Source organism: Barbus barbus (genome assembly GCF_936440315.1).
Source record: "Barbus barbus genome assembly, chromosome: 38".
In the NCBI taxonomy this organism is placed as follows: Eukaryota; Metazoa; Chordata; class Actinopteri; order Cypriniformes; family Cyprinidae; genus Barbus; species Barbus barbus.
In genome coordinates, this window is record NC_136716.1 from 9,100,436 (window position 1) to 9,372,000 (window position 271,565).

Consider the following 271,565-nt stretch of genomic DNA (forward strand, 5'->3'; position numbering starts at 1 on the left):
CAGCATCTTCTCAATCTGGAACCCCTTGTCGGCCATTACGCCATCTCCTGGCTCAAGTAATTGCAAGATCTGTGATTGCCGAGTTATTTCTATATCTGAGATGGAGCCTGTGTACAGTTTAGATACAAACGTGATAACCCCACATGGGGAAATGCCAATTAGACCTTTAAAGGTAGTGTGATTTTTGTAGTTGGAAAATGTCTCTGACTGTAATGAGAGAGACGACGGCGTTTCACAGCGGATCTCAGTGCAGTCTATTATCACCCTCACCTGCGGGCAGTAGAGCTTGAACTTGTCAGGCATTGTGGCCTGCACTTGCTCCCTTGTCATCCACAATGGTAGTGAGCCGAGAACCTGGTAAAGGTAGCTTGTCCATGTTAAGATGATGCGACTAACTGTGGACAAGCTGACCTCAAAGATGGACGATAAGGTTTTCTCTTAAAGCCCAGCAGCAACACGACAGAGAAACATGAATAGTTCATCAATGAGTGGAAGTTTTCGCTGAGGGCTAGGTGTGTCTTCTGCTGTTCGCTGTGCCTTGGACCAGTACAAAAGCCTTGAAGCAGAGGGGTAAACTGACTCCCAAAATACAGTGAAGACCTTCTTTGAGCTGAACCTTGTGTAGTAACGGATGTCCTCGTCTGTGACCCAGAACTTGAAAATCATTGGCTGCTGCTGCTTAACCGTCAATTGTTGAATTTCAAGTTCAAGAGACAAAACCTCAAGCTCCAACTCTTGAATTCTTCGTGCTGCAGAATCCAGTTTACCTTAAAAGGTAGAAAACACAGACACCTCAACATGTATAACTGTCCTACTTAGTAACAAAGTAATTTACTGCTACATAAGTTTTCTGCAATACAGAAAAAACATTTTACTTTCTTTTTTTTTAATTTGTCATACTAACAACGAGAAGGATGGTAGGTATAGTCATGATCTTTTGCCACTCCACCCACAGGCAGTGCCTCCTCTGTCATGTTACCTGGGACAGGCATCTCCTCAGATACATCCAGAACAGCAGCTCTAAACTTCTTCTGCGCTCTCTGGTAAACTGACTCTCGAGCTTGTAAGCCTCTTCCTAGAGATGTGAAATAAATGTATACACATGATTGTTATAGATATTTGATAACCATTTCTCAGCCCTGAAAATTTACACACCACCATAAATGCAACAACACCTAATGACAATTTATTTGAAAGGCAACAAGATGACTTAATATACTTTGTAAGGACTAATGCAAGCTGTGTAAAAATGCTAAACATGCTCAATCCTCAACCTCCATACATCCATTTTTTATCCACATATTTTTATACAACCAAAATTAATTGTAAGGCACTGTAATTTGATAATTTAATACATTGTTTATTACATTTTATGCACTGCCAGACTTAACACTGTCAACCTACCTTTACCCCAGTCATTCCAGACGAATCTAGACGGTACTGCTCCTTTTTTAATCCTAGTTCGTCCACTCTCTGTTGTATATGTATCATCTGGGGAAAAGAGCTGGCTGCACACATACAGGTCCTTCTCAAAAAATTAGCATATTGTGATAAAGTTCATTATTTTCTGTAATGTACTGATACACATTAGACTTTCATATATTTTAGATTCATTACACACAACTGAAGTAGTTCAAGCCTTTTATTGTTTTAATATTGATGATTTTGGCATACAGCTCATGAAAACCCAAAATTCCTATCTCAAAAAATTTGCATATTTCATCCGACCAATAAAAGAAAAGTGTTTTTAATACAAAAAAAGTCAACCTTCAAATAATTATGTTCAGTTATGCACTCAATACTTGGTCGGGAATCCTTTTGCAGAAATGACTGCTTCAATGTGGCGTGGCATGGAGGCAATCAGCCTGTGGCACTGCTGAGGTGTTATGGAGGCCCAGGATGCTTCGATAGCAGCCTTAAGCTCATCCAGAGTGTTGGGTCTTGCGTCTCTCAACTTTCTCTTCACAATATCCCACAGATTCTCTATGGGGTTCAGGTCAGGAGAGTTGGCAGGCCAATTGAGCACAGTAATACCATGGTCAGTAAACCATTTACCAGTGGTTTTGGCACTGTGAGCAGGTGCCAGGTCATGCTGAAAAATGAAATCTTCATCTCCATAAAGCTTTTCAGCAGATGGAAGCATGAAGTGCTCCAAAAGCTCCTGATAGCTAGCTGCATTGACCCTGCCCTTGATAAAACACAGTGGACCAACACCAGCATCTGACATGGCACCCCAGACCATCACTGACTGTGGGTACTTGACACTGGACTTCAGGCATTTTGGCATTTCCCTCTCCCCAGTCTTCCTCCAGACTCTGGCACCTTGATTTCCGAATGACATGCAAAATTTGCTTTCATCCAAAAAAAGTACTTTGGACCACTGAGCAACAGTCCAGTGCTGCTTCTCTGTAGCCCAGGTCAGGCGCTTCTGCCGCTGTTTCTGATTCAAAAGTGGCTTGACCTGGGGAATGCGGCACCTGTAGCCCATTTCCTGCACACGCCTGTACACGGTGGCTCTGGATGTTTCTACTCCAGACTCAGTCCACTGCTTACGCAGGTCCCCCAAGGTCTGGAATCGGTCCTTCTCCACAATCTTCCTCAGGGTCCGGTCACCTCTTCTCGTTGTGCTGCGTTTTCTGCCACACTTTTTCCTTCCCACAGACTTCCCACTGAGGTGCCTTGATACAGCACTCTGGGAACAGCCTATTCGTTCAGAAATTTCTTTCTGTGTCTTACCCTCTTGCTTGAGGGTGTCAATGATGGCCTTCTGGACAGCAGTCAGGTCGGCAGTCTTACCCATGATTGCGGTTTTGAGTAATGAACCAGGCTGGGAGTTTTTAAAAGCCTCAGGAATCTTTTGCAGGTGTTTAGAGTTAATTAGTTGATTCAGATGATTAGGTTAATAGCTCGTTTAGAGAACCTTTTCATGATATGCTAATTTTTTGAGATAGGAATTTTGGGTTTTCATGAGCTGTATGCCAAAATCATCAATATTAAAACAATAAAAGGCTTGAACTACTTCAGTTGTGTGTAATGAATCTAAAATATATGAAAGTCTAATGTTTATCAGTACATTACAGAAAATAATGAACTTTATCACAATATGCTAATTGTTTGAGAAGGACCTGTAGGTGCTCCCACGAAGGATTTTAAAACTCGGTCCCTCATCTCTTTTGATCGCCCTAACCCATTGGGCACGTATTTCTGCGTCCACTGGAAAATCGTGACAACTTAAATATGGGAGTTTCTGTTTGTTGTTTGAACAACAAGGAACACTACAGTAGCATCTACAAGATGACTGTGCCATGCTCGTTGGGTGTTAAACTGTTGAAAGCCGGAGAGAGAAATTAATGATTTATCACACCAGCATATGAAAATTAACTGATATTTAGCTTATATTGAGATACCTATTCTAAGCATATAACTCATGGAAGAAGTGAGTGATTATACATTCATATATATGAAGTTAACACTAGTTAATAAACTTGCCGCAACACAGTTGCATGTTTTGAATGCATGTTTTGAAGATACTGCGAACTTAATTTCCCATCCAGTCAATTACACGTTAAAAACAGTAAAGCTGAAATTAACAATAACATTATCAAAAGGATCCAAATATAAGAACCTTCAAGTAAGTAAGCGTCATTATTCAAAATTTTACCTTAGGTGTTGTTTATGAGCACATTCCTGCTAATATCCAGCACTCGCAATGTAAAACGGAAGTACGTATACACTGCTTTGCCGAAAGGGGGAAGTTCTCTGACGTCACTGTGAAAAGGGCCTATTATTTTAAGATTGCCATTTAAATTTGAATGCCCTAATAATATTCTGTTAAAGATGACCTCCTCTTTCCTATACACTTTATATTTTGATTTACTTTATCAGAATCAGAATGAGAATGAGCTTTATTGGCCAAGTAGCCTATGTTTACAAATACAAGGAATTTGTTGTAGTGACAGAAGCTCCACAGTGCAACAGAAAGACAGTAACAGGACAGGACACAGGTAATAAAAACTAAATAACAAGAAATAGCCAATAACCAATGTACAAAGCAGCAAAAAAAAAACAATATATAATATAAACAACTATGTATATACAGGTCAAGTAAGTGCAATAATGTAATTATGTATTAGTTGTGTGTTCCATGTTTATTATTGAGTGTTCATGAGATGTATTGACTGAGGGAAGAAACTGTTCCTGTGTCTGGTCGTTCTGGTGCACAGAGCTCTGTAGCGTCGGCCAGACGGTAACAGTTCAAAGAGGTAGTGTGCTGGATGTGAGGGGTCCAGAGTGATTTTGTCAGCCCTTTTGCTCACTCTGGATAAGTACAGTTCTTGGAGAGTGGGGAGGCTTGTACCAATGATTCGCTCAGCAGTCCGGACTACCCTCCGTAGTCTTCTGAGGTCAGATTTGGTAGCTGAGCTGAATCAGACAGGTGAGAGGTGCAGAGGATGGATTCGATGATGGCGGAGTAGAACTGTTTCAGTAAGTCCTGTGGCAGGTTGAACTTCCTCAGCTGGCGAAGAAAGTACAACCTCTGCTGGGCCTACCTGACAATGGAGTCAATGTCCCACTTCAGGTCCTGAGAGATGGTGGTGCCCAGGAATCTGAATGACTCCACTGCAGTCACAGTGCTGTTCATGATGGTGAGTGGGGGTAGTGCAGGGGGGTTTCTCCTGAAGTCCACAATCATCTCCACAGTTTTGAGCGTGTTAAGCTCCAGGTTGTTGAGACTGCACCAGACAGCCAGCTCCTTAACCTCCTGTCTGTAAGCAGACTCGTCACCGTCCTGGATGAGGCCAATCAGTGTGGTGTCGTCTGCAAACTTCAGGAGCTTGACAGAGGGGTCTTTAGATGTGCAGTCGTTGGTGTAGAGGGAGAAGAGCAGTGGGGAGAGAACGCAGCCCTGAGGAGCTCCAGTTCTGATGGTTCGAGTGCTGGATGTGAATTTACCAAGCTTTACTAAATGCTGTCTGTATGTCAGGAAGCTGTTGATCCACTGGCAGACATAGGTGGGGACGAAGAGCTGAGTTAGTTTATTTTGAAGGGTTTCCGTGATCCTGGTGTTAAAAGCGGAGCTGAAGTCCACAAACAGGATCCTCACATAAGTCCCTGGTCTGTCCAGATGCTGCAGGATGAGGTGCAGTCCCTCTGTAGGCAAACTGCAGGGGGTCCAGTAAGGGTCCAGTGATGTCCTTCAGATAAGCCAAAACCAGTCTTTCAAATGATTTCATGGCTACAGACGTTAGGGCTACAGGTCTGTAGTCATTAAGTCCAGTAATTTTGGGTTTCTTTGGGACGGGGATGATGGTGGAGCGTTTGAAGCATGAGGGGACTTCGCACAGCTCCAGTGATCTATTGAAGATCTGTGAGAAGATGGGGGCCAGCTGATCAGCACAGATTTTTAGGCAGGCTGGTGACACACCGTCTGGACAGGTGCTTTCCTTATTTTGTTCTTCCTGAAGACCTGGCACACATCATCTTCGCTGATTTGAATTGTAGGTGTGGGGGAGAGAGGGGTTGCTGGAGGTGTGAAAGGTTGTGTGAAGAGGTGATCTGGGCGGGTGTGGGGTGATCGTTCAAAACGACAAAAGAACTCGTTTAAGTCGTCTGCCAGGTGTTGATTCTCCAGAGTGCTGGGGGATGGTGTCTTGTAGCTGGTGACGTCCTTCATTCCTGTCCACACTGAAGCAGGATCACTGGAAGAGAATTTGTTCCTGAGCTTGTCAGAATAATTCCTCTTTGCCACTCTGATCTCCTTTTCCAGTGTGTATTTGGCCTGTTTGTACAAGACTTTATCCCCCTTTCTGTGAGCATCTTCTTTGGCCTGACGGAGCTGTCCGAGTTTGGCAGTGAACCATGTTTTGTCATTGTTGTAGATTAAATGAGTCCTGGAAGGAATGCACATATCCTCACAGAAACTTATATAAGATGTCTCTGTGAGCTCATCCAGATAATTTGCAGCAGCTTCAAAAACAGTCCAATCAGTGAGGTCGAAACAGGCTTGTAGATCCCGCTCTGTTTCGTTAGTCCATCTTTTAACATTTCTTAATACAGGGTTTGCAGACTTAAGTTTCTGCCTGTAGGACGGAATAAGATGAACCAAACAGTGATCAGAGAGTCCTATAGCTGCTCGTGGGACAGAGTGATATGAATCCTTTAATAATAATAATAAATTTTATTTGTAACGCACTTTATATTCACACAAAATCCCAAAGTGCTACAGATTAAAGCCAGAAGAAACATTAAAATAAAAATGTTATTCAACAAACAAAAAAAATCATTTAAAAGCTTTACTAAAAAGGTAAGTTTTGAGACCACTTTTAAAAACATCGACAGGTTGTGGAGTCCGCAAATGATCAGGAAGGGCATTCCACAAACTCGGAGCAGCTGAGCAGAAAGCCCGATCTCCCATAGTGCGAAGCTTAGTCCTGGGAGTTTTTAATAGATATGCTGAAGCAGAGCGGAGTGTACGTTTGGAAGATTGTGGAGTAAGGAGTTCCTTAAGATAAGATGGGGCATCGCCATGGATGCACTGATGAGTAAGGAGAGAGACCTTATAAACAATCCTGAATGAAACTGGAAGCCAGTGTAGTGATTTAAGAATTGGTGTGATATGATCGTATTTCCGTACCTCATCAGGATCCTGGCAGCACTATTTTGGATGTACTGCAATTTCTGTAGGCTTTTGCCAGGGATCCCGATGAGGAGCGTATTACAGTAGTCTAGCCTGGAGGAAACAAAAGCATGGACAAGCTTTTCCGCATCTGCTAGAGTGAGCATAGGACGAAGTCTAGCAATATTCCTAAAATAGAAAAAGGAAGTCTTGCACAGTTGTTTAACATGAGACTCAAAAGTAAGATGAGAGTCCATTTTAACACCCAAATTAATAACTGATGTTGAGAGTGAAATATTTTGGCCAGAAAAAGTAATACTTGAAATTTCAGATGTCTGGATCTGGTGAGGAGTACCTACTAGAATGGCTTCAGTTTTTGAGCCATTCAACTGCAGGAAATGTTGACTCATCCAGGCCTCAACCTCCTCCAAGCAAATAGCCATGATGGAAGATGACAGGGCAGCAGAAGAGGATGAGTTGATCTTAAGATAAAGTTGAGTGTCATCAGCATAACAATGAAATGATATTCCATGCCGGCTGATGACATGACCGAGAGGGAGCATATATAATATAAACAAAATCGGGCCAAGTACTGAGCCTTGAGGGACCCCACAGGAGACATTATATGTCTCGGATTTAGCCTCTCCCAAGGCAACATATTCCATTCTCCCAGTAAGGTAAGATGAAAACCAGCTATAGACAGAGTCAGAGAGACTGATGGTGTGACGTAAACGGTACAAAAGAATGTTGTGGTCCACAGTGTCGAAAGCTGCAGTCAAATCCAAAAGGATGAGAAGAGATGGAGAACCAACGTCTGCTGCCATCAGCAGATCGTTTGTGACCCTCACCAGAGCTGTTTCGGTACTGTGGCCAGAGCGGAAACCAGACTGGAATTTCTCAAACAAATTATTTTGTTTTAAATGGGTCTGAAGTTGTGCAGCAACTATTTTTTCCAACACTTTAGAAAGGAATGGAAGGTTAGAGATGGGCCTGTAGTTGGCAAAAACTTCTGGATCTAAAGTTGGTTTTTTGAGACGTGGACTGATAACAGCATTTTTTAATTCAGGTGGTACATAACCAGTCTGGAGGGAGTTATTTATGATCTTAGTAATCGGAGGACTTATGGCACAAAGGTTAGATTTCACCAAGGCTGTAGGAAAAGGCTCCAGGCCACAGGTTGATGGTTTCATTTTTCTGATTTTGTCCTCAACCTCTTGCTGTGAGATGTCAGAAAAACAGCAGAGAGGCTGGGGAGTCTCATGCTGCAAATCGGCAGTCAAAACAGGCAAATCCGAGGAACTAGACGGAGAAGAACGAATGGTATCTACTTTTTTTCTAAAAAAAGTTATAAAGCTATCACATCTCTCTTTGTAGCTTCTAAGTAAGGGTGAACTTGCGGTTTAAGTATGTGATTTATAGTAGAAAACAGCTGCTTTGAGTTTCTAGGGCTATTGTTAATGATTCCAGAATAGAATCGTGTTTTAGCATCTCTCAAGGATTTTGCATATGCCTTCTGATGCTCTCTGTAGGCCTGTCTGTGAACAGTGAGTCCTGTGACTTTAAGACGCCGCTCAAGCACACGTCCGGCTTCCTTCATCTTTCGCAGCTCACAGGTAAACCACGGGGCTGAACGGGAGAAGGTGACAGTTCTAGTTCTGACTGGAGCATGGAGATCTAAGAGACTACTCAAAGATCTATTGTAAAAGTCAACTAACTCAGTAACTGAAGAGGAATCAGCAAAGGAGAGATGCTGAAGATCTATAGCTAAGGAGTCTAGATTTATATTCTTAAAATTCCTGAAACCCATTTGACGCTTCTCTTTGATTAGGGAACAAGGGAGTGGCAATTCCATTGAAATGACCATATGGCCAGACACACCCAAGTCATACACCAGAAGATTACTAATGGGGGCAAAGTTTGAGATAACTAAATCCAATGTGTGTCCCCTAGAATGTGTGGGGACATCAACATGTTGTTGGAGATCAAGACAGTCCAATAATTGCAAAAACTCAACCGCAAAATTGCAGGAGGGAGTATCTATATGAATATTAAAATCTCCAAGTATTAAAATATTACCAGTGGTAGAGCAAAGTGTTGTAAGATGGTCATGAATTTCAGAAATAAACACTGAATTTATTTTAGGGGGGCGGTAAATGAGAAGTATTGTCATAGAAAAAGGAGGTTTACATTTAAAAGCAAAACATTCAAAAGAGGACAGTGTTGGCAAAGGGAGGGCATATAACTTTACTTGCTGTCGATATATTACAGCTAGGCCACCACCACGACCAGTAGTGCGAGCTTTCTCCAAATAGCTGTAACCGGGGGGGGCAGACTTCATTTAATGTAGAATAGACCTCAGGTTGATGCCATGTTTCTGTTAAGCACATAAAGTCCAAACCCTTTTCCATGATATGGTCTTGTATAAAGGATGACTTATTTGTGAGGGATTGTGCATTAAACAGTTCTATTTTGAGCATTGGTGAAGTAATGCATCTCTGTAGAGGCCGTAATACACTGAGAGCCACTCCACGTTTTATGTCCTGCTCAATGTAACACAGTCTCACATTATTTCCCGTGCGGTCCAGCTTAGCATTTTGAAGTCTCGCGGTAATTCCCATCTTACTAACACCGGAAGCGATGTTGCTCTGATGACGTGACAAACGTGCGACGTCGGTCCAGATGGATGGAATCTCTGAGGCAGAGCAGTCAGACTGATGGTAGACAAACCTTCGACGGGAACTTCAGTGGATGTAACGCGGTCGGCGCAGGAGTCCAAGTCCTTTAATGGCTGCAATGCACGCTGGAGCCACAGTGTGGTTGTTAAAATTTAGCAGCTGCGGGATGGAATACTTAAGCCTCATGCCGGTCACCAGATAAGTTCGGCTGGAGCTAGCCATTTGCCAGGCAGAGACTGTCAAAACTGTCAAGTGCAACAAAAGTTTTTTCCATGACATGGCAATGAAGTACAAGAGTCACCACAAATGGGACAGCTGAAAGGCTGCCCAGGGAGTAAACCTCGTAGTAGCAGCAGACGACAGACAGATCCAGGTATTTACCCACTGACAAACAGTGAATGACGAACACTCTGCCGATTTTGAACGATGTAACAGTAAAGTAGACAGCCTTCAATTTGATAACAGTCTGTACAAAACAAGACTTAAGTAGATGACTTTCGAACGTTTCAAACAGCTGCTTAAACCAAGAAAAAGAAGCAAAAAAGAAGAAGCGGTGGAGAAGCGGCGAACAGCAAACGCCAGCGTCCTCTCCTCTCCGCAAACCAACTCAACCTTTATTGTTGTGTAACAGTGATCCAATATATTACTGTCTCTGGTGGGACATGTGATGTGCTGTCTGTATTTTGGCAGTTCACGGGAGAGATTTGCTTTATTAAAGTCCCCGAGAATGATTAAAACAGAGTCCGGGTGTTGTTGCTCACTCTCTGTGATCAGATCAGCGAGTTTCTGTAAAGCTGTGCTCACGTGCGCTTGCGGTGGAATGTAAACACTCACGAGAATGAACGAGCAGAACTCCTGCGGCGAATAGAAAGGCTTGCAGTTAATGAAGAGCGTTTCTAGATCTGAGCAGCACATCTTCTTTAACACAGTTACATCTGTACACCACCTCTCATTGATGTAAAAGCACGTCCCGCCGCCGCGCGATTTCCCCGTTGATTCCGTGTCCCGATCTGCTCTGATCAGCTGGTAATTAGGCAGATGAATCGCACTGTCCGGTATGTCGCCATTCAGCCAGGTTTCAGTAAAACACAGAGCAGCAGAGTTAGAAAAGTCCTTGTTTGTTCCGGGAGAGCAGAAGGAGTTCGTCCGTTTTGTTGGGTAGAGAGCGGAGATTCGCCAGATGGATGCTAGGCAACGCCGTTCGAAATCCGCACTGACGAAGTTTCACGAGTGCGCCAGCTCTCTTCCCCCGTCTGCGCGTCCTCCTGAAGCGTTTGACCAGAGCTACAGCTCCGCCAACTACAATGTCCAGCAAAACGTCCGAAAAATCAAAAACCGGTAGAAGATTTTGTGGTGTGTTCTGCCGAATGTTCAGCAGATCATCCCTGGTAAAACTGATCTTATTTGAAAAACAAAAAAACAGGAAAAACAAACAAAAACAACACGAACACTGAAGAGCAACACACAATAGCTGCCATCATCGGCGCCATCTTGGATTTTATTTATTAAACTATAAAGGAATCTGCCCTTTTCCCCATTTTTCCACTTAACTTGCCATTCCTTATTCACTTCCTTCCAGATTAAAACCTTAATCTCTGACTTACTTAATGGAATTTGTATCTCTATTGTTTCTCTCCGTAATGCTTGCTTTGCTAATTTATCCACTTCTTCATTTCCATTTATTCCTATATGTGCTGGGACCCAAATAAACCTGACTAATGTATTATTTTGAACAATTCTTGAGTGAATTTGTAGAATACTAAAGAGAATATATTGGTGACTTGATTTAAAAGATATCAAACTCTTTAAGACTGCAACTGAGTCAGAACAAATTAAAACATTCCCAGGTTTGTGTTCCTCTATCCACTGCAATGCCAACAGCATTTCTACAGTATAAACTGACAAATGATTAGAAGTTCGCTTTACTCCATTGATACCCTGGTGGCCACTGTTTTGGACTAAAAAAGCAAACCCAGTTATTTTAATTTCTGGATCTTTTGATCCATCTGTATACACTTGTATATGCTGAGGGTATTGCTTTCTGGTATATATTAAAAACACAGATGCCAGGTCAGATTCTTTCTGTTTTTTTTAAACCTCTAACAGATGCAGATCTACTTGAGGCGTTACATATATCCATGGTTCGTTTTCCTGAATAACAACTGTTGGGCTCATCTTGATGTTATTTACTTGTATTTGTTCTGCATATATTTTACTACTCCACCCAAAGCTTGTTCTACATCCTTCATTCTGCTCCCAACAATTCTGTACCACCAATTTTGTAGGATGATCATCTTTATGCCCCTGGAGATTCGCCCAGTAATTGACCGTTAATTGTTTCCTTCTAATTTCTAATGGCATCTCTCCTACCAAGACTTGTAACGCTGGTATAGTCTTTACTGCTCCACAACACTGTCTCATCGCTTGAGCTTGAATTTTATTTAGTTTATCTAACTGTTTTTTTGACGCCGATCCATAAACCCCACAACCATAGTCAAACACTGGCCGGATCAGTGCTATATAAATTACTTTTAATGAAGAAAAACTTGGCCCCCATTCCACTCCACTTACACATCTCATGATGTTTATCACCTTCTGGCATTTCTCTACTATTTTATTTATATGTTCACCCCAAGTAAGTTTTGCATCAAAATACATACCTAGAAACTTAAATACATTCACCCTTTCCAAAGTTTCCCCATACATCTTCAAACTCACTTCTTGAACGACCCTCTTCCTAGAGAAAATTAGTGTTTTAGTTTTCTCCACTGAGAATTTAAACGCCCATTCTTCCACTTTCCTAATAGTCTCTTGTATCTTCCTATTAATTTATAAAATATCCCTTCCTCTCTTCCAGAGAGCTCCATCATCTGCAAACAGAGACTTACCTACCTTTTGGTTCTACTTGATTAAACACATCATTGATCATTATGGAAAACAATAGTGGACTTATTACACTCCCTTGAGGAGTACCATTATCTATCTGGAATACATTCAATACTTAATTTCCTACTCTTACCTGGATGCTTCTATTCTCCAAAAAATCTTTTATCCAATTGTATATTTTTCCACCAATATTCATCATTCTTAATTTTATCAATAGCCCTCTCTCCACATTATATCATAAGCCTTCGCAACATCCAAAAATACTGCTATTACTGATTCTTTATTTAACTGTGCTTTTCTAATTTAATTTTCTAAACATATAATAGAATCCATTGTTCCTCTTCCTTTTCTAAAACCCACTTTGGTAATTTGACAGTAATCCTCTTTTTTCCAGTAAATAAGTCAACCTTTCCGTAATAATCCTTTCCATAATTTTACAAATATTCGACGTCAGAGCTATCGGTCTGTAATTAGAGGGTTTTGACGGATCTTTTCCTGGCTTTCTTATTGGTATTATTATTGCTTCTTTCCAAACTTCAGGAAGTCTTCCGTCCTCCCATACTCTATTATATAACTCTAAAAGTTTCCCCAGAGCCCTATCCTTCAGATGTCTCATCATTATATATCCGACCTGGTCCTTACCTGGAGATGAACATTTTTTTTATTTTTTTTTTTATTACAAATAGCTCTCATCAATTCACCTCTGTTGAGTGAGAAGTTAATTGGCTGGTCTTCCATTCCCCTATTCCTTACCAATTCTTCCATATTTCTTCTCTTTGTTATTTCTCTCCTCCTCTTAGCTTCCTCACTTAAGTTCCCTGACCCATGTATTTTTGCAAATGTTTTTACTAGCATTGCTGCTTTGTCTTTATCTGTTACACCTATTTCTCCTTCTGACTCCAACACTGGATAATCCCACTCTTTCTTAATACCTTTCATTCTCTTAATCATATTCCACACTTCACCTACTGGAGTTGTTCTTCCAATTTCACTACAAAAAATCTCGCCAACTTCCTCTCTTAGCTTGCCTGATAGTTTTCCTCACAACTGCTTGAGCTTTTTTGAATAAAATTATATGGTTATAATTGTGTCCTCTTAAGAAGTTTAAACGCCTTGTTTCTATCTCTCACAGCTTTACTACACTGGTCTGTCCACCAAGGAACAGCTTTTCTTGTTATATTTCCTTTGCTTTTTGGAATTGATTCTGATGCTGCCTCTAATATTGCTGCACACACTTTTCCGTTAAAGATGTCAATATCTTGATTTGAATCAATTGCATCCATTTGTTTCCCTCACACATTTCCTCAAATTTATCCCAATTTGCTTTTTCAAATATCCATTGTCCTCCTCTTTGCGTTACTGCTCTCTCCGTCTCAATATTCAATGTTATAACTATTGGGTAGTGATCACTCCCAATGCTAGATTCCCCCCAAACTTCCCAATTACACTTACTGACCAGATTACAGATTAGTGTTAAATCCAATACTGACACCCTTCCCTTACAAACATCTATCCTTGTACCCCTCCCATCATTTAAACATACCATATCCCTTTCCTCTATTAATTCCTCAACTACTTGACCATTGGCATTAATGTAATTTCCTCCCCATAGGGTATTATGTGCATTAAAATCCCCACACCATATCACTCTTTGACTATCTTGACCATGTACTTCCTTTTAGCTTCTCTAGCTCCAATTTTTTACATGGATTATAATAATTTATGATAATTATCTCCTGACCTCTACCCCATATCCCCACAGCAATATATTCTTGATCCCTTCCTTTTCCCAGTATTCTATATGATATTTCTTGTCTAATAAATGTTGCACACCCACCACCATTCCCTTCTTCTCTATCCCGCTTTACTATACTATACCCTTTTAAAACAAAATCTAAACAACTTTTCATCCAAGTTTCCTGAACACATACTACATCCGGTTTAATACTTAACTCTTCAATAAAATGCTTGAACTCGTTACCATTTGCTATCAGAGATCTTGCATTCCACTGAAATATTGTTATCATCTATGTGTCCAATCTAGTTTCTTGACTTGATCTTATCTGAAGTTCATCTCTAACTTCTTCCCAAGTCAAGCCTTTCATTCCAAGATGACGTATTGCTGCTATAACAACTAACTGTGTCTTTTGTGTTTTTGATTCAATCCCAGCTGTACTATTTATAACTCCTGTAATAAATGTTACTAATTTCTTCTTTTCAATCATCATTATTTCTCCTGGAACTTCTTTTATTTCCTTTATCTGAAACTCCTAGCTGACCTCTTTGATCTATAGCTTGTCCTTTAACTTGTTTTGCTGCCTCCGCATAAGTTATCTTCTCCACCCTCCTTTTCTGAATGTCCATCTCTATTTTCATTACTTCACATCCTCTAAATGCTGCTCTATGATCCTCCCCACAGTTGCAACACTTTGGTTGTACTCCTTCCTCACACTTGCCGTATTCATGATTTCCTCCACAGTGAGCACATCTACACTGTTCCATACACCTTTTAGCAACATGCCCAAACCTTTGACACTTAAAACATCTCACTGGACCTGGTATATACTCTCTTACAATATAACTCATCACACCCAACATTACTGTTTTAGGAATTTAATTCCCTTGAAACTCTATTACTACTGTTTCAGTGTCTCTTCTGTTTCCATCTGCACCTGATTTTATTCTTCGCGCATTTGCTATCATCCCTCCCTTTAAGTTATATTTCAACTCTTCCAGTCCTATATTGAGAGGAACACCAAAAATGATCCCTTTTCTCCCCTTACTTTTACTTTTATCTCCAACTCTGTTTGTGCTGACAACTTTAATCCCTCCTACCTCTTTTAATTTGAGAGCCTTATTTGCTTGTTCTTCTTTATTACTAGCAAATTTCCATCAGAAAGAACTTTAGCGAACTCAATATTTCCTATATCTCTATTTATTATCTTGGTCAATTTTAATGGATAAATTTTGCTTCCCCCAATCTGATCTCCAAACCTAACAATGCATATTATGCTCTCTCTACTCTTATCATCAGACTCTTCTACATCGCTCCTCTTCTTTCGTTTTTCTCCCCAATTTCTCCTTACTACTTTCCATCCATTTCCTAAAGATTTATCACTTTCCTCTTCGCTTCCTACTTCCATACTCCCTTCACTATCTCCCCACTCAATCCTCTCTGTTCCATTCACGGAGCAGTCGTGCCTCACCGCCGATCCTTTCCGATTTCTCACTGAAGTTTCCGTCATTTCCTATCCACCTGCTTCCTCCTTCCTCGTCGCGGTCTGCTGCCAAACCCCGGAAGCTGGAATATCGAACCAGGCATTACTCTTGGGGTGCGTCTGAAATCGCATACTGCATAAGTAGGTACTACATTTGAATTTGAACGTACTTCACGACCGTTAAAAAGTACGTTCTATATAGTATCAATGAAATTCGGACGTACTACATCCGCCATGTTGATATTATCCCATGCTCGTCACTACAGCGCAAAAATTTAAAGAGCCCGCTCTACTGAACAAACATCGGCAATGTGTTTTCTGTTATTCTTACCGCTTTCGTCTGCATTTTTGCGTCGGTCAGCTGCTCGCAGATTACCCCTTCATCAACAGCTTGTAAACCATTTACTAAATATATCGCAAGTAAAATTTACCTCAAAATAAAAGTAGCCACAGCTCTGAACCTGCTGATTTTGAGTAATTTATTGTATTAAATGAATGCAAATAAAAATAAATTATAATTATATACACACCAATTCATTTGATATATATATATATATATATATATACATATACATATACATATACATATACATACATACACACACAAAACACAATAGAGATATCACGTATTTATCTAGTAAATTTTACCTCAGAATAAAAAAAACACAGCCAGCTGTAATAAGTAGTGTAACTAAACTGATTACAATTGATAACTTCTCTAAATTTCTAATGTTTTCAACAGTTAGTCATTTTCAATCATACAAACCAGACAGGGTTAATTTCACAGTACTCAACACTAATTAGTCGTTCATCACTTGAATTAAGATTAATTAAGATTAATTCATTTAATTTAAAAGCACAGCTACCACAAAATTAGATTTAATACAGATTTAATACCATAAGAAACAGATTAGTAACTATACAGTTTTTTAAAATCAAATATTTGCATAGTTATAACAGGAAACACTGGCATCTAACAATGCTTTTGAAAAAAACTGTTAATCTGAAAAAAAAGCATATTCATAAATCCAAATATTAAAAGTTATCGACTATTCTGTGTCCTAAACCCCTGAAACATTGGTGTCATATTTTACAGCAGTTGCTGCAATTTATCAAAGAAATCAATTAAATCTGTGAGTGTGTGTGTGAAAATATCTGATATAAACCCCTTTTGTAATTATTAACATTTTTATAAGTAATTAATTTTTTCTCAATAATTGTAACTGAATACAATTACATTTAATTTGTAATTAAATAATACTAATTTCTCCACAACGCTGTACATATATACATAAATACATACATCACAGACAATATGCACACACAGCAGCATCATAATACTGGGTGCGGTCACTGGCCTTCGACATCCCCAACTCCTCTGTGCATGACATTGTGCCCAGAATGAGCAGGGCAGTCTTGAGGATTTTGAGAAGGCTGATTGCTTTCCCCACTGCAGATGGCCTGGAGACAGTGGGAGCAGGTTTTGCCCTGCTGGCTGGGTCTCCAACTTTTCATGTGGTAGCTGGAACAATATATGGCTGTCACATCCGAAGTGAACCACCAGCAAATTAACTGAGCCCTGCCTTTGTGCCAGATGTTGTTGCGTGCTGTGCTCCACAACCTCTGTCTTCAGAACAGGGACATTGTTGATCCAGAAGTTGTGAGGATCATGATGATGACCAACCTGAATCCCGAAACACAAAACCAGTGCAGGAGAGAATGTGTAGGACAATCTGGCCACAGGTGTGTCCGCACCAGACAACTGTGTGCCTGGTCTTCAAGTGCATGATTACCTGTAAGAACATTTAACAGGTTAAGACTGCAAATCAGTTCATGTTCTACTCCTATTGCTATTGTTTAAGCTAGTGTAAGATAGTTAGTGTAAGAAATATATATAATACACACACACATTGTGTGTGTGTGTGTGTGTGTGTATATATGTATGTGTGTATATGTATGTGTATATGTGTGTGTATATGTATATGTGTGTGTATGTATGTGTGTATGTATGTATGTATGTATGTATGTATGTATATACACTCACCTAAAGGATTATTAGGAACACCTGTTCAATTTCTCATTAATGCAATTATCTAATCAACCAATCACATGGCAGTTGCTTCAATGCATTTAGGGGTGTGGTCCCGGTCAAGACAATCTCCTGAACTCCAAACTGAATGTCAGAATGGGAAAGAAAGGTGATTCAAGCAATTTTGAGCGTGGCATGGTTGTTGGTGCCAGACGGGCCGGTCTGAGTATTTCACAATCTGCTCAGTTACTGGGGTTTTCACGCACAACCATTTCTAGGGTTTACAAAGAATGGTGTGAAAAGGGAAAAACATCCAGTATGCGGCAGTCCTGTGGGCGAAAATGCCTTGTTGATGCTAGAGGTCAGAGGAGAATGGGCCGACTGATTCAAGCTGATAGAAGAGCAACTTTGACTGAAATAACCACTCGTTACAACCGAGGTATGCAGCAAAGCATTTGTGAAGTCACAACACGCACAACCTTGAGGCGGATGGGCTACAACAGCAGAAGACCCCACCGGGTACCACTCATCTCCACTACAAATAGGAAAAAGAGGCTACAATTTGCACGAGCTCACCAAAATTGGACGGTTGAAGACTGGAAAAATGTTGCCTGGTCTGATGAGTCTCGATTTCTGTTGAGACATTCAGATGGTAGAGTCAGAATTTGGCGTAAACAGAATGAGAACATGGATCCATCATGCCTTGTTACCACTGTGCAGGCTGGTGGTGGTGGTGTAATGGTGTGGGGGATGTTTTCTTGGCACACTTTAGGCCCCTTAGTGCCAATTGGGCATCGTTTAAATGGCACGGCCTACCTGAGCATTGTTTCTGACCATGTCCATCCCTTTATGACCACCATGTACCCATCCTCTGATGGCTACTTCCAGCAGGATAATGCACCATGTCACAAAGCTCGAATCATTTCAAATTGGTTTCTTGAACATGACAATGAGTTCACTGTACTAAAATGGCCCCCACAGTCACCAGATCTCAACCCAATAGAGCATCTTTGGGATGTGGTGGAACGGGAGCTTCGTGCCCTGGATGTGCATCCCACAAATCTCCATCAACTGCAAGATGCTATCCTATCAATATGGGCCAACATTTCTAAAGAATGCTTTCAGCACCTTGTTGAATCAATGCCACGTAGAATTAAGGCAGTTCTGAAGGCAAAGGGGGTCAAACACAGTATTAGTATGGTGTTCCTAATAATCCTTTAGGTGAGTGTATATATGTAGATATATACTTAAAAAAATGAACTTTCACTATTGTTAGTTTTACTACACCCACCCTTGTTCAAAGTACATAAAACATAAAAGTAACTAAATTAACACAAGTTAACTGTTATTTCTACAGACATTTAGTACTGTAGGCTTTACTTAGAGTTTGACTGGCCAACTTAACATTGTAGAGTAAAACGCAGACAGACGAACGCGCGAAGTACAAGGAGGAGGAGAAGAAGATGGTGATTTTGTCAGGTATGAATATTTCATAATTCTTTACCATCCTGTTAAATATCGCCAGGAAAAAGTGATGCGAGTGTTCACAGAGTTATGCTAATTTAAGTTATCGGTGTATTTCGGAGTCTTTTTGAGTTTTATCGTTTTTTTAGTCAGTTAGTCTTGTTCCTCAAAGCAAGCATGTGGCAGTGCAAGGACTGCAAAATAACAGTCTCGACCAGATCACAGTTGTTGAAACACTATCGATTAGCGCATGGACATTATGGTTGCGGTAATCGTTTGCGGTGTTCAAAAGTTGAACACCGCAATCGGCTCCAAGCACTTTTTCCAGAAAGAAAGCTTTTGCCAAAACATCACTTTCTGGAACATTATCCAGCAATGATCCATCTGTTTGGTCCACCTGTTTCATTCTGGACAATGAGATTCGAAGCCAAGCACAGTTTTTTTTAAACAAGTAGCTAGGCACACTAACTGTTTCAAAAATATCACCAAGACTTTGGCCAGGAAACATCAGCTCATGGTTGGTCAATTTATGCAGTCATACCAGTGCGATGAATTACCTGTAACTTAGAGGTTACACGCATTTCAACGGTCCCTGTCGATGTTCTCCATGAAGACATTGCTTACACCTTTAACCAAAGATACCCGAACACTTCTGCTATTAGTTTAGCTCAGACAGTATTTTCTGATGGCATAAAGTAACGTTACACAAAGGTTACGCATGATCATTGTGCATGGAACAATTAGTGGGCTGCCTGATTTTGCAGAAATTGTATAGCCAAAAAGTTAGGTCCCTGGTACAATGAACACTATCGATCCTTTGAATTGGAACCACATCCAAGGGATGTTTCATTTATAGAGCTGGGTGAATTGGCAGACCGTTATCCTCTTGATGGCGAAAAATGGCGCCGCTGATGGCAGCTATTGTGCATTGCTCCTCAGTGTTCGTATTGTTTTTGTTTGTTTTTCCTGTTTTTTGTTTTTCAAATAAGATCAGTTTTACCAGGGATGATCTGCTGAACATTCGGCAGAACACACCACAAAATCTTCTACCGGTTTTTGATTTATCGGACGTTTTGCTGGACATTGTAGTTGGTGGAGCCGTAGCTCTGGTCAAACGCTACAGGAGGAGGCGCAGACGGGGAAAGCGAGCCGGCGCGCTCGTGAAACTTTGTCAGCGCGGATTTAGAACGGCGTTACCTAGCATCCATTTGTCGAATCTCCGCTCTCTACCCAACAAAACGGACAAACTCCTTCTGCTCTCCCGGACAAACGAGGACTTTTCTAACTCTGCTGCTCTGTGTTTCACGGAAACCTGGTTGAATGGCGACATACCGGACAGTGCGATTCATCTGCCTAATTACCAGCTGATCAGAGCAGATCGGGACACAGAATCAACGGGGAAATCGCGCGGCGGCGGGACATGCTTTTACATCAATGAGAGGTGGTGTACAGATGTAACTGTGTTAAAGAAGATGTGCTGCTCAGATCTAGAAACGCTCTTCATTAACTGCAAGCCGTTCTATTCGCCGTGGGAGTTCTGCTCGTTCATTCTCGTGAGTGTCTACATTCCACCGCAAGCGCACGTGAGCACAGCTTTACAGAAACTCGCTGATCTGATCACAGAGAGTGAGCAACAACACCCGGACTCTGTTTTAATCATTCTCGGGGACTTTAATAAAGCAAATCTCTCCCACGAACTGCCAAAATACAGACAGCACATTACATGTCCCACCAGAGACAGTAATATATTTGATCACTGTTACACAACAATAAAGGACGCATATCACTCTGTTCCACGAGCAGCTTTAGGACTCTCTGATCACTGTTTGGTTCATCTTATTCCATCCTACAGGCAGAAACTTAAGTCTGCAAAGCCTGTATTAAGATCTGTTAAAAGATGGACTAACGAAACAGAGCGGGGTTTTAGCTGTGCCTTTTCCAGCTACAGTTATGTCAAGGGATAGATACCGGACAATTTCATGGAATGTGCATGAGTCACCCAGATGCAGACAAGGAGAATGACAGAAAGAGGGGCACAGCTGAACATGACCGTCTATTCAGGGTTAAACCTCTTATGGACACTATTCGTCATGCTTGCAAATCTATCTATCATCCTAGAATAAATTTATCTGTGGATGAGAGAATGGTGGCATGCAAAGCACACACAGGAATGACACAGTACATGAAAGCCAAACCAACCAGGTGGGGTTTCAAGTTGTTTGTTCTTGCAGACTCTTTGAATGGATACACTGTGGACTTTTCTGTGTACACAGGAAAAAACAACTTTCCCACAGGCCATGGACTGTCATATGATGCTGTGACATCTCTTTTGGACCGTACATTTTTGGGTTCTGGGTACAATGTGTACATGGACCATTTTTATACAAGCCCCAAGCTCCTGAAAGACTTGTTTGCAATGAAGTTTGGTGCATGTGGGACTTACAGAGACAATAGGAAGGACTGCCCTCGGATCTAAAAAATCTGCCAGGGGATCCATCAGATGGATTCGGGATGGGCCTCTTGTATTTGTGAAGTGGATGGACACACGAGAGGTATCTGTCTGTTCTACCATTCATTCTGCTTATACAGGAGACACTTTGCAGAGAAGGGTGAAATCACAAGACACATGGAGGACAAAAACAATTCCAAGTCCTGCACCTGTGACAGCCTACAATCAGCACATGGCAAACCATGGTTGACCTGTCTGATCAGCTGTTGCAGTATTACACAACACAGCACAAAATCATGAAGTGGTACAGAAAGATGTTTCTACACTTCTTGGACATTGCTGCCACCAATGCTTTCATTGTGCACAAAGAACTATATGGTAACATGTCCCATAAAGATTTTATGGAACAACTTGTCACGGAGCTCTGTGGTGTATCACCGAAAGCAGCAGCGAAACAGACCAGTAGTGACCATTTACCAGTTCCAGGAGCTGAGCTGACCTCAGATGCCAGGAATGTTGCCACTGTCGGTCGTCGGAGCTGTGTGCACTGCAAAGCATAGTAAAAAGCAATTAACACCATGGAAATGTCAGGCATGTCAGAATACTGAATTTGGGACTTTCAGTAGTTGTCAGTTATATTCATCAAAATTAAAGGAAATAAACATTTGAAATATATCAGTCTGTGTGTAATGAATGAATCTAATATACAAGTTTCACTTTTTGAATGGTATTACTGAAATAAATAAACTTTTTCATGATATTCTAATTTTATGACCAGCACCTGTATACCATATTTTCTACATTTTCAATTATTTATAGCCTATATATTTTCTTCTTCATTTAAAATACATTTACAACAACGACTGGTTGGCTATACAAAGAGTGAAATAAAAACTTATATCTTACCTAATGTAGAAGAATCCGCCTCTTTTTCCAATTTGCGTAGATGTCCACGATCTTCTCTCCTGATAAATTTGCAGTCAAATCGTTTTCTATATGCAGTATGGAAAGATCGGAAAATCTGTCCTGAGACCTCACAGATCGGAGCCAGTTTCTGATTCTTCTCATCACTGAGAAACTTCTTTCTGATGCAGCAGAGCTAATGTGCTGCCACAGACCCTGATGTAGCAGTCTGTTTGTAGCTCTCCCACATTCCCATGCTTGATAAATGTACCTGTGATGAAGCATGTTTTGTCAGCTTTTCCGACAACTTTTACCAATTTCGTACTCCCACTTTTGTAAACAGTTTGTCTGTGCATCTTGCAATATTTAAAGAAAAGTGGCGACAGCAAAAACAGTGAAACTGAGATTAATATCTCCAATTTGGTGCTTAGGGAAAAAAGAAAGCATGGGCTGTTTCGGCCCTGTGGCTTTCTCCCCGAGGTCGTTGACGCATCCAGATGCAGCGGTGGGTTGAGCGGGTGTCTCTGCCGACACGGTGGCGGTACTGGTACTGCAGGTTCCAGGGACGGAGGTGTTCAAGGCCTCGATTGCTGTATTAGTATCAGAATAAATATTAGAAGTTTCAAAGTTAGAGACCTCCACGCTTTTTATTGTGGGTTTATTAAAAAAACGACGAATATCCATTTAGTTCATTTAGCGTATCTTTGCAGAAAGCGGGAAGAGAACGAGAAGAGAGTCCACTCACGCCATACATTGAGATTCGCAAGTTGTGAGAGTAGGTTTTTTTTAATTTATTTTTTTTACATTAATTACAAATAATTTAGCCTTAACATACTCATTAAAATAAGATAATGCAAATAAAAGGAGACAATCTGAAAATATTTTTGTATTCATAGATCTGACAAAATCGATTGGCTCTGATCTGGGGTGGGCTAACCAGACCCCCCCCCCAAACAAATTCAGGCTGATCTATGCATCAGCCTGAATCCCCTCGTGGTGTTTCTCATCAGAGGGCTTGTCAACTTTGCCAAAATTACTGAAATTTAACACAACACAAACAAATGTTTACTGTATTTTATTTCTGTGAAGTCTGTTTTGCCATGCTGCAGATACAGTCCAGACTGTGATATGCCCTTTTTCAGCTATCACATGCTAGAGTTGAAGATTTGTCATTTGTATTTTTAAAAAGAACACTATAAAGACAAATGCTAATGAGTTATTGTGATCTTGGTTGTAAAATAATATGGTATATAGTGTTGTATTGCAATTAGATTGTTTTATACAGGTAAAAAATTAAAATAAACTGAACAGTACTAATATTGACAATACAGGAATAATAATTTGAATGAGAATACAGTAATAATATATCCAGCTACTTTACAGCAATCTCTACAGTGCAGTTTAGGTGCCAATCCATTGGCACCCGAACGAGCGGGGTAATAATAAAATAATAATAAAAGCTGTGAGCATCTTCCGGAGCGGACAGCAGCAAATACCAATAAAGGTAAATTTTCTCTCTTTTTCTGAAATCATTCACTGTTATACTGTACATTTGTTTTAATTTAAAAAATATATTAACAAATATATTTAATCGCCTTGTAAATGACACTCTCATAATTATCTATGTAATTAACGGGTTTATCTTTTATGAAGCCTCTTTGTGAGTTGAAGCAGGGATGGACAAACTTGGTACTGGAGGGCACTGTCCTGCAGTTTAGTTTTAACCCTAATCAAACACACCTCTACCAGTTAACTTAATTAGGACCAGTGTTGGGCTAGTTACTCAAAGAATGTAATATATTACTCATTACTAGTTACTCCTCTCAAAAGTAATATTGTTACTTTACTTGTTACTTTATGGCAACAGTAATTAGTTACACTACTGGTTACATTACTGTTTCTTCAAGCCTCACAGAAGTTGTAACTGTGTATCTTCCACATAAACTTCTTCTAGAATGTTACTAATAACATATTTCTGCCTCATCATTTGTCCAGAATCCACATGGGATCGCAGTCAGAAGTTATTACAAATACTCAATAGTGATTGATACAACACTTCTACTTGAATGTCACTATCAATCTCATTAATTGTCATGTGCAGCTTTAAGCTAATTGTAAGTTCTCCATTACATATACATTTCATTATGTATTTTATTAAATCAAATCAAAGTTTGTAAGAAACTGTTTGATTTTTCAAAAATATTTTTAATTATAGTAATAAAATGTAGCACATGTTGATCAGAGGGATGTGATTCAAGATTTTTTTATTCGTCACATACACACTTATACAGAGTATAACCAGCAGTGAAATGTAAGTCAGGTCTGCTCCAAGGACAGTGCAGTTGTATAGAATACAAATATTAAGAAAAAGAAAAGTAGAGAAAAAAAAAGAATAAAATAAAATAAAAGATAAGATAAGATAAAAAAATATAAATGTGCAGGTCAGTATGTTGTTGACATAAATGGTAATATAACAGGAATGTGCAAAAGAATGTGCAAAAAAGTTGTACAGGGTATTTAAATAGCAGCAATACAAGGTAGAACAAATTATGAATAGCATATTGATATTTACATGGAGTCAAGTGATGGTATGACACAGAGTTAGAGTTTAGGAGCCTGATGGCCTGGAGGAAGCTCCTCCTAAGTCTCTCAGTTTTTGCCATCAGGCTACGGAAGCACTTACCAGATGGTAGCACAGTGAATAGACGGTTACCAGGGTGATTTGAGTCCTTGATGATTTTGACAGCTCTATTTTTGCAGCGTTTGTGGTAGATGTCCTGCATAGAGGGGAGATCAGACCCTGAGATGCACTCAGCTAAGCGCACAACTCTGTAGTGCTTTGCGGTCCTGATTGGAGCTGTTTCTATACCAGTTAACTTAATTAGGACCAGTGTTGGGCTAGTTACTCAAAGAATGTAATATATTACTCATTACTAGTTACTCCTTTCAAAAGTAATGTGGGTGGGATGTAATGTAGTAATGGGATACTTTACATGTAATGGGAGTAAAGTACAGCCACAACTTACACAACAGTGTTCAGATCATCTTTTTTTCCTGAAAAAATCAATATAATGCAATATTTCCATCTGCTGAATGTAAGCTTTTCAATATTCCAAGCTTGCCTGCTGCACTGGGGACATCACATGCATGTGTGAGTCGTGCAAATTATGAAAATAAATCTAGGAATTATTTGATTGTTACTAGTAACTAGTTAGTTCCCAACACGGATTAGGACTACATGTAGGTGAGTTTTATCAGGGTTGGAGCTAAACTCATTTAATATTTAAACTATAAACAAATATACTGTACAGTATAACAGTGAGTGATTTCAGAAAAAGAAAGAAAAATACCTTTATTGTTTGCCGCTCTCCGCTCCGGAAAAAGTTTTTTTTCCCCTCTCTTCTGATTGGCCGAAATCCTCTGATCTCTGAAGAGTGCTCGCCGTTGCCTCTACAGATGCACAAATAACTTTTGCTCCATTTATCACACAGATATGTGGTGCAAAAGGAAGAGTGCGCAAAACTAGTCATTTGCAAGTGAAAAACAGCGTTAAGACTCGTAGCAGCAGATTCAAGCAGTTGTCCTTATGTACTTGTGTTTGTGCTCGAAAAGCATCTGAGGAAAAAAAATATATGTAAGAAAACATTCTACAAGTGTGCAAATCTCATTGCAAGAATTCAAATACTGATTTGTGGATGTACAAAATTCGTGACATTTTTGATGCAGGTGTGTGAATGTGTTTTGCACCATATTCACTGCAGCAATAATAGCAAAACATGTGAGAGTACGAGTTTCTTGATTTGTGATTCGTAGAAAAGGATTTGTGTATCTGCAATGAAGGATTCGAGAAGGTGTAACTATTGTGTTGTGTTTGTGGGAGAGAGAAAAAAAATCTTCAAGTTTGCGACTTTTGTCTGTGGCTTCAAATTTACTGATACACACGTGTGGCTATTCTCTACAACTACAAATTCTGCTGTCACGGACGCTCGGTTGTTTTGCACCAAATTTACCTTCATATGTTTAACATGAAGACCTGCTTTGCACTTGAAACCATTTAATAGAAAAACACTTGAAAGTTTATATACCTTTTATTTATTTATTTATTTATTTATTTTTTGTGTGTGTGACACGCACCACTGTTCTGGGTGACAAAAGTAAAGCGTGTCCAGAGTTTTTTTTTTTTTTTTTTTTTTAAGGTAAAGATAACCAACTTTAAATGCTGCCACTCATGGGTATGTTTTTTTTTCTCTTTTGTAAAACAGAATTTGATAAACAGTTGTGTTGTGTTGTTGATAAACTCTTGTTGGTGAATAAAGGAACTAACATATGTTGAGTTGAGTTTACTGAAGTAATTTGTGTGGAACCTGTTGACAAACTTCAGTTAATTCAACCTAACTAGTAAAAATTAAAGTTAGTGAAAACATTTTATTTTGATTAATTAGGCTTGAATTTAATGTTTTGTTGAAATCATTAGTTTACTTTGAATAGACAAATATGTAATATGCAACTTCTAAACAAATTGTGTTAGTCCATATAACAACTGACTTCAGTTAGTTAAACTCAAATGTCTCTTGTTGAGCAAAAATTAGTGATAATAGTTGGCTAGAGTCAAAAATATTATTTCTCCCTAAATCAACCCTATTAAGTTAGATAACCTTGAAATATTTTTCAACTTTCATAAATTTTGTAGAACCTGTTGACAAGAAAAAATAAATTAAAGTCAAGGTTTCATTTCTTAAAGTTATTGACTGGCACTTTGATGAAGAAGCGTGCATGAATGAGGAACACAGAGCAGGACACGCGTGGTGATGAAATGAGTGAAGAACAATGTCTGGAGTCAAGATAAACATTTAGGTTGAAACCCGGTGACTTGTCAGTATACTGGATCTGTGCATTTTTGTTCTTAAAGTGACAGCAGTATAATTTAGCCTAACGTTATCTGCTGTCAGTCATAATTTTAATTAAACAACAAAGTACTAAAATGAAAATCACACAATGTATTTAACTTATCTTTGTTCTATTGCATTACTACTATTCTTTAGTAGTGTTTTATTAAACACATTAATAAAAAATTGTGTGTGTGTGCTCCCCCCCCCCATGATCCAGAAGTTTTGGAAATGGAAATCTTCTACCACATGATCTTCAGAGTAAGTGAGTATTCATGTCTAACATTAAGACATACTAACATTGATTTATTTTTAAAGGAATGTTCACAGTATTTTTCTTCCATGTTTTAAATTTGTTTTAATACCAGACAAAACGGGTGTCTTCTGACATAATTTATTTTCTTTTTTTTTTACCCCCAACTAATTCATCTGATTTCTGGCAATTTGGAGGAGGACTGCTCTTTATCTGCTGTGTCTCACATCTGGTGCAGAGTCATGGACCTCTTGTTGTATGTTTTGGTTTTACTTATTATTACACTAATACAGTGGTGCCCAAAATGATTAGAACACTAGTATTTTCACCAGTTAAAAAATGGTTTTAATCAGTTATTTCTATCTTTTGCTGTAGTGTGTCAGTAGGAAATATTACTTTACATTTCCAAGCATTCATTTTGCCATTGTAATAATCCAGTGAGATGTTTGTTTGCACAAGGAGTCTGAAAACAGCCAGTGCTCCACACAGAGATCTGATCTCATCATCTAAATCCAGAAGAACTGTGGCAACGACTCCAAGATGCTTCAAGAAACCTGCCTGCAAAGCTAAAAGTCTTAGGCACTTGTGTAGAAATTTTGTAAAATGAGGATGCTGTCAAAAATAATGTGATAAATAGATTTTCTTTATCAATTAAATCAAATCAAATCAAATCAAATCAAATCACTTTTATTGTCACATCACCACAGCACGTGTGCCTTCGTGAGTGAAATTCTTGAGAGCGTGCTCCAGACACTGCAGAAACAATTTACATATAAACAATTTACATATAAACAATTTACATATAGACATTACCATACATACGTACAGACTTATACAGATGACAATGTGTAATATACACATACATATACTCAGTACACATAGTGTACTATTAGACAGACATACAGTTACCGATACACATTATACACAGTATGTAGTACACATTCTACGTTATATACACACAGTAATATGCGAAGATGCAGCAGATTATATATAAACCGGGTGTGCAAATGTCATGGATGTGCATTGGATGGTATCCAGTGCTGGCAAAAGATTGTTGTATTAGTGCAGTGGTGTACTGGTAGTCCAGTTTGAACTGTATTGGAATTAAAGTGCAGTGCGTGGTATATTGTAAAGTGGGAGTGTGCTGTAGGGTGTATTAGTTTTTACTGTTCATTAGCCTGATAGCCTGAGGAAAAAAGCTATCCCTCAGTCGGCTAGTGCGGGATCGGATGCTGCGGAGACGTCTTCCTGAGGGCAGCAGAGAGAGCAGTCTGTGGGACGGGTGGCTGGAGTCACTGATGATCCTCCGGGCTTTCTTTATACACCGCCTGGTGTAGATGTCCTGGAGGGAGGGAAGCTCACCTCCAACAATGTGACGGGCAGTTCGCACGACCCTTTGCAGAGCTTTGCGGTTGCCAGCAGTGCTGTTTCCAAACCAGGCGGTGATGCAGCCTGTCAGGATGCTCTCCACAGTGCAGGTGTAGAATGATCTGAGGATGCTGGGGCTCATTCCAAACTTCCTCAGCCGTCTCAGGAAGAAGAGGCGTTGGTGTGTCTTCTTCAGCACTGCATCTGTGTGAGCGGACCATGTGAGATCCTCAGTGATGTGAACACCGAGGAATTTGAAGCTGTTTACTCGCTCCACAGGTGTCATGTCGATGGTGATGGGTGTGTGTTCTCTGCTCTGTCTCCTGAAATCCACCACCAGCTCCTTGGTCTTGTCGATGTTGAGTGAGAGGTGGTTCTCTTGACACCATTTAGTCAGGGTTCTCACCTCCTCTCTGTAGGCCGTCTCATCGTTGTCAGTGATCAGGCCTATCACCGTTGTGTCGTCAGCAAATTTGACGATGACGTTGGAGCTGTGTGTTGCTGTACAGTCGTGTGTGTACAGGGAGTACAGGAGTGGGCTGAGGACGCAGCCCTGAGGAGCACCAGTGTTGAGGGTCAGCGGGGATGAAGTGTTGTTGCCCATTCTGACCACCTGACATCTGCCTGTCAGGAAGTCCAGGATCCAGCTGCACAGAGATCCGTTTAGTCCCAGAGTCTGGAGCTTCTCAACCAGTGTGGCAGGCACTATGGTATTGAATGCTGAGCTGTAGTCCACAAACAGCATTCTCACATAGGTGTTCTTATTTTCCAGGTGGGAGAGAGCAGTGTGCAGGGTGAAGGCAATAGCGTCGTCTGTGGAACGGTTTCTGCGATATGCGAATTGTAGGGGATCCAGTGAGTCAGGCAGCACAGAGCAGATGTAGTCTCTGATGAGTTTCTCAAAGCATTTGCTGAAGATGGGTGTCAGAGCAATGGGCCTCCAGTCATTCAAGCATGTGATTTTATTTTTCTTTGGTATGGGCACAATGGTGGATTTTTTGAAGCATGCGGGAACCACAGACAGAGAGAGGGAAAGGTTAAAAATGTCTGTGAAAACCCCGGCCAGTTGGAATGCGCATGCTCGGAGCACACGGCCTGGGATGCCATCGGGACCCACAGCCTTGCGGATGTTCACCCGTCGGAAGGATCGGGTTACATCTGCGACAGAAAAGGAAAGTGCGCTCGCCTCTTCTGCTACAGCCGCGGGAGCGCGCTCTGTGTGGGCGGTGTTGTGAGCCTCGAAACGAGCATAAAACTGATTAAGTTCGTCCGGTACAGAGGCGGCAATGTTCACAGTAGCTGGTTTATTCCCTCTGAAATCTGTGATGTTATTGATACCCTGCCACATGCTTCTTGCGTTGTTGGTTTTGAATTGTTCTTCAACTTTGTTTTTATATTGTCGTTTGGCAGCTTTGATTGATTTCCTGAGATCATAACTTATATTAACTAAATTAAATCAACCTTTGGTGTGACCATCCTTTGCATTTAAAGCAGCTTTTGCTCTAGGTGCACTTGTGCATAGTTTTTCAGGGAGCTTTGCAGGTAGGTTTCTTGAAGCATCTTGGAGACATTGCCACAGTTCTTCAGTATTTAATCTGTCTCAGTTTGTTCTGTTTCTTCATGTCATTCCAGACAAACTGGATGATGATCAGATCTCTGTGTGGTGCAAACAAAAATCTCACTAGATTATTACAATTAATGGCAAAATGAAAGTTTGAAAATGTAAACTGATATTTCCCATTGACACACTCAGCAAAATATATTCACGAGTTCACACTTACATATAATAATAACAGAGTAAGTTTATGCGTATTTGGCGTGCTGTCCAGGGGGAGGGCTCCGAGCTCGGTAATCATTCCCGAGCCCGGGGTACTCCCCTCGACCGGGGAGAGGGTATGAGCTCGGCATTTAGCCCGAGTGCTCCTCCCCGTGCTGGGGTAGGGACCGGCTGAAGGTGAGGAGTCGGGGTGGTGGAGGGATGTTGGAAGACGAGAGATAATGATGGTAAGACTGCTTGGTTATTTATAGGGATTCTCTCTCGTGCTGATTGGATACGTGGTGTAATTGCTGATGATGAATTGGCCGTGTTAATTATCTGCGCGTGCTCCTCCCGAAATTTGTTAATAAAACATCACTTCACGAGTTCACACTTACATATAATAATAACAGAGTAAGTTTATGCGTATTTGGCGTGCTGTCCAGGGGGAGGGCTCCGAGCTCAGTAATCATTCCCGAGCCATTCCCGATTAATGGATCGGTAGACCGCGCATGTAATGTTACGGCAGCCTAAAAATATTCTGTTATGGAGTTCGGTGTCCAGGGCTCCCCAGTAAGGGGCTTGATTCCACTGGGCCGCTCGAATGGCGCATTTAGCTGCAAATAGTTTATGGTACGTATAGAAGTGGGAGCCTCCGTATGATAATGCGAGTTCGGCAACTATCGCGAGATAGTCGCCGAGCTCGCGTCTTCTGTGGGGAAATTCGGTGCAAATAACTTCCGTGTAGCGGTTGAAAGTGATCGTGAATTCGGTTAATGATAAGATACTTATCTTAGGGTTGTTAGCTGTGTTCTTTAAAGTGACGGAAGATTCGTCAATTCGGCGATCAGCGGACGGAGGTGAAATTGGTGACAAAAAGGGAAAAAGTCTATATCCGCACCTGACAAGATCTGTGTCCTGATGGAGTTGACTACGGGGCTGGTTCCAGTGCGAGCACATTGGCGGGATGGGTAGGGGTGTGGCTGAAGAAAGTGAGAATGGACCTCGGGAGAAGGGAAGGGGAAAGTTAGCCGCCAAGGCAGCTAGCGGAGGCATGCTTGTGCTTGGGAAACTTCGAGGATCGGAGGAAAGGGAGGGGAAGAGAGGGGAAAAGGTGGGCGCTGGGGCTTGCGCTGTTAGCGGCTGCGTGCTCGCGCTTGGGTAAGCTCGGTGAGCAGAGGAAAGGGAGGGGAAGAGAGGGGGAATGGCGTGCGCGGGGCTTGCACCGTGGTTAGCGGAGGCATGCTCGCGCTTGGGTAAGCTTGGTGGGCAGAGGAAAGGGAGGGGGAAGAGAGGGGGAATGGTGGGCGCTGGGGCTTGCGCTGTTAGCGGCTGCGTGCTCTCGCTTGGGTAAGCTCGGTGAGCAGAGGAAAGGGAGGGGGAGAGAGGGGGAATGGCGGGCGCCGGGGCTTGCACCGTGGTTAGCGGAGGCATGCTCACGCTTGGGTAAGCTTGGTGAGCAGAGGAAAGGGATGGGAAGAGTGGGGGAATGGCGGGCGCCGGGGTTTGCGCCGATTGCGGAGGCATGCTCGCGCTATACGTGTGTGGTGGGGCTGCTCAGTGTTGCCAACTTCTTTCGATGGAAAGTAGCTGAAGCCAGTTTGAAAAGTCGCTAAATGTCGCCAGATGACGACATGTGCTAATTAGCATATTCATGACGACATCGCTTCATATTGCCTTTTACATTTGTCTCGCTGTGCTCGTACTGAATTTTAATGCAGCCAAATTCTTAATAAAATTGTTTTTCTTTATACATTTTACTGTTTATGTTGTCAGTCAATGGGATAAATATGAAATAGTGACTGAAACGCAGCCCTTTAAGAATACATAACCAGCACTCCCTTCCAAGAAGTTAGTCTGCACAAAAATCCTGATTTATAATTGGGCCGTCGTCTGATGAAATCAAATAATACACACAAGATAAGACTAGACAATTCCTGTGCTGTGATTTCGGCTATATTTGCGTGTAAAATTAGAGAAGCAACATAATATCTATTTAAAATGAACATACTGCTTACTGAACAGAGCAGATACAGAGAAAGAGGTGCGTGCGCGCTGACCTCGCGCCATTGCGGCAGTACCAGCGATCACAGAGACTCGCTAAGGTTTGTCAAAGAAGTCCTTGGAAAAAAGTTGCTAGGGGGGTCTGAAAAGTCGCTAAATCTAGCGACAACGTTGCTAAATTGGCAACACTGGGGCTGCTGGCCATGGGTAGGGGAGGGGATTGGGAGTGGGGTGGGGCCGGGGCTTTGGGTGGTTCCTCGCCGCTAGCGGAGGTGTGCTTGCTCGCCGCTAGCGGAGGTGTGCTTGCTCTGATGCGGCGGCTTGTGGAGGCGAAGGCCAGCTCTTCGCCAGGATGGGGTACTAGCTCGGTGGCTCGAGGTGGAGGGTGGGGGCTGGGGGCAGCGGCATCCGAGGTGCGGCCTAAACTTTCTAAAGGCCTTCTGGTGCGGCCTAGTGGCCGGAGGCCCGTCCCAGAGGGAGTGGTGAATTGTTCTGGTCGTGAATAAGGAACGCCACGGCCCTGGCTTGTTTTAGTCACTGCTTGGAGGTGAAGAGTTTGAAGGCTCCCCGGACTGGAGAGAAGCGTAGAGGGCGAGGAGATCCGGCTTTGTAGAACGACTTGGAATGATGATGCTGGCGCTGGTGAGTACCTGGCGAAGTCCTGCCACGGTCCAATTTTCCGCCGCTGGGGCGTAAGAAATGGCTGACATGAAGGAGGATGCTGAAGAAGGTGGCTGACGCCTTGAAGATGCAGGTGATGGCGTGCCTCGACGCCTGGATGGTTGAGCGGGTGCTGCGCGGGAAAGCTGGCGGCCCCGTGTTGCATTCGTGGGCTCGAATGTGATGTCCTGCGAAGCGCTGGTGCAGAGGACAGCTGCTGGTGATGCAGGAGGATCCGTGGTTTCAAAGGAATTTTTTGTTTGCGAAAAGTTCTGTCTCTGACATGGTTCTGCGATTGGGTGTGCCAATGTTGGAAGACGAGAGATAATGACGGTAAGACTGCTTGGTTATTTATAGGGATTCTCTCTCGTGCTGATTGTATAGGTGGTGTAATTGCTGATGATGAATGGGCCGTGTTAATTATCTGCGCGTGCTCCTCCCGAAATTTGTTAATAAAACATCACAAAATAACTGGCTTAAAACCATTTTTAAGCTGCTGAAAATACTAGTATTCTAATAATATTGGACACCGCTGTATATGGAGCCCACAGGAGTCAGTAGAATATTGTGGATTAATATAAAACTTATGTGGGAAATACAAGATACAAAGCTACCAGCAAACAGCACAAATTGTTTCTTTCTCCACCCATCTCAAAGGTAAAATTATGACGTCATCATGAGAGTAACCCTAACTGATAAGATAGAAATGCTATTTTTAGTTCCCTATCTGTCGGTCACTACGAGTTATGTCGTGACGACATTAGGGGATTTACTTGAGAGCCCCGACTGCCTCTGATAAGAGAAAACGCCAATGAAATTTGGCTAGTGGATTTTGCATACCTGAGCCACTCCCCATGCATACGGGTATAAAAGGGCGACAGGTGCATCCACTCATCAGATTTTTGCTTCGGAGCCGAGTGGATGAGAAATCTTCAACAGATCAGATATCCACAAAGCCGTCTGCCTCGAAGTTTGTTCCTGGGTGGCGTTACGGTGCAGACAGCGGTGTCCCTGCAGCAGCGATTCCCCTGGGCACTTCACCTGAAAGAGCAAATTTCTAAAACACTGGGCGGTTCGCGTCTTTTTAAAGATGCCGTTCCGTCCGTGTTCTCTTGGTTGCGGTCGCTTCCTGTCCTCGGATGACGGTCACGAGCGCTGTCTTCAGTGTCTGGGCATCCAGCACGCTGAAGATGCGTTTGTGGATGAGTCATGCGCCTGTTGTGGGCGTATGAACATGGCAACGCTGCGATCTCGCCTTTCCTTTCTAAAAGGATTGGCACCCTCTGCCGCCACCCGTCCCGGTCTCTCTGGCTCGAGCAGAGGACCACCGGCTGGCGCTCTGGGAGATCTGAGGGTGACAGTAAGAGCTTCTCCGCCGGCCACGTCCCCGCGAACCTCTTACTCCTCCCGCAGCGCTTGTTCCGTCCGGTTCCCGAGTGATTTCGCTGGTTCGCCTCACGGGGCCGCCAGCATTTCATTCGGTGCGCCGCCCGAGGATCAGATGTCGATCGCGGCATCGGGGGATGGGCTTTCGTCCTCTGAGGATAAATGATCGGCGGGGCTGCCCCCCTCGGGTGTTGTCGCCACTGCCGATCCGGACCCAGAGCTGACGGCCATGCTTGCCCGGGCAGCCGTGAGTATCGGGCTGGAGGTCAACAGACCGCCCAGTCCCGAGCCTTCGCGGCTGGATGATTGGTTCATCAGCGCAAAACGCGACCAGCGGCCGCACTTTGCCCCGGTGCCTTTCTTCCCGGAGGTGCATGAGGAGCTGACGAAGTCGTGGACGGCCCCTTTCTCGGCCAGAAGCCGCTCGTCTCCCTCCTCCGTCCTCACTACCCTCGATGGCGGGGCGGCCAGGGGGTACGTGGATATTCCCCAGGTGGAGAGAGCGGTTGCGGTGCACCTGTGCCTGCAAAACGCCGCCACCTGGAGGAATCGTCCGCGTCTCCCGTCCAAAGCCTGTAAGCTGACGGCCGCACTTGCCGCCAAGGCTTACAGCGCTGCGGGCCAGGCCGCCTCTGCCCTGCATGCCATGGCCATCCTGCAAGTTCACCAGGCCAAGGCACTGAAACAAATGCACGAGGGTAGTCCCGACCCGGGGTTGATGCAGGAGCTGCGCACGGCGACTGACTTCGCTCTCCGGGCGACGAAAGTCACGGCGCGGTCCCTCGGGAAGGCGATGTCCACGTTAGTGGTCCAAGAGCGCCATCTCTGGCTCAATCTGGCTGAGATGAAGGGCGTCGAGAAAGCGTACTCCATCTCCCAGACGGGGCTATTTGGTGACACTGTCGAGGGTTTTGCCCAGCAATTCTCGGCAGTACAAAAGCAGACTGAGGCAATTCAGCACATCCTCCCTAAACGGCGGGATGCTCCAGCTGCCACCGCTGGCCCAAGGGCCAGGCCCCAGTCTGCTGGTCGCCGTGGGCGCCCTCCTGCGTCCTCCAGAGCTGCTCCGCCCCGTGCTGAGTCGTCACCTAGGCCGGTGCGTCGAGCCTCTCGCAGGAGTGCGGCGCCCCCTGCGCCTCAGCCGGCCGCCAAGTCCTCCAGGAAGACGACAAGGAGGCCCTGACGCGCACAACCCGGAGATGGAGGAATTTGCTCTTTCCCAGGAGACGACGAGGCTAGCGTCGCTCCTTCCCCCGGAGGAGGGCCGGGTGGAGAATCTTGTGTTTTCTTTTGTTCTGTTCTTTTGTTCCCACATTGTCAAAGAAAGAGCAATTTCCTTTTCCTCCGGGTTCCCAGGTCTGCGGGCTGACAGTGTGCGACGCACTGCCTCCTCACTCTCACCCGAGACCCATATTGCCAGTGGCCAAGAGAGTGCGGTCTAGGGACGCGATGCCTCCCCGCGCACCTCTAGCCAGTCCCTCCAGGGACTTACGGAGTTTTGTGGGGATGAGTCAGAACGCACCGCCTTCTGTTCCATCCAACCTTACTCCCCCTCGCTGCACCACTGCGGGCACGTCGATTGTGCCTTTGGTGCCACTTGCACGGTATCTGGGGGCGTGGCTTGCGCTACTCAGCCCGTCTCGCTGGCTCATTCGCACAGTTCGACTCGGCTATGCGATTCAGTTCGCCAGGCGGCCTCCCAGGTTCAGTGGCATCCTCGAGACTTCGGTGGCAGTCCGAGATGCACCTGTCCTGCGCGAGGAGATTGCTGTCCTTCTGGCAAAGGGTGCAATCGAGCCGGTCCCTCCAGCCGAGATGAGGCAGGGGTTTTACAGCCCCTACTTCATCGTGCCCAAGAAAGGCGGTGGCCTCCGGCCAATCCTGGACCTGCGAGTCTTGAATCGGGCCCTACACAAGCTCCCATTCAAGATGCTGACACAGAAGCGCATCGTCAAATGCGTTCAGTCCGCGGATTGGTTTGCAGCGATCGACCTGAAGGACGCTTACTTTCATGTCTCGATTCTCCCTCGACACAGGCCGTTCCTACGGTTTGCGTTCGAGGGGCGGGCATGGCAGTACAGGGTCCTCCCCTTCGGGCTCTCCCTGTCTCCCCGTGCCTTCACGAAGGTGGCGGAGGGCGCCCTTGCCCCGTTACGGGAAGTGGGCGTCAGGATCCTCAACTATCTCGACGATTGGCTCATCCTGGCCCGGTCGCGGGAACAGTTGTGTGGTCACAGGGACCTGGTGCTCCGGCACCTCAGCCAGTTGGGGTTTTGGGTCAACTGGGAAAAGAGCAAGCTCTCCCCTGTGCAGAGAATCTCTTTTCTCGGTGTGGAGTTAGACTCTGTGAGTATGACGGCACGTCTCACGGACAAGCGTGCCCAATCAGTGCGGAACTGCCTGAGTTCCTTCAGAGGCAGGACAGTGGTTCCGCTGAAACAGTTTCAGCAGCTCCTGGGGCATATGGCATCCGTAGCCGCAGTCACGCCGCTCGGGTTGCTTCATATGAGACCACTTCAGCACTGGTTACACTCACGGGTCCCGAGATGGGCATGGTGCCGCGGGACACGTCGTGTGACCATCACGCAATTGTGTCGCCGCTCTTTCAGCACCTGGTCGGACCTTGCCTTCCTACGGGCCGGGGTGCCCTTAGGACAAGTGTCCCGGCATGTTGTTGTCACAACAGATGCTTCCAGCATGGGCTGGGGCGCTACATGCAACAGGCAGGCAGCCTCGGGGCTCTGGACGGGGCCTCGACTGCTTTGGCACATCAACTGCCTAGAGCTGTTGGCAGTGCATCTGGCCTTAAAGCAGTTCCGGCCACTGCTCCTAGGCCAGCACGTGTTGGTCCGCACGGACAACACTGCGGCTGTCTCGTACATCAACCGGCAGGGAGGTCTACGATCACACCGCATGTCACAGCTCGCCCGCCATCTCCTCCTCTGGAGTCAGTCACAGCTCAAATCGCTGCGCGCCGTCCACATTCCGGGGGAGCTCAATCGTGCAGCCGACGCGCTCTCACGACAGCTCACGTTCCCCGGAGAATGGCGACTCCATCCCGAGACGATCCGGCTGATTTGGAGTCGATTCGGGGAAGCTCAGGTAGACCTGTTTGCTTCCCGCGAGTCCTCCCACTGCCAGCTGTATTTCTCCCTGGCCGAGGCCCCCCTCGGCACAGACGCACTGGCACACAGCTGGCCTCGGGCTCTGCGCAAGTATGCGTTTCCCCCAGTGAGCCTGATCGCACAGACACTGTGCAAGGTCAGGGAGGACGAGGAGCAGGTCTTGTTGGTTGCGCCATATTGGCCCACCCGGACCTGGTTTCCGGAACTCACCCTCCTCGCGACAGCCCCTCCCTGGCGCATCCCTCTGAGGAAGGACCTTCTTTCTCAGGGGCTTGGCACCATATGGCACCCGCGTCCAGATCTGTGGAACCTCCATGTGTGGCTCCTGGATGGGACGCGGCAGACTTGAGTGGCCTGCCACAGGCTGAAGTGGAGTCTGTTCGCGGACTGGTGTTCTTCTCGTCGGGAGGACCCCCGAAGATGCACGATTGGAGTGGTGCTTTCTTTCCTGCAAGAGAGGTTGGAGCGCAGGCTGTCGCCCTCCACCTTGAAAGTGTAAGTGGCTGCTATTGCGGCCCATCACGATGCAGTGGACGGCCGGTCCCTGGGGAAGCACGATCTCATCGTGAGGTTCCTGAGGGGTGCCAGAAGGTTAAATCCTCCTAGGCCACCCCTGATGCCCTCCTGGGATCTCTCTATTGTCCTGGCTGGACTTCAGAGGGGTCCCTTTGAGCCGCTGGACTCAGTCGAGCTGAAACTCCTGTCGGCCAAGACAGCGCTCCTGACCGCGCTCACTTCCATCAAGAGGGTCGGGGACCTCCAAGCATTTTCGGTAAGCGAAGAGTGCCTTGTGTTTGGGCCGGCCTACTCTCACGTTGTCCTGAGACCCCGGCCTGGATACGTGCCTAAGGTTTCCACCACGCCCTTCCGCGATCAGGTGGTGAACCTGCAAGCACTGCCCTCGGAGGAGGCAGACCCAGCCTTGGCGTTGCTGTGTCCCGTAAGAGCGCTGCGCATATACGTGGACCGCACCCGGAGCTTCAGAAGCTCTGAGCAGCTCTTTGTCTGCCACGGAGGTCAGCAGAAAGGGAAGGCTGTCTCCAAGCAGAGGTTGGCCCACTGGATAGTGGATGCCATCGCCTTGGCGTACCAATCCCAAGGCGAGCCGTGCCCCCTCGGGGTGAGGGCTCACTCCACACGGAGTGTTGCCTCCTCCTATGCGCTGGCGCACGGCGCCTCTTTGGCAGACATCTGTAGAGCTGCGGGCTGGGCGACACCGAACACCTTTGCGAGATTTTACAGTCTCCGCGTCGAGCCAGTCTCTTCCCGTGTGTTGGGTAACAGGTAAGTGGCGGGAAGAGTTGGCCGGTGTCACGCTTGCTGCGCCATTCCCCCTTACCCGGGGATACGAGCGCCTATTCTCTCCTCCAGTTAGTTCCCCGGACGGCGAACCCTGGTGGAGTTCCTCCAGCACCCCCGGCAGTCAGGCTGGACGGAGCAGTCTGACGCCAGGCCCAGTACCGGTGTTAGCTTGCCCGGGTCTCTGGTCAGCCCCTGTACTCTGCTAGGTGCCCGTGTGGCCTGATTCCCTTCGGGTGATCCCACACGTGTATTCATCCACGGTACGGTTTCCCTCACGGTAAACCTGTGTCTTCCCTTTGACAGAGCTCTGTCAGACCCTGCTGGCAGCCTTCCTCCCTTCTCCTAGGTAGGATCTGCCCCAGGGTCCAGGCGTATGTAGCACTGCCCCAGGCTTGGGCCAGTCCATACCAGTGTCTCCACACGTTACCTCCCTTCGGGCAGGGTGTGGCCTCCGTAGCGCCCTTCTCCGGAAGGCTCGCTTCCCCGTCGTTACTGCCGGGCTGTAACAACAAACAGGAAAGACTTGAAGCAGTCTTTCATAGAAGGTCGAAATCCCTTCCGATTTCTGGGGAAAGGAACAGCGGCTTGGCTATCTCCAGCAGCAATGTACTCAGTGGTCCCTGCGGGCGCCAAGGTTAGCGAATTTGCGCTGGGAAGGTTGTGACCTTCGCATCGCATTTGTCTGTCACGCGCTAGCTTATCAACATCTGCATGCCACAAGGTCGTGACGGGGTTCAGGTTGTGGCGCTTTCCATAGACCCCTAATGTCGTCACGACATAACTCGTAGTGACCGACAGATAGGGAAAATGAACAAGAAATGTTGATGAAGAATTCATTGATAATGTAAATTTACATCTAAATAATAAAGTTGCTTTAGAATCAATCTTGACAATCTTATAGGGATATCGGTTTTGTATTTCTTCAGTTTTAAAGGACTAGTTCAATTCCAGAATTAAAATTTGCTGATAATTTATTCACCCCCATGTCATCCAAGATGTTCACGTCTTTCTTTTTTCTGTCGAAAAGAAATGAAGGTTTTTGAGGAAAAAGTTTTCCTCAAAACTTTAATTTCTTTTTGAATGAGTAAATGAAGACATGAATATTGGATTACATGGCGGTGAGTACATTATCAGGAAATATTTATTCTGGAAGTGAACTTGTCCTTTAAGTTGAATATATTTAATTCAACATTTTGATTAAACTGTTGTATGTTCTACATCAGTACAGTATTTTAAATGTAATTGTGTTGTATTTCTTATTAAACAAACTGAAATGTAAAATTTTAATTTCATATGGAATTTGTACAAACTTTGTATTTTGTCTTCCAAATAAAACTGTTAATTTTCCATCTTGAGCATGCTTTGACACTTTATTGAAGGTTTTTGATTGTAATGATTTGTAAAATAACAGTGTTTCTCTGTAGAACATGTAGTGCTGTCATTGTAATAATCTAGGAAAAATCTGTAAAATAAGGGTTTTACACTGTAAAAAAAAGTCCTGTAAAAAACGGTCAAATGACTGGCTGTTTTGGCTGCCAAACAAAAAAACTTAAAATTATTGTAAAATATTGTAACTGAAACAAGAAAAAAATCTGTAAAATATTTTTTTTTTCCTGTAAAACCTTTAATGAAAATTTCTGTAAAATTATTGTTTTTGCACTTTTTCAATTAAGATATTTTACTGTGATTTTTACAGTTTTTGTTTGACAGCCATAGCTGCCAGTCATTTTAATGATTTTTCGAAAAAAAAAAAGAATTTGTTTTTTTAAATAAAATAAAATCATTCAATGGATGTAGAGACCAGTGGCGGCTGCTGGTCTTTCAAAGAGGGGAAGCTCATTTTCGGCCTACATTATAAAATTTGTCCATTTATTTATACGTAAATTATTTTCAAGAAAATACTCTGTGACCCTGTCATACCAACTCTTTCCAGTGACTTGACCAGTGTCCTCTCAATGGCCAGCAGAGCTAGGCTGCTTAAACGGCCTTGGCCCATTGTGTTATGGGTGTAGGACTTGAGCCGCTTTAAACAGGAGAAGCTCCTTTCTACACCTGCAGATGTAGCTCCAATTGTTGCCACTAATGAGAACAGTTTGTAAAGCTGAGGCATTGCACTGTCCAACTCCATGTCTTTAACCCTCTGGGGTGTTTTGGGGGCCTGGAGAAGTTTTGACATGCCCTGACATTTGTGCTTTTTTCAGTTGCTTATAAATATATAAATGGCTAAAGTCTAATAACACTGTAAACAGCAAAAACAGGGCTACAATAATATGTTAGCAGCACTTATGTACTTGATTTTGTTTTTGAGAAAACAACGTTTATGCGTGGCCAAAACATTTTGAAGTCACTGAAATAAGGCCATAAAAAAACAGAACATTTGTTCACAAGACTTCTGAGAACTGGATCTTGTAGCCCAGAATTTTTGCTTCAAAATAATGTGAAAATCATCTTGTTTATTTGCTCACAAAAAACAATATATTGATTTTTTGAGTAAAAAGGGTCTATGCGAGAAGGCATCAACCTTCACATTCACACCTGAGAAGACAGGCCTGCATAATGAGCTTCATAATGAGCCATTTAGTCAAGTATGTGACTGAGAGGAAGAGTTACAAGAAAGAATATGAGGACAAAATAAATTTAAATATGATACATGTCTTTATCATCACTTGTGTACTAAATAAAAGTTTTAATTTCTATATATGCTGTCTCCAAGCTTTTTGCACCTGGCATTTTCATAGTGTATATTATTTATGTGCTCTGAAGGGGAAAAAACAACAACACATTTTGAAATTCTGGGTTATTTCTCTCAGCAGATCTTCTTCCAGAAACAGAAATTATCCAGGATGAACTTGTTTGTTTACACGGAGGCGATGTGGGCCTGACAGCATTCGATATAATGAGTTGAGATGGGAAAACTGGACATCGCATTGGTTTCATATGGATTACATAGAATATTTGTTTTCACGAGTTCGCCCTTGCGTATAATGAACAGAGTTTAAGGTTTATGCGTATTTGGCGTGCTGTCCGGGGAGAGGGCTCCGAGCTCTGTGAATTACTCCCGAACCCGGGGCACTCCTCCTGTCCGGGGAGAGGGGTCCGAGCTCTGCATTTAGCCCGGACCCAGAGCGCTCCCCCCCGAGCTCCTCCCCACGCTGGGGTAGGAGCGGGCTGATGGTGAGGAGTTGGGGTGGAGGTGGGATGCTGAAAACTGTAGAGAGAATGAAGGTAAGATGGCTTGGTCTATTTATAGAAGTTCTCTCTCGGCTGATGGGATAGACTGAGTGATTGCTGATGGTGAATTGGCCGTGTTAATTATCCGCGCGTGCTCCTCCCGAAATTTGTTAATAAAACATCACTTCACGAGTTCGCCCTTGCGTATAATGAACAGAGTTTAAGGTTTATGCGTATTTGGCGTGCTGTCCGGGGAGAGGGCTCCGAGCTCTGTGAATTACTTCCGAACCCGGGGCACTCCTCCTGTCCGGGGAGAGGGGTCCGAGCTCGGCATTTAGCCCGGACCCAGAGCGCTCCCCCCAAGATGCGATTAGCGCGGGACAGCAGCCGGAGTGGGGCGTTGATAACCCCCAAAATTTGCAAGGCTTCAGGATGGAGAGGCGCTGGACGTCGCTTGGAGTGGAAATGTTGCGGTGGCATCTGAAAGAGAATGTGGCTTCTGAGGAAGCGGCTCTGCTGCCGCATCTGGAAAGAGAATGCAACTGAAAGGGAATGTGGCTTCTGCGGAAACGGGCATTGCTGCGGCGTCTGAAAAGGAATGCGGCTTCTGCGGAAGCGGGCACTGCTGTGGCATCTGGAAGGGAATGTGGCTTTTGCGGAAGCGGGCGCTGCTGTGGCATCTGAAAGGAAAATGCAACTGGAAGAGAATGTGGCTTCTGCGGAAACGGGCACTTCTGCGGCGTCTGAAAAGGAATGCGGCTTCTGCGGAAGCGGGCGTTGCTGTGGCATCTGAAAGAGAATGTGGCTTCTGCGGAAACGGGCACTGCTGCGGCGTCTGAAAAGGGAATGTGGCTTCTGCGGAAGCGGGCACTGCTGTGGCATCTGAAAGGGAATGTGTCTTTTGCTGAAACGGGCACTGCTGTGGCGGTATCGAATGAATAGGGCGCTACTTGTAGTATTTGAAAGAGGATGTGGCTTCTGCGGAAGCGGGCACTGCTGCGGCATTTGGAAAGAGAATGTGGCTTCTGCGGAAGCGGGCACTGCTGTGACCTCTGAAAAGGAATGTGGCTTCTGCGGAAGCCGGCACTGCTGCGGCATCTGAAAAGGGAATGTGGCTTCTGCGGAAGCGGGCACTGCTGTGGCATCTGAAAGGGAATGTGTCTTCTGCTGAAACGGGCACTGCTGTGGCGGTATCGAATGAATAGGGCGCTCCTTGCTGCATTTGAAGAGAATGTGGCTTCTGCGGAAGCAGGCGCTGCTGCGGCATGTGAAAGGGAATGCGGCTTCTGCGGAAGCGGGCACTGCTGCGGCAGTATCGGACGAGCGGGGCACTGCTGCGGCCTTTGGAAGAATATGGCGTCTGCGGACGCGGGCACTGCTGCGGCATCGGAAAAAGAGTGTGGCTTCTGCGGAAGCAGGCACTGCTGTGGCGTCTGAAAAGGAATGTGGCTTCTGCGGAAGTGGGCACTGCTGCGGCGGTATCGAATGAGCAGGGCGCTGCTGCGGCGTCTGAAAAGAGAATGTGGCTTCTGCGGAAGCGGGCACTGCTGCGGTGGTATCGGATGAGCGGGGCACTGCTGCAGCATTTTGGGACAGAAAGTGGCTTCTGCGGAAGCGGCCACTGCTGCGGTATGTGGAAAGGGAAGGAGGCTTCTGCGGGAGCGGTTACTGCGGCGGAGCGGGAATACGCGAAGGCTCCTGTGGGAGCGGGGTGCTGCTGGGATGGTTTGGAGTGGAGGTGAGCAGCTATGGGTGGATAAGGGGATCAGCTGATGAGGGTTTGTTGCGCTTCTCTGATGAGGAAGCGTTCTGACCGAATGTAGGTCTTGAATGCCTCTGATGTCCAACGGCCGAGTGTCTGGATCTGAGGCTGGGAGAGGCCTTTTTGGGCGGCTGTGGTAGCTGCGCCTATGCGAAAGGAGTGGCTGGAGTAGTGATCTGCTGGGATGCCGGATAGTAGTAGGACGGACTTGAGGTGTTTTTGGAACCAGAAGCGTGTGGCAGGGCGATTTGAGTCGTCGACGAAAAGCGGGTCGGATGGGAGTTTGGCCTGCGGGCTCCTGTACTGTAGGTAAGCTAAGAGGGTTTGGTATGGTTGGATTGGTGACTGGAGATTGAAGATATAAATGACGTGGCCTCTTCTCGCTTGGTCTGTCTTGCTTTGCTTGATGAGATAGGAGATTGCTTCGGTGTCTGGTGCTGATAGGTCTGAAAGGGTTGGATGGATTTTTGGATTGAAGTTGGATGTGATGGTGAGTTCTGAGCATCTGAGAAAACCGAAGAAGGCCAAGATGAACATGGCGTCGAGCGTGCGGGCGGTGTGCGTGGAGTGGTAGCCTCTGCGGAGGGTGGAAATGCATTTAGTTAAGGTTTCTAGTGTTATTGGCTGTCTAGCGTCTGGGCGGGTGGGTTGGGCTCTTTGGATGCCCTTAATGAGCATGGATGTCTGCGGGCTGGTTATTCCTGGGGAGGGTGAGCCGAGCATGAGCTTGTGGAAGAAATGGATTCCGCTGAGGTAGCCTTTGATGGAGCTGGCCTGGAGGTTTTTGGTGATGTTGAGATGGGAGATGAACGAGGTGATGGTGAGTAGGGAAAAATCGGGGAAAGGCAGGTTGTAGGTGCGGTGGAAACTTTTGAAACTATTCAAAGCAGTTAAGTACGATTGGAGGGTCCTGGGGCAGACGGCATGGAGGATGGAACTGAGGGAGGCATCTAGGAGGGTTCTTAGAGGGTGATTTACGGGAATATCAGCTCTGAATATGGAGGTACTGGCGTTGGGAGTTTGTCGGCATCTGGCACCAGCAGCCTGAATTTCTGAAAAGCAAACCGAGAGAGAGAGTCAGCTATTTGATTTTTGGACCCGGGGACATGTTTTGCATTTAGAATGAACTAGCCGCATGTCGAGATCCAGATGAGACGTCTTAGAAAGGGCATTAATGCAGGGGAATGAGACCGGCCTTTATTTATGCAATGCACGACCGCTTCGTTATCGCAATGCACTACGATGCTTGCGGTGGACCATTCTTTCCCCCATAGAACCGCTGCGGCGACAAGAGGATATAACTCAAACAATGCTGAGGATGACAGGGACTGCGGTAAATCTGACAGCTGGGGGGGCCACGTGGATGCAAACCAGCGGCCTCTGTAGAATCCCCCGAAACCGCAGGAGGGGGCGGCATCCGTAAATAGTTGGATGTCGTCGGGGTGGGAAACCATGCTGTTATAGAAGAAGGATAAGCCGTTCCATTGTTTGAGGAAGTTTATCCATAGCCTGAGCTCGTTGCAACACGAGCTGGATAGGGATAGGTGATCCTCCAGCGCGTGCACGGAGGACGCGAGGGATAGTAGGTGAGAAATGAAGGGGCGGCCTTGCGGGATGATGCGCATTGCGAAGTTTAGGTGACCGAGGATAGACAACAGCTCGCGCTTGGAACAGTTTGGGTTGTCTAAGAGGGCGGAGGCGACCAGGATCGTTCTATCGATTTTTCTCTTTGGGCAGGGAAGCCTGGAATTTTTTCGAGTCTAGTTTGATGCCTAAAAATTCGATGGAAGTGGTTGGGCCCGTGGTTTTGTCCTGGGCGAGCGGAATCCCGAGTTTGGAAAAGACTTCCTGGACTGTTGAGAGGTGTGCGGCTGGGATGGAGCCGGGAGGAGAGATGAACAAAAATCGTCTAAAAGGTGGATGAGGTATGGGATTTCGTAATTGTTGGAGAGGATCCAGCAGATAGCCTCTGACAGCGTGTCAATTTTTTTTTTTTTTTTTTTTTTTGACGTCCTGAAAAGCCTGCGCGGCCTGTGGAGGCAGACTCAAGCTAGCGTGTGCTGTGGGAGCTGGAGACCACTGAAAAGGAAAAGGATTTGGAGTAACGGGAGAAAAGGACTGAGATGTGAGGGCATGTGTTGCCAGCATGAGCAACTTTGTGCTCGTTTCAGCTTCTGCAGCTGTAGGCCGTGGAGGCTTGTGATATTCGGAGAAAAATAGCTGGAGAGCCTGTGCAGCCTGCGCAGCTAGCGGAGGCGGACTCAAGCTAGAGTGTGCTGTGGGAGCTGGAGAAAAAGAAAGAGGGGTTAGATGTAGCAGGAGAAAATATGGCGGCTTTTAACAACTTTTAAAAAGTTTTAAAATGATGAAAGTACGTTTTTCCTCTTAACCACATGAAAAGAAGAAAGTATTGGAGCAGCTGGCCAGGCAGGCCGTACATCGGTTGGTAGAGACTTGAAGAGAGGTGCCTAGTCGTATGCACGACACATGCAAGGTGGGTTGCATTGTTCAATAATGGCATGAATGGTTCTTTATGATACACCTTAGCTGTTAGTTTGCACCTGTTATTGTTCATTTAGGCACAATGATTTCCTTAGAATTAAGTTCAGACAATCTTTTACACCTTATCCGTCTATCGGAGTAATGTGCAATTTAAAATGCATGTAAAGTGCTGGTGAAAATTAATACAGAAAATGAATTATTTCCTTACGTGATCTGCGCAGTTGCGTCATGGTTACTGAAATGACATCACGTCCATAATGTTATCACATTGTTTGACGATTTTTTTAGCAACAAAAGACTTGCCTTCACACAAAAGTTTGTTTGCAACGTGGCCTGCGCCGCTACCGGAGGCAGCCTCGCGCTGACTGCTACGAGAGCTGGAGGTCCGGCTACGTACGGCGCCGCGGCCGGAAGAACTGCGGAGAAAAGAAGAGCCGAGTGAGGTTTTGCTCGTTTGAGGCCTGCCACTGCGACCCAATGTTCTAGGAGAGCCGGGTCTTGTACGGGACGATGATGGTGGAGAGTGAGGCAAGATCGTGGCTTTGCTCGATCTTTTGGCCGCCTTTGCGCCTGGAGTGGATTTAGGAGTGAGGTTGGCTGATTTGCAGTGTAACGAACGGATCGCACGTATCCGCTTTGTTTGCCCTCTGCGAGAATGATTCGTCAGAATAAATCAGCGTTTGCTTCGGGCTTAAATACAGACTCCGATCGGAGGATATATTGGAATGGCCGAATGAGACGAGGATGTCGGTTGAGGCGAGGTTAAACCTCGGCATTGTGGAGAGCGTGTGGCTGGTCTAGCAGAGCACCTGCTGCGATGAAGCCTGGTGCTCGGCGATGGTGACTGACGGAAGGGGAGTGAGCCTAGAGCTTGCAGATTGCGATGTGATACGAAAATCTCCGGTCCAGGTTTTTCATTCTCCAGAAAAAGATGCGTCTGTGATATGATAGCAAAGGAGCAAAACCGAATGCTGAAAACTGTAGAGAGAATGAAGGTAAGATGGCTTGGTCTATTTATAGAAGTTCTCTCTCGGCTGATGGGATAGACTGAGTGATTGCTGATGGTGAATTGGCCGTGTTAATTATCCGCGCGTGTTCCTCCCGAAATTTGTTAATAAAACATCACTTTGTATTCATGTTGTTTTATTTACGTGTCTGTGAAGAGGTGACAGAGACAGAGCCTGCAGAGAACGCACCCTGTTTATTTTCTCTATTTTTTTAAAAGCACATTGTTTTGTTGTTATTATGACTATACACAAAAGTAGACCCTTTGCAGTTTCAAATGATGCCTTGCTCTTATCTATGCGATCAAATCTCGTGGAGTATTTTTAGTTTGTTTCGCTTCATAAAGAAAAACGAGACAGCCCGCACCGGTTGGTTATGGAACACCAAGTAATCACATAGCGTTCTCCTGTTATGATGAAAATTGGCCAGCAATTTCGCCAAGCAAATACCAAGAAATAGGTTGCAGCAGTTTGTCAATCCACTATGGGACTGAGCTCGAATAGCTTCAGCATCAGCGACTTCTTATAGTACACAATCGCTGTCAATCAAAAGGAGATGCAGTCTTTCGACAGACCCTCCAGTCATCACGCAGAAGCCCGGAGTCCAGCCCCGTGGGCGGGACATAATCGCAGCATTTATCCAATGACCGTCTAGTTTCGAAGCACTGAAAAAAAACTGTTCAAAGCAGCCCCATTGAAGTCAATGGACGCTAGGCTTCAACAGGGAAATACATTGTGACGCTACGGGAATATATGAGAAGGAAATCGAGTCACCTGCTATATGTAGCTGATTCTGAACGAACTCGTCTTCGAGATGAACTTGTTCTAACGCATTTTTAATCAATAAAATGTTAACACAATAGTACATATTTGACCATTAATTTTTTGACATTATAGGGGAAGCCGAGCTTCCCTTGCAATCTTAAACAAATCCCCACTGGTAGAGACATACCGTGGGAATCCCCCCATCTCTCCATCCTCTGAATATTAGGTATCATAACTTAACTGTGTAAACGTTATTTGGTGTTTTTTACTTTTAGTTTTTTTTCTAGCATTCGAATAACTATGGATAAACCTGAAACGATAAAAGAAGGATTGGAGATGAATTTAATTTACAGAAATGTGCATACTTTTAAATCAACAGCTGCCACTGTTTTTCGCTCTTTGAGTGTGTCCTAAAAGCTGACTCTTACAATTACTCAATGATGGATGACTCTTAAATTATGACTCTTACAACTGTTGATTCAGTGCTCATTATGACAGGTCAAAATCGCAGAATAGATATCTGTGATTTGGCTTCTACTTACATTACGACTAGTAGAGCCAGGTGTATTAAATGCTAAAACGGCTTGCCATAGCTACATTTCGCCAAGCGAAGTGAACTTTACAGATAACCCGTGCTGAGCGAGTAGAGGAGCAGCAAACACTGCGTACGTGCCCTGTCGGAATTAATACAACTAGTAAATATAATAAGAGTAGAAAGTAAAAAGTTTGAATCCGCGGCGGTTTCCAGCAACTCCTCTGATTACGGGCTATTGAAGCTGGCGTGATTGTCAAACATGGACTGGTGAGTCACATGCCTGCATTCTCATGAAACTTTGATATGAGGACCTACAATAACGTAATACGTTGCAGTGCAGTAGACCAATAACCACTCGTACAAAAGAGTAGTCAAGACGAAGACTAACCCAAGACGACGCTTGTATAATCGCGTAAACAGGCTCATGAAAAGTCCTTTGGAAGATCTAAACATGTTGGAACAGACTTATGGGACCTTGAAAAGCTAAATAAATAAATACAAAAATACAATCAATAGTTTTAATGAGTGGGCTATATGCCATTATTGGAATTTTAATATAGAAATTTAAACAAAGAAATACAAATACATGTTTAAAAAATACAGAAAATTATTTATTTAAAAAATATAAATAAACTGAATTAACAAAATAGAAAAAAATGTTCACAATTAACTCATTGACTACATTTATTTATATAATTAATAGGCCCCATATGAGGCATTATGGTAAACATTTTGAAGACATTTTTGTATATTTGTATCTTCGTTCTATCTAAAATCTTAAGTCCAGGATAAGTTAAAGATGTGTTGTCCATGTTTAACTAAGCTGTCTGCAAAGCTGAAAATAAATGGTCTGTAATACAAGATGAAAATCTGTTTTACCCATTATGAGTGGGGACAGCCAAATGTAGCCCCGCTGACTGTAAATTATCTTGCTTTATGTCGAGGCCAGCAATAGCTAAAACCGTTGACCTGCCATTTATAAACATTACATGTAAAATTATAAAATAATATTCATCCAAGTACTTACCGTTCCACTTGAAAGAATCTGTCACACCCCGGTGAACAATTTGATCTCACAATGATGTCACCATGAGCTCACATGATTCTCATGATGTGGTCACAATGTGTGGGTCACAGTGAGCTGAAAATGTAACCACACAGCACACTCAGTGTGCGCTCAAACTATGGTCAAAATATGAGGTCACTGCACACTCACTATGCGCTCATACTATGGTCATTTTGAGGTCACAGCACACTTACTGTGCACTCATAATGTGGTCTTTGTGAGGTCACTGCACACTTACTGTGCACTCATACTGTGGTCATTGTGAGGTCACAGCACACTCACTGTGCGCTCATACTGTGGTCATTGTGAGGTCACAGCACATTCACTGTGCGCTCATACTGTGGTCACAATGTGAGGTCACAGCACACTCACTGTGTGTTCATACTGTGGTCATTGAGGTCACTGCACACTCACTGTGCGCTCATAATGTGAGCTCACCATGTGAGATATGATGACTGTCATATCATTGTGTTAAACTCATTATGTTAGTTTACTGTGTTAACCGCAGTGTTGGGTAAGTTACTTTCAAAAAGTGATTAATTACTATTACTAATTACATCATCAATATTGTATTTAAATTACTTTACTAATTACTCTGTCTGAAAAGTAATTTAGTTACTCAATAAGTTACTTAATTATTCAAATCGCTAATTAGGCTACATCTTTAAATTCCTATAAACCAACATAAATTAAACTCTTTATTCTTTCAATTTGAGTCAAACATAGAATAGTTTAGCCTTTTAGCTTTAAAACAACTGTAATACTTAAACATTTTTATAAAATTTAACCACCTTTGGTTAACAAGTAGAAATACTCTGCAAAATATCTGAATAACAAAAAAGCTTAAAGGGTAACTAAACCCTAAAACAACTTTTTTGAGTTAATGATCTGTAAGACTGTGTCTTTATTAGTGCTGTGCATTGATTCGAGTAAATGTTTTGACATTTGGTTATAAAGTGTTTTAATTCTGCAATATATGGTGTAAAAATGTCTGAGTGCTGGCCTCTTCAGGTTAAACGGTGGCTACAGCAGTTGAATTTTCCTATTGGACGTTGCATACCCTTGTGAAGTATGATGGCACTTACTAACCACGCCCCTGCATGAGCTCACCACGCCCTTGGCATAGGCTCAGCCCCTGGTATAAAAACATCTTGTTCCGTCAAATCATGATGTAATCGGGAAAGACTGTACCTCTCTTTCATATGGATTATATAATCAGAGAATATTCGTTTTCTCATGTATCTGTGTCAAGTATTCACTGAGTATTTAAGGTTTATCTGTGAATCAGGAAAAACTGAAAGTGAACACGCCGACGCGCAGAGGGTTAAAGACGCTGCTTTCAATTTTATCTTTAAACTGTAAATTTAGATTTCAAATTCAATATTGATTTTAGAACTGTTGAAATTATTTACAGTATGTAACGCAATATTACTTTATAAGTAACTATAATTAAATTACCTAAAAATGAACAATAATCCCTTACTTTACTTTTTCAGTGGATAAGCAATTTAATTACAGTAACGCGTTACACCCAACACTGGTTAACTGTTATCTAAAAGTTCTCTAAAACTGGTCAGTAATATCACAAACATGTAGAATTTCATCTTTTATTTCCTTCAAAGTATTTCTACAATTCAGTTTCCTTGTTTATTTTGATATTTATTTTCAGTTTGGTGTTGGCATTTGACAGAAACATTTCAATTCGACAGATATTCTGCTTCTGGTGTTGTTTTGGTGACTCCTTTTTGATTCTTAACTTCGATTTCTTTGTCCCCTTGGAAAGTCTTGACATATCCTGAAACACAGAGAACAATATGTCATTGCAATCAGTTGCTAACAACCTAACAGGTGAAAATAACTATTAGTTAAACAAAATATGAAACAAATCATGCATCCATGCTTCCACAAAACATGCTTGTAAAGTCATTGAAATATGATCCCGAGTTAGTAATATAGTCTAGTAATGATCTGATTTGGGAAGTATAACAAATCATAAATAGTGCACTAAAGCCAGGGACACACTTAAAGACTAGCTGAAACATTGTAAGACTGAGCTGAACACACCTATGATTTTAAATGATGACTGTAAACTGTAAACGTAACTGGCTCTGACGCATATGGGTGTGATCAGTTGTAAGTATCAAATTACATTCATAATCAGTCTTATAGTCGTAGTGTGTTCCTGGCAAGATGGCTGGTTCACATGTATCTGGCTAACACATGAACCTGGCTAATTTACTAACATGGGGCCAGGCCACAGTGCATATTGGCATTATAATATCATATCAGCGTATGTGAATAGCAAATAAAGAAATCACTCACCATTGCTCCAGAACAAAACAGCAATTCCACGGTCGAAAGACTCTGACACAAATGTAGATCACTGTAGCGATGTTCGATTCCTGAACGAATTGTTCTATAAGCCTGTTCATTCATAGGAAGTAACCAGTGGTGTAATGTAACTAAGTAGTAATAATTCACTACATTTCCTAATAAAAATGTATACTTTTACTCCGATACATTGCCATGAAGCATATTCGTTACTTACTACAGAATAATCAGAAGTCAGAAGAACACGGCCTGCAGGAAAGCAGGTTTGACAAATCAGTGGTCTGGCGCTTGCAAGTTAGACTCCTAAAAACACCTTCGCTCATGTGCAAACAAGTGTGTGCACAACCGCGGAAGATTAATTTTCCATTCAAGTCGAGGCTGGGGTGTATGATATACAGCATTGTCTGCGATAGTATGGTAAGTGTTGTTGTAATGATGTGTGATCTGACATTATCAAGTAGGCTATATCACCAAATCACACACAGAGTGCACGCACATTGATTTATTATAGTCTATTAAAACTCAAAATTCCAGGCATTCTAAATTGTAGACGGCAAAAAATACTTCTGTAAGCTTTTTATATTTATGTAATTTAATATAGTTAACTTAATCTATATCACACAAGAGTACCGTTTTTCTGCAGATATCATCATAACACATTTAATAATCATTTTATACAAGTTCAGTACAGCAATAAGTGACTTACATTTTAGACATAATGGACTATTGCTTGTTTTTGCTCAATTTTGCCAACGAAAATAGTTCCAAACAAAGATCACAGCACTCTTTTGTGTCTCTGAGCAATGGACGGTGTTTACTTATTGAATGAATCAGCCGTTTGAATGAATCGTTGAATCTCAACGACTCTCTCATTAACAGTCACTTGCTGCCACCTACTGGCGGTTTTAATTTCACATTTCGACTGTTTATATACCCGCTGCGTATGGCGTACAGACGTGGTCTTTAATATGACGTTGTTACATGCACTCCTCTCACTGAACTACGTCTTCCACTGTCGTTTTCCACTGTCCACGTCTGCGTCTGCCACATTACAGTTCATCTGCCTGAACGTGACATCTGCGTCTGCTACAAGGGTTTCCAGCACTTTCCATACACCTATTCATGCTTTATTATTCCTATTCATTCTCTATTATTGTTTTCACTTATCCTCAATTATGTTTAATTAGGTATTAGCTTTTTACCTTTCTTATGTATAGCTTTTTATTCCAAATGGTAAATACTAATTTATACAAAGGATATTAAAATGTACGTATGCCATTGTACAAAAAGACATCAAATAATAATATATTCACCCAACAATAAAACAAAGTTGACAACATTCAAAAAAAGAGAATTTAAATCACACTTAAAGAAGAAGATACTGTAGCAAATTAGCTCAAAGTGAGATGAACATAATTAATCATAACAGGTTGTTATCAATTATATATTCATCTTCAGGAATTAACTGTAGCATTAATAGTACAATAAAATTATTTGAATTTGTCCGCAGTACGGACAGTTTTAATCGTCTATTGACTTTAAGGAAAATTATTTCTCTGGCCATGAAAAATTAATTTCCTCACTAATACATCGCTCATTAGCATGTAGCAAAACCGGAACGTTGATGTGACCTTCTGTGAGCCGCAGACAACCAATTGTGAATACATATGGATGTTTATTAAACTACACTACAGGGGAACATGTAACGTTGAACTAAACACAAACATACACACATTAAACATAGATGCCAACGGAAGGAAGGCATGGAGAGAGAGAGAGAGAGAGAGAGAGAGAGAGAGAGAGAGAGAGAGAGAGAGAGAGAGAGAGAGAGAGAGAGAGAGAGAGAGAGAGAGAGAGAGAGAGAGAGAGAGAGAGAGAACGAGAACGAGAACGAGAACGAGAGAGCGCACTCGCGCGCAAGAGAGAGCATAATGGCAGGATTTGCACATCAGCTAAACACAACCTGTTAGAACCATCAAAGAATTACATCACCTTAATCAAAAGGGGTCGAAGCCTAGAAGCGCATCTAAATAGTTAACAAGCGGTTACTTGCACTGGTTTGTTGATGCTGAGTAAAGTGTCCTGCTGCATGTATAATGCATAGATTCTTGATGAATTCCTTTAGGAGTGAAAGCTTCGTCATTCCAGCCATGGGTTGATTGGTCCGAAGTTAAATCGCCAAAGTTACTGAACTCAAAACTGCCAGAAGCTCGGACTTTCCCCAAAAGGGGAGTTCCGAGGTTTCCACGGTGATGTGTGTCTCCAGGGCATCGAAGCTAAAGAGAAGAACAAACCTTTTGGGTGTGGGATAAGTTTTATCTGGAATTTACCACTGGCAATTTAGCACCCATATAAAGGTAGAATGTGGGGCCAGGCTGTGAATTATATGCAAATGTCAAAAGGCTAAAGGGGTCTCTTAGGACATGAAGTCCCAATGACCATCAAGGATCATAAGCAGATGTTACAATATCTTGCAAAAAAAAATGGAGCAATAGTTTCCATTTTTACTGATAACCAACTATGAGTATTACAGCAGAATTTAGAAGTAACCTCTCAGTAAAAGAATAGGAGATCAAGTGTTTCAGGAAAAGAATAACAATGGGTCCACTTAAAAATGAAATCTTTTCCGTGTAACATCACTAACAGGGTAAATCCTAAACATAATTCTGTAATGTGTCTCCTTAACCTTTGGAGCAACTGTAAGATAAAAGGTAAAAGCTTTATCTCTCAGAAAATAGCACTGATAATCTCCTGTGATAATAGCTACGTTTAAATTCTTTATAAATGCGTTTGTTAATACATGTTTGTAAATGTTAATGGAAGAGATCTGTATTAGCCTACATATTTTTAACGAAGAAAGAGAAACAACAGGCCTAGATAACGGGTCGGAAAATCTGCAGTACTTTACAAAAGGTAATGGTAAACATTTTTCAATGTTCGGATTGAGGGGGGCCGGGGGGGGGGTCCCGGACCACCAGTGTTTTGTGTAACAATTTACTGTAATTATATTACTTTTCCACTGAAAAAGTAAATTAAGGGATTACTGTTCATTTTTAGGTAATTTAATTAGAGTTACAGTTAAAGTACTTGCGTTACATACTGTAAATAATGCTCTCAAGATCACTCCGCTCAGATTTTGCTTTAATTTACTCTTTTTGCTTACATTTACTTTCTCTTTTTACACATTTCACGTCGGCACTGATCACCTATAACATAGAAACACTTTTGGACATTGGAAACCGCTACACTAACCTGTTCCAGGACACTCTATCCACGAATCCATCGTGGCCTCTGGAGATTCTTGTGAACGCGGAGATAAACAATAACCCCCCGAGGCAACGGATCAAGAAACACCACGGGAAACGCGCTGGGATTCGAGACAGACTCAGGAAAAGGGCTCACAGTCCTCCTCTTCCGAGCATTCTGCTCGCAAATGTCCAATCCTTGGAGAATAAGATGGACAATCTTAGAGCCAGGATTAGTTTCCAACGGGACATAAGGGACTGTAATATCCTTTGTTTGTCCGAAACATGGCTTTCGTCCTCGGTCCCGGACACTGCTGTAATGCCAAGTGATAACTTCTCTGTTTTACGGATGGACAGAACAACAGAGGCCAGTAAATCAAGGGGCGGAGGAGTGTGTTTCATGATTAACAAGAAATGGTGTGATCCCAGGAATATCTCCATTCTGTCGCGCTCCTGCTCGCCTCATCTGGAACATCTTTCCATTACTTGCCGCCCATTTTATCTGCCCCAGGAGTTTTCATCGATCATTGTTACTGCTGTGTACATTCCACCACAGGCAGACACCGGCTTGGCTTTGTCTAAGCTTCACGATGTGCTCATCGGCTACATTAACAAACATCCTGACGCTGCCCTTATCATCACGGGAGACTTTAACAAAGCCAACCTCAGGCAGGTCATGCCGAACTTTCATCAACATGTATCCTGTCCAACTAGAGGACCAAATACACTGGATCATTGCTACACTCAGTTTAAGAATGCCTACAAAGCCCGCTCACTACCGGCTTTTGGCAAATCGGACCATGCCGCCATTTTCCTCACACCGGAATATAAACAAAGGCTCGTTCAGGATCCCCCGGTGCAGATAGTAGTGACCCGCTGGTTCTCCCACTCAGAGGCTATGCTACAGTCGGCTCTTGATGACGTCGACTGGGACATGTTCCGGCCGAGTTCTTCTGACGTCAGCGAGTTCACGGATGTAGCATTAAGCTTTATAAACACGCTTACCGAGCAAGCTACAAAAACAATAGCTATAAGGACATTCTCCAGTCAGAAACCGTGGGTGGACAGAACAATCCATGCTGCGGTTAACACACGCACTGCCACTTACAATGAGGCTCTTCTGACCGGGAATATGAGCGAGTACAAAGCATCGTGCTATGCTCTCCAACGCGCAGTAAGAGCCGTCAAACACCGATACAGAGAGAGAATTGAGTCTCATTTCCAGCTCAATGACTCTCGACGGATGTGGCAGGGACTGAGGACCATCTGTGCCTTCGGAAACAAATCCTCCGCTGAGGTGAGAGCAGATCCGTTGCTGGCCGACGAGTTAAACATCTTCTACGGCCGCTTCGATTGCAACGGCGGCGGCGTGACTCTGCCGACCAGCGCGTCAGGTAGCAGCAGACAGAGTAGCGATGATCCTGTAATCACCGTGTTGGAGGATGAGGTTCGGAGGGCGCTAAAGGAAGTGAACGTCAGGAAAGCAGCCGGACCTGATGGGATAACCGGCCATGTTCTGAGGTCCTGCGCTAATCAGCTCGCTGGTCTGTTCACTTCCATCTTTAATGAGTCCCTTGCTACCTCCGTGGTTCCCACCTCATTTAAAAAATCCGTCATTATCCCTGTGCCAAAGAGCAATAAACCCTCTTGCCTGAATGACTATCGCCCAGTTCCCCTCACATCTATAGTCATGAAGGTTTTTGAAAGACTTGTAAAGATCCACATTTGCTCCTCCATCCCTGATACTTTGGACCCTCTTCAGTTTGCCTATCGCCCAAATAGATCTACTGACGATGCCATCTCTCACGTCCTCCACTTTTCCCTCACACACATGGACAGCAACAATGGGAATTATGTAAGGCTGCTATTCATTGACTATAGCTCTGCTTTCAACACTATAGTCCCCATCAAGCTAGCATCTAAACTCACAGACCTCGGCCTAAACTCCTCACTCTGTGACTGGATTCAAGACTTCCTCACCGGCAGACCTCAAGTGGTGAAAGTTGGCCAGTTCACCTCAAACTCCATCACCCTGAACATAGGAGCCCCACAGGGCTGTGTCCTGAGTCCCCTGCTCTACTCTCTCTACACGCATGACTGCGTGTCCTCTCACAGCTCCACATCTATTATCAAATTCGCTGATGATACTGTGGTTCTGGGCCTCATCTCCAACAATGATGAGACCGCATACTTGGATGAGGTAGAGAGACACACATCATGGTGCCAGGACAACTGTCTCTTTCTGAATGTGAGCAAAGCTAAAGAGCTGATCATGGACTTTAGGAAGAGACAGCAGCGGCCCTACATGATATTTTATTAACAAAGTTTGGGAGGAGCACGTCAGATACTTAGCCTAATTAAACTCAAGTGGTACGTAATCAAGTCAATCAACTCACGGACATAAATACAGCTGACATACCTCCACTCATTTGACGGTCTATCAGCATCCCTCCACCACCCCTTCTCCACCAATATCACTAAGTTCTCACCATACCACGGGGGGATACTCTGGGTTCGGGCCATTCCCGAGCTCAGAGCCCTTCCCCAGGACAGCACGCCACCTACGTATTACCATACTCGCCAAATACGCATTACGTAACTTGTGCTAAATATATGTAAGTGTGAACTCGTGAAACTACTCTTATGATCAGTGGGACCCCTGTGGAGAGGGTGTGTAGCTTCAAGTATCTCGGTGTAAACATCTCCGAGAACCTGACTTGGACTACACGCATCCAAACACAGATTAAGAAAGCCAGGTAAAGACTGTACCACCTGCGACAGCTGAGGAAATTCAGGGTCTCACCAGCAATCCTGAAAACTTTCTATTCAGGGACCATAGAAAGTGTATTGACTCAGTGCATCTCAGTGTGGTATGGAAAAGCACTACAGAGAGTTGTGCGCTTTGCTGAGCGCATCTCAGGGTCTGCTCTCCCCTCTCTGCAGGACATCTACCTCAAACGCTGCAAAAATAGAGCTGTCAATATCATCAAGGACTCAAATCACCCTGGTAACCGACTATTCACTTTGCTTCCATCTGGCAAGCGCTTCCATAGCCTGATGGCAAAAACTGAGAGACTTAGGAGGAGCTTCTTTCCCCAGGCCATCAGGCTCCTAAACTCTAACTCTGTGTCAACATCAGTTGACTCCATGTAAATATCACTATATCAATAAGCTATTCATAATTTTTCTCTACCTCATATTGCTGCTATTTAAATACCCTGTACAACTTTTTTGCACATTCCTTTGCACATTCCTCTAATATTACTATTTAAGTCAATAACATACTGACCTGCACATTTATATTTATATTTTTTATAATTTATTTTATTCTTTTATTTTTTCTACTTTTCTTTTTCTTAATATTTGTATACTATATAATTGCACTGTCCTTGGAGCGGACCTGACTTACATTTCACTGCTGGTTATACTCTGTATAATTGTGTATGAGACGAATAAAAATCTTGAATTTGTATCTTGAATCTAATTTCAACAGTTCTAAACTCAATATTGAATTTGAAATCTAAATGTACAGTTTAAAGATAAAATTTAATGCAGCGTCTTTAACCCTCTGAAACAAACAGGATGCGCTTTCTGCTGTCTAGGTCTCCTGAGCAACTTTCTACGCTTCACAAACTCAGCGAATACTTGATACAGAGACATGAGAAATATGTCTATAGAAAGCTTGAAGTGTCTACTTTTAAATTAACGAATTTAAATCGAAAACAAATATTCTGTATTTATATAATCCGTATGAAATTAAAGCGAGATACAGTCTTTCCTGTACATCTGTAATAATAATAAACACATATTAATAGATAAACAAATAACAATATAATAATTTTTACAAAGATTTTAGAAAAGAAGACACAACATTAAAAGCTGAATGCCATGAATTTACAGTTTTCACGTTAGATCCATGTATACAAGAAGTAGAGAGTTCCATTGAAATAATGTAGTTGTACATTATTGTAGTTCCTGTGGCTCAGTGGTAGAGCATTGCGTTAACAGCACAAAAGGTCATTGATTCAATTCCCAGGGAACACACATATTGATAAAAAATGTATAGCCTGAATGCACTGTAAGTCGCTTTTGATAAAAGCGTCTGCTAAATGCATAAAGGTAAATGTAAATAATGTCCAACAAATACACAGTCCAGGTTCATCTGTCCATTGTGAGGAGGATTCCAATGGTTGACAAGCAATTTTTTGTTGCTGTGAGAGCAGCTAACAGTAAAGATCTTTGTTGGACGGACAAGGTGAAGTCCCAAAAGTAATTCATAAAAAAATGGCGCAGAGTCAAACATATCTCAGTACCCAACAAATATGATAGGTCCTTTGAGAGCTGAGTCCAAAAAAGGTGAGAGAGAGGGGCACTCTAAAAAAAAATTCAAAAACGTGCCTAAAACTCCTTGGGAACAGAAATTACACTTAGGAGAAGACGACAGATTAATATAAAAACGTTTCATTGGAGTCAAGTAAACCCTATGCAGCAATTTTCAATTAATCATTGGTGATGAGGGTTTTTAGTAGACAATTTAGACATAACCCATACCTGATCGGAAAATAAAACATACACATCCTCATTAAGAGCCTTAGCCCAAACAGTTGTAATAGATAAAGGTTTGTATGAATGCTCAAGAAGAAAGAGATAGATGACTGAAGCAGAGGAAGGAGATTGCTCAGAAGGAAGGATTAGTTTGCGCAAAGGGTGAACAGGCAGTTGAGAGTTCCAAGGCACCCCATATGCCCGTAGGGCCGATCTAATGCACAAATACATAAAAAAGGAGGTGCCTGGCAGATTATATTGAGTTTTAAGATTCTGGAAGGATTTTAAACCACTATCATCATAGATATCTCCCAGAGTGTTTACTCTATTATGAGTCTATTGCGGACAATGAAATGGAGTACTGCCTGACAAAAGGTTATTATTGTGGAAAATAGGCGAATGCCTATGCCATTTTGTAACTAGTTGTGAACGTCTTTCAACATCCCTCCATGTGGAGAGGAGATGGGTTACAATGGGACCAAACCGAGATTTACACTGCTTAAGTGGAACTCCCGAAAAAACAAGATGCTGCAATTTATACGGATAAACAATAACAAGTAAACATGACTTACTCCAATTAATTTTAAACCTAGAGAGAGATCCAAAATGGTCAAATAAATTCAACACATGAGGAATAGAATGTGACAGCTTCTCCAAAAACAATAAGATATCATCAGCAAACAAAGAAATATGATGATGAGTATTCCATATATTTATGGGAGAAATAGTTTCAAATTGTCGGACCGCTTGAGCTAAGGGTTCCAAGGATAGGGCAAATAATGGCGCTTTTCCACTGCGTGGTACGACTCGGCTCGTCACGGCTCAGTTCGGCTTCGTATTCTGTAGATCTTCCACATTTCGCAATAAAGTCGCCGCAACAGACCATCTGTTTGGACATTTAACTGTGCTTCAGAGTGGTGGGATGTAATTGTTCCCGGTTTTACAAACACTCAGTGGCTGGAGAACTTCAGAATGTCCGAAGAAACAGTCATCCACTTATGCAACAAACTGCGTCCAGCGATGGAGAGACGAGACACAAACTTCCGCGTGTGTGTACCTCTAAAGAAAAGAATAGCCATCACACTGTGGAAGTTTGCAACCGGTGCTGAGTACAGAAGTGTTGGACATCTTTTTGGTGTAAGCATAACAACTGTGTGTTGGTGTGTTCAGGAGTTTTGTGCAACAGCAGAAACCCTGTTGGTACCAGAGCTAATTCGTTATCCAGATCAGGAAAAGTTTCAAGAAATGGCTGCCTACTTTGAGAACAGGTGGGGGCTCCCACACTGTATTGGTGCTATTGATGGATCACACATCCCCATCATAGCACCAGAGGAATATCACTGTGACTATTTCAACCATAAAGGCTGGCACTCCATCATCCTTCAAGGTATTGTGGATGGAAAGGGACTTTTCTGGAATGTTTTTGCAGGACTGCCTGGAAGCCTGCATGATGCTCGGGTTTTGAGACTGTCAGCACTGTGGGAGTTGGCAAGCCGTGGAAACCACATACCAGCTAACACCAGAAACATAGGTGGGGTGACTGCTGGCTACTACATCCTAGGAGACTCTGCCTATCCCTTACAGAACTGGCTCTTAAAACCATTCATTGACATTGGACACCTGACAGCAAAACAGCAGGTCTACATTGAGAATGCTTGGGATTTACCCCCAGCAGCAGAGACTGTGGTGGCAGTGCCACAGGCTGTAGAGGAGGAGGGCAGGGATGTTCGTGCAGGCCTGATGCGTTACTTGAATAGCTAACTATTCATGTAGCATGTTCTGTAAAGTGAATTATCAATACATTTTTAAACAATATTTCAAAGTTTACAATGTATCCCTTGTTTTTTTTTATTTGTTTTGGTTTGTATCATGGCGGCATTAATCATTTGTCTTAGCAAGAGGTACATTACCTGCTCATACAATAATGAATCTTTAATATAGTCTAGGGGTACACATATTCGATCAGATTGTTTTTATTGAAGCAAAACACAAATACAAAGGTAAAAATATAAACAGAAAACACTCTAAAAATATACCAAGTGCAAAAAGTATATACATAAGGCATAAAGGAAGTTTAAACTACAAAACAAAGAGCAAACTTTAAACAGTGTGCAAGTGTACCTTGTGCAAGAGTGAAAATGTAAACAGAAAACTTTAAACAATGTACACATGTATGTAGTGCACAACAGATATACAAAAGACAAATACAACAAAAAATAATTTTAAAGTAAACAGAAGAAACTGTTACCAGTGTGCAGACATGTAGTGCAAACATTATGAAAAAAACAAACACAAAAACACAAATGCCTATGGCATTAGTCAGCAAGAGAGTTCTATTCCCGTCGGCCACTCATTGCCTGGACAAGCATACCCATAACATTGAGGAATGCTTGATTGAAAGCAGTCGTCTGAGAGTGTTCCTCTGCCCTCAAGGCCGCTTCCTGGTCCCTCGCTTGTCTGGCCTCTTCAAGTGCCATCTGCAAGTGGCGCTCCCTCTGGTCACGGTTCAGCTCCTGCTGCTTAATGTCTGCCACCTGCATCTCTCTTAATACCGCAAGATGTTCCTGATGGTGCAGGCTCCGTTTCCTCTTGCCTGGACCAAAATTAAGAAAATCGAGTTAAAAATGGGAGTAATTATTTTGAAATGTGATTTTATATAAATTAATTTTTGAAAGAACTGTACAGTAATATCCTTAAAATATCGATAACACAATAATTTCCAAGATGGCGCCAGTGCACACTGCATGCCGTCTCTCTCGTGTGTCTCAGTTTCTACCTGTACTGTTTGTACTTTGTGTGGTTTTGCACTGGTATCATGTAGACTCAGTGCTAACCTACGATCGTCAAGCCCTATTCAACATCAAATGTTGTATGGAAGCTGGCTACCTAGGAAGCTGTCCTGCTCTCTACTACCGCTCTCAATCCTCTTTTAATCAACCTGCGCCAGAGTGTGTTCACCGGCTACCTTGCTGCGTTCCTCCTTTACGGAAACGCCGCAGAAAGAGAGGTTGTCGTGGCGGTGTTCGGGTGAGAATTAGACGGGCAATTGCTTCCACCATACAATCTTCGACCAAGTTTTCCCTGGATACAATAAATTTGGAGGGGCATAATCTGGCGCGACGCTCTTGGGATTATAGATATGCTTTTCATCTTCCAGTCTACCTGGTTTTCGGTGATTCCTCTATTTCCGCGTTGCCGTGTTTACGACTTCGCCGGAGAGGAGTGGAATGTTTAAATCTTCGTCAACTGGATTCTGTTCAATTGGATCGGAAACTGGCATCACTGTCTCATTTTAACATGGTTCTAGTCAATGCCAGGTCCGTGTGTAATAAGACTTTTATTTTGAATGACTTTTATACCGGACGAAACTTGGATATCCTATTCCTGACTGAGACTTGGGCCTCTGTTGGTGAGTCGTCAGTTTTTGAGGAACTCTGTCCGCCGGACTGTTGTTTTATTAGTACACCAAGATGTACTGGCAAGGGTGGTGGGATTGCCATGGTTTTTAAACAATCCCTTAATATACGGCCCGTTTGTGTTGGGAGTTATTCATCGTTTGAGTTACAGTTTATTGTGTTGGAGTCTGATTCCACTGCAGTGTTCTGTGCGCTTATTTATAGGCCACCTAATTTTGACAGTGCTTTTATACGAGAGTTTTGTGAATTTGTAACTCTCATTATGCCATCATATGATCACCTGTTATTATTGGGAGATTTCAATGTACATGTGTGCTGCCCAGGTCGACCCTTGGTCAGTGAATTTTGTAACAAGTTGTAATCTTTTGATTTTACGCAACATATAAATGGAGCAACTCATATTCATGGTCACACTCTGGACCTTATTCTGTCAAATGGTGTTACTGTTGAAAATGTAAACGTAGAAGACGTCTCCTTCTCTGATCATTGTCCAATTGTTTTTAATGCCCATGTCGAGAACTCTGTAGTGGTGAAGAAGTATCTGGGCCATCACTCTCGTTGTATAAATTCTTCTACTCCTTCTCAGTTTAGTGAAATTTATCGTACTAACGCTGTTGATGAATCCATTTTGAATGCTGCTGAGTCTTCCACTGGGCCTGATGAACTGACATCTTTTTTCTATGCATCTTGCTGTAATATTTTAGATGTTATTGCACCTTTGAAATTGAAATTACCCAGGCAGAAATCGTATTATTGGCTGGACGATCATGCTCGCTCTCTTAGGCAGGCTTGTCGTCGGGCTGAGAGGAAATGGAAACATGATTCTTTAACTGTGTCTTTTGAGTGTTTTAAAGAGTGTTTGATTAACTTTCAGAATGCTGCGAAATCAGCTAGGTTAAAGTATTTTTCTGATTTGATTGCTACACACTCTCATAGACCTAGGATTTTGTTTTCCACAATAAATTCATTAATTAATCCAGGTTGTCAGTTTCATGTGGAACCCTCAACTGAGCTCTGTGAAAACTTTTTGAAGTTTTTTTCTGAAAAAGTGTTAGCTATTCACTCCTCTTTTACCTTGCAGTTACCAGCTCTGTCGCTGTTTTCGCTGGCTAGTCCGGCTTCCTTTTCTTGTTTTCAAAGTGTTTCTTTGGGGGAACTTGGTATTGGGGGTATTGCTTTGCAGTGGTTTAATTCGTATATTAGAGACAGGTCTTTTTCTGTTGAGTTAGGTAAGTTCTCTTCATCTGTTGCTCCTATTGTCTGTGGGGTCCCTCAAGGATCCATTTTGGGGCCACTTCTTTTTAATTTATATATGCGACCATTGGGAGATGTTATTAGGAGACATAATGTTTCATTTCATTTATATGCTGATGATACCCAGTTGTACATACCACTGAAAGCTGGCGATACTATTGAACCTTTATTGGCCTGTCTTGGGGACATTAAGAAATGGTTGTCTAATAATTTTCTTCGACTTAATGAAGACAAAACAGAAGTAATCATCTTTGGCCCCCCCTAAGTTAAGAAGTGGTTTAATACAGGAGCTTGGCAAGCATTTCTCCTCAGTCTCTTCCCAGGTCAGGAATCTTGGTGTCATTCTGGACTCTGAGCTTTGCTTAACTAAGCAAATTAATACAGTTGTCAAGAACAGTTTTTATCAGTTAAGGATTATTTCAAGATTGAAATCATTTCTGTCTTTTAATGACCTGGAGAAAGTCATTCATGCTTTTATTACCTCCCGTCTCGATTATTGTAATTCACTATATTTGGGTCTTCCTCAGTCATCTATCGCACGTTTACAGATGGTACAGAATGCTGCTGCAAGGCTGTTGACTAGGACTAAGAAAACTGATCACGTTACACCAATTTTAGCCTCTCTTCACTGGCTTCCTGTTCATTTTAGAATTCAGTTAAAAATTTTATTGTTTGTTTTTAAAGCACTTAATGGTCAAGCCCCATCTTATCTCACAGATCATCTTACTCTACATTCATCCTCCAGATCTCTAAGATCTTCTGTCAGGGCTCTTTTAGTTGTCCCGCGTTCACGTTTAAAAACAAAGGGTGATAGAGCTTTTTCGATTGCTGCCCCTCGTCTTTGGAATCAACTGCCACTGGACATTCGCCTTGCACCTTCTATTACAACTTTTAAAATGAAGTTGAAAACATATCTTTATTCCCAGGCATTTTAATTTGATTTATCTATGTTGTATTGTTTTCCTGTATCATCTGTTTTATTTTATGTTTATCTTTGACTTTGTTCAGCACTTTGGTCAGCTCTGCTGAGATAAATGTGCTATATAAATAAACTTTACTTACTTACTTACTTACTTATCTACCTTATCAAATTTACAGTAGCTACCAATAATGTATTTATGGTAAGCAACAGGAATTCATGAGACACGGTATATAATGATATATATCCTATATTGTGATATCCTTTTTGTACATATTATGATATATGAAATATCAAATTTGTATTATACCTGTTACCACACGCTGCAGTGTCGTCGTGCAGCTGGAGGTTGATGGTGATGGTGTTGGCATGCGTGGTGGAGACGCTGCTAGCACCGCTTGGGAAGAGGAGTCGTCGTTGCATGGAGAAAGTGCAAGTGAATCAATCGTGGACAATGAGTCTGAAACGCAAAGTTTGTCTAATTAGTTGGGAATGCACAAATTACTGCAATACACCAAAAAAAAAACAAAAAAACATGAACATCATGAACAATAGCACTACCGCTGATAACTGTTAGCTACTAGGACTTTGTGCTTCATTACGCCATGATTTTACTGTGAAATTGAGAAATAAAATAGGAATCGACGGTCAATAAAATCAGTAAAGTTAAGATTTCAAGCGTTATATTTAGATAACATAACACAACGTACCATCCTCGATCGTGTTCTCTAACAACGGCGTGGCAGAGTCCAGGGCACCCTCCCTCCCATTGCTCGTTGGTCTACCGCCGTAGATTGCGTCCATTTGGTCGAACCACTTCCACGATCGTCTGTTTGAACCACTCCAGCTGTTGTGGTCCTTTATGCTTCTGTAGTCGCTCTTCAGTTTTTTTTAACCTGTTAACCTTCACCCCCCATCTGGGGCCTCGCAGGTGAAAATAACATACCTAAATTAGAATGGTAACATTTCCTGACAAAGTGTGCTACACCAACAAATTAGGTATCTTTGGAAAGAAGACACTGTTGGCTTTACTATCCATCATCCAGAGTTGATAATGCTCAAAAAGATAAAAAGTTATAGACACTAACGTGCCTTGAAAAATATTTTTCCACACTGAATGTTTTTTTATTTCATATACAAATACATGAAATAAGTCCTGGAGCAATCCAGAAAAGTAATGGATTAAAAGCCACGTGTCTCATGAGTTTATATTTCAAATTTGAAGACGATACCATGAAAAATGAGATTCCTGCAATATTTTTTCTGAAAATATTTATAATAATTGGAGGAAAAATAACCACCAAATGTATTGCAGAATTATGTTAGTAATTATACATATTCCTGCATAGTTTTTCAATTATAGAATAATAGACAGAATTTTAGACATCATACAAAAATATGTACAAAAAAATATGTACAAAAAAAATACAAAAATAGTTATTTGAGTAATAAAAAGGAAGAAAAAAAATAGCTTTGTATATAGTATGTCTACTGAAGTATATATTCTGATTGCCAGACATAAAGTGATATTGGCAGAGATGGTCATCCAGTCAGTAATCACACGCTGATGTGCATCCATACAGATGATAATTAAACAGATGGGCCATATAATCAATAATAGCTGATCAATGAATCACAATGATAGCCGTCATAGAGTCGGTAATAAACACGCTGATGTGCGTCTATACAGATTATAATGATGCAGACACGGCCACATTCCCCACACAATACACACACACACACACAAAAAATGTAGAAGAAAAAAAAAAAGAGTTTTTTATGGAAAAGCAGATCGCTAAGTTATGCCCCGCTCAGATGACAGTTGCGTCACAGAAGCGTCATCGCTGCCTGGAGAGAGCGCCAAATTCAAATAAACTATATTCCGCTTTTCTGAGACTTTTTTTTCCGTGGATGATCTCAATCTGTTTGTAAAACTGTATTCTACAGCACCGTTTTGGTTTTTTACCACCAAGGCGCTGTTTTTGAGCGTAATTTATTCCATAACGGACGCGAACAATAACTCCGGAAGAAATGAAACGTAAACAAAGGAATATTCATCCTTATTACAACGTTATTGTTTCGTTGGACTAAAAGTGCTCGCTGAGATGTTGTTCTGTGGACCCTTACCTCTCTAACTAAACTGGGATTTCAGCAGTGGACGCGTTTGTGACTCGTTATTACAATGAATCTGGTACGTAGTGCTTTTTTTCTCTGCTTGTTTTGATGTGTAACTGCTTACACAAATGTAGCAAATACATTCCTTATAAGCTTTCCATCGGAAAACAGCGATCTGTCGTCGATGCTTGAGGCTTAGACCTTCAGAAGGATATATAGTTTGTCAAGATTAACTTTGTCCCGTTTCATTTATTCTGTTAGAAAACAATGGCACACGCAAACAAAAGAGCGTTCAGTGCGACGTCGCTCTGGTGAACGGTAACTTGTCCCTACACTGTTTGTAAGTTCGGTGGTAGCCGTGTGCGGCCAAGAGCTTAGCGACCTCCTTAAAAACTTTTTCATTCCGCGTCGCCCCATCAAGCTCTTGCTGGATCCGCTCCTCGGCTATCAACGAGAGGTACTTCCTCAATAGACCACGAAACAAGCCATTTTTGGTTGATACAAAAAGGTGCATCTCTTCAAACAAAAAAGTTGCGTTCAATCCTTTGCTGGGTGTCTCGTCTGTTGTGTCTTGTGTCGTAAGTTCAGTGACGCAGTAATGATGATTTTCTCCAGCCAATCAATGAGCAGCAGAGTTTACACGTCACGTTTTGGTAATGGTTCGGCTCGCTTGGAACCTCGGTCGAGGTGGTATTAAAAAAAGTACCAGGTACCAGGTACTGTACCCAGTGGAAAACCCGCCAAAAGTGAGCTGTACTGAACCGTGCCGTGCCATACTATGTAGTGGAAAAGCGGCATAACAGAGGAGAAAGCGGGCAACCCTGACGAGTACCTCGATGTATAAAGAATGGTTTAGAGCGAACAGCACCTGTGAGAACAGTGGCTGCTGGATTGGCATTCAGAACTTTTATCATATTTATTAAACTCGATCCCAGACCCAGATGCTGTAGAACCGCCCATAAATAGTTCCATTCTAGCTGATCGAAAGCTTTCATCGCATCTAGAAATATTACTGCACAAGGGGAGGACAAACTATTATTTGAATTAATAATATGATATAACCTGCGTAAGTTATCCGAAGCTGAGCGAGATTCAATGAATCCTGTTTGGTCATGATGAACTAGCCTATTCATAAATTTTTCTAGACGACGAGTACTTTAGCATATAATTTAAAATCAGTCCCTATCAAAGAAAGTGGCCGGTAACTAGAACAGGAAGTCGGATCTTTCTCTTTTTTAACAAGAGATAAATAACAGCTATATTAATAGATGGGTAAAATGAGCCTTGAGTAACTGAAAAATTTATCATATCTTACATGAGGGGGCCTAAGTCCGACCAAAAAGTAGTATACAATTCGATTGGACTGCCATCTATGCCTGGGGATTTCCCTTTGTTCATAGATCGAATTGCTGACTCCAGCTCCTGAAGAGTGACCGGTTCAGCCAGGTATTCCGAATCTGAATCTGACAGCCTAGGTAAATCAAGGTTGGACAGAAAAGATGCAAAAGAGTCAGGGTCACCATCAGAAGAAGAAGTATAGAGGTTAGAGTAAAAAGAGTGAAAGGCAATATTAATGGTCTTTTGGGTCTGTCATAATGAGCCCAGATTGGGATTTCACTGCTGAAATATTAGCAAACTTTTCACTGTTGCTCAATCTTAAGGCTAAAAGGTGGCTTGGTCTACTCCCTTGAAAATAATAATTCTGCCTGGATCTTTGGATCAGGAATTCTGCCCTGGATCTCAGTAATGAATTGAGTTCGGACCTAACCGCCATGATTTTACTGAGTGTATTGTCTGAGAAACAACGCTGATTATCTATAGTCAGATTCTGGAGCTGTAATTCCAGTTCAACTATCTTTTTGTGTCGGTTTTTCTGAAGGAAAGAGGCATATGAAATTGAGTTATTCCTTATAAACCCTTTAACTGCATTCCAAAGTGTTCGAGGATCATCCACTAAACCTTGGTTAATTTCAATAAACTCAGCAAATTTATTTCTGAATTGACTGCAAAAATTTTCATCCTGTAACAATTTAGGGTTAAATCACCATCTAGTGGCACGAGATGGCAGTGGGATCAAAGATAATCTGCACAAATTTCCATCATGATCCAACAAAGATAAGGAACAGATATCGGCATCACAAACAGCTGAAGATAAAGAAGTAGAAATTAAAATATAGTAAATTCGCGAATAGGATTTATGAGTAGCAGAAAAGAAAGTGAAAGACTTAGCAGAGGGGTTTAATAAACGCCAACTATCCACCAACGAGGATGAGGTTACACATTGCCGAAATTTGTCAGAACACAAAGCTTGAGAGTGTGATTCCTTTGGTCCAGATCTATCTAGGATATGCAACATTACAGAATTCATATCTACACCCAATACAATTTCAAAATCTGAAAACTTCAAGAGATAGGTTGACAAAACAGAAAAAAAGTAGGGTCAGGAGTACAAGGGGCATAAACTAAGAGAAATACAATATTCCTATTCTCCAGTATTGTTTTTATATGTGTTATTCTACCATCTGTATCACAACCTTTATCTAAAATAGTAATATTTAAAGTCCTCCAGACCAATATTAGGACACCCTTGGTTTTAGTATCCGGAGATGAGTGAGATACCACTTCATAAAACTTATTATTACACCTGTGTATATCCTCCTCTTTCAAATGGGATTCTTGAACTAACACTATATGAATCTTTCTTCTTCGCAAAAAATCCAGAAAACCTGTACGTTTGTGAGGGCCATTTAGGCCATTAATATTACAATTCAGAATATTAAGGTCAGTCATAGGTATCAAACAGAATTACTGCATAGTAAGACAAAATACAAGTTTGAAAATAAAACCAGTTGAGTCTACTATTAAACCACCCCCCACCCTCCCCATTACCATTCAAAAACACAAACACATTCCCATGAACTATGGCAGATCAAACCAAGAACAAACCTTGATCTGCCAGCAGCCCTTAATATGGTCAGTGGCATCAACAAACCCCTGCACATTACTGTAGCACCAACATTGGGCCCCATAGTCACATATTGACTAGGTAGTATATCTATTTAAAAAAAAAAAAAGATAGAAAGAGAGATAAAGAATACAACTAAAACAAATAAAATATCATTATCAGTAAGCGATACTTGTATGCACAATGAACTATGAATTAAGAAGTGAACATTAAAGTGAACAGTGAAAGACACAGTCACCTTACCATTTAGAGCATCTCTTCTCTGATTAGACAGCAAAGGTCCAGGTGAAGCTCACTGAGAGTTGGTGGATGAAATTGATCTGAGAAAAACTCTTGTCTCTTCTGGGGAATATAGCATTTCAGGTTCACCTTGATTGAGAATTACCTTCAGCGTTGCAGGATAAAGGAGAAAATTGCCAGCGTCTCTCATCTCCTTCCTAACTGGCGCAAATGCACTACTTCTTTTTGCGGTGACCAGAGAAAAATCTGGAAAGAAAGACAGCGTTGCTCAGTCTGAAGTTTTCACCGGGGCATGAAGTCTGGTGGTCCACAGAATGAGCTCCCTGTCCGTGTACTGCAGCAGTTTAAAGATGAAAACCCGTGATTTAGCGCGATCTGAGGAGAGCCTTGTGTACACGCTATGCGCTCGCTCCACTTGAATCTCTTTGCCCGCCAGAGACGGGAACTACGTTGGTAGCAATCTTTTCAAAAAGCCCATAGTGTTGTCCTTTTCGGAACCTTCAGGCAATCCAACCAGATGCAGATTGCTGCGCCTATTGCGATCCTGTAAAACCACAACCTGTTGCTCCTACGTGCCTATCGTGATCTGCGACAACTTTCTTTTGTTCTCTCATCTCCCCTGTAAGAAGATCCAGTTGAACAACTGACATGTGAGAAGCGAACTCTCTTCTTAATCGGAGAAGCCTACGGAGATACCTCCTGCTGTTTATGACAGCATGCCATCAGGTAAAGCACTACCAATTAATAAATCCTAAAACAAAACAAACAAAAAAAAATCAACAAAAAGAGGCCAAACGACTAAAGTACGACTAGGTTCATGTGCACGTCACGTGACTCCCAAATTTAATAAATTTAAATGCATTTACAAGGCAGGAATAAACACTTCTGCTGCAGCAAAAGTTTGGCAAGCGGAAAGAAAATATATGACTATGCAAAGTAATCAACTGAATGTAATTATTTACAGAGCTTAAAATGAAAACAGATAAGTTTAGTCATTTTAAAAGTTGGATATATTAAAAGCTTATCTATAATTTGTGTGTGTGTGTGTGTGTATATATATATATATATATATATATATATATATATATATATATATATATTAATTCTGTCAAACAATTAATCACGATTAATCTCTTCCAAAATAAAAGTTTTTGTTTACATAATATATGTGTGTGTACTGTGTATATTTATTATGTATATACAAATACACACACAGACAATATATATTTTTGAAAATATTTACATATATTTTCATGTATATATTAATATTCATATAATTTATTTTATATATAAATATATTTAATATATCAACTTTTTTTTCTTAAATATATACATGCATGTGTTTGTATTTATATATACATAAATAATATACACAGTATACACACATATATTATGTAAACAAAACCTTATTTTGAATGCGATTAATCGTTTGACAGCACTAATATAAATATATTCTCGTTTGGCTCTCAATGAAGGCAGTCGCATTTTTTTCTCTCCCTCTCCTCCCCTTACCTTCCCTTCCCTGCTTTGCTCTCTCGTCTCGTCTATTGTCTAATACTTGAGAGACTCTCTCTGCACTGCTCTCCAAACTGGAATTGATCAACTGGTCTCTCAACGCAATTGACACAATTTTCTCGATGAGAAGTTTAGGTTGTCCCAGCGGAACATTCGCAGCTGGATATACGATGGACGCATGGGAAAGGTGGCGGGTCGTGTGTCTGGCGGCTCTTTCCGTGGAGGACATTGAAGATATCTACCTATTCGGAACCATGATAACAGGTCTTCTGCTGATTGGATTTGCCCTGGGTTATCGAAAAATTCAGGAAACGGGTACAGTTGTCAAGAGCCTCACAAGGCTGCCCGTCATGATTGAAGCAGTGGGCAGAGCGGTCAGCACTGAGATTGAGACTATTAACTGCAATATGGATATTATCACGGAGAAGCTTTCGGATTTGAAAAGACAAATTGATGGATTTGGAGACCAGAATGGACAAAGAGAGTTACAGTGAAAATTGGAATACGGCTACTCGCCCCAAGACCAAACAATCTTATCTTCTTTCGGCTCTTTCATACCAGCACTGCCTCGGACAATGTCATTGTTGGAAAACAACCCCGCAATGAGCACTGCAGTGAGACGCTCTTGCATCCCTCCCCCCCTTCCACAGACACCTGCGGATTGTTGACTCTGTCTGGGTCCTGATCAAGGCGGTCTCCATAGCAACGTGCTGTGTCGCTATCACATTCTGCGGACAGAGAGAACTTGATTTGAATGCCAGCGTGGCGACTCTCCAGGCATACAAATACACAGACACATATATGCATTCACCTCCCCACCCCCGATCCATCGCCTTCGCCGCTTTGTACCGCCGGCGCCGAGAATGGCTGCAGGACCGGATGGCTGCTTACCAGAACTGGATTACCTTCCCTGTTGCAGTCGTGCAGTTGTGCTTTTTGTTGCTGTGGTGTTTTTCCTATTCTCACACTGTACTCCCATAGGAGCATAGTCTGTGAATATTTTTTTTTCTCCCCGCTTTCCTCATGTCATGCTGTATCTCTTCCTCACTCTAAAACAAATTCCTCGTATGTGTAAACATACTTGGCGAATAAAGCTCATTCTGATTCTGATTCTGAATTCTATATAGTATGTAATTGTCACTTCATATAATTATATGAATATATTCTATTAATAATTAACAGTTACAATAAATATAATATAAATATAATAAATAAGTAGCTGCAAAAACCGGGCAATTTTGTCTCTAAAATTCTTTGACTGTAAATTGCTTTAATTTGGAGCGAGAGATACGGGGGAGTGGCTTCATTGCATCAGATATCATCAGATGTCACTTTGCTCACAGCTGATTGGTCCAGTTTAGGTTTGCGATCTCTAACCCAGAATCAAACCTGCTCTGGAGCAGGGTAACCGTGTACCGTAAGTTACCATGGTGAGGAAACCAGCTCAAAACCAACCAATATTTTTGAGCCCGAAAACTTACCTTGGTAAAAACTGAAACCGGCTTTGTGCTATAGGCAGTGTTGGGTAAGTTACTTTCAAAAAGTAATTAATTAAAGTTACTAATTACTTCATCAATATTGTATTTAAATTACTTTACTAATTACTCTAACTTAATTATTCAAATCGCTAATTAGGCTACATCTTAAAATCCCTATAAACCTTAATAGAAATTAAACTCTATATTCTTTCAATTCGAGTCAAACATAGAATAGCTTAGCCTTTTAGCTTTAAAACAACTGTAATACTTAAACATTTTTATGAAAAAAATGTAACCACCTTTGGTTAACAAATAGAAATACTCTGCAAAATATCTGAATAGCAAAAAGGCTTAAAAGTTAAACAATACATTTCAGTTTGGCAAGATGTTCAGGAAAAGCCCAACTAGTAAAATCTGTACAGGTTTATGTCAAAATAACACGTTAACTAATGTAGGAAAGAATAAATTACAGAAATGATCTTCTCTGCTGCATAATGTCAGATCGCGCTGTTCTTATGAGGTAAATTTCTCATAGCAGGTCTTCTTTCAAAAATGATGAATATTAGATGATTTTTTTTTTTCTTAATATTTTACTTTTTTTTTGTATCTAGGTGAGGGCATATGCGCGCAGGTGACTGCATATAATGAGCTCAGACACGGGAAAGACTGTACCTTGCTTTAGTTTCATACGGATTGCATAATCAGAAACATTAGTTTTTAATTTGAATTCGTTCAAGTGTCAAGTAGACACTTCAAGATTTTTAGATTCTATTGATTTTAGTCTTATATGTATCTGAGTCAGAGCCGGCGCCAGGGCACCTCCATCAGAGGGGCATTTGAATTTCTGGGGGGGGGGCACAAATCACGTTTTGTGTGTGTGGCGGGTGGTGGTGGTGGGGGTTCGGGGTGGGATGAGAGGCGTGCAATCTGTGATTGCGTGCAGTTTCTGACGCTCGCTAAAGCGTGCAATCGCTTTCTTATGTGCGCTGTTTTACCGGTTTCACTTTCGCTTTCGAAACGATCACGTTCAGCAAGAAGGGGAGAGGATGGAAAGTGGGGGCACCGTAACTCTGCCCGCGAATGCCCCCTCTTGGTGCCGGCCCTGATTTGAGTATTTGAGGTTTCTCTGTGAATCAGGAAAATCTGAAAGTGAACGCACCCGCACGCGGAGGGTTAAAGCCGCTGCATTCAATATCTTTAGACGGTAAATTTAGATTTCAAATTCAATATTGCTTTTAGAACTGTTGAAATTATTTACTGTATGTAACGCAAGTACTTTATAAGTAACTGTAATTAAATTACCTAAAAATGAACAGTAATCCCTTACTTTACTTTTTCAGTGGATAACCTTAGTAACGCGTTACACCCAACACTGGCTATAGGTCACTGAAGAGCAAATGTACTGCTGAGTTTAGTTATATCTCTAACCAAACAAGCTAATCACAGTGTTAAAAATTATTTATGAATTACAGACAGGTGTGTTTAATTAGTGTTGAAATTAATGTCTGCTGTATCCTCCAGGACTGGAGCTGAGGACCAGTGACCTATTGACCTTGTTTAGCCCCGCCCCTTTTTAGTGTTGCGTTTGCTGTCTTGTGTTTTCCAGTTGTATTTCCACAGTGATCTGACAGATTTATGAATGAACTGCTCGTTTTAAAATCTTTCTGGCCTACTGACATTTGTCTAAGATATTTGCTTTAAACATTACAATGTTCATGATAACTTTCGTTAACTCATGATAACTTTCTTTTGGCGATGCCATAGAAATATACAGAGAATCAGAATCAGAATCAGAATCAGAATGAGCTTTATTGGCCAAGTATGTTTACACATACAAGGAATTTGTTGTAGTGACAGAAGCTCCACAGTGCAACAGAAAGACAGGACACAGGTAATAAAAAAGAAGTAACAGGACAGGACACAGGTAATAAAAACAAAATAACAAGAAATAGCCAATAACCAATGTACAAAGCAGCAAAAAAAAAAAAAAATACACAATATATAATATAGGCGACTATGTATGTACAGGTCAAGTATGTGCAAATTTGAAATTAGAAAAATAAAATAAGTGAGTGTGGTGAATGGATAATGAATTAGTTGTGTGTTCCACGTTTATTTATTGAGTGTTCATGAGATGTATTGACTGAGGGAAGAAACTGTTCCTGTGTCTGGTCGTTCTGGTGCTCAGAGCTCTGTAGCGTCGACCAGACGGTAACAGTTCAAAGAGGTTGTGTGCTGGATGTGAGGGGTCCAGAGTGATTTTGCCAGCCCTTTTGCTCACTCTGGATAAGTACAGTTCTTGGAGAGTGGGGAGGGTTGTACCAATGATTCGCTCAGCAGTCCGGACTACCCTCCGTAGTCTTCTGAGGTCAGATTTGGTAGCTGAGCTGAACCAGACAGTTATTGAGGTGCAGAGGATGGATTCAATGATGGCAGAGTAGAACTGTTTCAGTAAGTCCTGTGGCAGGTTGAACTTCCTCAGCTGGCGAAGAAAGTACAACCTCTGCTGGGCCTTCCTGACAATGGAGTCAATGTGAATATCCCACTTCAGGTCCTGAGAGATGGTGGTGCCCAGGAATCTGAATGACTCCACTGCAGTCACAGTGCTGTTCATGATGGTGAGTGGGGGGAGAGCAGGGGGGTTTCTCCTGAAGTCCACGATCATCTCCACAGTTTTGAGCGTGTTAAGTTCCAGGTTGTTGAGACTGCACCAGACAGCCAGCTCCTTAACCTCCTGTCTGTAAGCAGACTCGTCACCGTCCTGGATGAGGCCGATCAGTGTGGTGTCGTCTGCGAACTTCAGGAGCTTGACAGAGGGGTCTTTAGATGTGCAGTCGTTGGTGTAGAGGGAGAAGAGCAGTGGGGAGAGAACGCAGCCCTGAGGAGCTCCAGTGCTGATGGTTCGAGTGCTGGATGTGAATTTGCCAAGCTTTACTAACTGCTGTCTGTCTGTCAGGAAGCTGTTGATCCACTGGCAGACGGAGGTGGGGACGGAGAGCTGAGTTAGTTTATTTTGAAGGGTTTCCGGGATAATGGTGTTAAAAGCAGAGCTGAAGTCCACAAACAGGATCCTCACATAAGTCCCTGGTCTGTCCAGATGCTGCTGGATGAAGTGCAGTCCCATGTTGACTGCATCATCCACAGACCTGTTTGCTCTGTAGGCAAACTGCAGGGGGTCCAGTGATGTCCTTCAGATGAGCCAGAACCAGTCTTTCGAATAATTTCATGGCTACAGACGTTAGGGCCACAGGTCTGTAGTCATTAAGTCCAGTAATTTTGTGTTTCTTTGGGACGGGGATGATGGTGGAGCATTTGAAGCATGAGGGGACTTCACAGCTCCAGTGATCTATTGAAGATCTGTGTGAAGATGGGGGCCAGCTGATCAGCACAGATTTTTAGGCAGGCTGGTGACACACCATCTGGACCAGGTGCTTTCCTTCTTTTGTTCTTCCTGAAGACCTGGCACACATCATCTTCGCTTATTTGAATTGTAGGTGTGGGGGAGAGAGGGGTTGCTGGAGGTGTGAATGGTTGTGTGGAGGGGTGGTGTGGGGTGATCGTTCAAAACGACAAAAGAACTCATTTAAGTCGTCTGCTAGGTGTTGATTCTCCAGAGTGCTGGGGGGTGGTGTTTTGTAGCTGGTGATGTCCTTCAATCCTAACCACACTGAAGCAGGATCACTGGAAGAGAATTTGTTCCTGAGCTTGTCAGAATAATTCCTCTTTGCCACTCTGATCTCCTTTTCCAGTGTGTATTTGGCCTGTTTGTACAAGACTTTATCCCCCTTTCTGTGAGCATCTTCTTTGGCCTGACGGAGCTGTCTGAGTTTGGCAGTGAACCATGGTTTGTCATTGTTGTAGAATAGATGAGTCCTGGTAGGAATGCACATGTCCTCACAGAAACTGATATAAGATGTTACAGTCTCTGTGAGCTCGTCCAGGTCATTTGCTGCAGCTTCAAAAACAGTCCAATCAGTCAGGTCGAAACAGGCTTGTAAATCCCGCTCTGTTTCGTTAGTCCATCTTTTAACAGATCTTAATACAGGCTTTGCAGACTTAAGTTTCTGCCTGTAGGATGGAATAAGATGAACCAAACAGTGATCAGAGAGTCCTAAAGCTGCTCGTGGAACAGAGTGATATGCGTCCTTTATTGTTGTGTAACAGTGATCCAATATATTACTGTCTCTGGTGGGGCATGTGATGTGCTGTCTGTATTTTGGCAGTTCAAGGGAGAGATTTGCTTTATTAAAGTCCCCGAGAATGATTAAAACAGAGTCCGGGTGTTGTTGCTCACTCTCTGTGATCAGATCAGCGAGTTTCTGTAGAGCTGTGCTCACGTGCGCTTGCGGTGGAATGTAAACACTCACGAGAATGAACGAGCAGAACTCCCGCGTCGAATAGAACGGCTTGCAGTTAATGAAGAGCGTTTCTAGATCTGAGCAGCACATCTTCTTTAACACAGTTACATCTGTACACCACCTCTCATTGATGTAAAAGCATGTCCCGCCGCTGCGCGATTTCCCCGTTGATTCTGTGTCCCGATCTGCTCTGATCAGCTGGTAATTAGGCAGATGAATCGCGCTGTCCGGTATGTCGCCATTCAGCCAGGTTTCCGTGAAACATAGAGCAGCAGAGTTAGAAAAGTCCTTGTTTGTCCGGGTAGAGCAGAAGGAGTTCGTCCGTTTTGTTGGGTAGAGAGCGGAGATTCGACAAATGGATGCTAGGTAACGCCGTTCTAAATCCGCGCTGACAAAGTTTCACGAGCGCGCCGGCTCGCTTTCCCCGTCTGCGCCTCCTGTAGCGTTTGAGCAGAGCTACGGCTCCACCAACTACAATGTCCAGCAAAACGTCCGAAAAATCAAAAACCGGTAGAAGATTTTGTGGTGTGTTCTGCCGAATGTTCAGCAGATCATCCCTGGTAAAACTGATCTTATTTGAAAAACAAAAAACAGCAAAAACAAACAAAAGCAATACGAACACTGAGGAGCAACGCACAATAGCTGCCATCAGCGGCGCCATTTTGTCATGAGAATATATTGAAGTTCAAATACAATATATAAACACAAAAACATTATACAAATGGGAGTTCAAATACAATATTCTAAAGATGGTGATGCGCTTGTTTCTCTGGAGAATAAGGTCAATACTGTACCCACATAGATCCCAAACCCACTGCCCACTCTGTACCTAGTACCTATTTGTGTACTACCTAGGGCCCATGTAGTCAGCCTATATGGGACTGATTATGTTTGCTCATGTCTTACCCAGAATGCTTATGTCTTTCCCAAGAGGGCCCCATATTAGTGATGGGAGGTTCGGAACATTTTACTGACTCTCTTGTTCGATCTCATTCATCAAAATGAACAAAGCTTTATTCAAGTCATTTCAGACATTTAAGTGGCATTAAATATTATACTTTTACCAGCCAAATTCCCCGAACACATCCACCTACTCAATCTTGATCATATTCCAAATTAGGAAATCATTATAATGCAGCCAAAAATAATTTATAGGGAACATACAAAATTACTTTACCTTCAGAGTCTTTCATTCATTTGTCTCGTGACAGACGCAATGAACAGATCATTCATGAATCAGGAGTCAAGATATTTACAAATATGATTAAAAGATGAATATGAGACAAAACTGCAGAATGTCACATTTTATTATTGGGTGATTCAACACATAGATGTTTTTTTTTTTTTTTTTTTTTTCCTTCTATAACTTCCAGAAAGCTGGGGTGATGCTCTGACAATTTACTGTCCTCAAGAGACTTTGACACAGAATTACAGATGCTACACAGCAAGATGCAAACCTCTGACCAGCACCAAAAATAGAAAGGCAAGATTAGAGTTTGCAAAAAAGCTCAAAAGTGAGCCAGAATAGTTGGAACTGTGTTTATGGACCGATGAGACAAAGATGAACCTTTATCTAAGTGATGGGAAAGCAAAAATGTAGAGAAAAAAGGGAACTGCAAATGATCCCAAGCATACAGCCTCATCTGTAAAGCATGGTGGAGGTATTGTCATGGCATGGGTATGCATGGCTGCCTCTGGAACAGGCCCTCTCAACTTTACTGATGATTTAATGTATGATGACAGTATCAGAATGAATTGGGAAGGGTACAAAACAATAATGCCCACCAAAGAAAATGCCACCAGATTCATTGGGAAGTGCTTCATATTGCATCAGGACAATGACCCAAAACACCCTGCCAGTTCAGTCAAGGAATTTATAAGGGCAAATAAATGGAAAGTCTTAGATTGCCCAAGTCAATCTCCAGATTTAAATCCGACTGAACATGAATTTCACCAGCTGTGAGTGGGATGAACTCTAAAAGTGCTGTTCTTTTTATTTGTTAAAACATGTATGTGTTGAAATGGCTAATAATAAAATGTGACATTCTGTAGTTTTGTCTCATATTCATCTTTTAATCGTATTTGCAAATGTCTTGACTCCACAGCCAACAGAGCGATTTTGTCTTTACTGTTCCAATACTTATGGAGGGCACTGTATATGTAGATCATGTTTTGACCATTCACAACCCATACAGAGATTACCCATGTAGCCAACCTATATGGGACTGATTGTGTTTGCCCATGTTTGACCCATATAGTTTGGCCAAGAGGGCCCCATACATCTTTCCCTATTCAGAACCCATACAAAGATTACCTATGTGAGTACTACCTTTGGCCAGTGTAGGCAGCCTATATGGGACTGATTGTGTTTGCCCATGTTTTACCCATATGGTTTGACCAAAAGGGCCCAATATGTGTTTCTCCATTCTGAACCCATATAGAGGTTACCTATATGGGCACTACCTTGGGCCAGTGTAGGCCTGTATGTAGCCTATATGGGATTGGTTGTGTTTGACCATGTTTTACCCATTTGTTAAACCCATATTTGCCTATTTAAAGCCCATGCACTCATTTCCCATTTGTGACCCAGCTAGGACCAAAATAGGGAGCCCATCCATTTTTGCCCATGTGGGACCTACTTAGCTGACCCAAGTGGGCCTCAGATAAAATGCCCATTTTAGGACCATGCCCACTTGGTACCCATGTAGACCCAGCATAACCATGTGGGGCCCACATATACATGTTGGCTGGGATGTTGTGATTGTCATAAGACCCTCATTGTTTGATACAAATAGCCCTCATGTTGCCTTAGTTCTTTGTCTGTTGTTGTCCTGTAAAAGCTTTTTTGTGTACTCCTTGTCTTGTCTTGCCATTTTCAAGTCTGGATTACTTTATATTTTTGTTTAATAAATCCTTTTTAACTCCATTTGGATCATCTGCTTCATCTGCACTAACGTTACACACTGTCAGTTAAGATACATGTCTAGATTTCTTTGCTCACTTGCATAGAATTCTTATAAGCAGCCACTTCTATAAACGTAAGTTTTATAAACTAAAACTGTATCAAAAATACATAATTTAATTAAAAGACATGGATGTAATATGTGAACGAAACCACATCATAAACAACCTTCTGTAACACCCACACCTCTGTAAATGTTAGTGCCATCTGTGTCAGTATGTCATGTCACTGTTTTTTTTTCACAGTAGAGTCTTTTTACCTGTTAGACTGAATTAATCTATGTGATTGATTGCTTCTGTCTGTTCCTGTGTGGAACAGACACAGAGCTGCTGAGAGGTTTGAGATTGTAGCTCCGTGTAGCTTTGCTTTTCTGTTGAAACTTTATGTTACTTTCACTCTCTGTTTCTGGTATTATCTATCAAACTAATCTAACTAATTTGATCGTTCACTTTTTAAAACCGCGTTAGCCGATTAGCTTGTCACTCGCGGTTCTATTCGCGTTTCTATTCGCGCATTGTTTTCTTTTTTCTCGCTCCATTTCGTTTCTCTGTTCATCAAACAACAGTGGTAAGTGAATCCTTCATCAATCACATTGAGTAATGGTTTCTTCTCCTGCTATTGTTGTTTGCACTGTTTGCCACATGTATAGTTTATATAGGGATTCACATGTGATAAATGCAGGGAAATTTAGGCTAACAGAGAAGATTTTAGAACTAGAGACACGCATTCCAACTTTAGTTGAGGATAGTAAGAATGCGAGAGCTGTAGATACTGCTTTGGATGCGACTAGCTCAGGGAGTCCTTTATAGTGTTTGGTTCTGGTTTCAGTGCCTCGGCAACTGGGTGACTGTGACATAGTCGTGGGTCAAAACACCACTCTTCCGTTCCAATCAAAATATCAAACAGGTTCACCCCACCCACTGAGAAACCTGATGAAAGTGCTCTAGTTATTGCCGATTCTATTCTACGGAACGTGAAAATAGAGACACCAGCCACCATAGTCCAATGTTTACCGGGAGCTAGAGCACCTGACATCTTGGCAAATTTAAAAGTGCTGGCTAATGCTAAATGTAAATTCAGTAAGATTGTTATTCACAATGCTAATGCTAATGATGTTCGACTTCGCCAGTCGAAGATCACTAAAAATAATGTTAAAGAGGTGTGTGAACTTGCAGGTACGATGTCAGACACTGTAATATGCTCTGGTCCCCTCCCTGCTTACCGGGGTGATGAAATTCATAGCAGACTGTCGTCACTCAATGGCTGGATGTCTAAGTGGTGCCCGCAGAATAGCATAGGTTTTATAGACAATTGGACGAGTTTTTGGGGCAGACCGGACCTGTTAAAAAGAGATGGTCTTCATCCTTCCTGGGATGACTCCTTTCTAGAAATATGGCACATAGAGTTACTTGTCTACGTACTTGACTAACTGGGGCCCAGGTCAGGAAGCAGACAGACTGGCTAAACCAACCGTCTACTAGCGACCTCATGTCACAGAAGTCAGTTAATTCTCAGCACATAGAGACTCTTTCACCTAGATATCACACTATAGGCAAGGCAAGGCAAGTTTATTCATATAGTACATTTTATACATAGTGGTAATTCAATAGTCATTAAAAATATATAATATTATTAATTATTAATAATAATAATCATAACAATAAAAACAAATAATTTAAAAAATAATCACAACAATACAAAACAAGGAAATTATATAAAAATGTATTTAAAATTAATTTAAAACAGTTAATATTAGAAAATGTTTATACATAAAATACAGTGCAATTAGTTTGCACGTAGCACAGTGCTCATTCAACAAATGCACAGCTAAACAGATGAGTTTTGAGTCTGGATTTAAATGTGGCTAATGTTTTAGCACATCTGATCTCTTCTGAAACTGGTTCCAACTGCGGGCATAATAGCTAAAAGCGGACTCCCCTTGTTTTGTGTGAACCCTTGGTATTTCTAACTGACTCGATCATAATGATCTGAGTGGTTTGTTCGATTTATATTCAGTGAGCATATCTGCAATGTATTTAGGTCCTAGGCCCTTGAATGATTTATAAACAAGTAAAAGTACTTTAAAATCAATCCTAAATGTAACTGGAAGCCAGTGGACTGGTGTGATATGCTCAGATTTTCTGGTTCTAGTCAGAACCCTGGCAGCAGTGTTCTGGATGAGCTGTAGCTGTCTAATAGTCTTCTTTGTAAGGTCGGTGAGGAGACCATTACAATAATCCACCCTGCTGGTGATAAAGAACAATGAATTGGGTAAGCACCTCTGTTATTTGTTTGGCTCTCGGGTTATCTCTTGTCATTTTCTCTCGTCTTGCAAAGGTTTGCTGCAGGGTTGGTTGCTGAGTGCTAACGTTACTGTTAGCGGCAAATTTTCCGTGCTCACTTTCACGTTTCAGATGTTTTATCATATTACTCGTATTATAAGTACTGCTTTTTGTACCACCTCTTGATATTTTTGCGGAGCAAAGTTTGCAGTCTGCCATCTGCCATCATTAATGTTGAAATATTTCCACACCGCTGAGCCTGACATTCTGTCACTGCTGCCGGAGTCTCTGTGCCCTGAAAGTTCTGTCGATGACGTCACAGGGTATCGGTCTTTGGTATCGGAGTGTTTTACGAGTACATGAGCTCAGTATCGTATCGGTGCATCCGATGATTACGATGGACCCATTTGAAAACTGGTTCTTTCTGTCCCCATCTCAGCTTGATCCGGTATGGGACAGGAGAGAGTTTGTCCACAATTTCATGTGGTCCCGTCCAGTGTGGCAGAAACTTCTTTGTTAGCCGATGAGAGGTTGTCTGAGGTGGCTGTGTGTAGCGGTAGTACTAGACCCTGTCACCCACATCCAGTTCTTTGTGTGACGTAGTATGCTTTCTGGCCTTCTGCATTCTTTTGGAGTCGTTGTTGGGCAAAAGCAAATGTGGTTCTCAAATGCCGGTGTAGTTCCTCAGGGTATTGGTGAGTGGTGTAGGCGGTGACAAGGTTGGAGTCTCCTGGCTGGTACAGCAGGTGTAAGGGCAATGTCATTTGATGGCCTGTCAGTAATTCGAAGGGAGGCACACCTGTTGACTCATGTGGAGTTGCTCTGATGGCCATAAGCACCAGGGGAAGTTTCACATCCCAGTCCTTCTGGTTAGCAGACACGTATTTTCTTAGCATGCTGACAACAGTCTGATTCGTTCGTTCCACTTGACCCGAAGAGATTGGATGGTGGCTTATGTGCAGCTGAGCTTGTATTCCCAGAAGTTTCCAAATCTGCTGCATGATCTCAGCTGTGAAGTAGGTGCACATGTCTGAGTTGACTCTCAGCGGCAGCCCGAACCTGGAGAATATGTGATTCATCAGGAGGTATGCTGTAGTTTGTGCAGTGTCAATTGGATGCTGGGAGGCATTCTAACCACTTTGTGAACTGGCATACGACTGTGAGGAAATACTTGTTGCCTCTTGTTGACTTGGGCAGGGGTCCGACCCAGTCAATTTGGAGGTCTGACCAAGGAAATGTGACTCCTCTGCGCTGCAGTGGGGCTCTGTGGTTTGGGTTTCCTGGTTGGAATTGGCAGCAAATAAGGCATCCTTTCACATACTCTGCCATATATTGCTGCATGCCGGGCCAGTATGCCACTTGTTTTAGTTTCTCATAAGTGGCTCTTGTGCCGTGGTGTCCCGCACATGGTGCGTCGTGGGCATACATCAACAACACCCCCCTTTGGCACTGTGGCACCACAAGCCTTGGCACAGTGAGGTCATCAGGGACATACCATAGAATGTTGTCCATCACACGCAGCATGGGTTTTACGTTGAGTAGTCCTTTGAAGGTCGGAGCATCAGCAAGCTGAGCAGGTGTGATAGGGTGGTTGGAGGGGTCAGAGAGGTGGTGAAGAGTAGTCTGTATGGAGGAGTCAGAGGCTTGCATGTCAGCAATGTCATTAGTGGAGATTTGAGGAGCCAGCGTGAGCGGCTGTGAGGTGGGCATTGTGGTGGGTTGAGTATGTTTGCTGCGGGTTATTGCTGCCACGTTAAGGGTGGGTGGGTTGGTGGAGACCATAACTCGCCGTGTAGTGCACCTGCTTTGGCTAGGGCATCCGTTTGGTCATTGAGGTCCTTGTCTGGACCAGGTTGCTTTGTCTACTGGAAAAAAGTGAAAGGACACTCAATTATATCATGTTCACTTTGTGATGACATCGCATGCCTGGAACTGGTGTCGGTGTTTAACTGGTTTGTTGTTTGCTGGCTTGAAACTATTTTGCTTCCAGCCTGGAAGATGGCATGTGAAGCAAAGTCTGGCATAGTTGGAGTCTGTGCAGATTAGCAGTTCTCTGATGTTATGGGATGATGCTATTTGCAGGCTGCCTGGACGTTACCCAGCGCCGACTTGTGATTTTGAGCATATCGTGCTTCCACGTTGCGCCCTTAGAGGGCCATTAGCCATGTGGCTATGCGTGCGTTTGTGACCACACCATCACGGATGCGCTGGCTGTTAAGAAATGTGACAGGCTGGTGACAGGTCTCGATGATCACTTTCTGTGCTCCGATGTAGTTGGAGAATCTTTGGATGGCCCATACAGTACAGAGCAGGGCTTTTTCACAGTCTGAGTATTTGCACTCTGGGGAAAGAAGAGTCTTGCTGGCATATGCAACCACCCTTTTGTCCTGGTCATGACGTTGGTATAGACCAGCGCTGAGGCTGTGGCTGGAGAATCCAGCGTCCAAGTAGAACTCCTGTGGATCCGGGTATGCCAGACTTGGAGTAATGCACAGATGTTGTTTCAGCTCATTCATGGCATTTTGCTGATTGTCTGTCCAGATGAAGGGGCAGTCCTTTTTCAGTGAGAGGGCGTGTAATGTCTGAATAGTTTTCAATGAACTGCCGTGAATAGTTGCACACACCTAGAAAACTTTGGAGTTCTGAGACATTGGCGGGTGGCTTGATGTTCTGAATGGCCTGGATGCGGCTGGTTTGGGGCTCAATACCCCGCGGTCCGATGAGCAGGCCCACATAGTTGACCTTGGCCTTGCACCATTGTCCTGTGTGGAGGACAATCTTGGTGCTGGCGGCAGTCAGTTGGTGCAGAACATGGTCAATTTCTTTCAGGTGATCAGCCACCGTCATGCTTTTCATGAGAATATCATCAACGTAGATTAAATTCCCTCTTACTCTAGCATCTGGGCATGCTTTGTTGAGGAAGATGTTAAATTCGGCGGGTGAGTTGGCATAGCCGAATGGGCACCTCGTGAAGGTGTACTGTCGATTGCAGAAGGAGAATGCCAGCTTCTGTTGGTCATCTGGATGCACCGGTATAGTCCAAAATCCCGAGGCCACATCAAGCATGGAGAAGATTGTGGCACCTCTGATTCTTGGTATTTCTTGTTCCAACTGCGTTACAAGCCACCGTGATAATGGCACCTGTTGATTTAGTTTCCTATAGTCGATGGTTGGTCGCCACTTGCCGTTTGGTTTAAGGACATGCCAGATGGGGCAGAATAGGTGCTGTTACACGGCTGGATGACACCTTTCTCAAGCATAGAGTTGATGATCTCTTGTACAGGTTCATACGATTCTAGGGGGATCTTTTATTGCTTGACAAAAGTGGGTGTAGCTCTTGGGTGCGTTGGGATTAGCACAATATGAAGGTTAGTGAGGCCACACTCTAAAGAGTCCTTGGCAAATGACTCTTTGTATTTGTACAGGACTTTGCGGAGTTTGTAGCGGTCTGCATCCTCCTGTATGGCATCAGCATCTTTCAGAATTTGCTGGACTTGTGTCTCAAAACCTGGGTATGGCTCTTTTGTCATTAATTCCTCTGTCTCGTGTGCAGTCAGAGGTGCAGCAACACTGTTAGTCTCGCCGGTGTCGTGGTTAGAGACTGTATACACGGCAAGATGTTGGTATTCTGTTAGCTCTGTTCTACACACCTGCTCCTTGACCACTGGCATGACTGAAGTTATGGTGATGATCTTGAAGGGTGCTGCTGACACTGTGTGGCCTGAGCTTCCTTCTGGAATCACTGAATCTGGGATGGGTCCAATTACTGGTAAAATCAGTTCAAAGTCATGGAAGTCATAACTCACTAGCTAACCCAGACGGTAGGCCTTAGCCACTCTGACATCCGTTGCTGTGCAGTTGTTGAACAAGATGTACACATCTTGTTCAACCCAGTTCCCCACACTCGGGTGAAGGCTGGAAGAAGCCCAATGTGTGGCTGAAGGTTTGACATCGCAGGTTGAGTTGAACAGCGACCCCTTTGGTATAGGCTGGTACTACAGTCTCTTGTTCGCTGATAAGCGTGCAGGCCTCAGGGATTGTTTGGCCTGACAGGAGGTTCTCAAGGTTGATAGGAACAGTGGGGGACTGTGAGGTCATTGGAGCCCATATCACTTCATTGGTCTTGTCCACATGAGCCCTGAGACAAATCAAAATGTATGCTCCGATGTTCACATCACGCGGTTGGTATGGAAAGACCAGGAAGTAATGGGTTAAGCATCTGTCATTCCACTTCAAGTTCAGGGCACAGATGCCCTTGGCAGTCACCAAGGTTGACGGGCAGGGATTCAAAGGGAATCGTGTGCGTTTGTTAGCAAAACGAATGTCCGTTGTGTGCTGTCTGAGTGCATTGAACAGTGAGATGCTGATGGCTGAATTGTCTGCCCACAGTGCTAGTATGGGGTCTGTTGTTGTGGCATCACTCAGCTGTAAGCCCCCCGTGACCTGGGGGCCATATGAGTCAAGAGTCTTTGGCTAGCTGGAAAGCACATAGCAGTGACCTTGAACCTTGCTCTTGCTCCAGCACACACCTCTGATATTTAAGAGTTCGATTCTGTCTCTTGGCTTCAATCTGAAGTCTCTCAAAAAGTTGGCATGACATTAGAGTGAGGTCAGCTCCAGTGTCCACGCGGGCTTCCAGTCTCACCTCATTTTCCAATTTGATGGCCAAGTATAGTTTTTCGGCCACCCCCCTTTCGATCAGGTTCCCCAGGAGTCTTGGCACTAGGGCTTGTGTGGTGACTGGCAAGCAGTCAGAACTGGTTTCGTGTGGCTCGTCAGGGAGGCAGACCACCTAAACCGCGCTTTTGTCTACTTTAGGGTCCTGGCTGGAGGTGTGGTGCTGGATGTCGGCTGGCTCTGGAGGTTCAACCGTCAGCTGAGATGGTTGTGTGATGTCATCACTTGGTGATGGGATATCTGGTTCTGTGGTTGACAGTGGATTATCAGTGATCTGGTTGGGAGGTTCATTTTGGGAGGACTCGGAGTGGGCGTTGGGGTCAGATCTCATGCTTAGTCATAACTGATCTGACTCATCCTTTTTGTCTCCCTTGTGGTGCTTTTTCTGGAGGAGTTCCTTTAAAAGTCTCATGATCTCTGCTGACTCAGATGCAGCCTCCTTTTTTATTCTAGTTTATATTTGGGCTTGTCCAGGGCATGTTGAGAGGGGTTCTGCTGCTGGCAGTCCGAGCTTGATGCTTGTGTCGATGAGTGTCGGCTCCCCTTGGGCTGTCTCTTTGCTTCCCATGTGGCTTCACGACACCCAGTGGTGGTTCTCGGGGTGCCCAGTCTGGTGCTTTGGACGGGCACCACCATGGCCATGCTGCCCTCTGCTGGCTGTAAAGGATCTGGACATTTTGTAGACAGGTTTGTCACTGTGGCTTTGCTCTGCATCCTCTAGAGCAAGTTCTGAACTTTGATTTGTGACAGGATAGATTGGGGGGGGTTTTCCCGTCTTTTCAGAAGCAGTTCTTTGTTTGTCATAGGCCTTATGGGCTAAGTCTCGCAGCTGTTGGGTGGACATAGTTCGTGGGCAAGCCAGAACGCCCAAGTGGTGACTCACTGTTGGGTGCAGGTTCTGGAGAAACAGAGTTTTGAAGTTGAATTCCTCTTCCATTCCTGGCTCATTCCGTGCTCCGAAGTATGCCTGTCTGAGCCTATTGTAGAAGGCCTGCATGGTTTCCTGTCTGCCCTGTTTAAGGTCCATGGCCGTAATCAGTCCTTGCTCTAATTCTGGGTCAGAAAACTCCTTGATCAGAGCCTGCTGCAGTTGCTGGTAATCCACTTTGACCGTTTCTGGCTGTTGGTCTAGAAAACTTTGCACGTCACGGCTGGATGTGATTCTGAGCAGATAGAGTCTGTCTCGGGTGGTAACATTGGCAACAGTTTGCAAGTGGAATTCAATGTCTTTTAAATAGGCGAGCACATTGTGGCCTCCTGCAGGATCTGGAGTGAAAGTGGGAATGTTTCTTGCCAGCTTATCCAATTCTTTAGGTGACACACCGTGACTGGAAGACAGCCTTTCTGCTGCTGGGGGTTCTGGGATGCTGGCAGGTGAAGTCTTGAGTAGTGGGCTCTCACCCCCCTTTCGAACTGAGAATTCTTGACTAGCAGGTATCAGTCTACTGGTTAGGGGAAATTCGGTGGTGTGCATTTCCCTTTCAGAGTCACTTTGCAATCTATATGCATGTTTAAGCTCTCTGAGTTCTTCTTTTAAATAGTCTCTTTGTTAACCCGGGGCACTGACTTCAGCCAGTGCACTTTGCAGATGTCCCTCACAGGCCTTGGCCCTGGCTTCTCTTTCTTTAAGTTCAGTCTCTGCTCTCATCAGGAGAGCCTCAGCTTGCTGGAGACGCTAGTTGGTTCAGTTGACTTTGAGCGAGCACCCAGTTTTTCTGAGCTTCCTCAGCCTGGACATTCAGCACTGTTGATTCCTGTTCCCGGCGGGAGATGCCTGCTTCACTCAGCTTTGCCTGGCAGAGGAGGTTATGGGCCAGTAACCCGACGATCTTGGCCAGCTCTTTGTGGCTGTAGTCCTGTGTCGGATCGTGGGCCATCAAAGCGCTCAGGTTGTCGTCGAGCTGTTCAGGTTGTGGCGGCTCCAGGAAGAAAGATACTAGTCAGGGCACAACAGCCAGGTCTCTAGTCGATCCCAGTGGGCATCAGGGCTGGATGATCGAGACATGTTGGCTCACTGGTAAGAGAGAGAGGGAGAGAGAGAGAGAGGGAGGGACAGCACAAAAGGCCAATGCAAGTCCTTATAGCGTTAGCAGGCTGCAATTATAGTAATTGTATGCTCTATGCGCGATCTGTTTGGTGGATACAAACAGTTAACGGAGGGTAGACCCAGCACCTGTTATCTCAGCCGTGAATGGCAAGGTGTGTCTAATTGTTGTGGGGGCACCGGAAAGGATCTAACAAAAGATTGCTGACAGCATGATCGTCTAAAGATTTTGGCAGCTTGGGTCGTCAATCTCTTACTCAGCCTTCCCTGATGATTCTCAAAGGTTTGGTCTTAAAGTTTGAAGAGAAATCTGATTTTAGCACTAGAGGGAGTGCTACCTATAGGTGCACACATATGGCTAGAATACAGAGATTAATTTTAAATTTAAATTCAAACACTGTTTGAACTAAATTTAAACAAGTGAGTGGTTAAGGCAAGAGAGAAAGAAGCCTGGATAATACAGAATGAGAATAACCAAAAAATAAATAAATAAATAAAATAAATAAATATATATATATATATATATATATATATATATATATATATATATATATATATATATATAATAAAACAAAATAAATAAAAAATCTATAAAAAAAGAGAAGAATCAAAGTTATGATAATAAATCAAATAAAACAAACCAAGGGAGAATTGGCATAAGTTTTTCAAATGAAATGACAGGCTAACACACCACAACAAGTCACCTGGACTGCAGAAAAGGGAATTGTGTAAAAATGCTGTTTGTGGTCTACAGTTCAGCGTTTAACGCCATAATTCCCTCCACACTCACCTCCAATTTGGAGGTCCTTGGTCTCAGTACATACTTGTGCCAATGGATCTCCAGCTTCCTGAAGAACAGACCGCAAGCCGTACGGATGGGTAAACACACCTCATCCTCCATCACCCTAAGTACTGGAGCCCCTCAAGCAGTGTTGGGTGTAACGCGTTACTGTAATTAAATTACTTATCCACTGAAAAAGTAAAGTAAGGGATTACTGTTCATTTAATTACAGTTACTTATAAAGTACTTGCGTTACATACAGTAAATAATTTCAACAGTTCTAAAAGCAGTATTGAATTTGAAATCTAAATTTACCGTCTAAAGATATTGAATGTAGCGGCTTTAACCCTCCGCGTGCGGGTGCGTTCACTTTCAGATTTTCCTGATTCACAGAGAAACCTTAAATACTCAAATCAGGGCCGGCACCAAGAGGGGGCATTCGCGGGCAGAGTTACGGTGCCCCCACTTTCCATCCTCTCCCCTTCTTGCTGAACGTGATCGTTTCGAAAGCGAAAGTGAAACCGGTAAAACAGCGCACATAAGAAAGCGATTGCACGCTTTAGCGAGCGTCAGAAACTGCACGCAATCACAGATTGCACGCTTCCCATCCCACCCTGAACCACCACTACCCGCCACACACACACAAAACGGGATTTGTGCCCCCCCCCCCCAGAAATTCAAATGCCCCTCTGATGGAGGTGCCCTGGCGCCTGCTCTGACTCAGATACATATAAGACTAAAATCAATAGAATCTAAAAATCTTGAAGTGTCTACTTGACACTTGAACGAATTCAAATTAAAAACTAATGTTTCTGATTATGCAATCCGTATGAAACTAAAGCAAGGTACAGTCTTTCCCGTGTCTGAGCTCATTATATGCAGTCACCTGCGCGCATATGCCCTCACCTAGATACAAAAAAAAAGTAAAATATTAAGAAAAAAAAAAATCATCTAATATTCATCATTTTTGAAAGAAGACCTGCTATGAGAAATTTACCTCATAAGAACAGCGCGATCTGACATTATGCAGCAGAGAAGATCATTTCTGTAATTTATTCTTTCCTACATTAGTTAACGTGTTATTTTGACATAAACCTGTACAGATTTTACTAGTTGGGGTTTTCCTGAACATCTTTCCAAACTGAAATGTATTGTTTAACTTTTAAGCCTTTTTGTTATTCAGATATTTTGCAGAGTATTTCTATTTGTTAACCAAAGGTGGTTACATTTTTTTCATAAAAATGTTTAAGTATTACAGTTGTTTTAAAGCTAAAAGGCTAAACTATTCTATGTTTGACTCGAATTGAAAGAATATAGAGTTTAATTTCTATTAAGGTTTATAGGGATTTTAAGATGTAGCCTAATTAGCGATTTGAATAATTAAGTTACTTATTGAGTAACTAAGTTACTTTTCAGATAGAGTAATTAGTAAAGTAATTTAAATACAATATTGATGAAGTAATTAGTAACTGTAATTAATTACTTTTTGAAAGTAACTTACCCAACACTGCCCTCAAGGTTGTGTTCTGAGCCCCCTGCTGTACTCACTGTACACTTATGACTGTGTGGCCATTTCCAACTCCACTACCATCATCAAGTTTGCTGATGACACTCTTGTGTTGGGCCTGATCTCAGACAACGACGAGACGGCCTACATACAGGAGATTAAGAACCTGGAGAGTTGGTGCCAGATGAATAGTCTACACCTGAACATCAGCAAAACTAAGGAGCTGATAGTAGACTTCAGTACGAAGCAGGAGCGGTCATACCAGCCGACCACGATCAGCGGGACTCCAGTGGAGAGAGTGGACAGCTTCAGATACCTGGGTGACGAGCCCTCCGTCAGCGGAACGTACCATCCACACTGAGCTCCCTGACCTGCAGGAGATCTACAGCAAGCGGTGCCTGACCAGGGCCAGGAAGATAGTGAAGGACCTCAGCCATCCCAACAATGGACTCTTTTCTCTGCTGCGTTCAGGGAGGCGCTTCCGCTCCATGAAGGCGAACACAGAGAGAATGAGGAGGAGCTTCTTCCCGCAGGCCATTCGGAGTCTTAACCACTCTCCACTCTAATCAATCTGCACTAATGTCAGTCTCAGTTGTAGAAGGTTACGTGAGGATAAATGAGTGGGATTTACATACCATTTGTCTAGTATTCCTTTTACTCACTATACACTTTACTGCACTGCACACAGACACTTTATCACTGACATACACTTTATTTTTAGAGAATCTATATAGAATCATATTCTATTTTTATTCTTCATATTCTATTTTATTTTATTCCTAGTTTATTTCTATATATATATGTTTACTGTACTTATTTTCTATTTGTATTTTTGTAAACTTGAGGTTTTCTTAATTTTGTTGGACAATTTGTTGGACAGTCGTACAATACATTTCACTACATGTCGTACTATGTATGTATATGTATGTGAAAAATAAAATTTGAATTTGAATTTGATTTGAATTTTAACCAAGGAAAACCAAGTTACTGAGAATGGCCACAAAGTGGCGTGGGTGAGACACCCAAGGGTCAGAGAGAGGAGGGTAGAAGTGAAATTTGAGAAGTGCTAGACACTCAACTAACTTGCCCTCTAGTGTTAGTCAAAGGTACTGTGATTAAATCTGAGAGCATCTAGTGTGATTGCTCTTGCTCGCAGCTGATTTACTGGAACGATCACAAGTACAATGCAATTTGATCTTGAGTTTGTGCAAATTAACTGCTCAAAGGTGTGTGTGGCAGGGTTTCTTCGCTGCCTGTTACACAATAACCATTATAAACAAGAGGGTTTCTTCTCTGTTGTTACACAAATTATCACTTGATCAGGGATTTTAGGACTCTCCTTTACATACCAGTTATATATGATTAGATTTGAATTAGGCACCCATTCATACGCTACTTGTTAACCTAAGAGAGTAACGATCATCTAGTTGAATGAAATTTGCCACACAAATAACTTCAGTCTAGCGATACAATCACATAAGGCCTTTAAAAGATGATAAGAGGAGCATTGCTTATATCAATCTTTATCGCAATAATGAAGGAAGATTTCTTCGTTCAAACAGGCGATTTTGATAATATTAAAAATGTACTGCAAAGAGATTTCTTCGTCTTTACAGAACAATTTTAATATTATGAACTGCAGTTTACTTTAACAATTAACAGTGACTAAATGTTAGACAAGCAGGCTGTTAAAAAATATACAGTATTGGAGGTGGCTTTAAACCATCCAATCAAAAGAGTGAGTTCACGTTGCGACTTGTCTCACTCTAAGCGCGCATAATACAAAAACACAAATAAACTGATACTGAGTTTGCTCACAAACAATGTTTGAATTTGCCCGCGGTTCTCCACCATTTAAACATGTAGTAAAATTTGCTTAAAAGGGAATTTTTATTAGTTATAACTGGTTATAATTAATAATAAATATTTAGATTAGATCTTAGAATTGACTGTAGCAGAATCAATATTGCAATTACTTGATCTGTCCGTCCACCGAGCAGACAATATAATTATTTATCAATTCTAGGAAAGATTATTTTCCTGGCCAAGGAACAATAGCCTTCCTACTTGTATAGTGGTAGCAGTAGTTTAGCATGTAGCAAGGAGCAGCATTCAGTGACTTCGAATCATGAGCAGAACACAGAGACAATCAATTGTGAATATAAGGGATTTAATAAATGAAACTATAGCTAACACAACTAAACTAAGCAAAACATATATATACAGAATGAAGGAGAGTAAGAAAAATAGAGAGAAGAGCAAAAGAATAGCAATATTTCACATCAATTAACCGCAACCCAAATGAGAATCATCAGAGAATCACAATTCACCTTAAAAAGGGGTTCAAACTTAACACGCATCTAAATAGTTGTAAACGTTTACTTGCATTAGTTTTGTTGCTGAATGAGAGTCTTGATGCGGTAGACAAAAGGTTCTTGATGATTTCTTTAGGAGTGAGCGGAAGATTTTCCTCTGTTCTTCTGAAGATAGGAAGGTCCACAGCAAGTCCGCAAAGTTACTTGGATCTAAAACTGCCAGAAGGCTAACTCAAGAGGAGAGTTTGGGAGCGTGTCCGTCTCAAGAATAAGCGTTTTGAGCACCGATTAGTCTGAGTTCTGAACTTTTGATAGTTTGTAGCCGCACACACTTTTTGGGTGGAGTGGCCAATCAGAGGCATGCATTTTTAACAGGAGAAACTTTCTTTGTCTCCGTTTATGCTCCATTCTCATTTTTATTGCCGGTCTGGAGAGTTGGTGCAGTTTTACTTCAAAACATAGTAAAAATTGTATGATGCATTTCACGATCACATAGTGTACCTCATTGTTCGAGGAATAAAAAGAAGCTAATTTTGATACCAAGAAAATAACCTATAGAAGATATTAAAGCAGAGATACACTCATACACTTGAATATAGCCGTTTAGAGTCTAACTAATACAAGGGTTGTAACTAGGTTAATATAATAGGGGAATATACATACAACACATGCATATACCAGATACATTTATAACTGCTTAATTATGGCCTAAATAAAGCAAATGTATTTGTGAGTGTGTGTGTGTGTGTGTGTGTGTGTGTGTGATTGAAAATAATGTGATTGATTGTGTATTTGAAATTGTGGAGATCACTGGTCTAGTCAGGCCGTTGGTGCCTGGCACGGGGAGGTCATTCACTCCTTTTCGGAATGTGTTTGAAGTTTGATAGGGTAACCAGAGAGGTGACCTGCTTAGCGTCTTTTGATAGTGGGGAAAAACCATTGGCAATATAAATGTAAATGGTGAGGCCAGGTCAGTAATTTATATGCAGATGTCAAAAGGCTATAAGGGTCTCTTAAAACCAAGTGTAATTAACCATCAATGAGCTTACGCAGATGCTACACTAGCATTTGTAAAACTGCATTTTTTCATCTAAGAAATATATCTAAATTGAGACTTATGCTCTCAAAGTCAAATGCAGAAATGTTAATTCATGCATTTACGACCTCAAGGTTAGATTATTGTAATGCTTTATTGGGTGGTTGCTCTGCATGCTTAATAAACAAATTCCAGATGGTCTAAAATGCAGCAGCTAGAGTTCTTACTAGAACCAGAAGTATGACCACATTAGTCCGGTTCTGTCAACACTGCACTGGCCTATTAAACATCATATCGATTTTAAAATGTTGTTAATTACTTATAAACCCCTGCATGGTTTAGCTCCTCAGTACTTGAGCGAGCTCTTATCGCATTATAGTCCTCCACGTCCACTACGTTCTCAAAACTCTGGCCATTTGATAATACCTAGAATATCAAAATCAACTGCGGAAGTGTTACAGATCTGCCAGGCTCTGCCACCACATTACCACAGCAATCACTCTCACCTGTGTTGATTACACTCACCTGTTCCTCGTCACGCTCCTCGTTACTGCTCCCCATAAAACCACACACCGCCTGACACTCAATGTCCGGTCTCGTTTCACAAAGGAGGACTACTTCTGCTACTCCAAGCTTTTGTGTGTATAGCTACGAAGTTTACTTACCTGCTACTTATCATACTTGCACTCTGTACCCTCAGGATCTAGTTCCTCGTCTGCTCCAGAGTTCCTGAGTCTCGGCTCCCAGTCGACGGTGTGTGTGCTCTCTTCACTCCTCTCCGTGTGTGCGGCGTCACCTGCAAGAAAGCATTACGCAAGTTCATTCCGATTCACCCCTGCCAAGAATTCCATTGCTCATACTCACCCGCTATCCTGCTATCCATCATCTGGTTATCAATAAACATTACCTGCACTGTTCATCTGCCTCTGTCCTCATCTGTGATAGAAGACCGGACCTTTACCGAAGATGAGGTATGATTTAACCTCGATTAATGTGTGGCCCAGTGAAGAGGACAACCTTCCAGGGGGCTGCACAAAATTTATTTTTCAGAACGGACGGGATGTGGAGGATTATGTGGTGGAGTTTCTGGAAACCAGCCACCAGGCCTTATGTAGCGACCTCACCTTAATGAAGGGATTTAGAGTCGGACTGGATGAGGAAATTCAGCTGCTGATGCCGTCAGGTGACCCCGGCTGGAGTTTAACTCAATATCTGAATTTCGCCCTGTGGATCGCTGGATCCTCATATTTCGTAGGAAAACAGGAGGATCCACAAGCTTCAGATTCCAGCCCACCTGAGTTCCCGCTGGTCCCGTCCAGCCCACCTGAGTCTCCGCTGGTTCCATCCCGCTCCGTGCTGCAAGAGCGCCCCCGAGAATCCCATTTTCAGACCACGGCCAGGAGTGCCGATCCCGAACCCCAGGAATCCAGTTCTCGAACCATGGCCAGGAGTGCCGATCCCGAACCCCGAGAATCCAGTTCCCAGACCACGGCCAAGAGTGCCGATCCCGAATCCAGTTCCCAGACCTCGGCCAGGAGTGCCGACCCCGAATTCCGAGAATCCAGTTCCCAGACTACGGCCAGGAGTGCCGATCCTGAATTCCGAGAATCCACGGCCAGGAATGCCGATCCCGAATCCAGTTACCAGACTACGGCCAGGAGTGCCAATCCCCAATCCCGAGAATCCAGTTCTCGAATCACGGCCAGGACTGCCGATCCTGAACCCCGAGAATCCAGTTCTCAGACCCCGGCCAGGAGTGCCGTTCCTGATCCCCAAGTGTCCGCGCTGCCCGAGCGCCCCCAAGAGCCGGCCCCTCGCACGTGCCCTCCAGTGCTGGCCCCTCGCACGTGCCCTCCAGTGCTGGCCCCTCGCACGTGTCCTCCAGTGCCGGCTCCTCGCATGTGCCCTCCTGCGTCTCCGCTGGGTCCGTCCAGCTCCGTGCTGCCAGAGCGCCCCACGGAGCCCGCTCCGCCAGAGCGCCCCCAAGAGCCCTATCCTCCTGAGCTTTCCCATGAGCCTGCTCCTCCAGTGTGGGCCCCAGAGGGGAACAATCCCAAATAAATTTTGGGGGGGGGCCATATAGTCTCGGCCTGTGTGGCCATCCAAGATCCAAGGCCACAAAGCTCCCCGATCCACCATGGCCATCCAAGATCTCTGATCCGCCAGGGCCATCCAAGATCTCTGATCCGCCAGGGCCGTCCAAGCTCCCCGATCCGCCAGGGCCGTCCAAGGACCCCGATCCGCCAGGGCCATCCAAGGTCTCTGATCCGCCAGGGCCATCCAAGCTCCCTGACCCGCCATGGCCGTCCACGCCCCCTGACCCGCCATGGCCGTCCACGCCCCCTGACCCGCCATGGCCGTCCACGCCCCCTGACCCGCCATGGCCGTCCACGCCCCCTGACCCGCCATGGCCGTCCACGCCCCCTGACCCGCCATGGCCGTCCACGCCCCCTGACCCGCCATGGCCGTCCACGCCCCCTGACCCGCCATGGCCGTCGACACCCCCTGACCCGCCATGGCCTCCCGAGTCCCCAGTCCCGCCATGGCCTCCCAAACCGCCTGATCCGCCATGACTTCCCGAGTCCCTGGATCCAACCTGGAGGCTTCCCCCGTGTCTCGCCCTGCATCGGCCTTCAGGATGTTCCGTCCCCTATGTGGTTGTTGCGGTGCGGGACGCACCTTCCGGGAGGGGGAGCTAATGTTACAGCTCTGCCACCACATTACCACAGCAATCACTCTCACCTGTGTTGATTACACTCACCTGTTCCTCGTCACGCTCCTCGTTACTGCTCCCCATAAAACCACACACCGCCTGACACTCGACGTCCGGTCTCGTTTCACAAAGGAGGACTACTTCTGCTACTCCAAGCTTTTGTGTGTATAGCTACGAAGTTTACTTACCTGCTACTTATCATACTTGCACTCTGTACCCTCAGGATCCAGTTCCTCGTCTGCTCCAGAGTTCCTGAGTCTCGGCTCCCAGTCGGCGGTGTGTGTGCTCTCTTCACTCCTCTCCGTGTGTGCGGCGTCACCTGCAAGAAAGCATTACACAAGTTCATTCCGATTCACCCCTGCCAAGAATTCCATTGCTCATACTCACCCGCTATCCATCATCTGGTTATCAATAAACATTACCTGCACTGTTCATCTGCCTCTGTCCTCATCTGTAACAGGAAGGCAGATCCTTTTCCTATTTAGCGCCAAAACTCTGGAACAATCTACCTAACACTGTTCGGGAGGCAGACATATTCTGTCAGTTTAAATCTAGATTAAAGTCCCATCTCTTTAACCTGGCTTACACATAGCACACTAATATGCTTCTAATATTCAAATATGTTAAAGGATTGTTAGGCTGCATCAACCAGAACCGGAAACACTTCCCATAACACCCAATGTACTTGTTACATCGTAAGAAGAATGGCATCTATGCTAATATTAGTCTGTTTCGTTTTTATTCTGAGATCACCGTAGCCACCCGATCCAGTCCGTATCCAGATCAGATGATCACTGCAGTCACCTGGATCCAGTCCGTATCCAGATCAAATGGTGGATCAGCACCCAGAGATGACCTCTACAGCCCTGAACGTCAGCGGAGATCAGGACACCTAGATGAGCCCCAGAGACAGATCCCCATTGAAGACCTTGCCACCTAGGCGGCCATTGGGACAAGACCTTGGGAGCCAGATCAGTCCTCAGCACAAACTGCTGGTTCGTCTGGCCAGAGGAGAACTGGTCCCCCGACTGAGCCTGGTTTCTCCCAAGGTTTTTTTTCTCCATTCTGTCACTGATGAAGTTTTGATTCCTTGCCGCTGTCGCCTCTGGCTTGCTTAGTTGGGGACACTTAATTTCCAGCGATTATCGTCGACTTGATTGCACAGATACTATTTAAACTGAACTGAGCTGGACGATGACGTCATTGAATTCAATAATGAAATACCTTTAACTGAAAATTGAGTGTTTAATCTTGTCATTTTACATTATTGACACTATTTTCCTATTTTGATATTGGAAAGTTACTTTGACACAATCTGTATTGTTAAAAGCGCTATATAAATAAAGGTGACTTGACTTTACCATGATTTGTTAATGAAAATGCATGTCTTTTGTTCCTATAAGAGTTTACTGCAGTTCTGTCTCTAGCTCAGTGGTGCTGCTGAGAATGTTATTTGTAAACCATGTTTCCATAAAAATCATGATGTTGCAGTCTATAATCCGTGTGTGTTGTCATCTGAAACCAGTTCATCCATTTCATTCACCAAAGACAGTACATTTCAAGAAAGATGGGAGAGATGGTTGATGCAGATTTAGCTTTAGTCTAGATCTAATGCCACCCCACCCCACTTCCCCCACCTTTGTTTATGGTCAGAGCAGTGATGCTGGGTCCCCTCTACCAGACAAGCTAAATGAGCTGTATCAGCAATCCTCATCCAGGAGAAGGACTGAACTCCCATTTTTTTCGACAATATTACCAGTATCATAGGTAAACTTAAAGGGATAGTTCACCCAAAATTTAAAATTCAGTCATTAATTACTCACCCTCATGTTGTTCTAAATCAGTAAGACTTTCGTTCATCTTCAGAACACACATTTAGATATTTTTTAAGAAATCCAAGAGCTTTCTGACCCTGCATAGATGGCAACGCAACTGAAACATTTCATGGCCCAAGGTATTAAGAACATCTTTGAAATAGTCCATGTGACATCAGTGGCTCAATTATAATGTTATGAAGCTACTTTTTGTGCACTTCCATGTCAGTCTCCACCACCATTCATGAGAGTACCACGATGCATGCTTGTGAAAAAGTATTCTCGTATCTTCATAAAATTACGACTGAACCACTGATGTCACATGGACTGTTTTAACGATGTCCTTACTAACTTTCTGGGCCTGGGGACGTTTCAGTTGCATTGCTGTTTATGCAGGGTCAGAAAACGGATTTCATCAAAAATATCTTAATTTGTGTTCTGAAGATGAACAAAGGTCTTACGGGTTTGGAACAACATGAGGGTAATTAATGACAGAATTTTTATTTTTGGGTGAACTATCACTTTAAGTAAACATATTGTCCAGCATTGTACCATGAATAGTCTTTAATATTTATAATGTGTCTATATTAATGTTAAAATTAATGATTGGTTCTTGCAGTACTGTGGAACATTACACAGCAGGAATGCTTCTCAGCGGTGTAGGAGATGCTCTGGGTTACAGGAATCAACTGTGGGAATACAACCAATCCAGCCCTGCCATCCACCAGGTCAGACATACAACAATATTACAATTCTTACTCTTAAGAAATCTGTACATGAATATTTTAATATATTTTTTTAAATATTGTAAGTTTATTGTTGTTTTTTTATATTCAGTTTATTGTTAGACATCTGTATTATAGAGGAATATGGTTATTGTAAAAAAATTAAAATAAATGATATATATGTATATATATATATATATATATATATATATATATATATATATATATATATATATATATATATATATACACACACACACACACACACACACACACACACTCACCGGACACTTTATTAGGTACACCTGTTCAAAAACACAAATTGCTAATCAGCCAATCAGATGGCAGCAACGCAATGCATTTAGGCATCTAGATGTGGTGAAGACGACTTTCTGACGTTCAAACCGAGCATCAGAATGGGGAAGAAAGGGGATTTAAGTGCCTTTGAACATGGAATGGTTGTTGGTGCCAGACGGCCTGGTCTGAGTATTTCAAAAACTGCTGATCTACTGGGATTTTCATGCACAACCATCTCTAGGGTTTACAGTGAATGGTCCGAAAAAGAGAAAATATCCAGTGAGCGGCAGTTGTGTGGATGAAAATGCCTTGTTGATGCCAGAGGTCAGAGGAGAATGAGCAGACTGGTTAGAGATGATAGAAAGGCAACAGTAACTCAAATAATCACTCGTTACAACCAAGGTATGCAGAATACCATCTCTGAACGCACAACACATCGAACCCTGAAGCAGATGGGCTACAGCAGCAGAAGACCACACCGGGTGCCGCTCCTGTCAGCTAAGAACAGGAAACGGAGGCTACAATTCGCACAGGCTCACCAAAATTGGACAATAGAAGATTGGAAAAACATTGCCTGGTCTGATGAGTCTCAATTTCTGCTGCAACATTCAGATGGTAGGGTCAGAATTTGGTGTAAAGAACATGAAAGCATATGTACAGAAATCTGTAATATGTGTAATCTGTAATCTGTTAATATGTACAGAATCTATGGCACGCTCTCACTTACTACTGCTGGAAATCATTTACTTGTCCTTCGGTCTGTCTGTCTTCCAAGTGTCATGTAGTGTTACACTGTTATAACATACTACGATAGTATTGTGGTACCCAAGCCTCAATAGTATTGTTTGAAATATATATACATATTTTTGTATTGTTTTCAATTTTCAACTGATTTTCAGATTAATTTTTAGTATTATTTTTAGTAAAATAATAATAATAATAATAAATACTATTACTTACTGAAACTTACTGAAAATTGAATAAAGATTAGACTATGTTCTTGTGGTACTTATTAGCTTATTATCTGAGCCAATAAGTTACATTTCTCCTCTCTTCTGTAAATATTCTCTCTTCTGAAAACTCCCATTATAATCAGTGAAGCTGACTACACTGCACAATTAATCTTTAATCTTTTAACCGTATTGAACATTAATGGAGTAACAGATTTAGTGTGAAAATAAATCATTCAAGTCATTTATTTTGTTTAAAAATCTCATTAATGTATGAGGTAAAAGGCTCACCATCATGGGGCAAATGGCACACAGTATTGATACAAATACTTAAGCTAAAATGTTTTTTTTTGTTGTTTTTTTCTTTTTTAATAATATCTTTAATAGTTAAGTTAATACTTGTTCAAAACAATCACTTTATCAAAGTTTGTACTATTTTCTGCTTATTAAAATGTTAATACAAAATATATATTTTAATAATTTCAAATATATATCAAAACGATTTTAAAAAGTAAAGATTCTGAAAGTATTGAAGGAGATCCCACAATAATTTAATATAGATTTACAGTAGTAACAACTGTAACGTAATAAACAATATTAATATGTAATTTAAAGAAATAGTTTAATTTAGCTCAAAGGGAATCATTTATGATTTTATAGGGAATTTGAACAGAATCACTGTTTTACAGCTGATCACTGAGGCGGCAGCGATTCATTGACCAAGCCATATAACATCAACTCTGCACTGGATATTAAAATCCAAAATATAATGAAAACACTATTTAATAGCACAGTAACAGGATCGGCAGATTAAGATTAACTTCTAAGCACAAAACACAAGATACTTCTCTTTTCAATATAAATAACATTTTATTTATATAAAACTAAGACATAAACTAATCTAACACATGAACACAAGCATTCACACATTCACACGTTGCAGAAAGAGAGAAAGTGAGGAAAGGATGAGTTTAAGAGAATGAAAATGTGATATCCCAAGTTTACAGCAATATGTGCTATTGCATAGACCTGAACAACCATCAATCACTTATTTAACCCTCGCTTTGAGTTTCTCAATGAGGCTAAAATTTGTATTAAACTGCACCGACCCAGCAAAAAGTCTGGAGGTTACTTGCTTGCATTGCCTCTGGGATTCCCTTTTGTTGTTGTCATTGTCACAGGGGGGTTTTCCCAAGTTGCTGATTGGCTTAGTGTTCAGTAGTCGTTGAATTGACGTCTTGGGCGTTGACTGCAGAAGTTTTGAGGTGGTCACAGACTCGAGTTGAACTTGGAGACGAGGTGTGGCGGCAAAACTTAACTGAGTACACGAAACTCACAATGGAAAAGAAAATAAATTAAAGTAAAAGAATGAAGGGATGTAAAGAGACTAGATGGGTTTTCTTCTCATTGTGGTAGCAGCTGGCACATAGGTCAGAGCACGCTCAAAGAGCAGCGTCAAAACGCGGTGGCAAAAGAGAACAGAAGAGGAGAAGGGTGACTAAGAGGACCAAGAGAGAGTTTGATGGTGTCCTGAGTTTTTAAACTCAGCTTTCAGACCGTCCCATATGGACGTCTTGACCAATTAGATACTGTCTTTGCTTGGGGTGTTGCTCAGTTCCTCCACCCAATCAATAAATCAACATGTTATCTGTTCAGTCAGAGGTCCGAACTTTACAGGCTCTTGCAAAGTATACTTTTGAACATGATTTCTATAACAAGACTATGATGAATTTGACAAAGAATTGATTGGAAGTAACATTTAAAGCATGATTTGTCAAACTCATACATACCAGACAAGCATCTGAATCCTTCAGCTATTCAATAGTGATTAAAAAAAACATACATAATATTTGATTAAAACATGATGATCTAATGTGTCTTACAAACATAATATAGGTTATTTCTTATGCAGAGAAATAATTCATAAGTCCTTTTAAGATGATTTTTAGTGCATATGAAAAGATAGTCTCTGTGTGGTTCTATGGAGAATAAGAGTCATGTTCTGTGACGACCAGAGAGAGGTTAAAAGGTCTAAGGAATTCCAGTCGAAGTCTTTGTCTTGTTATTGGGGCGACCGGCCCAAGAGAGTCTGTAGCTCGTGATTTTCAAGTCTTGATTACTTGCCCCAAATTTGACAGTCTTCTTCCTGAATTAGAATTATCAATAAGTGTTATTTTGTCTCATGGTTGTAAGCTGTTCTGTGAAAGAGGCTTGCTGGTTAGTTTGCTTGCTTCAGACTAGTTGGCAAAAGGATTTGGACAGATTTATGACGTTGTCCTGTTACAGTTTGAGGCCCCTCTTTGTGGAATCTCAGCTTCTCATGTTTCGATCGAATCTAAAATTTGTCTGATTCAGTCTCTGATATCCTACACAACAAATTATATTTTATTATATGATATGATTAATATCATGTTTTTATATATGATGGTTTCATTCTAAACATGGTGATTATCTCTAATATGGATACCAAACATAATATATGATATTTACCATCTGAATATAACCATGTCATGTCAACAAATGAAAAAGTGAGCTATCTGTTAATTATCATGTTAATTACTGTGCCTTTAGACCCAACAGCAGGGGCGCTTTTTACCCCAAACACCATACTTTTACATATTCTTTCGTTATTTAAAATCTATTGCTTTAATTATCTTAAACAAAACTGAAAATAGTTAAGAAGTCCTTTGTCTCAAAATATATGCATTAATTTTAGCGATTCTTATTTGCTACTTAAATCTACCAAATTTTTAAAAAACAAAATATTAGGAAGGAAGCACAGAATCAACTTTGTGCTGCTGCCCGTGATCACTTCAAGGATCAGATTTGCACGTGCATCTTGAAAAGCAGATGTTTTGGAAAGTGCCACACCAAGTTAGTCTACTATCTAATGGTTTAGAGGAAAATAATATCAAAGGCGCCTTTTACCCTGAGGCACCTTTAACCCCATTGTACCCTATCATTTGAAAGCTTAGAGTCTCATCTTTACAAATAATACCTTCTGGTTTTATGATACGTATAGCAGTAAAATTAAGCTTAGAAATGTATACTATACGTCCCAGACACAAATTTCCGCCTAATAATTGTGTGTATTTTTTATATTTTTCACATAACAGTCAAGTCATATATCGCAAGAAAGCTCTCATTCTCAGGAATGTTTATTTAATTGTGTGACAATCACAGATCAAATTATATTCAATAGAATCGCAATGTCAAATGTTACCTCATAGGAAACAAAGCAAAACGTCACATTCCAACTCATACTTCTGCTACAGTCAGCCACATACAGCCGCAAACTTATAATAGGATCTCTTCTTTCAAATGAGAGAATTTTCACATTTCTTTGTGCTTGCATTGGTGAGAAATCCACTGTTTTGTCACAGATGCGTACCAGAGAAAAAAGACACTTTTTGGCAAACATGCTCTCTCCAAATCATAGCAGTTCCAGGCAGCGGCTCTTATCTTTTACAACTCTGGGCTGCAATAAGTCAAATTACACACTGCTCAAGCAGGCGGCTGGAACTCAGAGCTGTGAAGTTTGATACCTCTTGTAGGAAAGGACACACAGCTGATATGCGCATATACAAGTGCTTACATTCAGGTTTCTGATATAATTATAATTAGTTTGAAACGTGAAAGCACCACAAACAATCTGATAAACTATGCATTGACATTAATGTACAGTAGAGGATGCGTTTCAGTAAAAAATACATGGATATTACAGTGCTGTGTTTATAAACAGCTATTTCTTTGTTTCACATTCTGAAGCTCAGTAGCAGCTAGCGGCACAGCTCACATATCATCTCCAGGAGGCAGGCAGGTGATGCAGCCAGGATGCTGATGCAGAGGTGATGCAGGGGACAGGGGACAAAAATTATAGGGAAAGGGGAAAGGGAAGGGAAAGGGAAATTATGCACATAAATGGAATAATATAAAGCTGGATCATGTGGATTATGTTTTAGATTGTAATAAACCACATGGATTTTACAACATTTATAGTCTTGTGTCTTCTGAAAGAAAGAAAAAAAAACTGATTGTATAAAATACAAAATGTGATATTTGGTCTAATTCGCTTTTGCCATTTTGTATATTACTACTTAGATAAACATAAAAATTAAACATAATTCAGTCAATAATCAAGAAAAGTGCTATAGCACATAGTGAAATAGGATTTTGGGGGTAATGTGTTTTATAAAACCTGTTTTTGCAAAGGAAACTCACAAAGACACTTGTAAGTGCAAAAAAGGACAAGTTTACTCTTTCAGTAAACTTGTCCTTTTTTGCACTTACAAGTGTCTTTGTAAGTGCAAAAATGGACAAGTTTACTCTTTCAGTCATAATGCAATAACTCCTGTTTAGTAGCTGTTTTTTTTCTGGTACAAGATTCTTTGTTTTCTGGTACATCTTGGCACCTAGTGGAATCAAACTATATAAGTTGCATAGAGCTGGAGCAAATAGAACCTGATTAACATTTTCAAAAAACAACAATAAAAACAAATTCTGAAAAATAAAACTAATACAAATAAAACAGTGCCTATGTTTTTAGTGTTTATTTTAATATTTAAAACCTATATAATGTTATTTATGAAGAATTACAATCATATTTTGTAGTTCAAATGGTTTTCTATACAATGACACCATTTCCTCCATTGTATGTGTGTAGGGTAAACATTTGAATTTGGGTATGTCAAATGTAGGTGAAAAATAAAAAATAAACGCCCCAGAGCCAATTGGTTCTGCACTTTGTTGATTATATTGAGAAATCTTGTGAATGTACAGTCAGTGGTCTCATGCTTGAATCAAACTCCATTTTGAGCAGTACATAGTGAAGTCTGAATAACACTTTTTTTTTGTTTTTTTACTATAAGGATATCTGCATTAATGACACCTCCAAGCAATATTAGTGGTACAGTGATACTAGTTATATGGATTATTTAGCAGGTAAAGTACCATGAGACAAAATTAAACCTCTGTGAATTTGTCACCCCATAAATTAAAATAATCACCAAAACTATGCAATTAGTTTGTGCTGCATTTGTGCTGATTTGATTACCTTTCATAGGGAGCTTCCAAGATGGCTCCTTTATCGCACACGTTTTGATGAGCTCTACAATCCAAAATACTTAAATTTACTAATAACGTTGTAGCAAAGAAGATTTTGAAAGATAGCTCACTGTAATATGTGACTCATAGGAGACCACAATGGTTGGTTCTGAAAAGAGTAAAAGTGCTAAAATGAAGACTAGAAAGGCTTACCAGAGCATAAACATGTCTAGTAAAACTAGTAGGAGTATGCAGTCCCTTTTAGTGACTCTTGTACAAATGACTTTTTTTTAACTGTGTTTTTATTAAACTTGTTATAAACATAACATACACATAGCATTTACTTAATAAATAAAAATAAAATAAGTAAATAAGTAATGGTTAAGTAACCATACAGAGTGCAACAAGCAATGGCAAAATAAATATGATAAAATAAAAAAGGCCCCTAACAACATTTCAAAGACCAAGCAAATATGTTTTGATTAGTGCCCAAGTCTGTTTGAAAATGTCCGATTTCAGCTGCAAGTCCGCTGTCATTCTCATATACACATATATATATACACACATACATACATACACACACACATACATATACATACATATATACATATACATATATACATACATATATAAATATACATACATATATACATATACATATATAAATACAGGTGCTGGTCATATAATTAGAATATCATGAAAAAGTTGATTTATTTACCATTAAAAAAGTGAAACTTGTATATTACATTCATTCATTACACACAGACTGATATATTTCAAATGTTTATTTCATTTAATTTTGATGACTATAACTGACAACTAATGAAAGTCCCAAATTCAGTATCTCAGAAAATTAGAATATTGTGAAAATGTTCAATATTGAAGACACCTGGTGCCACACTCTAATCAGCTAATTAACTCAAAACACCTGCAAAAGCCTTTAAATGGTCTCTCAGTCTAGTTCTGTAGGCTATACAATCATGGGGAAGACTGCTGACTTGACAGTTGTCCAAAAGACGACCATTGACACCTTGCACAAGGAGGGCAAGACACAAAAGGTCATTGCTAAAGAGGCTGGCTGTTCACAGAGCTCTGTGTCCAAGCACATTAATAGAGAGGCGAAGGGAAGGACAAGATGTGGTAGAAAAAAGTGTACAAGCAATAGGGATAACCGCACCCTGGAGAGGATTGTGAAACAAAACCCATTCAAAAATGTGGGGGAGATTCACAAAGAGTGGACTGCAGCTGGAGTCAGTGCTTCAAGAACCACCACGCACAGACGTATGCAAGACATGGGTTTCAGCTGTCGCATTCCTTGTGTCAAGCCACTCTTGAACAAGAGACACCGTCAGAAGCGTCTTGCCTGGGCTAAAGACAAAAAGGACTGGGCTGCTGCTGAGTGGTCCAAAGTTATGTTCTCTGATGAAAGTAAATTTTGCATTTCCTTTGGAAATCAAGGTCCCAGAGTCTGTAGGAAGAGAGGAGAGGCACATAATCCACGTTGCTTGAGGTCCAGTGTAAAGTTTCCACCGTCATTGATGGTTTGGGGTGCCATGTCATCTGATGGTGTTGGTCCATTGTGTTTTCTGAGGTCCAAGGTCAACGCAGTCGTCTACCAGGAAGTTTTAGAGCACTTCATGCTTCCTGCTGCTGACCAACTTTATGGAGATGCAGATTTCATTTTCCAACAGGACTTGGCTCCTGCATACACTGCCAAAGCTATCAGTACCTGGTTTAAGGACCATGGTATCTAGGGCTGCAACTAACGACTATTTTAATAGTCGACTAGTCACCGACTATTGAAATGATTAGTCGACTAATCGAATAATTATTACATTTTTCTAAAATTTTGCATGAGATTGCTTTAATTCTGTGGAAAATGATAGTAAACACAAGAAAGAAGGGGGGTACTTCAATGAAAAATGCATATTTTATTGAACTTTGCTGCTGATAGGCCGATTCATACTAAAAGTAAATAAAAATGCCCTGTCTAAAACCAATTAGGCACAGTTATCGGTCAGTATAGACATAAATGCATAAATAAAGAAACTATCATTTTTATAAAGGACAGGCGCATTTGTTTTATAAGAAAAAATTAATTAAAATCAAGTAAACATATTCTTCCTGTAAACCAGGGGCAGGCACATTAGCAGCAATAAAACAGTAAACAAAAATATTAAGTGCATTTTGTGAGATACATTCAGTGGTCAATCTGTTGCAAAAGAACTTTACAACTCGTCTCAACATTATGAAATCTAACGGTTTTAAAATAAGCTTTCAGAGTCGTCTGAATTTAAGTTGTAAACATGGACTGTGTGATTCTACCTGGACACAAACCTGTCATGGTGAACAGACCAAGTTTAAGTATTGGCTTCCATGTTATTTAAATACGAGGCGAGTCAAACTCCGTTTCATTCAACTGTCCGACGTGCTTTCTCTTTAAATGTTCGTGCATCACCGAGGTGCTGCCGTGATACGCAAGGACTGCTTTGCAAACCATGCAGGTAATCTTTTTATTCGCCGTATCTAGGCTAAAATGCTCCCAAACTTTAGATGTTTTGGTACGCGCAGCTGCTGCGTTGGACGCCGCCATTTCTGTATGTTATCGCTCAGCAGAGAAGCTAATGCGCATGTGCGACTCTCGGCAGAGATTGTAATGAAGAGAGATGCCTCACTCCTCGGTCGGAAAAAACATGTCTGGCGACAACTTCGACAATGAAATTCATTGTCGACTATTTCTATTATCGATTTTTGTCGACAATGTCGACGAATCGTTGCAGCCCTAATGGTATCCCTGTTCTTGATTGGCCAGCAAACTCGCCTGACCTTAACCCCATAGAAAACCTATGGGGTATTATGAAGAGGAAGATGCAATACGCCAGACCCAACAATTCAGAAGAGCTGAAGGCCACTATCAGAGCAACATGGGCTCTCATAACACCTGAGCAGTGCCACAGACTGATCGACTCCATGCCACGCCACATTGCTGCAGTAATCCAGGCCAAAGGAGCACCAACTAAATATTGAGTGCTGTACATGCTCATACTTTTCATGTTCATACTTTTCAGTTGGCCAACATTTCTAAAAATATTTTTTTTTGCATTGGTCTTAATTGATATTCTAATTTTCTGAGATACTGAATTTGGGACTTTCATTTATGAGGTGCCACGTAGGATTTAAATCAAACTTCTCTTATCAATACATACATAACATGTGCATATACACCTACAAATTACTCGCATATACATGTATACTATTGGATGTTCAAAATACATATATGAAATACACGTGCACACTAATATGAAATCCATACCAATACATATGTTAGTAATGAATGCATATACACTTGTGAATAACTCGCATATACATATAAACTTGACGCACGCATACACCTATAAACACTCACGCATACATATACACTCGCTGCACGCAGACACACCTATACATACTCACACATACATATAAACTTCCATGCATATACACCTATAAACATCACACATCAAGTCAAGTCAAGTCAGCTTTATTGTCAATTCTTCCACATGTACAGCACATACATACAGAGAATTGAAATTGCGTTACTCTCAGACCCTTGGCGCATACAATTAACATTAAACACGTTCAGATACAGATAAATACAGTTTAAACATATGTACATACTATACAAATATACAAATGAGGATATTGTAGAAAAAAATAAGAATTAGATCGATAAAGTGGCATAAGGCTCATGGCAGATAGAGTGCAAAACCAGTTAAATAAAAACAACACTGTGTAGATATATTTGTAGTGCAAAAGAGCTTATCAGTCTGAGGACATTGTAGAAAAATAAAAAAAAGAGAGATAGATAAAGTGCATAAGGCACATCATGGCAGAATAGATGGAGTGCAAACCAGTTGAATGTACAGAAACAAAACTGTGCAGATTTCTTTTGTTTTGTTATGAGTGTAGTGCAAGAAGAACTTATCAGTCTGTTAAAGTGACAAGTCGAAGTAACTGTTCGGATAGATTTTTGTCAGACTATCCGAAGAGGTAATTTGCAGTCAATGTTGGATGGGTAGTGATCAGCCAATGCTGCACAAGTGACAGGTGCATACATATAAACTTGATGCGCACATACACATCCATAAAACACTCGCACATACATATAAACTCGATGCGCGCATACATATCCATAAAACACTTGCGCATACATAAACTCGATGCGCGCATACATACAAAATAAAACGTGGATGCATGCTTTAGTTGCGTATATATGTATATGCGAGTGATTTCACATGTGCATGTGCGTGAACTTTTCAGTGCAAACGGAAGTCATTTCAGTGTAAAAGGAAGTCATTTCAGTGTAAAAGGAAGTCATTTGTGCGTACACGGAAGTAACCTGCCTATTTACTGCATTTGCAATCATGGAGAGGGATCGTGCTACAACTGAAGCAATTAGCATTTTGCGAAATGTGCTTGCTTCGCCCACTATTATAAGATCAATTGCTAATTCAGTTGAATTTAATGTGTTGCCTTCTGCTCAACTGCAGTCAGAATCAGAATCTGAATTGCGCACTTCGGCCATCGGTGCCTGCTGTACAAAGCATCAACAACAGGCCAACATCATCTGCCGGCGAAGTTCACGGACCACGATATCACACTCGCCAGCAGTATGGAAATTGGCAGTCTCGATCTAGAAAAAGGTAAGAAAAAAAATTTGCTCTGGCACTACGGCCAGGGAATGGGTGGGGTGGGGTGGGTTTCATAGCTTCCAGACGCTATGCAAATTACACGCGTTATACTTTATTCTCAAATGATTAATGTTAACAACATTGCGTGACTATGAGTATAGTGTGTATTATCGTGTAGATTTCAATTTCTGTACAGTCTAATATCTAATTGTCATACCATTCAATTTTCATATAAAAAATTATTTTAACCCAACTATGCTCCCTTCGCACTAGTTTTCTTTAAAATACAAATCTTGTGTAATCCCAGGCTATCTGTATTCAGAAGCACATTTAAAACTGGAATATAATTTAATTTCATTAACATGTTTCATAAACACATAATCCTTTCTGGATCACAATCCACCATCAAAATGATAAATTTAATTATTCTAGCTGCTGTAAGAAAAGACTATATCTGCCACCTGCAGGATCCTCACATGCCATAGCCTACTAGCCGGAAAAACTTCTTTATGTTTACAGACGTGACGTAATGAAGCAGTGCCATGCTGGAATCTCCCACGAAAATCTACCCTTACCACCAAATTAGAAAACATTATTGCAAGATATTGAATCGGTCTAAAGTAAGGCAATAGTTTTGAACACTGGCTGGTTATGTACTTTTCCAAATATTGATTTCAGATCATTTTTAACCCAAAAAAGTTATGGACTGCAGCTTTAACTAATGGTGTCAAGTAATTTGTGATAAATGCTGTTGAAGTTTGCTTTTTTTAAGCTGTGGTTGTTTTTACAGGCCCAGGACACAATACCATCGGACTTTTAATAAGGATGTTATACTGTTGATCTCTCCTGACGATAATGGTGTTGTAAAGCAAAAGAAAAAACAGCACTTGCATGAGATTGGACACATATTAAATGCGTTTGAATTTGACAAAGCATGGGATAGTACAACGGTTTTAAGGAAAATCAAAGAAGGCTTCAAAGAAAAAGTGCCACTTGATGTAAGGTAAATGTTTACTTTTTTTTTTTGTTATTGTAAACGTTTTACTGTGAGATGTATTATTTGATGGTGTATTAGTACCACTGGTTTTCATTGTGTACAGTTTGGAAATACTTACGGGATGTAGCAACAAGCTCATTACACCTAAGTTAAGTGAAGGTCAGGAACTGGATGGCAGCTTGATTTTAAAGGTGTTCAAGTTGAAGGCCTTATACGTAAAACCCTCAAGACCACTACTCTTGGTAAGACTGGTGTATTTTTTTTTATGAATTTTAATTATTATTATTTTTCTTTCCCATATGGGCTTCCTTATAGGGTTTTGGTTTATTTTAGGCCATATACAGTTGTGCCCATAAGTTTACATACCCCTTGCAGAATGTGCAAAATGTTAATAATTGAAACAAAAAAAGAGGGATCATGAAAATTGCATGTTATTTTTGTTTTATTTAGTACTCTTCACTAACAGATGTTTACATATACTCCACAAGACAAAATTATAACTGAATTTATAAAAATGACCCTATTCAAAAGTTTACATACTCCTGTGTATCATTTCCTGGATGATCCACGACTGTTTTTATATTTTGCGATAGCTGTTCATGAGTCCCTGGTTGGTCCCTTAGGCCATTAAGAAGCATTGCCGACAGGGACAGTCTGGTTGAAGATTTACTGATGTTTCAGGTGGTCAATCGTGTTCGTGGACCATTTGAAAGGTTTGTTAGGACTTCAGAAATATACACAGTCCATTGGATGAATATTTTGAATCAAACAAATGTATTTAAAATAAAATTAAATACAATTATAAAATGCAATACAATTATTTAATTAATTTAATTTATTTATTTTTAATTTATGTTGTTATTTCAAATCTCTCTTTTAATTGTGAATCATACTAAATTCTCTTAATGTAGGTTCAGGGATGGAATAAAAACTCTTGGCGTCCTTGCAAAAGTCCAACAACACCCAGAAGCTTGTAGATCCGTGTTTTGTCACCAGCCAAATCAGCTGACAGCAGACATAATGGATGACCTATTTGAAATACAGTGGTCAGAGAATGGGAGCAACAAACGAGCAAATGAGAACAGTGTAATTGCTTTCTGGAGGGACTACCTGCAGGATGTGGAAGGTAACCTTTGTAATAAGCACATTTCACTTTTAATAAGTTACAGACAATAATTAGTGGAACTAGAACATTTCTTGACTTGCTGATAACATCTCATTCAAATATATTTGAAGTGCACACTGTTAAAATATAATTTGTCAACTTAAAATAATTTGTTACTCTGATGACTTAAAATTTAAAGTTTACTTAAAAATAAAAAATAATAAAGCCAGCGGGGTAACATTAATTTAAGTTGGAACAACATTTTTTTACAGCATCATAATTTAAATCAATTCATTGATTTGAAGCAGTAAATTATCATTTGTTCTGCAATATAAAGACAAAACAATGGGGAAGGGGAAGTCGTGGCCTAATGGTTAGAGAGTCGGACTCGTAATCCAAAGGTTGCGGGTCTCGGGCCGGCAGGGATTGTAGGTGGGGGGAGTGAATGTATAGCGCTCTCTCCACCCTCAATACCACGACTGAGGTGCCCTTGAGCAAGGCACCAAACCCCCAACTGCTCCCCGGGCGCCACAGCATAAATGGCTGCCCACTGCTCCGGGTGTGTGTTCACAGTGTGTGTGTGTGTGTTCACTGCTGTGTGTGTGCACGTTGGATGGGTTAAATGCAGAGCACAAATTCCGAGTATGGGTCACCATACTTGGCCGTATGTCACTTCACTTTCACAAATGTCAATATGAAGCTTTGTAGTGTCGTGATTTTAAACGCATATTGTTGTATGTGACGCTATTGCTGCTAGTGGTCTGATAACTCCATTGCTACAATATCTATGTACAGTATATACAGCTGTGCTCATAAATATCTCTTCTAAAAGTGATATTTAAAAAAGACAGATCGTATGAATCACATTTTGTTTTATTTAGCACTGACCTGTGTATTTCACAGAACACAAAAATAATACTTGAATTTACCAAAATAACCCAGTTCAAAGGTGTACAGACTCTTCATTCTAAATGTTGTGTTGTATATTTTGTGATAGCTGTTCATGAGTGTCTTGTTTAATTAACTGTCCACAGCACTTTAAAAAAAATCCTTAAATTTCTCTGCTTTTCCAACATTATCTGCATTTGTGAGCATGTTCTAGCAGTGACTTATGTATGATGTAGAGATTTATCTTTTCACACTATGGATAGTTGAGAGATCAGTTACTAAAGTTTTAAATATTAAGTGATGCAAATATTAACAGGAACGCAACACAAATTGAGAGCCAGGTCAATGACAAACATGAGTCATAAATAACTATCACAAACATAAAAAGAGTTGATTGTCCAGTTAACATCATACAGTATTAAGAAACAAGCGTATCTTAACTGTTTGGGGTGTTTTTATAAATTTGGCTATTATTATGTGCTGTAAATTATATGTAAACATCTGTTATGTGAAATAGCTTGGTCAGGGCAGTACTACTAAATAGAAAATAAAATAAAAACATTTTGATCCTCCTTTTTTATATATTAACATTTTGCAGATTTTATAAAGGGGTATCTGTGTCTTTTTTTCCCCCACCCAAATACACTGTATAGTTGTTGACATTTTGTTTTTTTTCTATTTACTCAGAGGAGGGGTCACAAAGGCTTGGAGCAATCTTAGCATTTGCTACAGGATCCGATCAGGTCCCACCAGTTGGATTTCATCCTCAGCCCTCTATTGCCTTTCACCATGACACAGAAACTCCACAAAGATTTCCAGTTGCAAATACATGCATCAACTGCCTTCGCTTGCCATTATATAGCACATATGGCACTTTTAAAAGCAACATGGAATTTGCCATTAATAATACCCAGGGATTTGGCAAGGAGTAAGAGACCGTTTTAAATGCTAAGATGTTTTAATGCTGTGCCAAAGTATTCTTATTGAGGCATTTGTTTTAGTCTGACAAAACTTTATTAAATAATTTTCAGCAATGTTAGAATCAATCTTAGCAGTACTTGTTTAAACCTTAGCTATAGAATTTAGCAGTTTTCAACCGTTGCAGTTTTTGCAAGCATTGCCTTAATACAACATTTGTCAACACTTCTTTAGGAGTTCTAATTCAGAACAATCACAATAAAGCACTTTTACGGTGTTCGAGCCTGTTGTCTTTCCAATAATTGTACAAGTGCCGAAAATAGATTAATTCCATGATTCCCATCGTTTTGTAATGGGTTAAATGCTTCCAGAATATTTTCCATGGTAGTGTCATTTGGCCGGTAAATGTTTTCAGGAACTATTATATTATTCATGCTCTGTAGTTCAGGTGGTGGTCTGTTTTCATTGATGTCAAAATGTTCATCACTCTCTAACACACCAGATATAGCTGTGTTGTTGATTCCAATATGACTAACAATACCCATGTGCCATAACTGCAGAGGGGTTTGTCCTCTTTCAGTTGAGAGTCCATGGTTATTCCACATGTCCCTAAATTCCCTAACTGCCCTCTGGATACGAGGTAAGAAAATAAAATGCAAACAAAATATGTGAAGCTCACACAGAGAGTCTAGTATACCTTGGTCCTCCATGAAAGTAAACAAGTCCGAATAATACCCTGCTTTAGATGGCGGCGCGATCGATCACTGCGGCTGCTCCGGGTCCCAAAGACGGTGCTTTTATGTCGTTTAATGTCGTCTGTTCGTCTCCAAATAGTGTAAGTTTACCGCTAACTCTTAAGGAAATCACCCCAGAATTCATCTATGATCGCCAAAGTCTTCTGGATATCAGCAACGCATACGAGCATCAACTCTCGCCGGCGGCTACTGAGAAGCTACGAGGCCTTTGTTTACTGCTGGAGCCGGACCTCGAGACCGCGGCCTCGCCTACTGACGCTACCCGCACAAGGCAGCGTCGCAAGCGGTGTGAGAGAGGACGGAAGCGCGGTAAGCGCGGAGGTATACGAGCTAGGCTAAGAGCTAACCCCTCAAGACCGGCTCTTCCAACACTCATGCTCTCAAACGCTCACTCTCTGGAAAACAAACTGGACTTAATTCAACTCAGTCGATCTACACAGCATGAGGCAAGGGACTGTTGCGTGTTTGTTTTCACCGAAACATGGCTAAACGACAACATCCCGGACTCCGCCATTCAACTGCACGGGCTATCCAACTTCCGAGCGGACAGAGATTCATCGCTGTCTGGTAAGACACGCGGAGGTGGCTTGTGTGTGTATATCAACAAAGACTGGTGTAACAATGCTGCGGTATTATCAAAACACTGTTCATCGCTGGTGGAGTTTATGGTTGTGAAGTGTCGACCGTTCTATCTGCCGCGGGAGTTCACGGCCATTGTTATCGTTGCGGTTTACATCCCCCCGTGTGCAAACGCTAAGGACGCGCTTCGTGAACTGTATAGCGCCATCAGTGAACAACAAACAAAAAACCCCGATGGCTTTTTCATCATACAGTGATGTGATGCCTGTGACTTCAACCACGCAAACTTAAAGACAGTTTTGCCAAAATTCTACCAACATGTCAACTTTGCAACAAGGGGAAACAACACACAGGACTTTGTTTACACAACAGTTAAGAACTCTTACAAGGCTGAACCCCACCCCCACCTTGGGTACTCAGACCACATCACTGTTATGCTAATCCCAGCATATAGACCACTTCTCAAACTCACCAAACCGGTTGAAAAGCAGATCACAGTATGGCCAGACAATGCCACCTCAGCACTGCAGGACTGCTTCCAGGACACAGACTGGAACATGTTTAAAGAGGCAGCCACCTACAACAACCACACAGACCTGAATGAGTACACTGAAACTGTGACTGCTTACATCAAAAAGTGCACTGATGATGTGACAGTCACCAAGACCATCACCACACGTGCAAACCAGAAGCCATGGATGACAGCAGAGGTCTGCTAAAGACCAGAGATGAAGCATTCAGATCAGGAGATAAAGCAGCCCTCAAAACAGCAAGAGCCAATCTGTCCTGTGGCATCAAAAAAGCAAAACGGTCATATGCCCAAAAAAATCAACAACCACTTCACAGACAGCAGAGACACACGGAGCCTGTGGCAAGCCATTCAGACCATCACTGACTACAAGCCCCCGCCACAGGCCTGTGATGAGGACACATCCCTCCCCGATGCACTCAACCACTTTTATTCACGGTTTGAAATGCAGAATGACACACCTGCACAAAAACTGCCCACACCTCCCAACGACCGGGCGCTCTGTCTGTCTCCAGCCGACGTAAGGAAGACCCTATCTAGGATTAACCCACGCAAGGCTGCGGGTCCTGACAACATACCTGGCCATGTTCTGAGAGACTGTGCTGCACAGCTGACAGATGTCCTAACAGATATCTTCAACACCTCGCTGAGCCAGGCAGTCGTCCCCACGTGTTTCAAATCCACAACAATCATACCGGTACCAAAGAAATCACCTGTGTCCTGTCTCAATGACTACCGTCCCATAGCACTGAATCCAATCATGATGAAGTGCTTTGAGAGGCTAGTCATGCATAACATCAAAACCAGCCTCCCCAACACACTTGACCCGCTCCAGTTTGCATACCGTCCAAACCGCTCTACGGACGATGCAATTTCCTCCACCCTCCACCTGGCTCTTACCCACCTAGAAAATAAAGACTCCTATGTTAGAATGCTGTTCATTGGCTTCAGCTCGGCATTCAACACAATAATCCCACAACAGCTCATAAATAAGCTAAACCTGCTGGGCCTTAACAATTCCCTTTGTAACTGGATCCTGGACTTTCTAACTGGAAGACCTCAGTCAGTCCGTGTTGGCAACAACACCTCGAGCACTACAACACTGAGCACAGGTGCCCCACAAGGCTGTGTGCTTAGCCCACTGCTCTTCACACTGCTGACCCACGACTGCACTGCCAAGTTCAGCTCCAACCACATCATCAAGTTTGCTGATGACACAACAGTGGTAGGTCTCATCAGCAACAACGATGAAACGCACTACAGAGAGGAAGTGGCACAGCTGGCTGAATGGTGTGGCACAAACAATCTGTCCCTCAATGTGGAGAAGACAAAGGAGGTTGTGATGGACTTCAGGAGAAACTCCGTTGACCACCCCCCACTGACCATCGACAGCTCGACTGTGGAGAGAGTCAGCAGCACTAATTTCCTGGGGGTGCACATCACAGAGGATCTCACCTGGACCACCAACACCATGTCACTCTCCAAAAAGGCACAACAGCGCCTACACTTTCTCCGCCGGCTGAAAAGAGCAAGTCTCCCTCCACCCATCCTCACCACATTCTACAGAGGCACCATTGAGAGTGTGCTGACCAGCTGCATCACTGTCTGGTACGGGAACTGCAGTGCTGCTGACCGCAAGACCCTCCAGCGGACAGTGAACACAGCTGCAAAGATCATCGGTGCCCCTCTCCCCTCCATCCTGGACATCTTCCTTACACGATGCTCCAGCAAAACCAACAGCATCGTGAAGGACTCCACCCATCCCTCCCACAGTCTCTTCCAGCTCCTACCATCAGGAAGACGGTACCGGAGCATCAGAGCCCACTATGCCAGACTGCTCAACAGCTTTTTCCCCCAGGCTGTGAGAGCCCTGAACTCAAACCACCCCACCCCCCTCTGAAACCCCATGCAAACCCCTACCTCCTGAACATGGACCACCCCCCACCCCAAACCTTACCACACCAAAAAAAAAAAACTGTATGGAACTTAAATTTTTTTTTATTTATTTTATTTTAATTTTTTGTGCAATTCAAGTGTGCTACACACAGGTGAGTGGGCCTGTACAAACCACCTGTAGTAACACACTCTCCTCTATGTGCACTATGGACACTTTACACTATGGACACTTACACTTTACACTATGTGCTCTATGGACACTTACACACACTGCTGCGTGTGCACAATCTCACAAAAGACTCAGCAATATATGTATGTTTACATGCTCATGCACTACAAATCATCCTGCACTGTTCCCCAACCAGCTGCTGACTCAAATGTCTCTCTTTGCACATGCACAGTATTTGTGAAGCATTCGTATAGTTTGTATTTTTTGTCTTCTATTTTTTAGTTTGTATAGGGTAATATTTATGTGAAGCATTCGTATAGTTGTATTTTTTTATCCTTTATTCTTTTAGTTTGTATAGGGTAAATACTTATATGTCCCCACATGTAGCGGAATGACAATAAAGCTCAACTTGAACTTGAACTTGAACTTAATAATAATAATATGAAACACCTCTGTTCAGTTCTGCCCATAAACGTTCGATCCGTTGATTATGCACACTGCGGCCCATAATGACACTTCCTCTATTTAGTCCCCTTCTATTTAACATGTAACGTGCAACCTCAATGTTTTCCATGCCATGGTCGCATCTAACCCTTGATGGCAATCCAAAGTTTTGAACCCCTTCTTGGAACAAAGACAGAACACTTAATGCTCTATTATTGTTCAGACAGTCGAGATAAATAATGGTGCGGCTATATCCGTCAACACACCCATGGAAAACCAGCCTCCATCTGACCAGTTTATGGTCTATATGCCTGTTAAGAGAGGGAATTCATTACAAGCTTATTTTTAAGTGTTTAATTGTAATGTTCTAATTGTTTTATAAATGTAACGTGGAATAGCCCCTTAGGGAAATTAACCATCGTCTAGTAAGTGTTGCTTACATGATTTTTGCGGGATGATATATTACAACATACGTATATACCATATTTAATTAACATTAGTTCATTTTATGGTATATTTTAATGAAGTTGTCAAATAACTTGTACATACCAGAGTTGGTTAGGAGTTTGCACAGAATAAATTCTTCTTCTAACTGCACGTCGGCACCTGAGTGACCTTCCAATAGGATCTATCTCGTGTAAACTTTGTCTCTCCCTCCAGCGCTGGATGCGGGTGGAGCGAGACCGGAGACTGCCCAGAATGTAGGTCTCTCCTGCATTTGGGGTTCTTTGCAAAATCTGTCTGACAAGTGTGTTCAACTCATAGTTGGACAGTTCTGCAAACCCCAACGGTCCGATTCCAAGATGCTGCCTGTGCTGGAACAAAGTGCGGCGGTCTATTCCGAATAAGGATGCGATTCCCTGCCAGTTAAACCCAAGCCGCAGACAATGGCACAGTTGCTCATACGAAATGTCATAGCGCGGACGACCTCTGTGGCCTGTGTTACATGTAGGTGGTGGGACTGTTCTTAGTCCAGCTCCAGCAGGTCTTCCAGTATCAAGCGGATGTGTGATTTGGCGCAGTATGCGGTACAGCATCTAGAGAATAACTATGCATTCTCTGGTTTCGGCATTTTGATCATAACGAACCACAGACAAAAGACTGTTAATTGTTCTGGCATGGTTATCTAAATCTCGATAAAGTATTTCTCTCGGCTCTTGCTGTATACGTGTTAGGCACTGTAATACACTGTTAAAGAAATCGAGTATATCGTCTTCATTGCACCTTGCATAAGCAAATAAAACACTAACAAACGTAACAGCTATTAAGGTCACTCTGAAATTCATGTCGATCTGCATGAGGAAGACATCCCTTAAAGACTTCCTTTTACACTGAAAAGCCTTCCGTTTGGACTGAAAAGTTCACGCACATCCACATATGAAATCACTCGCATATACATATACGCAACTAAAGCATGCATCCACGTTTTATTTAGTATGTATGCGCGCATCGAGTTTATATGTATGCGCGAGTGTTTTATGGATGTGTATGCGCGCATCGAGTTTATATGTATGCACGAGTGTTTTATGGATGTGTATGCGCGCATCGAGTTTATATGTATATGCGAGTGTTTATAGGTGTATATGCATGGAAATTTATATGTATATGCGAGTATTTATAGGTGTATGCGTGCAGCGAGTGTATATGTGCGAGTGTTTATAGGTGTATATGCATGGAAGTTTATATGTATATGCGAGTTATTCACAAGTGTATATGCATTCATTACTAACATAATATGTATTGGTATGGATTTCATATTACTGTGCACGTGTATTTCATATATGTATTTTGAACATCCAATAGTATACATGTATATGCAAGTAATTTGTAGGTGTATATGCGCACGTGTGTTATGTATGTATTGATAAGCGAAGTTTGATTTAAATCCTACGTGGCGCCTCATAGAATCGTTTTCCAATGTCAAACTTTTTAACTGGAACATAAAACCTGACCTGGACAACAGGCCATAAGAACATCTTATTTCTCCATCAATAAAAATTATTAAAATAGCGCTATACAAAATCATAAAGCACAACGTTATACAAAACAGCTCAAAATGGTGGCATAACAGGCATATTGTACTCACTACTCCAGTGTTTTATATAATGACATCTTATTACAAACAGCATACGTTAATATTTCATTAATATCAGTTGTTTTAACATCTTTTGTAATGGTGGACTCTGTGCTAATCACCATACAATAAAACGAGCTCAACAACTCATAAACGGATATCGTTCACCCAAAACTGTTCTTTTAGGATGCAGATCAGATAAGTATTACTATTTCTTCCTTCTTAGCATCTGTAAATAAATTTTAACAAGTTAAACAACGTTAATCACTCGATTTCTCAGCTTCTTCTCCTCTTTGACCGTTACTGTTCAAAGTATGCGTGCTACAGTTGCACGCGCACTACATTCTTAAAGGGAAAGGGTCAGGACAATACATAGATGTTTGTGTTTCTAAGAATTCCTACTCACGTAATGCATTTGAACTTATTCAGACATTATGAAATGTCATACTTATCTTTTCCTTACTGTAATATTATGAATTTCAGTTATATTTGTGTGTATTCAGATAGGCTGCATTTGTATTGAGGGTTACAAGTATACACATTTAGTGTTACTCTTAAAAAGTAATTAATTAACAGAATCAAATACAGTGCCTTGCAAATGTATTCATACTACTCAAATTTTTTTTCACATTTTGTTATGTTGCTGCCTTATGTTAAACTGCTTTAAAATGACTTTTTCCCCCACATCAATCTACACTCCATACACCATACTGACAAAGCAAAAACAATTGTCACAACTTTGTAAATTTATAAAAAAATAATCAAATTAGAACATTGCTAAATATAAAGTACCTTTACAGCCTCTAGTCTTTTTTGTTTGATGCGACAAGCTTTGCTCATCATCATTTGGCAATTATCTACCATTTGTCTCCTCATCGCTTCACCTCTCAAGTGCTTTCGGGTTGGATGGGGGCAGAAGCACATTTTCAGGTTTCTCCAGAAATATTTGATTGGGTTCAAGCTGGGGCACTCAAGGACATTCACAGCGTTGTGTATAAGCCACTTTTGCTGTGTGCTTAGGGTCACTGTCCTGTTGGAAGGTGAACCGTCTGCCCAGTCTTAGGTTCTGAATGCTCTGGACTGGGTTATTATTAAGGCTCTCAATATTTTGGCGCATTGAGCTTTTCTTCTACTCTGACAAGTCCCTCAGTCCCTGCCGCTGAAAAACACCCCCACACCATGAGGATGCTACCAGCACACTTTACTTTTGGGATGGTACTCTGCATGTGATTTGCAGTGCCTGGTTTCCTTCAAACATGATGGTTGGAATTGAGGTTCATCAGACCAGAGAATATTATTTCTCACAGTCTGAGGGTCCTTTAGGTGTTTTTTGTAAACTCCAAGTGCGTTTTCTTTTGTTTTCAATAAGGAGAGGATTGAGTTTGGCCACACCGCCATAAAGCCCAGATCGGTGGAGTGTTGCAGTGATGTTTGTCCTTCTGTAGATTTCTCCTATATCTCCACATATGATCATGGAGCTCAGCCAGAGTGACCATCAGGTTTTTCGTCATCACTCAGACATTAAAAATGAATAACATTTTTGATTTTTAATATTACATTTCTTCCCAGCTAAAACAGTTATGTCGTGACGACGTAACTGAACCGGACCATATTCGTTGCAGCGACGTACCAAATAACGTTCCAGCGACGTAACTTTGTGATTCCCATATTCGTTGCGGCGACGTTATTTGTTACGTTGGAACGTGGCGAGATGTCCTAATGTCCAAACTGGCACGTTGTGAGGACGTGACAGTACCGGATCATACTTTATTTTTAATATTTACACCTCACCCAAATTAACACTGAACTAACCGGGTCCTGAGGATATTCTAATGGCTACTGATTCTGGTGATTCTGTCATTTTTTATTCTGGACCTGTCTTCAGCCTTCTACACTGTTGATCATGAAATTCTCATCTCTCGCTTGAAGTCTTGTGCGTCTGGGTCTGGGGGGGGTTAAATTTGTTCAAATCTTTCCCAACAAATTGAACTTTCTCAGTTAAAATAGGAAATTTCACTTCCTCTTTATGCGAGCTAACCTGTGGTGTACCTCAGGGGTCTGTTCTTGCACCCACTCTCTTTTCTCTCCATCTACTTCCCTTGGGGTCCATCTTTAGGAAATATGGCGTTTCTTTCCATTGTTATGCTGATGATATGCAAATCTATCTGCCTGTTACCACGGAAAAAAAGCATGTTCTTAATAGTTTATCAGCGTGTCTGGATGACGTAAAATCATGGCTCTCCAAAAATTTCCTTTTCCGAAATTCAGATAAATCGTAAGTTATTGTCTTTGGCCCCTCTGAAACTAGAACACAAAACATACCTAATCTTGAGCTCTTAAATTTTGCCATTTCATCCCAAGTGCGAAATCTGGGTGTGGAAATCGACAACGGCTTGAAATTTGACAGACTAATCGGCTCTGTAGTGGGCTCTAGTTTCCTCATCTTCGCTCTCTCTCTAAAATTAAAACCTTTCTTTCTAACGCCTCTTTAGAGGTTGCTATCCACACCTTTATTACATCTCAGCTGGATTACTGCAACTCTCTATATTATGGTGTTTCAAAGACTCAAATTTCCCATTTACAAGTCGTTCAAAATGCAGCAGCTAGATTGCTGAAGGGATGTAAAAAATTTGATCATGTTACACCCCTTCTGAGATCTCTACTTTGGCTACCAGTATAGAATTGAATATAAAATCTTATTTCTTGTCTATAAACCTTTAAATAATCTTGCACCATTTTATCTGACAGACTTACTCCACCCGTACACTCCTAAGCGAGGACTTGGATCAGGAAACTGATTCCTCCTTCAGATTCCCAGAACCCGCTTGAAAAGAAAGGGGAAATAGAGCCTTTGAAGTGGCTGGCCCCACTCTGTGGAATAATCTCCCGACCCAAATTAAAATGGCTTCCACTTTATCAGAGTTTAAATCTGCACTCAAAACTCATTTGTTTGTCTCGGCTTTTAACATGTAATTTATCCTGTTTTTGTCGTCTCCAAGTGATTATTGATTGTGTTTCTCTCTTGTGTATATTGTAATTATTGTACAGCACTTTGGTCAGCTGGCGGCCATTAGTAAATATGCTTTAGAAATAAATGGATCTTGATGTGCTCTGACCATTACCTTGAAATACATATAGAACTAATAAACTTTGGTGCATATTTTGTGCAAAAAAGAAACCTTATAAAATCCAATAGTAATCTAATTATAGGGGATTTATAGTCAATACATTCATACATGCAGTGCAAACCAATTCAAAAACTTTAAATTCTAATAGAAAATAGACAAAAACAATGCACAATGCATTCATCAATCCACATTGATTCAGTGCTACTTTCTACAAATACTAAGCCAAAACATTTTGAACATTACACCCGTTCTTTAACCATGCAAAGTGTTACCAAGTCATGAACACAGAAAACTGACCACATCAATTCATAGATTGCACAATATGAATCAACTGAGAAAGTTTGTCTCTCATGTTAAATAATGATGTTATCAGTGAAATAATGTTATCAGTGAAAATTATTAATAATTATCAGTACTCGTGATACAACTCCCCATAATTTGGTAAAAAATAAAGACATGATAAAAAGATATGAAACAATTCAGTAGATACTTCTTTATTACTTGCATATCTTGTCAGTGTATAGGTTGTATTTATAAAGTTTCAGCTTTTAGTTTTGGATCTGTTTTTATTTGTTTTAATAATACAATTGATTGCTTCTGTTGTCCTCATTTGTAAGTCGCTTTGGATGAAAGCGTCTACTAAATGACTAAATAATAATAAATTACTTTGCAGAAATAAGTAAAATTGTTTCCTGAGTGTCCTATATGAGGCACTTGCTACAAATGTCTGGTGGTGATGTGCTTTAATACTGCTTCACTATCAGAAGATAAACCTAAACAATATTACAATCACCAAAGAACCATAGTTATTGAGCTTCTCAGAAGATAAATGAAATAAAGAAAATAATATTCATAAAGAATAAAGATGTGTCAAATGAACATTATACAGATTTCTAGCATCACTCCTATATAATTTGGCAGGACAGGAAGAACAGGAGGGTAACACTTCACTCTTCATCTTTTCATGGAGGGTTGATGCAGCGTTTTGCTGTAGAACAAGGCTCCCCCTCAGCACTTGATCTTCCTCAGCAAAGAGTTCCTCTAGTGTCTGACTCCGTGGTATAATGAGCACACTCGCACCCTAAAGAGAGCAGCCCGGAAAATGGAGCGCAGCTGGAGGAAAACAAAACTAGATGTATTTCGTATAGCTTGGCGGGAAAGTACCCTATCCTACAGAAAAGCATTAAAAACTGATAGATCTGATTACTTTTCTCTTCTTGAAGAAAACAAACATAACCCCTGGTATTTATTCAATACAGTGGCTAAATTAACAAAAAATAAAGCATCAACAGGTGTTGGCATTCCCCAAGAGCACAGCAGTAATGACTTTATGAACTACTTTACTTCCAAGATCGATACTATCAGAGATAAAATTGTAATCATGCAGCCGTCAGCTACAGTATCGCATCAGTGCGCCAATGAGTGCCCCAGTGCACTATAGATCCCCTGAGGAACAATGGGCACCCGGAGCAGTGGGCAGCCATTTTATGCTGCAGCGCCCGGGGAGCAGTTGGAGGTTCGGTGCCTTGCTCAAGGGCACCTCAGTCGTGGTATTGAGGGTGGAGAGAGCGCTGGACATTCACTCCCCCCACCTACAATTCCTGCCGGCCGGAGACTCGAACCCGCAACCTTCGGATTACAAGTCCGACTCTCTAACCATTAGGCCACGACTTCCCACCAAGATCCTCTTTTGGCTATTATTAATTCGTCATTGTCATTAGGATATGCCCCCAAAACCTTCAAATTGGCTGTAATTAATCCTCTCATAAAAAAAAAAACACAACTTGACCCCAAAGATCTAGTTAATTACAGACCGATCTCAAATCTCCCTTTTCTGTCAAAGATACTAGAAAAGGTAGTATCCTCACAATTATATTCCTTCTTAGAGAAAAATGGTATCGGAGGAATTCCAGTCAGGATTTAGACCGTATCGGCGTACTGACTCTGCTCTCATTAGAGTTACAAATGACCTGCTTCTATCATCTGATCATGGTTGTACAGCATCTCTTTATTAGTGCTACTGGATCTTAGCGCTGTGTTCGACACTATCGACCACAACATTCTTTTGAATAGACTAGAACACTTTGTTGGCATTAGTGGAAGTACCTTAGCATGGTTCAAATCGTGCTTATCTGACCGCCATCAATTCGTAGCAGTGAATGAAGAGGTATCAATCACAAGTGCAGTACGGAGTTCCTCAAGGCTCAGTTCTAGCGTTCACGCTTTACATGTTACCCTTGGGAGATATTATCAGGAGACATGGTGTTAGCTTTCACTGTTATGCTGATGATACTCAGCTCTATATTTCTTCGTGACCCGGTGAAACACACCAAATTGAGAAACCAACGGAATGCAGTCGATATAAAAAACTGGATGACGAGTAATTTATTACTGCTAAATTCTGAAAAAACAGAAGTGTTAATTATCGGACCTAAAAACCCCACGTGTAATAACCTAAAACACTATCTAACACTTGACGGCTGCTGCTCTCTTCATCAGTTAGGAACCTAGGTGTGCTGTTTGATAGGAATCTTTCATTTGAAAGCCATGTTTCTAGCATCTGTAAAACTGTGTTTTTCCATCTCAAAAACGTATCTAAATTGCGACCTATGCTCTCAACGTGAAATGCAGAAATGCTAATTCATGCGTTTATGACCTCAAGGTTAGACTATTGTAATGCTTTATTGGGTCTGCACGCTTGATCAAACTACAGCTGGTCCAAAATGCAGCAGCTAGAGTTCTTACTAGAACCAAGAAGTAGGACCATATTAGCCCGGTTCTGTCAACACTGCACTGGCTCCCTATCAAACATCGTATATATTTTAAAATCTTGTTAACTACTTATAAAGCCCTGAATGCCTTAGCTCCTAAGTACCTGAGCGAGCTCTTATCACATTATAGTCCTCCACGTCCGCTGCGTTCTCAAAACTCTGGCCATTTGATAATACCTAGAATAGCAAAATCGACTGCAGGCAGCAGATCCTTTTCCTATTTAGCACTCAAACTCTGGAACAATCTACCTAACGCTGTTCGGGAGGCAGACACACTCTGTCAGTTTAAATCTAGATGAAAGACATTTCTTTAACCTGGCTTGCACATAACACGAATACGCTTCTATTATTCAAATCCATTAAAGGATTGTTGGGCTGCATTAATTAGATCAACCGGAACCGGGAACACTCCCCATAACACACAATGTACTCGTTACATCGTAAGAAGAATGGCATCTACGCTAATATTTGTCTGTTTCTTTCTTATTCTGTATTGCAGTCTGTGTCCGGACCAGATGGTGGACCGGCACCGGGAGATGATATCTCCCTGATCGTCGGTGGAGACCGGGACACCTGGATGAGCCTGCATATCCCCAGTGAAGACCTCTACTTAAATACTATGAAATGTATCGTGTATCTTGTCAGTGTGTGCACTTGCTTGGCCATTTGTAGTTGATAAACAGGAAAGTGGGTCCAGCTGAATTGAAATGATCATTTGTTAGATTGGTATAATGAAGGTTATTATACCGCGGCAGCGGTCGCGGCAGTCGTCGTGTGAAGCCCTCTTAGTGTGAAGACCAAAGAGTGTAAAGACCATCGACTCTACCGTGCGACTCCACCGGGCAAGGGATAGTAGTAGCTTTTTATTTAATTTTTTCATTGATATGTTTATTATTGAAATGTTGTTGTTATATGCATGTGTTAATTTTATTTAATTTCTTTATTTTCTTAAATATGTGGGTAGATAGTATTTATAGAGTTGTAACTTTTTAGTTTTAGTTACTTTTTCTTATTTGTAAGTCGCTTTGGACAAAAGCGTCTGCTAAATGACAAAAGTAAAAAAGTAAAGAGTGTAAAGACCATCGACTCTACCGTGCGACTCCACCGGGCAGGGACACCGGCAAGGGATAGTAGTAGCTTTTTATTTAATTTTTTCATTGATATGTTTATTATTGAAATGTTGTTGTTATATGCATGTGTTAATTTTATTTAATTTCTTTATTTTCTTAAATATGTGGGTAGATAGTATTTATAGAGTTGTAACTTTTTAGTTTTAGTTACTTTTTCTTATTTGTAAGTCGCTTTGGACAAAAGCGTCTGCTAAATGACAAAAGTAAAAAGTAAAGTAAAAGTAAATACAATAAAAATAAAAATAAAAGAAAATAACTAAATACTATTATTAACATAATACTATTATTGTTAGAAATTGCAACAATATAAAGTAGAAATAAATAGATTTACACATTTAAAATTATTAAAACAATAAGTAAACAATAAATAAACAATTATCTCCTGGCCAGAGGAAAACTGGCCCCCCAACCGAGCCTGGTTTCTCCCAAGATTTTTTCTTCTCCATTCTGTCACAGAGGGAGTTTTGGTACCTTGCCGCTGCGGCCTCTGGCTTGCTCAGTTGGGGACACTTAATTTCTAGTGATTATCGTCAATTTGACTTCACAGATACTATTTAAACTAAACTGATCTAAGAAAATGACATCTCTGAATTCAATAATGAAATGCCTTAACTGAAAATTGAGTGTTTAATCTCATTTGACACACTAGGCGTTTCTCAATGTCAAGGAAGGATCCTCGGAAGCCAGAATTTCGAGGATGCTACGTCATCGACATCCGTCGAAGGACTGTTCCAATGTCGAGGATCCTCGGAATTTCAACTCAAAAATTCAAAATGTCGGACGTTAGCGGAGTCGGAGCGCCAACGGGGCAATATGCGTTCAAATGTAAGTATATTTACAAATTACAAATTACTTAAAAAACATTTTTGTATTATGTATTACTAAAATGTATTACTACCGTATTGATATTATAAATTCTAGAAATTACGTTATTGATAGCTAACTGAACCGGACCTGTCATTTCATTTCACAATTATTAGCCGTCACCGGCATTTCTTTAGTAAATAACTAACTTAGTTAAGTTGTCCAGAGTAAAAGCGGACCGTTTCACTGACGTAATGACGCAATAACGTGCACTTGCTAGCCTGTTCCATTTACGTGTTCTCCGAATGCTTAAGAGGAGCCTCGCCTAGCCTCTGAAGGAAGTGACTTGGAAGGACCAGTCCTGCTAAGGACGTATCCTTGACATTGAGAAACATCTTCTATCCTCCAATCTGATACTGTTAAGTGCTTTGACACAATCTGTATTGTTAAAAGCACTATATAAATAAAAGTGACTTGACTAGTGCGGAGTCAGAGATTCCTTGCAAACTGGAATCTTTTAATAAAAATTCACCATATTATTGTAGTCAGGTTTATTGCTTTTATTATAACACATGGCAAAAGGTATGAGAAAATTATGTTAAAGGTGTTATTTCTCCTCGTCGCCATCCTGAGCCTGCACTATCAATATCCTTCTCTAGCAGCTGAAAGGGAGGATATAATCTTGTTAGTGTTGCTAATGTATGAACAAAACCAGTCAAAAATCTGCAATCTTTGTGCGTTTGTTGTTTTTTTAAATGTTTTTTGAAAGAAATCACTTCTGCTCACCGAGGCTATATTTATTTGATCAAATTACAGTACAAAACAGTAATACTGTAAAAATATATATATTTTTATTTATTTAAAAGAAGTTCATACACTTTCTAATATACTTTAAAATGCATTTCATTTCTGTGAGGCAAAGCTGAATTTTTCAGTAGCCTTGGCTCCAGTCTTCAGGATCACTCTCATATACTGATTTGCTGCTTAAGAAACATTGCTGATTATCAATCAGTGCATTTACATGCACCTAATTACATTATTGCCGCTCTGACCAAAGTGTGCATGTGCTTGTGACGTACATGAATGATGCGACACGCACCTGCAGGGGTGTGTTTCCCAAAATCATTGTTAGCCAATTATAGTCGTAAGTTTTTTTACACCCCATACAAGAACAGCTACAAGGCACAGTCACAACCACCGTTTGGGAAATCGGACCACGCCGCCATCTTCCTCATGCCTGTTTACAAACAGAGGCTGAAACAGGAAGCCCCGGTGCAGAGGGAGGTCCAACGCTGGACGGACCAATCGGTGGCCGCTCTGCAGGACGCGCTAGATGACGCAGACTGGGACATGTTCCGGCGCAGCTCTGATGACGTCAGCTTGTTTACGGAAGCGGTCGTGGGATTTATAGAGAAACTAATGGATGATACGGTGCAGAAAACCATCATCAGGACGTTTCCCAACCAGAAGCCGTGGGTGGATAAAACCATCCGCGACGCCCTGAGATCCCGCTCCGCTGCCTACAACACAGGGCTCATCACCGGGAACATGGATGACTGCAAGGCTGCATCTTACAGCGTGCGCAGATCGGTGAAGGAGGCGAAGCAGCGCTACGGGAGGAAACTAGAGTCGCAATTCCAACATGGCGGCTCTAGGAGCCTGTGGCAGGGACTTAGAACCATCACGGACTATAAAACACCACCCTCCAGATCGGGGAATGCGGACGCTTCTCTGGCTGACGAGCTGAACACTTTTTATGCTCGCTTCGAGGCTAGCAGTGCTAACTGCATGCACACTGAGGAAGCCGGTGAGGACAACGTATTCACCATCACGGAGCATGACGTGAGGAGGGCATTCATGAGAGTGAACATCAGGAAGGCAGCAGGACCAGATGGCATCACAGGTCGGGTTCTGAAGGCCTGTGCTGACCAGCTAGCACCGGTGTTCACCGAGATCTTCAACCTCTCCCTGGAACAGTCCATAGTCCCCTCATGCTTTAAGCAGTCCACCATTGTTCCTGTCCCCAAAAAACCGCAGCCCACCTGCCTAAACGACTATCGCCCTGTAGCCCTCACATCAGTGGTGATGAAGTGCTTTGAGAGACTGGTCAGAGACTTCATCATTGCATCACTACCAGACACACTGGATCCACTACAGTTTGCATACAGACATAACCGCTCCACGGAGGATGCCATCTCACACCTCCTCCACACCACAACAAGTCACCTGGACTGCAGAAAAGGGAATTATGTAAAAATGCTGTTTGTGGACTACAGTTCAGCGTTTAACACCATAATTCCCTCCACACTCACCTCCAAGTTGGAGGTCCTTGGTCTCAGCACATACTTGTGCCAATGGATCTCCAGCTTCCTGAAGGACAGACAGCAAGCCGTACGGATGGGTAAACACACCTCATCCTCCATCACCCTAAGCACTGGAGCCCCTCAAGGTTGTGTTCTGAGCCCCCTGCTGTACTCACTGTACACTTATGACTGTGTGGCCACTTCCAACTCCACCACCATCATCAAGTTTGCTGATTACACTGTTGTGTTGGGCCTGATCTCAGACAACGACGAGACGGCCTACATACAGGAGATTAAGAACCTGGAGAGTTGGTGCCAGGTGAATAGTCTACACCTGAACATCAGCAAAACTAAGGAGCTGATAGTGGACTTCAGTACGAAGCAGGAGCGTTCATACCAGCCGATCACGATCAGCGGGACTCCAGTGGAGAGAGTGGACAGCTTCAGATACCTGGGTGTTCACATCACGCAGGACTTGACTTGGTCCTGTCATACCAGCACCCTGGTGAAGAAGGCCAGGCAGCGTCTGTACCATCTGAGACGCTTAAGGGACTTTAGACTTCCCTCTCGGGTGCTTAAGACTTTTTACACCTGCACCATCGAGAGCGTCCTGACGGGCAGCATCACTTCCTGGTTCGGGAACTGCACTATGTAGGACAGACGAGCCCTCCAGAGGGTGGTGCGTTCAGCGGAACGTACCATTCACACCGAGCTCCCTAACCTGCAGGAGATCTACAGCAAGCGGTGCCTGACCAGGGCCAGGAAGATAGTGAAGGACCTCAGCCATCCCAACAATGGACTCTTTTCTCTGCTGCGTTCAGGGAGACGCTTCCGCTCCATGAAGGCGAACACAGAGAGAATGAGGAGGAGCTTCTTCCCGCAGGCCATTCGGAGTCTTAACCTCTCTCCACTCTAAGCACATCACCCCACACTTCCACTTTGCACATTTTCAAATACAATCTGCACTAATTTGTAGAAGGGTTACGTAAGGATAAATGAGTGGGACTTACATACCATTTGTCTTTGTCTTTAGTATTCTTTTACTCACTTATACACTTACTGCACTGCACACGGACACTTTATCACTGACATACACTTTACTTTTTATAGAATCTATATAGAATCATATTCTATTTTTATTCTTCATATCCATTTTTATTCTCATATCTATTTGTTATTTTATTGCTAGTTTATTTCTGTATATATGTTTACTGTGCTTTTTCTATTTGTATTTTTGTAAACTTGAGGTTTTTCTTAAATTTGTTGGACAATTTGTTGGACAGTCGTACAATACATTTCACTACATGTCGTACTACGTATGTATATGTATGTGACAAATAAAATTTGAATTTGAATTTGAGTCCATCATTTGTGCTGTGCAGTGGGGTAACATTATGTGAATAATGGCGGTAAAAAAATAACCACAATTCAAATAATAAGAATAATGGAAATTGCATGCAAACGGGAGTGAAGAGCTTTGCTCTTGACATGTAAACATTATAATGTGATTAAATCCTTACTCTGATTATTGGAAATAATCACATTATTTGTGCACATGTAGAAGTAGTGAAGTGTTGGAAACAGTTGTGCTACTTAATATTTCTTTGTAAATTGTGATAGTTTTCTTCATGATTTTGTGGATACAAGTTCAAAAAAAAAAAAAAAAAAAAAAAAAAGTAATATTTTGTAACATAAAAGTAGATCACTTTAATTCAATTAAATCAGTTTTATTAAATTTTCAAATTAAATTTTATCACTTAAACATCCTTGTAATTAATGTCTTCCCAAAAAAAAAAATCTTAATCACTCCAACCTTTAGAACCAGTGTTTCCCAACCAGTGTGCCCTGACAGGTTGTCTGGTGTGCCATGGAAGATTATCAAAAACTTCCTTTGTAACAGTCCCACTGTGCACTCCCAGACTCTACATTAGGGTGCGTTGCAATAACTTTATCCTTGTAGCACTCCACAACCATCAATCAGTTGATACAGTTAATACACTGCTGCTATTGGCACAGGTCATCAAAATCCAAATGATAAGCAGAGCAATGGAGAATGTTTCAGAGAAATAGGTATTAAGATTATCAATGTTGTAGAGGAAGGTAAAAAAGAGTCCTTCTATATGGGAACATACAAGCTAGCATTAGCACCAAAACGCCATCACATTTAAATAACCCATATAAGACAAACATAAACCAAATGCAATGTTGACCACACAAAATGAACAAAAAAAAAACACTTACTTGGTTGAGCTTAAAACATTAGTTTCCCAACTCAGACTCTACACATGAAGTTAGCACAAGAGGAAGCCATGCTTTTCTCCAACCAAACATAATCTTAGGCTGTGTTCGAAATGGCATACTTGCTTACTGCATACTGCTTACTGCCCAGTACACAGTGTATACTGCCTACTATTTTTTTAAAGAATAGTGTGTGAAACAGTATACAATAAGCAACAAATATTTCAGAGTAGTATCCTTAATTGTCACATGACAAACACAAACATTAATTCAGCACAGCTGTGAAGGTTGTTACCTTAGAAACAAATGTGCTAACTATTCTTTTTTCAAAGGCTTGTTATTAAGGCTTCATACTAGTAAACAATATTGGCCAATTGAACTCATTTCATAATTGAATAACTTTACATAGGCTATAGACTGAACTGAATGAGCTGTCTTTAACTGAACAATATTTTTGGCAGTTACACTAAGTGGAAAAAGTGATATAATCTAATTACACTAAGTGCAAATAATGATAAATTATTTTGACAATAAAATAGCAGCATTTTCTTTAGCAACAGGTGTGTAAATAGTAGTTAGGTGGCAGATATTTATACTGTAGTACATTATAAAACAGTATGCAATAGCATATTAGACAACATTTTAGTGTAAATTATCATAAATTTTATTTGATGAACGCCACTTTATTGGGACAAAAACCTACTAACAGCTAAGCACACTGTATTATTAATGAGGTGTTTAATCTCCACTTTTCAAATATTTACTTAATTTTTTATTGAAAATAAATGCCTTTCTGATCTGGTATGTGATGGGAAAAGGAGTTGCACGAGTTTGACAAAAGCCGAAATCGAACTCGGATCACTCGTATCAACAGCAGCTCGTATCTGTTACTCTCTCCGGCACTGATTCTACAGGAATACACGTCGTCTGCAGAGCTGTTTATCACAGGCAGGCATTGGTGGGCGGAGTTAATGTAAATAGCCTCTGACAACAAATTGGTCTATTTGTCCTTTAAATTGTCCTAAATACACTCCTTTTCTTATTAGAGCTGTTTGCATCGGAATTTAATTCTGTTTGCTTAATTGAAATATTAATTCTAGTTAAATATATAATGTATTTATATATTATATTACTGCAATATTAATATTATTATGTAATATCTTTGAAACAATGTATAAAGCGCTATAGAGATAACGGTGACGTCATTTGACTTGATCGGAAAAGTGCCGTAGAGATTAAAGTACAATTTATGTCCTACAAATTATATTGTTTTTAAATGCACAGCGATAGTTTGTAGATTACATGTATATGTATAAACGTGCATATACAAGTGTAACATTTATAATTATTATTCCCCGCCTCCAGTTCACTCACGCGTTTGAAGATGAAAGGTCACATGGAGTGCGTTGCATTCTGGGAAACAGTACCCCACGCAGCGTCTTCAGATGCATACATCAAATTTCAGCAAATGTAGCAGGTAATCCGGGCATTCCATGCATACAGAAAATTCACATACTATTCACAGTATTCACACAGCATGATAGTATGCCATTCAGAACACAGCTTCTGTACTGATTTCAGTATACTTGAGTTATATTTAGCAGATTCTGGCAAATATAATAGGTCATCCAGGTATTTAATGCATACAGCAAATATGCACACTATGAGCAGCATACATACTGGATGCTGCAGAAATAGTAAGAGTAGTATGATAGTATGGCATTTCGAACACACCCTTACTCTCTTTTCCTCGACTTTTATCCCAGAGGATCAGTACTCCAGAGAGCCCCCTTGAGCATGGAAAAGGTACTACAGTTAGAAAAACCACAGTAACTGCACTAAGGGCAGTTACACCTTCACCATTATATTTCGTTATTATTATTTTAAATCAGTGCAATTGGTCATCGTCATCATTAACAACAAGAGAAACTGAGTGCCCATATAGCTACAATAAACTTTATAATCTGCAAACTGATGAAAACGTGATGCTATTCATTTACTGCCTCAGATGTGGCCGTTCTAATGATGGAGAAAACACAGATCTCTGTCAATTGCTCGTCAAAAACCTTGTTAACTCCATTTGAGTATGATTTTCAGAAATTAAGCGCAAGTGTCTGATCATATATAAAGCCAAAATACCAACTCTGATGACTCAATGTTTAATTATTAAAAAAAAAACGTCTGTTTTTTAATTAAATTTTTTTTTATATATATAATACTTAGTGGGGTGCCGTGGGATTTTTTACATGTCAAAACTGTGCAGCGGCAGAAAAAAGGTTGGGAAGAACTGGTGTAGACAAAAATATTGGGCGGCACAGCTGTTTTCAACATTGAAAATAATCATAAATGTTTCTTGAGTAGCAAATCAGCATATTAGGATGATTTCTGAAGGATCATGTGGCACTGAAGACTGGAGTAATGATGCTGAAAATTCAGCTTTGATCACAGAAGTTTAAGTTTATTTATTTTTAAAGCACTTTCAAAACAGCCTAGAGGCTGACCAAAGTGCTGTATATGAGGAGAATAATAAATCCAATATAAAATCCCAAATAAAATAGGCTGCTCAATATAACATGGGCACACACAATTTGAAACAGAAATATATTTTAAAATATATTTCATACTTTTGACCAGCTGTGAACATTGCTAGATTTAAATGAAAACACAACTTGTAATAAACAATAATAACTTACATTGTGATGATTACTTCCTTCCCTCACTGCTGTCTTCTTAAGTCGTTCCCATACTTCCTTATTTTTCATCTTTCCCTTGAATCTACACAAAAATAAACAAATAAAAATAATTAAACAAATAATTTTATAGACAATTTGGATAAGTCACCCAAAACTTTTTTTGATGGTGGCCACAAAGTGTGAATCTTCCTTTTGAAATCTTAAGTGGTCCTCCAGCTTCTAAAGGAAATGAAGATTCTGGGACCATTTTATCTTACTACTTAGGCCCTGTTTACACTGTCAGTTAAAGGTGACCCAATTCCGATTTTTTGCTCATATGTGACACAGATTGGAACTGTTCTATGAGAGTGTAAACATGACAAAAACGCATGCATTCGGATATAGCAAGATCAGATTCAGGCCTCATTCATATGCGGAAATAAATCGTATATGTGCCAATGCGACAATGTCATGTAAACAGGCAGATCAGATTTTCTGATGCATCGTGTTCTGTACGTCATTAAAACTTGACAATTTGGTACTTCTCCACGGTTTAATGAAGTTATATGGGACCCATGCTGGCAAAATGAGTGTAAATGTGCACAGGCTATTTTGAGCTACAGGCAAAAAAAAAAGTGAAAAATTTGTTTTTTTTATTGAATTTGAGGTTTTCACAAAAATGTGTTAATTAAGTCCTCGTTTAGCTATCCCAATGCTCCAAATAGTAATTAAACATCTAAAAGTATCTTTAACTGTATTTTCTGAGAGGATTACCTTTTCTCCGCTCGCTTCTCGTGCTGACTGACATCTGAAGAGCGTGCATAGCGGTGCTTCTGATGGCGTGCGATTCCGATAAATACACAGAATTACAGTTTTCAGTATTCTTGCGAAAAAATTCTGTTCTGTCTTAAGTGAACGCTTGGGGAACTGATGGGGAAAAACAGCTGACGTGTAACTTTATATGATTCGTGCATTACAGTAGGCCGTCTGTCTCAATGTTATCTATCAATAAAAGAAAAGAGGGAATCACTCGTAGCACTTCATTGAACTGCTTTTGTAGTTTTAATAATCAATTTATTTGTAATTAACACACTGAAGTGATTTTTACATTGATAATTGGTTTTTCGAAGGCTATATGAATGCTTTTGTTTAAAATGATAAAGGTAATGCATTATTTGTTTCTTTCTAGACCAGACATCCTCAAATCTGGCCCACTCCTGCAGAGTTTAGCTCTAACCCTAATCAAACACACCCGAGCATGCTAATCAGAGTCTTCAAGATCATTAGAAAATCACAGGTAGGTGACTTTGATCAGGGTTGGAGCTAAACTCTGCAGCAGATTGGCCAGCCAGGGAAAGATTTGAGGAACCCTGTTCTAGACTATTTGTTCCTACTGTTTTTTTGGGGGGTTTTTTTGCATCTGTTCTTATTTATAATAGAAAAAATTAAATAAAAAAGCAGCTGTATTGTGATTATTAATATAGTAGCCTAATTATTAATAAGAAAAGAACTGGAGGAAAACTTTAACCTTTATCATAATCAACCTTGCTGACTCTATATCGACTTTAAAAGGGTGTAGCAGTGATTTTTTGTCCGATTCTAAAAAATCGTACATAATTTTGTCAAGTCAATATTATTTGTATAGCGCTTTTAACAATGCAAATTGTGTCAAAGCAGCTTTACATTGGCTTGATATAAAGCTGGGTGGCTTTATATCAGCTTTACAGTATTTAGACGGGGAAATAGTTTGTCGAAATAGTGTCATTCTCCTCTGGCCAGACAAAATCAGCAGTTTAAATCTAGGCTAAACCAGAATCAGACTGTGCAAAGGACTCATCTGGTTCCTGTGGTTTTATCCCGATGGCCATCTTGGAGACAGGGTCTTCACTGGGGATCAGTCTCTGGGGGTCATATAGGTGTCCTGGCGATCTCCCACCCACAGTTGATTTTGATATTCTAGGTATTATCAAATGGACAGAGTTTTGAGACTATAATGCGATAAGAGCTCATTCAAATACTGAGGTGCCAAACCATTCAGGGCTTTATAGGTATTTAGCAAGATCTTAAAATGTATATGTGAAGTGAAGTGACATTCAGCCAAGTATGGTGACCCATACTCGGAATTCGTGCTCTGCATTTAACCCATCCAACGTGCACACGCACAGCAGTGAACACATACACACCGTGAACACACACCCAGAGCAGTGGGCAGCCATTTATGCTGCGGCGCCCGGGGAGCAGTTGGGGGTTCGGTGCCTTTGCTCAAGGGCACCTCAGTCGTGATATTGAGGGTGGAGAGAGCGCTGGACATTCACTCCCCCCACCTACAATCCCTGCCGGCACGAGACTCGAACCCGCAACCTTTGGATTACGAGTCCGACTCTCTAATCATTAGGCCACGACTTCCCCTATGATGTTTAATAGGGAGCCAGTGAAAAAAATAAAAAAATAGGGAGCCAGTGCAGTGTTGACAGAACCGGGCTAATGTGGTCATAGTTCCTGGTTCTCGTAAGAACTCTAGCTGCTGCATTTTGAACCAGCTGGAGTTTGTTTATTAAACGTGCAGAGCAACCACCCAATAAAGCATTACAATAATCTAGCCTCAAGGTCATGAATGCATGAATTAATGTTTCTGCATTTGACATTGAGAGCATAGGTCGTAATTTAGATATATTTTTAAGATGGAAAAATGCAGTTTTACAAATGCTAGAAACATGTTTTTTTTCGAAGCAATGATTGCTATCAAAAAGTATGCCTAGGTTAATAACTGATGACAAAGAATTTACAGAGAAGCCATAAAGTATTAGACAGTGATCTAGGTTATTACATGCAAACGTTTTTTGTCCAATAATTAACACCTCTGCCATAACAGAATTTAGCTGTAAGAAATTGCTAGTCATCCAGTTTTTGATATCAACTATATATTCCGTTAGTTTTGCAAATTGGTAAGTTTCATCAGGTCGCGAAGAAATATAGAGCTGGGTATCATCAGCATAACAGTGAAAGCTAACACCGTGTTTCCTAATGATATCTCCCAAGGGTAACATGTAAAGCGTGAAAAGTAAGGGGCCAAGTACTGAGCCTTGAGGTACTCCATACTGCACTTGTGTTTGGTATGATACCTCTTCATTTACTGCCACAAATTGATGGCGGTCAGATAAGTATGATTTGAACCATGCCAGTGCATTTCCTCTAATGCCAACATAATTTTCTAGTCTATTTAAAAGAATGTTGTGGTCGATAGTATCAAACGCGGCGCCAAGATCCAGTAGCACTAATAGAGAGATACAACCACGATCAGATGATAAAAGCAAGTCGTTTGTAACTCTAATGAGAGCAGTCTCAGTACTATGATATGGTCTAAAATCTGACTGGAAATCCTCACATATATAATTTTTCTCTAAGAAGGAACATAGTTGTGATGATACTACCTTTTCCAATATCTTTGACAGAAAAGGGAGATTCGAGATCGGTCTGTAATTAATTAATTCTTTGGGGGCAAGTTGTGTTTTTTTAATGAGAGGCTTAATAACAGCCAGTTTGAAGGTTTTTGGGACATATCCTAATGACAATGATGAGTTAATAATATTCAGAAGAGGATCTATTACTTCTGGAAGCACCTCTTTTATGAGCTTAGATGGAACAAGGTCTAAAATACAAGTTGCTGGTTTAGATGATTTAACAAGTTTATACAATTCTTCATTTCCAATAGAAGAGAATGAGTGGATCTCAGGGGATCTATAGTGCAGTATCTGATGCGATACTGTGGCTGACAGCTGCATGGTTACAATTTTATCTCTAATAGTTTTGATCTTGGAAGTAAAGTAGTTCATAAAGTCATTACTACTGTGCTGCTGGCTAATGTCTGCACCTGCTGATGTTATATTTTTTGTTAATTTAGCCACTGTATTAAATAAATACTTGGGGATGTGTTTGTATTCTTCTAAAAGAGACGTAAAGTAAGCAGATCTAGCAGTTTTTAATGCTTTTCTGTAGGATAGGGTACTTTCCCGCCAAGCAATACGAAATACCTCTAATTTTGTTTTTCTCCAGCTGCGCTCCATTTTCCATTTTCCGTATTTTCCATATCCATTTTCCGGGCTGCTCTCTTTAGCGCCCGAGTGTGCTCATTATACCATGGTGTTGAACTCTTTTCCTTAATCTTCCTTAAGCGTAAAGGAGCAACCGTATCTAAAGTGCTAGAAAAGTGAGTCAATAGTTTCTGTACATCATCAAGTTGTTCTGAGCTATTGGATATGCTGAGTAATTGAGATAAGTCAGGAAGATTATTCATAAAGTAGTCTTTTGTGGTAGAAGTGATGGTTCTACCATATTTGTAACAAGGAGTTGGCTTTACAGCTTTAGCTATATGGAATATACATGAAACTAGATAATGATCTGAGATATCATCGCTCTGCTGCAATATTTCAACGCCACTAACATCAATTCCATATGACAGTATTAAATCTAGAGTATGATTTCGACAATGAGTCGTGAAACGTGTTGTTTAACACCAATGGAGTTTAGAATATCTATAAATGCTGATCCCGACGAATCTATTTCATTAAAAACATGGATATTAAAATCACCAGCAATTAGGACTTTATCTGCAGCCAGCACTATCTCAGATAGAAAATCAGCAAATTCTTTAATAAAGTCTGTATGGTGCCCTGGTGGCCTGTATACAGTAGCCAGTACAAACATTGCAGGGGATTTATCATTAAAACTTGTTTCTTTGGATAACGTTATATGAAGCACCATTACTTCGAACGAATTATACTTGAAACCCGAACTCTGAGAAATACTACAAATATTGCTATAAATTTTGGCAACACCTCCCCCTTTAACTTTTGGTTCATGGTTCATGTTTGTAACTGTAATCTTGGGGGGTAGACTCGTTTAAAGTAATGTAGTCATCTGGTTTTAGCCAGGTTTCTGTCAAACAAAGCACATCTAGTTTATGGTCAGTGATCATATCATTTACAAAAAGTGCTTTTGTAGAAAGGGATCTATTATTCAATAAGCCAAGCTTTATCATTTGTTTATCTGTATTAAATCTGTTTTTTTATTTGTTGAACGTCAATTAAATTGTTACTCTTACTTTGGTTTGGATGTTTTCTGTATTTTCTAGTTCGGGGAACAGACACAGTTTCAATAGTGTGATATCTAGGTGAAAGAGTCTCTATGTGCTGAGAATTAACTGACTTCTGTGACGTGAGGCGGCTAGCAGATGGTCGGTTTAGCCAGTCTGTCTGCTTCCTGACCTGGGCCCCAGTTAGTCAAGTACGAACTCTAAGACTATGTGCCATATTTCTAGAGAGAATAGCGGCACCAGCACAGGAGGGATGAAGACCATCTCTTTTCAACAGGTCAGGTCTGCCCCAAAAATTCTTCCAATTGTCTATGAAACCTATGTTATTCTGCGGGCACCACTTAGACATCCAGCCATTGAGTGACGACAGTCTGCTATGTATCTCATCACCCCAGTAAGCAGGGAGCGGACCAGAGCATATTACAGAGTCTGACATCGTACTTGCAAGTTCACACACCTCTTTAACATTTTATTTAGTGATCTCCGACTGGCGAAGTCGAACATCATTAGTGTCGACGTAAATAACAATCCAGTCACCCAGTTGCCCTGCTGCACGGGCTCTACCGGAACCGAACAATGTACCGAACTCCCTGAGCTAATCGCATCCAAAGCAGTATCTACAGCCCTCACATTCTTACTGTCCTCAACTAAAGTTTGGATGCGTGTCTCTAATTCTGAAATCTTCTCTGTCAGCCTAACTATTTCTCTGCATTTATCACATGTGAATCCCTCTGAAACGTCTGACTCAACACAGCATCAGACTCCTCCAAGTGAGGAGCATCTTGTAAAACCAGCCAACACCCTAGAAGCAGCCAGATAACGTTGGATAGAGCAACAGACCCACATGCCCAACAGCGAAACCTCTACCAACACAGCTCAGGCAAGCTCAAATCAGTGACAAGACACAGTCAAGTGACAGTCACAGTCACATGTCACAGTCATGTCACAAGAGCAAAGCGACACCACAAACATTGGACTCTGGTGACGTTCAAGCAGAATAGAGGGCTAACAACCACCTGCTGCCCTCCTGCCACCATCACTAGGTCAGTCTGAAACACTTTCACACTACAAAATCTCCATAACCATTCCCTGCGACCCCTGGAACCACCTGCTCTCTCATAACCGAGAGTCCCACCCAGCGGTTCCAAACCGCAGGTACCACAGATAGCCTATGGGCAAACAACCACCTAAAACAACCATCTGACCTTGACCAACTCACTTCAGGATGACAGGTGACACAGCCTCGACATCTGCTGCACAAGCTTGAGGACCCACACCCTGCTACAGCCTACATCACCACAGCACACAGCCTGACAACATCCAGAACCACTCCTCCAGGCAACAACAGCCAGAGAGTCACCACAGCCTTCAAGCCTTTCATGCCAGAGGCGTGTCTGATTTTCCTGCTTATTTTCCATCGTTTGCTGTTGTCTACAGGAAACAACAACGCTTGAAAGGGGGATTTATGTAGCATTTGGACCAATCAGACACACATTTATTCATTATATTTAATGAATAATCCAGCAAACCCTCTCATTCAACAAACAATCTGTGAGGGTCTATGGACCCTTCCCCCCGAAAGATCACCCTAAATGGCTTAGTTACCAGGGCAACCATCTGATAAGTTTTATTGCTCAAACGTATGTGAGAAATGACGTGCCATAAGAACGGACCCTTCTGAAACCCACGCAATGCCCATACAAACATAACTTTCCTTCTTGTCACTCATAGACAAACCTTTCTACAGATAAACATGCATACCAGGACATTGTGTGTATGATTTTAAGTATCTTGTATAGTGTCTCTTGCATTGTATTTTGTTTTATGCATGCTTAATGAGTGAAGTACTAGTTAATGTAACCCCACCTGTATCATGTCTCCTACCAAATTAATGCTCATTTGATGACGTACACGTTGGTGTACACCACCTCTTCATAGAATGCCAGGTGTGTGTGTAATTTAATCAAAGTATAGAGTGCCAGAGCCTTTCGAACAATGCTCTCAGACAAAGGGTCATAAAACTCCCCAATATTTCCAGCCTCCAACTTGGCAATTCAGCCTTTCTCATTGGTCAAGCCCATCCTGAAAGGTGTGACTCTTCCCTGACTTTAAAGGGCTCACGCACAGGTCCGCCTTTCTTCTTCTGCAAAATCTTCCGATTGCTGCCTGGTTGGTTGGACTCATGGAGCGCCTAAGCCGGTGTGGTCTCCCCAGCCTGGGTAGATGGCTCCTGACAACTGGAGTTTAATACCACTGGAGTTCATCTTCATTCAACCCTGGAATTCACCATCATGGAAAGGCCCTCGCTCAGACATTTCACTCTCCCCCCTCCCGGCAGTCTCTGGATCTTCATCTATGGATTGTGGCCTGCAGTTCCACTGCGGCCCACAGGGCCAACAAGCCCCACATTACACGCAGCCATGTGCTTACTTAGGAGAGAGGACTCTCTCAACCCCAACAGAGTCAAGAACAACCTGGGAGTTTCAAGAGATTGCAACTTCGGCCATCGAATGGAACCATCCAGACCTTCTTCAGAAGCTTCACGGGACTCTCGTTCTCGTTGCAAGTATCCAAATGCAAGTATCGTTCCCTGCACCACACAGAGGTTTATTGTAAGCTATCGTATACTGTGCTTTGAATTAGAGACAGTTCTTACAGATGGTCAACTTAAATAGTAATAATAATAATAATAATAACTTTATTTTTATATAGCGCCTTTAAACAGTTTCTCAAAGCGCTTCACATAATAAAACGAAACAAATAAAAGTACAACACACAAAAGACAACTAATTAAAAACAGACTAAGATATCATTTAAAATCAAAACAGTCAAGAAAAAGCTAACCTAAAAAAATGAGTTTTTAAATAAGACTTAAAAATGCTTAGTGTTCTGTGCTGGTTAGTGCAGCCAAAGACAGAACAGTTAGCATGCTCTGCTCAAAATGTTGCAATTGCATTAGAAGGGGTACATCATTGTCACTTGCAAAAACACAGTGGTGGCGCCGTTGGTGGAAATGTGCAGATTAAGGGGCGGTACTATCATAGTAAGATCCCAGGGACCCAATTATAGCACTTCAAAATGGAAAAAGTCAGATTTTCATCATAATTCACCTTAAAACAATGTCATTAAATCTTGGGCACAATACCTTAAATTCAGTCATTGCAATAGCAAAATTAAATATGTGTTCTGAGTTTGTCACACCACAGAAAAATGTGTTATTAGCCACCCAGCCAAATGTTAATGATAAAAATACACCCAGTAAATAAATTATCAAATTATCATCACTTATCAAAACCTTAGCACTCTTCTCTGCTCTCAAAACACTGAACCATGGCCCTCGCAGGAAAGTGGTTCGGCCCCATTCACCAGTAACAGTGGATTATCAGTGAATCCCAGCTGTCTCCAATGAAAGTTTGCAAAACTGGTGTAAACCGGTGTTCACTGCAGATGTGGGTGTTGGTGGTGATCCTCAGACCTCCATCAAGTTGGCTCTTCACATAATTAATCCACCTCTTCTTGATATCATAATTTTTAGGAAATTAAATAAGGAGACCAAGCTGTTTTGTAAATTATCGCAACCAGGTAATATGCATTTACATGATGGAGGCCCACCCCCAAACAAATAAAAATAAAATAAAAATCCTGAAGACAAAAATGGTGAAAAACTGTTTAACAGTGTAACCCCACAATTCAGTACTACATAGTCTTTTTTTTTTTTTTGGTATTTTTGTTGTTGCTTTTTATTATGATAAAACAGTATATGACACAGAAAGCGAAGTGTGGGAGAGAGGAAAGGTCTGCAAGCCAGGACTCAAACTCAGGAAGGCCGAGGCGCAATGACGCTATATGTTGGCACACTGCCCATGAGGCTATTAGTGCTGACAGTTCACAGTTTTTGTTACGTGTTTTCAGCAATACATTGCTAACATTTATAATGTGTTTAGAAACAATTCTCTGAATTGCCTTTACATGGTCTGTAAAGTTTGATAGTTATGAATGGATTTGGATGGATCTTTGTGATCTCCCTTTGTTTCACTCACTGCTGCTACATCCGGAGGTCCTAAGGAATTTTTATGGCAGTCACAGGCCAAAACCATAGGAATTAGACTCTAGATGGGTGAAGAGCATAACCTGCACGTGAACCGAGGAGAAGTCCTGTCCTTCCCAGGCTTGATACCAGAGGTCTTCTTCTTGCCCTCTAAGAAGCCCATTGCCATAGCATCTCTATCTAATGGTATTGGACAGTTTGTTTGTGGTAGTCCACATGATCCAATCAAAATATAGCAAGCCTTTGCCCACTGTTGTGGTCAGAAAGGGGTCCCGCCATAAAACTGAGCCTTGGAATGTGCTGTTCAACACGATACATTTGAATGAATGAATGAATGAATGAATGATGCATTTATATAGCGCTTTATTGTGTATTGCTGTACACCCAAAGCACTTTACAATCATGGGGGGGGGGGTCTCTCCTCAACCACCACCAGTTTGTAGTAGTGGATTAAGGTAGTGAGGAGCTGTTCCAGTGGTAGTCCTGAAATCCAACATCAAAACCATAAATTTGATTCTAGCCACACCTGAGAGCAAGTGGAGTAAAATCAGGAGGCATGTGTTACACTGTTTGAAAGACCTGCCAGTAGAGGACTGCAGCAGTCCAGTCTTGAAATGTCACACACATAGTCTGCACAAATCAGACGTCATCAATATTGGTTCATTCCACCTTTTTAAACTGAGTTATTGTGAAATTACCCTAATCTATTATAATATACTAGGAACTGCAGGAGCTAGGGGGGCTGAAAAACATCTCTGTGGAGCTTCCTGATTGGCCAGTTAGTGATGACACAGTGCTTCACTTGGCAACCGCTGAGGCTCTAACAACAGGTTGGTCCATCCAGTTGGTGGGTTTGGATTGAGCAACACTGAATTTTATTTAACATAATAATGATACTGATTTTTCTAAATGAAACAAATATTTTGATGTGTCATTACCTTGCAGGAAAAGCAGGTGAGGAGCTACTGCATGAGGTTGCTTTCCGATATATGGAGGGAATGAAGGACATGAAAGGGAGGAAGCCAGGACCTTCAAGTATTCTAGGTATGCAACAACATGTTGTAACTTTTGATAACATGAGTAACCATCTAACCCAAATCACCATCACTAACAGAGAGGCTGCTTCTCATTACCAAATACTATTAAATACTACTATTATTTATATAAAATATTATTTAAATAATATTTAATAAACAACAGCAGCCATTAAAAAGTTACTAAGCAATTAAGTGAAGCGAACAAAGGCACCACTGTGAAAGCATTAAAGTTACATGAAAATTTTAAGTTATGAAACTTTGCCCTCAGCCAAAACTGTTTGCTCTGAAACAAATAATAGATTAATGAGACCAAATATTGCCTGATATACCCAATACGAATTATATCTCATGTTTAAGCACTATAGAGACATATGAGCCAGCAGCAACCAGTGGTGTGATGTAACAAAATAATAATGCTTAATTACAGTACTTAAGTATTTTTTGGGAGAATCTGTACTTTACTTGAGTTTTTATATTTATGACAACTTTCACGTTTACTCCACTACATTTCCTAATTAAAATGTATACTTTGACTCCAATTTATTTCTCCGAAGCATTGTGAATAATTTTTTACCACCATGTGCCCTGTCTCAAGTTCAACCCAGCCTTAGAGGCTGTCAGTGAACTCTCGTTCTGTCCCAAATCGGCCAAAGAGGCAGATGAACTCTTGAACTCTTTCCCTGTCCTGACCTGGCCATGGAAGCCAATCATGAACTTTTGTCTTGTTCCGACCCAGCTAAAGAAGCTGCCTTTAGACTCTCAGCCTTATCTGTCACAACCGAGGAGGCTGTTTGTGAACACTCTGTATTGCCAGTCCCAGTCAATGAATCTAAATATGAACTCTCTATCTGTGTTGTCTACACAAATATGTCTGTAGAACCATCTGTCTTGCCAATCCCAGTGAGTGAGTCAAGTTATAAACTGTCACCTTGCTCAATCTCTCCAAGCGTGTCAACTGTTGAACTGTTAGTCTCTTCAGTTTCTGTCAAGAAGTCAGGTCATGTGTCGTTTGCAGGCGTGTCTGATACTAAATCATGTTGTACCAGCTTCAGTCAGTGAATCTACTTTTAAACCGTCTGTCGTCCAGTCCAGTTCCAATCAATGCATGTGATTCTGAATTGTGTGTCAATATGGCTCATGATGATGTTTCTGTCTGTCCAGTTTCCTTCAATGACACTGAGTGTGAACTACTAGCCCTTCCAGTTTCAGATTTTGTTTATGAAATGTCTACCAGTTCCGTTTCAGTCAGTAAGCCTAATGTTGAATCATCTATCTGTTTAGTCTTGTCAAGTGTGTCTGGTTTCAAAGTGTCTGTGGTGCCGGATTCAGTCTGTGAATTGAGTTACGAACCATCAGTCTGTCCAATTTCCCCAAATGTCTCAGAGCTGGAACACATCCAGGGAACCCTCCTCTGAATGCACAATCCTGTCTGTCATGAGCTCAGAAATTCACTGACATAGAGACCGCTCATGAATTGTCAACCTGTTTTGTTATCCAAAAGGTGTCTAACTCCGAATCATCTATTCCACCAGTTTCAGTCAGTGATTCAAATTATGAGTTACCTGTGTGTTCAGTTCTCCCAAGTGCATCTGAGTTTGAACCGTCTGCTTCACCAGTTCTAGTCACTGAGGCTAATGGTGAAATGTTTACCTGCCCAATTTTCCCAAGTGTGTCTGATTGTGAACTATTTGCCTTGTAATTTTTTGTTTGTGAGTTAATGTATGAACTGTCACGAATCCTGTCCATGGACTTCCATCCGTCGCTCTTCTGTTACATTGACTCTCACACTACACAGAATGTTGCATGTCACTCCAGACTACAGTTCCCATCATCAATTGCACTGATTACACACACACAGCTGCATGCAATCAAACACGCTTTATAAGCCTTGGACTTCCTGTTTCAGATCGCAGAGTATTGTTCAGCCTTTATCACCGTGATAGCTGAGCCACTTTACGGAGCCTGTCTTAGTTTTCATAGTCGTAGTCATAGTCTTGTTGTTTCCTGTGTTTTGATTCTAGCCTGTGTATCTTGGATTTATCCTTTGCCTAGCTGTTTCGGACTCTGTTTGCCCCTGCCTGGACTATTGCTGTGTACCTGGATTATCTCTTTGCCTTGCCCTGTTGGATATTGTTCGCCGATCAAAGACCCACGCTTGCCCTAGGATTACTCTTGTTTTACCTCATCTATATTGGTTTACTGTGAATTGACCACGCCTGTTAATAAGAGCTCTGTAGATGGATCCAGACGCTTTCTCTGTTCCTCCCATAACATATTCTTTTTACTGGTTTTTATTTTATTTGTACAGAACTATGGTCAACTGCTGATGTGTTTATCAGTGCTTAATAAATAGAAATACCTGAGGGAAGATACCTTTCACTATTGTAAGTTAATGTTGTTAAATAGAGAAACTAAATTATACATCTCTAAAATGTCTATAACTTCTTGTACATTATAAGAAGAGCAGGAAGAAGCCCTTTTAGTGGTGAGGGATATTTAATTGTATTTGCTTGGCTGTTGCTGATTTGTAAGGTTATTACTCGATAATATTGTTTAATTTATGTACATAATTTGTTTCCTCCTATTGGATTATGACGTCCGCATTGTGTTTGTTTATTTTTTATTTCACGAGTATATTGTGTACGTCTTTATACAGTGTTTGATCACATTTTGTATTTTGATTGGCGTGTAACGGAAGGGGTGGTGGGGGTTAGGGGGGCCCCCAAATCTGCCTTAGCCCAGGGCTCCGCAAAGGCTTAACGCAGCACTGGCTTCAATGTTTGCAGTGCTGTATGTGTGAGGCACTGCCAGCGTGATCGAACAGGGGAAAGATAAAATATTCGTCCACCACTTCTCTTCTCCGACCCTGTAGCTTTCTCCATTAGCTTTGTGTCAGTGGCACCAGTCCAGGTGTTTCTTCAGTTACTCGTGCTATTTCTCCATGTTGAGTTCGGTGTTGCACATAGATTGCACCTGACTATGCATTTTGTCCTTTTCTCTGATGAACTGAAAAAAGAAATAGACCCACAAAGAGACCCAAGACAACAGAACGTTATAAAGTGCTTATCCCCACTCCCACCCTCTCCCTCTCTCTCTAAAAATACTGACTGTTGGCTCTGCGGACCCGGATATGGGTCCAACATTGAGTAAAAAATGTTTATGCTTCATTTACATAGCCTTCTTTATACAGTCATGGTCAGAATTATTGGCACACTTGGTATAAACATGAGTGAAACTTTGGACAAGTGGTGGCGCTAGAGAGTTTGAGTTAGAGACTTCAAATTTGCTATGGTTACTATTGAGACTGTCCTCTATCAGTGTGCCAAATTTCACAACGGTTCTATGGGCTGCCATAGACGCGAGCAGAAGAAGAAGGAGAAGAAATATAGCTGCAAGCAGCAATTACGGGGCCAAGCACTCCAGCTTATAAAATGATGTCAATTGAAAGGGCTGAAAAATCATAAATACAACCTCTAGTAATACGATTAAATGGCTTGTCTCTTTTGAATAGCAGGTGCTGCTGCAATCAAATCATTTTGGTGTGTTCTGTGTGAGGTGACAATGGCACACACAAAGTTTGTTGTCATTATGTCAAAGCTTTGCAGAGATATAGCCTCAGAGTCATTTTGGCACCATGCCTAAAATTTGAAGTGGTGCTGTACAAAAACGGTTTTGTCTATCAACACAAAATCCATTACTTTTTTGAACATGGTCTGAAGATAATATGATTCGATTTTGGGTGAAAAATCGGACCAACGGTCTAGGAGGAGTTAGAAAAAGTAGGTTTTTAAAGAAAATAAAAATGGCGGAATGGCTGGAAGTTTGGCTGACTATGGCAACATTGGTATCACTGTTCTCAACATGACCCAAGGAATCTATTAATATCAGTCTCATTACAATAGGCAAAATTCACAGAAAGGTGTTAATGCCTTTATTTGACATTTTAGTGTAAATTTTGACCACAAGGTGACATTACTTTCAGGTCATGGTCTCCATATAAAGTTTCGTAATGGTACAGCAATGCGTTCGTAAAATATAGCATTTTATAGCATAATACTCCATTATAATCAATGGCAATTTCATGTTTTGTTCAATTATAGCGCTACCAAGAGGCACAATCCCACCACATTTTTTACATGTCCTTAGAGTATGCCCATACATATGTGGGACAAATTTGGTGAAAATATCTCATTTTGTTTTGGAGTTATAGACATATTTGTGTGTAAGTAGATGAAAAATGACTGACTGCCGACTTAGTAAGGGGCACAAAAATGCAAACTATCAAAATTTTGGCAATTGGGCTTTAGCATTAAGATGGTACGCGAATTTCCTACGGTGGTTTCGTGTCAATCGGCGTAGCGGTTTCTATGATATTCGCAAATGTTTTTTAAACGCTACAATGCAACACTGCACAAACCATAAGGCAAAATCTGGCAAGTTTGATATCGCTGGACCCGGCGCGGATTAAGGAATCTAAAAATTTAATTCTCCTAAAAATAGGTCAACCCCACTCAAAGTTAGAAGCATGTGAAAAATTGATTTTACCACTAGGTGGCGCTGCCTCGAAACTTCGCAGGCTCCCTCAGGGCATTGTGCTGATGACCCATACCAAGTTTCGTAACGATACGTTAATGCGTTCGTAAAATATAGCATTTTACTACAAAATTCAACATGGCCGACGCCCAAAATGGCTGACATGGGAAAATTGGATATGGTTGGATTCGGCATGATTCACCGAATCTAAAGAGACCATTTTAAGTGCCTGTCGTCGAGGAATAACAGTAATCAAAACAAAAATCAGAGATTGCACCTAGTGCGCCTAGCCCGCCATTCGCACGGTAGTCATGGTTTTGCTTTCTCGCGCCGGCTTGAAACGTATATGACATCATCTAATGCAGCAGCACTGCGCACGCAGAACGGTTGTTGTTTGACATCAAATGCATGCTTTGAATCACTCTAGTGGTACTTTGATGTCATACGCTGATCGTCTGCGTAGTCCTGTGTTACGTCTTCCCCTTAATCTAGGGGTAAATAGGGAACGATGAACAAAAAAAGTGGAGAGACTTTGAGGATCTCCAACTCTCCAGTCCCAGATTCACAGGAAAAACAAACAAATCTCAATTTCAAATGGCGTGTCTGCCTTTTATTTATATAACTTCAGCAGGAGTTATAAAATAATAATAATATAAAGTAAAAAAGACACATTACAAATAAATCCAAACAAAAATGTTACCTCAGGAGGAGGGCCCAAGTCAAAAGAAAACAAAAACAATTATATCTAAAAAGGGGATAACATTAACTTACTTATACAAAACAGAAATCAAAAACAAAACAACATATATCTTCCCTCACTCCCTAACTAATCAATAAACAGGTGGAAAGTTAAGGGTATCCTCCGCCCTACATTACCCATAAACTCTTAACTTTTCATAAATTGCATAAGTCAAAGAATCACATTATCACACACACATTGTGACCACACACCCCAAAGAGCGCAACCCGCTCGTCTGGGCTTGGAGAGCGGAACAACCTCAAACGCCGCGCTGTCTCTCTCCTTCCTCAGCGCTCTCTCTGCTATTTTATTGTAGACTCCTCAGGACACACACACCAATCAGTGCGCGGGCAGCACTTACAGGTAAACGAGCACAGGTGGTAGCCATTAATCCTATTAATCAGACACAAAATAAGAAAAAAAGAAAGAAAAACACATATGCACTAGCAAATAACACTCTTGGTATACAATACACAAATTAATACGTCCTTGGACGTAACACCCCCACCAATAAATTTTTCCTATATTCCCCAAATTTAGGAAAAACAAAAACAACCTTTCTTATGGTTCAGCACACACTACTCTGGACAGCGCGTCCGCTACAACATTTTCAGTGCCTTTCAAATGTCTAATATCCAGGTTGTATTCCTGTACAATTAATGCCCATCGCATCAAACGCTGGTTGGCATTACACATACGGGAAAGAAAAGTCAGAGGGTTATGGTCGGTGAATACAATAATGGGCACACTACTACCTCCCAAATAAACTTCAAAGTGCTGGAGCGCCAGCACTAAAGCAAGAGCTTCCTTCTCAATTGTGCTGTAGTTACTTTGCCACCTTGAAAACTTTTTGGAAAAATAGCATACAGGATGATCAATGTTCATATGGTCCTCCTGTAACAATACTGCTCCTGCCCCAGATGAACTTGCATCCACATGCAGCTTAAATGGGCGATGGAAATCCGGAACCTTAAGAACGGGTGTGTGACAAAAGATCTTTAGCAGACAAAAAAGCATGCTCACACTCATTAGACCATACAAATTTCCTCTTATCACTGAGTAGATCAGTAAGTGGGGTCACAACACTGGAGAAATTGACAAAAACTTCTATAATACCCACACATTCCAAGAAAACGTCTCAGCTCACATTTATTAGATGGAGATGGATAAGTTGTTATCGCAGAAACCTTCGCTTCTACTGGTCTCACTCTTCCTTGACCCACCTTCTTTCCCAAGTATGTCACCTCTGCTTTCGCAAATTCACACTTTGCGAGATTTACAGTCAGAGAAGCGTCTGACAATCGAGTAAACAATAACTCAAGATTAGTCATATGTTCTGTCCAACTGTCTGAATAGAGCACCACATCATCTATGTATGCATCACACTTCGGTACATCAGATAAAACCTTCTGCATAAGCCTTTGAAACGTTGCAGGAGCATTTCGCATCCCGAAAGCAAGGACAGTATATTGAAGAAAGTTGTCGGGTGTAGCAAAGGCGGAAATTTCTGAAGCCCGTGGCGTAAGAGGCACCTGCCAGTACCCTTTTAACAGATCTATCTTCGTCACATATTTGGCCGCTCCCACCCTATCGATACAGTCTTCAATGCGAGGCAGTGGGAACGAGTCAGGTGTTGAAAGATTATTAACTTTTCTATAATCCGTACAAAAGCGATATGTGAAGTCTGATTTGGGTACTAGCAAGCATGGGGAGCTCCATGGACTCTGACTTGGTATGGCTAACCCATTTTTTAATAGATATTCTACCTCGCCCTTCATAATTTCCCGTTTTTTTGGATTCACCCTATACGGATGTTGTTTCACCGGGGATGCACTTCCCACTTCAATGTCATGACATAAGATGTTCTACTAGGCACATCTAAAAACAGTGAGGGAAAAGACTGGATCAAATAACACACATCCTCATACTGTTTTTCAGATAAATGTACCAGATAACTGCATAAATCACCCAAAATGCTGGAATTTTTCAGATGAGGGGTAGAAGTTTGAGCAACACCATCGTCTTCTACAGCACAAGAGGCAGTTATAGTGACCACTGAAGAAACCAATGGCACGTCTACAGACGGAGCATTTTTCGGTTCCCTTTCCACATATGCCTTAAGCATGTTCACATGGCAAACTCTAGTTCAGGAGTTTGAATAACATAATCAGTTTCACTGAGCTTTTGCTCTATGACATATGGTCCTGAAAACTTGGCTTGCAAAGCATCACCAGGCACTGGTAAAAGCACAAGAACAGAGTCAACGACCAGCACATTCCTCCGAATACTCTTTTTGTCAAACTGCTGCTTCATTTTCGACTGAACAACAGATAGATGAGCCTTAGCTACATCACAAGCTTTATGAAGTCTCTCTCTGAAAGAACTCACATAATCCAAGAGAGATACAGAAGAAGGATTTTTCATCAACAAATGTTCATAGAGCAGTTTTAGCGGACCCCTCACGGTGTGCCCGAACACCAGCTCGGCGGGACTAAATCCCAAAGACTCCTGAACCGCTTCTCTGGCAGCAAATAACAGAAAAGGCAACCCCTCCACCCAGTCCTTTCCCGTCTGCAAACAATATGCACGAATCATTGTTTTAAGGGTTTGATGGAACCTTTCTAAGGCTCCTTGGGACTCAGGGTGATAAGGACTAGATACTCTGTGCTCAATTCCTAATTCCTTCAAAACTTGTGTGAAAGTTTTAGAAGTGAAATTAGTTCCTTGATCCCTCTGTATTACTCGCGGTAAACCAAACGTGGTAAAAAACTTAACCAAGTCTTTTACTACCGTCTGTGCTTTCAACGAACGCAAGGGAATGGCCTCAGGGAATCTAGTAGCTGCACACATGATTGTTAGCACATACTGGTGTCCTGATTTGGACTTGGGCAGCGGACCCACACAATCAACAATAAGTCGTTCAAATGGTTCTTCTATTACCGGTATGGGATACAGAGGGGCCACAGGTACCTTCTGATTAGGCTTTCCAATACGCTGACACACATCACAAGAACGACAAAAGTTAACAACGGATGATCGAAGACCAGGCCAAAAGTAGTATTTAGAAATGCGGCGAACAGTTTTTGTCACTCCTAGATGACCTGCCATGGGATTTTCATGTGCCAATTTTAAAACTAGAGCGCGATAGCTAACAGGCAAGACAATTTGAAACGTCTCCTGCAGACCTTTTTCATCATAAAGCGGTTTCCATTTACGCATTAATACATCATTCTCCCAAAAATAACCTACTTTAGCGTCCGCTCTGTCTTTCACGTCGACCGCTGCCTTAACACACTCTGCTAAGAAAACATCAGATTTTTGCTCAACTGCTAACTTCTCCTTTCCAACATTAAAAGAAGCTTCAATAATCAGAGAAGTGTCTGTCACTTTACTTCCCTCACCTGACTCTGACTCTCCAGTCTTGGATTCTGTGTTCAAAAACAAATCAGAGAGATTAACGACATCTTGAAACTTTTGAACTTGAGCCCGTGTCACTGCACATGCTGGAAAAGCAGAAGGGAACTGAACACCTAGATCAACCTGCTCTTTAACCATGGGTTTATGCATCACTATTGGACTAGGAAAAACTTTGCCCCCTGCAAGGTCATTTCCCAGAATAATATGTACTCCAGTAACAGGCAACTGTTTACGAACACCTAACAATACCAGAGACAAAATCTGATTTTAAGTCCACTTCATGTAGAGGCACCTGTACACAGCCCATTTCTATGCCTCGTACTAACACATCAGCACCGGTATACGATTTTTCAGAGAAAGGCAAAACACTCTCTAATATAAATGACTGACAAGAACCTGTATCTCGCAAGATTGACACCTGCGTAAACTGAAGATCAGAAATTGAAACCTGTCCATTCAGAATAAATGTTTCATAACCAGACACTTCAGCCTCTCTCACCCCTGGCAACGTCTGCGTGAGCGCAACACTTTTTGTTTTCACATTCTTTTTATTCCATTCCCTACACTCCGAAATTAAATGTCCAGGATCCAGGCAGTAAAAACAAGCCCGCCTGTCTCCCTGACGCGCCGAATTACGACCAGTCATTTTTGGACGCCCATCGTTTTTCCGCAAACGAGAAAAACTTTGAGAAGGGGACTCTTCCCTTACAAACTTATCAGCGGATGAAGAAAAATTCGGAGTTGGTAACTCTTGCAAGAAAAACTTACGATGCGTGAGCACAAATTCATCAGCGGATACAGCGGCCTCAGCAAGCGTGGTTATCTTCTGCTCATTTAAGTGCTGCACAACTTTTTCTGGAATACTCTTTTTAAAATCCTCTAACAAAACCAATTCGCAAAGTTGTTCAAAAGTGTCAGTTTTGCTAGACAGGCACCATTTTTCAAACAACGCTCTCTTCTCTCTTCCAAACTCAACATACGTTTGCCTGGATGTCTTCGCATGAGATCGAAACCTCTGGCGATACGCCTCGGGAACTAACTCGTATACACAGAGCACTGTCATCTTTACCACATCATAATCAAGCGAATCCTCCAGACTTAACGCTGAAATAACTTCCTGTGCCTTACCCACGAGACTACATTGAAGTAACAACGCCCACATATCTTTCGGCCAATTGAGCTTACCAGCTATTCGCTCAAAGGCTACAAAATAAGCATCCACTTCAGCTTCTCTAAAAGGAGGCACGAGTTTAACATATTTGCTGATGTCAAACGCAGAAACAGTAGAAGCATGAACAGGGCTAACTGACTAAACTGGGGAAGCTATAGAGGGTGGTCGAGAACTAGGTACGAGCACCGGCTTTTTTAACGCTTCAAGATCTAATTTACGCAATTGAATTTCACGCTCCTTCTCCGCCTCTATAACCCGCAGTCTAATGATTTGAGACTCACATTCTTGTTTTTTTATTTCTAAGTCTAATTCTCTAAGTCTAATCTCCAACCTGGGATCATACCGCACCTGCTCAGTATCTGAAAAAAATATAGGTGCCATGTCCTGATATTTCTCCTTATCTGAACCCTCTGCCAAAATACCATCCTCTACTAGCTTGTCATACAACTCTTTTTTTATAACTTTAGTAGCCTCTCTCATCACCCGAAAACCAAAAAAATCTGCGATCGACAATAGATCTTTTTTTCTGCAACGTTCAAAAACTTCTGTGGTAGGAGAAAGAGTGAAAGCGGTCAAATCATACCACAAGAGGTCTCTTTCCCCTCCCCTATTACGAAGACATCACAGTCAACACAAAGAGAGAAGAGAATAAATTAACTTACCACTATGTTTTCTTCACTTGAAAAGCTCTCAACTATACGTCGCACGTACGGACGAGCCCCCAATTGTTACGTCTTCCCCTTAATCTAGGGGTAAATAGGGAACGACGAACAAAAAAAGTGGAGAGACTTTGAGGATCTCCAACTCTCCAGTCCCAGATTCACAGGAAAAACAAACAAATCTCAATTTCAAATGGCGTGTCTGCCTTTTATTTATATAACTTCAGCAGGAGTTATAAAATAATAATATAAAGTAAAAAAGACACATTACAAATAAATCCAAACAAAAATGTTACCTCGGGAGGAGGGCCCAAGTCAAAAGAAAACAAAAACAATTCTATCTAAAAAGGGGATAACATTAACTTACCTATACAAAACAGAAATCAAAAACATCTTCCCTCACTCCCTAACTAATCAATAAACAGGAGAAAAGTTAAGGGTATCCGCCGCCCTACATTACCCATAAACTCTTAACTTTTCATAAATTGCATAAGTCAAACAATCACATTATCACACACACATTGTGACCACGCACCCCAAAGAGCGCAACCCGCTCGTCTGGGCTTGGAGAGCGGAACAACCTCAAACGCCGCGCTGTCTCTCTCCTTCCTCAGCGCTCTCTCTGCTATTTTATTGTAGACTCCTCAGGACAAACACCAATCAGTGCGCGGGCAGCACTCACAGGTAAACGAGCACAGGTGGTAGCCATTAATCCTATTAATCAGACACACAATACGAAAAAAAGAAAGAAAAACACATATGCACTAGCAAATAACACTCTTGGTATACAATACACAAATTAATACGTCCTTGGACATAACAGCTGCTCCAAGTCGAACACACCTATGCATTTCGCCCTCTGTTGGAATTACAAAGCTTTAACTTCTCCCAAGAACCTCTTAGGAAATAAAATTTAATTAAATAAAAATCGATTCTGAAGTAAACTTATCGATTTTTAAATCGTTTTAAAAAGAATCGTAATTGTTAGTTGAATCGATTTTTTTCTCCCACCCCTTATATATATATATATATATATATATATATACAGGATACGATTTGTGAAAAAAACAGGGGGGAGATACTTTTGAAAACTTTTCATAGGCGTATAAAACTATATAGGTGGAGGTTGACCCAGCTACACTGTTTTTAATACGACAGAAACTGTTTTAACGTGATCACAGTTTAATAAAAACATTGTAAATTAGGCCTATTAATTGTAATAATTTCATTTTCCACGGTTATTCAAACAACTAATAAATTATCAAGAAAGCGAAAGAACACTATCAACAGAGCTTTTTGAAACTCGAAATCAGTTTAACCATTTTGAAGCACTCCAATCGGATCGCGTATCCCAAATCATTTGATTAAGATCGGGACTACAAAGAGTGATACATTTGATTCAGATCGGGACTTCAAAGCACGTATCGCGAATCATTTGATTTAGATCGGGATGTTGGGGCAGGTGGGCGGGATAAAAATAAGTCAGCAGAGGCAGGGATGCATAGACCAGAGCAGGGATGCATAGACCCCCTACAAATTACACACTGTATATACTGTATATATATATATATATATATATATATATATATATATATATATATATTTCTTGTTTTTACTTCTCTCCCTTAAGGTATTGCACAGTTGCGCCCAGGCACTGAAGGGGGTTACAGGGTGCCATATAACCCAGAAGCCACAGGTTGTGGGGCAGCCATGAGGTCCATGTGCATTGGCCTTAGGTGAGAGTGAGGCATGCCTTCTTTTGTATTTTCACAGATATTTGGTAGTAGTGTTGGGGATATCTAATTGTCTTTGCCTCAAAGATATCCTCATCCTGAGCAGCTTTCCTCACTGGTTGAGGTTGCTGTGGAAACTGGAAGAATGACCCATCCTCATCCAACCGGTTTCCTTGGAGCTGTGGCATCAGCCTTGTTCACCACTTATGCAGTCCAGCGAAGACCAATCACAACCTGGGGTCTGGGTTTATTGGAGGAGGCTTGTCCTATCGCAAAAACATTTGTTAAGTCTTCAGGATATGCTGTTGCGGAGACTGAGAGAGACTGGGACTACTTCACTGGAAAATGGAAATGGTAAGAAGCTAAATTTAAGGCACAATGCATGAAGATGTGGTTCTATCACACAATGCTAAATTTATAAATAACAGAGAGATCATACTGGATCATTTTAATCTGAATGCATGTGATATTAGATTAGTAAGTATTTATACAATGACACAATGTTAATTTTTTTAATCTGCCCACCACCTCAAACCACTGTGGTTCTGCATCTTTTTGCATAAAAAATTATTTTATTATTTTATAATAATTATTAGCATTTTCATGATAAACATTGTTTCAAAGCATCCTTACATAAATTGATAATAATAATGTTTATAATATCTTAATGCCTTGAAGTTTGTTTAGCAGTTTAGAGTTGGGTAGGAGAAATAGTTAGAATTTTCCAATAATATTTTCACACCACATGGACCCTGTTGCTATGTTTTCTGTGTTTCTCTGTTCTTCTGACTTGTTTCAGTTCATTGACCTAGTTTCCCCGTCTGTGTCTGATTATGTAATTTGGTTCAGGTGTCTGTGGATTTATTAAAGACCATTAACCTTCATCTTCATCTTTGAGCATATTCATTGACACCATTGTGTGTGACAGAAGACCAACACAAGTGTAAGCAGTGTGTGTCCCATCTTTTCCTGTTTTTTGAAAGATTGGTTACGGACCATCCCGAATTCAGCGCACGTTCCGGTTAGCTTGTCACTCCCGGTTCCATTCACGTTTCTATTCGCGCCTATTATTGTTTTCTTTTTTCTCGCTGCTCTAAAGTGCTCTAGTTACTGGTGATTCTATTGTACGGAACGTGAAAATAGAGACACCAGCCATCATAGTCCAATGTTTACCGGGCGTCAGAGCGCCTGGCATCTTGGCAAATTTAAAAGTGCTGGCTAATGCTAAAGGTAAATTCAGTAAGATTGTTATCCACGTCGGCGCTAATGATGTTCGACTTCGCCAGTCGGAGATCACTAAAAATAATGTTAAAGAGGCGTGTGAACTTGCAAGTACGATGTCAGACACTGTAATATGCTCTGGTCCACTCCCTGCTTACTGGGGTGATGAGATTCATAGCAGACTGTTGTCACTCAATGGCTGGATGTCTAAGTGGTGTCCGCAGAATAACATAGGTTTTGTAGACAATCGGAAGAATTTTTGGGGCAGACATGACCTGTTGAAAAGAGATGGTCTTCATCCCAACTGGGGTGGTGCCACTATTCTCTCTAGAAATATGGCACATAGTCTTAGAGATCATACTTGACTAACTGGGGCCCAGGTTAGGAAGCAGACAGACTGGCTAAACCGACCATCTCCTAGCCGCCTCACGTCACAGAAGTCAGTTAATTCTCAGCACATAGAGACTCCTTCACCTAGATATCACACTATAGTGACTGTGTCTGTTCCCCGAACTAGAAAATACAGAAAACATCCAAACCAAAGTAAGAGTAACAATTTAATTGATGTTCAACAAATAAAAAAAAAAAGATACAATGCAGATAAAGCTTGGCTTATTGAAAATTAGATCCCTTTCTACAAAAGCACTTTTTGTAAATGATATGATCACTGACAATAAACTATATGTGCTTTGTTTGACAGAAACCTGGCAAACAAAGCACATATAGTACGTCCAAAAGGTAAAAGGGGAGATGTTGCTAAAATTTATAGCAATATTTTCAGTATCGGGTTTCAAGTATAATTCGTTCGAAGTAATGGTGTTTCATATAACGTTATCCAAAGAAACAAGTGTTAATGATAAATCCCCTGTGTACTGGCTACTGTATACAGGCCACCAGGGCACTATACAGACTTTATTAAATAATTTTCAATCGGAGTTAGTGCTGGCTGCAGATAAAGTCCTAATTGTTGGTGATTTTAATATCATGTTGATAATGAAAAAGATTAGTTGGGATCAGCATTATAGACATTCTAAACTCTATTGATGTTAAACCACACATGTCAGGACCTACTCATTGTCGAAATCATACTCTAGATTTAATACTGTCATATGGAATTTATGCCAGTGGCGTTGAAATTTTGCAGCAGAGCGATGATATCTCAGATCATTATCTAGTTTTGTGTATATTCCATATAGCTAAAGCTGTAAAGCCAACTCCTTGTTACAAATATGGCAGAGCCATCACTTCTACCACTAAAGACTGCTTTATGAATCTTCCTGATTTATCTCAGTTCTTGTTATGCTGTCAAAAGACTGCGTCTCCTTTTGATTGACAGCGATTGTGTACTATAAGAAGTCGCTGATGCTGAAGCTATTCGAGCTCAGTCCCATAGCGAATTGACAAACTGCTGCAACCTATTTCTTGGTATTTGCTTGGCGAAATTGCTGGCCAATTTTCATCATAACAGGAGAAAGCTGTGTGATTACTTTGTTTTCCTTAACCCACCGGTGCGGGCTGTCTCGTTTTTCTTTATGAAGCGAAACAAACTAAAAATACTTTGATCGTATACGAGTTTTGATCGTATAGATAAGAGCAAGGTATCATTTGAAACTGCAAAGTGTCTACTTTTATTTATGTATAGTCATAATAACAACAAAACAATGTGCTTTTAAAAAACAGGGTGTGTTCTCTGCGGGCTCTGTCTCTGTCACCTCTTCACAGACACGTAAATAAAACAACATGAATACAAAAACAAATATTCTATGTTAAAGTAATCCGTATGAAACCAATGCGATGTCCAGTTTTCCCATCTCAACTCATTATATCTAATGCTGTCACGCCCACATCGCCTCAGCGGAAACAAACAAGTTCATCCCGGATACTTTCTGTTTCTGGAAGAAGATCTGCTGAGAGAAATAACCCAGAATTTCAAAATGTGTTGTTGTTTTTTCCCCTTCAGAGCACATAAACAATATACACTATGAAAATGCCAGGTGCAAAAGCTTGGAGACAGCATATATAGAAATGAAAACTTTTATTTAGCACACAAGTAGACATGTATCATGTTACAAATGATGCTGTTCTTCTGAACTTTCTATTCATCAAAAAAATAAATTCTTCTTAGCTCTTTTCAACATAAATGTTTTTTTAGCAGCAAATCACAATATTAGAATGATTTCTGAAGGATCATGTGACTGGAGTAATGATGCTAAAAAGTCAGCTTTGAAAGACAGCTTTGATTGTTCCTAATAAAATGTTTAACTGCACTCACAAGTGAATCTCAAGTTATTTTGTGTGATAGCTAAATATATACTTAATAAACAAAAAATATTAAAATTTATTTTGTCCTCATATTCTTCCTTGTAACTCTTCCTCAGTCACATACTTGACTAAATGGCTCATTATGAAGCTCATTATCCAGGCCTGTCTTCTCAGGTGTGAATGTGAAGGTTGACGCCTTCTCGCATAGACCCTTTTTACTCAAAAAAATCTATATATTGTTTTTTGTGAGCAAATAAACAAGATGATTTTCACATTATTTTGAAGCAAAAATTCTTGGCTACAAGATCCAGTTCTCAGAAGTCTTGTGAACAAATGTTCTGTATGTTTTTTATGGCCTTATTTCAGTGACTTCAAAATGTTAGTTTTTCACTAACCACGCATAAACTTTTTCTCAAAAACAAATACATAAGTGCTGCTAACATATTGTAGCCCTGTTTTTGCTGTTTACAGTGTTATTAGACTTTAGCCATTTATATATTTATAAGCAACTGAAAAAAGCACAAATGTCAGGGCATGTCAAAACTTCTCCAGGCCCCCAAAACACCCTCAGTGCCTCAGTTTTTTAGAAAATAAATAGTGATCATTCTGAGGTCACTCAGCCCCCCACTTGCTCCAAATTTACCCCATTAGTCTCGTTTGTGCTTCGTTTGTGCTGGTAATAATTTCATTTTTGCTACTGACTTTAACAATACAGTTGAAGTAATAAGGTAAAATTCAAATGGCAAACCAAAAATCACTTAATTTTTAGTAGCTTTATTCGTTCAATTAATCTAATTAAACGATAATAAGTAAATAAAATAAAGACTTGATATACAAATTTTTGTATCTGCGCACAAATAAAACATGCAATAGCCTACCAGCCTATACTTTTGCATTCATTAATTTTTCCTTTTTTAACCATGACGAAAAAAAAGTTGTATTTTTAAATACCATCCTGAAAACAAAATTTGAAATTAGAACCTTTGTTACGGGGCTGACGAGACATGAGACATGCGGATCCATATGCAAAGCTTTATTATAAAACATGGTCAGTAAACAGGCAGGGTCAGACAGTGGCAAACAGGTATGGCAGAGGCAAGACAGAGCAATCCGTGGAGCAAGCATGGGTCGACGATCAGCGAACAGTATCCAAAGGGGCAAGGCAGAGAGATAAACCCAGGAAACACGGGCAGGGTCAGACACGGCAAGATAAACAAGGCAAGACAAGACTATAACAATGACTCTGTAAAGTTGCTATCGCTAGGTGAGTGATAAACACTAACAATACTCGGCCCAGAGCAAGACCCAGGTTAAATAGTGTGTGTGATGGTGAAATGATCAGGTGTGGGCGAGATAGTGAACAGCTGTGCATGTCGTCAGTGCAATGGATTGTGGGAAATGGGGTCCAATGTGTGTGAGTGAAAATAGTCACTGTGGTGAACGGGTGACCTCTAGTGGTGGTTAACCGGGAGAGCATGGACCAGATTCGTGACATAGCCCCCCCCCCAAGGAGCGGCTTCCAGACGCGCCTAAACAATCCAGGAGGGCGGTGGAGCGGAGGCGGAGCAGGGGGAGGGACGGAGGGCCAGGTCCTTGAGGACGTGGGAAGACCGGGGATCGGGGCAGAGCAGGACGTCCAGCCAGAACCGGAGACCAGGACAGAGCAAGAGCCCACCAGGGCGGAGCAGACGGAGCAGGAACCCACCAGGGCGGAGCAGATGACCACCAGACCGGAGCAGTGGACCACCACGGCCGAGCAGATGACCACCAGACCTGAGCAGAGGACCACCACGGTGGGGCAGAAGACCACCAGACCCGAGCAGAAGACAACCACAGCAGGGCAGAGGACCACCACAGGGAGGCAGACAGGGCAGGAACCCATGACAGAGACTGGGATCTGGGCGGAGCAGGTGACCCCCAGAGCCAGACAGCTGACCACCACCGCAGAGCAGACAGAACCAGAGCCCACCAGTGTGGAGTAGACAGGGCAGAGGATCTCCACGGTAGAGCAGACTGCTCAGGAAACCATGGCAGGATCAGGGATCTGGGGGAAACAGAGACACACAACACAGAGAGAGTCCCCATGGTCCCAGGGGCCGTGACCGGGCAGGTAGAGAGTTCATGAACGGTCTCTATGGCTGTGACAGGGCAGGAGGAGGATTCACAGACGGCCTCTTTGGCCGTGACAGGACAGGGCGTGAGTTCACAGACGGCCTCTTTGGCCGTGACAGGACAGGACGTGAGTTCACAGGCGGCCTTTTTGGGCGCCTGTGAACTCTTGACTTGAGGGCGCTCTGGAGGAGCGGGCACTTGAGGGCGCTCTGGAGGAGCGGGCACTTGAGGGCGCGGAACGGCACTCCTGGCCGTGACTGGAGAACTGGATTCTCGGGATACGGGATCGGTACTCCTGGCCGTGACTTGAGAACTGGATTCTCGGGATACGGGTGTAGGTGCCACCACTTCGGCAGGTTCTGCAGCGGAAGTCGCCACCTCTGGAGGCACTGGAGCAGACTCGTGAACAGGAGAGACCTCAGGAACAGACTCGTGGATAGGAGAGGCCTCAGGAGCACAGTGTGCAGCCCACACACTCAAAATGGCGACCGCCATAACGGGAAGCACTGAGGTCAGGGGAACAGTCTCTGTAAGAGCCAGGGTTGAGGCCCTGGGAATGCTAGCTACTCGCACCGACATCAGTGGTGGGTCCATCACACTGGATATCAGAACTCGAAGGACTGACCTTGAATCTGTGGTAACAGCCTCTGGCAGTTCGGCGGAGGCGTGAAGAGACTCTGGCTGGAGCACTGAGACGTGGTGTGACTCTGGCTGGAGCACTGAGACGTGGTGTGACTCTGGCTGGAGCACTGAGACGTGGTGTGACTCTGGCTGGAGCACTGAGACGTGGTGTGGCTCTGGCTGGAGCACTGAGACGTGGTGTGACTCTGGCTGGAGCACTGAGACGTGGTGTGACTCTGGCTGTATGACATAGGCTGGGACCTGACTTGGCTCTTTGACATAGGCTGGGACCTGACTTGGCTCTTTGACATAGGCTGGGACTTGACTTGGCTCTTTGACATAGGCTGGGACTTGACTTGGCTCTTTGACATAGGCTGGGACCTGATTTGGCTCTTTACAAGCAGCAATGACGCTATGAGGTGGTGTTATGGTTGCCATTTTGTGAGTGTGCTCTAGCGCAGCTGTAATCAAACAATTGGATGCGGTGTCTTTTCCCTCCGCGACCCCCACAGTGAATGTTGAACCAACAGTACACAGAACATATTCCAGAAAATGACTCAGTGATAAATGAGGAGCCTTATGAATTATTTTTGCTTTCAATGGCTGGTTAAGGCCATCGCAAAAAAAATCTATTAGCATACAATCCGGTAAATCTGAGCCATTAGCCAAAGCCAAATATTCAATGATATAACGCTCTAGTGATCGTGTACCCTGCTTGAGGGCCAATAATAAGATCGCTGCATCCATACCTGACTTGTTGGGCCGAGTATTCTGTTACGGGGCTGACGAGACGTGAGACATGCGGATCCATATGCAAAGCTTTATTATAAAACATGGTCAGTAAACAGGCAGGGTCAGACAGTGGCAAACAGGTATGGCAGAGGCAAGACAGAGCAATCCGTGGAGCAAGCGTAGATCGGCGAACAGTATCCAAAGGGGCAAGGCAGAGAGATAAATCCAGGAAACACGGGCAGGGTCAGACACGGCAAGATAAACAAAGCAAGGCAAGGCAAGACAAGACAAGACTATAACAATGGCTCTGTAAAGTTGCTATCGTTAGGTGAGTGATAAACGCTAACAATACTCGGCCCAGAGCAAGAGGAAGTCCCAGGTTAAATAGTGTGTGTGATGGTGAAATGATGATCAGGTGTGGGCAAGATAGTGAACAGCTGTGCATGTCGTCAGTGCAATGGATTGTGGGAAATGGAGTCCAATGTGTGTGAGTGAAAATAGTCACTGTGGTGAACGGGTGACCTCTAGTGGTGGTTAACCGGGAGAGCATGGACCAGATTCATGACACTTACACACAAAATACTGCCCGAAAAAAGTAAAATGTTGATTTTTTTGTAGATTTTTGTTTGACTTTTTGCACCTTTAGTAAACATTTGAAAAATGCACAAATTAATCTAGAAAAAATATATATTTTAACAAGTTTTCTTTGACCAAATTAGAAGTAATGCTTCTCCCGCATGTTCAGTTTAGAACTATATCTCTGTGCTAGATCATTGATGGGGAGCTGGGCTATTAATAGTAAATATGACCAAAACAGGGTATTTGTCATGGTGCACACACGAGGGAGGAACAAGGAACACGCAGACGAGGATTTAACTCAAAATAACAGTCTTTACTGACGACATCAAGGCAAGGTAGGGCAAGACAAGGCTTACAGACAGGAAACACCGGGGGTAACGAATAGACCAGACGACATTACACTGAACAGACAGGACTATAAATACACAGGATAATTATGGATAATTAGACAAACACGGCTGGACAAGCATTAACTAAATATCACATCAGACAAGGACAGGAAACACACCAAATATGGAAAAGTGAAGTGAGTGAAGTGACATTCAGCCAAGTATGGTGACCCATACTCGGAATTCGTGCTCTGCATTTAACCCATCCAACGTGCACACACGCAGCAGTGAACACACACAATGGAAACAAGAGGCGGGAACACGACACACACAACAGAGGACTGACAGTATTATTATTTTTTTTTTTTTTTATATGAATAATAAAATTGCTATATAGGCGCATTTCAAATGTTTATGAGTATCGCGCTTAATGTATGATATGGAGGCACCCGTGCAATCTCTCACATTTTTTTTTTCGTCATTTTTGGATGTGCTTTTTGTAGTCTCATGCAGTCTCCGTGAATGGAACGCGTAACAACAATGAATCGGCCCACAGACACAATAAATAAATCTATAGAAATCTTCAAATGTCTACTATTAAACAAACCAATTGAAATAAAAAACAAATCTTCTCTAATTATGTGGTCCATATGAATGGTGCATTTCTCTATTAAAGGCACGTTCATTAGCCTACTGTGGAGATGGCCATCAGCGTCGGCATTTGGCAACTTCATCTTTGCAGTCGACACTGACTGAGAAAGTACTAGTTTATTAATAAATAATTACAATGTCGTCTTTTCCCCCAACGCATTCATAATCAAGCAGAGTCAGATTGTGCAAAGGACTCATCTGGTTCCTGTGGTCTTGTCCCGATGGCAGTCTAGGAGACAGGGTCTTCACTAGGGATCAGTCTCTGGGGCTCATCTAGTTGTCCTGGTCTCCGCTGACGTTCAGGGCTGTAGAGGTCATCTCTAGGTGCTGATCCATCATCTGCTCTGGATACAGTCTGGATCCGGGTGGCTGCAGTGACCTCGGAGTAAGAAAGAAACAGACTAAAATTACCGTAGATGCCATTCTTCTAATGATGTTACAAGTACATCAGGTGTTTTGGGAAGTGTTCCCAGTTCTGGTTGACCTAATTAATGCAGCCTAACAATCCTTTAACGGATTTGAATTATGTAAATGCGATAGTGTATTATGTGTAAGCCAGGTTAAAGAGATGGGTCTTTAATCTAGATTTAAACAGGCAGAGTGTGTTTGCTTCCCGAACAGCATTAGGTAGATTGTTCCAGAGTTTGGGCGCTAAATAGGAAAACGATCTCCCGCCCGCAGTTGATTTTCATATTCTAGGTATTATCAAATGGCCAGAGTTTTGAGATCGCAGCGGACGTGAAGGACTATAGTGTGATAAGAGCTCACTCAAATACTGAGGTGCCAAACCATTCAGGGCCTTATAGGTAATTAGCAAGATCTTAAAATGTGTATGATGTTTAATAGGGAGCCAGTGCAGTGTTGACAGAACTGGGCTAATATGGTCATACTTCCTGGTTCTAGTAAGAACTCTAGCTGCTGCATTTTGAACCAGATGGAGTTTGTTTATTAAACTTGCAGAGCAACCAACCAATAAAGCATTAGAAAGGGCAGAGGATCATCAGGCAGAGAGAGAATTGCGTCTGAAAATCCGCAGATTGAAGGTTGAGGCGGAGATGCAGATAAAGCTGCGGGAACTAGATTTAAAGGCGGCCAAAACTGCCTCTGCTCCAGTTGTTCAGCCACAGTTGGATGGCGTATTGCGTATCGCTTCTGCTCTAAATTGGTCACGCGAAGTCTGGCCTTTGTTGTTACAGTGTAAATTAACTGGAAAGGCTCAGGAGGTTTGCGCAACACTATCCTTGGAGGATAGTTTAAATTATGACATTGTTAAAGCTGCGATCTTGCGAGCATTCGAGTTAGTGCCAGAAGCTTACAGGCAGCGGTTTAGGAGTCACAAAAATAATTTTAGCCGAACGTTTGTCAAGTCGGTCGTGACGTATTGTCAAGTATGGTGACCCATACTCGAAATTGGTGCTCTGCGTTTAACCCATCCAAGTGCACACACACAGCAGTGAGTAGTGAACAAATGCACACACACACACACACACACACACCGTGAACACACACCCGGAGCAGTGGGCAGCCATGCTGCGGCGCCCGGGGAGCAATTGGGGGTTCGGTGCCTTGCTCAAGGGCACCTCAGTCGTGGTATTGAGGGTGGAGAGAGCGCTGTACATTCATTCCCCCCACCTACAATCCTTGCCGGCCGGGGACTCGAACCCGCAACCTTTTGATTACGAGTCCGACTCTCTAACCATTAGGCCACGACTTCCCCTTTGTCAACATTTGATAAATGGTGTACATCTAGTAAGATAACTGATTTTAAGACGCTGTGGGAATTAATCCTTCTGGAAGAATTTAAGAACTGTATACCAGAGCGCGTTGTCGTGTATTTAAACGAACAAAATGTGACATCATTATCTCAAGCCTCTGTCTTCGCAGACGAGTTTGCGCTGACACATAAGAATGTGTTCACTTCTGCTCGTCCCGATAAAATCATGTCTATTCCCATTACCTCGTCTAACCAGCCACGACCAAAATTAAATCCACCCAAGGTTAAAGAGGATAGGGAATGTTTTTATTGCCATAAGTCTGGCCATTTGATTGCTGATTGTTTTATGTTGAAAAGTAAACACCAGGGTGGTACAACTAAGAGTGTAGGATTTGTGAATATGGTAGATGCTGAAAAACTTGAGTTAGTTAAGCCTGATTGCAGTTACGAACCTTTTTTTAATGGAAGGGTTAATTTCTGTTTCGGGTAAATCTACAGAACAGGTAAGGGTTAAAATGCTCCGGGATACTGGCATCACTCAGTCTTTCGTAGTTGCAGGTGTGTTGCCATTCTCCGAGTAGACTTCTTGCGGCTGTAAGGTTCATTTGCAGTTGGAGTTGTGTACAGGGTTTGTGAAAGTAGGTGTTCGTGATTGTTTGCCTGTCAATGGAGTGGAGATTATCTTGGGTAATGATTTGGCTGGTGGAAAGGTTTTTCCTATGTTGGAAGTGTTTGACAAACCTGTTTTGTCAGATCACACTGATGAATTGTCAGAAATGTACCCTGAAACTTTCCCTGCTTGTGTTGTCACTTGGGCTCAGGCTCGACAAGTAGATGCTGATTTATCTACATCCTTTATGGCGCCTATATTTATTGAAGACCTTTTGCCAGCTGATGAGGAAAAAGTAATGAAAGTTTCACCCGATTTAAATTTAAGTCACCTTAAGTTGCCCGTAACTCATGAGAAAATTGTTTCTGCACAGAAGGAAGATTCAAGTCTTCGAAAGTGTTTCTCTGCTGCTGTTTCTGTTGAGAGTGCAGCAGAGAAAATCTGCTTATTTTCTTTAGGACGGGTTGCTGATGCGTAAGTGGTCTCCTCTTATGGCAGATGATCCTGAATGGAGTGTCGTGTACCAGTTTGTAATTCCTGAATGTTACCGACAGCAAGTTTTGTCTCTTGCTCATGACCATGATTTGTCGGGACATCTAGGAATTAAAAAAACATATCACCGGGTTTTGAGACATTTCTTTTGGCCTTGTTTAAAAGTTGATATCATTCAGTACTGTCGCACTTGCCGCACCTGTCAGCTAACGGGTAAACCGAATCAGACAATTTCAAGTGCTCCGCAAGTTCCACTCCCAGTTGTAGGCGAACCGTTCGAACATGTTATAGCTGATTGTGTCGGCCCTTTGCCTAAAACAAGAAGTGGTAATCAGTTTTTGTTGACCGTAATGTGTAGCGCTATGCGGTTTCCGGAAGCGATTCCTCTGAGAAAAATTATGGCACCCGTTGTTGTCAAAGCGCTTGTGATGTTTTTTTCTACATTCACCTAAAGGATTATTAGGAACACCATGCTAATACTGTGTTTGACCCCCTTTCGCCTTCAGAACTGCCTTAATTCTACGTGGCATTGATTCAACAAGGTGCTGAAAGCATTCTTTAGAAATGTTGGCCCATATTGATAGGATCGCATCTTGCAGTTGATGGAGATTTGTGGGATGCACATCCAGGGCACGAAGCTCCCGTTCCACCACATCCCAAAGATGCTCTATTGGGTTGAGATCTGGTGACTGTGGGGGCCATTTTAGTACAGTGAACTCATTGTCATGTTCAAGAAACCAATTTGAAATGATTCGAGCTTTGTGACATGGTGCATTATCCTGCTGGAAGTAGCCATCAGAGGATGGGTACATGGTGGTCATAAAGGGATGGACATGGTCAGAAACAATGCTCAGGTAGGCCGTGGCATTTAAACGATGCCCAATTGGCACTAAGGGGCCTAACGTGTGCCAAGAAAACATCCCCCACACCATTACACCACCACCACCAGCCTGCACAGTGGAAACAAGGCATGATGGATCCATGTTCTCATTCTGTTTACGCCAAATTCTGACTCTACCATCTGAATGTCTCAACAGAAATCGAGACTCATCAGACCAGGCAACATTTTTCCAGTCTTCAACCGTCCAATTTTGGTGAGCTTGTGCAAATTGTAGCCTCTTTTTCCTATTTGTAGTGGAGATGAGTGGTACCCGGTGGGGTCTTCTGCTGTTGTAGCCCATCCACCTCAAGGTTGTGCGTGTTGTGGCTTCACAAATGCTTTGCTGCATACCTCGGTTGTAACGAGTGGTTATTTCAGTCAAAGTTGCTCTTCTATCAGCTTGAATCAGTCGGCCCATTCTCCTCTGACCTCTAGCATCAACAAGGCATTTTCGCCCACAGGACTGCCGCATACTGGATGTTTTTCCCTTTTCACACCATTCTTTGTAAACCCTAGAAATGGTTGTGCGTGAAAATTCCAGTAACTGAGCAGATTGTGAAATACTCAGACCGGCCCGTCTGGCACCAACAACCATGCCATGCTCAAAATTGCTTAAATCACCTTTCTTTCCCATTCTGACATTCAGTTTGGAGTTCAGGAGATTGTCTTGACCAGCACCACACCCCTAAATGCATTGAAGCAACTACCATGTGATTGGTTGATTAGATAATTGCATTAATGAGAAATTGAACAGGTGTTCCTAATAATCCTTTGAGTGTATATTCGGGTTGCCGAAAGTGGTGCAAACAGATCAAGGCACAAATTTTCTTTCGAAACTCTTTTTGCAAATTCTGACAACATTGAATATCTCTCACAGGATCGCGAGTGCTTATCATCCCGAGAGCCAAGGTGCGCTCGAACGTTTTCATCAAACATTAAAGACGATGCTCCGAAAGTACTGCCTGGATACTGGTAAGGATTGGGATGAGGGAGTACTGTTGGTGGTAAGGGAAGCTGTGCAGGAAAGTCTTGGGTTTAGTCCCGCTGATTTAGTGTTCGGCCACACCATCAGAGGTCCGTTGAAACTGCTTAAAGAGAATATGCTAGCTTTTAATTCCAGCTCTGAAGTCAATGTGTTGGATTATGTTAGTAAGTTCCGCGAGTGTCTACATAAAGCTTGCTCGATGGCGAAAGATTCGTTGGCATCTGCACAGAAGAAGATGAAATGTCAATTCGATTGTAAATCTGTACAGCGTGCCTTTGCAGAGGGCGATCAGGTGTTAGTTCTGCTGCCGATTGTGGGTTCTGCTTTATCAGCACGATTTTCTGGGCTCTATGAAGTGCTGAGAAAATTAAGTGACACCGATTATGTAATTTGCACTCCAGACAGAAGGCGAAAAGGGTTTTCATGATAGAGAGTTGTTGCAAAAGAATGCTGCAGGGGCAGATGGGAATGCTGTCTCTGCTTTGCGTTCGTTTGCAGCCCGTGGTGCTGCGAATCTTGTTGATGCTGCTGATACTGAGGATGATGTGGTGTCAGGTCATACTCAACAGTGTGCCAGATTTAAGAATTCTGAGATATATTAAGTGACTTAAATTCTCATCTATTGCACTTGTCTGATCAACAAAGATGTGATATTGCACAGCTGATTAACGATTTTTCTACTCTGTTTAATGATGTGCCTTCTTGTACCACAGTTCTGCAGCATGATATTGATGTAGGTGATGCTGCTCCAATCAAGCAACATGCGTATCGTGTGAACAGCGCAAAAAGGGCTGTCATGAATACTGAGGTTGAGTATTTGTTGAAGCATGAATTTGCCAAACATAGTTGTAGTCCATGGAGCTCACCATGTTTACTTGTTCCGAAAAGCGATGGTACGGCCCGATTTTGCACTGACTCTCGTAAGGTAAATGCTGTAACTGTGCCAGACTGTTTTCCGTTGCCACGAATGGAGGACTGTGTGGACAATCTTGGCTCAGCTCAGTATGTCAGTAAGTTAGATCTCTTAAAAGGATACTGGCAAGTGCCTCTTACATCTCGTGCTTCTGATATTTCAGCTTTTGTAACACCCGACAACTTCCTACAGTACTCAGTAATGGCATTCAGGATGCGCAACGCGCCGGCAACTTTTCAGCGGCTTATTAATATTGTTCTTGCAGGAGTCCCACAGTGTAACGCAATACGTAAAGATAACCTTTACGTATCTTGGCAAAGAAGTCGGTCAAGGTCAACTGCGTCCGATCGAAGCGAAGGTGGCCGCATTTCCAGTTCCAACAACTCGTCGGGAACTTCTGAGATTTTTAGGTATGGCCATTTTTAGGTATGACCATAGTTTTTGTAGAAACTTTTCGACTATTGCACATCCTTTGACTTCATTGCTTAGTCCATCCTGCTCCTTTATATGGTCTGTGGTCTGTGTCTTATATGGAATGTCTGTATGCGTTTGAGGCTATCAAAAACCTCCTGTGTAGCGCACCTGTTTTGGCAGAGCCGAACAACTCACTGCCCTATAAATTGGATGTAGATGCAAGTGCGGTTGGTGCGGGCGCAGTGTTACTTCAAGAGGCTGAGGATGGCATTGATCATCCTGTTTGTTATTTCTCACGCAAGTTCAACAAGCTTCAATTGAACTATTCAGCTATTGAAAAGGAAGCATTGGCACTGTTAATGGACTTGCAGTATTTTGATGTTTACGTCGGATCGAGTAGTCTTCCAGTTAGCGTTTTCACAGATCATAACCATTTAGTGTTTTTATCGTGTATGTATAATCAAAATCAACGCTTGATGCAGTGGGCTTTGATCATACAGGACTATAATTTAGTTATTAAGCACAATAAGGGCGTGGATAATATTGTAGCGGATGCTTTGTCAAGAGTATCATTTAACTGATGGAGCATGAATGTTTAACATAGTTTGCTCTTATGGGTGGGGGTGTTACGTGCTATGCGCATAGGTGTGTGTGCTTGTTTTATTTCTCGTCCCTCCCTCTTTTGCTATTGCTCTGCTGCTTGCTCTTAGGTTCCTGATTGGACGTGTCGCCCGCTGATCATTGGTGTGACGTCATCCTCTTCGTCCAATCTGCTTTCGCCCTGCTGGTTTAAAGGTCCTCCCGCAAACTTGGGAAGGAAGCTCATTTGTGCTTGATTGGTGTGCTGTGCGTCTGTGTACGCTTTGTTTTGCTGGAATGAAGTGTTTTGTATCTTATTCTTTGATGTGATGTGTTTAACACTTAGTTGCTTGTGTATTTGATTTATGGTTCGTTTTCTCCTTGATTAGGGAAAAGAGAACAGGTAAGCATATCGCGCAATATACACTTTGCACGTAGTAATGATGAGTGTTTAGATACATTAGGGAAGTGGTGTGCGCCATCCTTGTACTTTGGTTATTATTGGTGAAAATAGGAAATTTAGAGCGTCGATGCGCTGAAGCTTTCGGTTTCTTTTTGACATTTTTCTTTTGTTAGTTAGGTTAGGGGATTTGGGGAGCTTTATGGGAATTTAGTTCTATTTTTGTTTTTTGATTTGGGCGCCACTCAAGTTCCTTTTCCCTATGTTAGTGGTAATTTTGTTTTGGTAATTTTTCGTTAATTTCTCTTCTATTCATTTTTATTTTATTTTCTCTCTCTATTTATTATTATAATACTCATTCCAGCAGTTGTAAATAGAGCATCCCATTTATATTCTTGTGGCTTCCGCTTTATGAAATAAATTATTCGTAATGAAGCTTTATCCTTGTTTATGGTCATTTCTCTGCTTGGTTCAATCTACCCAGCAATAATAAATTTTTCTAAGTGTTGCAAACTAACCCTAGACTTTTAAATTCGTAACAGTCAATCCAACAATCCAGACGAGTTGAAAGCTCAATAGTGCCTCAGCAGTGCCACAGGCTGATCGCTTCCATGCCACACCTCACTGATGCTGGAATTTTAGGAAATAATCTAATATTTTGCGATACTGATTTTTGACTTTCATGAGCTGTAAGCTTTAATCATCAAAATCAAAACATTTTTTTTTTAAAGCGTTTTACTTTACATGTAGTGAATCTAAAATATATGAAAGTTTCACTTTTTTAAATAAGTTACAAGAAAAAATGAACTTTTTCACCATATTCTAATTTTCTGAGTTGCACCTGTATGTAGGAGATTTAATGCGGGTGCGGTTCAGGTCGCAGTTTTTATGTCAAACGGGTCGGGTACGGGATTAAATTAGTGTTGCAGTCAGATGCAACGTGTCGGTGTTCTGTTAATTAATGCGGGTGTGGGAAGATCATTCCACTAGTTTGGAACAGTGAATGAAAATGTTCTGGAAAGTGATTTTGTGCCTCTCTGTGGTGGTACCACGAGGCATCGCTTACTTCTCAGGTTTCTGGAGGAGATGTAGACTCCTAAGAGTGAGTGGAAGTAGGAGGGTGCTGAGCCTGTGGCTGATCTGTGAACAAGCATCAATGTCTTGAACTTGATGCGAGCCTCAACTGGTACCCATTGCAGGGATATAAAGAGAGGTGTGAAGTGAGCCCTTATGGGCTCGGTGAAGACCAGTTGTGCTGCTGCGTTCTGAATCATTTGTAGAGGTTTGATTGCGCATGATGGAAGTTCAGCCAGAAGACCATTGCAATAGTCCAGCCTAGAAATGACAAAGGCCTGGACAAGAAGTTGTGCAGCATGCTCCGTTAGGAAGGGCCTGATCTTTCTGATGTTGTGTAATGCAAACCTTCATGATCAAGCTGTCTTTACAATGTGGTCCTTGAAGGTCAGCTGGTCATCAAAGAATAATTTTTAATGAACTTGGATTGTAAAATCATGCTGTACAGTCGGAGTGGCAGGGAAGATGAGAAGCTCTTGCCAGGTTGAGATGCAGGAGATGTTTCTGCATCCATGCCTAGATGGCAGGCAGCCTGAGATCGATGCAGGTATAGTTGGATTGTCTAGTTGAAATGAAAGATATAGCTGTGTGTCATTAGCATAGCAATGGTAGGAGAAACCATGTGCTTGTATAATGGGTCCCTGTGAGAGGAGGGGTCCAAGAACTGATCCCTGAATAACCCCAGTGACCAGCTGATGTTCTTTGGACACATCCCCTCCCCAGGAAACCCTGAAAGACCTACCTGTGAGATAAGATTCAAACCACTGGAGTGCAGATGCTATAATGGCAGACAGGAGATTCTGATGATTTACAGTGTCAAAAGTGGCAGATAGATCCAGCAGAATGAGAACTGATGAATTGGAATCAGCTTTTGCTATCTGCAGCGCTATAGTGACTGGCAGTAAAGCAGTCTCAGTTGAATTGCCACTTCGGAAACCTGATTGGTTAACGTTCAGCTGGTTATTTTGTGAACGAAATAATGTATTTGTGTCTATATAAGTTTGAACCAAATGGTCCATTCGATTAGAATAACAAATGAACAGCATTCCTCAGGAAAATCTTGTAGATTTCAGGATGTCCAGCGGGAGGTCCTAACAGTGTCTGTTGTTTGTAGCCCTTTTGTCTTCAGGTAAACAAAAAAATCTATCCCACAGACAGTACTTTGGGATAATTCTTACAAGGGTTATGATTGTTTGAAGGATGACATGCTAACATCGCTACTGCACCATCTTCAATAAATTATTCTCCCTACAAAAATTATGGTGAAGACTACTTAATTTTTGTATTAGAAATATCTAGTGCATTGACAAGCCTTCTAAGAGTATCTGTCTCTAGACAGATACTGTCTTGACAAGATGTTAAAGTGGATCATAAAATAGCTGTATTCACATCCAGAAACGGGTGGGTGATCGAAAGAGAGGATGACACTACAGAGGAAAGATAGAATGGTGAAAGGAAGCGTAGGTTTCCCCTAAAAGTAACTGGTAGAGGAATCGGTGGCACAGAGGTAGTAAGATATAGGTTAAAGGATTAGTTCACTTTTAAAAACTTTTGCTGATAATTTACTCACCCCCATGTCATCCAATATTTTTAATATTAAAACACCCAGGATACGCACAGGAAATGGGCATTTTAAACGATAAACTGACACAAAGACATTTGAATATGTGTATATGGTCCTCCTTCCGCACATTTGTAAACACTGACTCGGTACTTCCGCCTAAGTCAACCATGACCTTTTCAACGTCATTGCGTATTACGTGACGTCATGAACGCGCATCACAGAACAAAGCAAGGCGAGCATTTGTGCTTATAAAACTTAAACTTTTTTATTTATTTTTGAAATGACCGATCGTTTCACTAGATAAGACCCTTATTAGATTAGATTCAACTTTATTGTCATTTATGCAGAGTACAAGTACAGAGCTAATGAAATGCAGTTAGCATCTAACCAGAAGTGCAAGAATATAGTGTTTTATATACATATAAGTGCAGAGTAAATGAAGATATGATTTACAGAATGTACAGTGGAATTGCTATATACAGTATTGTACAGTATTGAGCAGAGTATATACAGAATATAAATAGGAATGCAATGTAGGGATTGTATGTACATTATGAACAGAGCAATGTAGGATTATATACATTATGAACAGCAGAAACGTGAGAACAGTGGTAATAAATAAATACAGCTGGATGAGTGTGCAAAATATTGATAGGACAATGTATTCTATGCAAAATAGCAGTAGTGCAATATTTTATAGAAATATTTTACTGTGCTTTGTGTAGTAACAACTTTATACAGTTTATAGTGTGATAACTTGTACAGTCTGTGCAAAATAAGAGTAGTGCAAATGCATGTGTGTAAAGTACTGTGACCAGTGCAGTAATAAGCAGGTGCAGGTTAGATTGGTGGTGTGGCGTTCAGAAGTGTCACAGCCTCGGGGAAGAAGCTCTTCCTGAGCCTACTAGTGCGAGAGCGTAGGCACCTGTAACGCCTGCCGGATGGAAGGAGGGTGAAAAGTCCATGGTTAGGGTGAGAGGCATCCTTGATGATGTTTCTTGCCCTGCCCAGACAGCGCTTATAATAAATGTTCTCAATGGAAGTTAACTGGGTGCCGGTGATCCGTTGAGCAGTTTTCACCACCCGCTGGAGTGCTTTGCGGTCAGATGCGGAGCAATCTGAACCAGACGATACCAATTCATCGTCTGGTATCGTTTAAAGCCCTTTGAAGCTGCACTGAAACTGTCATTTGGACCTTGAACCGTTTGGGTCCCAATGAAGTCCATTATATTGAGAAATGTTTTCATCAAAAACCTTAATTTCTTTTCGACTGAAGAAAGAAAGACATGGACATCTTGGATGACATGGGGGTGAGTAAATTATCAGCAAAAGTTTTTTTAAAAGTGAACTAATCCTTTAAGTGAGAATAAAGAGAATGATCAGATATGTCTAGAGGTTCTCCCAAAATGTTGTCTGTTGTAGTAAGTGAGACTCACGTCACCAAGGACGTTGTGATTTTTGGATCACCCGTCACTCAAGGTGTGGTTATGAGTATATCAGATGATCAATTCCCACCACACTTAGTTTAGCGGACCAGTCAAAGAGTGTTAATTTGGCAACGTGGGCATGTTTCCCACAGGCTGTTCAACAATTTGAATTTCACACACTGGAGGTAGCTGGTCAACTGATTTATCTAAATAATTGGTGGTTTAGATAGCTAGTAGAGCCTTGGATCATCAACACAAAGAAGACACAATTGTAATAAGATTAATGCAATTTATTAGCAATAGATATACAAAAGTAAATTTAACAACTAGTGGTGATACCAATAAATGAATATGTACTGCTAATAGAGGTAACACTTTACTTGAAGGGGTGTGCATAAGACTGACATGACACCTTCATAATCGTGACATGACACGTCATGTATATGAAGGAGATTTTATGCATGTTTATGACACCTGTCATTAAGTGTCTTTCACTCAGTTATGTAATTTTTAATGCAAAGATGGCATTGTTTGACCTAACCCTAACCCATAACAAAGACATCTCAAACAATGTCATCTTTGCATTAACTGAGCGAATGACACTTAATGACAGTTGTCATAAACATGCTTAAACCTCTTTCATATTCATGATATGTGTCATGTCATGACTATGAAGGTGTCATGTCAGTCTTATGCACACCCCTTCAAGTAAAGTGTAACCCTAATAGATAATAATAGATGACTATTTTGTCATATTTATGAAGGAAGATACCAAATAAATTGTAGAAACAAATAAACAGAGTGAACACAGAATGGCAAAATGCAATGCTGTTAAGCTGAATGTAGCAATGGAAGAGATTTCTATGGTAATGTTGCTTTTGGAAACCACTTAATGACTCTGGTGGAATTAGCAATAAATAATATTTATAATATGATAATATTTATCTCTGAACAAATAATATAGCCATTATTTGTAATGCTGACCCCAAGTAAATGTTATCTAAACAGGTTAGAAAACATAGGCTGCAGGTATAAACTAATCCAAGGTCTTTAGGAAAGAGGTTTGGTAAGTTTATAATTACATTCCACAGGCGAGCGATCAGTCCGGTTGTAGAGCTGTCTTCCACTGGTGATACAGACTGCATGCAGTAGGGGAGGGCACAAAGTTGCGTTCTGGTAGCCGTCGATGCACTGACCTGGAGGATGCTGAACTTCTGTTGTGCCACAGGGGGTCCTTAGAGCATGGACCGGGCAGCTGGGTCAGATGGGTCTTCACGGGGTCCTTTGCAGCCTGGCTGTGTCGTTGAGGAGCCGTGTGTTTCAGGCAGTGTCTGCCACTGAGGAGGTCCTTTACAGACTGGGCTGTTCTGCTTTCGGAGCGGCAAGAGTCAGATGGGGTCTGTCACTGCTGGGTCCTTTGCAACTGAAGGGCAGCCAACTGCGATAAGGAAAGTTTACTCAAGAGCAGAGTTGAACCTTAGCTGTCTTGATGTCTCTTTCTTCATCAGGCCAGAAACTCAGATCAGTTTATCTGTTATTGCCTCCTTCCACACAGGTTGGAAACACAGAATGGGTATCTGTTACAGTCTCTCTGGACAAAAGACTCGGGGAGTGTCTGTTGAAGGGATACTTTTATCCCTTTCTGATGAGGAGGAGATTGTAACCTGCCGCCTGTCCATTCCAGGAATGTGATTGGCCACGTGTGTCTGAGGTGGCCATGGCGTTGACAACATTCCTCTTGTCCCCTGTGTATCTCATCTGGCAGCTAGACGGTCGCCCGCTGGGTTCTGGCTGGGTTCAATTCATCACCAAGGACATCCAACTAAGCATTGGAGTTTTTCACACCGAATCCATCAGCCTATTTGTTTTCTCATCACCGCAGACTCCAATCATCCTGGGATTACCCTGGCTAGAGAAACGCAATCCTTCAATCTCCTGGTCCGAAAGGCAAATTACTCAGTGGTCAGAATCCTGCCGACAGACTTGCCTCCCTTCTACCTCAGCCAAAAAAGTGACATGCATGCATGAATTACCGCTCCTCTCAATTCCCAATCAAGAACTCCTCATTCCATCCATCATCCTTGCACCCATTCAATGGGATATTATGACGGAAATCACTAACGCCCACAACACTGAACCTCCACCAGCCAAGACTCCACCTAACCTCACATATGTGCCCCAAGCTCTACGACAACGAGTCCTGAGTTTGGTCCACCCCCAGTTCAGGACATCCAGGTATAATAGCCACACTTCAACTAATGAATAACCGGTTTTGGTGGCCTTCCATTCAGCCTGAAACGATCGCCTTCGTCAAGAACTGTTACATGCAACATCTCCAAATCACCTCGTCAATTGCCTACTGGTCTGCTCCATCCATTACCCATACCACAACGTCCATGGTCACACATAGCCATCGATTTCGTGACGGACCTCCCAGCCTCACAGGGCCATACCACCATCCTCACCGTCATTGACCGCTTTTCCAAAGCCTGCCGTCTGATCCCTTTACCCAAACTGCCCACAGCCTTCGAGACCGCAGAGTCTCTGTGCAATTACGTCTTCAGGTTTTATGGTCTTTCCGAGAATGTGGTCTCGGATCGAGGTCCCCAATTCACCTCACGAGTATGGACAGTATTCTGCCAGAATCTCAATGTTAGTCTCGCTTCCGGTTATCATCCCCAATCCAATGGCCAGGTGGAATGTCTCAATCAGGAACTCACTCGATTCCTTCGTTCATATTGCCTTAGAAACCAGTCCGACTGGAGCCGCTACCTATTCTGGGCCGAATATGCACAAAACTCACTCTGCAAACCTGCTACTGGAATCACTCCCTTCCAATGCACTCTGGGATTCCAACCTCTCTTCCCCTGGTCGGGGGAACCCCCTGCAGTCAACTCATGGTTACAGTGAAGTGAGGAGACCTGGAATGAGGCTCATACCCATCTCCAGAGAGCAGTTCATCGTTCCACTGAACAAGCCAATCGTCGCCGACACATCAATCCCAATTATCAACCTGGTGAGTGGGTCTGGCTGTCTACTCGGGACCTTCGTCTCCGACTACCCTGCAAGAAGCTCAGTCCCAGGTATGTGGGTCCATTCAAAATCCTCAGACAAATAACTCCTGTTTCCTTTCGTTTGGCTCTACCTGCTCATTACCGTATCTCACCCACTTTTCATGTCTCCCTGCTCAAGCCCGCTGGTGGTCTGAGAGGAGCGTAGGTCCAGGAGGAGGCTGGTAACCAGAGGACTCCTCCCATGATCATAGATGGCGAGGGGGCATATCAAGTCCGAGAGATTCTGGACTCTCATCGCCGGGGCAGGATACTTCAGTATCTAGTGGACTGGGAATCATGGGTCAGTGCGGAGGACATCTTGGACCCTTCTCTTACCGCAGACTTTCATCGACACCATCCGGATAGGCCGGCCCCGAGACCCCGGCGTCGTTTGCCTCTTCGCGTCAGGAGCCGCTCACAGGGGAGGGGCTTTGTCACAAACTCAGCCTCTGTGGCTCCTCCGATCACCACCAGAGGGAACCCTCACCTGAGTATTAACTCTGTCATTCGGACTTAATTTCCCATCACACCCCGTACCTGAGACTGATTACCTGCACAGGTGTTCCCCATTGACTGGTCTATTTAATCTGCTCCACCCTTGCTCTCTTTGCGAAGTCTTGTTCTTGCCATGCAGACATTTCTGAGCGTTTATCCCATGTTAGATTTCCTGTTGCCGACCTGGACTGTTTACCCGTTTATGAAAGAACTCTGCCTGCCTAATCTGACTCTGCCTGCCTTGCTGATCTGTTTTGTTATCTGTGTGCCGCCTGCCCAGACCTCTAGCCCGAACTCTGTATATGATTCTGACCTGGCTACGTGGTACCTGACGCCTGTGATTGACTTGTGCTTGTATGACCATTCTTGTGTGATAATAAAGCTGCACATGGATCTTAAAGACACTGCCTCCTCGTTACAATACCTCTTTCTGCACATATGGCTGCATAATCACTTCTGCCTGCTTTGTAGACCATAGAACAGAAATTTCATGAAGTTACAGGTCTTTACTCATCCACCTAATCTCAATGGCATGTTTCTCACCGTGAGCACTAAGCAGGTGTTGATCACCCTGCATCATGAACTTTTGTGAAGTATAATGGGAAAGATGTAGAGTAGTTCCTGGTAAACAACATAGTAAGGAAAGTGACATGAGTCATGAGATATAAAAAAAAGAAGTGACAAATACAGCACCCTTCAGTCTCCCTATAATAGTCTATTTTTGCTGCATCATTAAAACAAGAATCAGTTTTTTTTTTGAGTGAAACGAGTATGAATAAATACATTTAAGCATTTATAACATGCGAGTTAATGCCTTACTATTTGGCAGGTATTGCATTAAAATCACCTTTTTATTCATGCAGTTATAACTGCTTATGAGTTATTTATAATGCATATGTAAATGAGTTATTAGTCATTTATGAACACCTTTTAAAAACCCTTTACAAAAGGAACCTTAATGTAAATTGTTACTCAATTTTTCTTCTCTCCATTCTCTTCTTTTCTTCCAAGGTATTTGGATCTAAGAGGATTGTCTTTGGGGACTGGGCCAGTTACTTGGCCTGACCAGTATGGGCCAGCAGAACGAGATGAGGCCTACAAGAGCTTCAGTCTGTCAGGTTGGGCAGGTCGAAGTGGTCACGATGCTCCAATGATCGCTCTGGATGCCCTCTTAGGAGCAGGCTTAGACTGGGAGGAACTCATGAGTCGAGCAGGATTTCATGGAGGTTATCATACTAGATTTCAGAATGAACTATAAATATTTTGTATTTTAGTTCAGTTTATGTGAAAACTAGAGCTGGGATAAACTATAACTATATGTGAGGAAATAAGAATGAATAGGTCAATATCACCATAGAGTACCTTTCAACCCTCACAATACTCACACATTTTGTTCTTAAAGGTGCAATAGGTGATTGTCTTCAGAAACATTTTTTTGTTTAAGTTAAGTGGTCTAAATCTATTTATCTGTATTTATATATTCTGTGGAAGGCGTAGGACCAAGAAATGATCATCCAATCAAAATGCTCATTCCGAGCATTTTCATTGACTTTCCTACCTGCCTGTCAACATATGTATTTGCATACTTCTGCGCACCCGGTTCGCACAGACAGGGTACTTCATCATATATACATTTTCATTGCAATAGTAAGATGCATATTATATTTTCTGAAAGGTATGATGTCCCTTTCCTAAACAGGGTTATTTGTTTGCTTTTCTTTGATTTTATATAAGCCATTTGTTTTTAAAGAAACTCATACAATTCGCACATTAATTTTGTTTTTCTTATTTGGAGAAAACTGTAATATTTGAATGCAGTTTTTTGTTTGCATGTTATTGCTCCCAATCCTAGCTATAGATATGATTGATTTATTATTTAAAATAGTATTTTAAAATATCAAGATTACAGGGTGGACCAGCACATATGACGGGGTGGACACATAAAGCATGACAAAATACACTCTATGACAATGAGACATTTATTCAACTTTGAAAAAAATTATAATAAATAATATAATTACATTCTCAATCACACTGATATAGCCCCCGCCCCCATTCACTTTAGTTTTTAGCAATATTAACTACAAATACATGACATGGTGGACATAACATTCATATGTCCACTCTATCAAGTATAATTGGCTGGACATTTTGGAACAACGACAGGGTGGGAATTTTGGGACTCCACCAACAACACTCACCAGATCCCAATCCGCTGATTTCTGATCACCGCCACCTGTCAGCACTAATCAGCAGCACTATATCCCTGCACTCCTCCCGTTCACTCACTGTCTGGTCTCAAACTTTCAATGTTGACTAATCTGACCCACTTACCTTTTGTCTACTTACCAGTTGCTCCAATGTTCCTACCCCTGTTCTCCACCACTCCAGTTCTCCACCGTCTCCACGCTCCACTGTTACCTCCAGATCCCCTGGAAAAGAAAAAAGGACATTCACACTCAGATAAGCCCCTAGAGACATTCCCATTCCCCGCCTGATTACCTTGACATTCTGCGCATTTCATTCCCCTCTGCTACTACCCAATAAACTTGTTGATTGTATTGCACTTACCTCTATGTCCTGTGTCTATCTGCTGACAGAAGACCAGACCAGAACCGACGATGGAGCCCCCCTCAATGCCATGCTCCGTCAGAAACCCAAGTCTCTGTCCTGGAACTCCGAAGCTCGAGCCGCCTACAAGAAGCTCCAGGAGGCCTTCTGCACTGCTCCCATCCCGAACCCCAAATCCCATTCATAGTGGAAGTGGATGGCTCCACCACCGGCGTGGGAGCATTGCTGTCTCAATACCACGGAGAGCCTCCCCGACTCCACCCTTGCACTTACTTCTCCAGGAAGCTTTCCCCAGCGGAACCCCGTGGGAAGTCGTGGCCTAATGGTTAGAGAGTCGGACTCATAATCGAAAGGTTGCGGGTTCGAGTCTCGGGCCGGCAGGAATTGTAGGTGGGGGGAGTGAATGTCCAGCGCTCTCTCCACCCTCAATACCACGACTGAGGTGCCCTTGAGCAAGGCACCGAACCCACAACTGCTCCCCGGGCGCCGCAGCATAAATGGCTGCCCACTGCTCTGGGTGTGTGTTCACGGTGTGTGTGTGTGTGTGTGTGTGTGCATTTGTTCACTACTCACTGCTGTGTGTGTGCACTTGGATGGGTTAAACGCAGAGCACCAATTTCGAGTATGGGTCACCATACTTGACAATACGTCACGACTTTTTTTTTTAAAACTACGATATTGGAAATCGGGAGCTGCTTGCCATTAAACTGGCACTGGAGGAATGGAGACACTGGCTGGAGGGATCTCAACACCCCTTTACGGTCATCACTGACCACAAAAAATGACCACTGGAATATCTCCGAAGTGCTGAGAGGTTAAACCCATGGCAGGCTCACTGGGCCCTCTTCTTCACCCGGTTCCAGTTTCCCATCACGTATCGACCTGGAGATATGAATGTCAAGGCAGATTCCCTCTCACGTATCCATACCCCCGACGAACCCTACACACCTGAACCCATACTCCCTCCAGCCGTCCTTGTGAGCCCCATTGGGTGGGCCCTGGATGAACAGATCTGCATCGCCTCCATCACCGAACTGTGTCTGGAAGGCATTCTTCAAACTCCTTGATGTCACTGTCAGTGTCTTCTCAGGGTATCACCCCCAGACTAAGGCCAGACTGAGCGGAAGATTCAGGAGATTGGGAGATATCTCCGGGCCTACTGTCATGACAACCAGCACAGCTGGAACTGCTTCCTCCCGTGGGCCGAGTATGCACAAAATTCCCTCAAGCAAACCACCACTGGCCTCACCCCTTTCCAGTGCATACTCGGCTACCAACCCCCTCTGTTTCCTTGGACAGAAGAGCCCTCCGACATTCCAGCTGTCAACCACCGGTTCCGAGCGAGCGAGAGAACCATCAGCTTGATATAAAGCTGGGTGGCTTTATATCATATTTACAGTATTTAGACAGGGAAATAGTTTGTCGAAATAGTGTCATTCTCCTCTGACCAGACAAAATCAGCAGTTTAAATCTAGGCTAAAGCAGAATCAGATTATGCAAATGACTCATCTGGTTCCTGTGGTCTTGTCCAGATGGCCATCTTGGAGACAGGGTCTTCACTGGGGATCAGTCTCTGGGGCTCATTTAGGTGTCCTGGCTGTAGAAGTCATCTCTAGGTGCTGATCCACTATCTGATCTGGATACGGACTGGATCCGGGTGGCTGCAGTGACCATCTGATCTGGAAACAGTCTGGATCTGGGTGGCTACGGTGACCTCAGAATAAGAAAGAAACAGACTAATATTAGCGTAGATGCCATTCTTCTAACAATATAACAAGTACATCGGGTGTTTTGGGAAGTGTTCCCGGTTCCGGTTGACGTAATTAATGCAGCCTAACAATCCTAACAATAATTTGAATTATAGAAATGCAATAGTGTATTATGTATAAGCAAGGTTAAAGAGATGGGTCTTTAATCTAGATTTAAACTAACAGAGTGTGTCTGCTTCCCGAACAGCGTTAGGTAGATTGTTCCAGCATTTGGGCGCTAAATACGAAAACGATCTCCCGCCCGCAGTTGATTTTGATATTCTAGGTATTATCAAATGGCCAGAGTTTTGAGATCGCAGCGGACGTGAAGGACTATAATGCGATAAGAGCTCACTCAAATACTGAGGTGCCAAACCATTCTTATAGGTAATTAACAAGATCTTAAAATGCATACAATGTTTAATAGGGAGCCAATGCAGTGTTGAAGAGAACCGTGCTAATGTGGTCATACTTCCTGGTTCTAGTAAGAACTCTAGCTGCTGCATTTTGAACCAGCTGGAGTTTGTTTATTAAACGTGCAGAGCAACCACCCAATAAAGCATTACAATAATCTAGCATCGAGGTCATGAATGCATGAAGTAATGTTTCTGCATTTGACATTGAAAGCATAGCGTAATTTAGATATATTTTTAAGATGGAAAAATGCAGTTTTACAAACGCTAGAAACATGTTTTTCGAAGGAAAGATTGCTATCAAAAAGTACGCCTAGGTTCCTAGCTGATGACGAAGAATTTACAGAGCAGCCATTAGACAGTGATCTACGTTATTACATGCAAAAGTTTTTGGTCCAATAATTAACACCTCTGTTTTTTTCAGAATTTAGCAGTAATAAATTGCTAGTCATCCAATTTTTGATATCAACTATACATTCCGTTAGTTTTACAAATTGGTAAGTTTCATCAGGTCGCAAAGAAATATAGAGCTGAGTATCATCAGCATAACAGTGAAAGCTAACACCATGTCTCCTGATAATATCTCCCAGGGGTAACATGTAAAGCATGAAAAGTAAGGGGCCAAGTACTGAGCCTTGGGGTACTCCATACTGCACTTGTGATTGGTATGATTAGATTAGATTAGATTCAACTTTAGTGTTATTTATGCAGAGTACAAGTACAGAGCTAATGAAATGCAGTTAGCATCTAACCAGAAGTGCAAGAATATAGTGTTTTATATACATATAAGTGCAGAGTAAGTGAAGATATGATTTACAGAATATACAGTGGAATTGCTATATACAGTATTGAGCAGAGTATATACAGAATATAAATAGGAATGCAATGTAGGGATTGTATGTACATTATGAACAGAGCAATGTAGATTATATAGATTACAGATTATATATACACATTATGAACAGCAGAAATGTGAGAACAGTGGTAATAAATAAATACAGCTGGATGAGTGTGCAAAGTATTGATAGAACAATGTATTCTATGCAAAATAGCAGTAGTGCAATATTTTATAGAAATAGTTTACTGTGCTTGTACAGTAACAACTTTAGACAGTTTATAGTGTAATAACTTTAACAATGTGCAGTCTGTGCAAAATATGAGTAGTGCAAATGCATGTGTGTAAAGTACTGTGACCAGTGCAGTAATAAGCAGGTGCAGGTTAGATTGGTGGTGTGGCGTTCAGAAGTGTCACAGCCTCGGGGAAGAAGCTCTTCCTGAGCCTACTAGTGCGAGAGCGTAGGCACCTGTAACGCCTGCCGGATGGAAGGAGGGTGAAAAGTCCATGGTTAGGGTGAGAGGCATCCTTGATGATGTTTCTTGCCCTGCCCAGACAGCGCTTGTAATAAATGTTCTCAACGGAAGTTAACTGGGTGCCGGTGATCCGTTGAGCAGTTTTCACCACCCGCTGGAGTGCTTTGCGGTCAGATGTGGAGTAATTGCTGTACCATACTGAGATGCAGTTCGTGAGTATGCCCTCAATGGTACAGTGGTAGAATTCCACAAGGATCCTGGGATTCAGGTGAACTTTCTTAAGGCTCCTTAAGAAGTAAAGGCGCTGTTGTGCCTTTTTGACCAGAGTGGAGGTGTTATCGGACCAGGTGAGGTCATCAGAGATGTGGATGCCAAGGAACTTGAAACTCGACACACGCTCCACTTCAGCTCCATTGATGTAGATGGGTGTGTGTGAATGACTCCTAGTCCGCCTGAAGTCCACAATGATCTCCTTTGTCTTCTGGGTGTTTAGTTGTAGATTATTGGTGACACACCACACATCCAGGTGCTGCACCTCATCCCTGTAGGCTGACTCATCGTCATCCTTGATCAGACCTACCACCGTGGTCTCATCTGCAAATTTGATTATGGAGTTGGAGCCATAAACAGGAACACAGTCATGGGTGAAGAGGGAGTACAGGAGAGGGCTCAGTATGCAGCCCTGTGGCACGCCGGTGTTCAGGGTGATGATGGAGGAGGAGAGGTTATCTAACTTGACGGACTGAGGTCTGTTAGTCAGAAAATCTAGAATCCAATTGCAGATGGGTGTGCTGATTCCAAGCTGGCTGAGCTTGGAGATCAGCTTGGAGGGGATTACTGTATTAAATGCAGAACTGAAGTCTATGAACAACATTCTCACATGTGTGTTTTGACTGTCCAGGTGGGTGAGGGCAGAGTGAAGTGCTGTTGAGATGGCGTCCTCTGTTGACCTATTGTGGCGATAGGCAAATTGGAATGGGTCTAGTGTAGCAGGGAGACAGGATTTTAGGTGGGATGCAACCAGTTTCTCAAAACACTTGGCAATGATGGGGGTGAGTGCAACAGGACGGAAGTCGTTAGGGACCGAGGCAGTGGAGTGTTTCGGTACTGGTACGATGGTGGAGGTTTTGAAGATGAAAATGTCCGTGAAGACCCCAGCTAGCTGCTCCGCACAGGCTTTAAGCACACGACCAGGTATTCCGTCAGGGCCAGCTGCCTTCCGTGCATTCACCTTACGCAGAGTGGAGTAAACATCTGATGTGGAGAGAGTGAGAGGCAGTTCACTGGGTTGATGCTCGGCTTTGAGTGAGATCTCCTTATTATTTTGATCAAAACGAGCATAAAAGTGATTGAGCTCGTCTGGGAGGGAGGCAGAGCTGGAGGGGGGCACAGAGTTAGGTGGTTTGTAATCTGTGATAGATTGTATGCCTTGCCACATACGCCGGGGGTCTGAAGAATTGAAGTGTTCTTCAATCTTCTGTTTGTGTGTGAGTTTGGCCTGGCGGATACCCTTCCTCAGGTTGGCTCTGGCTGAGCTGTAAGCCTCCTGGTCTCCAGACCTGAAGGCTGCATCTCTTGCTTTGAGCAGGAGGCGAACCTCTCTGTTCATCCAGGGCTTCTGATTGGGGAAGATTTTTATTTTTTTGTGTGTAGTCACTCTGCTCACACATCTGTTGAGGTGCTCCATGACAGAGTTGGTGTAAGTGTCAATGTTAATCTGAGAGTTTGTGGTGGCCTGGGCAGCAAACTCACTCCAGTCTGTGTGCTGGAATTGATGTTGAAGAGTGGAGTCAGCGCCTTCCAGCCAGATTTTAACAGTCCTTGTTGTAGGTTTCACACATTTGATGTGTATACTTGGGGAGCAGGAACAAAGAGAGGTGATCAGACTGACCCAGGTGGGGGAGGGGTGTGACTTTGTAGGCATCACTAACATTAGTATAAACGTGGTCCAATGTTTTATGTCCCCTTGTAGTGCAGGAGACATTTTGATGAAATTTAGGGAGAACAGATCTAAGAGTGCAGTGATTGAAGTCCCCAGCAACAATAAAGGCTCCATCCGGGTGCAGGGTTTGTAATTTGCTAATAGCAGCACAGAGTTCTTTCATAGCCACGTTAGCATTAGCGTCCGGAGGTACATAAACTGCAGCAGCAACAATGCAAGTGAACTCACGTGGTAGATAGAATGGCCTGCACTTGATAATCAGGAACTCCAGATCAGCAAAGCAGTAGGTATCAACAATGACAGAGTCTTTACACCATGATTTATTTACATAAATGCATACTCCACCACCCTTGTTTTTACCAGAGGTTGCTGCTACTCTGTCAGCCCTGAAGAGAGAGCGTCCATCCATATGCACCACGCTGTTTGGGACATCGTTGCAGAGCCATGTTTCAGTGAAGAACATAACATTACAGTCCATAGCCGTTTCTGTGTGAGGGTCCAGATCTTTAGTTCGTCCATCTTGTTCATCAGAGACCGTACATTGGCAAGGAAGATGCTGGGCAGAGCTGGTCGATGTGGGTTTAGCCTTAGCTTAGCACGCAGCCCTCCACGCTTTCCCCGTCTTTGTTTACGGTCTCGACGCCGACGCCGAGCACTTCCGGATGGTACGAGTGATCCGCTTGTCCGCGGTGATATCAGTAGCTCCGGCGGGAGTTCGCTGAAGTTGAAAGGATGATCTAAAACTATGTTGGAACACCGTTTGTTGATGTCCAAAAGTGACTGTTTACTATAGCTGTAGTTCGCATAACTGGATCGCGCGAACACGAATGAAATAACCAGGTAAATTAACACTATTTTCCAAAATCTGATAAGACGCTGAGCCTCGCAATGTGTTCGCGCCGCCATCTTTGTCTCCATCTTTGAATGATACCTCTTCATTTACTGCCATGAATTGATGGTGATCAGATAAGTACGATTTGAACCATGCCAGTGCACTTCCTCTAATGGCAGCATCATTTTCTAGTCTATTTAAAAGAATGTTGTGGTCGATAGTGTCAAACGCGACGTTAAGATCCAGGGAGATTCGAGATCGGTCTGTAATTAATTAATTCCTTGGGGTTAAGTTGTGTTTTTTAATGAGAGGCTTAATAACAGCCAGTTTGAAGGTTTTTGGGACATATCCTAATGACAATGATGTGTTAATAATATTCAGAAGAGGATCTGTTACTTCTGGAAGCACCTCTTTTAGGAGCTTAGATGGAACAGGGTGTAAAATACAGCTTGTTGGTTTAGATGATTTAACAAGTTTATACAATTCTTAATTTCCAATAGAAGAGAATGAGTGGAATTGTTCCTCAGGGGATCTGATGCGATACTGTGGCTGACAGCTGCATGGTTACAATTTTATCTCTAATAGATCTTGGAAGTAAAGTAGTTCTACTCATTACTACTGTGCTGCTGGGTAATGTCTGCATGCTGATGTTATATTTTTTGTTAATTTAGCCACTGTATTAAATAAATACTTGGGGTTGTGTTTGTTTTCTTCTAAAAGAGACGTAAAGTAAGCAGATCTAGCAGTTTTTAATGCTTTTCTGTAGGATAGGGTGCTTTCCCGCCAAGCAATACGAAATAGCTCTAATTTTGTTCTTCTCCAGCTGCGCTCCATTTTCCGGGCTGCTCTCTTTAGGGCCCGAGTGTGCTCATTATACCACAGTGTTGGACTCTTTTCCTTAATCTTCCTTAAGCGTAAATGAGCAACCATATCTAAAGTGCTAGAAAAGTGAGAGACAATTGTTTGTTACATCATCAAGTTGTTCTGAGCTTTTGGATATGCTGAGGAATTGAGATAAATCAGGCAGATTATTTATAAAAGAATCTTTTGTGGTAGAAGTGATGGTTCTACCATATTTGTAACAAGGAGTTGGCTTTACAGCTTTAGCTATATGGAATATACACGAAACTAGATAATGATCTGAGATATCATCACTCTGCTGCAATATTTCAATGCCACTGACATCAATTCCATATGACAGTATTAAATCTAGAGTATGATTTCGACAATGAGTAGGTCCAGAAACGTGTTGTTTAACACCAATGGAGTTTAGAATGTATATAAATGCTGATCCCAACGAATCTCTTTCATTATCAACATGGATATTAAAATCACTAGCAATTAGGACTTTATCTGCAGCCAGCACTACCTCAGATAGAAAATCAGCAAATTCTTTAAAGTCTGTATGGTGCCCTGGTAGCCAATACAAACATCACAGGGGATTTATCATTAACAGGGTGGACACTTAAGCATTGGCAAAGCAAGTAAACAAACTCATACAAAAAAAATTGTCAGTTGAAAAGTCACCAACTTACTCACCTCAGCCGCTGAAATTTCCACCACTGAAGAGACAAAAAATCGGTTGTCCTGATGTCACTAAAGGGGATGGCCTTTTCTTAAAGGTGCAAATTCCCCAATATGGCAGGTTGGCAAAACATTCAAAGGACATGGGCAAATTCTTCTTTTTTATTAAATAAAAATATTGTTATTATTAATGATCAATACACTCAAATTGTGTAATCTCTTAACAAATTAATAGGAGAACAAAATTTTTACATTTTATGATTTGACTATATTCTACTCTCATTCAAATTTAATGAGCATTGCATGGGACATAGCAAAATAATATGCATCCTCTTACAAAAAACAAAAAAAATAAATAAAAATAGAAAATGGATCTAATGTAGTAAAATTAGCTCAAAAGCGGAATATTAATAATTAATCATAACTCGTTGTAATTATAATATTTGGATAAGTTAATAGAATTAGCTTGATAAAGCAGAATTTACAGTATAATCAATTGACCAGGCCGTCTAGCGAACGCTCAGTATTAATTATTTATGAATTCAAAGAAATCTTAATTTCCAGGGTAAGACAAATACCCTTTTTTTTAAGGTACAGTACTACTCAGAGCATGTAACAAGATCAAAATCTTTAAATTGACTGTTGCAAGCAGGGAATCAGAAACAAATACTTTGCATTGCGCACAACGTTTTATTAACTAAATCACAAACACATAACTAGACTAAACAAACACATACATACATATATACACACACATCACACATACATGGTACATGGGGAGGGTAAGTGAGACTGGATGAATGAAACCGGACAGAAACAGGGGAAATGAGGCTGAGTTGACCATCTGAAAGAACCATCCGTCTCTAGTTCAAAGCACAGTATATGATAGCTTACAACAAACCTCTTTGTGGTGCAGGGAACTATACTTGCATTTGGATACTTGCAACAAGAACGAGAGTCCCATGAAGCTTCTGAAGAAGGTCTGGATGGTTCCTTTCAAATGGCCCGAAGTTGAAATCTCTTGAAACTCTGAGGTTGTTCTTGAGTCTGTTGGGGTTGAGAGAGTCCTCTCTCCTACGTAAGCACATGGCTGGGTGTAAAATGGGGCCTGTTGGCCCTGTAGGCTGCAGTGGAACTGCAGGCCGCAATCCATAGATGAAGATGTAGAGACTGCCGGGAGAGGGGAGAGAGAAATGTCTGGGCGAAGGTCTTTCCATGATGGTGAATTCCAGGGTTGAATGAAAATGAACTCCAGTGGTATTAAACTCCAGTGGTCAGGAGCCATCTCTCCAGGCTGGGGAGACCGCACACGGCTCTATGTTAGGGCCTGCCGGGTACCCCTGTACCAGCTTAAGCGTTCCGTGAGTCCAACCACACAGGCAGCAATCGGAAGATTTTGCAGAAGAGAAAGGCGGACCTGTGCGTGAGCCCTTTAAAGTCAGGGAAGAGTCACACCTTTCAGGATGGGCTTGACCAATGAGAAAGTGAAGTGAAGTGAAGTGACATTCAGCCAAGTATGGTGACCCATACTCGGAATTCGTGCTCTGCATTTAACCCATCCAACGTGCACACACACAGCAGTGAACACACACACACACCGTGAACACACACCCGGAGCAGTGGGCCGGAAAGGCTGAATTTCCAAGCAGGAGGCTGGAAATATTGGGGATTTTTATGGCCCTTTGTCTGAGAGCATGGTTCAAAAGGCTCTGGCAGTCTATACTTTGATTAAATTACACACACACCTAACATTCTATGAGAAGGTGGTGTATACCAAAGTGTGCGTCATCAAATGAGCATTAATTTGGTAGGAGACACGATATAGGTGGGGTTACATTAACTAGTACTTCACTCATAAAGTGAAAGTGAAAGAAAGTGATGTAACATACGGCCAAGTATGGTGACCCATACTCGGAATTCATGCTCTGCATTTAACCCATCCAAAGTGCACACGCACACACACCGTGAAAACACACCCGGAGCAGTGGGCAGCCATTTATGCTGCGGCACCCGGGAGCAGTTGGGGGTTCGGTGCCTTGCTCAAGGGCACCTCAGTTGTGGTATTGTTTGTTGAATGAGAGGGTTTGCTGAATTATTCATTAAATATAATGAATAAATGTGTGTCTGATTGGTCCAAATGCAACACTAAAGAGCCAAGTAATGCTTTTGTTATGAATATAAAAAAACTTAGCCTAATATAACACACCCTTTCATAGTAATTTTTATATTAAGTTATCATGGCAAATGAGTTATGTACAGGACTCCAAAAGGCACCCTACAGTGATATTGACCTGAATATTTGCAATAATGACACTGTATCAAGAGGATCAATCCACACATAAAAATCTTGTACCCACTTTATTTTAAGTATATATTAACATTTAAATTAAGTCTTTCATTTAAATTCACTTATTAACAATATGTTTATATTTTAAATATACCTGCTTGAAATTACATCAGTCATTAATTTCTGTAATTACATATATAATTATTAGGGCAGCACGATCGTAGTAAACTTATCACAATTAATTTGCTCAGAATTTAATTTAATCAGAATTACTGCACTTTTACATTTAATTTGGTTTAATTTAACTCCTCTAGTCTCCTAGTTTAATATATTTAGCTCTACATAATGAAACTGGTAAAAAAAAAAAAAAAGAAAAAAAGAAGCTTCTCTCAAAAGCTAAACCCGTGAAATTCCTAATATTAACTCAAATTCCAAATAATGTTATGTTTTCTATTAAAATAACACAAATGACACCAATATGCATGTTTTCCTGTGTTTTCAGATAATAATAATACTATTTTCTCAGCCCAAATAGAGTGTGTGTGGATGATTGCTAGATTGGGGAGAGTAAGTATTATAATGGGCTGAAACATTTGGGTTACAACTGCTACCTTGGTTCCCTGAGAAGGGAATGAGATGCTGTGTCATTTTGTTCACACTATGGAAATATTTCTGCGTGACTACGACTAAAGCACTTGTTGAATCACTCCAATCCAATCATATATATATGATTTCTTGTGCAGCCCTAATAATTACACTGTTGACTCTACCCTTAACCCTTATCCCACCCTTAAACCAAACTATACCACAAAATATGTCCCTTACCCGTATCCCACCTCAATAGTAGCCAAAGTGTTTTGTACAGAAGAGGATTACGGCCAAGCAATATTAAAAAAATAAAATCCATTTTGAGATTAAAGTATAATACGAGATTAAACTTGTTAAATTTCAAGAAAAATGTCTAAATAAAATGTTGAGATTAAACTCATTAAATTACGAGAATAAAGTCATTATGTTTCAAGATAAAAATTGTTAAATTTCAAGAAAACAAAGTCGAGATAAAATATTGAGAATAAAGTCGTTACGAGAAAAAAAAGTTGTTAAATTTCAGGAAAAGTCGACGTAAAATGTTGAGAATAAAGTCATTAAATTACGAGAAATAAAGTAATGATTCGAGAAAAAAATTATTTGTAAAGTTGAGAATAAACACACTCATGCCATTCATTTAATCTCGTTGGACAGAGTCGAATAGTGTCAGTGTAGCCTTGGGTATTTAAGAAAGTTAGATTTTAAAAAAAAAAAGAAAACTGCCCCTTTCAAATTTTGAACTTTGTCACGACTGTTGTCTGGGAACAGTGAAAATGATTTTGTCATTAACTTGCATTACTGGATTCTTGTTCTGCATAAACTGGTTAGTGTTGAACTCAGGTTCGCCAGCAGGGGGCACCCAAGCCTTACACTACGTACCAGTAGCTGACTGAGAGAACAGAAATAGCATTCAGTACGTGATTAGTGTCGGTGTACACGCAACGGAAAGCGTTCCCCATTTAACCTGTGTTTTTCATATTGTTTTAACAGGTAAGCTGACGATAATCATTACAGTAGTGATGCCCAACAGTATATTGTGTTCCTATAGAGTCGGATATCTGGCCTGAGACATTAAGAAAGGGTGACTGTAACCGTGAGTAGGAGTGCCGTGCATAAAATGGCGGACGAGAGTGTTATCAACTCCAAGAAAGACTAGTAACTTTCAGCACGAGCAAAGTGAGAAGTAAATGTATAAAAATACACATAGTGGAGATAAGAATGCAAAATGTTGAATTAAATAGATGAGTACGAACATTGATTAGTCATGTGTAGTGACATACAGCTGAGTTAAGAAAACACACGTGTATATGAGAATACTTTAACACGATAAAACTTCATTTGACGTCATTCTGTCAGCCATTACATTTGAAAGAACATTCGTGAAATACAGTTAATAAGAATTCCAGTCAGATTCAGTGGTAAAATGCTTTTATTAATCATGTTGTCATAATGTTATGGAAAACATAGTAACTGGGGCCTGTACCATGATGGTAGATGAACAAATTCAGAGTAATAGGAATATTGAGTTGGCAAAACCAAACCACTCTAATCTGGCTTTGTTGGTACCATGAAGGTGATCATCAACTTTCTCTGTCAACTCAGGCTTGATCCCGAGTTAATGGAGCGTGTGCACATGAATGCAGGTATAGGTCTCTGCAGCAAAGTAATGGGAGTTACCAGATCGGGGCATTTTTAGACCATGTGTCCTGATTGGCTGACGTCATAGTGATGGTAGGTTTAGGGGTGGGGTTAGGTAAGGGGGATCAATAGGTGCGTTCGACTTGAAGCACGGCTACAGACGGTGGTCAACGAGAGTAGCCGCTTGCAGTCAGGGGTGGAGTTGAAAACGGAGTCGTCAAGTCGGACACTTCGGGGCTCTCGTAGTTTGCTGCATCTACCTCAGTCATGGCAGATCACGTGGCGTTTGCTTGCTTTATTGCAGACGAACTGGAAGCTATAGAAATGCCGTTATTGTTGTATGAAATTGAGCACAATGAGCAACGAAAGTGAGTAAAGGTTCAATGTAATAAGTATTGTTTTTATATATCCAAAGGGACATGGGACCATACCCAACACCAGTGTGACTCGTTATTTCTAATACTAACCAATCAATGCAATTACACTTAACAATTTTCATTAGAAGTGATTCTTTTTGTATTACTATGTTGGTTTATGTTTTAATAAACCTTTAAGATGTATGTAATATTTTGAAAGGGTGTCATCACGACAGAAACAAGTTTTAAGTAAATAAACAGAACATATTGAAAATTTGACTTGTGCAGTATGATTCATTATGTGTGTTTTTGCTACTGCAACTTAATAAAAATAATCTATGAAGATAATAATTGTATGTACTAAATGTGGTTTTCATTACAGATAAATTAATTAGGATGTTACATATTTGTTTACTTATTTTACTATTTCTCCAGTTAGGTAAGCACATTTTATTAAGACAAAACACCATGAACATTCATACGTGAACACCATGAACAGGCCTACGGATAAGCCCAATTTATTTGCCTTTCTATTATGATTTATACCAGCTTATGAAAGTGATCTGAATGTTGTATTAAGTTGACATCCAGGCAGAGTTGTTGGCAGTAATCACATGCAAGTGAAGATGGATGAACCCAGCAACTAGACAATTAGTATCAATCAGAATCCATGATGACCACATTATATTAAAAGTCTGTAAGATTGACACTTGATTTATTCCATAAATTTTTTTTATCTAAATAGGTTATGCAGCTTAATACTGTAAAGGGTATGTATGAAAAAGGTCCAAAATAAACCTATGCACAAAACCTATATAAACGAATTAACAAAAAAGTGATTGCAGTAAAAATAATTGTAATCTTTTAATAAACATGATTTACGAGATGAAGATGACATGAAAAGGTAATTTATTTTTATTTTTATTTTTTTGAAAGTCCGTATATGAGCATTAGTGGGACTGAAGTTGTCAGAATAAACCCGAAATACACGTCGTTGTTGTCATGTGGTGAATTTGGCCAATCGTGAAACAGCTGTGTCGTCATCAGCGCTCCCGCAGTCGCTCTGGAGAAATTGCGCCGGCTGAGTCAGCCGGCTGCTCTCGAAACGCTATCGCGGTACTTTGATGCCACACGTGACAGTGACGTGTGGTCGGCGCCGGTTCAAGTCGGACTAAATTTCTAACCGGCATGCACTGCTTCAAGTCAGCCGCCGATCGGTCTGCTAAGTGCTGCATGAAGTCGAACGCACCTATTTTGTTTGTATGATTGAGAAACTCCCAGCAGTTTGAAAACACCCACAAATTCAGAAACGCCCTCTTTTACTCTGCAGAGACCTCAATCTCCATGAATGTGTGACATCAGCGGCGAACAGCCAATCACAACACAGAGCAAGTGTGATTCACTTCTCGCGAGAGAGCCAGCGAGATTCAAAACGCTTTTGTTAAAAGTTAAGAGATTAAAGAATATGAGGAATTTAAACGCATTTCCACTGAAGTACTTGTCCATAAAAGAGGACAAATAAAGGAAATTATCTTGCTTTATCAGTGCAGTCACAAGTGAATCTTGTGAAGTTAGTTTATATAGTTGATAATATATAGTGATAGAGACTCAAACATGTAAGGTCATCCTGTATGAAGCCATTTTTAAAGTGTTATCTGTTGATTCTACCACTTATATTACCTATGATCTGTATATATTAATATTCATTTAAAATAAATGCTTTATAATAATTGTTAAACTAAACATGCTTGTGTGTAATGGAGTAATAATAATATAAATCATATGTAAATTGTAATTATCATTAAAGCCAGACAATTTTGTTGTATTTTTTATTTATTTGTTTATTTAAGGTACTTCATAGTGACCTTTAATTTGTAGGAAGAGAAACTGGAGGAGTTACTTTTTTTGTGTGTCAGACATGTCACTTTGCTCACATCTGATTGGTCCAATTTCAGTTTGAGATCTCTATCCCAGAACATAACCTGCCCCAGAGCAGGTTAGCTGTTCAGTGTAAGTTACTATGGCAATAAACGCAGCTAAAAGCCAAGCCAATTTCATGGTACCTAAAACCCAGGATTAGTGCAAACTAAACTGAAACTTACTAAACTTACTAGCCAGCTAAACCGGCTTCATGGTACAGGCCCCTGGTGTTCGGTTAAGATCTAGTTCATGAGATAAAGTCAGTTCATTAGCATATTTCATAGAGGATTCAAAATTATTAAAAAGAGTATGAATACAGCTTCATACAGTTATCGATGCTGGAGTAATATGGATATAAAATAATTAGTCATCCTCATAGTTTGTTTATAGGGTTTGCATTACTCGCTTGTATTCATGTTAAAGTGGGTTTGTGATATTTAAATGTTATTTGTCATACTTTTTCTTTACGCTGTGTGCGAGTGGGCACAGCACACATTCAGATCTAGTAGATAATGAAGTTTATGAGTTTACAGCAGATATTTCTTGAGAATTGAGTGTGGTTTAAAGAGTAATGTGTCCAGTGCCATGTATCTGCATAAACATATGCACTATAAGACATGTTATTGTTTATGATACTCTGTTAAGATAGCTGACTGAGAGAACAGAAATAGCATTCAGTACGTGATTAGTGTCGGTGTACACGCAACGGAAAGCGTTCCCCATTTAACCTGTGTTTTTCATATTGTTTTAACAGAAAATAAATGTGTTGCCATAAGAACGGCCATCACATCCTTCTTGAAAGTGTAACATCAGCAGTGGTGTATGTTGGAGAGTAATTCACAGGGACGTAGAGTGTGATAGTGATTGACTAAGGTTCGAAACCACCTTTAGCCGAACTTGCTTTTCATCCTTTTCTCATCACATATCACATCGGAAAAGGGAATTAAATTGCTTAACAAGTGTTTAATAATAATGTATTAATTAGGGAGGCTTTTTGTCCTAATAAAGCAGCATGTTTTTAATCATTTTAATAAATACAAAATAATTTACACACGGTTATTATTGAATCCTGTACAACAATACTGAGGTGAAAATAGTGTATTTCACTATTTGAGTATAAATAGCCTCTAATTAGCTACTATTTACCCCTTACAACAAAGATCAGCTAATTTACATAGCCTAACGAAAATAGAACGGCTATTTTCACTTATTATAAATGTCTATTGAACTGTAGGCTATTATATGTGGCCCGCCAATCATAATTTACAAATCATGCAGTTTGACAATGTCAACACAAGGTGAGAGCACTAAATGTTAGGCCAGATGTATCAGTAAAACGTGAGTGACAACAATTTGATAACTCATAATGGAATGCTGTAATGTCCATTTTGGGTTTTGTTTCATGTTCTTGTTTCCATGTCTTTAATTTTGAAATTTGATTCATGCTGTAGGTGTCATGATTCCCTTGCCCTTATGTATTCCTGCCTAGTATATAGGTGCGTTCGACCGTTCGTTACATATGCGCTGTCTTTAGCGTACTTAAAAAAGGTACAGCACTGCTTGTGTAAAGTGCGCTGAACAGTCTGTTATTAGCTTTGCCTAAAGACACCGCAAAGTCAGAACAAATGCAACTTACTCGCTGCCAGGTCTCAATCGGGCAACCACTAAATTGCGCTGTGAGAAGCGTTCGAGTGTGGAGCAGAGCTCTCCGGAACAAACCACAGACTCCGCGGTGATTTAAACATATTTAAAGGAAGATGAAACAGCCCTGCCATTCTCACCAACACTGACGTAGAAAACAGGAGAAACACTGCGACAACAATCCAATTAGAGTATTCTTCAATCCACAAATCAATATTTACAAAGTATTTACTGTAGTTACACTTAACAATACATTATTATTAAACACTCATTAAGCAATTGATTTCCACTTTTCTGATTTGATATGTCATGAGAAAAGGAAGAAAAGGTGTTTGGCTAAAGGTGTTTGAACCTAGGTTATCACCATCACCTGCTACGTCCATGCATAATACTCTCCAACCTATGCCACTGCAGACGCTATTCAACTCTGTCCAATTAGATGAAATGAATGACACAAGTGTGTTTATTCTTGACTTTTTTTCTTGAAACACAATGCCTTTTTACTTGTAATTAAATGTTTATTCTCAACATTTTATTTGCTTGACTTTTTGTTTCTCAAAACTTAATGATTTTTTTCTTCTAATTTAATGACTTTATGCTCAAGATTTTCTCAACGTTTTTTTCTCAAAATTTAATGATTTTTTTTCTCGTCATTTAATGACTTTATTCGCTTTATTCTTAATTTTCTTAAAATTTAACGAGTTTAATCTCGTATTATTTTAATGGAGCCGACGAGACGTGAGGCGAGCGGATCCAAGTGCAAGCTTTTATTAGTAAACATAGTCAAAACACAGGCAGGGTCAAACAACAGCAAACGAGTATGGCACGGGCAAAACACAAGAGTAATCCTAAAGCAAGCGAACAATATCCAGAGGGCTTGACAAGAGGGGTAATCCGATAACATGAGCAATAGTCCAGGCAGGAGCAAACAGAGTACAAAACAACAAAACTAAAGAGAGATCCAAGGTAGGCTATAAACTTCAGGGCAGGCAGAGATCAGACAAGATACACAGGCTAGGATAAAGATATGAATGACTCAGGCAATAAACTAGATAAACTAGACTTAGACTCAGAAAACACGGAAGGACTCTGTAATGTAGCTATCACTGGGAGAGCGATAAATGTTAGACAATACTTGGTATTATTTTGAAGGATTTGTACTTTTATTCAAGTACAATTTAAACTGGTTATTTGTAATTTTACGTGATTACATTTCTGAAGGAAAAGCAGTACTTTTTACTCCTTACAATTTTATTTCATCTTAAAAATTAGCATTTTTATTTTATGTTATGCACAATAAATATGGTAAACAGATGGGACGACCAGCTAAAACCAGCTACTCCCAGTTTAAACCATCTAAGACCAGCCAACCAGCATAGGCTTGTTTTAGCTGTTTTTTCAGAAGGGTAATCTATAAAGAAATAACATTTTACTTGTTTGTTATATGGCCACTCAGACCGCTGACTCTTGAGGTAATGCGCTTAACATAGCACTGGATGGTTTCTTGTACTTTTAATTGAGTCAAATTTTTGAGTACTTTTTACACCTCTGCTTGGCAGTGAGAGAAAGGAAGTCCATGGCTTTGTAGAGAGTGTGATTAGCCTTTTTCACAAAAATCGGAAATTACGTCAGCGCAGGGTAAAGTTAGTTCCTTTACAGGTCTGCGCCTATTATGCCCTTTTCTCAAATAATGCTTCTTACCTTTTCTGTTTTGTCTGTTTTCCAAGTTGTTATTATATACCCTGCTGAAAAAAAACTGCTAAAACCAACCTAAGCTGGTTGGCTGGTTTTAGCTGGTCAGGATGGGAGACCAGCTGGAACAGCCAACCTGACAGCCTACCCCGGCTGGACGACCAGCTAAAACCAGCTACTCCCAGTTTAAACCATCTAAGACCAGCCAACCAGCATAGGCTTGTTTTAGCTGTTTTTTCAGAAGGGTAATCTATAAAGAAATAACATTTTACTTGTTTGTTATATGGCCACTCAGACCGCTGACTCTTGAGGTAATGCGCTTAACATAGCACTGGATGGTTTCTATTCTCCATCGCCGGCAAAGTCCCTTTTTTAAATAGTCTTTGATCTCCGGAACATTTTAGCGTATTATCTCAATTTACTCAGTCGTTTCCCTCGAATCACCACAACATTTATGACCAGGTGCACATTTTTCCAAGAATACATTAATTCTCAGTCCGGTTGAAGCATATTAAACTCAACACAACACCTTAACAAAGCCATGAATCAGAGTCATCTCTTGTTTAATATGCATTTCCCAGGGCACATTGTACAACAAACATTTACGCCATCACATTTCCATCACAATTCAAAGGAGAGCAAGTAGAAAATACAACATTACTTTAATAATAATAATAATAATAAATATAGCTGCAAGCAGCGATGACGGGCCCAAGCCTTCAGCATACGCCACCCCGGTGGCATCGATAAAACGGTGCCCAGCGAGCACACGCATTACAGTAACCCTCTGGCAGTTTGGTTTTAAGGGATACGGCAATTAAAGGGTTAATCCAAACCATCAACTCTGTGAAACACACACACACACAGAACAACATATAAAACTTTAAATTCTGTGAAAATATATTTTTCATTGGTAGTTGATGTTAGTTAATGCATTTACTAATGCTAACAAATGAGAAATTATTATAGTTACCAAAGGTTTTAATGATTTATTTTTCCATTAACTAACATGAATAATTGTTTCTAACACAAATGAATAAAGTAAAAAATATATTGTTAATATTTAATGTTATTTGTGCATTAACCAATGTTAAAAAACAACATTATTTAACTGTTGTTAATTTACATCATTAATAAATATATACCATTTAATGTTTATCAAAATCAATTCCAAAATGTGTTAATATATTATTAAATTTTAAAGTTTTATCTTTTGAACATGACTATTTTTCTAATATTAAAAATATTTTGTTCATTGTTAGTTCATTGTAAGTTCATACTATCAATGAAGAATTAACATGCTGTAAAAAATATATTGTTCATTGTTAGTTCATGTTAATTAATGCATTCCCTACTGTTAACAAATGAGACTTAATTATAAAGTGTTACCAAAACCTTTAATGCTTTATAAGCATTTTTTAAGGATTTTATTGAGAAGTTTAAACAGACCCCCTCTCTCTCTCTCTCTCTCTCCCCCTCCACACTCACTGAACTCACACAGTCAGTCACCCACCCAGTCACCCACCGCACACATTAGAAGCACAGAGACAGGAGATCTCTGATAGTTTTTAAATTTTCTCCTCTCCATAGTGTATTGTAAATTCATGAAATTAATCACATATCTCAGACTGTATTGTTCTGTGTATGTAATTTTTTATGAAGTGTTTGGAAGCTGCTCTTAAAAGAAAAAAAAAAAAAAAAAATCTCTTTTTTACTGTAACTTTAATAAATTGCCATTAAATCATCGTTCAAGATATCCTAAATCCGTCCGCAATTTAGCATCTTCAGTATTTTGGCATCATGATAAAAAATGTTTGGTGTGATTTCCGTGTTTTTGCTTGGAGGAGTATTAATTTGTTTACAGCCCGTTTTTAAAAAAAACCCACATTAAAATAAATATAGCCGACTTCCTGTTGGTCGTAGCTAATGACTGTAAATTAGAAAGTTGTCCGGATTAATAAGAACAATTTATGTACCGAGTTTGGTGTCTGTAGCTAAAACTAACCCCCCCATTTTTGACAAAAGGTGGCGCTATAGAGTGCCTCTTCCACGCCCGTTTATGAGCTTTTTCCAGTGTCTAACTATCATTAATACTGATATGTGTGTTGAGTTTCATGATATTCTAAACATGTTATCTGCCTCAAAATCACCAGAAACGAATTTTCAACTTTGACACGTTGCCATGGTAACATAATTTTAGATATCAATATTCCCTTCACAGTTTTACATCGGCCGTGTTTTGACATTATTCTGGTGAAGTTTGAAGCAAATCGAGTAAAAATAAGATGCTGAATTCAAAGCATTTTGAAAACGACACACTTCCTGCAGCCAGTTGGTGGCGCTATAACTTTCAGTCATAATAGTCACATCTATCCGATCGGCATCACACAACGAACAAATCAATGAAGTTTGATCTACATCATACAATGTATGTGGACGTTATTAGGCATTTCCTGTGTCTCATTTTTCGCCATAACTTCATCGCCTCGCCACGGGCAAACCGTTCGACATATCAAAAATATCTTCGCAATTTAGCGTCCCCAATGTCTTGAGATCATGTTCACCGAGTTTGGTGGCAATCGTATGGAAATCCTCAGAGGAGTATATCAAATTCCAGAGCATGCGCTTTTTAAACAGCCCTGAATAGCCGACTTCCTGTTGGGCGGAGCCTAAAACATGCAGCGTGAAAGTTGTTCAGCTCAATGAGTTCTATATGTGTACCGAGTTTCATATGAATACGTGCAAGTATGTGTGAGCTATACATCAAGCTTTCTGACAATTTTGCAGGGGGCGCCGTAGAGCCCCTGTGCCACGCCCGGGTCCCAGCCTCAGCGGCGTCCTAATGGCCGCAGGTTCCAATGTGTGTGCCAATTTTCAAGAGTTTTCGGGCACGTTAAGGCCCCCAAAAGTACCCGGATAGTCGAAATAAAAAATAATAAAAAAAAAAAATAAATAAATAAAAAAAAAAATAATAAATATAGCTGCGAGCAGCGATGACGGGCCCAAGCCGTCAGCATGCGCCACCCCGGTGGCATCGATAAAACGGTGCCCAGCGAGCACACGCATCACAGTAACCCTCTGGCAGTTTGGTTTTAAGGGATACGGCAATTAAAGGGTTAATCCAAACCATCAACTCTGTGAAACACACACACACACAGAACAACATATAAAACTTTAAATTCTGTGAAAATATATTTTTCATTGGTAGTTCATGTTAGTTAATGCATTTACTAATGCTAACAAATGAGAAATTATTATAGTTACCAAAGGTTTTAATGATTTATAAGCATTTTTTAATGATTTATTTTTCCATTAACTAACATTAATAATTTTTTCTAACACAAATGAATAAAGTAAAAAATATATTGTTAATATTTAATGTTATTTGTGAATTAACCAATGTTAAAAAACAACATTATTTAACTGTTGTTAATTTACATCATTAATAAATATATACCATTTAATGTTTATCAAAATCAATTCCAAAATGTGTTAATATATTATTACATTTTAATGTTTTATCTTTTGAAGATGACTATTTTTCTAATATTACAAATATTTTGTTCATTATTAGTTCATTGTAAGTTCATACTATCAATGAAGAATTAACATGCTGTAAAAAATATATTTTTCATTGTTAGTTCATGTTAATTAATGCATTCCCTACTGTTAACAATTGAGACTTAATTATAAAGTGTTATCAAAACCTTTAATGCTTTATAAGCATTTTTTAAGGATTTTATTGAGAAGTTTAAACAGACCCTCTCTCTCTCTCTCTCTCTCTCTCTCTCTCTCTCTCTCTCTCTCCCCCTCCACACTCACTGAACTCACACAGTCAGTCACCCACCCAGTCACCCACCACACACATTAGAAGCAGTGACAGGAGATCTCTGATAGTTTTTAAATTTTCTCCTCTCCATAGTGTATTGTAAATTCATGAAATTAATCACATATCTCAGACTGTCTTGTTCTGTGTATGTAATTTTTTATGAAGTGTTTGGAAGCTGCTCTTAAAAGATAAAAAAAAAAAAGTTTTCTCTTTTTTACTGTAACTTTAATAAGTTGCCATTAAAACACCGTTCAAGATATCCTAAATCCGTCCGCAATTTAGCATCTTCAGTATTTTGGCATCATGAGAAAAAATGTTTGGTGTGATTTCTGTGTTTCTGCTTGAAGGAGTATTAATTTGTTTACAGCCTGTTTAAAAAAAAAACCCACATTAAAATAAATATAGCCGACTTCCTGTTGGTCGTAGCTAATGACTGTAAATTAGAAAGTTGTCCGGCTTAATAAGAACAATTTATGTACCGAGTTTGGTGTCTGTAGCTATCATTATATATATATATATATATATAAACATTAATAATTATATACCATTTAATGTTGATCAATATTAATTCCAAAATGTGTTAATATATTATTAAATTTTAAAGTTTATCTTTTGAACATGACTATTTTTCTAACATTAAAAAGATTAATAAATGCTTTAAAAAAAATTGTTCTTTGTTAGTTCATACTATCATGGAAGAATTAACATGCTGTAAAAATATATTTTTCATTGTTAGTTCAGTTAATTAATGCATTTCCTAATGTTAAGAAATGAGACCTTATTATAAAGTGTTATAAAAATCTTTAATGATTTATAAGCATTTTTTTAAGATTTTAAAAAACAGACCCTCTCTCTCTCTTTCTCTCTCTCACCCACTGCCTCAATCCACACAGTCACTCACACAGTCACTCACAGCCCACCCCACCCCCACCCCTCACTCAGATGCAGGCTGGCAAGAGCTCTCACTCAGAAGCAGTCTAACAACTCTCTGATAGTTTTTAAATTTTCTCCTCTGCATAGTGTATTGTAAATTCATGAAATTAATCACATATCCTCAGACTGTATTGTTCTGTGTATGTAATTTTTTATGAAGTGTTTGGAAGCTGCTCTTAAAAGAAAAAAAAAAAAAAAGCTTTCTCTTTTTTACTGTAACTTTAATAAATTGCCATTAAATCATCGTTCAAGATATCCTAAATCCGTCCGCAATTTAGCATCTTCAGTATTTTGGCATCATGAGAAAAAATGTTTGGTGTGATTTACGTGTTTCTGCTTTGAGGAGTATGAATTTGTTTACAGCCCGTTTAAAAAAAAAAAACACATAAAAATAAATATAGCCGACTTCCTGTTGGTCGTAGCTAATGACTGTAAAGTAGAAAGTTGTCCGGCTTAATATGAACAATTTATGTACCGAGTTTGGTGTCTGTAGCTATCATTATATATATATAATCATTAATAATTATATACCATTTAATGTTGATCAATATTAATTCCAAAATGTGTTAATACATTATTAAATTTTTAAGTTTATCTTTTGAACGTGATTATTTTTCTAACATTAAAAAGATTAATAAATGCTTTTAAAAAAATGTTCTTTGTTAGTTCATACTATCATGGAAGAATTAACATGCTGTAAAAATATATTTTTCATTGTTAGTTCACGTTAATTAATGCATTTCCTAATGTTAAGAATTGCGACCTTATTATAAAGTGTTATCAAAATCTTTAATGATTTATAAGCATTTTTTAAAGATTTTAAAAAACAGACCCTCTCTCTCTCTTTCTCTCTCTCACCCAGCTCCTCAATCCACACAGTCACTCACACAGTCACTCACACCCCACCCCACCCCCACCCCCTCACTCAAATGCAGGCTGACAGGGAGCTCTCACTCAGATGCAGGCTGACAGGACCTCTCACTCAGAAGCATTGTAACAGCTCTCTGATAGTTTTTAAATTTTCTCCTAAGCATAGTGTGTTGTAAATTCATGAAATTAATCACATATCCTCTGACTGTATTGTTCTGTATATGTAATTTTTTATGAAGTGTTTGGAAGCTGCTCTTAAAAGATAAAAAAAAAAAAAAAATCTCTTTTTTACTGTAACTTTAATAAATTGCCATTAAATCATCGTTCAAGATATCCTAAATCCGTCCGCAATTTAGCATCTTCAGTATTTTGGCATCATAAGAAAAAATGTTTGGTGTGATTTACGTGTTTCTGTTTGGAGGAGTATGAATTTGTTTACAGCCTGTTTAAAAACAAAACCCACATTAAAATAAATATAGCCGACTTCCTGTTGGTCGTAGCTAATGACTGTAAATTAGAAAGTTGTCCGAATTAATAAGAACAATTTATGTACCGAGTTTGGTGTCTGTAGCTATCATTATATATATATAAACATTAATAATTATATACCATTTAATGTTGATCAATATTAATTCCAAAATGTGTTAATATATTATTACATTTTAAAGTTTATCTTTTGAACATGACTATTTTTCTAACATTAAAAAGATTAATAAATGCTTTAAAAAAATTGTTCTTTGTTAGTTCATACTATCATGGAAGAATTAACATGCTGTAAAAATATATTTTTCATTGTTAGTTCACGTTAATTAATGCATTTCCTAATGTTAAGAATTGAGACCTTATTTAATGATTTATAAGCATTTTTTAAAGATTTTAAAAAACAGACCCTCTCTCTCTTTCTCTCTCTCACCCAGCTCCTCAATCCACACAGTCACTCACACAGTCACTCACACCCCACCCCACCCCCACCCCTCACTCAGATGCAGGCTGGCAGGGAGCTCTCACTCAGCAGTCTAAGAGCTCTCTGATAGTTTTTAAATTTTCTCCTAAGCATAGTGTATTGTAAATTCATGAAATTAATCACATATCCTCAGACTGTATTGTTCTGTGTATGTAATTTTTTATGAAGTGTTTGGAAGCTGCTCTTAAAAGATAAAAAAAAAATATATATATATTTTTTACTGTAACTTTAATAAATTGCCATTAAATCATCGTTCAAGATATCCTAAATCCGTCCACAATTTAGCATCTTCAGTATTTTGGCATCATGATAAAAAATGTTTGGTGTGATTTCCGTGTTTCTGCTTGGAGGAGTATTAATTTGTTTACAGCCCGTTTTTAAAAAAAACCCACATTAAAATAAATATAGCCGACTTCCTGTTGGTCGTAGCTAATGACTGTAAATTAGAAAGTTGTCCGGATTAATTAGAACAATTTATGTACCGAGTTTGGTGTCTGTAGCTAAAACTAACCCCCTCATTTTTGACAAAAGGTGGTGCTATAGAGTGTCTCTTCCACGCCCGTTTATGAGCTTTTTCCAGTGTCTAACTATCATTAATACTGATATGTGTGTTGAGTTTCATGACATTCTAAACATGTTATCTGCCTCAAAATCACCAGAAACGAATTTTCAACTTTGACACGTTGCCATGGCAACATAATTTTAGATATCAATATTCCCTTCACAGTTTTACATCGGCCGTGTTTTGACATTATTCTGGTGAAGTTTGAAGCAAATCGAGGTAAAAGAAGATGCTGAATTCAAAGCATTTTGAAAACGACACACTTCCTGCAGCCAGTTGGTGGCGCTATAACTTTCAGTCATAATAGTCACATCTATCCGATCGGCATCATACAACGAACAAATCACTGAAGTTTGATCTACATCATACAATGTATGTGGACGTTATTAGGCATTTCCTGGGTCTCATTTTTCGCCATAACTTCATCGCCTCGCCACGGGCAAACCGTTCGACATATCAAAAATATCTTCGCAATTTAGCGTCCCCAATGTCTTGAGATCATGTTCACCTAGTTTGGTGGCAATCGTATGGAAATCCTCAGAGGAGTATATCAAATTCCAGAGCATGCGCTTTTTAAACAGCCCTGAATAGCCGACTTCCTGTTGGGCGGAGCCTAAGACATGCTGTGCGGAAGTTGTTCAGCTCAATGAGTTCTATATGTGTACCGAGTTTCATATGAATACGTGCAAGTATGTGTGAGCTATACATCAAGTTTTCTGACAATTTTCCAGGGGGCGCCGTAGAGCCCCTGTGCCACGCCCGGGTCCCAGCCTCAGCGGCGTCCTAATGGCCGCAGGTTCCAATGTGCGTGCCAATTTTCGAGAGTTTTCGGGCACGTTAAGGCCCCCAAAAGTGCCCGGATGATTGAAATAAAAAAAAAAAAAAAAAAAAAATATAGCTGCGAGCAGCGATGACGGGCCCAAGCCGCCAGTGCATACGCCACCCCGGTGGCATCGAAAAACGGTGCCCAGCGAGCACACACAATACAGTAACCCTCTGGCAGTTTGGTTTTAAGGGATACGGCAATTAAAGGGTTAATCCAAACCATCAACTCTGTGAAACACAGACACACAGAACAACATATAAAACTTTAAATTCTGTCAAAATATATTTTTCATTGGTAGTTGATGTTAGTTAATGCATTTACTAATGTTAACAAATGAGAAATTATTAGTTACCAAAGCTTTTAATGATTTATAAGCATTTTTTAATGATTTATTTTTCCATTAACAAACATGAATAATTTTTACTAACACAAATAAATAAAGTAAAAAATATATTGTTAATATTTAATGTTATTTGTGAATTAACCAATGTTAAAAAACAACATTATTTAACTGTTGTTAATTTACATCATTAATAATTATATACCATTTAATGGTGATCAATATTAAAAAAATTTAAAGTTTTATCTTTTGAGCATGACTATTTTTCTAATATTAAAAATATTTTGTTCATTGTTAGTTCATTGTAAGTTCATACTATCAATGAAGAATTAACATGCTGTAAAAAATATATTTTTCATTGTTAGTTCATGTTAATTAATGCATTCCCTACTGTTAACAAATGAGACTTCATTATAAAGTGTTATCAAAACCTGTAATGCTTTATAAGCATTTTTTAAGGATTTTATTGAGAAGTTTAAACAGACTCACTCTCTCTCTCTCTCTCTCTCTCTCTCTCTCTCTCTCCCCCTCCACACTCACTGAACTCACACAGTCAGTCACCCACCCAGTCACCTACCGCACACATTAGAAGCACAGTGACAGGAGATCTCTAAGTTTTAAATTTTTCTCCTAAGCACAGTGTATTGTAAATTCATTAAATTAAGCACATATCCTTACACTGTATTGTTCTGTGTATGTAATTTTTTATGAAGTGTTTGGAAGCTGCTCTTAAAAGATTAAAAAAAAAAGTTTTCTCTTTTTTCTGTAACTTTAATAAATTGCCATTAAAACACCGTTAAAGATATCCTAAATCCGTCCGCAATTTAGCATCTTCAGTATTTTGGCATCATGAGAAAAAATGTTTGGTGTGATTTCCGTGTTTCTGTTTGGAGGAGTATGAATTTGTTTACAGCTCGTTTTTAAAAAAAAAACCACATTAAAATAAATATAGCCGACTTCCTGTTGGTCGTAGCTAATGACTGTAAATTAGAAAGTTGTCCGGATTAATAAGAACAATTTATGTACCGAGTTTGGTGTCTGTAGCTATCATTATATATATATATATATATATATATAATCATTAATAATTATATACCATTTAATGTTGATCAATATTAATTCCAAAATGTGTTAATATATTATTAAATTTTAAAGTTTATCTTTTGAACATGACTATTTTTCTAACATTAAAAAGATTAATAAATGCTTTTAAAAAAAATGTTCTTTGTTAGTTCATACTATCATGGAAGAATTAACATGCTGTAAAAATATATTTTTCATTGTTAGTTCATGTTAAATAATGCATTTCCTAATGTTAAGAAATGAGACCTTATTATAAAGTGTTATCAAAATCTTTAATGATTTATAAGCATTTTTTTAAGATTTTAAAAAACAGACCCTCTCTCTCTCTCTCTCTCACCCACTGGCTCAATCCACACAGTCACTCACACAGTCACTGACAGCCCACCCCACCCCCACCCCTCACTCAGCTGCAGTGACAGGGAGCTCTCACTCAGAAGCAGCTCTGATAGTTTTAAAATTTTCTCCTCTGCATAGTGTATTGTAAATTCATGAAATTAATCACATATCGTCAGACTGTATTGTTCTGTGTATGTAATTTTTTATGAAGTGTTTGAAAGCTGCTCTTAAAAGATAAAAAAAATAAAAGTTTTCTCTTTTTTCTGTAACTTTAATAAATTGCCATTAAAACACCGTTAAAGATATCCTAAATCCGTCCGCAATTTAGCATCTTCAGTATTTTGGCATCATGAGAAAAAATGTTTGGTGTGATTTCCGTGTTTCTGTTTGGAGGAGTATGAATTTGTTTACAGCTCGTTTTTAAAAAAAAACCACATTAAAATAAATATAGCCGACTTCCTGTTGGTCGTAGCTAATGACTGTAAATTAGAAAGTTGTCCGGATTAATAAGAACAATTTATGTACCGAGTTTGGTGTCTGTAGCTATCATTATATATATATATATATATATATATATATATAATCATTAATAATTATATACCATTTAATGTTGATCAATATTAATTCCAAAATGTGTTAATATATTATTAAATTTTAAAGTTTATCTTTTGAACATGACTATTTTTCTAACATTAAAAAGATTAATAAATGCTTTTAAAAAAAATGTTCTTTGTTAGTTCATACTATCATGGAAGAATTAACATGCTGTAAAAATATATTTTTCATTGTTAGTTCATGTTAAATAATGCATTTCCTAATGTTAAGAAATGAGACCTTATTATAAAGTGTTATCAAAATCTTTAATGATTTATAAGCATTTTTTTAAGATTTTAAAAAACAGACCCTCTCTCTCTCTTTCTCTCTCTCACCCACTGGCTCAATCCACACAGTCACTCACACAGTCACTGACAGCCCACCCCACCCCCACCCCTCACTCAGCTGCAGTGACAGGGAGCTCTCACTCAGAAGCAGCTCTGATAGTTTTAAAATTTTCTCCTCTGCATAGTGTATTGTAAATTCATGAAATTAATCACATATCGTCAGACTGTATTGTTCTGTGTATGTAATTTTTTATGAAGTGTTTGAAAGCTGCTCTTAAAAAAAAAAAAAAAAAAAAAGAATTCTCTTTTTTACTGTAACTTTAATAAATTGCCATTAAATCATCGTTCAAGATATCCTAAATCCGTCCGCAATTTAGCATCTTCAGTATTTTGGCATCATGAGAAAAAATGTTTGGTGTGATTTCCGTGTTTCTGTTTGGAGGAGTATGAATTTGTTTACAGCCTGTTTTTTAAAAAAACCCACATTAAAATAAATATAGCCGACTTCCTGTTGGTCGTAGCTAATGACTGTAAATTAGAAAGTTGTCCGGATTAATAAGAACAATTTATGTACCGAGTTTGGTGTCTGTAGCTAAAACTAACCCCCCCATTTTTGACAAAAGGTGGCGCTATAGAGTGCCTCTTCCACGCCCGTTTATGAGCTTTTTCCAGTGTCTAACTATCATTAATACTCATATGTGTGTTGAGTTTCATGACATTCTAAACATGTTATCTGCCTCAAAATCACCAGAAACGAATTTTCAACTTTGACACGTTGCCATGGCAACATAATTTTAGATATCAATATTCCCTTCACAGTTTTACATCGGCCGTGTTTTGACATTATTCTGGTGAAGTTTGAAGCAAATCGAGTAAAAATAAGATGCTGAATTCAAAGCATTTTGAAAACGACACACTTCCTGCAGCCAGTTGGTGGCGCTATAACTTTCAGTCATAATAGTCACATCTATCCGATCGGCATCATACAACGAACAAATCACTGAAGTTTGATCTACATCATACAATGTATGTGGACGTTATTAGGCATTTCCTGGGTCTCATTTTTCGCCATAACTTCATCGCCTCGCCACGGGCAAACCGTTCGACATATCAAAAATATCTTCGCAATTTAGCGTCCCCAATGTCTTGAGATCATGTTCACCGAGTTTGGTGGCAATCGTATGGAAATCCTCAGAGGAGTATATCAAATTCCAGAGCATGCGCTTTTTAAACAGCCCTGAATAGCCGACTTCCTGTTGGGCGGAGCCTAAGACATGCTGCGCGGAAGTTGTTCAGCTCAATGAGTTCTATATGTGTACCGAGTTTCATATGAATACGTGCAAGTATGTGTGAGCTATACATCGTGTTTTCTGACAATTTTCCAGGGGGCGCCGTAGAGCCCCTGTGCCCCGCCCGGGTCCCAGCCTCAGCGGCGTCCTAATGGCCGCAGGTTCCAATGTGCGTGCCAATTTTCGAGAGTTTTCGGGCACGTTAAGGCCCCCAAAAGTGCCCGGATGATTGAAATAAAAAAAAAAAAAAAAAAAAATAATAATCCTTAGAAGAACAATAGGGCCCTGCGCCTTACTGGCTTGGGCCCTAAATATAGCTGCGAGCAGCGATGACGGGCCCAAGCCGTCAGCATACGCCACCCCGGTGGCATCGATAAAACGGTGCCCAGCGAGCACACGCATCACAGTAACCCTCTGGCAGTTTGGTTTTAAGGGATACGGCAATTAAAGGGTTAATCCAAACCATCAACTCTGTGAAACACACACACACACAGAACAACATATAAAACTTTAAATTCTGTGAAAATATATTTTTCATTGGTAGTTCATGTTAGTTAATGCATTTACTAATGCTAACAAATGAGAAATTATTATAGTTACCAAAGGTTTTAATGATTTATAAGCATTTTTTAATGATTCATTTTTCCATTAACTAACATTAATAATTTTTTCTAACACAAATGAATAAAGTAAAAAATATATTGTTAATATTTAATGTTATTTGTGAATTAACCAATGTTAAAAAACAACATTATTTAACTGTTGTTAATTTACATCATTAATAAATATATACCATTTAATGTTTATCAAAATCAATTCCAAAATGTGTTAATATATTATTACATTTTAATGTTTTATCTTTTGAAGATGACTATTTTTCTAATATTACAAATATTTTGTTCATTGTTAGTTCATTGTAAGTTCATACTATCAATGAAGAATTAACATGCTGTAAAAAATATATTTTTCATTGATAGTTCATGTTAATTAATGCATTCCCTACTGTTAACAATTGAGACTTAATTATAAAGTGTTATCAAAACCTTTAATGCTTTATAAGCATTTTTTAAGGATTTTATTGAGAAGTTTAAACAGACCCTCTCTCTCTCTCTCTCTCTCTCTCTCTCTCCCCCTCCACACTCACTGAACTCACACAGTCAGTCACCCACCCAGTCACCCACCACACACATTAGAAGCAGTGACAGGAGATCTCTGATAGTTTTTAAATTTTCTCCTCTCCATAGTGTATTGTAAATTCATGAAATTAATCACATATCTCAGACTGTCTTGTTCTGTGTATGTAATTTTTTATGAAGTGTTTGGAAGCTGCTCTTAAAAGATAAAAAAAAAAAAAGTTTTCTCTTTTTTACTGTAACTTTAATAAGTTGCCATTAAAACACCGTTCAAGATATCCTAAATCCGTCCGCAATTTAGCATCTTCAGTATTTTGGCATCATGAGAAAAAATGTTTGGTGTGATTTCTGTGTTTCTGCTTGAAGGAGTATTAATTTGTTTACAGCCTGTTTAAAAAAAAAACCCACATTAAAATAAATATAGCCGACTTCCTGTTGGTCGTAGCTAATGACTGTAAATTAGAAAGTTGTCCGGCTTAATAAGAACAATTTATGTACCGAGTTTGGTGTCTGTAGCTATCATTATATATATATATATATATATATATATAAACATTAATAATTATATACCATTTAATGTTGATCAATATTAATTCCAAAATGTGTTAATATATTATTAAATTTTAAAGTTTATCTTTTGAACATGACTATTTTTCTAACATTAAAAAGATTAATAAATGCTTTAAAAAAAATTGTTCTTTGTTAGTTCATACTATCATGGAAGAATTAACATGCTGTAAAAATATATTTTTCATTGTTAGTTCAGTTAATTAATGCATTTCCTAATGTTAAGAAATGAGACCTTATTATAAAGTGTTATAAAAATCTTTAATGATTTATAAGCATTTTTTTAAGATTTTAAAAAACAGACCCTCTCTCTCTCTTTCTCTCTCTCACCCACTGCCTCAATCCACACAGTCACTCACACAGTCACTCACAGCCCACCCCACCCCCACCCCTCACTCAGATGCAGCCTGGCAAGAGCTCTCACTCAGAAGCAGTCTAACAACTCTCTGATAGTTTTTAAATTTTCTCCTCTGCATAGTGTATTGTAAATTCATGAAATTAATCACATATCCTCAGACTGTATTGTTCTGTGTATGTAATTTTTTATGAAGTGTTTGGAAGCTGCTCTTAAAAGAAAAAAAAAAAAAAAGTTTTCTCTTTTTTACTGTAACTTTAATAAATTGCCATTAAATCATCGTTCAAGATATCCTAAATCCGTCCGCAATTTAGCATCTTCAGTATTTTGGCATCATGAGAAAAAATGTTTGGTGTGATTTACATGTTTCTGCTTTGAGGAGTATGAATTTGTTTACAGCCCGTTTAAAAAAAAAAAAACATAAAAATAAATATAGCCGACTTCCTGTTGGTCGTAGCTAATGACTGTAAATTAGAAAGTTGTCCGGCTTAATATGAACAATTTATGTACCGAGTTTGGTGTCTGTAGCTATCATTATATATATAATCATTAATAATTATATACCATTTAATGTTGATCAATATTAATTCCAAAATGTGTTTATATATTATTACATTTTAAAGTTTATCTTTTGAACATGACTATTTTTCTAACATTAAAAAGATTAATAAATGCTTTAAAAAAAATTGTTCTTTGTTAGTTCATACTATCATGGAAGAATTAACATGCTGTAAAAATATATTTTTCATTGTTAGTTCACGTTAATTAATGCATTTCCTACTGTTAAGAATTGAGACCTTATTATAAAGTGTTATCAAAATCTTTAATGATTTATAAGCATTTTTTAAAGATTTTAAAAAACAGACCCTCTCTCTCTCTTTCTCTCTCTCACCCACTGCCTCAATCCACACAGTCACTCACACAGTCACTCACACCCCACCCCACCCCCACCCCTCACTCAGCTGCAGGCTGACAGGGAGCTCTCACTCAGATGCAGGCTGGCAGGGAGCTCTCACTCAGAAGCAGTATATCAACTCTCTGATAGTTTTAAAATTTTCTCCTAAGCATAGTGTATTGTAAATTCATGAAATTAATCACATATCCTCAGACTGTATTGTTCTGTGTATGTAATTTTTTATGAAGTGTTTGGAAGCTGCTCTTAAAAGAAAAAAAAAAAAAAAAAAATCTCTTTTTTACTGTAACTTTAATAAATTGCCATTAAATCATCGTTCAAGATATCCTAAATCCGTCCGCAATTTAGCATCTTCAGTATTTTGGCATCATGATAAAAAATGTTTGGTGTGATTTCCGTGTTTTTGCTTGGAGGAGTATTAATTTGTTTACAGCCCGTTTTAAAAAAAAACCCACATTAAAATAAATATAGCCGACTTCCTGTTGGTCGTAGCTAATGACTGTAAATTAGAAAGTTGTCCGGATTAATAAGAACAATTTATGTACCGAGTTTGGTGTCTGTAGCTAAAACTAACCCCCCCATTTTTGACAAAAGGTGGCGCTATAGAGTGCCTCTTCCACGCCCGTTTATGAGCTTTTTCCAGTGTCTAACTATCATTAATACTGATATGTGTGTTGAGTTTCATGACATTCTAAACATGTTATCTGCCTCAAAATCACCAGAAACGAATTTTCAACTTTGACACGTTGCCATGGTAACATAATTTTAGATATCAATATTCCCTTCACAGTTTTACATCGGCCGTGTTTTGACATTATTCTGGTGAAGTTTGAAGCAAATCGAGTAAAAATAAGATGCTGAATTCAAAGCATTTTGAAAATGACACACTTCCTGCAGCCAGTTGGTGGCGCTATAACTTTCAGTCATAATAGTCACATCTATCCGATCGGCATCACACAACGAACAAATCAATGAAGTTTGATCTACATCATACAATGTATGTGGACGTTATTAGGCATTTCCTGTGTCTCATTTTTCGCCATATATTCATCGCCTCGCCACGGGCAAACCGTTCGACATATCAAAAATATCTTCGCAATTTAGCGTCCCCAATGTCTCGAGATCATGTTCACCGAGTTTGGTGGCAATCGTATGGAAATCCTCAGAGGAGTATATCAAATTCCAGAGCATGCGCTTTTTAAACAGCCCTGAATAGCCGACTTCCTGTTGGGCGGAGCCTAAGACATGCTGCGTGAAAGTTGTTCAGCTCAATGAGTTCTATATGTGTACCGAGTTTCATATGAATACGTGCAAGTATGTGTGAGCTATACATCAAGCTTTCTGACAATTTTGCAGGGGGCGCCGTAGAGCCCCTGTGCCACGCCCGGGTCCCAGCCTCAGCGGCGTCCTACTGGCCGCAGGTTCCAACGTGCGTGCCAATTTTCAAGAGTTTTCGGGCACGTTAAGGCCCCCAAAAGTACCCGGATAGTCGAAATAAAAAATAATTAAAAAAAAAAATAAAAAAAAAATAAAAATAAATATAGCTGCGAGCAGCGATGACGGGCCCAAGCCGTCAGCATACGCCACCCCGGTGGCATCGATAAAACGGTGCCCAGCGAGCACACGCATCACAGTAACCCTCTGGCAGTTTGGTTTTAAGGGATACGGCAATTAAAGGGTTAATCCAAACCATCAACTCTGTGAAACACACACACACAGAACAACATATAAAACTTTAAATTCTGTGAAAATATATTTTTCATTGGTAGTTGATGTTAGTTAATGCATTTACTAATGCTAACAAATGAGAAAGTATTATAGTTACCAAAGGTTTTAATGATTTATTTTTCCATTAACTAACATGAATAATTTTTTCTAACACAAATGAATAAAGTAAAAAATATATTGTTAATATTTAATGTTATTTGTGCATTCACCAATGTTAAAAAACAACATTATTTAACTGTTGTTAGTTAACATCATTAATAAATATATACCATTTAATGTTGATCAAAATCAATTCCAAAATGTGTTAATATATTATTACATTTTAAAGTTTTATCTTTTGAACATGACTATTTTTCTAATATTAAAAATATTTTGTTCATTGTTAGTTCATTGTAAGTTCATACTATCAATGAAGAATTAACATGCTGTAAAAAATATATTTTTCATTGTTAGTTCATGTTAATTAATGCATTCCCTACTGTTAACAAATGAGACTTAATTATAAAGTGTTATCAAAACCTTTAATGCTTTATAAGCATTTTTTAAGGATTTTATTGAGAAGTTTAAACAGACCCTCTCTCTCTTTCTCTCTCTCTTTCTCTCTCTCTCTCTCTCTCTCCCCCTCCCCCCCTCCACACTCACTGGACTCACACAGTCAGTCACCCACCGCACACATTAGGAGCGCAGTGACAGCAGATCTCTGATAGTTTTAATTTTCTGCTCTCCATAGTGTATTGTAAATTCATGAAATTAATCACATATCCTCAGACTGTATTGTTCTGTGTATGTAATTTTTTATGAAGTGTTTGGAAGCTGCTCTTTAAAGATAAAAAAAAAAAAAGTGTTCTTTTTTTACTGTAACTTTAATAAATTGCCATTAAATCACCGTTCAAGATATCCTAAATCGGTCCGCAATGAAGCATCTTCAGTATCTTGGAAGCATGTGAAAAAATGTTTGGTGTGAATTTTTGGTTTCTGCTTGAAGGAGTATGAATTTGTTTACAGCCCGTTTAAAAAAAAAAAAAACGCATTAAAAAAAAATAGCCGATTTCCTGTTGGTCGTAGCTAATGACTGTAAATTAGAAAGTTGTCCGGATTAATAAGAACAATTTATGTACCGAGTTTGGTGTCTGTAGCTATCATTATATATATATATATAATCATTAATAATTATATACCATTTAATGTTGATCAATATTAATCCAAAATGTGTTTATATATTATTAAATTTTAAAGTTTATCTTTTGAACATGACTATTTTTCTAACATTAAAAAGATTAATAAATGCTTTAAAAAAATTGTTCTTTGTTAGTTCATACTATCATGGAAGAATTAACATGCTGTAAAAATATATTTTTCATTGTTTGTTCACGTTAATTAATGCATTTCCTAATGTTAAGAATTGAGACCTTATTATAAAGTGTTATCAAAATCTTTAATGATTTATAAGCATTTTTTAAAGATTTTAAAAAACAGACCCTCTCTCTCTCTTTCTCTCTCTCACCCAGCTCCTCAATCCACACAGTCACTCACACAGTCACTCACACCCCACCCCACCCCACCCCCACCCCTCACTCAGCTGCAGTGACAGGGAGCTCTCACTCAGAGGCAGGCTGGCAGGGAGCTCTAACTCAAAAGCAGCTCTGATAGTTTTTTAATTTTCTCCTCTGCATAGTGTATTGTAAATTCATGAAATTAATCACATATCCTCAGACTGTATTGTTCTGTGTATGTAATTTTTTATGAAGTGTTTGGAAGCTGCTCTTAAAAGATAAAAAAAAAAAAAAATTATCTTTTTTACTGTAACTTTAATAAATTGCCATTAAATCATCGTTCAAGATATCCTAAATCCGTCCGCAATTTAGCATCTTCAGTATTTTGGCATCATGATAAAAAATGTTTGGTGTGATTTCCGTGTTTCTGCTTGGAGGAGTATTAATTTGTTTACAGCCCGTTTTTTAAAAAAACCCACATTAAAATAAATATAGCCGACTTCCTGTTGGTCGTAGCTAATGACTGTAAATTAGAAAGTTGTCCGGATTAATTAGAACAATTTATGTACCGAGTTTGGGGTCTGTAGCTAAAACTAACCCCCTCATTTTTGACAAAAGGTGGCGCTATAGAGTGCCTCTTCCACGCCCGTTTATGAGCTTTTTCCAGTGTCTAACTATCATTAATACTCATATGTGTGTTGAGTTTCATGACATTCTAAACATGTTATCTGCCTCAAAATCACCAGAAACGAATTTTCAACTTTGACACGTTGCCATGGCAACATAATTTTAGATATCAATATTCCCTTCACAGTTTTACATCGGCCGTGTTTTGACATTATTCTGGTGAAGTTTGAAGCAAATCGAGTAAAAATAAGATGCTGAATTCAAAGCATTTTGAAAACGACACACTTCCTGCAGCCAGTTGGTGGCGCTATAACTTTCAGTCATAATAGTCACATCTATCCGATCGGCATCATACAACGAACAAATCACTGGAGTTTGATCTACATCATACAATGTATGTGGACGTTATTAGGCATTTCCTGGGTCTCATTTTTCGCCATAACTTCATCGCCTCGCCACGGGCAAACCGTTCGACATATCAAAAATATCTTCGCAATTTAGCATCCCCAATGTCTTGAGATCATGTTCACCGAGTTTGGTGGCAATCGTATGGAAATCCTCAGAGGAGTATATCAAATTCCAGAACATGCGCTTTTTAAACAGCCCTGAATAGCCGACTTCCTGTTGGGCGGAGCCTATGAAATGCTGCACGGAAGTTGTTCGGCTCAATGAGTTCTATATGTGTACCGAGTTTCATATGAATACGTGCAAGTATGTGTGAGCTATACATCAAGCTTTCTGACAATTTTCCAGGGGGCGCCGTAGAGCCCCTGTGCCCCGCCCGGGTCCCAGCCTCAGCCGCGTCCTAATGGCCGCAGGTTCCAACGTGCGTGCCAATTTTCAAGAGTTTTCGGGCACGTTAAGGCCCCCAAAAGTACCCGGATAGTCGAAATAAAAAATAATAAAAAAAAAAATAATAATCCTTAGAAGAACAATAGGGCCCTGCGCCTTACTGGCTTGGGCCCTAATAATCCTTAGGGGAACAATAGGGCCCTGCGCCTTACTGGCTTGGGCCCTAAATATAGCTGCGAGCAGCGATGACGGGCCCAAGCCGTCAGCATACGCCACCCCGGTGGCATCGATAAAACGGTGCCCAGCGAGCACAAGCATCACAGTAACCCTCTGGCAGTTTGGTTTTAAGGGATACGGCAATTAAAGGGTTAATCCAAACCATCAACTCTGTGAAACACACACACACACAGAACATATAAAACTTTAAATTCTGTGAAAATATATTTTTCATTGGTAGTTGATGTTAGTTAATGCATTTACTAATGCTAACAAATGAGAAATTATTATAGTTACCAAAGCTTTTAATGATTTATAAGCATTTTTTAATGATTTATTTTTCCATTAACTAACATGAATAATTTTTCTAACACAAATGAATAAATTAAAAAATATATTGTTAATATTTAATGTTATTTGTGAATTAACCAATGTTAAAAAACAACATTATTTAACTGTTGTTAATTTACATCATTAATAAATATATACCATTTAATGTTGATCAAAATCAATTCCAAAATGTGTTAATATATTATTACATTTTAAAGTTTTATCTTTTGAACATGACTATTTTTCTAATATAAAAAATATTTTGTTCATTGTTAGTTCATACTATCAATGAAGAATTAACATGCTGTAAAAAATATATTTTTCATTGTTAGTTCATGTTAATTAATGCATTCACTACTGTTAACAAATGAGACTTAATTATAAAGTGTTATCAAAACCTTTAATGCTTTATAAGCATTTTTTAAGGATTTTATTGAGATGTTTAAACAGACCCTCTCTCTCTCTCTCTCCCCCTCCACACTCACTGAACTCACACAGTCAGTCACCCACCCAGTCACCTACCGCAAACATTAGAAGCACAGAGACAGGAGAACTCTGATAGTTTTTAAATTTTCTCCTCCGCATAGTGTATTGTAAATTCATGAAATTAATCACATATCCTCAGACTGTATTGTTCTGTGTATGTAATTTTTTATGAAGTGTTTGGAAGCTGCTCTTAAAAGAAAAAAAAAAAAGAAAAGTTTTCTCTTTTTTACTGTAACTTTAATAAATTGCCATTAAATCATCGTTCAAGATATCCTAAATCCGTCCGCAATTTAGCATCTTCAGTATTTTGGCATCATAAGAAAAAATGTTTGGTGTGATTTACGTGTTTCTGTTTGGAGGAGTATGAATTTGTTTACAGCCTGTTTAAAAACAAAACCCACATTAAAATAAATATAGCCGACTTCCTGTTGGTCGTAGCTAATGACTGTAAATTAGAAAGTTGTCCGGATTAATAAGAACAATTTATGTACCGAGTTTGGTGTCTGTAGCTATCATTATATATATATATAAACATTAATAATTATATACCATTTAATGTTGATCAATATTAATTCCAAAATGTGTTAATATATTATTACATTTTAAAGTTTATCTTTTGAACATGACTATTTTTCTAACATTAAAAAGATTAATAAATGCTTTAAAAAAATTGTTCTTTGTTAGTTCATACTATCATGGAAGAATTAACATGCTGTAAAAATATATTTTTCATTGTTAGTTCACGTTAATTAATGCATTTCCTAATGTTAAGAATTGAGACCTTATTTAATGATTTATAAGCATTTTTTAAAGATTTTAAAAAACAGACCCTCTCTCTCTCTTTCTCTCTCTCACCCAGCTCCTCAATCCACACAGTCACTCACACCCCACCCCACCCCCACCCCTCACTCAGCTGCAGGCTGACAGGGAGCTCTCACTCAGATGCAGGCTGGCAGGGAGCTCTCACTCAGCAGTCTAACAGCTTTCTGATAGTTTTTAAATTTTCTCCTAAGCATAGTGTATTGTAAATTCATGAAATTAATCACATATCCTCAGACTGTATTGTTCTGTGTATGTAATTTTTTATGAAGTGTTTGGAAGCTTCTCTTAAAAGATAAAAAAAAAAAAAATTATCTTTTTTACTGTAACTTTAATAAATTGCCATTAAATCATCGTTCAAGATATCCTAAATACGTCCGCAATTTAGCATCTTCAGTATTTTGGCATCATGATAAAAAATGTTTGGTGTGATTTCCGTGTTTCTGCTTGGAGGAGTATTAATTTGTTTACAGCCCGTTTTTAAAAAAAACCCACATTAAAATAAATATAGCCGACTTCCTGTTGGTCGTAGCTAATGACTGTAAATTAGAAAGTTGTCCGGATTAATTAGAACAATTTATGTACCGAGTTTGGGGTCTGTAGCTAAAACTAACCCCTCATTTTTGACAAAAGGTGGCGCTATAGAGTGTCTCTTCCACGCCCGTTTATGAGCTTTTTCCAGTGTCTAACTATCATTAATACTGATATGTGTGTTGAGTTTCATGACATTCTAAACATGTTATCTGCCTCAAAATCACCAGAAACGAATTTTCAACTTTGACACGTTGCCATGGCAACATAATTTTAGATATCAATATTCCCTTCACAGTTTTACATCGGCCGTGTTTTGACATTATTCTGGTGAAGTTTGAAGCAAATCGAGTAAAAAGAAGATGCTGAATTCAAAGCATTTTGAAAACGACACACTTCCTGCAGCCAGTTGGTGGCGCTATAACTTTCAGTCATAATAGTCACATCTATCCGATCGGCATCATACAACGAACAAACCACTGGAGTTTGATCTACATCATACAATGTATGTGGACGTTATTAGGCATTTCCTGGGTCTCATTTTTCGCCATAACTTCATCGCCTCGCCACGGGCAAACCGTTCGACATATCAAAAATATCTTCGCAATTTAGCGTCCCCAATGTCTTGAGATCATGTTCACCGAGTTTGGTGGCAATCGTATGGAAATCCTCAGAGGAGTATATCAAATTCCAGAGCATGCGCTTTTTAAACAGCCCTGAATAGCCGACTTCCTGTTGGGCGGAGCCTAAAACATGCAGCGTGAAAGTTGTTCAGCTCAATGAGTTCTATATGTGTACCGAGTTTCATATGAATACGTGCAAGTATGTGTGAGCTATACATCAAGCTTTCTGACAATTTTGCAGGGGGCGCCGTAGAGCCCCTGTGCCACGCCCGGGTCCCAGCCTCAGCGGCGTCCTAATGGCCGCAGGTTCCAATGTGTGCCAATTTTCAAGAGTTTTCGGGCACGTTAAGGCCCCCAAAAGTACCCGGATAGTCGAAATAAAAAATTATAATAAAAAAAAAAATAAAAAAAATAAATAAATATAGCTGCGAGCAGCGATGACGGGCCCAAGCCGTCAGCATACGCCACCCCGGTGGCATCGATAAAACGGTGCCCAGCGAGCACAAGCATCACAGTAACCCTCTGGCAGTTTGGTTTTAAGGGATACGGCAATTAAAGGGTTAATCCAAACCATCAACTCTGTGAAACACACACACACACAGAACATATAAAACTTTAAATTCTGTGAAAATATATTTTTCATTGGTAGTTGATGTTAGTTAATGCATTTACTAATGCTAACAAATGAGAAATTATTATAGTTACCAAAGCTTTTAATGATTTATAAGCATTTTTTAATGATTTATTTTTCCATTAACTAACATGAATAATTTTTCTAACACAAATGAATAAATTAAAAAATATATTGTTAATATTTAATGTTATTTGTGAATTAACCAATGTTAAAAAACAACATTATTTAACTGTTGTTAATTTACATCATTAATAAATATATACCATTTAATGTTGATCAAAATCAATTCCAAAATGTGTTAATATATTATTACATTTTAAAGTTTTATCTTTTGAACATGACTATTTTTCTAATATAAAAAATATTTTGTTCATTGTTAGTTCATACTATCAATGAAGAATTAACATGCTGTAAAAAATATATTTTTCATTGTTAGTTCATGTTAATTAATGCATTCACTACTGTTAACAAATGAGACTTAATTATAAAGTGTTATCAAAACCTTTAATGCTTTATAAGCATTTTTTAAGGATTTTATTGAGATGTTTAAACAGACCCTCTCTCTCTCTCTCTCCCCCTCCACACTCACTGAACTCACACAGTCAGTCACCCACCCAGTCACCTACCGCAAACATTAGAAGCACAGAGACAGGAGAACTCTGATAGTTTTTAAATTTTCTCCTCCGCATAGTGTATTGTAAATTCATGAAATTAATCACATATCCTCAGACTGTATTGTTCTGTGTATGTAATTTTTTATGAAGTGTTTGGAAGCTGCTCTTAAAAGAAAAAAAAAAAAGAAAAGTTTTCTCTTTTTTACTGTAACTTTAATAAATTGCCATTAAATCATCGTTCAAGATATCCTAAATCCGTCCGCAATTTAGCATCTTCAGTATTTTGGCATCATAAGAAAAAATGTTTGGTGTGATTTACGTGTTTCTGTTTGGAGGAGTATGAATTTGTTTACAGCCTGTTTAAAAACAAAACCCACATTAAAATAAATATAGCCGACTTCCTGTTGGTCGTAGCTAATGACTGTAAATTAGAAAGTTGTCCGGATTAATAAGAACAATTTATGTACCGAGTTTGGTGTCTGTAGCTATCATTATATATATATATAAACATTAATAATTATATACCATTTAATGTTGATCAATATTAATTCCAAAATGTGTTAATATATTATTACATTTTAAAGTTTATCTTTTGAACATGACTATTTTTCTAACATTAAAAAGATTAATAAATGCTTTAAAAAAATTGTTCTTTGTTAGTTCATACTATCATGGAAGAATTAACATGCTGTAAAAATATATTTTTCATTGTTAGTTCACGTTAATTAATGCATTTCCTAATGTTAAGAATTGAGACCTTATTTAATGATTTATAAGCATTTTTTAAAGATTTTAAAAAACAGACCCTCTCTCTCTCTTTCTCTCTCTCACCCAGCTCCTCAATCCACACAGTCACTCACACCCCACCCCACCCCCACCCCTCACTCAGCTGCAGGCTGACAGGGAGCTCTCACTCAGATGCAGGCTGGCAGGGAGCTCTCACTCAGCAGTCTAACAGCTTTCTGATAGTTTTTAAATTTTCTCCTAAGCATAGTGTATTGTAAATTCATGAAATTAATCACATATCCTCAGACTGTATTGTTCTGTGTATGTAATTTTTTATGAAGTGTTTGGAAGCTTCTCTTAAAAGATAAAAAAAAAAAAAATTATCTTTTTTACTGTAACTTTAATAAATTGCCATTAAATCATCGTTCAAGATATCCTAAATACGTCCGCAATTTAGCATCTTCAGTATTTTGGCATCATGATAAAAAATGTTTGGTGTGATTTCCGTGTTTCTGCTTGGAGGAGTATTAATTTGTTTACAGCCCGTTTTTAAAAAAAACCCACATTAAAATAAATATAGCCGACTTCCTGTTGGTCGTAGCTAATGACTGTAAATTAGAAAGTTGTCCGGATTAATTAGAACAATTTATGTACCGAGTTTGGGGTCTGTAGCTAAAACTAACCCCTCATTTTTGACAAAAGGTGGCGCTATAGAGTGTCTCTTCCACGCCCGTTTATGAGCTTTTTCCAGTGTCTAACTATCATTAATACTGATATGTGTGTTGAGTTTCATGACATTCTAAACATGTTATCTGCCTCAAAATCACCAGAAACGAATTTTCAACTTTGACACGTTGCCATGGCAACATAATTTTAGATATCAATATTCCCTTCACAGTTTTACATCGGCCGTGTTTTGACATTATTCTGGTGAAGTTTGAAGCAAATCGAGTAAAAAGAAGATGCTGAATTCAAAGCATTTTGAAAACGACACACTTCCTGCAGCCAGTTGGTGGCGCTATAACTTTCAGTCATAATAGTCACATCTATCCGATCGGCATCATACAACGAACAAACCACTGGAGTTTGATCTACATCATACAATGTATGTGGACGTTATTAGGCATTTCCTGGGTCTCATTTTTCGCCATAACTTCATCGCCTCGCCACGGGCAAACCGTTCGACATATCAAAAATATCTTCGCAATTTAGCGTCCCCAATGTCTTGAGATCATGTTCACCGAGTTTGGTGGCAATCGTATGGAAATCCTCAGAGGAGTATATCAAATTCCAGAGCATGCGCTTTTTAAACAGCCCTGAATAGCCGACTTCCTGTTGGGCGGAGCCTAAAACATGCAGCGTGAAAGTTGTTCAGCTCAATGAGTTCTATATGTGTACCGAGTTTCATATGAATACGTGCAAGTATGTGTGAGCTATACATCAAGCTTTCTGACAATTTTGCAGGGGGCGCCGTAGAGCCCCTGTGCCACGCCCGGGTCCCAGCCTCAGCGGCGTCCTAATGGCCGCAGGTTCCAATGTGTGCCAATTTTCAAGAGTTTTCGGGCACGTTAAGGCCCCCAAAAGTACCCGGATAGTCGAAATAAAAAATTATAATAAAAAAAAAAATAAAAAAAATAAATAAATATAGCTGCGAGCAGCGATGACGGGCCCAAGCCGTCAGCATACGCCACCCCGGTGGCATCGATAAAACGGTGCCCAGCGAGCACAAGCATCACAGTAACCCTCTGGCAGTTTGGTTTTAAGGGATACGGCAATTAAAGGGTTAATCCAAACCATCAACTCTGTGAAACACACACACACAGAACAACATATAAAACTTTAAATTCTGTGAAAATATATTTTTCATTGGTAGTTGATGTTAATTAATGCATTCCCTACTGTTAACAAATGAGACTTAATTATAAAGTGTTATCAAAACCTTTAATGCTTTATATCTCTCTCTCTCTCTCTCTCTCTCTCTCTCTCTCTCTCTCTCCACACTCACTGAACTCACTCAGTCAGTCACCCACCGCACACATTAGAAGCACAGAGACAGGAGAACTCTGATAAGTTTTAAAATTTTCTCCTCTGCATAGTGTATTGTAAATTCATGAAATTAATCACATATCCTCAGACTGTCTTCTTCTGTGTATGTAATTTTTTATGAAGTGTTTGGAAGCTGCTCTTAAAAGATAAAAAAAAAGTTTTCTCTTTTTTCTGTAACTTTAATAAATTGCCATTAAAACACCGTTCAAGATATCCTAAATCCGTCCGCAATTTAGCATCTTCAGTATTTTGGCATCATGAGAAAAAATGTTTGGTGTGATTTCAGTGTTTCTGCTTGAAGGAGTATGAATTTGTTTACAGCCTGTTTAAAAACAAAACCCACATTAAAATAAATATAGCTGACGTCCTGCTGGTCGTAGCTAATGACTGTAAATTAGAAAGTTGTCCGGATTAATAAGAACAATTTATGTACCGAGTTTGGTGTCTGTAGCTATCATTAAAAATATATAAACATTAATAATTATATACCATTTAATGTTGATCAATATTAATTCCAAAATGTGTTAATATATTATTAAATTTTAAAGTTTATCTTTTGAACATGACTATTTTTCTAACATTAAAAAGATTAATAAATGCTTTAAAAAAAATTGTTCTTTGTTAGTTCATACTATCATGGAAGAATTAACATGCTGTAAAAATATATTTTTCATTGTTAGTTCACGTTAATTATTGCATTTCCTAATGTTAAGAAATGAGACCTTATTATAAAGTGTTATCAAAATCTTTAATGATTTATAAGCATTTTTTAAAGATTTTAAAAAACAGACCCTCTATCTCTCTTTCTCTCTCTCACCCAGCTCCTCAACTCACACAGTCACTCACACAGTCACTCACAGTCCACCCCACCCCCACCCCTCACTCAGAGGCAGACTGGCAGGAGCTCTCACTCAGCAGTTTAATAACTCTCTGATAGTTTTTTAATTTTCTGCTCTCCATAGTGTATTGTAAATTCATGAAATTAATCACATATCCTCAGACTGTATTGTTATGTGCATGTAATTTTTTATGAAGTGTTTGGAAGCTGCTCTTAAAAGATAAAAAAAAAAAAAAAATCTATTTTTTACTGTAACTTTAATAAATTGCCATTAAATCATCGTTCAAGATATCCTAAATCCGTCCGCAATTTAGCATCTTCAGTATTTTGGCATCATGAGAAAAAATGTTTGGTGTGATTTACGTGTTTCTGTTTGGAGGAGTATGAATTTGTTTACAGCCTGTTTTTAAAAAAAACCCACATTAAAATAAATATAGCCGACTTCCTGTTGGTCGTAGCTAATGACTGTAAATTAGAAAGTTGTCCGGATTAATAAGAACAATTTATGTACCGAGTTTGGTGTCTGTAGCTAAAACTAACCCCCCCATTTTTGACAAAAGGTCGCGCTATAGAGTGCCTCTTCCACGCCCGTTTATGAGCTTTTTCCAGTGTCTAACTATCATTAAAATGGATATGTGTGTTAAGTTTCATGACATTCTAAACATGTTATCTGCCTCAAAATCACCAGAAACGAATTTTCTACTTTGACACGTTGCCATGGCAACATAATTTTAGATATCAATATTCCCTTCACCGTTTTACGTCGGCCGTGTTTTGACATTATTCTGGTGAAGTTTGAAGCAAATCGAGTAAAAATAAGATGCTGAATTCAAAGCATTTTGAAAATGACACACTTCCTGCAGCCAGTTGGTGGCGCTATAACTTTCAGTCATAATAGTCACATCTATCCGATCGGCATCATACAACAAACAAACCACTGAAGTTTGATCTACATCATACAATGTATGTGGACGTTATTAGGCATTTCCTGGGTCTCATTTTTCGCCATAACTTCATCGCCTCGCCACGGGCAAACCGTTCGACATATCAAAAATATCTTCGCAATTTAGCGTCCCCAATGTCTTGAGATCATGTTCACCGAGTTTGGTGGCAATCGTATGGAAATCCTCAGAGGAGTATATCAAATTCCAGAGCATGCGCTTTTTAAACAGCCCTGAATAGCCGACTTCCTGTTGGGCGGAGCCTAAAACATGCTGCGTGAAAGTTGTTCGGCTCAATGAGTTCTATATGTGTACCGAGTTTCATATGAATACGTGCAAGTATGTGTGAGCTATACATCAAGCTTTCTGACAATCTTCCAGTGGGCGCCGTAGAGCCCCTGTGCCACGCCCGGGTCCCAGCCTCAGCGGCGTCCTAATGGCCGCAGGTTCCAATGTGTGTGCCAATTTTCAAGAGTTTTCGGGCACGTTAAGGCCCCCAAAAGTACCCGGATAGTCGAAATAAAAAATAATAAAAAAAAAAAAAAAATTAAAAAAAATATATAGCTGCGAGCAGCGATGACGGGCCCAAGCCGTCAGCATACGCCACCCCGGTGGCATCGATAAAACGGTGCCCAGCGAGCACACACAATACAGTAACCCTCTGGCAGTTTGGTTTTAAGGGATACGGCAATTAAAGGGTTAATCCAAACCATCAACTCTGTGAAACACACACACACAGAACAACATATAAAACTTTAAATTCTGTGAAAATATATTTTTCATTGGTAGTTGATGTTAGTTAATGCACTTACTAATGCTAACAAATGAGAAATTATTATAGTTACCAAAGCTTTTAATGATTTATAAGCATTTTTTAATGATTTATTTTTCCATTAACTTACATGAATAATTTTTTCTAACACAAATGAATAAAGTAAAAATATATTGTTCATATTTAATGTTATTTGTGAATTAACCAATGTTAAAAAACAACATTATTTAACTGTTGTTAATTTACATCATTAATAAATATATACCATTTAATGTTTATCAAAATCAATTCCAAAATGTGTTAATATATTATTAAATTTTAAAGTTTTATCTTTTGAACATGATTATTTTTCTAATATTAAAAATATTGTGTTCATTGTTAGTTCATTGTAAGTTCATACTATCAATGAAGAATTAACATGCTGTGAAAAATATATTTTTCATTGTTAGTTCATGTTAATTAATTTACATTTACATTTATTCATTTAGTTGACGCTTTTATCCAAAGCGACTTACAATTGCTATATATGTCAGAGGTCGCACGCCTCTGGAGCAACTAGGGGTTAAGTGTCTTGCTCAGGGACACATTGGTGTCTCACAGTGGATTCGAACCCGGGTCTCTCACACCAAAGGCATGTGTCTTATCCACTGCACCATCACCACCCACCAATTAATGCATTCCCTACTGTTAACAAATGAGACTTAATTATAAAGTGTTATCAAAACCTTTAATTCTTTATAAGCATTTTTTAAGGATTTTATTGAGAAGTTTAAACAGACTCACTCTCTCTCTCTCTCTCTCTCTCTCTCTCCCCCTCCACACTCACTGAACTCACACAGTCAGTCACCCACCCAGTCACCCACCGCACACATTAGAAGCACAGTGACAGGAGAACTCTGATAGTTTTTAAATTTTCTCCTCTGCATAGTGTATTGTAAATTCATGAAATTAATCACATATCCTCAGACTGTATTGTTCTGTGTATGTAATTTTTTATGAAGTGTTTGGAAGCTGCTCTTAAAAGATAAAAAAACTAAAGTTTTCTCTTTTTTACTGTAACTTTAATAAATTGCCATTAAATCATCGTTCAAGATATCCTAAATCCGTCCGCAATTTAGCATCATCAGTATTTTGGCATCATGAGAAAAAATGTTTGGTGTGATTTACGTGTTTCTGTTTGGAGGAGTATGAATTTGTTTACAGCCTGTTTTAAAAAAAAAAACACATTAAAATAAATATAGCCGACTTCCTGTTGGTCGTAGCTAATGACTGTAAATTAGAAAGTTGTCCGGATTAATAAGAACAATTTATGTACCGAGTTTGGTGTCTGTAGCTAAAACTAACCCCCCCATTTTTGACAAAAGGTGGCGCTATAGAGTGCCTCTTCCACGCCCGTTTATGAGCTTTTTCCAGTGTCTAACTATCATTAAAATGAATATGTGTGTTGAGTTTCATGACATTCTAAACATGTTATCTGCCTCAAAATCACCAGAAACGAATTTTCAACTTTGACACGTTGCCATGGCAACATAATTTTAGATATCAATATTCCCTTCACAGTTTTACATCGGCCGTGTTTTGACATTATTCTGGTGAAGTTTGAAGCAAATCGAGTAAAAATAAGATGCTGAATTCAAAGCATTTTGAAAACGACACACTTCCTGCAGCCAGTTGGTGGCGCTATAACTTTCAGTCATAATAGTCACATCTATCCGATCGGCATCATACAACGAACAAATCTCTGAAGTTTGATCTACATCATACAATGTATGTGGACGTTATTAGGCATTTCCTGGGTCTCATTTTTCGCCATAACTTCATCGCCTCGCCACGGGCAAACCGTTCGACATATCAAAAATATCTTCGCAATTTAGCGTCCCCAATGTCTTGAGATCATGTTCACCGAGTTTGGTGGCAATCGTATGGAAATCCTCAGAGGAGTATATCAAATTCCAGAGCATGCGCTTTTTAAACAGCCCTGAATAGCAGACTTCCTGTTGGGCGGAGCCTATGACATGCTGCGCGGAAGTTGTTCAGCTCAATGAGTTCTATATGTGTACCGAGTTTCATATGAATACGTGCAAGTATGTGTGAGCTATACATCAAGTTTTCTGACAATTTTCCAGGGGGCGCCGTAGAGCCCCTGTGCCACGCCCGGGTCCCAGCCTCAGCGGCGTCCTAATGGCCGCAGGTTCCAACGTGCGTGCCAATTTTCAAGAGTTTTCGAGCACGTTAAGGCCCCCAAAAGTGCCCGGATAGTCGAAATAAAAAATAAAAAAAATAAAAATAAATATAGCTGCGAGCAGCGATGACGGGCCCAAGCCGTCAGCATACGCCACCCCGGTGGCATCGATAAAACGGTGCCCAGCGAGCACAAGCATCACAGTAACCCTCTGGCAGTTTGGTTTTAAGGGATACGGCAATTAAAGGGTTAATCCAAACCATCAACTCAGTGAAACACACACACACAGAACAACATATAAAACTTTAAATTCTGTGAAAATATATTTTTCATTGGTAGTTCATGTTAGTTAATGCATTTACTAATGCTAACAAATGAGAAATTATTATAGTTACCAAAGGTTTTAATGATTTATAAGCTTTTTTTAATGATTTATTTTTCCATTAACTAACATGAATAATTTTTTCTAACACAAATTAATAAAGTAAAAAATATATTGTTAATATTTAATGTTATTTGTGAATTAACCAATGTTAAAAAACAACATTATTTAACTGTTGTTAATTTACATCATTAATAAATATATACCATTTAATGTTTATCAAAATCAATTCCAAAATGTGTTAATATATTATTACATTTTAAAGTTTTATTTTTTGAACATGACTATTTTTCTAATATTAAAAATATTTTGTTCATTGTTAGTTCATTGTAAGTTCATACTATCAATGAAGAATTAACATGCTGTAAAAAATATATTTTTCATTGTTAGTTCATGTTAATTAATGCATTCCCTACTGTTAACAAATGAGACTTAATTATAAAGTGTTATCAAAACCTTTAATGCTTTATAAGCATTTTTTAAGGATTTTATTGAGAAGTTTAAACAGACCCTCTCTCTCTCTCTCTCTCTCTCTCTCTCTCTCTCTCTCTCTCTCTCTCTCTCTCTCTCTCTCTCTCCCTCCACACTCACTGAACTCACACAGTCAGTCACCCACCCAGTCACCTACCGCACACATTAGAAGCACAGAGACAGGAGAACTCTGATAAGTTTGAAAATGTTCTCCTCTGTATAGTGTATTGTAAATTCATGGAATTAATAACATATCCTCAGACTGTATTGTTCTGTGTATTTAATTTTTTATGAAGTGTTTTGAAGCTGCTCTTAAAAGATAAAAAAAAAGAAAAGTGTTATTTTTTACTGTGACTTTAATAAATTGCCATTAAATCACCGTTCAAGATATCCTAAATCGGTCCGCAATGAAGCATCTTCAGTATCTTGGAAGCATGTGAAAAAATGTTTGGTGTGAATTTTTGGTTTCTGCTTGAAGGAGTATGAATTTGTTTACGGCCCGTTTAAAAAAAAAAAAAACACATTAAAAAAAAAAATAGCCGATTTCCTGTTGGTCGTAGCTAATGACTGTAAATTAGAAAGTTGTCCGGATTAATAAGAACAATTTATGTACCGAGTTTGGTGTCTGTAGCTATCATTATATATATATAATCATTAATAATTATATACCATTTAATGTTGATGAATATTAATTCCAAAATGTGTTTATATATTATTACATTTTAAAGTTAATCTTTTGAACATGATTATTTTTCTAACATTAAAAAGATTAATAAATGCTTTAAAAAAAAAGTTCTTTGTTAGTTCATACTATCATGGAAGAATTAACATGCTGTAAAAATATATTTTTCATTGTTAGTTCACGTTAATTATTGCATTTCCTAATGTTAAGAATTGAGACCTTATTATAAAGTGTTATCAAAATCTTTAATGATTTATAAGCATTTTTTAAAGATTTTAAAAAAACAGACCCTCTCTCTCTCTTTCTCTCTCTCACCCACTGCCTCAATCCACACAGTCACTCACACAGTCACTCACAGCCCACCCCACCCCCACCCCTCACTCAGCTGCAGGCTGACAGGACCTCTCACTCAGAAGCATTATATCAACTCTCTGATAGTTTTTAAATTTTCTCCTAAGCATAGTGTATTGTAAATTCATGAAATTAATCACATATTCTCAGACTGTATTGTTCTGTGTATGTAATTTTTTATGAAGTGTTTGGAAGCTGCTCTTAAAAGATAAAAAAAAATAAAAATTATCTTTTTTACTGTAACTTTAATAAATTGCCATTAAATCATCGTTCAAGATATCCTAAATCCGTCCGCAATTTAGCATCTTCAGTATTTTGGCATCATGATAAAAAATGTTTCGTGTGATTTCCGTGTTTCTGCTTGGAGGAGTATTAATTTGTTTACAGCCCGTTTTTAAAAAAAACCCACATTAAAATAAATATAGCCGACTTCCTGTTGGTCGTAGCTAATGACTGTAAATTAGAAAGTTGTCCGGATTAATAAGAACAATTTATGTACCAAGTTTGGTGTCTGTAGCTAAAACTAACCCCCCCATTTTTGACAAAAGGTGGCGCTATAGAGTGCCTCTTCCACGCCGGTTTATGAGCTTTTTCCAGTGTCTAACTATCATTAATACTCATATGTGTGTTGAGTTTCATGACATTCTAAACATGTTATCTGCCTCAAAATCACCAGAAACGAATTTTCAACTTTGACACGTTGCCATGGCAACATAAGTTTAGATATCAATATTCCCTTCACAGTTTTACATCGGCCGTGTTTTGACATTATTCTGGTGAAGTTTGAAGCAAATCGAGTAAAAATAAGATGCTGAATTCAAAGCATTTTGAAAACGACACACTTCCTGCAGCCAGTTGGTGGCGCTATAACTTTCAGTCATTATAGTCACATCTATCCGATCGGCATCATACAACGAACAAATCACTGAAGTTTGATCAACATCATACAATGTATGTGGACGTTATTAGGCATTTCCTGGGTCTCATTTTTCGCCATAACTTCATCGCCTCGCCACGGGCAAACCGTTCGACATATCAAAAATATCTTCGCAATTTAGCGTCCCCAATGTCTTGAGATCATGTTCACCGAGTTTGGTGGCAATCGTATGGAAATCCTCAGAGGAGTATATCAAATTCCAGAGCATGCGCTTTTTAAACAGCCCTGAATAGCCGACTTCCTGTTGGGCGGAGCCTATGACATGCTGCGCGGAAGTTGTTCAGCTCAATGAGTTCTATATGTGTACCGAGTTTCATATGAATACGTGCAAGTATGTGTGAGCTATACATCAAGTTTTCTGACAATTTTCCAGGGGGCGCCGTAGAGCCCCTGTGCCACGCCCGGGTCCCAGCCTCAGCGGCGTCCTAATGGCCGCAGGTTCCAATGTGCGTGCCAATTTTCGAGAGTTTTCGGGCACGTTAAGGCCCCCAAAAGTGCCCGGATGATTGAAATAAAAAAAAAAAAAAAAAATTATAATCCTTAGAAGAACAATAGGGCCCTGCGCCTTACTGGCTTGGGCCCTAATAATCCTTAGGAAAACAATAGGGCCCTGCGCCTTACTGTCTTGGGCCCTAATAATCCTTAGGGGAACAATAGGGCCCTGCGCCTTACTGGCTTGGGCCCTAATAATCCTTAGAAAAACAATAGGGCCCTGCGCCTTACTGGCTTGGGCCCTAATAATAATCCTTAGGGGAACAATAGGGCCCTGCGCCTTACTGGCTTGGGCCCTAATAATCGTTAGGGGAACAATAGGGCCCTGCGCCTTACTGGCTTGGGCCCTAATAATAGCGGGAAAAAATCACGTGGCGAGTCATAATGTACAGCCAGCACCAAACGGACAGAATGGCAAAGCTAACTGAATTATAACTGCCACCATTTAGAATTAAACAAACTTGTATTTGTGATGACCCGAGCTGACCAAACAGTTAATTGTGAAATGTTTGGCTTTGTAGAGTACAGTACTGGCAGTTCAAGCATTTTCATAGGATCTAATTTGTAAAAAAAGACTCTGATACTCGAAGTATGGCCACTGTTGTCACAGGAAAAACTTTTACCCTGCAAGCGTCAATCCGGAAGCCAGAAACATGGAAGTGTAAAAAAGGTTAATTGGCTGCAACTGTGTGTGTAATCAGAGTGAAATGGATTGTGGGAACTGAAGTCCAGTTTAAGTGTAACGGTCTTGTGAGAGTCAATATAATGCAAAAGCGACCTCTGGTGGCAAGTGAACGGAAGACCACGAACCAGATTCGTGACAATTATAATGACTTTAATCTCAAAATGGTTTTCTTTTTTAATCGAGTGTCTACACTAACTGCAAATAGCCCGTCTTGTTGGAAAAGTCTATTTACACTAACTCCGCCCACTAACGTGTTGGTCAACACAAAAAAACGGGTTGGTCAACACAAAAAAAAAAAAAAAAATTCAGCATCAGTTTTAGTGGTGTACATGGTAAGGCGAATGCTTTTTGAAGCGATTGACCCCAGTTCGAGCCCGCTTTTGCAAAACTTTTTTTTCTCCATTTTCAAATCTCATATCGCATCAGAAAGGCATTTATTTTAAATAAAAATGATGAAAATAATCAAAAAATTTAAAATAAATGTATCTGGTAGGGTTAGGGTAGGTGTAAGGAGGGCTTTATTGTCCCAGTAAGGTGGCATCCATTTAATAATTTGAATTAAAATATCATTTACACTCAATACCTTATTATTGCGTACTGTTTTATAATATACTACCATACTGAGGTGCAGATTTGCACTATTTGCAATAAGTAGTATAAATAGCAGAAAATCTATTTTAACGCAGTGTAAATAGAATCCATCACTATTTGCACTTAGTGTAAACAGCATCTATCGCTAAACAAATATGCTATTTGCACAGTGTAAATAGCATCTAATTGCTATATACACTGAGTGTAAGTAGCATCTATTGCTATTTACACTTAGTGCAAATAGCCGCTGCCTTCTTTAATATTACTTGGCCTTAATCCTCTTCCGTAGTTTCGCCATGCAACGCAAACAAAATATGTACATTGTATTTATGCAAATACATAGTAGTTGAAGACACATAATAAAAAATTAGACCAAAATATTAATACCAAATGTTTTAACTATCCATCCAGCTATCCATGCATTTTCCACAACCCTTTATTCCATGCAGGTAAAATACAACATACAATATAAAAAATCAACCTAAAGGCAGTGCAACTCTAAAAAAAAATACACATACACACTGTTAATTTCTGTTGAACATAATCCTGTGCATACTTTTTTCTTTACAGGAGACAGTGACAGTACTGCAGTGATTGCCTGCTGCTGTTGGGGTCTGCTGTATGGAATGGACAGAGTCCCACAGTGTAACTATAGAAATGTGGAGTACAGGGGACGACTGGAGAGTGTGGCTCAAAAGCTGTATGCTCTTTCTCACTGACGAAGCCAAACTGTGAACAGAGAAAATACTAAAAGAGAAATAAATCTCATAGGAATAAGATGGCATGTCATAACATTGTCACTATGCTGAATATTTTAGATCAGTGAACATTTTGACATACCCTTAATGTGTGTTCACACTGACAGCAATTAAATCGAGGCTCTAGGTTGCCAATGTCACTTGTAGATGTTTTGCACTCATGCGACCTTAAAAGGCACACAATCATCAAAAATAATGAGGTTATTACAGTCTTATGTGAATTCTCTTTTAAATCCAATGTACGTTACATGTATATTCCTACATTAAAAATAATAAGTAATAAATAAATGCATAAAAAATATTTTGGATGGATTTGTTTGACTTCCCAGTTTTGAGCTTTGTTTAAAAAATACTGCAAAAAAAAAAAGACTAATCGGAAATTAAAGGGCATATTGCAGGTTAGAGACTCCAGTGAGTCGATGTATAGAAAAATACTGTAGGAACTAGATTTTCTTTAAAATATACTTTAAAATACGCTATTTAAGGCTTCTGGAGTCGTTTTTGTGAGAGAATTTTACTGTTAATACCCAACTCAAAACACAACATTTCAACTGTTAATATATATATGTAGATGTACCAAACATATACTACCAAAAGAAATACCATCTGACTCATTTAACCCTCTGATGGTTTAAATCTCTGTACCCTATAGTTTTCACCTCCAGAGACCCCAGACAATAACATTTAATTTTGTAACAAGACAATAGTTTTTTTTTTTTACAAATGTAATTTTACTCTGTTTGTTAATGTTTTTACTCAACATTTGTGCAGTTTTTGGAGGATTTATGATATCTTTTAAATTTCTATAAATAAATATTTATTTAAATTACAAATTTACAAAAAAACAGTAAATTTTGATTTGATGTAAAATTCACTTTATAAAAGGCCCAGATTTCTAACTTTCATTCATGGGGATAACATGGATCATTTTAAATGATTTAATGTAACATTTATAGCCATTTTTTGGAAAATGCAGTTTTAAAATAAAAAAATATCACTTTAACCACTAGATGGCCATAGAGCTCCACTATATGCTATTTGCTATTTGTGAGACCTGAAAGATATCTTTTCACAAGTTGGATTCAGTTGGATTCATATCTAAATATTATAAAATCACAATTATAACAAAAATAAAATATTTTTTGTCAAAGTTTAGTATTTTTTGTACTGAAAAACCCCCAGTTTTTCAATAATGTTACATTATGATTAGAATCAAACCTGAACAAAATGTTACAAAGAGAAATGTTGGAGTCTTAAGATTTTATCATTTATTTCAATTATCTATTTTTAATATAATTCTACAATTTTAATCAATATTTCAGTTACTAACTGTAACAGAACAAAAATGAACAGAAATGAGCAGTTAAATTACATATGAACACATGAACTGAACAGCAATAACAAGTGAGCAAATAAAGCAGTAAAAAGATAAAATTTAGTAAAAGAAATCAAACAACGAGGAACAATAAGTGTGTGTGTGTGTGAGAGAGTGTGTGAGTACACATTGTCGGTGTCAGTGTCACCACTTTATATTTGTGTTGGTTCTGCATTTTGGATGATTTTATTTGACAAATTATAGCCTTACAAATGTGTGTGTGTGTGTGTGTGTGTGAGTGTGCACATTTTCAATGTGTCAGTGTCACCAATTTATTTTTGTGGTGGTACTGCATTTTGGATGATTTTATTTTACAAATGATAAGAGAACAGTTTTTATAGTCTCAAAAATGTGTTCCTCTATATGTGTGTGTGTGTTGTGAGCAATATAATTTAGCATTGTGGATGTTTTTTGCATTGGTGGAAGTGTGCCACTTTATTTGTGCCATTTCTGTCGATGTGCTCTGCGTTGTTTCTGATTTTGATGATGAATTTTGTCTATTTTGATTGCGGGGTCTCCAGAGACCCTGAAAGCCACGAGTGTCACAAATTTTGTCACGCTAACATAAAAACAGATATCATTCCAATTTTTTTTTTTTTTGTAGATCTAGAAAGTGTTGAGAGCCGTAGAAGGTTTCATACCATTTGGACAAAGGGAACATTTTATAAAAATTGAGCAAAAGTCTTTTGGGGGTCAAAAAGACCCCGTAAACCATCAGAGTTTAAAAACATTTAACAATCTTTCAGTCTGGGTATCACACTAATGTGTTGTTAAAGTGTGTTAAATCGTGAAGGCTGTGCTAGATATACACCAACGATGATAATCCTCCGGTGTAAAGTGATCGTTAAGTTACACACCACCGCGGTGTTTGAAGCAGATGCATTAGTGAAGTCCAGTCTCTTCACCTGCACTAACGCACTGAGGCCCGGAAGATACCGTCCTATTTCTTGTTAGGAAACCTGTGGACTCAATGTCCTGACAGGCTGGAGTTTGTGCAACCTCCACAAACACAATAATTTACCATAACAATGATAAATTGAAATAAAATTATGTGGCGATGTTGAAAAAAAGTGTTTTTTGAGAACTGTCAAGGAAAGCCTCACTTTTTCATCTAAATTTGTGCCCTCACGTCTTGTAAATTATTTTTAAATCCTGCATTAACGGTTCATATGGTATTTTGATAAAAGGTTATATATTCATTTGAAAAAAAAATGTAACCTGCAATATGCACTTTAAAGTACTTAAACATGCAACTGGGAATTTAAAAGTTTATTTCTTGGTCTTTTTCCCCTTAAACTGAGGTTGGAAGGTTATACAGTGTGTGTGTGTGTGTGTTTGTATATATATATATGTGTGTGTGTGTATACAAAAATATCGGCACCCTTAATAAATATGATCAAAGAAGGCTGTGTCAGTAATCTTTAGAATCATTGTTCTAACTTTAGCTTTAGGGAATCACTCTTAAGATTCGATATTTATATGATTAATTGAGATTAATCAGAATGTCCAACTTATACCTTGTTAACGATACCTTATTAACGACTTGTCCAGCAAGCATTAAAATCAGCACGTTATCTCTTAACAATTTTGTTTATCTTATTCGCGGCCAACGATAAAACAAACCAAATAGTTAGTTATCAAGCTCATGAGCGCAGGTAACGCGATCTTTTGGCAAGTAATTTCAGACTTGGAAAATCACATAGCAACAGACATGAGATTTCTTAATGGAATCAAAGTTTATTTCACTACTCTAACACAATACTAAGCTAAACAACACGAAACAAAAGACGTAAACAAACACACACATTCGTTGCAATGAATTGTTTTGATCTGAAGAGAGTTTTAGGTTCTAATGCTCGTTTTCAACCTGAGGGAAATCACACACGCATGGAACTCTTCTATCTTTACTCTTAAAAGATAAATACAACCAGTTCAGCAGATTACAGCAGATTTCTATTCGTATTGTAATCATGCATTGATGAGAACAAACAAATTTCATCCACACCAGCTTACTATTAATGAAATCAGCTTTCAAATGAAACCAAACACCACGTATTTGACATCCCCAAAATACATATATCATTTGTATTCATTACGCGGTTAATGTATCGATTAAACGATCCTAAATTCTAAATAAACACATCCAGCATGTGAACTGAACACTAGTCATCAGGTAAAGTTATGCATCAAAAGATTACAACAATATCATACATTCCAATAACACAGTAAAGTTTATACATGTCGTGACAACCTTAAGAGAATGCAAGGCCACAGATGCTGAAAAACTTCTTTCTCAGTGAGACAAAGGTGTTTTATGCAATTTTAAGAGAAAAGCTCAAGTATATGAAAGATGTTTCTTTCTCATGAAATGTAATCTTATTTGCAATGCAGAAGACAGATTTTCAAGCGTTAAAGTTTTTTTGCAGAGCAAGTCATGTTTGAGACTCAATGCACATTATCACTAGTTTAAACCTTCTAAAAACACTAATGCTGTGTTTAGTGCAACGTAAGCAAATGAAGAGAATGCAAGGCCACAGATGCTGAAAAACTTCTTTCTCAGTGAGACAAAGCTGGTTTATGCAATTTTAAGAGAAAAGCTCAAGTATATGAAAGATGTTTCTTTCTCATGAACTGTAATGTTATTTGCAATGCAGAAGACAGATTTTCATGTGTTAAAGTTTTTTTGCAGAGCAAGTCATGTTTGAGACAAAATGCACATTATCACTAGTTTAAACCTTCTAAAAACACTAATGCTGTGTTTAGTGCAACTTAAGCAAATTAAGAGAATGCAAGGCCACAGATGCTGAAAAACGTCTTTCTCAATGACAGAAAGCTGGTTTATGCAATTTTAAGAGTAAAACTCAAGTACATCAAAGATGTTTCTTTCTCATGAAATGTAATCTTATTTGCAATGCAGAAGACAGATTTTCAAGCGTTAAAGTTTTTTTGCAGAGCAAGTCATGTTTGAGACTCAATGCACATTATCACTAGTTTAAACCTTCTAAAAACACTAATGCTGTGTTTAGTGCAACGTAAGCAAATGAAGAGAATGCAAGGCCACAGATGCTGAAAAACTTCTTTCTCAGTGAGACAAAGCTGGTTTATGCAATTTTAAGAGAAAAGCTCAAGTATATGAAAGATGTTTCTTTCTCAAGAAATGTAATGTTATTTGCAATGCAGAAGACAGATTTTCATGTGTTAAAGTTTTTTTGCAGAGCAAGTCATGTTTGCGCTTCAAGGCACATTATCACGAGTTTAAACCTTCTAAGAGCACGAATGCTGTGTTTAGTGCAACTAAGCAAATGAAGAGAATGCCAGGCCACAGATGCTGAAATGCTTCTTTCTCAGTGAGAGAAAGCTGGTTTATGCAATTTTAAGAGAAAAGCTCAAGTATATGAAAGATGTTTCTTTCTCATGAACTGTAATGTTATTTGCAATGCAGAAGACAGATTTTTATGTGTTAAAGTTTTTTTGCAGAGCAAGTCATGTTTGAGACAAAATGCACATTATCACTAGTTTAAACCTTCTAAAAACACTAATGCTGTGTTTAGTGCAACTTAAGCAAATTAAGAGAATGCAAGGCCACAGATGCTGAAAAACGTCTTTCTCAATGACAGAAAGCTGGTTTATGCAATTTTAAGAGTAAAACTCAAGTACATCAAAGATGTTTCTTTCTCATGAAATGTAATCTTATTTGCAATGCAGAAGACAGATTTTCAAGTTTTTTTGCAGAGCAAGTCGTGTTTGAGCTAAAATGCACATTATCACTAGTTTAAACCTTCTAAAAACACTAATGCTGTGTTTAATGCAACTTAAGCAAATTAAGAGAATGCAAGGCCACAGATGCTGAAAACCTTCTTTCTCAGTGAGACAAAGTTGTTTCATGCAATTTTAAGTGTAAAGCTCAAGTACATGAAAGATGTTTTTTGTCATGAAATATAATCTTATTTGCAATGCAGAAGACAGATTTTCATGTGTTAAAGTTTTTTTGCAGAGCAAGTCATGTTTGCGCTTCAAGGCACATTATCACGAGTTTAAACCTTCTAAGAGCACGAATGCTGTGTTTAGTGCAACTAAGCAAATGAAGAGAATGCCAGGCCACAGATGCTGAAATGCTTCTTTCTCAGTGAGAGAAAGCTGGTTTATGCAATTTTAAGAGAAAAGCTCAAGTATATGAAAGATGTTTCTTTCTCATGAACTGTAATGTTATTTGCAATGCAGAAGACAGATTTTCATGTGTTAAAGTTTTTTTGCAGAGCAAGTCATGTTTGAGACAAAATGCACATTATCACTAGTTTAAACCTTCTAAAAACACTAATGCTGTGTTTAGTGCAACTTAAGCAAATTAAGAGAATGCAAGGCCACAGATGCTGAAATGCTTCTTTCTCAGTGAGAGAAAGCTGGTTTATGCAATTTTAAGAGAAAAGCTCAAGTATATGAAAGATGTTTCTTTCTCATGAACTGTAATGTTATTTGCAATGCAGAAGACAGATTTTCATGTGTTAAAGTTTTTTTGCAGAGCAAGTCATGTTTGAGACAAAATGCACATTATCACTAGTTTAAACCTTCTAAAAACACTAATGCTGTGTTTAGTGCAACTTAAGCAAATTAAGAGAATGCAAGGCCACAGATGCTGAAAAACGTCTTTCTCAATGACAGAAAGCTGGTTTATGCAATTTTAAGAGTAAAACTCAAGTACATCAAAGATGTTTCTTTCTCATGAAATGTAATCTTATTTGCAATGCAGAAGACAGATTTTCAAGTTTTTTTGCAGAGCAAGTCGTGTTTGAGCTAAAATGCACATTATCACTAGTTTAAACCTTCTAAAAACACTAATGCTGTGTTTAATGCAACTTAAGCAAATTAAGAGAATGCAAGGCCACAGATGCTGAAAACCTTCTTTCTCAGTGAGACAAAGTTGTTTCATGCAATTTTAAGTGTAAAGCTCAAGTACATGAAAGATGTTTTTTGTCATGAAATATAATCTTATTTGCAATGCAGAAGACAGATTTTCATGTGTTAAAGTTTTTTTGCAGAGCAAATCATGTTTGAGCTTCAATGCACATTATCACTAGTTTAAACCTTCTAAAAACACTAATGCTGTGTTTAGTGCAACGTAAGCAAATTAAGAGAATGCAAGGCCACAGATGCTGAAAAACTTCTTTCTCAGTGAGACAAAGGTGTTTTATGCAATTTTAAGAGAAAAGCTCAAGTATATGAAAGATGTTTCTTTCTCATGAAATGTAATGTTATTTGCAATGCAGAAGACAGATTTTCATATGTTAAAGTTTTTTTGAGAGCAAGTCATGTTTGAGACAAAATGCACATTATCACTAGTTTAAACCTTCTAAAAACACTAATGCTGTGTTTAGTGCAACGTAAGCAAATGAAGAGAATGCAAGGCCACAGATGCTGAAAAACTTCTTTCTCAGTGAGACAAAGCTGGTTTATGCAATTTTAAGAGAAAAGCTCAAGTATATGAAAGATGTTTCTTTCTCAATAAATGTAATGTTATTTGCAATGCAGAAGACAGATTTTCATGTGTTAAAGTTTTTTTGCAGAGCAAGTCATGTTTGAGCTTCAAGGCACATTATCACGAGTTTAAACCTTCTAAGAGCACGAATGCTGTGTTTAGTGCAACTAAGCAAATGAAGAGAATGCCAGGCCACAGATGCTGAAATGCTTCTTTCTCAGTGAGAGAAAGCTGGTTTATGCAATTTTAAGAGAAAAGCTCAAGTATATGAAAGATGTTTCTTTCTCATGAACTGTAATGTTATTTGCAATGCAGAAGACAGATTTTCATGTGTTAAAGTTTTTTTGCAGAGCAAGTCATGTTTGAGACAAAATGCACATTATCACTAGTTTAAACCTTCTAAAAACACTAATGCTGTGTTTAGTGCAACTTAAGCAAATTAAGAGAATGCAAGGCCACAGATGCTGAAAAACGTCTTTCTCAATGACAGAAAGCTGGTTTATGCAATTTTAAGAGTAAAACTCAAGTACATCAAAGATGTTTCTTTCTCATGAAATGTAATCTTATTTGCAATGCAGAAGACAGATTTTCAAGCGTTAAAGTTTTTTTGCAGAGCAAGTCATGTTTGAGACTCAATGCACATTATCACTAGTTTAAACCTTCTAAAAACACTAATGCTGTGTTTAGTGCAACTAAGCAAATGAAGAGAATGCCAGGCCACAGATGCTGAAATGCTTCTTTCTCAGTGAGAGAAAGCTGGTTTATGCAATTTTAAGAGAAAAGCTCAAGTATATGAAAGATGTTTCTTTCTCATGAACTGTAATGTTATTTGCAATGCAGAAGACAGATTTTCATGTGTTAAAGTTTTTTTGCAGAGCAAGTCATGTTTGAGACAAAATGCACATTATCACTAGTTTAAACCTTCTAAAAACACTAATGCTGTGTTTAATGCAACTTAAGCAAATTAAGAGAATGCAAGGCCACAGATGCTGAAAACCTTCTTTCTCAGTGAGACAAAGTTGTTTCATGCAATTTTAAGTGTAAAGCTCAAGTACATGAAAGATGTTTTTTGTCATGAAATATAATCTTATTTGCAATGCAGAAGACAGATTTTCATGTGTTAAAGTTTTTTTGCAGAGCAAATCATGTTTGAGCTTCAATGCACATTATCACTAGTTTAAACCTTCTAAAAACACTAATGCTGTGTTTAGTGCAACGTAAGCAAATGAAGAGAATGCAAGGCCACAGATGCTGAAATGCTTCTTTCTCAGTGAGAGAAAGCTGGTTTATGCAATTTTAAGAGAAAAGCTCAAGTATATGAAAGATGTTTCTTTCTCATGAACTGTAATGTTATTTGCAATGCAGAAGACAGATTTTCATGTGTTAAAGTTTTTTTGCAGAGCAAGTCATGTTTGAGACAAAATGCACATTATCACTAGTTTAAACCTTCTAAAAACACTAATGCTGTGTTTAGTGCAACTTAAGCAAATTAAGAGAATGCAAGGCCACAGATGCTGAAAAACGTCTTTCTCAATGACAGAAAGCTGGTTTATGCAATTTTAAGAGTAAAACTCAAGTACATCAAAGATGTTTCTTTCTCATGAAATGTAATCTTATTTGCAATGCAGAAGACAGATTTTCAAGTTTTTTTGCAGAGCAAGTCGTGTTTGAGCTAAAATGCACATTATCACTAGTTTAAACCTTCTAAAAACACTAATGCTGTGTTTAATGCAACTTAAGCAAATTAAGAGAATGCAAGGCCACAGATGCTGAAAACCTTCTTTCTCAGTGAGACAAAGTTGTTTCATGCAATTTTAAGTGTAAAGCTCAAGTACATGAAAGATGTTTTTTGTCATGAAATATAATCTTATTTGCAATGCAGAAGACAGATTTTCATGTGTTAAAGTTTTTTTGCAGAGCAAGTCATGTTTGCGCTTCAAGGCACATTATCACGAGTTTAAACCTTCTAAGAGCACGAATGCTGTGTTTAGTGCAACTAAGCAAATGAAGAGAATGCCAGGCCACAGATGCTGAAATGCTTCTTTCTCAGTGAGAGAAAGCTGGTTTATGCAATTTTAAGAGAAAAGCTCAAGTATATGAAAGATGTTTCTTTCTCATGAACTGTAATGTTATTTGCAATGCAGAAGACAGATTTTCATGTGTTAAAGTTTTTTTGCAGAGCAAGTCATGTTTGAGACAAAATGCACATTATCACTAGTTTAAACCTTCTAAAAACACTAATGCTGTGTTTAGTGCAACTTAAGCAAATTAAGAGAATGCAAGGCCACAGATGCTGAAATGCTTCTTTCTCAGTGAGAGAAAGCTGGTTTATGCAATTTTAAGAGAAAAGCTCAAGTATATGAAAGATGTTTCTTTCTCATGAACTGTAATGTTATTTGCAATGCAGAAGACAGATTTTCATGTGTTAAAGTTTTTTTGCAGAGCAAGTCATGTTTGAGCTTCAAGGCACATTATCACGAGTTTAAACCTTCTAAGAGCACGAATGCTGTGTTTAGTGCAACTAAGCAAATGAAGAGAATGCCAGGCCACAGATGCTGAAATGCTTCTTTCTCAGTGAGAGAAAGCTGGTTTATGCAATTTTAAGAGAAAAGCTCAAGTATATGAAAGATGTTTCTTTCTCATGAACTGTAATGTTATTTGCAATGCAGAAGACAGATTTTCATGTGTTAAAGTTTTTTTGCAGAGCAAGTCATGTTTGAGACAAAATGCACATTATCACTAGTTTAAACCTTCTAAAAACACTAATGCTGTGTTTAGTGCAACTTAAGCAAATTAAGAGAATGCAAGGCCACAGATGCTGAAAAACGTCTTTCTCAATGACAGAAAGCTGGTTTATGCAATTTTAAGAGTAAAACTCAAGTACATCAAAGATGTTTCTTTCTCATGAAATGTAATCTTATTTGCAATGCAGAAGACAGATTTTCAAGTTTTTTTGCAGAGCAAGTCGTGTTTGAGCTAAAATGCACATTATCACTAGTTTAAACCTTCTAAAAACACTAATGCTGTGTTTAATGCAACTTAAGCAAATTAAGAGAATGCAAGGCCACAGATGCTGAAAACCTTCTTTCTCAGTGAGACAAAGTTGTTTCATGCAATTTTAAGTGTAAAGCTCAAGTACATGAAAGATGTTTTTTGTCATGAAATATAATCTTATTTGCAATGCAGAAGACAGATTTTCATGTGTTAAAGTTTTTTTGCAGAGCAAATCATGTTTGAGCTTCAATGCACATTATCACTAGTTTAAACCTTCTAAAAACACTAATGCTGTGTTTAGTGCAACGTAAGCAAATGAAGAGAATGCAAGGCCACAGATGCTGAAAAACTTCTTTCTCAGTGAGACAAAGCTGGTTTATGCAATTTTAAGAGAAAAGCTCAAGTATATGAAAGATGTTTCTTTCTCATGAACTGTAATGTTATTTGCAATGCAGAAGACAGATTTTCATGTAAAGTTTTTTTGCAGAGCAAGTCATGTTTGAGACAAAATGCACATTATCACTAGTTTAAACCTTCTAAAAACACTAATGCTGTGTTTAGTGCAACTTAAGCAAATTAAGAGAATGCAAGGCCACAGATGCTGAAAAACGTCTTTCTCAATGACAGAAAGCTGGTTTATGCAATTTTAAGAGTAAAACTCAAGTACATCAAAGATGTTTCTTTCTCATGAAATGTAATCTTATTTGCAATGCAGAAGACAGATTTTCAAGCGTTAAAGTTTTTTTGCAGAGCAAGTCATGTTTGAGACTCAATGCACATTATCACTAGTTTAAACCTTCTAAAAACACTAATGCTGTGTTTAGTGCAACTAAGCAAATGAAGAGAATGCCAGGCCACAGATGCTGAAATGCTTCTTTCTCAGTGAGAGAAAGCTGGTTTATGCAATTTTAAGAGAAAAGCTCAAGTATATAAAAGATGTTTCTTTCTCATGAACTGTAATGTTATTTGCAATGCAGAAGACAGATTTTCATGTGTTAAAGTTTTTTTGCAGAGCAAGTCATGTTTGAGCTTCAAGGCACATTATCACGAGTTTAAACCTTCTAAGAGCACGAATGCTGTGTTTAGTGCAACTAAGCAAATGAAGAGAATGCCAGGCCACAGATGCTGAAATGCTTCTTTCTCAGTGAGAGAAAGCTGGTTTATGCAATTTTAAGAGAAAAGCTCAAGTATATGAAAGATGTTTCTTTCTCATGAAATGTAATCTTATTTGCAATGCAGAAGACAGATTTTCAAGCGTTAAAGTTTTTTTGCAGAGCAAGTCATGTTTGAGACTCAATGCACATTATCACTAGTTTAAACCTTCTAAAAACACTAATGCTGTGTTTAGTGCAACGTAAGCAAATGAAGAGAATGCAAGGCCACAGATGCTGAAAAACTTCTTTCTCAGTGAGACAAAGCTGGTTTATGCAATTTTAAGAGAAAAGCTCAAGTATATGAAAGATGTTTCTTTCTCAATAAATGTAATGTTATTTGCAATGCAGAAGACAGATTTTCATGTGTTAAAGTTTTTTTGCAGAGCAAGTCATGTTTGAGCTTCAAGGCACATTATCACGAGTTTAAACCTTCTAAGAGCACGAATGCTGTGTTTAGTGCAACTAAGCAAATGAAGAGAATGCCAGGCCACAGATGCTGAAATGCTTCTTTCTCAGTGAGAGAAAGCTGGTTTATGCAATTTTAAGAGAAAAGCTCAAGTATATGAAAGATGTTTCTTTCTCATGAACTGTAATGTTATTTGCAATGCAGAAGACAGATTTTCATGTGTTAAAGTTTTTTTGCAGAGCAAGTCATGTTTGAGACAAAATGCACATTATCACTAGTTTAAACCTTCTAAAAACACTAATGCTGTGTTTAGTGCAACTTAAGCAAATTAAGAGAATGCAAGGCCACAGATGCTGAAAAACGTCTTTCTCAATGACAGAAAGCTGGTTTATGCAATTTTAAGAGTAAAACTCAAGTACATCAAAGATGTTTCTTTCTCATGAAATGTAATCTTATTTGCAATGCAGAAGACAGATTTTCAAGCGTTAAAGTTTTTTTGCAGAGCAAGTCATGTTTGAGACTCAATGCACATTATCACTAGTTTAAACCTTCTAAAAACACTAATGCTGTGTTTAGTGCAACGTAAGCAAATGAAGAGAATGCAAGGCCACAGATGCTGAAAAACTTCTTTCTCAGTGAGACAAAGCTGGTTTATGCAATTTTAAGAGAAAAGCTCAAGTATATGAAAGATGTTTCTTTCTCAAGAAATGTAATGTTATTTGCAATGCAGAAGACAGATTTTCATGTGTTAAAGTTTTTTTGCAGAGCAAGTCATGTTTGCGCTTCAAGGCACATTATCACGAGTTTAAACCTTCTAAGAGCACGAATGCTGTGTTTAGTGCAACTAAGCAAATGAAGAGAATGCCAGGCCACAGATGCTGAAATGCTTCTTTCTCAGTGAGAGAAAGCTGGTTTATGCAATTTTAAGAGAAAAGCTCAAGTATATGAAAGATGTTTCTTTCTCATGAACTGTAATGTTATTTGCAATGCAGAAGACAGATTTTCATGTGTTAAAGTTTTTTTGCAGAGCAAGTCATGTTTGAGACAAAATGCACATTATCACTAGTTTAAACCTTCTAAAAACACTAATGCTGTGTTTAGTGCAACTTAAGCAAATTAAGAGAATGCAAGGCCACAGATGCTGAAATGCTTCTTTCTCAGTGAGAGAAAGCTGGTTTATGCAATTTTAAGAGAAAAGCTCAAGTATATGAAAGATGTTTCTTTCTCATGAACTGTAATGTTATTTGCAATGCAGAAGACAGATTTTCATGTGTTAAAGTTTTTTTGCAGAGCAAGTCATGTTTGAGCTTCAAGGCACATTATCACGAGTTTAAACCTTCTAAGAGCACGAATGCTGTGTTTAGTGCAACTAAGCAAATGAAGAGAATGCCAGGCCACAGATGCTGAAATGCTTCTTTCTCAGTGAGAGAAAGCTGGTTTATGCAATTTTAAGAGAAAAGCTCAAGTATATGAAAGATGTTTCTTTCTCATGAACTGTAATGTTATTTGCAATGCAGAAGACAGATTTTCATGTGTTAAAGTTTTTTTGCAGAGCAAGTCATGTTTGAGACAAAATGCACATTATCACTAGTTTAAACCTTCTAAAAACACTAATGCTGTGTTTAGTGCAACTTAAGCAAATTAAGAGAATGCAAGGCCACAGATGCTGAAAAACGTCTTTCTCAATGACAGAAAGCTGGTTTATGCAATTTTAAGAGTAAAACTCAAGTACATCAAAGATGTTTCTTTCTCATGAAATGTAATCTTATTTGCAATGCAGAAGACAGATTTTCAAGTTTTTTTGCAGAGCAAGTCGTGTTTGAGCTAAAATGCACATTATCACTAGTTTAAACCTTCTAAAAACACTAATGCTGTTTTTAATGCAACTTAAGCAAATTAAGAGAATGCAAGGCCACAGATGCTGAAAACCTTCTTTCTCAGTGAGACAAAGTTGTTTCATGCAATTTTAAGTGTAAAGCTCAAGTACATGAAAGATGTTTTTTGTCATGAAATATAATCTTATTTGCAATGCAGAAGACAGATTTTCATGTGTTAAAGTTTTTTTGCAGATCAAGTCATGTTTGCGCTTCAAGGCACATTATCACGAGTTTAAACCTTCTAAGAGCACGAATGCTGTGTTTAGTGCAACTAATCAAATGAAGAGAATACCAGGCCACAGATGCTGAAATGCTTCTTTCTCAGTGAGAGAAAGCTGGTTTATGCAATTTTAAGAGAAAAGCTCAAGTATATGAAAGATGTTTCTTTCTCATGAACTGTAATGTTATTTGCAATGCAGAAGACAGATTTTCATGTGTTAAAGTTTTTTTGCAGAGCAAGTCATGTTTGAGACAAAATGCACATTATCACTAGTTTAAACCTTCTAAAAACACTAATGCTGTGTTTAGTGCAACTTAAGCAAATTAAGAGAATGCAAGGCCACAGATGCTGAAATGCTTCTTTCTCAGTGAGAGAAAGCTGGTTTATGCAATTTTAAGAGAAAAGCTCAAGTATATGAAAGATGTTTCTTTCTCATGAACTGTAATGTTATTTGCAATGCAGAAGACAGATTTTCATGTGTTAAAGTTTTTTTGCAGAGCAAGTCATGTTTGAGACAAAATGCACATTATCACTAGTTTAAACCTTCTAAAAACACTAATGCTGTGTTTAGTGCAACTTAAGCAAATTAAGAGAATGCAAGGCCACAGATGCTGAAAAACGTCTTTCTCAATGACAGAAAGCTGGTTTATGCAATTTTAAGAGTAAAACTCAAGTAAATCAAAGATGTTTCTTTCTCATGAAATGTAATCTTATTTGCAATGCAGAAGACAGATTTTCAAGTTTTTTTGCAGAGCAAGTCGTGTTTGAGCTAAAATGCACATTATCACTAGTTTAAACCTTCTAAAAACACTAATGCTGTGTTTAGTGCAACGTAAGCAAATTAAGAGAATGCAAGGCCACAGATGCTGAAAAACTTCTTTCTCAGTGAGACAAAGGTGTTTTATGCAATTTTAAGAGAAAAGCTCAAGTATATGAAAGATGTTTCTTTCTCATGAAATGTAATGTTATTTGCAATGCAGAAGACAGATTTTCATATGTTAAAGTTTTTTTGAGAGCAAGTCATGTTTGAGACAAAATGCACATTATCACTAGTTTAAACCTTCTAAAAACACTAATGCTGTGTTTAGTGCAACGTAAGCAAATGAAGAGAATGCAAGGCCACAGATGCTGAAAAACTTCTTTCTCAGTGAGACAAAGCTGGTTTATGCAATTTTAAGAGAAAAGCTCAAGTATATGAAAGATGTTTCTTTCTCATGAACTGTAATGTTATTTGCAATGCAGAAGACAGATTTTCATGTGTTAAAGATTTTTTTGCAGAGCAAGTCATGTTTGAGACTCAATGCACATTATCACTAGTTTAAACCTTCTAAAAACACTAATGCTGTGTTTAGCGCAACTAAGCAAATGAAGAGAATGCTAGGCCACAGATGCTGAAATGCTTCTTTCTCAGTGAGAGAAAGCTGGTTTATGCAATTTTAAGAGAAAAGCTCAAGTATATGAAAGATGTTTCTTTCTCATGAACTGTAATGTTATTTGCAATGCAGAAGACAGATTTTCATGTGTTAAAGTTTTTTTGCAGAGCAAGTCATGTTTGAGACAAAATGCACATTATCACTAGTTTAAACCTTCTAAAAACACTAATGCTGTGTTTAGTGCAACTTAAGCAAATTAAGAGAATGCAAGGCCACAGATGCTGAAAAACGTCTTTCTCAATGACAGAAAGCTGGTTTATGCAATTTTAAGAGTAAAACTCAAGTACATCAAAGATGTTTCTTTCTCATGAAATGTAATCTTATTTGCAATGCAGAAGACAGATTTTCAAGCGTTAAAGTTTTTTTGCAGAGCAAGTCATGTTTGAGACTCAATGCACATTATCACTAGTTTAAACCTTCTAAAAACACTAATGCTGTGTTTAGTGCAACGTAAGCAAATGAAGAGAATGCAAGGCCACAGATGCTGAAAAACTTCTTTCTCAGTGAGACAAAGCTGGTTTATGCAATTTTAAGAGAAAAGCTCAAGTATATGAAAGATGTTTCTTTCTCATGAAATGTAATCTTATTTGCAATGCAGAAGACAGATTTTCAAGTTTTTTTGCAGAGCAAGTCGTGTTTGAGCTAAAATGCACATTATCACTAGTTTAAACCTTCTAAAAACACTAATGCTGTTTTTAATGCAACTTAAGCAAATTAAGAGAATGCAAGGCCACAGATGCTGAAAACCTTCTTTCTCAGTGAGACAAAGTTGTTTCATGCAATTTTAAGTGTAAAGCTCAAGTACATGAAAGATGTTTTTTGTCATGAAATATAATCTTATTTGCAATGCAGAAGACAGATTTTCATGTGTTAAAGTTTTTTTGCAGATCAAGTCATGTTTGCGCTTCAAGGCACATTATCACGAGTTTAAACCTTCTAAGAGCACGAATGCTGTGTTTAGTGCAACTAAGCAAATGAAGAGAATACCAGGCCACAGATGCTGAAATGCTTCTTTCTCAGTGAGAGAAAGCTGGTTTATGCAATTTTAAGAGAAAAGCTCAAGTATATGAAAGATGTTTCTTTCTCATGAACTGTAATGTTATTTGCAATGCAGAAGACAGATTTTCATGTGTTAAAGTTTTTTTGCAGAGCAAGTCATGTTTGAGACAAAATGCACATTATCACTAGTTTAAACCTTCTAAAAACACTAATGCTGTGTTTAGTGCAACTTAAGCAAATTAAGAGAATGCAAGGCCACAGATGCTGAAATGCTTCTTTCTCAGTGAGAGAAAGCTGGTTTATGCAATTTTAAGAGAAAAGCTCAAGTATATGAAAGATGTTTCTTTCTCATGAACTGTAATGTTATTTGCAATGCAGAAGACAGATTTTCATGTGTTAAAGTTTTTTTGCAGAGCAAGTCATGTTTGAGACAAAATGCACATTATCACTAGTTTAAACCTTCTAAAAACACTAATGCTGTGTTTAGTGCAACTTAAGCAAATTAAGAGAATGCAAGGCCACAGATGCTGAAAAACGTCTTTCTCAATGACAGAAAGCTGGTTTATGCAATTTTAAGAGTAAAACTCAAGTAAATCAAAGATGTTTCTTTCTCATGAAATGTAATCTTATTTGCAATGCAGAAGACAGATTTTCAAGTTTTTTTGCAGAGCAAGTCGTGTTTGAGCTAAAATGCACATTATCACTAGTTTAAACCTTCTAAAAACACTAATGCTGTGTTTAGTGCAACGTAAGCAAATTAAGAGAATGCAAGGCCACAGATGCTGAAAAACTTCTTTCTCAGTGAGACAAAGGTGTTTTATGCAATTTTAAGAGAAAAGCTCAAGTATATGAAAGATGTTTCTTTCTCATGAAATGTAATGTTATTTGCAATGCAGAAGACAGATTTTCATATGTTAAAGTTTTTTTGAGAGCAAGTCATGTTTGAGACAAAATGCACATTATCACTAGTTTAAACCTTCTAAAAACACTAATGCTGTGTTTAGTGCAACGTAAGCAAATGAAGAGAATGCAAGGCCACAGATGCTGAAAAACTTCTTTCTCAGTGAGACAAAGCTGGTTTATGCAATTTTAAGAGAAAAGCTCAAGTATATGAAAGATGTTTCTTTCTCATGAACTGTAATGTTATTTGCAATGCAGAAGACAGATTTTCATGTGTTAAAGATTTTTTTGCAGAGCAAGTCATGTTTGAGACTCAATGCACATTATCACTAGTTTAAACCTTCTAAAAACACTAATGCTGTGTTTAGCGCAACTAAGCAAATGAAGAGAATGCTAGGCCACAGATGCTGAAATGCTTCTTTCTCAGTGAGAGAAAGCTGGTTTATGCAATTTTAAGAGAAAAGCTCAAGTATATGAAAGATGTTTCTTTCTCATGAACTGTAATGTTATTTGCAATGCAGAAGACAGATTTTCATGTGTTAAAGTTTTTTTGCAGAGCAAGTCATGTTTGAGACAAAATGCACATTATCACTAGTTTAAACCTTCTAAAAACACTAATGCTGTGTTTAGTGCAACTTAAGCAAATTAAGAGAATGCAAGGCCACAGATGCTGAAAAACGTCTTTCTCAATGACAGAAAGCTGGTTTATGCAATTTTAAGAGTAAAACTCAAGTACATCAAAGATGTTTCTTTCTCATGAAATGTAATCTTATTTGCAATGCAGAAGACAGATTTTCAAGCGTTAAAGTTTTTTTGCAGAGCAAGTCATGTTTGAGACTCAATGCACATTATCACTAGTTTAAACCTTCTAAAAACACTAATGCTGTGTTTAGTGCAACGTAAGCAAATGAAGAGAATGCAAGGCCACAGATGCTGAAAAACTTCTTTCTCAGTGAGACAAAGCTGGTTTATGCAATTTTAAGAGAAAAGCTCAAGTATATGAAAGATGTTTCTTTCTCAAGAAATGTAATGTTATTTGCAATGCAGAAGACAGATTTTCATGTGTTAAAGTTTTTTTGCAGAGCAAGTCATGTTTGCGCTTCAAGGCACATTATCACGAGTTTAAACCTTCTAAGAGCACGAATGCTGTGTTTAGTGCAACTAAGCAAATGAAGAGAATGCCAGGCCACAGATGCTGAAATGCTTCTTTCTCAGTGAGAGAAAGCTGGTTTATGCAATTTTAAGAGAAAAGCTCAAGTATATGAAAGATGTTTCTTTCTCATGAACTGTAATGTTATTTGCAATGCAGAAGACAGATTTTCATGTGTTAAAGTTTTTTTGCAGAGCAAGTCATGTTTGAGACAAAATGCACATTATCACTAGTTTAAACCTTCTAAAAACACTAATGCTGTGTTTAGTGCAACTTAAGCAAATTAAGAGAATGCAAGGCCACAGATGCTGAAATGCTTCTTTCTCAGTGAGAGAAAGCTGGTTTATGCAATTTTAAGAGAAAAGCTCAAGTATATGAAAGATGTTTCTTTCTCATGAACTGTAATGTTATTTGCAATGCAGAAGACAGATTTTCATGTGTTAAAGTTTTTTTGCAGAGCAAGTCATGTTTGAGCTTCAAGGCACATTATCACGAGTTTAAACCTTCTAAGAGCACGAATGCTGTGTTTAGTGCAACTAAGCAAATGAAGAGAATGCCAGGCCACAGATGCTGAAATGCTTCTTTCTCAGTGAGAGAAAGCTGGTTTATGCAATTTTAAGAGAAAAGCTCAAGTATATGAAAGATGTTTCTTTCTCATGAACTGTAATGTTATTTGCAATGCAGAAGACAGATTTTCATGTGTTAAAATTTTTTTGCAGAGCAAGTCATGTTTGAGACAAAATGCACATTATCACTAGTTTAAACCTTCTAAAAACACTAATGCTGTGTTTAGTGCAACTTAAGCAAATTAAGAGAATGCAAGGCCACAGATGCTGAAAAACGTCTTTCTCAATGACAGAAAGCTGGTTTATGCAATTTTAAGAGTAAAACTCAAGTACATCAAAGATGTTTCTTTCTCATGAAATGTAATCTTATTTGCAATGCAGAAGACAGATTTTCAAGCTTTTTGCAGAGCAAGTCGTGTTTGAGCTAAAATGCACATTATCACTAGTTTAAACCTTCTAAAAACACTAATGCTGTGTTTAATGCAACTTAAGCAAATTAAGAGAATGCAAGGCCACAGATCCTGAAAACCTTCTTTCTCAGTGAGACAAAGTTGTTTCATGCAATTTTAAGTGTAAAGCTCAAGTACATGAAAGATGTTTTTTGTCATGAAATATAATCTTATTTGCAATGCAGAAGACAGATTTTCATGTGTTAAAGTTTTTTTGCAGAGCAAATCATGTTTGATCTTCAATGCACATTATCACTAGTTTAAACCTTCTAAAAACACTAATGCTGTGTTTAGTGCAACGTAAGCAAATTAAAATTGCATAAAACACCTTTGTCTCACTGAGAAAGAAGTTTTTCAGCATCTGTGGCCTTGCATTCTCTTAATTTGCTTACGTTGCACTAAACACAGCATTAGTGTTTTTAGAAGGTTTAAACTAGTGATAATGTGCATTGAAGATCAAACATGATTTGCTCTGCAAAAAAACTTTAACACATGAAAATCTGTCTTCTGCATTGCAAATAAGATTATATTTCATGACAAAAAACATCTTTCATGTACTTGAGCTTTACACTTAAAATTGCATGAAACAACTTTGTCTCACTGAGAAAGAAGGTTTTCAGGATCTGTGGCCTTGCATTCTCTTAATTTGCTTAAGTTGCATTAAACACAGCATTAGTGTTTTTAGAAGGTTTAAACTAGTGATAATGTGCATTTTAGCTCAAACACGACTTGCTCTGCAAAAAAACTTGAAAATCTGTCTTCTGCATTGCAAATAAGATTACATTTCATGAGAAAGAAACATCTTTGATGTACTTGAGTTTTACTCTTAAAATTGCATAAACCAGCTTTCTGTCATTGAGAAAGACGTTTTTCAGCATCTGTGGCCTTGCATTCTCTTAATTTGCTTAAGTTGCACTAAACACAGCATTAGTGTTTTTAGAAGGTTTAAACTAGTGATAATGTGCATTTTGTCTCAAACATGACTTGCTCTGCAAAAAAACTTTAACACATGAAAATCTGTCTTCTGCATTGCAAATAACATTACAGTTCATGAGAAAGAAACATCTTTCATATACTTGAGCTTTTCTCTTAAAATTGCATAAACCAGCTTTCTCTCACTGAGAAAGAAGCATTTCAGCATCTGTGGCCTTGCATTCTCTTAATTTGCTTAAGTTGCACTAAACACAGCATTAGTGTTTTTAGAAGGTTTAAACTAGTGATAATGTGCATTTTGTCTCAAACATGACTTGCTCTGCAAAAAAACTTTAACACATGAAAATCTGTCTTCTGCATTGCAAATAACATTACAGTTCATGAGAAAGAAACATCTTTCATATACTTGAGCTTTTCTCTTAAAATTGCATAAACCAGCTTTCTCTCACTGAGAAAGAAGCATTTCAGCATCTGTGGCCTGGCATTCTCTTCATTTGCTTAGTTGCACTAAACACAGCATTCGTGCTCTTAGAAGGTTTAAACTCGTGATAATGTGCCTTGAAGCGCAAACATGACTTGCTCTGCAAAAAAACTTTAACACATGAAAATCTGTCTTCTGCATTGCAAATAAGATTATATTTCATGACAAAAAACATCTTTCATGTACTTGAGCTTTACACTTAAAATTGCATGAAACAACTTTGTCTCACTGAGAAAGAAGGTTTTCAGCATCTGTGGCCTTGCATTCTCTTAATTTGCTTAAGTTGCATTAAACACAGCATTAGTGTTTTTAGAAGGTTTAAACTAGTGATAATGTGCATTTTAGCTCAAACACGACTTGCTCTGCAAAAAAACTTGAAAATCTGTCTTCTGCATTGCAAATAAGATTACATTTCATGAGAAAGAAACATCTTTGATGTACTTGAGTTTTACTCTTAAAATTGCATAAACCAGCTTTCTGTCATTGAGAAAGAAGTTTTTCAGCATCTGTGGCCTTGCATTCTCTTAATTTGCTTAAGTTGCACTAAACACAGCATTAGTGTTTTTAGAAGGTTTAAACTAGTGATAATGTGCATTTTGTCTCAAACATGACTTGCTCTGCAAAAAAACTTTAACACATGAAAATCTGTCTTCTGCATTGCAAATAACATTACAGTTCATGAGAAAGAAACATCTTTCATATACTTGAGCTTTTCTCTTAAAATTGCATAAACCAGCTTTGTCTCACTGAGAAAGAAGTTTTTCAGCATCTGTGGCCTTGCATTCTCTTCATTTGCTTACGTTGCACTAAACACAGCATTAGTGTTTTTAGAAGGTTTAAACTAGTGATAATGTGCATTGAGTCTCAAACATGACTTGCTCTGCAAAAAAACTTTAACGCTTGAAAATCTGTCTTCTGCATTGCAAATAAGATTACATTTCATGAGAAAGAAACATCTTTGATGTACTTGAGTTTTACTCTTAAAATTGCATAAACCAGCTTTCTGTCATTGAGAAAGACGTTTTTCAGCATCTGTGGCCTTGCATTCTCTTAATTTGCTTAAGTTGCACTAAGCACAGCATTAGTGTTTTTAGAAGGTTTAAACTAGTGATAATGTGCATTTTGTCTCAAACATGACTTGCTCTCAAAAAAACTTTGACATATGAAAATCTGTCTTCTGCATTGCAAATAACATTACATTTCATGAGAAAGAAACATCTTTCATATACTTGAGCTTTTCTCTTAAAATTGCATAAAACACCTTTGTCTCACTGAGAAAGAAGTTTTTCAGCATCTGTGGCCTTGCATTCTCTTAATTTGCTTACGTTGCACTAAACACAGCATTAGTGTTTTTAGAAGGTTTAAACTAGTGATAATGTGCATTGAAGATCAAACATGATTTGCTCTGCAAAAAAACTTTAACACATGAAAATCTGTCTTCTGCATTGCAAATAAGATTATATTTCATGACAAAAAACATCTTTCATGTACTTGAGCTTTACACTTAAAATTGCATGAAACAACTTTGTCTCACTGAGAAAGAAGGTTTTCAGGATCTGTGGCCTTGCATTCTCTTAATTTGCTTAAGTTGCATTAAACACAGCATTAGTGTTTTTAGAAGGTTTAAACTAGTGATAATGTGCATTTTAGCTCAAACACGACTTGCTCTGCAAAAAAACTTGAAAATCTGTCTTCTGCATTGCAAATAAGATTACATTTCATGAGAAAGAAACATCTTTGATGTACTTGAGTTTTACTCTTAAAATTGCATAAACCAGCTTTCTGTCATTGAGAAAGACGTTTTTCTGCATCTGTGGCCTTGCATTCTCTTAATTTGCTTAAGTTGCACTAAACACAGCATTAGTGTTTTTAGAAGGTTTAAACTAGTGATAATGTGCATTTTGTCTCAAACATGACTTGCTCTGCAAAAAAATTTTAACACATGAAAATCTGTCTTCTGCATTGCAAATAACATTACAGTTCATGAGAAAGAAACATCTTTCATATACTTGAGCTTTTCTCTTAAAATTGCATAAACCAGCTTTCTCTCACTGAGAAAGAAGCATTTCAGCATCTGTGGCCTGGCATTCTCTTCATTTGCTTAGTTGCACTAAACACAGCATTCGTGCTCTTAGAAGGTTTAAACTCGTGATAATGTGCCTTGAAGCTCAAACATGACTTGCTCTGCAAAAAAACTTTAACACATGAAAATCTGTCTTCTGCATTGCAAATAACATTACAGTTCATGAGAAAGAAACATCTTTCATATACTTGAGCTTTTCTCTTAAAATTGCATAAACCAGCTTTCTCTCACTGAGAAAGAAGCATTTCAGCATCTGTGGCCTTGCATTCTCTTAATTTGCTTAAGTTGCACTAAACACAGCATTAGTGTTTTTAGAAGGTTTAAACTAGTGATAATGTGCATTTTGTCTCAAACATGACTTGCTCTGCAAAAAAACTTTAACACATGAAAATCTGTCTTCTGCATTGCAAATAACATTACAGTTCATGAGAAAGAAACATCTTTCATATACTTGAGCTTTTCTCTTAAAATTGCATAAACCAGCTTTCTCTCTCTGAGAAAGAAGCATTTCAGCATCTGTGGCCTGGCATTCTCTTCATTTGCTTAGTTGCACTAAACACAGCATTCGTGCTCTTAGAAGGTTTAAACTCGTGATAATGTGCCTTGAAGCGCAAACATGACTTGCTCTGCAAAAAAACTTTAACACATGAAAATCTGTCTTCTGCATTGCAAATAACATTACATTTCTTGAGAAAGAAACATCTTTCATATACTTGAGCTTTTCTCTTAAAATTGCATAAACCAGCTTTGTCTCACTGAGAAAGAAGTTTTTCAGCATCTGTGGCCTTGCATTCTCTTCATTTGCTTACGTTGCACTAAACACAGCATTAGTGTTTTTAGAAGGTTTAAACTAGTGATAATGTGCATTGAGTCTCAAACATGACTTGCTCTGCAAAAAAACTTTAACGCTTGAAAATCTGTCTTCTGCATTGCAAATAAGATTACATTTCATGAGAAAGAAACATCTTTGATGTACTTGAGTTTTACTCTTAAAATTGCATAAACCAGCTTTCTGTCATTGAGAAAGACGTTTTTCAGCATCTGTGGCCTTGCATTCTCTTAATTTGCTTAAGTTGCACTAAACACAGCATTAGTGTTTTTAGAAGGTTTAAACTAGTGATAATGTGCATTTTGTCTCAAACATGACTTGCTCTGCAAAAAAACTTTAACACATGAAAATCTGTCTTCTGCATTGCAAATAACATTACAGTTCATGAGAAAGAAACATCTTTCATATACTTGAGCTTTTCTCTTAAAATTGCATAAACCAGCTTTCTCTCACTGAGAAAGAAGCATTTCAGCATCTGTGGCCTAGCATTCTCTTCATTTGCTTAGTTGCGCTAAACACAGCATTAGTGTTTTTAGAAGGTTTAAACTAGTGATAATGTGCATTGAGTCTCAAACATGACTTGCTCTGCAAAAAAATCTTTAACACATGAAAATCTGTCTTCTGCATTGCAAATAACATTACAGTTCATGAGAAAGAAACATCTTTCATATACTTGAGCTTTTCTCTTAAAATTGCATAAACCAGCTTTGTCTCACTGAGAAAGAAGTTTTTCAGCATCTGTGGCCTTGCATTCTCTTCATTTGCTTACGTTGCACTAAACACAGCATTAGTGTTTTTAGAAGGTTTAAACTAGTGATAATGTGCATTGAAGCTCAAACATGATTTGCTCTGCAAAAAAACTTTAACACATGAAAATCTGTCTTCTGCATTGCAAATAAGATTATATTTCATGACAAAAAACATCTTTCATGTACTTGAGCTTTACACTTAAAATTGCATGAAACAACTTTGTCTCACTGAGAAAGAAGGTTTTCAGCATCTGTGGCCTTGCATTCTCTTAATTTGCTTAAGTTGCATTAAACACAGCATTAGTGTTTTTAGAAGGTTTAAACTAGTGATAATGTGCATTTTAGCTCAAACACGACTTGCTCTGCAAAAAAACTTGAAAATCTGTCTTCTGCATTGCAAATAAGATTACATTTCATGAGAAAGAAACATCTTTGATGTACTTGAGTTTTACTCTTAAAATTGCATAAACCAGCTTTCTGTCATTGAGAAAGACGTTTTTCAGCATCTGTGGCCTTGCATTCTCTTAATTTGCTTAAGTTGCACTAAACACAGCATTAGTGTTTTTAGAAGGTTTAAACTAGTGATAATGTGCATTTTGTCTCAAACATGACTTGCTCTGCAAAAAAACTTTAACACATGAAAATCTGTCTTCTGCATTGCAAATAACATTACAGTTCATGAGAAAGAAACATCTTTCATATACTTGAGCTTTTCTCTTAAAATTGCATAAACCAGCTTTCTCTCACTGAGAAAGAAGCATTTCAGCATCTGTGGCCTAGCATTCTCTTCATTTGCTTAGTTGCGCTAAACACAGCATTAGTGTTTTTAGAAGGTTTAAACTAGTGATAATGTGCATTGAGTCTCAAACATGACTTGCTCTGCAAAAAAATCTTTAACACATGAAAATCTGTCTTCTGCATTGCAAATAACATTACAGTTCATGAGAAAGAAACATCTTTCATATACTTGAGCTTTTCTCTTAAAATTGCATAAACCAGCTTTGTCTCACTGAGAAAGAAGTTTTTCAGCATCTGTGGCCTTGCATTCTCTTCATTTGCTTACGTTGCACTAAACACAGCATTAGTGTTTTTAGAAGGTTTAAACTAGTGATAATGTGCATTGAAGCTCAAACATGATTTGCTCTGCAAAAAAACTTTAACACATGAAAATCTGTCTTCTGCATTGCAAATAAGATTATATTTCATGACAAAAAACATCTTTCATGTACTTGAGCTTTACACTTAAAATTGCATGAAACAACTTTGTCTCACTGAGAAAGAAGGTTTTCAGCATCTGTGGCCTTGCATTCTCTTAATTTGCTTAAGTTGCATTAAACACAGCATTAGTGTTTTTAGAAGGTTTAAACTAGTGATAATGTGCATTTTAGCTCAAACACGACTTGCTCTGCAAAAAAACTTGAAAATCTGTCTTCTGCATTGCAAATAAGATTACATTTCATGAGAAAGAAACATCTTTGATGTACTTGAGTTTTACTCTTAAAATTGCATAAACCAGCTTTCTGTCATTGAGAAAGACGTTTTTCAGCATCTGTGGCCTTGCATTCTCTTAATTTGCTTAAGTTGCACTAAACACAGCATTAGTGTTTTTAGAAGGTTTAAACTAGTGATAATGTGCATTTTGTCTCAAACATGACTTGCTCTGCAAAAAAACTTTAACACATGAAAATCTGTCTTCTGCATTGCAAATAACATTACAGTTCATGAGAAAGAAACATCTTTCATATACTTGAGCTTTTCTCTTAAAATTGCATAAACCAGCTTTCTCTCACTGAGAAAGAAGCATTTCAGCATCTGTGGCCTGGCATTCTCTTCATTTGCTTAGTTGCACTAAACACAGCATTCGTGCTCTTAGAAGGTTTAAACTCGTGATAATGTGCCTTGAAGCTCAAACATGACTTGCTCTGCAAAAAAACTTTAACACATGAAAATCTGTCTTCTGCATTGCAAATAACATTACAGTTCATGAGAAAGAAACATCTTTGATGTACTTGAGTTTTACTCTTAAAATTGCATAAACCAGCTTTCTGTCATTGAGAAAGACGTTTTTCAGCATCTGTGGCCTTGCATTCTCTTAATTTGCTTAAGTTCAAACATGACTTGCTCTGCAAAAAAACTTTAACACATGAAAATCTGTCTTCTGCATTGCAAATAACATTACAGTTCATGAGAAAGAAACATCTTTCATATACTTGAGCTTTTCTCTTAAAATTGCATAAACCAGCTTTCTCTCACTGAGAAAGAAGCATTTCAGCATCTGTGGCCTAGCATTCTCTTCATTTGCTTAGTTGCGCTAAACACAGCATTAGTGTTTTTAGAAGGTTTAAACTAGTGATAATGTGCATTTTGTCTCAAACATGACTTGCTCTGCAAAAAAATTTTAACACATGAAAATCTGTCTTCTGCATTGCAAATAACATTACAGTTCATGAGAAAGAAACATCTTTCATATACTTGAGCTTTTCTCTTAAAATTGCATAAACCAGCTTTCTCTCACTGAGAAAGAAGCATTTCAGCATCTGTGGCCTGGCATTCTCTTCATTTGCTTAGTTGCACTAAACACAGCATTCGTGCTCTTAGAAGGTTTAAACTCGTGATAATGTGCCTTGAAGCTCAAACATGACTTGCTCTGCAAAAAAACTTTAACACATGAAAATCTGTCTTCTGCATTGCAAATAACATTACAGTTCATGAGAAAGAAACATCTTTCATATACTTGAGCTTTTCTCTTAAAATTGCATAAACCAGCTTTCTCTCACTGAGAAAGAAGCATTTCAGCATCTGTGGCCTTGCATTCTCTTAATTTGCTTAAGTTGCACTAAACACAGCATTAGTGTTTTTAGAAGGTTTAAACTAGTGATAATGTGCATTTTGTCTCAAACATGACTTGCTCTGCAAAAAAACTTTAACACATGAAAATCTGTCTTCTGCATTGCAAATAACATTACAGTTCATGAGAAAGAAACATCTTTCATATACTTGAGCTTTTCTCTTAAAATTGCATAAACCAGCTTTCTCTCACTGAGAAAGAAGCATTTCAGCATCTGTGGCCTGGCATTCTCTTCATTTGCTTAGTTGCACTAAACACAGCATTCGTGCTCTTAGAAGGTTTAAACTCGTGATAATGTGCCTTGAAGCGCAAACATGACTTGCTCTGCAAAAAAACTTTAACACATGAAAATCTGTCTTCTGCATTGCAAATAACATTACATTTCTTGAGAAAGAAACATCTTTCATATACTTGAGCTTTTCTCTTAAAATTGCATAAACCAGCTTTCTCTCACTGAGAAAGAAGCATTTCAGCATCTGTGGCCTGGCATTCTCTTCATTTGCTTAGTTGCACTAAACACAGCATTCGTGCTCTTAGAAGGTTTAAACTCGTGATAATGTGCCTTGAAGCGCAAACATGACTTGATCTGCAAAAAAACTTTAACACATGAAAATCTGTCTTCTGCATTGCAAATAAGATTATATTTCATGACAAAAAACATCTTTCATGTACTTGAGCTTTACACTTAAAATTGCATGAAACAACTTTGTCTCACTGAGAAAGAAGGTTTTCAGCATCTGTGGCCTTGCATTCTCTTAATTTGCTTAAGTTGCATTAAAAACAGCATTAGTGTTTTTAGAAGGTTTAAACTAGTGATAATGTGCATTTTAGCTCAAACACGACTTGCTCTGCAAAAAAACTTGAAAATCTGTCTTCTGCATTGCAAATAAGATTACATTTCATGAGAAAGAAACATCTTTGATGTACTTGAGTTTTACTCTTAAAATTGCATAAACCAGCTTTCTGTCATTGAGAAAGACGTTTTTCAGCATCTGTGGCCTTGCATTCTCTTAATTTGCTTAAGTTGCACTAAACACAGCATTAGTGTTTTTAGAAGGTTTAAACTAGTGATAATGTGCATTTTGTCTCAAACATGACTTGCTCTGCAAAAAAACTTTAACACATGAAAATCTGTCTTCTGCATTGCAAATAACATTACAGTTCATGAGAAAGAAACATCTTTCATATACTTGAGCTTTTCTCTTAAAATTGCATAAACCAGCTTTCTCTCACTGAGAAAGAAGCATTTCAGCATCTGTGGCCTGGCATTCTCTTCATTTGCTTACGTTGCACTAAACACAGCATTAGTGTTTTTAGAAGGTTTAAACTAGTGATAATGTGCATTTTGTCTCAAACATGATTTGCTCTGCAAAAAAACTTTAACACATGAAAATCTGTCTTCTGCATTGCAAATAAGATTATATTTCATGACAAAAAACATCTTTCATGTACTTGAGCTTTACACTTAAAATTGCATGAAACAACTTTGTCTCACTGAGAAAGAAGGTTTTCAGCATCTGTGGCCTTGCATTCTCTTAATTTGCTTAAGTTGCATTAAACACAGCATTAGTGTTTTTAGAAGGTTTAAACTAGTGATAATGTGCATTTTAGCTCAAACACGACTTGCTCTGCAAAAAAACTTGAAAATCTGTCTTCTGCATTGCAAATAAGATTACATTTCATGAGAAAGAAACATCTTTGATGTACTTGAGTTTTACTCTTAAAATTGCATAAACCAGCTTTCTGTCATTGAGAAAGACGTTTTTCAGCATCTGTGGCCTTGCATTCTCTTAATTTGCTTAAGTTGCACTAAACACAGCATTAGTGTTTTTAGAAGGTTTAAACTAGTGATAATGTGCATTTTGTCTCAAACATGACTTGCTCTGCAAAAAAACTTTAACACATGAAAATCTGTCTTCTGCATTGCAAATAACATTACAGTTCATGAGAAAGAAACATCTTTCATATACTTGAGCTTTTCTCTTAAAATTGCATAAACCAGCTTTCTCTCACTGAGAAAGAAGCATTTCAGCATCTGTGGCCTGGCATTCTCTTCATTTGCTTAGTTGCACTAAACACAGCATTCGTGCTCTTAGAAGGTTTAAACTCGTGATAATGTGCCTTGAAGCTCAAACATGACTTGCTCTGCAAAAAAACTTTAACACATGAAAATCTGTCTTCTGCATTGCAAATAACATTACAGTTCATGAGAAAGAAACATCTTTGATGTACTTGAGTTTTACTCTTAAAATTGCATAAACCAGCTTTCTGTCATTGAGAAAGACGTTTTTCAGCATCTGTGGCCTTGCATTCTCTTAATTTGCTTAAGTTCAAACATGACTTGCTCTGCAAAAAAACTTTAACACATGAAAATCTGTCTTCTGCATTGCAAATAACATTACAGTTCATGAGAAAGAAACATCTTTCATATACTTGAGCTTTTCTCTTAAAATTGCATAAACCAGCTTTCTCTCACTGAGAAAGAAGCATTTCAGCATCTGTGGCCTAGCATTCTCTTCATTTGCTTAGTTGCGCTAAACACAGCATTAGTGTTTTTAGAAGGTTTAAACTAGTGATAATGTGCATTTTGTCTCAAACATGACTTGCTCTGCAAAAAAATTTTAACACATGAAAATCTGTCTTCTGCATTGCAAATAACATTACAGTTCATGAGAAAGAAACATCTTTCATATACTTGAGCTTTTCTCTTAAAATTGCATAAACCAGCTTTCTCTCACTGAGAAAGAAGCATTTCAGCATCTGTGGCCTGGCATTCTCTTCATTTGCTTAGTTGCACTAAACACAGCATTCGTGCTCTTAGAAGGTTTAAACTCGTGATAATGTGCCTTGAAGCTCAAACATGACTTGCTCTGCAAAAAAACTTTAACACATGAAAATCTGTCTTCTGCATTGCAAATAACATTACAGTTCATGAGAAAGAAACATCTTTCATATACTTGAGCTTTTCTCTTAAAATTGCATAAACCAGCTTTCTCTCACTGAGAAAGAAGCATTTCAGCATCTGTGGCCTTGCATTCTCTTAATTTGCTTAAGTTGCACTAAACACAGCATTAGTGTTTTTAGAAGGTTTAAACTAGTGATAATGTGCATTTTGTCTCAAACATGACTTGCTCTGCAAAAAAACTTTAACACATGAAAATCTGTCTTCTGCATTGCAAATAACATTACAGTTCATGAGAAAGAAACATCTTTCATATACTTGAGCTTTTCTCTTAAAATTGCATAAACCAGCTTTCTCTCACTGAGAAAGAAGCATTTCAGCATCTGTGGCCTGGCATTCTCTTCATTTGCTTAGTTGCACTAAACACAGCATTCGTGCTCTTAGAAGGTTTAAACTCGTGATAATGTGCCTTGAAGCGCAAACATGACTTGCTCTGCAAAAAAACTTTAACACATGAAAATCTGTCTTCTGCATTGCAAATAACATTACATTTCTTGAGAAAGAAACATCTTTCATATACTTGAGCTTTTCTCTTAAAATTGCATAAACCAGCTTTGTCTCACTGAGAAAGAAGTTTTTCAGCATCTGTGGCCTGGCATTCTCTTCATTTGCTTAGTTGCACTAAACACAGCATTCGTGCTCTTAGAAGGTTTAAACTCGTGATAATGTGCCTTGAAGCTCAAACATGACTTGCTCTGCAAAAAAACTTTAACACATGAAAATCTGTCTTCTGCATTGCAAATAACATTACAGTTCATGAGAAAGAAACATCTTTGATGTACTTGAGTTTTACTCTTAAAATTGCATAAACCAGCTTTCTGTCATTGAGAAAGACGTTTTTCAGCATCTGTGGCCTTGCATTCTCTTAATTTGCTTAAGTTCAAACATGACTTGCTCTGCAAAAAAACTTTAACACATGAAAATCTGTCTTCTGCATTGCAAATAACATTACAGTTCATGAGAAAGAAACATCTTTCATATACTTGAGCTTTTCTCTTAAAATTGCATAAACCAGCTTTCTCTCACTGAGAAAGAAGCATTTCAGCATCTGTGGCCTTGCATTCTCTTAATTTGCTTAAGTTGCACTAAACACAGCATTAGTGTTTTTAGAAGGTTTAAACTAGTGATAATGTGCATTTTGTCTCAAACATGACTTGCTCTGCAAAAAAACTTTAACACATGAAAATCTGTCTTCTGCATTGCAAATAACATTACAGTTCATGAGAAAGAAACATCTTTCATATACTTGAGCTTTTCTCTTAAAATTGCATAAACCAGCTTTCTCTCACTGAGAAAGAAGCATTTCAGCATCTGTGGCCTGGCATTCTCTTCATTTGCTTAGTTGCACTAAACACAGCATTCGTGCTCTTAGAAGGTTTAAACTCGTGATAATGTGCCTTGAAGCGCAAACATGACTTGATCTGCAAAAAAACTTTAACACATGAAAATCTGTCTTCTGCATTGCAAATAAGATTATATTTCATGACAAAAAACATCTTTCATGTACTTGAGCTTTACACTTAAAATTGCATGAAACAACTTTGTCTCACTGAGAAAGAAGGTTTTCAGCATCTGTGGCCTTGCATTCTCTTAATTTGCTTAAGTTGCATTAAAAACAGCATTAGTGTTTTTAGAAGGTTTAAACTAGTGATAATGTGCATTTTAGCTCAAACAC

The 271,565-nt window shown here is 39.8% G+C and overlaps 1 protein-coding gene across 4 annotated transcripts; it reads left to right on the top strand.

Moving 5' to 3' along the window:
* Positions 1-48,805: 48,805 nt before the first annotated feature.
* On the top strand, positions 48,806-240,302 carry LOC306857858 (ADP-ribosylhydrolase ARH1-like; the record flags this gene model as incomplete). Of its 4 annotated transcripts, XM_079398092.1 has the most annotated exons (10): positions 48,806-48,986; positions 100,917-101,025; positions 128,735-128,831; positions 130,015-130,190; positions 147,244-147,352; positions 147,468-147,566; positions 159,709-159,814; positions 159,899-160,165; positions 183,930-184,144; positions 239,822-240,302. In XM_079398092.1, 10 exons carry the CDS (start codon positions 48,979-48,981, stop codon positions 239,968-239,970), a joined length of 1,335 nt encoding a protein of 444 aa, XP_079254218.1. In that variant the 3' UTR covers positions 239,971-240,302. The 4 variants fall into 4 exon arrangements, with proteins under 4 accessions (XP_079254218.1, XP_079254220.1, XP_079254221.1 ...); XM_079398095.1 differs by lacking the exons at positions 183,930-184,144; positions 239,822-240,302 and adding an exon at positions 175,037-175,744 and having other exon boundaries at positions 48,808-48,986; XM_079398094.1 differs by lacking the exons at positions 128,735-128,831; positions 130,015-130,190 and having other exon boundaries at positions 239,822-240,296.
* Between the last annotated feature and the right edge of the window lie 31,263 nt (positions 240,303-271,565).